Source organism: Pelecanus crispus, chromosome 14 (genome assembly GCF_030463565.1).
Source record: "Pelecanus crispus isolate bPelCri1 chromosome 14, bPelCri1.pri, whole genome shotgun sequence".
In the NCBI taxonomy this organism is placed as follows: Eukaryota; Metazoa; Chordata; class Aves; order Pelecaniformes; family Pelecanidae; genus Pelecanus; species Pelecanus crispus.
In genome coordinates this window covers 5732004-6020361 of record NC_134656.1, presented here as the reverse complement: position 1 = coordinate 6020361, position 288358 = coordinate 5732004, and the positions used below count along the sequence as shown (strand labels likewise).

General features: G+C 42.4%; 3 protein-coding genes across 13 annotated transcripts; all 3 read left to right on the top strand.

Annotated features, from left to right (window-relative positions):
* Positions 1 to 52595: 52595 nt before the first annotated feature.
* Positions 52596 to 67048, top strand: STX16 (syntaxin 16). Of its 7 annotated transcripts, none has more exons than XM_075721423.1 (9): positions 52596 to 52676; positions 55264 to 55275; positions 57679 to 57786; positions 59002 to 59142; positions 59701 to 59863; positions 60799 to 60890; positions 62062 to 62205; positions 62744 to 62824; positions 65090 to 67048. In XM_075721423.1, exons 1-9 carry the CDS (start codon positions 52596 to 52598, stop codon positions 65192 to 65194), a joined length of 927 nt encoding a protein of 308 aa, XP_075577538.1. In that variant the 3' UTR covers positions 65195 to 67048. The 7 variants fall into 7 exon arrangements, 6 of the variants coding, with proteins under 6 accessions (XP_075577538.1, XP_075577536.1, XP_075577535.1 ...); XM_075721421.1 differs by having other exon boundaries at positions 52596 to 52727; XM_075721420.1 differs by having other exon boundaries at positions 52596 to 52730.
* Positions 67049 to 70273: 3225 nt separating this feature from the next.
* On the top strand, positions 70274 to 86638 carry NPEPL1 (aminopeptidase like 1). Its single transcript, XM_075720984.1, has 12 exons — positions 70274 to 70423; positions 71573 to 71758; positions 72939 to 73109; positions 75987 to 76076; positions 76775 to 76856; positions 77056 to 77198; positions 77765 to 77842; positions 81349 to 81449; positions 82431 to 82554; positions 83750 to 83926; positions 84605 to 84715; positions 85547 to 86638. The coding sequence occupies exons 1-12, from the start codon at positions 70274 to 70276 to the stop codon at positions 85703 to 85705; spliced, it is 1572 nt and encodes a 523-aa protein (XP_075577099.1). The 3' UTR covers positions 85706 to 86638.
* Positions 86639 to 122949: 36311 nt separating this feature from the next.
* Positions 122950 to 284864, top strand: GNAS (GNAS complex locus). 5 transcript variants are annotated; one of them, XM_075721429.1, is made up of 16 exons: positions 185355 to 185534; positions 189369 to 189441; positions 206194 to 206201; positions 218777 to 218789; positions 219968 to 219981; positions 220827 to 220843; positions 227518 to 227565; positions 227650 to 227769; positions 245729 to 245826; positions 275561 to 275615; positions 278049 to 278122; positions 278887 to 278945; positions 280908 to 281028; positions 282101 to 282231; positions 282739 to 282806; positions 283678 to 284864. In XM_075721429.1, the coding sequence occupies exons 1-16, from the start codon at positions 185396 to 185398 to the stop codon at positions 283822 to 283824; spliced, it is 1185 nt and encodes a 394-aa protein (XP_075577544.1). In that variant the 5' UTR covers positions 185355 to 185395; the 3' UTR covers positions 283825 to 284864. The 5 variants fall into 5 exon arrangements, with proteins under 5 accessions (XP_075577541.1, XP_075577544.1, XP_075577545.1 ...); XM_075721430.1 differs by lacking the exon at positions 220827 to 220843 and adding an exon at positions 220808 to 220817 and having other exon boundaries at positions 227511 to 227565; XM_075721428.1 differs by lacking the exons at positions 206194 to 206201; positions 218777 to 218789; positions 219968 to 219981; positions 220827 to 220843 and adding an exon at positions 206309 to 206311 and having other exon boundaries at positions 227511 to 227565.
* The last annotated feature ends 3494 nt before the right edge of the window (positions 284865 to 288358 follow it).

The following is a 288358-nucleotide window of genomic DNA, read 5'->3' as shown; positions in this document are numbered from 1 at the left end:
GACTGGAACATCAACTTCAAAACGGAATTTCCTGGCGTTTTTCACAGTGTGCCATAACTTAAGTGTTAACTTATACTGCTCCGTGTATTTAATCTCCATGTGTTGAAGGAAAAAGATCTTTCATGGAAAAACTAGAACAGATAAACCTATATTTAGCGTTCTATAAACACCTCCTAGGGTCACGTTTCTTAAATGCAGAGGCCAAGGATTGCACAGAGAAAGTGTATGAATACAGGCACAGTTATATTTGACTCAAAAAATGAGCATTTCTGTGTATGATGGACAGAGACCATTATAAATTAGGCAATGTATTAAAAAATAAAACTTTCAATTGTCGGCCATAACAAGAAATTATCCAACTGGGGAGAAAAGGAAAACACATTTTTTGGGTTGTTAACCTGGCAGAAGGTTTCCAGAGTGAAGTTACCAAGCAGCAACATCAAGCAGACGGAGGGGTTGACTCTGCTGTACACAGCTCTTCTTCTCCACCTGCCCTTGGCAGACAGCAGTGCCAAAACCCTGCCTGCCCTGGGCTCTGCCAACGCGTTTCTGACATCAGCTTTGCTTTCCACATAATTCATTACGCTTCTGCAGCCCAGGACAGAGCTCTGGGTCCCGTCCTTCCTGCCAGTGATAGGGGCGTTGGGACCTCCTGGTAAGATGAGGACCCCAGTTCAGCATCTGCAGACACAATGAAATGGTGAGGTTTTTTTTTCTTCCAAAGTTAAGGACACGCCGGGATACTCATGGTGTCAGTGTTAGAGAAGAGAAACAGAACCGAGTGTCCCATTACACTGGCTTTCAGCTGTATTTGGGAACAACCATTACGTGAGAGGCACTGCCTACTGCCTGCTCTAAGCAATCCAGGTCTGATCGAAAGCCCCAAACCATCTGCCCTGCCAACAAAAGCATGTTAAATAACTTACCAGAAAGTACATTAAAACAGTCTCCTGTCCTTGGTGTTATTTTGGTATTTTGCTGCCTGTGCAATGTTACTGCATCGTGCTTGCTGCTCAACTGTATTTTTAGCATAACAAAACTAGAAAAACTGTCATCCTTCCACCTGAATCTCAGAAGTTTATTCATTTTTAATGTTTGAAGATGTCCTGAATTCAAATTGGAATTTGATTTTTCTGTAGTTTTTGCTCTGAAGTTGAGGGGAATTTTCAAAAAGATTTGCAATTCTTTTCTACTGTCTTTTAAGAATGGAAGGTCTTTGTGTCGTGTTACATTGCCAACTTCAGGGGGAAAAAATAAGTATTGGTAAGTGTGCTGATGAATCCAGAAGAATTTGAGAGTGATTAACTTCAAACAAAGAAGCTAGGCTGTTTTAATGATGAGATTGTTATCTGAGTTGAATGCATTTAAATGTGTATTTTACAGTCCACTGGTCAGGTCATAAAAGTACTATAAACCTTAAAAAAACCCTGAAGGTTCATAGGTCAGAAATCAGCCACAGAATTTTATGGGTCAGGAAACAGCAGGGGTTATTCTTTTCAAGGTACCCTGCAAGACAAGGTGGACAGAGGTCAGGGAGCTGCACGCTGCGCGGGGATGGCTTTTCAGCAGTCACCTTACACGGAGGGAGGAAGATCACGTCACAAAATCTGGGCTGTCATACTGAAGCAAACGATGCCAAGTGGTGTCACCAGCAAATGTGTGGTGTCATTTCCCAGCAACACAACACTTTGTTGGCGCTGGCTGGATGGCATTTTGTCCTTTGAAATCTCTGCTGAATACCGCAGCAGTAGTACCTGGGGCCGTGCAGAGAAAACGCCATGCCACTGCCTCTGCGTGTGCCTGGGCTTCGTGAAGACTTCCCCGAGCACGTTTCCCATCTGCAGCAGAGCGGCTACGTTTCCCCTTTTGTAACGCGGAATGTTGTTCTTCTGCGTTTGTTGTATTTATTTTACAAGTTGTACTAGGAATGTTGTGTGGCACTCTTGGCCGCTCTTGTCTATGATTTACAGTAGTTATAAACATTCCAAAGTATACATGTAAGTTAAATGATACATTAATATTACAAAGTTACAATTCTGGTATAAATGTGTCATCAGTTTGAAAATTCAGTTTTTCCTTTGCCCAGCTTTGTGATTAGGCTGACTGGAATCAGCTCGATGCAAAGGCACCACAGACATGAATCCAGTGTGCCTGGGTGTCCCCAAAGTAAAATGCTGTGAAGATACGAAGAGAAGGATATTCTGCCAAGCTGAAACGGTTCAGAATATTTAACTGTTTGCATGCAATTTGATCATATTCTTCAATAAATAAAGCGAAGGAGGAAAAGTAATTGAACCTCATGCCCATGACAGGAAGACAAATTAGACTCTCGGCAATACTCTCCAAGGTCCAGCTCTTCCCGTGGGTTCATGCCATTGAAGTCATTTCTGCAGTGCCAGAAACCACAGAGCTGGACTCGCTGCTTGCAAGGGTGTGTCTGCACCGACGGCCCTTCCAGACCCGGCCACACGCTGCCGCGGCTCCAAGTTGGTCGGATCCAAGCCAAGTCCGCAAGCCAATGCCTGGTTGCCTCTGGCCTGAGTGCAAAATGCCCCTGAGACACTTGTACAGACATACTCCCCTGCTTCTCCTTTGTCGGTCCCGGCATTTCAGCCCCGCTGCTTGCAGCAGCAATGGCAGCATTGGACTTTCCTTCTCCACTTACCCCACTTTTCACTTTATGAAAAGAAGCATTTACATCTGCTAGGAGCAATGACCTGGACTAGGATTTTCACAGGAGTCTGAAGAAGTTCAGAGGCATCAAAGTCTACTGTATTTGCAGAATTTGCAGAATATCTGCCACAGCAGCAGTGAAACACAGCGAAATCAGATGATTAGCTCAAGATCACTTAGGAAATCAATGTTGCTGGGAGGAATGAAACCTAACGCTTAAGAACATCTATACCCAGATTTAAACACTAACATACAGAAACGCAGCTGACAGTATTCTGTAAAATATAATCTGGCTATGCAAATAAGAATAAGAATAATCACTTATATAATGAATGCAATAGACTAAATGAGGATGAAAGAATCTATCAAGTGAAAAGGAAATTTGTGGCATTAAGAATTTACAGGATCAGTCTCAAAATCTGGTGGAGATAGGTTATTTGGAAGGAGATGAAGAGACTGTACTTCTTATATCCATCCAGCTATGTACCATTAGTCTGAAGAACCCCTAGGAATGCTCATTTACAGAATAAAATATATTCATTAACTATTCAATAAAAGGAGGTGACCCAACTCTTTTCAGTCACGTCACAACTCTGTTTCAGCCTGATTAAGGTGACTAGTTCAGACGCTTCATGAGCAGAGTGTAATGTCCTTAAATCCCTGAAAATGTCACGTGCATTGTCTTAATAGTCAATTCTTCATCAGTCGTGCCATAGGAAAGCTTTTTCTTTGTAAGAAATTTAGGAGAAAACAGTTTAGCATTCAGAAGTACAGCTCTTGAGCAACATTTCTCCCTCCTGCTAGACCCAGTGAAGGGAGCCGGGTGAGCTATCAGATCAAACAAGCCTACCACAGAGCAGCTTCAGTTTTCATTGTTGCAATATGAAAGTATTTTATGATGCCTCATAACTCATGCATGAGGCTCTGATAATGGTCACATCAGCCCCCACATTTCACACTGCGTTTAAAAATACGGCTTGTTTATCTACCGCATGGGCTGCAGTCTGCGATCAGATTTACATTTGAAAACACTCACCACCCGCACGCCGTCTCAGAGAGAGCACCCTAACATGATACAAAATTGTCATCCTTCACGTTGTAATTAATGTTTTAGAATGTAATATTTTTTTGTCTCTGCGTTTGGAGGCAAACTGAGCCAAATCCATGCTCAGTGTCATTTCAGGAAATGCATTTAAGATACTTGACACATCCCTTTCACCCTGTATCCTCTGCAAACTGGGGGTGAAGGAGGGTGGGTGGGTGGCGAGATGGGGCAGAGCCACCGTGTGTCTGCATTAAGGGTTCCCATGTCCTCTTCATTTTATTGTGTTTTGGTGCATTTAGCGTTTTACCTACAGTCCAAATCTTACAGACAATTGTGAGAGAATCTCTTCTCTCAGCAATAAAAAATAGCCTTGTAGCCCGTACGACTACACTGAAAATCTTCACTAGGCAACTGTGATGAAACTTTGGGTCTTAAGGCAAATGCAATGAACCTCAAACATGCATTTAAACATACAAACAGATAAAAATAAAACAACGTAATGACTTCTAAGCCAATTTCACAATTATGCTGCCTGAGTCACAAAACTAAATGGCTTGGAGTTGGCAGTAACATATGAACTTTTATTTGGGTCTGTGCTCTCTATATTACATTACTCTATTAGCTCCTTAAATAGCAAAATAAAGTATGACTTAGCATTCAGTAGTAAATCCTTTCCTTTTTCTGTGTCCTGTGCTGCAGTAGCATAGTTTAAGTGAAAACAATTTTTGACAATGACAGTAAGTGCAAGATATTGCCTGACTATAAAAATGAGGTGGTGTTTCAGTTAACTATTTCTTTCTTAATGCAGAGTATTAAATGTCAAGCAGAGGCATTAGCCAGTGGTTTAAAGGAGCCTGTTGATGATTTTAAATATTCAAGCAGTGTTTTCCTGCCTTGTTTGTATAGCCGTTGGGCAGCTGACAAGCAGTTTTGCAGAGCATAACGGTTGCACTGTATCATACCAGAGCCTAGAGCGAGCCAGACGTTGCAATATAAGGGACGGGGGCTTCGAGCAGGCCAGCACATCTTGCTCAAAGTGTGGAGGTCGGTGCGTTTATCATTAATTCATGTGTATTCAGGATGTGTAACCTCCTCCCATGTTGCCAGCTGGCCCATTCCCCCATTACCCCGGTCCACACCGTGCCCATACCACCTCCAATGCTGCCTTTATCTCCTCGCTTGCTGAGGCTCACTGCCCACCGCACAGCGTCTCTTTAATCTTTGTAAACTGAATTCCCGGCCAGAACAAACTCTGCGTGCCAGAACGCATTTTGGAGGGATGGCGGGGACGAGAGGTGAGAGGCTGCATGGCAGAGCAGCCAGCGTAGGGGCCTCACGGGTTAATTTCTGGTCGGGCACCTCCTTTCACGAGGCAGAGCAGGCAACAGAGAACTATTAAAACCCCTTAGAGGTTTTTCCATTGATTAAGGCACTGGTCTAACCTGTATTCTCATGCTTAAAATCACACAAAACTGCCTTGATGTGACCTGAATTTCAGCCCTGAAATGTCTTCTCGTGCGGAGTTCCTGGCCGAGGGTGACTTTTTGGGTGTGATTTCAGGCAGGAGGGCAGGTTGCTCTCCAAAAGCTCAGCCTGGATGCAGGGAACAACAGGCTTTCATGAAAAGCTTATTCTGGAGAAAAACACTGTATATTGTATTGGGAAGCACATGGGGGGTTATCCACACAAGCCAAGCGTTATGTTTTCCAATTGTCCAATAAAATAGATTTACACAGGAGCAAGGAAGAAATAAGGCATTTTATAAGACTATTCCTAACCTCCATGAACTAAGACATCTTGATTTAAAACCGCTCAGTGCCCAGCAAGAGGAAATAGTTTAGACTATATGTGAAAAGAGAATAATGGCTCCATCAGGTAGTCTGTCAGCTTGTGTAAATAGGACCAGGCTGGTGTGTAGGAAACCAGGGTGAATGATCTACTCTCCCAGGAAAGGGCTTCAGTGAGGCATTTAGTGAAACTAGAACAGGCTTACTGTTCTATGGGACTCGTACAGCAATTCCCCTGGGTCCCTTTGAAAATCACAGTCTGAATAGGCACAACAAGAAAAATAAAGACTGTATTTACAGGGGAAAAGTTGAGTCCCAAAGCATTTACAAGCTCAGTCTAAGGCCTTTCAGAAGTACAAGTTGAATCCATGTTTCTTAAAACCTAGTACCTTATCTGTAGGAACATCTCCCCGTTCAGTAGAAGCAGCACAAAATGTACCATTTGATGGTAATGCTGCACCCTGTGCAAAATCTTACTGAATTTATTTTTCAGGATATCTCTCTCCTACTTTATTTCAGGCAAAACTCCACATTGCCAAAAGACTTCAATGCAGAACAAAGTTTTACGAACCTAAAGACCAAGGTCGATTGAAAATCAGGAATCATTCACGGAAAATTAGCAAATATGACACACACAGAGTGAAATCTGCATTAAGAATTGCCTCCAACTGGCAAGGGCCTAACCTACAGGACAGCTTTATTGTATCTCCCAGGATTACAGCATAATTTTCTCTGACAACTAGTTCACGATCTAAACTAAGCAGAAACCCTTTTTGGGGGTCTGCTCTGAGGCTGCCTACTGTGCTGGGATCTGTGAAAAATATCAAGACAAAAACAAGCAGGAGGGATGTTTTTGCTTTGGTGTGCGTGAGGAAGAAATAGGCCTTGAAACAGGGAGAGCTTCATTGTGCTGAGGCGTTGTTTCAGACTCTATAATTCTTCTGTCCAGATGCACATGAGACTCCTATTAATGTCAGCTGGAGCTTCACATGCCACAGTGGAGGAGCAGACCCCGCAGCAGACGTTAACGCGTGACCAGGCACATGTGTTTCCAGACACGGTCATGCCTCAGGTACATCCGAGGCACCACGCCAGGGCTGAGGTCTTCCCAAACCTCCGCCATCTCTGCAGCGCTCCTCAGTTCGTTTGACTTTTTAACAAAAATCCTGGCTAAAATGGATTGGAGCTTTTCTAGGGCTGGTGAAAAAGCCTGGGTGAGCCCATTCACACTATGGAAAAAATCTCTGGGCTGTGGTGCATCTCCTCTAGCCCTCTGCAATCCTCTTTCCACAAAAGGGAAGCCCAGTTGCTGAGGGCAGGAGGAAGCTCCTTGCACAGATACCAGGCAAGCGGGGAGGACCAGGATCGGGGTAGCTGGTGGAGGGCACTGGCCCCAGAGTTTAACAAAGTCTCTGCTGATTTTGGTGGTGGTTGGAGCCATCTCCAAGTGAATGAAGGTCCCCAGGGTGCACCATACCCACTGCGGGTGCCAGTGGGGCCGCACACATGCTGGGTTATTAGGCAGCAGGCAGTAGCGGTCACCACATAAATGAGAGGTATTTTTTTGAAAGGAAAGCAGAGAGCCTCATGGCAGCACTGTGGCAGAAGGAGCATTGAAAGGTGGATTTGGGGGCGGCTTCATGGTGTGCAGGGCAGAGCCCGGTGCAGGTGCGGGGAAGGGGATGCTGTTGCTCGTGCAACATGGGACGGTGATGGGATGTGACCTGGAAAATGGGCAGCGATGCATGGAAGGTGTGGCATGGGAAAGTGCTGCAGTCTGCACGCTCTGCTGGGATCAGCATATGGATTCGATGTCAATAGATGAAAGGCCATACGTCTAGGGAGGACCAATAAAAATGCAAAATATATTTTGGATGGAAATGTTCATGAGGAAACTAAAGAGGAAACAGACCTGCTGGCAACAGTAGCTGCAAAGCAGTCAAATAGAGCTGGAGAATATAGCGGTGGGGGACTGGGTTACAAAGCAAAGGAGATAACTGCTCCCCTCATCTGGCCACATCAGGAATTCTGTAATCGGTGTTATGCAATTTACTTTATAAATTACACTGGGGAAGAAATTCAGAAGGAATAAAAAGCCTTGTGATAGAGAGATGCTGCTTTTAGGAGGACCTACTCAGCTAAGCAGTTTTGAGCAAGGCAAAAGGCAATCTCCTCCTAATACAGGATAAAACACCTGAAAGGCTTAGCCAAGGGTGCAGGGGAAGAGGTGCTCTGCCTTCAAAATGGGTACCACCACTTCCCTCAGGCACGACTGCCTCTGGCTGCTGTTTATATCAAGGAAATGGCAAGAAAATATATTGCCGAAGTGTTGCAAACAGACAAGACACAAACTTTCCCAGAATAAGCCATGTGGCTCCTATCGAGCGCTCGTTACCAGAGGCACAGGGCTGGCTGTGAATGCAGCTGTGTGCTGGCAGGGATGCTCGTACCTCTCCAGGCAGCAGCCATGTACTCAGGATGATGAAATTCAGCAGTAAGCAACGGGGACTGCAGGAGGTGGCCCTGACAATGCTTCAAGGCTAAATGTTCTTGCAGGTGTCTTCAGACACAGTGAGGTCATTGGGGTGAGATTTAGACAGGCTAACAGCTCCCCATTCTTTTCTGCGCTCACGTCTGGTAATTGCAGGGGCTGGAGTCTCAGCAAGAACCATCTTCTGCCTTTTTTCCTCACATAAGCAGCAAATGGGGTCATGGATGGGAAGTGCCAAAACTAATCTTTCAATCTCTTGTTTTCTTAATATGAAAAATGTGTTATATTTTTCTAAAAGAAAAAAAAGAGACAAAGAAAAATGACTTTGTCTGGAACCAAAAATTAAAAACCCCAAAGCCTTCCTTGTGAAGTGAGCTAGGAGTGACTTGGATAAACACATCTATTGACTTTAAAATATAATACTTTGCTTCAGAAGGAATGAATGACAAAAAGGGTGTGTGTATCTCAGAAAGCAATTTACATTGCCTTAACCTGGATTCACCTTTTTTTCTCTACAGTATTTATTTTCTTTGCATAATGTTCTTCTTCACATTAGCCCTTCTGCCATAATTTCATAAAAAGATTTGCAGGAATGCAGGTTTTATTGTCTGCAGTTTTGCTTTAATCTTTATGCAACTTTGGTTTCTAGCGAACTCTTTCTAACTTTCTGCATTCTTTCTTGTTCCTTCTCATTTCATCTTCTCTTCTTAACGATTCCTCTGCTCATCTTGAATCTTTTTTCCTGTTAGTTTTCAATAGATAAAACCTCTAGGACCTCTCAGCAAATTAATGTTGGCCTTTGCTCAGTATGAGCCAAAAACCGTACTCCGGAACGTGTCTTTCCTGTTTGTAAAACTTTGGTAATACAGCTTCTCACCATATTGAACAAAGATCCACTTTAAAGAACCACATGGTGTCAATGTTCATACATTTGATTTATTCATAAACCCATTGGAGGAGGCTTTGCTCTTATCAGGAGGCTGCCAATATGCAGTAGTAACTGCAGGGCTGTTCCTCCCTCTCCAGCCGCAGCATACGGGGGATTATTCCTCCTTCACAGTGTTTTATTTCACTTCCGTGGTGTCAGGAGATGCGTGGGATGTGGCCAATGGCCTCATCACTCTGCAGAATTACTTGCTAAAATACATGATAGAGGGAAGCTCAGAGTGTATGAGCTTCATTTGTAACCCCAACGATGGCTACAAAGAGACTTCAGCATAGCTCTGCAATCAGGGAGGAAGACTTGGGGATGCTGCAAAAGTACTGTAATGGCTGAGATACAGGCAGGGAGGATAATGCCTCAGAACCATTGCTTTTAAGCCAACATGACCCACAGAGCTGAGGAGCTCTGTGCTTGATGTCTCATACTAAGAAAACAAAGTCATCGTGCATCTAGCCACAGTAAAAGGCAGCGTGGTCAAAACTGATCCAAGGATGTTTTTTTTCCACATGAAACCTGATTAAAAGTCAGAATTTAGTACCAGAGGAAGCCTTTGTGGTCAAGAATTAAGCTACGATCAGTAACCATATAGGATAAATAAACTTGTCCAGAGTTACAACGGTTACTATTAAATCCTAGAAGTATTTTTAAACCTAATGCTTCTGAGCTGAAACCAACCTTCAACCATTCCAGATTAAGAAGTGTCTAGAGCAGGCAAACCTCCCACAACAGCATCCCAGGCATTTCATACAGCACAGGCTGGCGACTGCACAGGGACCAGGATAGATTTTATCAGTAATGAGCATCTTGAAATGAAGATGCCTACATGAATGCTAAACTCCTTTAAAGAGCTCAGCCCAACCCAGAAAGAAAAAGAAAGGCTTCTCCAAGGTACGGTTATTTCTTCAGGCTGTGTTGGGTAGCTGCCAGCTTTATTCACAAAACTGCTGTTTTCCTCCTTCCATAATTGCAGTGGGCAGAAAGCCACCTCACAGAAAAGAATTGGCACATCCTTGAGCTCCGTCCACCCGCCTCGGCAGAGTTCATTAGGATGAGCTGGCTGGCAGGTGCAGTCACTGTCTTCCCACAAAAAATGCAGTGTGACCTCTCTTTGCTCCTTCAAGCTCAGTGCCCTCTCTGAGAGTCAAATTTTCCAGTGCTATGAATGTCGGCCTCTAGTTGTTCAGGTGCCTTTTCACATCAAAAGCCTGAAATTTTGCTCCTCCAGCATGCAAAAATTGATTATTTATCCTTCCACTGCCGAGTTTGATCCTGCCTTATGTCATGAGCACCATCAAACCGGTGGCAGTTATATCCAAGTCACTAGCAAGTTTTCAGTGAATTGGGGTTTTGTGTTGCTGGAAAATAGCAGTTAATTAGAACTGAAGCTTTTTGTGCAAATGTATTGGTTTTGCTAAATTTAACTCCAGACAAGGTGTGAAACTGCTGAGCAAGGAGGCAGAGCAGGAGCGTACCCCTTTCTGTCTCTCCTGCCCTGATCATCCAGGAGAGTGTCTGGTGTCCGGGCCCCTCACCTTCACTATGGAAAGTTATTTCCAAGTCCTTTTTCTGAAACGATGCAAAATCTTTCACCTGGTACCCTAACCAATGGATGAGGGAGCAAAGAAATGACTGGTTTCTACACCATGAGAGATGGATGCTATAACCTGGTGCCTCTGGCATTCATTCAGAATAAGAAAACAATTCCCTTATTTTTTCTGAAAAAAAAAAACCAAACCCAAAACCCCCCAGAAGTTTTCAATTTCATTCCTTTGTAGAACAAAGCAAATGCTGACACCTGTACATTTCACAACAGGTAAGTGTTGGTGTTTCGGTTATCCCTGGCATTGGAGTGGCGGGGTGAACCTTTGGTGACCTGCGTTCATACCCACCAGCTTCTCCCACAACCTGGCACCAGCGCTCCCTCTCCATCAGTCCCGGCACACCTGAAACTCCCAAGGTCATTTGCAAGGACCAAAAGTTTGCATTTAATAAACCGTTTCTCGTAGTTAATTAATAATAGTTCAGGTAATTGGGAGACCTTGGTGAGAAGTAAGGTTCAGCCCTATGTGTGTTATCCTGACTGCCCTCAGCTCTTACTCCTTCAAGTCCAAGTGTGCACTGCTGGTAACTAGAGGGAAAAGCAGAACAGTGAGTTGCAAAATCACATTCTTTCCCCTAATACATGAAGGGACATGTTTGCTCCAGCACATTGGGTTTCATAGTGATGGAGTATAAGCAGGTTAGGGAAATAAGCCTGTCTGCCTATGGTTATCGGCGTGTCTTCATCTCCGTATTGCTGTAACTGGTAACGCGAGTGCAGAACCGCATCGCCAGAGAGCTGCTACCTGCCTGCGAGCAGCCAGCAAAAAGCCCTCAAGAGAACAAAGTCTTTCCTCTCCATTTGCCCAGGCAGTGTGGCTCGTTTGTATGTGTTGAAGAAAGTTTGACACCTTTTGGTTTCTTGAAGAGTGGATGTCGGAGCAATGGGAGAGGAAAGGTGAGGCAGGAAATCTGGCTCCCTTTAAAGACGCTTTGATAATCTCCTGCACAAAAAGCGAAAACCCTCAGGTTTCTCACATTGTAACATGGAGCATGCACTGCTTGAGACCTACATTTATAGCTCAGTTACTAGGAGTGAAATGCTTTACATGGCTCTGGGGACATGTGAAAGGAGAGCTGCCCCCAGTGTACTACTAGAAGCCATGCCAGCAGTTCAAATAAATTTTTTCCAAGATTTTATGATCTGATGCTTGGATTACATTTGTTTAGCTGTAGAGGTGTGAGGTCTGAACAATTTGTCAAAGGAAAGAATAGCTCCAGCTCCAGACGTGTGCATTTAGAGTTCAGCTTCAACCATGACACTGTGGAAATCCTTGAGGAGGGATGAAGTCATAGGACGTCTTGCCTGAGACCGAACATGTAGAGAAGAGGGACATGAATGGTGGCACAGAGTGGGGAGAAGTGGATGTGAGACGCCTTCCCCTTCTGCAGAGCAGGCTGGGTGCCGCGCTCGGGGACAGCGTCTGTGTGGCAGTGGGGAGAAAGCCCCGGGAGGCATCGCCTGGTGTTGGTGAGCACTGTACACCCACAACTGGGGTGAATCCAGCAGCAGGGTGAAGTCACCTAAAGCTCACCTGGACATCTCCCACCACACGGTAGTCTGCAATGCACATCTTACACCCCAGCCAGACATCCCGAGGAGCAGAAGGAGGCGGACCTGAAACAACACACTCTCAGTCATCTGCAGTGCTATGACAAGAAAAACCTTCACCTCCAAATATAATTTTATTAAACTATTTTATTCCAACAACTTTTTCCTCAAATTTCAGGCTTCAAACCTTTATTTCTGTTGTTCCAAGGGGGCAGCTTAGTAACACAACATGATTTTCTCCCTGAGTCTTTACAGACACGAGGTCAACCTCACAGCTCCCCAGACTGGAAGGTGACTATGGCACTCATGCCATCTCGCAGGTAGGGTGCTGAAGCAGGCAAGCTGGTCACATTTCCAAGGCCACAGAGCAGAGACACCCTCTCCCCCAGCCCAGCGAGGCAGTGCAGCAGACAGGGCAGAGAAGTAGAAGTGGCAGCCTGGGAACGTCTATGGGAATTCCCTCTCAGAGCCCCAATTAAGGATTAAATACCAAGGCAGTAACCCCAGGACCCCCACCCTATATCCCTCTTCACTTCCCAGAGCCTCCTATCCCAGAGCAATCTGCTTTTCTCACCTATCCCACCCCAATGGATTTTTTTCTTTCCCTATTTCCTCATCCCCAAATCCCTCCTTCTCCCCCTTATCAGCCTTCCCAGCACAGGTCCTTTTGCCAGCCCACGACACTTCTCGTCCTGCCCTGACCCTCCATCACCTCCCCACGTCCATCAGCCACTTGCATCCACTGACATCCTGCATCTGCCCACCGTGGCAACCAAATCCACTGCTATGCACACACACGTGTGTGCTTCAGGGTTTGGGGAAACTGGGACGTGGGCTGCACCTATCACGTGGGGACAGAAAAAGAAGACAAATGTAAGAAAAAAAGATGGACATATGGTAGCCCTAATAAAGAGTGATAAAGTTCTCTGATGTTGCTGGAAAGACTCCCACTTAATTAACTGAGCTTTGGACCAGACTCCAAAGCAGCTCACTTTCCAAAGCTGAGATAAGTTCCTGGCTCCTATTTCCATCTCGTGTGTTCAGACTGCTCGACAAGGCCCATCCTCCTGCTTTTATTTATATTAGGGAGTCACTCATTCGTAATTCATCTGGGACTGAAGCTCACTTCCCGTGTCAGGATACAGATCGTTTATAAGGCGATAAGGGACTATATTAACATTATAACCCAGTGTTTGTAGATGCTCACATTCTCTCTCAAGATGTTTATCGCCAAAAAACACAGCAGAAAATCTGACATCATTGACCGTTGCTTCACAGATGAGCCTCTCTCACACTGGACATAAACCCCAGCATTTATTTAAGGTAGTGCTGAGTTGGGTCCAGTCAAGTTCAGTACATAACACTGAAGACAACAGGAGCTGTAGGTGCTCAGCACCTTTGAAAATACTGCTCTTATAAACCTGTTCAGGGTTTTTAATTCGCACATGTGCCAACAGTATATTTTTACTTGATCATCAGGAATTCCCCTACACACTGTCCACCTCAAAATACAAATTAATTTGCTTTCATTTGAAGAACAACAAAACGTATAATTACCAAGCACATGACAAGACTTCATGATGGATTAACAGCCTTTCACAGTTGAAAAGTAGGCCTGCAGATAAAAAGCAAATGTTAACAGATATTCACTTAATGAACTCAAAATTTCCACCCCATCTGTAATTGGACTGTCATAGTTAGTGCGTGACGCATTTATTGAAAGGAGTAGCAAATGTTCCTCTTTTATCTTTGAAACATAATTAAATTACTTATCCTCTTCATGGCCTGTAAAAAAAAAAGTATTAATGAACTAACTGGTACAGGTACCAGCAACAAAGACTGGGCATGGATGGCTCATACCATTGGGACTACTCTTTGGTTTATATTTTAGGAGTCTTTCATTTCCAGGTAACAGGTGTGACTCTAGCATGCTCTAAAATTGTGACCCACTGACAGTGAAGAGTGGAGAGGAAATTCAAATTGCATCTGGTGCTCTTACAATGAAACAGCACTGGTGGGTCAGTGACTCAACGGGTCAACCCTTGCGCAGCAACTCTGGGGAGCTTCTCCTGAGCTGGGATAGCAGAGCTTGGTGAGGGGTCAAGGCCCAGGGTGACGATCCCACCACAGCCCTTGGGTGACCGTGGCTCATGACCTGCTACTTTGGAAATGACAGAGCAAGATATGGGGTGCCCAGCTCTGAAAACGTGAAGGAATGTGACTTCCAGTAAGTGGTCAGCACTCACCTCTAAAAATAGAGGCCCTGGAAACCACTGGTGACTTTTGACACTCTTGGCCAAAATCAACTATTTCTAGGCCATCTGTTCCCTCTGAGCTCAGTTCTCTCAGGAAGAATGTATGTTTTGGGGGAAGGGGGGGAGGCAGAGGTTCTTGTCACAGAGTGAAAGTTGAAACACTTTCATATCAAGAGCACTAGAAAATGACAGAACCACTTAATTTCTTTAAATGGGTGTGAGAATGTTGCCAAGTTTTGTGAGCAATTCAATTTATTGCAGGATAAGATGGCAGGGATGAAGGATAATTATGTGGTCTCAAAAGCTTGGTCTTTTTGTAAATGAAATGGCCTTAGGGAATTTTCCAGCAAAGTTTGGGCTCAGCCTTTTAGTTCCAACAAAGCCAATTGCCAATCGTGGCTCTGCACCGGGCATATGTGACATGATTTTTAATGAATTCGCTGTCAGATTCCCATTCAGTTGCCCACCAAACCTGACAGTAGTTTGGTTTTTCTTTTGCTGTTTCGTGCAATCAAATCTTGCCTAATGTGTTAGTGTTCCCACATACCTGCACTCTTAGCAAGCGAAGAATTCAATATACTGGACACTGAGAAATTTATCTGACAAATAAACACCATAAGCCTTTGAGGTGATAGTGTAACAAATGTGTCAGTAACAGTGATGGGAGCACTAATTACAGTTCTTGCTAATAAGCCCAGAGCTGTGAGGTGTTTGATAGTTCATAAGAGGTGCTCAGTTCCACCATTCACTGGGCTGGAAATCAAGGGAACTAATTCATTCTCGCTAAAGGAAGGCACGGGTACTGATTTGCCCTCATATAAGTTGTTGGGTACATCAGTGAGAGTATGTCCAGACATCATCCTGTAGCAGTATGAAAAAGAAATCTTTAACAGGATTAGCGGCTGGTGGCAGACGCACTATCCTTCAGACTTTGAGCACATTACTGACTCATTTTCTTTTGAAGTTATTTGTGGGTGTTATATGAAATTATTCATTTATCAGTATTCAGACAATGTTAGCTGATACATTCATGAAAACTTTTTCAGTTTTCAGAAATGTTGTAAACCCGTTACTACTCATTCTCCAAGATCAGTCATTTAAGAAACTGGGGGAGGTGATATAATATTCTGTTTGATGCTCATTACTGTCCTGGTTGAAAAGTTTCACTTAGCCAGACACATAGCGGAAACAATATAATATGATTTAGACAGTATATTCAAAGTACCACATAGTCAATCTGAACAAGTTCATGAGTATCCCAGCAATACAAATGTTAGGAGGGGATGGATTATGATAAAGGTCATGAATAATTAAAACATCATAAGAATGAAGGATTAACAAACACAAAATGGATAAATCCCTTGGATCACTCATCTGATGTTTGCTATCCACTCTCATAGCTCTCACTTTGACACGTTGCAAAACACAACCTAAGGCCAGACACTAACTAGTTGATTCTAACAGAAGGAGAGAAAATTTATAAGCAACTTGTCTAACCATGTGAAAAAGCTATTTCCATTTTTTATTTTATCTTTTTCCATTTTCATTTTTTATTTAATAAATCTATTTTGTGATATTTTGGCAACATTCTCTCCATGTAAAACATATTTTATTTGCAACTAACTACAAAAATATTTCCCAGTACATTCCAACTAGCTGCAAGGATGATAATCTTGCAGACATTTTTCTTTTTATGGCTTAATTATATTTATTTTTAGTTGAATTGCTGGGCTTATTCTTGGGAGCCTGTTGGATCCTGATGATGCTTGCATTTGCTGTTGGGAATATGGCACAAGCAGCAGCACTGAACGGGATAACATTTATAAAGGCTCTAATAGCTGCGCTGCTGGCGAAGAGCTAAGAATGTCATTTTCCCAACCCCACCTACAGATTTCAGGACCTAACAAGTTCCGGAACAAATGTTGCATTTCAATTTTGTAAATATGATTTTATCTATTGCTGGAAACCCCTCCAGCACTTTAGGAAAAAAAAAGAAAAGAGAGAGAAATGTGGTTATATCTGATACCTGCATTTCTTTCTCCACTGGTTGAACGTCTATCAGTCTGACTAGTTCAGTGATATTGCCCAACAGCATAACCACACTCCTACATTACCATGTAACTGATACGGCCATGCCACCATCAGCTAGGGCTTAATCAGTTTGTATAAGCCAGGTCAGCTAGAGCTGTGCATCCGTGCAAACCAGGCAGCTCCAGAGGGATGCTCTGGTGGTGCAGTCCAGGTGGACTATCATTCTCTCCAAGGAAATGGATCGTGCAAATGGATCATGACCCATTGCAACTGGAAGAGTTGTCTCTGACCGCTGTGCTGGATGGAGCCTTTGTGACCGGGGTTAGTGCACTGTAATGTGAGTGACAGGAAAAACAGTGCATGGGAATCTCATCTTTTCATGATTAAAGACACCATGTTCTTTTCCATAGGAAACACTTGAGCTAATTTGGGGTAATTGCAATGCCCTGTCTGGTTTTTTGCTCTAGTTTTCCCTTTTGTCGTTTTCTAATCTTCTTGAAGGAAGACGCTGAACATTGTTAAGCAACTCCTGTTTGAGATATTTACATTTCAGTAACTGATACCCAATACAGGGTTTGTTAATAGATCAGTCAGGAAGGAATACACTAAACGTGAGGTACAATGAAACATATATTAATAGTATGTGTTCACAGTTAACATTAGTTTCGTATTTTTTAAGATTTTGATGAATAGTGCCACATTTGAGAAAACAAAAACCAAATATCTGAGTAAAGATTTCCTGAGTAAATATGTTTCACAGGAGCTAAACCTGAAATCAGAGCTGTCTCCTGGGTCTGTGCTGAACATGCCGTTAGCACGTTGCACATGGGCTTGCCTGTTTGCCCATTGTTTATGATTATGGTGTTTAAAATATCTAATAACAGCAACCATTTGATGTTTTAATATGTCATAGGTCTCACATCCCTGAGTCTAACCATGCATCCAGTCTCTGTGGCTTGAAAGCTCCAGAGATAGACGTGGTTCTCATGTGTGTGCATCAGCATGCAGCAAAGTGTGTGAACCACAAGGCTTTCTACTAATTGCCTGGAGGGGTTATTGGCATAACTCACACCAGAATCCTGTTCCCTGAACCTTGAAAAGAAATACTTTGATTTCAGGAAAGAAAACGGATCCACAACAAATAGTGTAGTATTGCTTAACGGTTTCCTGACAAATCCCTGTCTCTGCTTTGGAGCTGTGAAAACAGACGCAGAGACTGCTCTCATTTCAGTCTCCGGAGGAACCTGACAGGTGCAGTGAGCAAGCTGGTCAGGATAATAAAATCCATAGGTTTGGTACGCTATTAAAAAAGGCATTATGTACAGCTCGGACACTTAGCTCAGTTAAGGGTTGTCTGTAAAACTGCCGTAAAAGGAGAGGTCCTGCACTGCTGGTATGTGCAATGCTTGCACGTGCTCAACTCTCTCAAAAATGTCAAGAACGGGGAAGGAAGGCAGGTTCTCCGTTAGCTGGCATGAGGTGCGACTCCCCAGGATCACAGCAACACAGAATGGGGGCAAGTCAGATCAGAAGACGAGGTGAACTGCTCACATAGGAAATGTGTACCTCAGGATTGGGTTTCCATGCGTTTCTTCTTTGCAATGGTTTTACAGTTTACTACAACTCTCAACGTGAGTTCAGCCACGGGTCAGTCACAGCCCAAGGTTTCTGCTCTCTTAATACCACTTTCCACAGTAATTTCTGCCCCACACTCGGCTTCTTTGCCGTTTGAAGGACAGCAATAGATAGAGTTTTCTTAGTTCATCGAAAAGTCTTACAGAACTAAACAGACTCGATCCAACAACCTTGAAAAATGATGGATCTCCTCTTGCTCCAGCAGAGTGACAGAGCTGGAAGGGAGTGTCTAAAGTAACAGCCCATCTCTTCCTCTTCAACTGTCCAGCCTAGATTAGACCGCCTAGGTCCTTCCTCACAATTTATCCAGCCTGCTTCTAGAGACAGCAGCCTACGCAGTCTGCAGCTGTGCTTCTCAACCCTCACCCCTGGGAGGCTTTTTCTGATGTCTTGCCTAAAACTCTGTAGCTGCAGTTTAAGCCCATTGCTTTTTGCCCAATCCACTTAGGTGCAGAGGAAGGCTTTATTTCTAAAATACTTCATAAATCGATAGGAAGCAAGATGGAACCTTTCTGCTTCCATCGTTACTTATTTGTTTTTTAACCAGAAATTTGGAGGATTTATTAACTTCCTCAGAGTAGTTCAAATAAACCACACAGAAGAGCAATAGCTTTCTACGGAGTGCTTTAGGGGAAAGTAGTTTCATGCACTTGTTAAACCTGGTGTACTGAAGTCATGGGAAGTTTTGCTATGGAGTATAACTGAGCCTGGATTTCAGGCAGGGACTGGCAGTTTTCATATTCGTATCTTTGTTAGGGTCCATTGGCTCATCCATCCTGAGAGCATCTCGGTGTCTTCCAGGTAAGACGTAACAACTGTGAAGCCTCCAGTAGGTCTTGCTGTGTGCTATGGCCTCTTCACCTCCCTCCATGGGAGAGAAAAGATCTCCTTAAAGCAGAGCTATATGGTGCTTGATCGATTTGCCTGATCTTGACTCTATGTAGAGAAGAAAGAGCTGAGAGTGTCATTCTCTTACAATGAGAACACAGGTTTGAAGGAAGAAAGGAAGAAATACAGATTCTGGAAGAGGTGGAGACTCATGGCAGAGCACCAACAGCCTCAGCCCCATCCATCCATCACCCCAGGCGCAGACCAAGAATCTATCAGTCACAACAGTTTATTCATGTCAAATGATTCCAGCTTGCAGCAGGAATGATGGGACCAGCACCAAGCAGAGGCAGTTTGAATCATCTGAGCTTATCACACAGAGGTTTCAGAAAGTTCACATTACAGAGCCCAAATGCATTTTACAGCTTACTTGAAGGGAAGGGACTGAAACATCCAATATATCTCCCATAGGCTGACAACCTAGTAAACACTCCAGCAGGATAACCATGATCCTTAGAACAATGGAAACATTTTAGTTAGAAACTGTAGAAGTTACAAGGTGAAGATTTATGTGCTGCGGGGTAAATAAATATTCAGTTCCCATTAATGTTAATGGGAGTTAAGTGGCTAATTCCCCACACATTATGCTGAAGATTTACTTCTCTGTGTTTTATAGAATAAATGAATTTACAGTCTTCCTGGAGGTTAGACCTGAGAAAAACAAAGAGCTCAGAGTTTACTCCATTTTTATGAGGTCATTTTTTTTAAAGGAGGTTTATTCCCCGAACAGAAGGAAAGGTTAGAAGAGCACCAAGTTAAAGCAATCCCCTCCATGGGATGCCAGGGAGATTTGTGGCAGGCATTTAATCCAAACTCACAGATGGAGAGACACGCAAAGATCCGTATAAAATGTCTTAATAACAGAAGCCGGAAATTCGTAACAATAATAAAGGCTGACATTTATACAGAGCCTTTCATCCACACATCTACAAGCTGGATTTTGCATTCAGAGGCACTCACAAAATCCTCTTGCAAACCACATGTGATTTCACACTAAGAGGGCAAAATGCATCAAGTAGGCTGACTTCAGCATTACCGAACCTCAGCCGAGGTTGGGACAGCCATTTAATGCCCCAGGAAGGTAGTTAAGCATGTTTCTGTTCTAAAGCTCAGAGTATTCTCATTAATTTAAATTGATTTTTCATGGGTCAGAAATGAGCATATGTATCTCGATGCACTAATACCTACGCCAACACTTAACAGTCATTCCCTGCGTCTCTATGCAAAATACCCATGGAATTTGCTTTTTCTATTATGCTCCAGCTTCTAGGATGACCCCATAAATTTTCATGGCTGGTTAAATAACATTTAGAGTCAGTTTTATCAACGAGTCACAAGAATCCTTTGCCCAAGATGCGAACAGTATGCTATAGTCTCTGCGTTCAAAGACGACCAAACATTCATTCCAAACAGTCACATCTTTCTCTTCCTTTGTTAAGGACTACTACGTATCTGTGCTGAAACTGAGATTAGAGATTATGTATGAGACAATTACACAATTCAGCTGATCTGAAAATAGAAAAGCTTCAGAGAGAGGGAGAGAAAAATTCAGAGCAGTGTTTTCAATAGGGCACAGTGATCTGCTACAGATAAGCAACAGTCCTTTTTCCTTATTCAAATGTTAAGCTTTCCCAGGCAAATAATATTTGCCCCTAACTGGTCATTCATTCATCTACAACTCCATGCAAACCAGAACTGTTCATTAGCGGGGTCACTCTCACAGTTTCATTTTGATCAGACATTGCTTTTGTATTGCATATATTGGGTTTTTTTTTCCTTTTTGGCAGCAAAACAGCCTCTCAAGATCTTTGGCAGTAACTCCATGTGCTCATCTTTCATTAGGACTAAGCTCTCACAGATCACTTCATATTTATCAGAGGCAGCAGCTGCAGGATCGAGCGGACTGGGCACCCACACACCAGCTTCACCCAGCACCCAGGTGCCAAGGCTGGGTCATGGCGCTTTTCTGTGTCCCCTCCCTCCCCCGGCCTCTGTTAAATCCTCTTGATGCAACTGGTTATATCCAGGCTTACCTAGAAGTTGCAAAATGAGGTAGCACGCCCAAATTAAGTTATAGTCCAGGCCTATCATGTTTGGCCTCGTGCAAACACAGAGCACAAACTCAGCCCCTGCAGAGCTTAGGGCTGCAACGCTGGAGAAGAGACAACCTGCGGACGGACAGACGGCTGATAGCGGCGTGCTGATGGGAGGCCACCGCTCAGCACCGGCCAGTCACCAAACGGGGGCATGCCCTGGAATGCCACCATTTTATCCTGTCCCCTCTGCCCATTTTCTAGGCTGTAAGTGCACAGAGGAGGGCAACAGCAGGCAGTGGACTGCAGCACGACATAAGGGGCTGGATGGCCTCCCCTGGGGACAGGGGAGCTGCTGGTCTTTTGGGGGAGCTGCTGGTCTTTTGGGGGAGCTGCTGGTCTTTTGGGGTTTTTCAGCGCTCAGTGAGAGCCTCCTGCCGAGGGTGATGGGGGACCTGAGCGAGGCTCCTGCTTTGTGCCAGGCCTCGGAGGGTCTGTCTCTTCCCATCGGCTGCCAAAACCTCACAAGGAGACAAGCCAGCCAACAGACACCTAAATTTTGTCTCATATGGAGTGGGGCAAATATTGCCCAAAGTTAGAACTGCTTGAGTTTGCACTGGACTTCCCACAAGTAGAGCAGATCTTGGAGGGAGGGAAGTCGGCAGAGACAAAGCAAGACTGGAATGTGATTTCCTTGCATATTTGAAATGTTATTTACTATCTAGTAAACCCATTTTATAGCACCCTGCATTTTATTTTCAAACACTTCTATCGACACGCACTGTATATCAGTCATTATCTGATTATGGAAGCTTTCACGATGGTTTCCGGGCAGCTTTAAAAAGCTGCCAAAGAATTCAGTGTGGCAGAGGTTTGAACTTTATTGCTGCTTTTCACAAAAAGGCTGAAGAACGAATAACAGAGATGGAAGAAATGGATTTCAATGACCTGTGTGAATGCAGTAGGCCCCAAACCAAGAAAAAAAATGACCTTTTGGGGGTTATACGGTTCAGTTAACCTGCTCACAACTTTCTACCAGTGGATCATGAGATCCATAGCCCCTCTGGCTTTTTTATTAATTCTTGAAGAAGAGCAATAAATAAACATCATGTCATTACTGAAAAAGCACCTACGAGACACAGAACAAATATTAGTTGTACTTAAAGTAGTCCAGTTAGATGGTATGTGCGCATCCTAGAGAGATGATGGACAGGGAAAGAAAAAAAATTTCTCCGTTTAAAAGAGATAGCTGACTTAACCGGTTTGTTTTTGCTGGCCACATGTGAATAGGATTGCGCCTGTACAGATTACTTTTACATTCTCTGGTTCTCCTCAGGGACAATACCTTGTCTTTTTAAGCCATTTAGTTGTGTTGATAATTTTTATTCTTTACACCAGGCTGTTAGCCAAGGCAAATGTTTGTGTTGTTTTAAAAACTTGAAGTGTATCACTGTGGGAAACTTAAAATATACAGATAACTTCAGAAAGCATTTTTGAAAAAAATTGTGATATTATCCCATGTTATTTCATTTTCCTTCTGTAGTGTTACATGTAGCAGCGTTCAGTGCCTTCACAGGCTGTTTTTCTGTCCTCCTCCCTTCCCATTCCAAATATAGGAAAATACTGATATGATGCTAATTGAATTGAACGGTCAACATTTTTGTAGCTATAAAAAGTTACAGAACAAATCAAGAAGCTAAAATCAAACATTATTTTTATCTTTGAAAGAATGTGTGAAATATATAGCTGAAATAAGAAAACCACTTTGAAGTACGTGTATATTAAGTATTAGCACTAAACAGGACTCAAAATGGTAATGGAAGGACAGGCAAAGTTTAATTGAAAATGACAAAATTAAATAACACACAGCCTCTGAGTTCACATAGAGAACATTTGTCTCAGTCAAATGCTACCAGTGCTGCATACCAACGATGTGCTGTGTGCTGCTGAGCATGCAGGGACTCAAATCAAAAAGATTACAAGTTTGGCTTGTGAAGCCTGCCTCAGACTCTAAGTAAAACAAAGTTAGACTGAAAATATTCAAGGACCGCTAGGCACTGACCGAGAAAGCTCGGAGGAAGGGGCAGAAGCGAGGAGGAAGGTGTCCGGGCTCTTCGTTGCTTTTGCAGATCCACGCACCCTCCCAGCAGCTCTCCCTTACCCCAGGGGCGAAGGCAAAGGAGGGTCCGCCACCACGGGCGTAATCCCTGTGCGCTACCCACTCTGTCCTGGAAGGGGGTCTTGCCAGGATCCACTACCACCAGCCAAGAACCTGGGCTTCCATATCTGAATCCAGCTTAACCAGAGTTCAAACACGTAGGTTTTGATACGGCGCTGGGCAAGTAAATCAAGCAAGCACCAGCTGTCAGCCCAGCCCAGCATCCCGTATTTCTGCCTCATTTTTCACGGTGAGGGCACTGCTATGTGTTTAGACAAGCCAGAGGCTGTCCTGCCTAGAGTCTGACACGTATAAACTATACATGTGTCTATTAATCAGATGACGATCGAGCCCCCATGTGTCCCAGCTAATAGTGGTCCTGGCATACTCAGTGTGGACCCAAATGTATATACCAGCTTGTCCTCGTGAGTCATCATAACCTCAGACCTACCTTCCTTTTCCAAGACACACACGCAGGCACAAGTCCCCACAGGTTTGTTGTTTTAGGAGCAGATGATTTCCAAGCGGTACGGAGTTGTGTAATGTAGCTTTAATAAGCATGTGCTTTCTATTTGTCTCTGCTTAAACTGTACTTTTATACACACAGCCCAGGAGTCTTGCTGAAATCTGCAAAACATTAACGGCAGCAAAGATGAAGGGGTTTCGAACACTCCACAGGCTGGGGAGAGCGTCTGGCTGGGGAGGCTGGGTTGGGAAGAAGTCATTTTGATGGAATTAAAGGAAATAGTAATCAGGGTTGTAGTGAGAACTCTCTTCCTCCAGTTAATGTGTTTTCTTAAACAAAGAACAGGAAGCTATAACAGAAAGGTCCTCTGTGCTCCTTAGGCACACAGCGACCAGCGTCCTTAGGCAACCAGCTTACCACAAATCCCCTTTGATTGGGAGCAAATCAGAGATCCTCCCCATTAGCAGCACACAATCCCAGGCATGCTCCATTCAATCCCTCCTTTTCCCACTCCAGGGATGCTTTTCCTCTTCCGTTTACCTCCTTAAATAGATGATCTGTTGGTGGAATAAAAAGAGAAATGTCAGTTTTTCCTCCTTTTCACTGAACTCCTTCCCTCCAGCTCTCTCGTTGGCTGTAAGGGTTCTTAGAACGTCTGTTTTTCAGCCATAACCATTCCCTAACCAAGGTCACACATACTGTCTAAGTGCCAGCAACCAGAAACTTTAAATAAGGTGTTACTGAAGTAACTGTACAAATATCTTTTTCACAGTAATCTGCTCACTGTCTTTCATGTGTTTGCTAATGAGCTTTACCTCCTGTGGAAATTCAATGGGCTCTAGCTGTACAATTTTCCAGCATTCGAAAAATGTATCAGTTTTGCTGGAAGGGGAGTTGGTGTTTGTTTTTCTGTGGTGAATTTTGTTTTTATTGCTCTAACTGCAGCTTCAGAAAATGAAATAGCTGTCAAAACAAATCAAGAGTAGGAATGCTCGTAACTTACTTTTTTGGCACCATTCTGCAACATCAAATGTTCATCGTCTCAATTTTTTTGAAACGCTGAACATGGTTAAAATGAACCTCAAGATCAAAAATCAGTAGATGTCCCATTAATTATGTTTCAATGTGTAGTAAGCTCCCAAAGTGGAACTCGAGGCCATACAGACTTTTCTGATGCCAAAGCCTGAGGGCTTCTCCAGCTCTGCTATTGCTGCTTTAGTCACTCTGAACACATTCCATCCCCACAACTCACTAATAGCGGAGGAGACCGGAGAAATCCCAGTTTTGCAAACATGTGCCACTGATCTTATTAATCATATTACTAGCGCAAAGACTAGTAGCATTTACCACTGGGAGGGATAACACTAGTTGCCATGGGGTTACTTAGGCGTATAGTATAAGCATGAGAAATATTTGCAGATCCCAACAAATGTTCTGGAAGCGATTCACTGCAGTGAACTGAAGTATCATGGCTTATGAGCTGATAATAAAAGCAGGGATGCTAAAACACAATGAGGTTTGTCTTTGGAAATGAACCTACATCAACTTCTAATTAAGCACAGGCAAGTAGGTGTGCATGATTAGTTTGGTACATGTGTTCTAGAACTCAGCCTTCCCAGCGTAGCCCCACGATTTGGGCGGAGGATGGCACGTATGAAGGCTAGAACCCGCATTGGACATGCTGTCTGTGGTAATGCCAAATATTTTCAGCGCAGGAAGTTCTCAGCTAACTAGCAAAGAAAGGCTCAAGAGGGAAAGTTATAAGCTGAATAGCATTACCATGATATTGGGATTCAGATGCTGATAATGCTGAAAATTGTTCATGTTTATAATATTGCTTATTAATAATGAAAATAGTTTCCCATTGGGGTCTGCTAAAAATAATAATAACAGCAATAAAAGATCAACAATGAGCTAATAGTTGTGCAAGAGATGTGTGCCTAGGCTTGTGTACCGCCAGACAGCACGTACAAATCTTAATGTGCAAATTCTGAGTCCAGGACTGAACAGGTGGCTTCAGAGAAATGTCGATAAATACTTTCCTAAACAAAAAGTAAACAATAGAAAGCACAGGCAGGCTACCACATTTAATATTTTCCATATGCAAGTGCAGAATCACAAAGTCCAGAGATTAATAAGGGGGAAATTATTCCATGTCAACACTAGTGAAAGTTTTAGAGGCCAAAATACTCTTGAGTCTGAGTTCAGCCATGAGAATATTCCCTCAGTGAAGAACCATGATTCTCTGGTAATAAAATAATGGGAAGAATAATGCATCGCAATTGCACAGTACTGCATGGGAAGTGCCAAATAAGGACAGTGGTTGCATCTATGTAAAAATAAACCCCAGGCTGGGCTCAGAGCCAGCTCTGTTCACCTACACGTCTTTGCTGCTTTAGAGCCTGACTCAGCTCTGGGGTGAGCCATCTGGCAGTGCAAGAAGGGGAGAATCTGACGTGCTCTCTGCACTGTACAGCACACCCACAGCATAGCTGGGGCCCGGAGCTCCATGCCTAGCTCTGCAGCTTCCCTCTGCCCTGTCTGCCCGTGTGCTGATGCCATGTCACCAACGTCGGCCCGACCAGACCACTTGCAATCTTTCCTAGAGGGCTACAACGTTAACTGCCTACCAGGGCAGATGGGATTTCTAGGCATTCCGGGCTGAAACCAACCTGCGTACAAGGACAATAATGAGTGCAAGGTTCTGGGATTTAGAAGATATCCCAGACTTCAGGATAGCCCCAGACTAGCCAGTTAAATTTTGAGGTAGCCACAGAGACCGCCTCTACCTAGATCTATAGGATGGATCATGGCGTCCACTCTGGCCAGCTTCTGTCCTTCAGCAGCACAGAGGAAGGGAGGAGTTGACGTAAGGGGCTGCGCCGTTCCCAAACCCCATGCAGGCAAAAGGCTTGGCTGGACCACGGTGAAGGAGAAGGGGTGGCCAGAGAGGCTCTGCTGGCCATGCCTCACCTCTGGCTGAGTGGCCGCTGCCCCTTAGGCTGCTCAGCCACGCTATAGCTCAAATAGCCATCCTGAAAAACCAAGAGTAGCTATTTACCTCTCCCCCTCCTCTCTGCAGTGTGCCGAGCGAATGTTTGGACTGATAGAATATGTTTAATCTAAGGAGGAGAAGTATCTTTATTAGTCTGTGGCATCATTTTTCTTTCAAGCTCCATTAACAAGGGTTTGTGTGCCTTTAGATGGGGGTTTATTATGATTTTTAAATGCTAACATAAATCCCGTTGTTCATCAGTATATCTGCACTGATCTGATTTCATTAATTCCTCTCTTTGCCCCTGTGGATTTTATTAATTTTAGTCAGTATATAATTAGATTTTTAAGAGCCATCATTAAATTTCTACTATTTGAAACAGTCATCAGAGATTCACCCTGTAAATGTGACCGACTTCAAGCCCTTTCTTCCCTTTATAAGGAGTGTCGTAAGATCTTTTGTTTTATTCATGAAATGTCACGTTGTCTAATATCACAGCACTACATCACATAACACATCCACTTCTGTACCAGTAAATCCCTTTATGTTTCTACATTGTATTCCAATTTTCAATATTAATGCTGCAAGTAACATATAGTGACAACTGAAACTTTCAAAAGAACATACAATTTCCATTCCAGACACCCACTATCATTTCCAGTAATGGGTATCCAGTCTGAATGTATGTTTCTAGCAGACTATAACAGTACGACCATTAAAGTACCAGTGGTACTTGTGAAACCACAAATATGCAGGTAATCGTCTGTGAATGGTAAAACATTTCCAAGAACTTTGACTTTTCCATTTCAAATCTTAATTTCCTGTTATTCCCCCAGAATACATAATAATAACAACAATAATCATAATGATAATAACAGTAACAGTCAATGGCAGAGTAACTGTGAAGCGTCTTCCAGTAACACACCAGCGCACAACTAAATTTCTCTACGTGGCAGAGCAATTCATCCTGCCAATCCTGTCTAGAAAGACCCAAGAATTTGATGACTAAACCACGGATGTCATCAAAAGGCAATTTTGATGTTATGTCTTGAAGATCTCAAAGGGTTTCTCCCTTCTTTCTGTGCCACCAGGCTTAGGCAAGCATTGCTACCTTCCCACTAAGTGACCCTTCCACCATACGCTTGGTGGAAGTTCATGCCTTCAGGGTTTCAAATCAGCCTTGTCAGAGCCTCCTTTTTACCTCACCAGAAATAGCTCAGGCATCTGTATATGATGTCCCTGCTCTGCCTGCAGCTGTACTAATACCTGAAAACGTAAGAAAAGAAAAATGAGGGGTAGCTTTTGAAAATGCGATCGCTGAAATTTAGAAAAAAGTTCAAATGAAGATATCCCCATCCCCTCCTCCTCGCACACCTCAACGGCAAGTTTAGATTTGTTCAAGTTCTGGCTTTTCCTGAGGCCTCCTTCTCCATTAGGAAGTTTTATCCTTTCTTTACTAACTGTTTATACCAGAGGTAAATCCTCCCAGCTGCCCATGAGGAGCGAAGAGGTTCCCACAGCACTGCTATCTCAGGGAGCACTGCAAGCCTCAGGGGAACATTTAAGAGGAACACACAGACTGCATGTCAGGACCACATTTCTTTCAGGCACCGGTGATTCGAGCTTTTAATTATCTTCTCAGATATGTTGGGACAGGTGACAACATCACAGGCAAGGCTCACAATTCTTTGCTGGCTTTGCATCAATGGTAAAGCCTGGCTGCAAAGCTCTGACGGTGCCTGAAGATAAATGAGCCCCTGCATCCCAGCCTCTCCAAGCGCAGCCGCTTTCACCCCTAGCATTTCACAGGTCACATTGGCCTCAGCAGGTCAAAAATTCTGCCCTGGGGATCCGTGTTTACCCATTTTTTTTTCATCAAAAGGATGTTCCTAGCAAGGCAAACAATCCCTGCCACGCTGGGAGGTGGCAGATTCAATTCACCAAAAGTCACAGATAAAGAACAGTCATCATCACAAAACCTGGCTCAGCTCTCAGCTGCATCAGGTTCGCGCTGTAAACTCTGCTTCTCTTTCCCTGAAGCTGAGCAAAAGTTGGGCTGAAAGTGAAAGGTGGGTTTCCAGCGCACTTCAGGATGGCCTTGGGGCTGCTGCAGCGCAGCCCAGCTGCAGCCAGCGGCTGGCCCAGCAGAGGAGCTGGCTCAATGCTGCGTGCTGGCACCCATGTGTGAAGGCAGGGACAGGGGACAGGCAGCAGAGAGCCAGCCAGGGCAGCTCTGCTCTGCCCCGGGGCTCCTGTGCAGGAGAATCCCCCGTTACTCTGCATGGGCAGCGCCTTGGCTGCTTTCTGCTGCCTCAGCAGAGAAAGAAACCTACTACCTGGACCAAAGTCCAAGGATTTAGCCCATAAATCTCAGGGCTTTGATTAATTTCTTTCCTTTTTTTTTTTTTTTTTTTTTCCTTTGCAGATGTTAACGTTTTCCAAGCAGTTATATACTACCTTGGTGAAGCGCAAAGAAAATAGAAACCATGTCTGAAATTATGCAAAGGATAAAGTAGAATAGCATGCAATGGTTTAATTCAGCAATCAAGATTAGATAAGGAGCATATGCCCAGTGCTGGATCTGAGAAATTAGCAGGAATGCAAAAGACAGTTTTAGCATGTGTTTCTGATATAAAGTCACTTTCACTCTGAGTGGAAATACATTGTGCACTAATACTGGTGTTTTCTTGCCTGGTCCATCAGGTAAAAACATATTGGAAGAGGCAGGATAATACTATTTCACTGACAGTACAATTTTCTGCTTGCTAGAAACAGATTTATTGCGCCTTCTCAGTCAAAACTGATAGCATCCAGTGTACTCCCATTTACCTCTCGCTGCTTCTGTCATCTGACATTTTTGTATAAACAGATAATGATTTAAGATTTCAGCAGAAATGAAATTATTTTGCCTGGTAGAGGATGGTAAGCTTTGAGGCTGTGCAATCTTGATTATACTGATTTAACATGAAAATACACCATACATCTAAAACTTGCTTCCTTTTTTTCCAAAACTTAACAATTCAAGAACACGGTTGCTTTCATCATCCATCATCACGATAATGGCGATGATGAAAAGATGTATTAGCCACGCTTAAGTTATTTACTCAGAAAAGTAAGTTTTAATATGGAAGTAGTATAATAAAATAAAGGTTTTCATGTTACAATCTGTTAGCTGAAATATAGGAGTATGGATGTACCTAATAGTTCAGAGAAATCTGGAGTCTTGATAAAGACCTGGCAGTCCCAGTCTCAATTGCATTCAAATAAGCAGTTTTCACTGGGCATGTTACGGGTTTGCCAGCCAAACTGACACGAGAGAAGGTTCATTTCCACTCTTGAGGGGCTATACAGAATTGATGGAGATTTTTCATCATATGCTGTAGGAGCCTCATGTCGATGCTGTGGATCCGACAGCCAGGGCCTGCTCTGTCCTTCTGACTCGCCCTCCAGAGGAGCCCCGTCTCTCTCTGCGGCAGTCTGGCAAGATGAGCCCTCCATTTTAGGGACTCAAGTTAAAGCTAAACAGGAGAGAATACTCCTACAGATACAGCAATTTCTTTTGCAAAGAGTGGCTGAACAACTGGACCATTTCTGCAATTATTTCTGCGCATTTTCCACTTACATACAGCCTCAGTTATTTTGCAAATTCAAGTGAGATGTGCATATGAACACATACATGGAGACATCTACCCCAGCAGTGGAGCAATGAACTACCGCTCTGTCAATCCCACGGCACTGCTCTTAGACCACTCCTCTCTTTAAATTCCCAGTTTTACATCTGTATTATTCTTTATGCAAGAAAGAAATTACTCCCATAGCACATGGGTTCACAATGCAGTCATTGACCTTGCATGCGTGATGCCCACTTGATGCTGTTTCCAACATATCAAAATCCCAGGACTGGAATACGTGACCTCTTCCTTCTCCCTTCCCACTCAAGGGAATCACAATACTTTTTTTATAAGGTTGTATACTCCCACATAGTGAGGGAAAACATGGTGCTGCTCTTGTGTGTATCTTATAAAAGAAATTCTTTTGTCAAAGAAGCCCCACAAATTATAGCCTAAGGCATAAAAAAGAGATCTAGATCCTAACTCAGATTTAGATGTGAACACACTGTGATCAAAGATCTTGGAACTAAAGATAATTGCACCCTACTGCAACGAGCATTGCTGATTTAAAAATAAATCAGGCTGCTTAGAATCTTTTCACAGAAAGCATTTCCAAAGCAAAAATGGGAGTTGGATCGAATACAATTTTAGGAAAATGTTGTATTTTAATTAGTTAAAAAGATATTAGACATTTCCAGGCACAATTTGGATTTTTGTATTAATTATATTTTCACTTGAAACAGAGGTAACATTGACATTTTGTTACCTTTAGAAATCTCCTACCAAAAATTTCAAGTGAAAAAATTGTAAGCAGAAAACATTCAGTTAAAAAATTTTACAAGAAAAAAAAAACCAGCCTCAAAAAAAGGAAAAAGCATAACTGGAGAAGACTAAGCTTCTAAATTCATAAGAATGGGATTAACTTTTATTTATAAAAGTGCAGGTTTTAAACAGACATGAACCTAGCCTTTGAATGTGTGAGTCCAACACAGTGTCACCAGTATGACCGTAACCACGGTCATTGCTAAAAGTGGCTGGGGACACGCTGGTGTACACTCTCAACATGTGAGTTAAGCAAATGACTGCTATCATGCACAATGCATCTGTCTTATAAATTAGGTGGATGAAAATCAAAATCCCTTATTACAGTAAGCACAAAATTACAGGGATAAATTTAGAAACTATTTTCAGATTTTCAGTATTACTACAGCATTAATCCCTCTTTCTGCTTCTCCTATTATTACCATATTAAATTAATAAGTCTGTAGCCAGAAGAACTGTCACAAACAGCATCTGCTGGTAACTAATACAAATAATTTCTTTCAGTTCTGAGATTAATCAATATATGGCCTAATTTTTCTAGCTGTATTTTCTTCTATGGGTAGAAAATGCACAGAATTTCAATGGCCATTTCAGAATCCTTTTTAAAAATTGAACACTAGAGATCATATTTTCCAAACCTGCCCAGTCTGTCTCTTTTAATTAATGATGTGGTGCACTAAAATAGATGGCTGTGTATTTTGTAAAGTGTTGCTTGAAGTTTGACTTGTATGACTGCCATTGGCTTTCACGGCTGTTGCCATGAAAACTCCAAATCATTACAAAAAAAATAGATGTCTGTACAGCAGAATAAAGGCAGAAGTTGCAAATAACATGCCGAGAAATGAGTATGCCTAAGGAAGCGTGTCATCACTGCTACACACCAAAGATTGCTCCTCCAACCTGAGCTCCATCCAAGAAGAGCAATGGCAGTGACGAGTTCCTGTGCCATTTAATCCTCAGCCTTGAGCTCAGCAGCAGAATTAGCACCAGCACCTTCTGAATCTATTTAGCAGAATGGAGAGCAATGAGTCATTTTGCCGGAGAAGTCAAAAACCGATCAGCTGAGAGCAGCTTTTGATCACAATCCCTTCCGTGGCCCTTCCCTGGCCACGATCCGCCGGCTCGCCTCGTGGCCCCTGTGAGAGGGCCAGTGGCCCACAGAAGCTGGCAGCTTCCACACCAGCAACATGCGACTGCAGATTCTCTTGCTGGTGGATCTATTCGTAAATGAGTTCTCTTTAAAACGGTCCAGCTGCAGAAACTTGGCAAGGGGTCTGCTCCGCAACACAAGCACTAACTCGGTTGTCACTCTGGATACAGGGCTTTTGCACAGTGTGACATTTCCACTGATGGATGATGTACCCAAACATGGTGTCTATGTAATAAATGCATATGAGTGAGTAAGCACATTTCATTCCCAAACAAAAATCATGCCTAGGAGAACAAGAAATCAACAAACACATTAGGGAAGTGAAAGGTCACGGGAGGGAGCTTTTCTCATTAACCCTTTAGCTACTGAGAAGCTGAAAAGCGTAGTCACTTAGTCAATGTATGGAGAGCTAAAGGTCTCCATTGCCTTCTTCCTTCCCATCCATACCAGCATCTAACAACAGCGTACGCAGGGATTTCTGATATTGCAATACATTTGATGTCTCAGCGTAGGCAAGAATCACTGAGATCGCTACCCGCAGGATCGGAAATATTCTGGCCTGTCGGTTATAGCTTTAGTTTCTGCCACTGAGCCATAGTATACAGGAGAGGTGTAGCAGTATTACACCTCCGTTAGTAGATGCATGATTTAATTCAGCTGGTGTCTTCTGTAAATGACCCACAAAGGATGAGCATATGCTCTGCTGGGTGAAACCTTGCCCATCGCATGCACTACGTGATCAGCAGCCCTGGCCTGCCCGCCAATTCCTCCAGATCCCTCGGGGTTTGTTCCACCAACACAGCAGATCTACCTGTGTGCAGTCTGCTAAGCCACGATTTGGACACCGCTGCTAGGGAATCCTGATGTCCTTTTTACCTTGGCTTACAAGGCAAAGCTTCACATACAGCCAGTGCCTCTCGCTTCAGATCCAAATGCCCTCATATGGTCAGTTATCTCTGTTTCTGAAACAAACTGCCATATTTACTTCACCACTGCATATCTTTCTGATAATTCCTGCAGATCACGAAGAGAAGCCTGGCTTTCCATAGCTCTCCTGAATTCCCAGTCACTGCAGGTCACCTATCCTTTTCTTCCCCTATTTTCTGCATGCCATTTCAATGGCTCTTTAAGGAGGGGCAAATTCTCTCCCTTCTCTCCATCAGCACACGGTCTTCCTCTTCCTCATCCCGCTAGCTGAGTCAGGAAGGGAGCAGGGGACTTTGGAGCGAGCGCAGGGCTACTTGTGGTGCAGGAGCAGCCCTTTCTGCAGTGTGCTACGCCCCAGAAAGCTCTCTCCAGCCATCGGGTGGTCCAGAATCCATAATTTGAGAAACACTGACAGGGAGAAACAGGCTTTCTCTGTTCTAGCCCAACACCATTTGGTGTTTTCTCTTACAGGCTGTTCTCTCCACCTCACTGCACAGAGAAAACACCCCAGAGTATCCTGTTCAGAGCCACTTCCTTACCCTACATCCCAGTGGATGCAGCTTCTGAAAGGAAGCAGGGTCGGCAAGGATGGAGTGCTTTTGGGAATCATTCCCAGCATATGGAGACTGCATTCTGCAGCAAGCAAGGGCAGTTCCCTCAGCAAGTGGAAAATGGGCTTCACCTCCCTGTGGTCTCACTGTGGTTTGCTTCCCTTGCGATATTATTTTTGAACAGCAGGCAGGAGCTCTGTGTTTCTTGTTCTGTTTAGTAAATCCAATAACCAAACCTGGCCCACTTCTGGGTGGTCCTCATGAAATACCAGAAAACCATGCCAAGGCCATGTGATATAATAATCATAAGAAATACAGGGATTGCTTTGACAGATACCTCAAAATCAGTTTTTCAAGAAATGGGATGTTTCAACCAACGTGTCCATTCCCTTTGGGTTCTTTTTCCCCTATTCCTTTTACTTATTCAGTGCCTTTGTTCTTCGTTCGGGTAAGCCAGAATTACCAGCCTGGAAAATGAAGATCACTGATGCATGATGCTTGACTTGGTCTTAGGCTGGGAGACGTTACATTACACAAAATGCCTTCCAGGTTAAAGAATTCAGATCTGAATTGCTAGGCAGACTGACTGCTTTCATGACCAAGAATAAGAAAGAGAGATGCAAAAAGCCAGCCATTAAAGCCCGAACGTAAGCATGGTTTCCTTTTATTTTCCTGAATACTTTGTGGGTAAAGTTAGTGCTCAAGGACTAATCTCAGTGCACAGGGCCAGCGTGAACCTTGCCAGGCGGTACGCCTGCCCACGCACCCGCAGCTCTGCCAGCAGACTTCACTCGCAGCAGCAGCCGCTGCCGTCCCACCACGGGGCCCCTGCGCTCGCAGTTTGCCAACGCGCTTCAGCCATGACTTCTAGCGCCTGCAGTCCGGCTCTGGTCCTGCTCGCTGGCATCTGCCCCAGCTCCGTGAGCATCCATGCCCTCCTGCCTCTAGAACTGCTTTTGGAATGTATCAGCCCCTGGGGCGGAGACGGGTGTTGTGAGGTGGGCTAAGGGAAAAATCTGAGTCCCTTCTGACCTGAGCAGATGTGGAACCAGGAGCAGAGGCTGCTCACAAACTTCCTCTGCTGTCTGGTCCCTTGCAGAAGCAGGGGCACAGCAGATCATCAGCCAGTCCATCTCCCTGCACATTGGGGATATCCCTAAATATGCTTAACTCAGAGGGAAAATAAACACTGTATTTCATCACTAACGCACTCCTTCCCAGCTACCAACTATTAATGATGTTATACTTAACTAACATTTTTTCATTCACAGCTTTTTACAACTGCATTGTATATATGCACAGTCATTTCTGGAGAGGACAAGAACCCAAGTCTCTTCAGATCAAGAGGACAGGCTGGCCAGAGACACCGTAGTAAATTCCTGTTCTGATAGCAATCAAATTAATAATTATTTGGAGCAGAAAGGCTCTTCCTTCTTGAGGGCCTGATCCAAATCACATTATATCAAATGAACTTCTTTCTTTTCTTCAGTTGCCTGTGCAACAGTGCCTAATAGGGCATCTATGCTCTTGTTTCTCACCGCTCTGATTTAATTAATTGCCATAAGATTAAAAATACTAGTTTAATTCATGCTCACATTAATATTAATCATTCTTGTCTCTTTTCATAAACACAGGCCCCAATTCAAGTATCATAATTTTACACGGCAAACATAGCCAAAAATGTGATAAAGGAGAATTCCATGATCAGAGGTTGGCCGATACAGAAACACAGCCCAGCAACATGACCAAAGCAGAACAGTGTGATTTATTTTTCTCTTCCTTTACTCCCAGCTGCTGTGATTCGTGTGAGATCTGTCTCGAGACGATGGGATCCCATGAAGGGAGCAATTGGTGCTGGGAAGGAGCAGTCAGCATTAAAGGGGATACACATGCTCCCGCTCCTCCTGGAGTGGATATCCATCTGGATAGACAGTCATTGCACTCCTGGATGCCCTGTCATTTCCTCATGATCTGGGAACCCAGCTGCTAAGCTGCACTTACAGAGATGCTCAGCGTTAAACAGGCACACCCTGACCCTCCCGAACCTTCATCCCACTGTCACCTGGCACTTCACAACCCTGCTAGCTTTCCTTTGCCACATTACTTTCTCACAGAGCTGCCTCTGCTCTCCCAGCATGTAAATAATGTAAAAAAAGGCTGTTCTCTTTGTATTCAATTAGTGAGGGAAAATGGTTTTGTGGTTAATGGACCGAGTGGGGACTCAGGAGATGTGACTTCAGTTCCCAGTGCTGCCACACACTTCCCATGCAACCTTAGCTTCCCACACAGCCTTGTTGCATGCACCCAAGCCAAAAGGCAAGTGACAGAGCAAGCGTGATTTCAAACAGCAAGCCCAGGGTGCCAAACCCACCAGTCATCAAAAGACCTGGCACCAGGGACACCAATATGCTGCTGCCCACACACAGCTTTGTGCAATGGGGGTCACAGCCTGAGCGGAGCACGGTGTGGCGCCGTCCGTTCTTCTCTTCAGCAGGAAAACTCCACCGCAGTATTTCTGACTGCAGTGATTTAGTGTCTACTCCCTTGCACTGCATCGGACCGAGCCAGCCAGGGCGCGGGGAAGCTGAGGACAAGCTGAGATGAAGGGGGCATCACCGCGAAGACAGGGAAAGGTTTGTATAACTGCACAGGCAAAAGTTCAAATCCTTTATTAAAAAAATCTGTAAACAATTAAAGTAGCCATGAATATGGGAGGTATGAGTGCAGCCATTAATATTTAGGGGAGTGGAGGAAGGAAGACAGAGAGATGAAAGCTGAACACCTTTTTGAACCTCAGCCAAAGCTTTATCAACCATATAACTAAGAGAACACATCCTGCTCAGCGAGACACGTATTCACCCTGTTTCATTACATTCTGTTCTGTCCTCAGTCATGATGGATCCTGCTGAGACTGGTGTTTAACAGCTCCTTCCTGGAGTGGCTTGAGCAACAACAAGAAAAAAAATATTGTGAAAGTCACACTCCATTGAAATTGCATCCTAAAGGGACCTGGCGAGTGCAGTAATTACCAGAATGACTATGAACACCAGGGCCACACTTGGCTCAGAGAGTGCTGTACACGTTAAAATTAAAAAGGACTTTAAGCAGATGCAAGAAAAGTGGAAATTAGGGACCGAAGTGTGGGCACAAGAGCGATTCATCATTCCTGATAAGGAGCCATTAGGCTGGATTTTGATGGAGCAGAACCCGGGGAAGCTGGCCTTTCTAAGCTTACAAATGCAGTGTAATCCCCAACTGTTTTCAGATAATGGAAAACTGCATTAACCTTGTAAAGCTTCCCTGGTGACTCTATCACATTCACCCTCTTACAAGCCTCTCTGCTACTTTTTTTACACCCTCTGATTTCTCCAGATTCTGATTTCCATCCTCTGGGGCCAATGCAGAATGCCTTGGTACACAAGATCAGAATCCAGCCCCCTGTTATTTCAACCAGAAAAAGATTTCTGGCTTGTTTTAGCCATCAGGATAGCCTTGACATGCTTTGACTTGCCTGCACCAAAAATGTAAACAGCAGCGCTAAGTACAACAATTAACATTGTGTCTCTGCAGATGTTTGTTTCCCTTGAAGGAGCTTGGAATTTGAGTGGGGAAAGGCAGGGCAGGCAGCGAACAGAGGCTAATGCAGTCTGGGGCAAACTTCCCAACTGCAGTTTTATAAACAGCTCAAGCTGCTCCCCTTTCTATCAGTGATGTCACCCCTAACCTTATAGCAGGCTGCGGCATTGCTATCCATCATCTGCCAGCTGCTATTCCTTCCCCACCATATAGCAGGAGGCACATGGTGTGTGAAGGCGGCTGCTGTCTTGAAGCGTTTCAGCTTCATGTGAATGGAAGCCAATAAGCTTCAGATTCCCTGGATTTTTCATACAAATTATCTCACCCAAGTCTGCAGATAATGCAGTCTAACAGTTGTAGGTTATAATTTCCAAACAGTGAGATAACCTTCATCATCAAGCAAAGACAAAAATGCCATTAGCAGATAGAGAGGTGATTTAACTCAACCTAGCCATTTGCTCACAAGTCTGAATTTATGTCATCAGCTGTGATGAAATGAGTGTTTTCTTAGATAGATATGGATGACTAACACAGCGCAGAACTCGGCAATCTTCAAAGGACTCTGATTTTTAAATTCTCTGGCTAAAGTCAAACATTTGTCTTTCTTATCACTTTCACTCAAAGGATGTGTTTTTGCAATATTACATCAGGTTCATTTGCCAACAGAAGAGGCCAAAAGGTGATGTCCAAGAAATGAATGCTGCCTTCACTTACACGACAGTAACCCATCAGCCACACTGGAATTACCCTGGGTTTCCAGTGAAAGACTTGGCAGAAGGACCATAACACCCTGCTAGAACATTTCTTATATCACCATTGCAAGAGCTCCGCAAATCCAGCACTTTCCAGCTGAGATATTTCAGATGAGAGCACAAAATTGAGGTGATCAAACAACTAGCAAAGAGGTGACTGAACAATGAATAACAGTAGGACACTCGCCTTCCTTCCCCTGTCCAAAAAATGTGTTAAGTTAGAGTAATACTAAATGCAGAGTTATTCTGTGTCTAAACCTATTTTGCCTGCAATTATACCCCTTAGCAGCATGAGAGCTGGAGGCTTTGGGAACAGGATATATTCTTTAACAGGTCACCTGCACTTTCTCGTTCTCTTCTCAAATGACAGCACCTTGGATACTCTTGGATCCTCCCTCCTTTAAACTGTTTCTGAGCCAATCCTGTAGGATTCCTTGCGGTGCTCCTCTCATCCCTCAACAGGCCATGAAAATCAAAGCAAATTTCATTTGCTTTGGAAGCAGATGCCTTGTGAACAAGCCTCTGTCTGTTTAGCAGCATGGCAGATTCATTCCTCCTGCAGTCAAAAGGTTTTAAGTTTAGTGAGGTCACACAGTCAGAAATTGGCCAATTGGATACTCACCAAAGAACCTCTGCATAAGTCTGATGTGATTCTACAGGACAGAGAAGTGCCTTCAGCACCAGGTAGAATATTAGAGCATCTCTCATTATTCAAATAGTGAAGTGGTTTCACTGCAATACATTGTTGTTATTATATACAGCAAATGTTGCTACATCAGTTTTACTTTCCTGCAGCCTCTGGTGGGGCTCACAGCAAAAGCAAATGAAGTGAGCAAAGAATGATCATGGGTAACAGACTCCTTCAGGCGTAGGAAAGGCTGAAGGTGACTGACTGTTTTATGCAATACATGACTACAAATCCCGAGCTGGTCATTTGCCACTTTGCTACCAAGATAAACTGAACATGCCCCTACTCAGTGCACGCAATTTTCCACAATGCCATGAACTCTGCAGGTGACAGCCTGGGCAAGGGAACAGAGCCAGCTCTCTGCACACACTCCAATTGGATTTCAATACACAATTGTGACAGATGTGGATATTTTTCAAAGCTATCTGTGTACTGGAGGATTTGAACTGTTTCTTACCTGAGGCTACCTGCCAATAACTACTACTATTCTTTGCAGCTGCAAACACCTTCAAAATGAAGGCAAGGTTCCAACTGAGCCTGATGTTCAAATTCCAGCTCCAGCTTTAAGGTATGTGAAGAATTCAATCAACCTACTCGTGCATCTTGTTGAACAAAGATTAGTTGTTTTTCATGCCCATAGTTTCTGGACAGTTGTGTCAAGCTTTTTGCTATACCTAGCCAGAGACTTGCCTAAACCCAGATGTATCACTAGGTTAGTGAGGTTAAGTCATGCCAGTGTCTTCACAGTGACATTAAAGAGAGCAACGCTCTTTGCATCACAAGTAGCCACCTTCATGGCTTGAGACAGATGGGTCAGCTGGGAATACCTAGGGAAGGATGACCAGAAGGTTTCTGCACAGAAGAAGCTAAAGAAAAGCACCCTAGCACGGTGCATTTAGCCATCACTAACACTTATCAAGTGCATCATTTGAAACAAAAATAAAAGTAGCGGTAATTCCAGTCTCTGCACTCCTGGTCTTCAAAGAGCTTCCAAAGGCAGCTTGAATTCCTCATCCTTTTGCTAGCATTCTCGGAGTGACATTAGAAGCCACTTCTGGCACTAGCTGTTATCACATCCCGGTAACTGCAGCCTCCAGCTAGCCACATGTTGGCAGCAGCAGAGGAACGCAGCCGTAACACTATCTGACACACACCAGGAGAGTCTGTGCAGCCCCACTCTCGACTCCACTATGCAGCGGATATCAGCCCTACACACTAACTATAGACTTGCTGAAACATTATCAAACATGAAGGACTAATTAGGTGTGCTGGGCCATTAGCCATCTCTGAACATTGACTGATGAAAAACATAATTAATGGCAGCTTTCATAAACAGACTCCAGAATGGAGAATTAAATTAAAAGGAAAACAGCTGTTGCTAATGGAAATAAGGACCATTTCTTGATTAAAATATCTGCCTGTCTTTCTGTGGGAGTTTTTCCAGAATGGTGGGATGGAAGAGTGTAACGAGATCTGGGAGCAGAGAATCTGCAAAGCTTCCTGCTGAAGAAAACACAACTTCTCTGGCTGATGAGTCACAATGTTTTCCTTTCGCAGATTGGAGTAGGGGCAAGAGCTATACAATTGCCTTGTTCATCTCGCTGCCGGTCTGAATGGCGTTATAAACCTTGGAGATCAACCCTGACATACAAGAATCCAGTTCAGCTTTAACATAAGGTAATATTTCATATTACATGAACCCACAGATATAGGAGGGTCTAGATCTCAAAAGCTACTCGCCAAGGCCCTGCGTAGTAGTACAGAGCTCTGAATCCAGAAGACACCACCTCCACAAATCTCACTGAAGCACATATATTGATTCTGACACCAAACTGCAGCAATGAACGCACGGCTGAGAACACCTGTCAGAGGGAGACTTCCACCCAGAGAGAGCCACTGAGGACTCAGTAAAAGTTTGCTGACATAAATGAAAGGGTCTGAAGGACAGAAAATGTCAGAATCAAGATTTTTTCTGGTCATGAGGCCTTTTCTTCATGCTGTGATGACTCTGATCCTCTGCAGGAGGAACCTACAGTACGGAAGAATTAACATCCAGATTTTCATAGACACTGAGTGACACAGCTTCATCTGCCTCCTACTGTCTTCTGTGTGACAGAAGTTACACGCCTGTGGGGTGAAAGTCTTCTTTCTGAGTCCCTGAAATCCTTTACTTTTACATTTACTAAATTTAGCATAAAAACTTTCAATATGCTTCCAAGTGCCATTGGGACCCGTGTATCAGTAGATGTGGCCTTCTCACAGTTGTACCTTGTGTGTTTCAGTGTGTCCTCTCCAAGGCTCACAGACACTTTAGTCTGTCTTCATATAAAGTCTTGAACCATGGGTTTGATTCTCTGGGAGGGCCCTGCACACCGCATGTTACAGATTAATACTAGTACTAAATTGTTCAGCCGCTCTTTGCAGATTTGCACCCCGTTCTGTACCTGGGGCAGGAAACCCTCTGCTCTGCTGCACCGACTACATCACTTTTGCTCTGCCTTGTTCAAAATGACAGATCTTTTCCATCACTGATGCCTGAGACCTAAGCCCTGGAAATCCTACGCCCCATGAAGCCTGCTGACAAGGAAATACATGCTCCATACCACCTGTGCCTTGAGGAATGAAGGTCTATGAAAGGCTGTGTTCAGGCTGCATTATCAGATTCAAAGTGGAAACTAAAGAGAGAGAAAGGTCTGAAAGATGAGCCAGCCAGGAATGCCTGTTGCTTTCACCTTTGATCCACGTGGTGCTTTGATGTGGTATTTCAGTCCTTCAGACAAGGTAACTTATCCTAGTCTGCAGCTCATGGCACCTCCGATGGATATAAATGAGGCAGCAAGCCATGCTCTTCGGCTCCCACTGAGGCACTGCCAGTTAGCAGCATAATTCAGTCCCAGCTCCTTTCTCATTCCCATTTTTTTTTTCTCTGCCTGCAGAGTCTAAAAGGAAATTCCCTCAAATAAATACAAAAGCACTTGATGTTCATCTAATGGCATTTCAGGGAAAGGAAGCATAAAACCACACAAGTTATTCATCTCCATAAATTGGTTTTATCAGGGGCCCAGAACACAATTCCTTAGCCTGAGGAGGTCTGATCTTCCTTCTGAGATGTAAATGCATGACATTACGTGCAGAATGGGTGCTGTTTAAGAACCCAGATAGATACAGAGCAGGCATGTGGGAATGATCAGCATAAAATATTTCCTTTTAATGATGTGCACACTTCTGCTCCTTTGAGGGAGAGCAATATGTGCACTGAATACTGCAGCACATTCTTCTAGTCATACGGAGGTCTTGATCTGCTGGTGAGGGCTCAGACTCGAGACATTATTTGTATCACTGACTCAGCCAAAGGTTTGCCTCTCCATCGCTCACGATCACTCAGCCTCCCTGTGCCAGGGTTTTCCCATCTGCAAAACGGAAACAAAGTTCATGTCCATGGGTTCACCATTTGGGCAATAAACTGAGCTGGAAAACCTGGCTCCAGACTCCCTGGGATTTGCTCCTCTCTGCAGTCAATAGCAGCATGGAGTTTATTTTTCTCCCGTGAGATTATCTCTGCTTGTTCCTTCCCTCTCACAATAGCACCAGCATGAGCCTGAACTCCTGAAGCCAGGATGACTGAATCATGTTCAAAGGAGCCCATAAGTGCAGGAATGCAGCCTCTCTTGCCGGGGGCCTGGGTATACAGCAGAGGGGTCCCGCTGGGCGGGAAAGGATCTGTCAGGCTCAGCTGCGGTGGTCCGAGGTGGTGGCACCAGAGCTGATCGCTGCCCCTCCGCTGGAAGCTGCTGTCACAGCCCGGCAGCTATCGCAGAAATCACAGCTCGCAGCCACTGCAGTTCACAGTTCATTGCCGTAAATTAAATCACCAGCGTAAGGTAATACAGCAGACTGGGAATTGCAGGGCCGAGGACCTGGCAGACATTTGTGCCTCTCTCCCCTTCCATTATGAATACAGAGGCTTGTACCTTCACCGCCCCGGGAAGATTTGGCACAGTTTGTCTGTCGGAGTCCCAAGCAGCTCGCTGGAGGTCATGCAGGAAATGTGTGTCGGCACAGATCGTCATGCGGGGTGTTGGATATGCATCTCCAGAGGCCCAGGCAGACCCCCCTCCCAGGACTAACCTTTTCCTCCAAGCAGGGGCTGGCTGTAAGCATGAGCCCCGAGCCCTTTGGTTACCACCACTGCTGCCTGCCAGGCGTGTGCCTGTCAAGCCGCTTTGCGAGCAGCTGGCACGTGCATTACGAGGAGCATTATTCTGTAGTTGCCTTTCTAAAGCCCTTTTGAAAAACCTGTCCTAAAGAATAGAAAGAGAGGTATTAGCTTAAACAAGCACTCCTTAACATGCACATGAAACAAGTCCTGGAAAGGCAGCAGAGCTGGAGCTATTCTTATGTGCTACCTCCTGTGCAGGCACGTTATTCATTAATCCTTTGCTCTTCAGAGCAAACAGATCCGTTTCAAGACACTTGTGTTACATAAACAACCAGAAACCCTTCTGGATGAGTGTGTGTGTACACATCCACCCAAGGGAGCGTCGCAGACATGTTGGAGATTCTCATTTCCCTGTGCAAGCGCTGTGCTAGAACTGATAGAAATTAGTATTCGTTGTGTGGCTTTGTTGGGTTGTTTTGGAAATTGGTTTTACAAAGTCCACAAGGGATCCCAAGGAAAATTGCCTAGCTCTTGGTTAAGTTAGGAATAGAGATGCTCTGAGGAGTGGCACTTGGAGGGAGGCAGGTATTCGCAGGACTGCTCTGAGGTACAGGAGGCATCTCACCGAGGCATGGTTCATAACCCAGTCCCCAGCAGGAGGGAGAGTCCTCCTCTCACCCACCAGCTGTTTGTGTCTGCTGCCAGCCCCGTGCGCTCGCTCTGCTGTCAGACCACGTGCGGATTAGATATGCAATTCTGGGCCTACAACTATTAGCACTCACCGCAGTGATATGGTTTCACGGTTGCTCTATAGACAGCACCATTCTGGAGCTGGGGCCCTGGAAAAAAAAAGAAACTAATAACAGAGCTGCAGGAGAGGGTGAATTTTCTTTGTTCAGGGCTTTGATCTCTGTAACGCAGCTGCCATCTTGCTTAAAAAAAAAGTTATCTGGAAGAGAAAGGTGGAGAGGCAAATGCAGGGAGCACAGAAAGGTGTTTGCAGGTCTCTGTCACCCTTGGACTGCACGTTTAGGAGAATCAAACACAAACACCGCTCTGTCATTCTTCCGTTCAATAGGAAAGCAGGGGGCTGGTCCTGCAGGGAGGAGGACGGGGTAACTGGCAATCCGTGCAGCAGGGAGACATTTTGAGCTGGATCTGGAGCCAGACTAACTATTGGCCGAAGTTGTCTCTGATACAACACTGCCAAAAGCAGCTCAGCATTCTTCACCTCCCTTGAGCTTCACCAGGGACAAACCTGGCCGGGCTGTGCTCAGCCCAGATAATCTAGCTGTGGTAGGACCCAAGCTCAGCAAACCAAACGGCCTTGCGGGCACTTGCCAACCTGACACGTCTGAGTTCATGAACTGCAGATGGTGCTGGCCCGCGTGTTTCATTTTCCCATTTCCCTCGACATCCCCGAGCAAAGTGAGTCAAGCGTGCTTTACCACAGCGCCTGGGAGACCACGGGCAGGAAGGGATCAAATTTTCCAGTTTTGCCTCAAGCGTGTCACCACATCAGCAGACAACTCCTTTGCCTAATGCCAGTGTATTGTGTGTCACCTCATATTTCACACGATACAACACAGCCCAGTGATGCAAGTCCCTTCTCTTGCCGGCCAATTGGTATTTATGGAGATAGCAATTACCAGGAAGCCAGGATTTAGGGCATGCAAGGGCTGGTGGTGCCGCAGAGCCCTTGCTACTGGTGGGTGGGATTCCTTTACCTCTCCCTGAACTCCTGCCAGGCCATTCAGCACATCTCCAGCCACAAGAAGTTTGCAGCTGTTTTGGTTTGAAGCACCAGAGGAGGGGGAGAAGCAGGGGAAGCTCTATCAGCTCTTCCCAGGGAATGCGGTTCAGTTCCTCGCACCTCATCTTTGGTCAGGAAACCGAGATGGGGATAGGCAAAGCTGCTGAGCCTACTTAGACAGAATACCTCAAGAAAACATGTGGAGCCAAATTATGTCCCATTAACTTCTCACAGCCCACCATCTTCCACAGCTATGCTGCAGGGAAAGCAGGTCAGCATTTGGACCATTACCTAGGCCCCCTGCTACTGAACACCTCCCGGTCTCTAAGGCGCTCTCGTTCGCAACGGTGGGGAAAGCCACTGCTGTTAGCCGGGACACTGAAGCACCAAGAATAACCCAGATTCAGGCACCCTAAATCCCACCGTAGTCCTTGTGCTCAGTGTTTCCTTCTGGCTGAGTGCTTCTGATGGCCTCTTCTACAGATTTTAAGGGGGACACAGTGGACAGAAGCCAGGGCAGATATTCCCATGGAAGGAAAATGCTGTGGCTCTGTCAGGGTAACCAGCCAGCCTGGACTGGCACAGGCTGGACCCATCCCTCCTTCAGGTACAACAATTTGGACATAGGTCTCTTTTTTTCCTGCAACTCAGCTCAGGGCTCCAAGGATCCCAAACCCTCTGTGGTGAATGGTGGGTGTACTCCAAACATGGGAAGATGTGACCAGCCCTGCAAAGCACAGCCAAAGGGCACTGGACTATCTTTCCCAGCAGGGATGCAACAAGGCCAGCAAAGCACAGAGATGGGGCAATACACCCCGGAGACCACAGAGCCTGCCAGATCAGCCTATACATGGCAGCATTGAGATGGGAGATCAAAATAACCCCCTGCCCACTCTGCCCACTGCTGCCATCGTTCACAGGGCTCTGGATGACTCTCTCCCAGCAACGGGGGTGAGTGAGGAGTTCAGGGCACAGATGATTGAAGGGGATATTCACTACCGCTGCAGACTAGCTGGAGCCCACAGGCACCAGCGGAAGGGTCCTGGCCTAAAGCCAGCCACTGGGACATCAGTGGGAGGTAAACTAGTTGAGTCTGGGCTGCATGAGTCACCCAAGGCTGGACATCCATATCTTCAGAGGGATCAAACAAGGATAGCTTGGAGAAAAACTGATTGTCAAATCAGCATCACACTCCCTTGCCTCAGTTTCTTCATGTATAAACTGGGGACAGTAAGACATTTTCCTGTGAGGCCTTGCTCTGTGGAGTGGAAGTTCACAGATGGTGGTAAAAGTGTTTCTAGAGACACTGTAACTCTTTTATTTGAGCAACAGGAAGAAAAGAGAAAGAAACGAGAGCAGTTCCTTTCTCGGAGCTGCTGTTCTGCTGTTCCTTGCAGCCCCACTGTTTTGATTTCAGAGGTATGGTTTGCTCTTTTGGGTTTGGTTTTTTTTTTTTTTTTTTTACTGTGATGCTATTTAAGGCAGAAGGGGGATTTCATCATCTCCCCATAGCCATTCTCAGCTGCAGCTCTGACCCCCCCCCTCCCTGCCTTGTTCCACTTGGTCTAATAAACTTCTTTTTTTTTGCTTGGTCTAGTTTCCTTCCTTGCGCTCTTACATCATATTTGTACTTATCTCAGATTCTAGCATTTCCCATTTCTAAGCACCTCTGAGAATAGCAATAAACACCATGTACAGCAGTATCTTGGCATAATACGTGAGCTGCACGCAGCAGTCCTAAGTGACAGAAAACCAGTCTGGAAACCTACGATTCCTTCTTTAGAGGATACCCACTTGCTAGCCACTTGGCACGGGTTCATTAAAAAAATCAGTATTTACGGTTCCTGATTCCACAGGAAAATCCAGGCCAAACAAGTGAAGATTTCAGCAGGAACCTGCTCTTATGTGCCCTCTGCTGCTCCCAAATGGCACTGACATTAGCAGGGTCATTCCGGCTTGTTTCAGAATGATTTATGGCTCAATGCTATTCATTATAAAGCAGAGTCAGACTACTTCTGTGCAAGGTAATAGTCATTATGCAGACTTTCTGACTAGATTTTTTTTCACTGTTTCATTGATTATTTTTACATTGTAATGTGCAGAAACCTATTAATGTCTTTATTAGCCTGACTTGTTTCCTACGTTTATGAAAAAGATCTTTCTTTGATAACAGTTGTTATTGCTGGAATGAATGTCAGACTGTGATCTACTGTAATACATCTTTCTGAATTGCCTTCTCTAATTTTATTAGTTGAAAAAACCCACCACCTAATTTAAAGAGATAAAACCTTCTGGAAGTGGAACATTGCCACTAATTAGGATAACAAGAACATGGGTGTGAGTTGCTGGGGATACCGGAGTCTAAGCTTCTTTTTCTAACACAAGCACAGGCATCTTTTTTCTGGAACAGTCTTCCTTCCCTTTCTGAAATTCTGCTGCTTTTGGGGAAACTATTGACATTAATCTCCTTATCCATGATCCCCTGGGAAAATGCAGACCAGGACTCAGCAGCTCCAGATGCAGGTCCTGGGTTTGCTATAAATACCCTGTGTGACCTTGAGCAAGCCACTAGTGTTCTGTGACTTGGTTTTTCCATCTGTAAAATGGCGGTAATGATGAATCCTGTGTTTTGTTGCCAGCTCTTACATTATGCATATCTGCAGGGGAACTGCTCACTGAATCTCTTCATGGCGTGGTTCCTCATCTCTAGAAGAGGAATAATAATACTTCCCTTGTCTACTCATTCTGATTACAATTTCTTCATGTATGCACATACTTGAAGTACTGTGGGACCCTGCCACAGTATGCCAACGACACATTTCCCTCCTCTCTTACTCCAGACGAGGTACTGTTCGACCCTCGAAGGTGGGTTTGCAGGGTGGCTTCGAGCTAACTCCCCACAGCGCTCCGGTGTGTCAGCTGTGGTGGCTTGACTTCTCAAGGAAAGCTGCTATGTTAGTAACTAAACTGATTGGCTTGCACTAAAGCACGAGAAGCACTCACAGAGCATACTGTGCTAGCTAAATTGCAGGGTAACATCATTGCTATGGTCAACAGCAAACAGCTAGGGGACAGAAACAGCTTGAATTCACACTGCTGTTTCTGTGGATGAACATCTAACCACTGCTGTACATCCAGCTCCAAAACTTTTGCTCAGCTAAACCATAGGTCCATGACAGCTAGGCATCCCATCTTGAGCTAAAATATTTGTATATATATCTTACAAGAAAGAGACCAGTGACAAATTTTTACATTTGACACATCAATTTAAATACAGAATATCTTCACATGACTACTGGAGAGGTAATTATGATTAGCAGAGATATAAATGCCTACAATGAGCAATATTTTATCTTTGCTGCAGAGGTGACCTAACACCATGGTGACACAGAAGATTTAATATAGTGCCCAGCTGAGGAAAGGAATTTTGCACAATATTAGATGACAAACTTGTTCCATTGTTTGAGTACCATAGGCATTATTAGCCTGTCACGAGACTGGGGGTACAAGCTCATAGACTGTAACTCTTACATCTGCCTTTGAACAAGGTTGTCTGTCTAATTATGTATGTGAAGTATGCCTGCCTGTAAATACCAAATTTTTGCAGCTGAATTTTGATTAAAAAATTCCTTGCACCCCTCCAAGCTGACACAGCAGTCTTCACTGCCTACCGAGCTTAAAGTAAAACTTGATTCCACCTGGACAGATTGCATTTCAGTAGCAAGGGAGGAGTACAGACATATCTGCAGGATCCATTCTGCCATTTTCCAGTGTGCAGAAGAGCAGCTGAACTCAAGGCAACATTTGAGTGTAGAGCAAAAGAGGACAGAGCCCACTTAGAGATGTGAATTTCTTTCTCTTTATAATTTAAACATCCATTACTTAGGGTGTCTGCACAACCAACTCACTAGTCTTTTTCAGATGTTCTTCTCTAATTCATTAGATTCTACAATGTCCTGTTAAAATTCTGGTAAAGCTAGATCAATATGAAAAGACAGTTTGTTCAACTGCAGTTTTCCAGGAAGAGTACCTAATGCCAACAGTTTGAACCCAGGAAAAGTAACAGTTCTCCTCTGTTTATATTGCCAGTGGGTGCATTCAGATTATAGCTCATCAAAATAAAGAAATTATGGGAAACTATGTCTAATTTTCTTTTAAGAAAGTTGGAATACCAAGAACTGGTTAAGAAACCAAGGGAATGAATTTTAAAAATAGCATAGGCGATTCTTACTCACATCTCACTGCCTTGCAGCACCACCTACAGAGAGGCTGTCAGAATCACACCCACTGCCAAAAACCCGGGAAACTCCCAGTTCACTGGCCAAACAAATCCTGGTTCAGTGATTAACACACTCTGGAAAGAGCGAGTTTGACGGCCCTGAAGCCTGAAAATCTTCTGCTACAGGATAAAGGCAAGAATGTGGTCTATTTTTCCAAGAGCCCCTCAATTCCCATGCAGAAAATGCACCGCTAGCAATGACAGAGCTAACCTGGCCACTTTGCTGATTTTTTCTTTAGAAACTTTCCTGCAGAAGAACATTTCTGGCAGCAAAGTGTCCCAGCTGCAAAAGGATAGTGGGATTTTCCAGGTCAAAATGCACTTAATGGTCCATTAATCCTACCTTTGGCACAAGCCGATAGTTCAGGCTTCAAAAGACTGCAATATTTCACCTCCTCCGTGTATCTACTCAATTACACAAGATAAAATGTCACTGAGATTGACCTTCATCTGATCACCGAAGCATAAGGTCTGCTTGCCCTTGTCTTAGCCTGGGCAGCTAAACAGTGGTGATACAGGGACTGGACTGCAAGAAAGGAGTTTGCAAGCACAGTTTAAAAGCTGGCTTTTGAAATACGGCTTTGATTATCTTCCCATTTAAAAAAAAAAAAAACACATTAGCTATTCACCTCAAAATAGAATGTTCTTCTGAAATACGGAGTATTGTTGTCTTCCTCCAGAAGCCTGATCCACATGCCACAGTGGTAACTGGAAAGTTCCCACCATTTTGGATCAGGCCCTGGCTGTGGGAGGCAGTGGGTGCAGGAATGTGCCAGCGCAGGCAGTGTTGCTATCTCATTGCTCGTTAAGAACAGCAGAAAAGAACAGGCATTAAGCAAGCAGATAAAAGGGCAAAGGAAGACGCAGGCTCCACACTTATGGCAGTGAGCTTTAGCATCAAGAAGCAACAGCCTAAAATATTAACAGTATACGCTTAGAAAGATATATTTAGGGATATGTGCTGTCTCAGGAGGGGAAAGTGATTGAGTGCTACCTTATAATGCATTTGTTTGCCCTTGCCATGCCTGTAGGAAAGATATACCAGGACCTCATTCCTCTGATGGTTAAACATTTTCTTCTGATTTCCAGTCTACATTGATTCATTGCCAGACAGAATAGATCTACTAGCTTTTTGCCATTTAGAAAACTAGTTACCTTACAAAGTCATCAGGTTAGTCTAGCACCATCCACGTTCAGTAAATGCATCTTGTATTTTAGCCCATTTTTATCCACCATCATGTCTGGTATTACTCTTTCCTGCTAAATTTATCCAAAAGTCTTGTATTTTATTTGGATCAGACTTCAATAATTTTTCCTCTCTTTAAATGCTGGAACAATTTTTCCTGCTCTCAAATTGTGTTGTGTTGCTCCTGCAGCAATGCTGTTACACAGCCAGATATAATCTTGATAGGCCAGTGCTGTTAGATGTCTGGGTCAGAAATTAGAATATTTCAGTTGAAAGGGACCTATAACGATCATCTAGTCCAAATTATCATCGCATGATGATCTTTATGATTTCTTCCACTGGGATGAGATAATTTCGATCTCCATGCATTCATTTCCTCTATGTATATTTCCACCATATATCATGCATTCATTTGTGTCCTGCCTCTCCCCCTTTCATCACCCCTACCTCTTCTCTCCTTCGTCTCTTGGTATGCACGCCTGAAGAACATTTTGCTATTTGTTTTAATTTCCTTTGTGAGGTCTAACTCGGCTTTGCTTCTGGCACATTTCCCTTTATGCCTACACTTCCTAACTTCTAAGACATAGTTTACTTTGATTAATCCTTTTTTTCCATTCCTTCTACTCCCTTTGCTTATTCCTAATATCCACTTTGAAGTGGTTATTCACCAAGTTAGGTCTGGACCCCTTCCTTACAGAGTTTTATCCCTCTGTGCACAAATCCCAAATACTTTTATACCCTCTGCTTAAATTCCAAGCCTGCCCAACATTCAAACCTTTTTAAGCTGTCAAAAATCAGGAAGTAAAAGACATTAATTGCTGGTGTATACCAACTACCAGCACATTAGGCTTCCCAATGGGTTAATTTTTGCCATCCCACCATATGAGATATTCCAACTGGTTTTCTCCGCGCACGCATCCAGAGCTAAAAGATCGTGGGGGGACTGCTGATGGCAGGAGAAATTCCTCTCGACCTACAGCCACAGCAGCAGTGCCAGGAGAAGGCTGGAAGGTCATTAGCCGAAACTGTTCTCATAGAATAAAAAATCGTTACAGTAGATTAAAAATTAGCATGAAGAAATGAAGTACGTACATATATTTTTAAAGCCTCTGTCAGGCAGCCAAAATGAAAACAGATTTCACCAGACCACGAAAAATGAAACGCGTGTGTTAGTCCTTGTATGACTGGAGCTTATTTCCTTGCTAAATTCCAAGTTTCGGGTCTCTCCCGCTGAGGCAGAAGGGCTGCTCAAGAAAACTCCCCAAATGTCTTATAATAGCAAAGGAATACTTTTTTTTCTCACTGTACAAGTTTGCCCAGGCGGTAAGATAAAACAGGGTAACATTTCCAGAAAATGTGGTTGTGATTATAGTCACTGTTCCTACCATATGTGTAAATACTAGTTGTTTTGGGGGGGAAGAGTTTAAGCTGGGGAGAGTTTAGGCTGGAGTCTGCTGACGAGCTGGCCGTGCCGGGCAGCGGCCGCGGCTGCTCTCTCCAGGGCCATGTCGGCCGTGGCGCGGGGCGCGGGCGCGGGGCGCAGGCCGGCCATGGGGCACGCAGGAGGGAGCCCGAGCCCCACCGCGTGTCACGACGGCCCCGCGCAGGGGGGACCCCGACCGGCCTGGCCGAGCGGCAGGGAAAAAATCCTTTCAGTTCGTCTTATTAAAAAGCCTCTTTTGGAAAGTCAAACTCCATATTGTCGTTTTAAACGGCTTGGTCGTTTTCAGGGAACATCCTGAGTTTTGAATGGCCGGAGCCAGCAAAAGGAGCTGTGCAAGGTTTTTTGGAAAACAGAAAATTCACTGAAAGGGAACTGGGGGGAAGGTGGAGGGATTCAGAAGAAACAAAAATGGGAAAAGAGAAGCCATCAAACCAAAAGAGTCATACTACAGTATTTGGCTTTGAACCAAACTTGTGCCTCTTGAGGGTGATTTGAGGATGCTTCGCAGCAGCGAGAAGGAGCACGTTAACCGGAAAAGCTATGGAAGCGCTAGTGCTGCTTTGTCGGAAGCCATTTCCCCACCCGGGAAAGGCAGGGCTGCGGCCCCGCCGCCGGCCAGGGAGCCCCGGCGCAGGTGCGAGGCACGGCGGCTGCCATGTCCCACGGGCCCCCACCCGGCGGTCACCGTGGGCAGCCGGCGTGCGGCGCGAACGCGGCCCGTGCCCCAGGGCCGGGAGGGGCAGAGGGCTGGGGTCCGCCAGCCCTCGGCGGGCCCCACAGCCCTTCGGCTCGGACGCGGGGCTGCGCGGCCCCGGGAGGGCCGGAACGCTGGTGCGGCGGCCGGCGGGCCCGGGCGGAGCGGGGTGGCGGGAGGCGGGCGGGGCGGAAGGCGCTGGGCGATGCACAACGCGGAAGTGAGCGGGGCCGCTGCCGGGGCGGCAGGCGGATCCGGGGGGGGGATGGATGGGGCCGGCGGCCGCGGGGGCCCGGCCCTGGGGGGCTCCGCCCGGGCCCTGTGAGCGGCCAGCGGGCGTCGCCGGGGGCGGCCGCCGTCTCTGCCCGCGGGCCCCGGGCTGAGCTAGGGCCGAGGGCCCGGCAGCGAGGCGCCGAGCGGCCCCGGGGCGAGGGGCCGCGGGGCGGTAGGCCATGGCCACCCGGCGTCTTACGGACGCGTTCTTGTTGTTGCGGAACAACGCGGTGCAGAGCCGGCAGCTGCTGGCCGAGCAAGTGAGTAGTTACGGCTCCTCCAGCCCTCTGAGTTCACGTAGCATGGCTGCTGCGGTGAGTCTCCTCCCTTCATCCTACTGTACCTTGCCGCGCCTGGGGCTGCCAGGCAGCCGTGCCGTGTGCCCCGCTCCTCCCGTCTGGCCCTCCGGCCTTCCCCGACCCCCCCCTCACCTGCCCCGGCTCTCCCTGGCTCTCTGAGCCCTCCCCTCAAAACCCCACCGTCCTCTGTACTTTCCCCCTCTGCCCCTCCCTCCCCACCTTGTTGGTCCCTTTTTCCTACTACTTCACGTAAAATGAATAGAAGAGATCTGTCTTTGTGCTGATCGCGTCTCTGTTCACTTCATGAATAATAAATACAGTTACTGTTCTAATAACTTCATGTTAGCGTTGACATGAGGTTTTTCGTCCGCTGCGCTTTTTGATGTATCCTTTCCCCAAAGGAAAAAATCCAAGTTATTTCATAGAGCAGAACTCTTCTATTCACTTCAGTGTGGGCACTGTTAAATAGACTAGTGTAGATTATTCCCATTGCTTGAATTTTTCCATAATTTGCTCTGATGTCTATTGCCCTTTTTATTTTTTTCCCCCCCAAATACAAATAATACTGAAAGTCATCTGTGAGAGGGGGGAGTCAGTAGATTCTAGTGTGAGTCCTCATTACAGATATTTCAAAAAGCCGTTTGTTCCGTGGCAGTGTATGCGGCTTTTTGAAGTTTTGAGCTATTCAGACTCTGATGGACTGCTTGGCGGCTCAGCTCTACTGAGGTTTTTACACTTTCTGTTCAAACTTATCATTTATTTGTAATAGTCACCAGGAAATATCTGCTGGCAGTCTCATCATTCTAAATTGCTTTGCATTAATGCATTTTTGTTAGGAAAAGCAGTACTTTGTGCTGCAAACTTTCTTTCAACTGATCAGTTGCTGTGAAATGGTCTTTGTTCCTTGTTAACTCTATTACACCTGTGTCTAACAAGCTATGTATTAAATTGCATTTGCAGAACGGGATATGTGAACAGGAATGTGTATTACACACGTTTAATTTGGCACTGCTTTTAGTTCTTGTTAACGTGGGGTTTTGCCAATATCAATATAATTTTTTTTTTAGATCCTTGGACTTTTTAAAAAATATCATCTAGAAAAGTTAGGGGTAGTTTAAGCTCACATACAGGCTACTGAGCAGTGGAGCTACACTTTTACTCAACAGTGAGTGCAATAATACTTAGCACTTGCATTAAATGTTTATTTACAGTGTTTGTTAGTGTTAATTGAAGCTATTTTCTAGGATGCTCATTCAAATGAAGTAAAATCTAACAGTGATTGGAAATAGTCGCTCTTGTGCATGGATGAAGTTAGTTAATGGCTCAATCTTGATCCTGGCGGACAGTTGCGAGTTCTGTAGTTGCTTGCTACAAGTATATTATTTTAGCAAGAAGTGTAAAAATGGTAGTGTGAGCTGTTCACCTTCCATGTTTCTAAGGTGCCTATCGCTGTCAGAATTGCACCTAATTACCTTTTTCTTTTGGCTGGTATCTCCAGAGCAGAACTGCTGCATGCCAGCAGGGCAGTGTTGCAAATTCTAGCTCATAGTAGTTTGGCTTCCCTTAGTTCACTCCGCAGGCTTCTCCTGAAGAAATCCTTTACTATGAGAGCTCTCTCTCCAAAATTGCCTTCTGCCCTGGAAGATGCATTCTCATGTGGACAGTCAACCACTCCTTAAACTCAGATAATCAGAGTAGCATTCCTAATGGTGTAGTCCCATTTCAAAAGCTTGGCTGTAAGATCATTAGTTGAAGCCTGCTGCTTTGTTAAACCACAAATATTTTGTCCTTGTTCTAGATCTGATATGCTTGCGTATCTTTCAGTGAAATATCCTATTGCTCACACATACCCTCTACAGTGCAAAGACTGATGAATAGAGAAGGTGCAGATACGTTGCAGACACTAGCCTTTTGTATTTTTTCAGATGCGTGTAGGATAAATATTACCTGAAACTAGAGCATAATTGAAGTGTGTACATCAGTGAGCGTATACTACATTTGCTTTCGCTTTTTGTCTTTTGCTGTCTGTTTTATCCTGTGATAACTGGGGTGCTTGTCAATAAATGTCTTACAAAAGCTTGTATGTGCATCCTCCAATCATAATCAAACTTTCTAACTCACCAGTGGATGTTGAATACTGCAGTCAAATTGCCCTTGCTGTTACACTTCAATATATGCTATTGCAGTTTTTCTACCTGAAATTTTAGTAACTAGGAACTTCACTGTGCAGTTACTTTGGAAAACAAACCAAGCTTTTAACTTGATCTCTTACATTCTTTCTGTTTACCAAGCAACTGAAATATTTTTTTAAAAGTTTGTGCATCAAGCAAAATGCTGACTTAAAAAGTACAATATCGTGATGTATTTATTGAATAGTCATGCTTTAAAAGCCAGTTTGTTTTGTTCTTGGTAAACCATCATGCTTAAAAAATAAATTAGTATTTTCTCAACTGACCATACCCTATATCTGTCCTATGTCTCTTTTTTCCCTTTTATCTTTTGCTGTCTCTAACTGGATGGGGCTGATGGGATCCACAAATCACTTCAGGAGCTGGATGAGGTATTGTTTTTCAATTTTATTCTGCCATGGTGCATCAAGTGTACATCGCTGAGCTAAAATGTTCCTTTCTTTATTCTGCTAGTTTATTAAATTTCATTATATAGGATGAGGTGTCTCTGTGTACGGTAGAAGGACAAGGCTGCATAGAGAAGACAAGCATTTTGTGATGTAATGTTACATTGTTAGTAGATACATGTATAAACTAGTCTGACTTATTGTATACATATGGGATATAGTGACTTTTCACAATGAAGCTATTAACTATTTTTTTATGCTATGCATAAATTGTACAGACTTTATTGGTCAGGAAATAAGGTCAGGGATAAAAAACAGGCTTTCAGGAAAGAATTGCCCAGGAAGGAAGAGGGATTTTTTTTAAAAAGGGGAGGGGGTGGGGAACCACAAAGCTTTCCAGGCCCGATAAAGGAAAATTAGAAATCTGGGAGAAGCTAGGAAGTGAGGTTTTTGTATGAAATCTTTCCCTGAGAACAAACAGCGAAGTAATCAGGTGTGTTTCAAGTGGTATCATTGATGGTACCACCTCTTTCCAGCAAAGGAAGATTATTTTATCTCTGAAATTACAAAGCCTGGTTCAACTGGCAACAAGATCTGTATTTGTCTTCCAATTCCATCCATTCCCCTGCCTTCCTCTCAGAGGAGGAAGGTGACTGGAAGCATCTATGGCCCCAGTGCTAAATGTTGCTGTGGCCCTGCACACTGTTAGGTGTGTATCATACTCAGCCTTAAGTTGGAGAATCATAGGCATGCTTGTTGGAAGGAACCTCTGGAGATCTTCTAGTTCAAGCTCCTGCTCAAAACAGGACTGTTGGTAATCTATATAGGGTCATCCATGACTTTGTTTAACCAAGTCTTGAAAACCTCCAAGAACAAAAATACCATGCTTTCTCTGGACAACCTCACCCAACACTGCACCACTGTAGAAACAGGTTTCTTTGTACCTGCACTAGAGCACTGAGTGTATTTAAATAAGTTTCTAAACCCTACCAAGAAAAATCTTCTGATCTGTTTAAAGGTCAGTAGCACGAATACTGTCCTTAACAAAAGACTTCTTATTGAGGTTGAACAGCACATTTTACTGGTAATGAAATCAAAGCAGGTAAATAAATCTGTACCTGTATATTCAAGATCAGACCATGGCTTTTGGTTTCTGCCAAACTGAGCTTTAAAAAAAACAACCAAACAAAACCAAAACAAATGCCCTGCACGTTATGTTCTTATTTCTTCCTAGTTGTCATATTTTAAGCTTTCTTGAGGTTGAAGTTATTCAACCTGCATCCAAAAGTATTATTTGAAAAATAAGATTCTAATAAATTTATCACAGGCATTTTGTGACTCTAAAAATACTTTTAATTAGTTATGTGGTATTCTCCTAAGACCTTTTAATATTTCAACCCTACAAATTGGATTCTATTCCCAAAAATAGTCTCCAAAAGGTGTATTGCACCCTTCTGCAACTACGACTGTGCTGCTATACGTCAGAGTGCATCAGTCTCCAATAACATAAACTCCTGATTTATTGCACCTGAGTTATTCAGATTATGACTATTAATTGTGATAAAGGGTTTCTTTTACTCCTTGCCTATCTCCAGCCTTCCTGTGGATCTGTGGAAAGCTGTATATAAGCTGTCTGGCACATTGTCTTATTTACTCTCTGACAGTCTCTGGAATTTTCTGGAGAATTACTCTACCCATTTTCCTGCAAGTTTCTTTGCCTCAGACCATATAGCAGAAGCACCAAGCTTGCATCATTGTGATATAGGGAAGTGTGGATCAGTCACTGCCTTGGCTATTTTTGTTTAGCACCTTTTAGTTTCTGTTAAATAATTCAACAATTTTAGTTGCATGTCAGTTTGCAAGAGTGTTTCTTCTTCAGCTGCCTAGTAGGTGAGTGTCTGGCTAAATACAACATTGTCTGAGAACAATCATGGGACACTGTGTTTATTTCTCGGAGATACAGTAAACTTTTTTATTTGGAGATTTTCCCAAATGAGGTTTTCAGACTTGCCTGGCCCAATATAAACCATGCTACACCATTGATTAGGGATCCCTTGGTTGTGAATCGTTGTCTAATACAAAATGTACTAACATGAGAATTACTTGAATTCTCACTGCAATACCATATTTTCTCCTTGAAAATCTGCTAAGAATTTATTCTGAGAGTAACTTTCATCTTTTAGATCCTGTAGCAAGTGGGAGGATGTAGGCCACTAACATATAGAGACAAATCAGGAGATGTGAAGCTTGATCATACCCGCATCATGTGCTAACACATTTTTGAGGTTAATTTTTATGGGAAGGCATACGTGCACTTTTTCCTAATGCTCAAGGATTTGGGTCTAATTTGAATAAAATTAATTTGCTGTCTTTTCTTATCTTCTGTAGCTTGCTGATGATCGTATGGCACTGGTATCAGGAATAAGTTTAGATCCTGAAGCAGCAATTGGAGTAACAAAACGCTTACCTCCCAAATGGGTTGATGGAGCAGACGAAGTAAGTTGTATGGCAAATCCCATGCAGAGTTTGATTTCTCGTGTAGGGATTTATTAGTGTTGTCAGTTACATTCTCAAATGCGGTAAGTTTTATGATATAAGTAGTATTAGAAGAAAGATTAAAGTGTGTTTTCTAAATTGACACCCTTGCTTAGAGGAAAATATCAGGCAAGGTGTGACTTACTATCTTGAAGGATATATTGCAAGTGAAATAAAGGGAGATTGCCTAGTGCCAGAAATTCCAGAAGACTGGTTTTGCATCATCAGTGGGAGCCCAGTATTAGCAGTACACTGGGACCATTAGGACAGACATGCTATAGCTGAATGTTTAGACTTGAGACTGCAGGAAGGTCCTAAAGCTCTTAGCAAAGCAAAGTTGTTCTCAGTGTGAAACTTAGAAAGAAGAGTGCAAAAAAAATTAGCACTTCCCATAGACTTTTTGAACGCATTGAGGGGTCCAACTGAATAGACCCTAAAATGGATGAGATCAGCAGTTTTCTATTTGAAAACAGAAAGTGTTAGTGTCTTCTAGCAGAATTTTTCCTGCCTATGCAGTACTGATGTCTTGCAAGTTATGGAAATATTTGGACAAATGCAAGGGAATGATTCTGGATACATCCAACTAAAAAGCTTTTCCAGTATTTGGAGTATGAAGCTGTTCTTGATTTTCAGAAAATCCTTTTAAAATGTATTCTCAGAACACATGTTAGCTCATCAGTTTGCGCATACAGAGCCCATTGTGCAGAAAGGTGATCAGTCTCCTTTTTACTATGATAATAATCATCCTTACAGATTTATTTTTAATGACTTGTTTGAAAGCATGTAACTTCTACTGTTAAGTTCAGGCTATTCAGTGTTTGACAAGAGTTGAAGGCATGACCTGAATTTTCATTTGTATTTGTGGAAGTTGGTTAAACCTTCTTACTAGGATATTAATTATGTAATGATAAAAATATTATTCCAACTTAATGAAGCATATTTGAAAACAGCAGTCTTGCCTAAGATTTACAAAAGCAGGTTTAAAAAGTAGCAAACTCAAAGTATATGAGAGTATTCAGTTACTTAGCTTTTTATGTGTTTCTTTTTTAATGATCTTTGGTCTGCTTTTATGTTATATAGATTTCTTTCAATTATTTTTTTCTAGTATTTGTCAGAACCTTTTCCTCTGAAACATTAGTCACTTCCCTTTCTTCATTGTTGGGTTTTCTGGTTTAGATTCAGTATGATATCGCCAGGGTTAAACAGAAGATGAAAGAATTAGCCAGTCTTCATGATAAACATCTAAACAGACCAACACTGGATGACAGCAGTGAAGAAGAACGGGCAATAGAAATAACAACCCAAGAGATCACACAGGTACAGACTGCTTTCAATTCTAAACCTACAGTTTGACATATCTGTAATGCATCATGATGAGGCAGTGGTTTCCTCTGAGTACAGCATTTCTTTGGTAATCAGTATTAGAGTGAGCCGGAAATCCTGGGCTCCAGGCTTGGTACGGCACTCGCTGTCTCAGTGAACTTCTCAATGAGTCACTTAACCTCCCTGTTCTTTTACTTACCTCTTCACTTTTCTGCTTGGAATAGGATTGGGAGACTTCATCAAATCACGTTTACAGGTATCTCAGAGAAATACAGATGTATATATTCTAAGGCTTCTGGTCCAAGCAGTTATAATGAAGCAAATGTCTTTGGTCAGAAGCAGTTGTGTTACTCTGCTACCCTGTTAGCTTTAAGTTGTTTGTTCATCTATGTTCTGTGTTTCCATACCTTTTTAAACATTGCACTGGGCAATAAAAAAATAATTTTTAAAACCTAGAAATCAAAATATTAGTCTTCCGTTTGGAACTTTTGCAATGTGGTATCTAAAGTGTGTGTTGCTGTATGTTTTTTACTAATGGAATTGTTTTCTCAGTTATTTCACAGATGTCAGAGAGCAGTCCAGGTCTTGCAGAGCAGGTCACGTAGTTGTACAGAACAAGAAGCACGTGTTCTCAGGAATGTAGTATCTTCCTTAGCACATTCCCTTCAGGACCTATCCACCAACTTTAGGCACGCACAGTCTGACTATCTCAAACGTAAGCATAAGAGATACAGTAATACATGGGCACCTTCTGTGGAAAGCACTAATTAAGTGTGCTTGTTTTCTTGGTTGGGAAAACTGAAGCACAGAAGGGATAAGTGATGCACACAGGGCTACCAGAAGTATATTAGTGGAGGTTAGAATTTGGGAGTTTATGGTTCACAGCCCGTGTTCAAACTGCTTTATTCTACCTCTCTTTTATATTGCTAAAGGAGAAATCTCATGGTTAAATATATGAACGCCACCACTGTATTTCATCTATCCACATTTTTAATGCGTCATTGCTTCTCAAATTGTGGTCTGCAAAGCTACTTCTGTTATGCTGGTGAAGCAGCCATTGGTCTTCAGACATGAAAGCTGCTGTTAGTGGTAGTCTGTGATAGATAAAACTTCAAGAAGTAGTCTGTGATACATGAAAATTCTGCATCCATGAACAGATCAGAAGTGGAATATCCTCTGTTTAAAACTCTAAAATTGTGTGCGATTCTATTTTCAGCTAAGTAAGATTATTTTAATCTTGGAATAAACCCACAACAATTTGATCTTCAAATTTAATACTTATACAATATTTCTTCCTCCCATGGTATAAATGGCACAGGTGGAACTTAAGATCACAATTCAGACAAGGGATGTTCCTAAGAGAATGTGTTAGAAAATCGCCTAGAGTGATCACACTTTAAGGCTCTTAACTTCATGGAACTTAATGACTTAAAATCACTGATTTAATCGGAGTCTTGCAAGTCTGGTTGAATTTGTTATGCTTTGATAAATAGTAAGCCTGTGTGACAGTTAAAATTTAGATACTGCTATTTGTCATTTATTAGCCAGATTTTCTTTCATGTGCTTTTCTATCTGGTGCTTCAGACCTTACTCTAACTGTGATTTTAGTGTGTGTAAATATTATGCTCAAGCATAGTTTTTGTTTCACAGGCATGAAGAATAGAGAAGAAAGATCCAAACACTTCTTTGACACCTCAGTCCCACTGATGGATGATGGGGAGGATGACACACTTTATGATAGAGTAAGTTAGGATATTATTATGCAAATTCAATATGAAGAAACTTTTTAATGTACCTTTAATTTTAGTATGAAAATATCAAAATGGTATGCCATGAGCACCAAGCTACATGGAAATTCTATTTCTGCAGATTTCTGTGATGCATTTCCCTAATTAGTATTGCTCTTGCAATATTAAGATGATTGTGCCATCAGCCTCAGTGTTGCAGTGTGAAGGAACTCAGTTTGGCTACTGAATTCTCCTTACATGACTGACGGGGACTAGAAGGTCTGTAAATACAGTGCTGTCCTTTGTCATACCACCTTTCTGGGCAGATGCAAGAGTAGTTGTTAGAAAACTGTGTGATTCTGAGTTTGGGTGGAAGGTGGCACTCTTTAAAGTTGACTTTAAAGTGTAACTGAAGATTTTCAGTATTTCAAATTGTTGCAAATAATGGAATAATGATTTGTTTCTGCACAGTTAAGTTGTTATGTTGTACAGCTGTACCAGACCCACTTCTTTGTTTTACTTTGTTGTGGAGTCTGGGGATACTGCATTTCTAAGCAATGTTGGGATCTGTTCTATTGTGTCCTAATAGTGCCACAGAATACTCTTAAATGTAATGCTTAATGTTTAACTGAAAACTTACCGAAAAAGTCAAGGCAGCTTTTCAGCTAATCTTGTGTATAAGAGGTTTTTCACTTATCTCGAAATAAGAGTCATGGGGAAAGGGTAATGTTCAGTTGCAAATGGCCTTGGTGAGACAAAACCAGTAAGGTCTCTATAGCTTATAAAATAATCAGAATTGCTGCTGTCTTTACACACTGGCATTATGGGACTTTCTGTTACGCCAATCAATGAGTAGATATTCCATAACTACTAGACACTTGCATGTATTGGTTTTGTACACCAATAAAAACATTGTTCTAGCACATATCTTATTTTAAAATAAGTTGTTTGTGTGTTTGGGCAGGACACAAGATTTCTGCTCAAACTATAAATAGCTGTCCAGGTTATTTCAGTGGCCCTGAAACTCTGACTTTAAAATACAGTATTTTTTTTTTCTTACATACTTGTCTACTAAGGAAATTCTAAAAGGACTGTTGTGTTATGAAATCTTATAATCCTTGTTGTTATTTCTAGCATTTTCATGCCGTTAATGTTAGTTCAACATCTAAACCTTTTATTTCAACAGGGTTTTACAGATGACCAGCTAGCACTGGTGGAGCAAAACACATTAATGGTGGAAGAGCGGGAACGAGAAATCCGTCAGATTGTACAGTCAATCTCCGATCTCAATGAAATATTTAGGGACCTGGGAGCAATGATAGTAGAACAGGTACATTAACATCACAGTGTTAGTAAGAAATAGGAGATTCCATGTAGTGTTGAGGCTTCCAGACTCTTCCTGTTGTAACATCCTGTTTTCATGTGCTTCTCACTTTTCCTAACTTACCTCTACAGGGTAAGGTTTCCTCTGCTTGAAATCTGCCAGAAGCTGAGTTAATGAAAATAAATAAATAATCAACTGGTTATGGGTGTTAGACTGAAAAAAAAAAAAACCCATAGAATGCCAAAGTTCTGTTGGTTATTTCTCCCAGAGATTCAGTTCAGGTTAAATGTGTCAGCCAAAAGCACCTGAACTGGAAGTTAGGTTATTATTGAGAGATGTGATGTGAGGTGGCAACAGAGCTGCCAGTTAGGTGTGGAGCAAGGAGGTCGTTCAATGAAGTCCCAACTAGTTCTCCTGTAAAAGTTCATAGTTCACTAGCTGTTTGCTGTGAGTGTTGTTAATTACTCTGCTGCTCATAGTAATAATTGCTTTATGAAGTTCATTGTAGGTTCACTTCGGTGCTCATTCTCTCCACTTTATTTAGGGAACAGTTCTAGATAGAATTGACTACAATGTCGAACAGTCATGTATGAAAACTGAAGAGGGTCTAAAACAACTACATAAGGTAAGCTGGCAGACTACTTAAGCTGCTTTGCATATCTAGTAATCTTTTATAATTTAATAGCCATTAAGTTATTCAGTCACTTTTCAGCTGGACATTGTCCCTTTTAGAAATGATTGCTGTACAGTATAAAATGTCCAACTGTACTCTGTAGTAGGAACTTTCCATATAACTACGGTTAATGTCATGCTTGATGCCTAGTGTTAACTTTTTAAGTAACTTTCTGGGCATCCAAGCAACATGCTTTGATCTTTATATTGCTGTCCTGGTGGGACATATCTGCAATTCCTTCTCTTTGGAGAGCCCAGCTTTTGTGAAATAGGACTGGTTATTGGGTACCTCGCTATAGATTTCAGTCAGCTGATATATGCTAGTTTGAAAACATTATCTCAATAGCGTGAGCAGCAAGAATAATTTTTAATGTTTTCTCTTACCATCTGACACTTGTTAGAAGTTAGGTCCAACCTTATGCTTTTAATATGAAGCCTTTACTATGAACATCTGAAAAGGTTGATTTGGCAGCAGAACACAGAGTTTTGTGGTTGTTTTGTTTTGTTGGCTTTTTTGTTTTGATTTTAAGCTAAGTTCTGACTTGTCAGCTCAGTTCAGTCCTTCCATTGCTGGAAGTAAAGTAGAATGAGAGATTTATGCAAAAGCCTCTTAAGTAAAACATTCTGTTTTGGAAACATCTTATTACTACAAACTCAACTTCTTCATATTATGGTAAACTTGAAATATATGGACAGCAAAAAAAGTGCCATTGAGGAAAAACAAAAATAAATTGGTTATAGGTTTATTCTTGTTACACAAAAAAGTAAATTGGAGATCACTAAAATAAGGCATTGACCATTGGTGAACAAGGCTTAAAGTAATTGCAAGCAATTTGCACAAACTGAACTGGAAATAAATTAATCCATTGGAATCAATGCTATCTCTAGTCTAGTGGTAGTTAATGAATTGTCAGCAAACCCCTGTTTGGATTGCTGACTAGAATATGGATTTTTGATGCAATACATACCTGTTTTCAGTACAGCGTAGGAATTTTTTCACCTATCATGGAAGACATACACACAGGTCTGAATAGTAATATCAAACACAGATACTTTGCTGTTTCTAATAGTTATGGTAGCTTTATTCTGGTTTAACATCCGTAATATCAATTTTCTTTTCTGTTTTAATTGGCATAATTATTACAAACTACTGAGACAGCACTTTCACAGAAATTACATTAATTCACTGCAGAAATCTGGTGATATGAATCACTAGTTGCCAATTCCTGCTTCACATGAAAATTGGAATCAGTTGTGATAACTTTGTCAGGCTTTGATACTTAAAGCCTAATGAAGTAAATAATCACAGTGGTTGCATGTTACATAGTTTCAGGTCAAAAACTCCTCTTTAGCAGATCTGATAATAATTACTTTCCAGGGACTATAAAGGAGAAGAATTAGTTTAGTATCTTTTTCCCTTTAAATTTTGAAGGTTTATTAATTTAAAAAGAATTAAATGAAAGTTTTGTTTTGTTTAGCTTCTATTAGCAGACTTTCATTGGGCTTTTGGAGAGTTTTCTCCACGTTGCCTCCTTTTAATTCCCCTGGGAAAAAGAGGAAAGGGATGAGGAAAATGTGGTTAGAAGAAAGAAGGAATGAAGCAGAAAACTGAGAACCAAATCAAAAAGAAAGCTTTCAGTTCTAATTGAAATTAAATGAAAATGCACAGCTGAATCAGGTACAACAAAAATGCCTATTAAAAAATGAAGTTTTGTTGTGAATTTTAATGTCCTTCAAATATAATACAGGAATCTCGCAAAATGAGCTAAGACATCTTACCAGCTTTTACTGTTCAGACTTTCACATACCCAGATGCCTGATCTTGTTTCCATGGTCGCCATAGCTAAGCGTTCTTCCAAAGGAAGTATCGTTCCTCTGTGTAGCTCCTATGTCCTGTGGAGGCATAGGGCCCTCTCAAGGACTGCTGAAAAGAAGTCGCAGTAAGGTTGCTTAACTGACATGAGGATGCATTCTTCTTCATAAAGTCTGCTGTTTTATACCGATAAATGTGACTTCAGCACACACTTACCTTCGCTGAAGTTTATGGTGCAGGCCAGAGTTATTTTGTGGGAGTTGCTTGCAATATACATTGTATGAAACGTCAAGTTACCAAAGAATATTTCTGAGATAAGTGTACTTCACTTATACTAAACAAGAGTCTGTACTTTCTAGCTTTGCAGAAATCTAGCTATTAACTTTTTCTTTTCTGTTTCTATAGGCAGAGCAATATCAAAAGAAGAATCGGAAGATGCTTGTTATTTTAATTTTGTTTGTTATAGTAATTGTCCTTATTGTTGTTCTTATTGGTGTAAAGTCACACTAGGCTTCACTTCATTTTTGGAGTTTATGTGAACTTTTTTCCCCAATGTGAATGGATGGACCTGCACTCCAGAAAGCTGCCTTTGAATGTATAAGCCCTTGTGGTGCGAAGTCTGTGCAATGTTTCTGTAGAATTCTTCAAAGTACAAGTTTGGTGATCTGTGAGGTGTTTGTAAGGATTATATGGAAAATGTCAGGAAACTTGATGCTCCCACACAAATAATTTGGCGCTTTGTGCAGAGGTATTTGGAAACACAGTACTTAAAAATAATTACAAAATTGAAGTTTACCGGTAAGTACAGTAATTAGTGTGTTACTGTGAACAAAAATGTGTTGTCTTCTGTATTCTTATGTCACAATTGTTACAGGCTTCAAATTTAAACCACATTACTGAGTCATGGGACTAGGTTGCAAAAATTGATCTAGATGTAAAATATGTTGAGGCACAAAAATGTTTGACTTCATCTCCTTTCTTCCAGACTCAAAAACTCCAAAGAACTGGATAGACAGCTAAAAAAGAAAGCTTTTAGCAACCAGAACGTAATCCAACCCCTGTGATCTTAATTTAGATACTGCACCATTACTAAGAATCAGAGTAGTACTTGATCTTGTAAATAACAAGATTTAATCACTGGCATAATTTAATACATTTAGTTAATTAAAAAATTTTCTGAGCTTGAGTAATCATGGGAATGTTTTTCCTCACCAGAATGATCATATGTATTTTTTCATGTACTTTTTTTTTTTTTTTTTAGTTTAAAGTACAGACATTACATTAAAGCAGTGGTGAAGTTAAACCTAAAAAACAGAGATTCTCCTTTTGGCTTTCTGTTCCATCTGACCTGCTGTAGGGGGTTTGATGTTTCAAACTTTAGTTGTTGTATAAGCTGTTCATTTTACACTGCATCTGTCTATATGTGTTATGTTTTTTGTTTAAGAAGTGACTTCACTACAGTATATGTTACATCCATTTTCCCTGACAGAAGAGTATTTCTTGAAGAGGATGTGTTTATGGTCTTTTATTGACCACGAGGGATGTCATGCAAGGGACATGTTACTAGGCCCTCAGTAGAGAATTTGGGTGTTTTTCACTATTTTTTTTCAGTGGAAAACTTTGCTGTAGGCCATAGAAGAGAAATTAGGGAAACACCTAAGTAACAGAATACTCATGATTTAATTCAGGCCTGAAGTGGTGTGCAATTGTAGAGGCCTTGCCTTAATATTTTTAATATAGCTTTCCTGTATGGATTTTTTTTTTTCCCCAGAGAGACTATAACTTCCTTCATTTTCTGACTGATACATAAACTTGCAGAGATGCTCTGCTCAAAGCCCCTGAAGTGCAGTTTCTATGATATTAATGTTGCATATGTTGCCTCGCCTGAGTTTATCTTTACTATGTACTAAGGAGGACTTAAGATGTGGCTTTAAACTGACTTGGTGCAGGAACGGACCTGAAAGCAAAGACTACAAAGGTGTGAAAGCCTTGGCTTTTTGTGCGGCTTATTGTGAAAGCTTTGTATCACTCTTGTTACCTCTAGACAAAGGGGATGTTGAACTTCCAAAACTGCCCATTCAAACCCTTGATTAAATTCATAAAGTAAATTGGTAAAAGACAGAATGATGCTTGTAGCTGGGTGTGCAGCTCACCTGTTCCGGTAATAGATCTTTTCAATGATTGTGAGTAAAACTACTGTCTCCCTAGTCCGCTGTCTACATCGGTTGGTGTGAAGCAGCGTATTGCTATAATTTAATATACTGTATTTGCAACTTTCTCTTTAACATGAGATCGTGTTATTTATTTCTGTCTTGACTGGTGCTTTTGACATTTTATCATGGCTAAATGACTTCAAAGAAGTAATAAAACACTTCCAACCTAATTGGGCAATTATTCATTTTTTTTTTAAAAGTATAAACCGAAACATGCTTGTGTGATGTTAATGCGTCTCTATATGTTCTTCATAATTAAATGAAAGCAGCAGTGACAGGAAATATCTTTGGAAAAAAAAAAGAATGTAACTTTCTGTACCACAATGTAACTTGCATTGTCAAGAGTTATTTCCCATGAGGTATGCCCATGGTATCGTAAATCCACTGAAGTAACTGGCTACGTATTTTCTATCCAAATTCTGTAACAGGAAAGGCATTTTTAATATGCATTGGACAAGAGGTTAAACTCAGATGTCAACTGTTCTGTGTAACTTGAGCTGGAATTTATTGAAACCGATCATATTGAGAAAGAAAAACCCACAACAGTAGGCTTCTAAATCATTGCAGGTGTCTAGCTTACTAGGAGTCAGTCTGAGTAACCATCAGCAGCTAAATCAACCCCTTATGCTGTGCTTTGTAAGAATATCTCGACATGGCATCTTACGGAAGGGGTAGTATCTGTGTCATTGGGGAATGAAAGCCCAAAAATGCCACTGCAACTGAGGAATAGCTTGGCTTTAGTAGTGGCTGCTGCATACTCGGGTGTTAGAGCAGCAAGAGCTGCGCTTCTGTCCAGCCCTGTAATCGTATCTGTATTCTGCTGCAGAGAAAGCTGGTACGCTCTGCTCTGCAGATGGGGGCCTCTTCGTGGTTGCTGGACTCTTCTTCTCGGCTTGTATTGAACCTCTGATTCCTTACAAAGGAACAGAACAGCATTGCTAGAGCATCTCCCAAGAACCCGTGGCTCCTCACCTGGTGAGAATGACCTATAAAGCTGTTGGCTTGTACAGAACTTAAAATGCATGCATTAAAATGCATGCAAGCATGCAAAAATGAGCTGCTATGCCTTGTTAACTGAAGTTAATTCTAGTGATAAGTGAAAATGAGGGTATTAAAAGCACTGTAATAGCAAATTTATTTCTACTGCAAGCCGCTTCTAGGAACTGAAAAGTAAAATGGAAGAATTAGTTTCTTGCTTGGCGATTTTTAGAATGTGCTAAAAATTTGAATGAATATAATTGGTGCAGTGTTCACTGAGGCTGCCTCGATTGTATTGATTTATGGTTTGCTTTTATGAAACAATCATAACACAGAGGAGTCTTACCTCCTTTGCTTGAATCCTTGGAAACCTTGCTTTTGGTACAGCCTTGCAAAATGTTAAGTTCTTGGATAGATGATAGTGAAACTGATTTTGTTGGGGAAAAAATGTGTATTTACTGTAATCTCAAAAAAAAAAAACCCAAAAACAAAAAACCCCAAACAAACCCCAAGCCCAACAGCCTTCCTAGATAAATTAAAATTCATTAAAACAGGGAATCCATTATGATTTTGCATATTAATTATGATGGATTATCTGTGATTAGGTTTGAGTGGCTTCATTCCATAAGTACTTGTAGAGGGTCAGTAACTGGAGTGGCCATGGAAGATTGGCCCACGCTGCAGCTTCCACTGTGGCTCATACGAGTGGAAGTGTTTGCAGCTGCTGTTAGTGGACCGTACGTAGAAAGTTTCTGTTTTGTAGCTAGAGCTGATTCTCTTAGTCTATTGCCTCGACTAGGACCCTCCTCTGCTGTCCTTAACTTTAACGAAGGAAGGATTGAGGGCGAGATGAGTATTTCCTGCGGCTCTGTTTACCCTTCAGACAATGTGGAGTTGGGGACAGCGATTGTATTGATATGTATTGATATTCTTGCAGTAGCGGGAACAGCAGGATTTGTACTCCGTGACTAGGAGCTTACTGCCTGGATGAGTCTTTTGAGTGTCTCAATCCTGAAATAATTGCTGTGTGTTACTGTCTTCCATGCCTCCCACACTGACTGTACGTTTTGGAGCAACAGCGAGCCCCTAAACAGTTCTGTGGCTCAGTAAAGAGACTCTGGAAAGTCGGACCTTGTTTATTGAGTTTTCCTGCCCAGTCTGTGAGGATGCATGACTGACCTCTGCAACAGATTTTGCTAGATCTTTTATTCAGGCTAATTTTAAATGTATCGGGCAATAAAGTTTCCTTACTGTCCCTTCAGAGACCAAATAAGACCTTACTCTTAGGAAGCTTTTTCTGCAATTCAACCTAATTTTTTTTTTTTTCTTTTTAGAGGTATTTCCATTATATGCATCAGCATTCACAGCAAGTGTAAGTGCACTCCCTTTCTGATGTTTAGATTTTCCTAGCTTTCATAGCTGCAGATTGAGTATCGATACCCTACCAACCTAACATTAATAGGCGATTGGCAAATATAAAAAGAGGAGGATGCCCCATTATATTTAAAACAAACTTTTACATTTACTATTAAAGCTGGTGTTTGGAAAACATTGTTTCCTTTTAGTGAATCCCCATCCTGTACCTTGGAGCATATTTTGGCTTTTTCCCCTCTTTCTGGAATGTTTTTAGCAGTACTTTTTATCCGATACTTAACTTCATGAGGAAAAGAGGAATTCAGCTTTTTCCTTTTTTTGGCCCTGTGTAGCTTCACACTTTCAAAGTGAAGCATTTCTATCCTAAAGTGGTATGATGAAGGGGGAACACAGACTTTCAGCTTGAGACAATGGCGTTTCAGCTGTACACGGAGGTAGCTGGCTCAGCACCGGTACCTTTCCCTCTCTGGTAACGCTCCCTACGACTCGATGCGTGCAGCAGGACACGGGATCCCGCACTTTGCACACCGGCGTTACCGTGTGGGTTGTTTTTTTTTCCCCCCGTTTTCCTCTACAACCTGTTTAACTGCAAACCCCCTGATCCACTCGCGCGTTTCCTGAGACTGGGGTCAGGCGCAAAGGCCCGGCACAAGGCTCCTTGCCAGCGCAGGCAGCGGCACGGCCGGTACCCGCGGGCCCTGTGCCGGGCGCCCCGACGCGGCCGCAGAGCCGAGGGCGCCGGGCCCGCGGCACCGGGAGCCGGTTGGGAAGGGGACGGGGACGGGGACGGGGAGGCCCCGCGGGCCGGGCCGGCTCCCTCCGCCCCATCCGGGTCCCGCGCCCCGCCCGGCCCCGGCCCCGGCCCCGGCCCCGGCCCGGCGCCTCGCCCGCCTGCCGTGCCCGGCGCGGCCGCCGGGGGCCGCCCGCGCTGCCGTGGTGCCCGCCCCGAGGAGCCGGCGCCGGGCGCCGGGGCGGAGCCGTGCGGCCGGGCCGGGCCGAGGCGAGCCGGGCCGGGGGCAGGAAGATGGCGAACGTGCAGCTGGAGTTCCAGGCCAGCGCCGGCGAGGCGGACCCGCAGAGCCGCCCGCTGCTGGTCCTGGGCCAGCTCCACAACCTCCACCGCCTGCCCTGGGCCCAGCTGCGGGGCAAGCTGCAGCCGCGGGTCACCGAGGAGGTGAGGCCGCGCCGCGGCGGGAGCGCGGTGTCGCCGGCCGCGTCCCGCCCCGCACCCCCGAGGCGGCGGCCCCGGTGCGGGAAGGGGGGGGGGGGGGGGGGCGAGCGCGGCCCCCGCCCCGGCACCGCCCCCGGGCTCCCGCGGGGCCCCCCCGGGGCCGCGTCTCCCCGCCCGGCCCCGAGCGGCCTCGTGGTGCGGGGCAGGCGGGGGCTCGCCCGGCCTGCGGCCGCCGGCGCGGCGCCGGGGCCTGCTGCGGCGAGGGGGGCGGGGACGGAGCCTGCCGGGCCCGCGGGCGGGGGACCCGGCCTGGAAGCCCGGCGCCGGCGGGTTTTACCCCGTGAAACCCCCTCGGAGCGGCCCCGAGGGGAAGCGGGCCGGGCTCGGGCCGGCGGGAGCCTGTTGCTGCGGCGGGGCAGCGGCGCAGCCCGCCCTCCCCGCGGGTGCGGCACCGCGGCTTCGCCCCCGCACCCCGCGCCCGCCTCCGCGGGTGGAAGGTGCCTTGCCCTCGGGGCTGGCGCGGGGGCGGCCGCAGCGACCGGGGCCGCGGGGCCCGGGGTCGGGGGTCGGGGGCGGCGCTGCCCCGGCCCTGCCTCAGCGCTCTGCGGGCCGGCGGTGCCTCCACGGCGTTGGCTTGCGGGGAGATGGTAAATGTTTTGCATCGCGGCTTTAGGCCGCTAGGTGTTCGGCAGGGTTTGTTTTTTGGTTTTTTTTTTTTTTTTTGCTGGACTCCGGAGTCTCTTAGGGCAATATTTAGCCTTCTTTTTTTGTTTGTTTGTTTGTTTTTAGTTAAATTGCTGTGTGAAACAATAACTTGGGACTAGTAAATCAATCCACCTGTTTATCACGAGGAAAACCCTCTCAACTTAAAATAAGCTCTTTGCACTGTATGGTGTGTTTTTAAATTGCAATTCATGTGGCTTAAAAGAGATGCTTGTAACGGAAGGCGCATTTGTATTTTCTGGTTCATGAACAGGTTCCCCGCATTTCCTCTTTCTTTTCACTCTAGAGGTTGTTGCATTTAAAGTCTGCACACAATTTCTTTGTATCCCAACACCTAAAACCCTGTAATTAAAGCGTGCCTAAATACAGCGGGACTGAGACGGAAAGAAAAGTCTGATACAGTTTTTTAAATTCTTCTTTTCTCCCCAGATATGGCAATCTGCTTTAAGCACTCTGAATCCAAACCCCACCGACAGCTGTCCTCTCTACCTGAATTACGCCACTGTGGCCGCTTTGCCTTCCAGGGTCAGCCGACACAATAGTCCGTCTGCAGCTCAGTTCATCACCCGGCTGGTTAGAAATTGCCTTCCAGGAGGTGTCAACAGATGTATTGTTGTAAGTGGGTGTTGGAAAATGCTTCTGGTGAAATGCCTAGTCAAGTATTTTCTTGACTTTTCATGATTTTAGCCGTATCCAAGGAGACTGGAGATGGGCAAGCTTTACCGATATAATTATACTGACATTTATAAGCGGTTTTGCACTGACATGTAAACAAGACCTCACTATAATAGCTTATGCACACTCAAGCAGTTGGAGGGAATTAAGGTCGGATATGCATGGAATGCCTTCAACTGGGAATATTCGTGCAAAGGGAACTGTTAGTGGCTTTTTTCGAGCTAGGATTTATGACATTAGCACATGCTTTAGAAGACTGATGTAGCCTGCGTGCAGGGTGCTCTGTCTATAATTGCATAAGCCATTTAAGTTGCCTTGTTTGTGTTATTCAATGAGTTTGAAAAGTCTTAATGCAAACTAACACTCCAATGCCAATCCTTTGCAGGACAAGCTCTTGGACTGCTTTGGTCATTTTCTGTATGAGCCTGATGAATTTGTTATTTGTTTCTATGGCTTCTGCAGATTAATTCAGATTTCTAGTCTTCTAGGAGAAGACTCACACAGTTAGTGTCAGTAACAAAAACTAATTATACTCTTCACTTGGAAAACTTATTTGCAAGAGTAATAACTCTACTTGATTTTTTTCTTATAGTTGAGTTTGAAAATGCTTAGCTAAAACTGCTTTCCATTGGTAATTTCTGTAATGAACTTCAGAAAAAATATTCTACATGTTAAAAAGCCTTTGGCGTACTGTTAGCCGCATTCTCATATCATTTCTCTCTTTGTTTCATTTGCTTTGAACACATATTGGTGGTTCCCATGCTTTTTTTTTGTCTTGATCTGTAGGCTAACCTGTGTTAATTGCAGTAGTATAATTAAAGCGGTCCAGCTCCCTTATAAGGATGTACTAATTCCCACGCATTCAAGTCCAGCGGTGTAATTCATTTCCATATGGGAAATGAGCTGAACTGGTTCAATGTAGTACTGTTTGTACTGCCACTCCATCCATGCAAAACATGATGTATGAGTATGTCTTGAGTCAGACATCAGTTATTTCCCACCCACCCCCCTTTCTGTTTTTTCCCCTCCTCTTCAATAATATCACAGGTAACAGATCCTTTTAAATGTAGGCTTCCCCATCCCTAATGTTGCCTGACTTGTCTTCTGGCTCGTGTTTCAGATGGTCTGCGAGCGGTCTGAAGTCTTCGCTTCTGCTTGTGCGTTGGCCAGGGCTTTCCCGTTGTTCACACATCGGTCCAGCGCATCAAGACGCACAGAGAAGAAAACTGTAACAGTAGAGTTTTTCTTGGTTGGACAAAACAATGGACCAATAGAAGTGGCAACACTTAAAGTAAGATTTTGGGTTTTTCTGTCGTCAGTTTTTTCCATTATTCCCTGAAGTATTTTTTTACCTTCAGTTTGTTGCATGCACAAATACATCTCTCTCAGGCTACATATGGAATAGGTGTTGTATCTAAAGTAATAAATTGTCCTAGGTCAAAGTTCCTTGAAATTGGTCAGTTCACAGCACCTGTGATTAGAAATATCGAGCATATTACGGCAGCAAAGGCTGAAAATGTTACTCAGAATTTAGATTTCAGGGGTGGAAAACAGCAAACAACAAGTAGCACAAAGAAAATGTCTCTTTTCTCATGTTTATCGTAGATGCAAATAGTGGGGTTTTTAGCCTTTAATATTACATTGCCTTTGGTGTGTGGGCTTCCCACTTTCTTTGACCTGGGCAAAATCTGTATGTGGCCATGCAGGTGAATGTTACAGTCAGGTCACTAGAAGTTGCTTATTCTGGGATCACATATGGCCTCTGATATTTCCGTCTGATGTACCTCTTTGGCTGAGTTTTTCTGGCAGAAACAAAAGCCTAAGAAATTATACAGCTTGGAGATGAGCTATACATAACAGTTAAATAGGTCTAAGTCATCTTTCCGTAGCAGATGATCAAAGACTGTTTCCCTTGCACCTGACTATCAGAGAGAGGAAACTCACATCAGGTAACTTTTAGTATGCTATGTCATTCCTCTTTGAGATCCTAACTTAAAAGCTATTCCAGGGTTTGCACTTAAGCTGTTAGGCAACTTGCCGTTCAGTGCTCCAGGTTCTGTGCTTCAGTACAGGTGGACATTCACTTAGCTGATCAGTCAGTGAGGTTATACAAATCCCTTAAAAAAAATTGGCAATGGATTTGATAAAGGATATGGTGCTGAGGCATCTGAAATTCACAGAATTGCAGCTTTAGGATTTTGTTTTTCTTACAGTATCTTTTCCTTCATACTTTGTGTCCTTACACTGTGAATTGATTTGGCCACAGCAAATGATGCCAGACCAGTTTTTAGGGAATTGACAAAGACATGCTATGAGTACAACTGTTGATCACTCAATTTTTCCATGCCCCAAATCAGAAAAAAAAAGAAAACTGGTGTCAAAATAGTTCCTTCAGATAGGTAGATTCCAAACCACTTGGGTTATTTATAACTAAAAAACAAAGCTGAAATAATTTCTACCTCCTGTTCTTCCCCTTGATGTCAATGCCAAAACTGTTACTGGCTTTCTCCAAGCTAAGTTTTCACTCCTTAAATTCAGCTGGCACCAGACAGCTAATGTAGAGCATGGAAGAGGCACATGGTAGGATTTTTTTAGCTAATCCTCTGCCTCGGCATGTTGCTGTATTTTGCACCTATTGCATTGTCTGGGATATTTTCTGGTGAGGACTAGGAGGGATTGTCATAGTTTTACAAGGCACTTACTAAAGGTTGCCATTATCCAGGTTCTCTTGAGTACCCTGGAAGCCAAACCCAGGCACAACTTATTTCTGTTGTTTCCCTCAGACTTGGCCTTTGGGTTAGAGCACCTCCATTTACCTGCATGGCCCTAGCAGGGAATCATTCCAAACCTAGTTTGGCTCCTGAGGAGGTCCTTATCCCTTTAGGGGAAGTATAGCAATCAAAAGTAATTGTAGGGAATCAGGCACCATTCCAAAGCCAGCCAAGGTTTATGAGTCTGCTGGGCTACAGAATATATAGAGTCCTTAGGCCAGTCTGGCCAAACCAAACTTCAGATACCTCAGCACGAATGACTTATCCAACACATCAGATTCCTTTGAAACCCATCTTGACTCACCCGTCTGCTGTGTGTGGTCTTTGGTGTAGTGTGGCTACTGGAAAGCTTGAACAAAGTTTCCTTCCACCCAGTCTTTTTGTTTCAAGTTGTTGATTCACAGGAGTTAAAAGCTGAAGCTTAGTGTCTGGTGCCATCATTGTCCTTTTTGCCAGGAGGATCCTTCTTTAAGAAACAGCCTCAGTGTGCTCACTGTTGACCATTTTGATTCTGTCCGCTCTTGCTTAGATAAGTTTTTACTCGATCCAGGTGAGGGTCAGTCCATTTTGCCACAGGAATGAGGAAACAGATGCATGCATGTTTTACGCAAATATGAAATATTCCACATTCCCCATGTGCCTGCCATATAGAATGTCTTATGGTAGTAATCTTTATTGCGCTCAGCCGCTCTGCCTACCATATATAAACTTTGCGGTTTCCCATGTTGTAGATTACATAATCTCTGCAGGTTTCCAACCCGAGCAGCCTACGAGCTCATTGTGACTTCCTGAATTGGCTCCAGGTTCTGTGCTTCAGTACAGGTGGACATTCACTTAGCTGATCAGTCAGTGAGGTTATACAAATCCCTTAAAAAAAATTGGCAATGGATTTGATAAAGGATATGGTGCTGAGGCATCTGAAATTCACAGAATTGCAGCTTTAGGATTTTTTTTTTCTTACAGTATCTTTTCCTTCATACTTTGTGTCCTTACACTGTGAATTGATTTGGCCACAGCAAATGATGCCAGACCAGATCTTTTTCACGTTGCCTTCTCAGTCTCAATTTGATAGTGGAGAAGTCTACTGATTTTGCAATATCAATTCACTGTGGGAAGGAATACGGTTGCTTAGAAATGAGAGCACAGGGAAAAATAACTTAAGCTCAACACATACAAAAAATAATGGCTAGTTTGTTTGACATTATTTAATACCGTATGGCTAGCTTGTTTGACATTATTTAATACCGTACAACTGCCTGTGATCGGTTGCAGTTAAGCATTAATTGCTCCCGAGGAACCACACATCTGGTGTAGGCTGCATAGGACTAAATGCAAAGCTATGCAGAAAACCAGCCAAACCAAGGCCCATTCTCAGGTGTCCTCACTTCTTTTCATAGTGTCTGGCAAGTGCTACAGAAGGAGTCAGGCTGGCTGCTCGAATTGTGGACACCCCATGCAATGAGATGAACACAGATAACTTCCTGGAGGTAGGTAATACACCTGATGAGTAAGAGTTACTAATTGTAAGTCTAGACTACAGTAATCAAGAAGTAGTGTTGCTATCTCTTAGCAAAACCTGTATGTCAGCTAGTGGGAAGCACATCAAAGAACCTGTCCAAGGATGCTGAGGCTATTTCTTTGGCCTTTAATATTTCGTAGAACTTTCATAAGTTGGAAGAAGGCAGAGCATACAGTTCGGGGTAAGGCACTGGCAGTCAGAAGACACGAGTTCTTGATTCGGTCATGGCGCTGGCTTCTTTGCCAATGCTAGTGTTGTCTTAAGCCCGATGATGATAAGGAGTTTCTGAAATTATGGGAGAGAAGTTGACATGTTTCCAAATGAGTTTTATCATATAGACCTGGAAAGCTGTTGAGAGGGAAAGTATTCCTGTTCTATTGCACCGTGATTCGCTAGAGTGAACAGCTGGCCTTTACCTCTGAAGATTTCTTTTATTGGCAGAGCTTAAAGGTCAAATCTGTATTTCATGCCATAGTAAGTCAAGGATGTCTCAGTGGAATCAGCCCATTGGAAAACCAGCACCACTCCCAACATGGTGAATGTTTGTATGTGTATGCATGCAAAAATCACACGAAACCCTTAAGTGGGTACTCATATATGTGGAAAGACACAAATGTGTCCTTCTGATGACTGACTGACAATGTCCTTTTTCTTTTAATGATTAAGGAAATCAAAAAAGTTGGCAAGGATCTTGGGATTACTCCTACCATTATTCGAGATGAGGAGCTGAAAGAGAGAGGCTTTGGAGGTACATCTTGTTGAATATTCAGCTTCTTTCCTAGCAGTTAATTGGAATGTTTTGCCACGTCCATTGTAATGTTTTATTTGCTCATTTTTGAAACAATTTTATTGTCCATAGCATTCCAAGAAGTTTTACAGAAAATAGCCACAGATTGCTCCCCACAGTCTTTCTTCCCCACAAGTGGTTTAATTCTCTTGTTTTCCAGGTATCTACGGAGTTGGCAAGGCAGCTCTGCATCCTCCAGCCCTAGCAGTTCTCAGTCACACTCCAGATGGTGCCACGCAGACCATTGCATGGGTGGGCAAAGGTATTGTGTATGACACTGGAGGACTCAGCATTAAGGGAAAGGTACATAAACACTTGTTTTTCTGCTGCCTTTGCTTACAGTGTTGTTTTCTGATGGAAATAATTCAGTTAATGTCTGTAGGAAAGCAAAGTCTGTTTATTTGAGTAAACACTTGGTCTACTGTCATCCGTATGGACACAAACTACCAGGGGAGAAGAACAAATATGATTCAAGGAACACTTTACAGAGCAGTTAAATAGCTGCCTGATATTTTACCCTTTAAGTATTGCCCACTGCTAAGAGAAAGCTAGAAACAAAGACGTTTACAATTTCTGATTTTGGAGACAGATCCAAAACCCATTTGAGTTGGCCTCAGTGTGAATCTTGTAAACAACCTTTTTCTTTTTTCTTTTCTAAGAAATTAGCAGCAGAGGTTTAGTATTTTCCAATTCTAAGGCAAGATCCACCAATAAGCAGATGCACGTGTTCTGTGTTTCTGTTACGGCTCAGCACTGTCAAGACCAGAGTTACAGCAGCATCAGAAATACTAGCTTTAGCAGGTATTACTGTGAAATTCTCTTTTAAAGGAAGAAAAAAAAAAAAAAAATCTGTGGTTCTGTTTAAACAGACTACTATGCCTGGAATGAAACGAGACTGTGGTGGAGCAGCTGCTATTTTGGGTGCCTTCAAAGCCACTGTAAAGCAAGTAAGTAAAATGTGTTAATTGATAGCATGTAGCCCAGTATTGCCAAGGAGCAGTCTGGCTTTTGGATATATTCCCAGATACGGGAGCCAGTCTAATCCTGAAGTTCTGACCTGCCACTGGTGTTAGTGATCTTGAGCCACTCTGCTCTTTCTGATATTTCAGGAGAATATTTCAAATCTTTACTGGGATCTTGAGAATTGTGAGAAATTCCTTGAGTGCTAATTTCTTCTTTTAACAGTCTTTCTTGAATTTCAGGGTTTGTTCTGCAGACTGAGTGGTTTCTAGTTCCTTGAATCGGGTTTATACCTGAGTTATCCAGTGCTGATTTTGTTTAAGCTGTGGGATTTGGGGCAGCTGTCATCCCCTTAGCGAAGAAGGGGATGAGTGACTCTGGGATATGAAGTCTGTCCATATTCCAAATCCTGTGCCAGTTCTAATATTAACCTACTGGGGAAGTGGCAGCTCTAACCTCATCAGCTGCTTGTTGGTCTGCTCCTGTGGTCAGAAAGTAGTAGGGGAGCCGAGAGGAAGCCAGGTATTGAAATATGAAGAACTAAAAAAAAAAAAATGCATATTGCACTTTAACAATACGAACTGGGGAAAAGAAGTGGCTGCTGCCAATAAAACTCTGCCCTCTCCACAAATCCAGTGACTAAGTCTTGCTGACAGAGCAGCTGCTGCCTCCAAGGAGTATCCAAAGTTCAAAGAACATTTACTGCTGCAGATTAATGCATAGATCTGATGGGAGCTTTGTCCAGGGAATGATCAGTGCCAAATTCCCATTTCTCAACAGTTTAGCTCTGTGCCTTGGCCCTAGCAGCATGTTTGATGTGGAAAGATTATAAACTTCACAGTTATCTGCAGAGACTTAAAATTGGAAACAGATTCGTGAGCTGCATCTTAGGCAGAACGGCTAGCTTGCCATAACTAAGTCCTTCAGAAAGTTAGATCACACGTTTGCAAAAGGCAAGAGCTAGAAATTAAAAAATGCTTTGGGAGAGTCTGGGAAAGGCATGGATATTGGTACCTTCTTTCGGTGATTCAGTCCTTGTTTCCAAAGTAGTTTTGTGTGTAATTATCTGCACTGAGTTGCATTCACAATCACAATCGGTGTGAACATAAGTGATCTGTCATTTTATATGCAATTATTGCAACAATGAATAAACCGGCAGTAATATGTTTGGACAAACTGAGCCTGAAGAAGTTGTCATACCCCACAAAAAATCTGTGCCTTTATATGTTAAAAACAAAAGAATGATCTCACTGCTTAATTTTACAACCTCATGTAAGAAGACCTGTTAATGAAATCCCTATAGAAAATGTATTCAGATAGGCAGTGGAAAGAATTTGCTGTTACTGTTTCAAGATTATTTTTTTTTTAAATGCTCTTAAGAATAATATAAAGCTGGAAGGGGTTTAAATTAGCTATGCTTTGTCACAGAGACTGAAGTTGGAAACGTGTGTAGGATAGAAAGCTCCGTGGGAAGAAGGGCAGAGGTTATTATCCATCTTCAGAAAATATCTGCCTACATGCTGTTCAACAATTTTACAATGTGATTTAAAAAGGCTTTGGATAGCAAAGTTAAGCAAGTGATTTTTCCTAGAAAGATGCATTTCATCAGTTGTGAGCTTTCCGACACAAGGGAGAAGAGAAAAACATTCACTTAAACTGTTGAAATCCTTCTTGATCCCATATGTTAACATGGTGAATCCTGCTTTTAAAGAGCTACAAACAGAATGAGATTCAGGAAAAGGCAACTGATGCTGGAAGTGGGTTTTTGCTTTTTGACAGTAGATTAACCATATCTCCCACTTGGAGGAGGAAAATTTGGTACAGTCTGGTGCGAGATTGTGAACAGAGTAGGGGTTTTGCTGCACAGACCATTTTGGAAGAGCAGAGGGTCATAGATGGAAGGTTATCTCCTCAACAATGCTGTTTGCCTACTGGCTGGACTAGAAACTGCAAAGTTACTCTATGGCTTCTAGATACTGCCTGTAATTTCGAAAGGCTTTGATTGATACATTTGCCCTGTAGACGTCAGAACATGAGCTGATTCAGCAAGTCCAGATTTCTTCAGCTGTGGACTTTTATCAAGAGATTAACAGTAAAACTGACCCTGGATTCCCTACGAATTTGGTGTGTTTAAGGCTAGCTATCCCAGTTGAGGAGGAACTATATTTTTATTTGTTAAATGCTTCTGTCTTCCTTTCTGTTCCTAGCGTCCCTCCACACAATACAGCCATTGTATAAATAACAAAATCATGCGTTTTAAAATATCATCCATAACCATATAAGCACTTGATTTTAAACCAAAGTAAAGCAGAATGAGATATACCAGAAGAGAGGAGGCTAAGGGAAGAAAAAAAAAGAAAAGACTTTGAAAATGCTGTGTGCTTCCCAGCAGGAATGATACATTTAAAAAAACCCAACAAACAGCCACCCCATCCCGCAAAAAAAAAAAAAAAAAGAAGAAAAACCAAAACAACCCAAAAAACCCACCAACCCAAATTAATCTCAAACATGGATATCTTTGGTTTTACATGGAAAGAGAGAGGATAGATCCTGGTAGTGTGTATCTGACATGTGGTACAGGTTGGATGCTGAAGGGCAGCGAGCTTTGTTGTTGGCAGCTGGGAGATCCACTGAGACATGGAGTACCACCACATTCCAGGATTGCCACGATCAAGCCACTGCTTTTATTTAGTCTCCAAAGCAGTGGAAAATAAAGGGTTTGGAAAATAATCCCAAGCATCCTGACGGGTTGTGTTATGTCCTCTCACAAACCTTTGTAGTTGTCGTGTTGAAAGCATCCATTGCTTGGATCTTTCCCTTGCAGCTACAAAGGTAGAGGAGTTACACAGTCCAGACATGTTGTTTGTGATCTCTGTTGTAAGTCTATGTTACAGTTGTATTAAAATTAGATGAGTGAAGCATCACATCTTTGGAGATGTATTCTGCTGATTTTCATACGGGGTACTGTAGTTCAGTGATTTAGGGTTTGGTTTTGGTGAGCCTGGCAGTTTCCTGGTGAGCTCAGTGGGCTTTTGGAGTTGTGCTCATGAAGATCTTACTGGAGCTGGCTGTAAAGAGCTGGACGTGCTCTTCCCAGGGAATCAGGTTTGACTAAATGTGACCCCCTCCAGTTACACCTGCACACAGCATATAAAAGATGTTTTAATTCGGATACCTTGCCACCGAGAGAAGATTGTACTGATCGCTGCTTAATTGACAAGGGCTTTCTAGATCCCTTCCCCGTTTGTCTGTCACATGCATATAGGCTTTTAGTCACTCTCCAGTGAGAACTCCAAAACCAGTATTAGATGCTACCTCCTCGCCTGCTTTCTATAGCTCTTGGCCTCAGCTTCAAGATACAAGACATTCCTTACAGATTTCCCATGTAATTAGTGGCATTGCTGTCAAGAAGTCGTAATCCCTCCTTGATTTCAGTCCCAGTAAATCAGCTTGATGTGAATCAAAAGCCATTTCTCTCCTATTGTTGTTACAGGGTTTTAAAGACAATCTTCATGCTGTTTTTTGTTTGGCCGAGAATGCAGTCGGACCACGTGCAACAAGACCTGATGACATTCATGTTCTTTACTCTGGAAAGTAAGATTGTATCTATCCTTTTCACAGAAACGTTGAGAGGAAACGTCATCTTTGGCTCTGTTTATCTGAGTACCATGCAGATTGTGAACCTGTCCCTCATCGTGGGTGTTGGTCTCTTCTCCCAAGTAGCTAGCGATAGGACAAGAGGAAATGGGCTTAAGCTGCACCAGGGGAGGTTTAGACTGGAAATTAGGAAAAATTTCTTTACGGAAAGGGTGGTCAGGCATTGGAACAGGCTGCCCAGAGAGGTGGTGGAGTCACCATCCCTGGAGGCGTTTAAAAAACGGGTAGATGTGGCACTTCGGGATATGGTTTAGTCTGGTCTACCCTTGATTAGTCTAGAGTGGGCTTGGTAGTGTAGGTTAATGGTTGGACTGGATGATCTTAAAGGTCTTTTCCAACCTAGATGATTCTATGATTCTATGATCAGCTTCCCCAAGTATTGATAATAGTATTTCAGGCAGCCATAGTAGTGAGTTTTAAGCGTGCTTAGATTTCCTGTTGGATATGTAAATACACATCAAAATACACACCACATATCACGAGCTAAAGTTCCCTTAAAGCACTGAGGTTTGGGCGTTTTTTCCAGTACCACCGGTTTTCTGTGTCCATCTGTAGTCTATATTGTCTCAGTCGCAGAGGCAGGCTACCACTGTATAAGAATCTCTTCTTGTTCTAAGCAGAGTATGATACTTCTTTGTATGGCAGTAATTTGTAAAATCCCAGCTCGACATGCTGGGCATTGTACAGGCCCACCAGGAAGACCCAACCGTGAGGGTTGTACTATTATAACCCTTTCCATGTGTGTGCTGCCCGGATGCTTGCAGCTGGGGAATAAGCAGCCGTACAGACTTGCAGAGTCAAGCAAGAAAGCACCTTAGCTTTGAGTCTGCTTTCTCATCCAGTATTCTCGTCCAGATGGATGAGTCTTAACTTCCGGCCTGAAGCACTGTTGCATTAAATGCTCTCTGTTCTTCCTAGAACTGTGGAAATCAATAACACTGATGCAGAAGGTAGACTGATACTGGCTGATGGAGTAGCTTACGCATGCAAAGATCTTGGAGCTGATATCATTCTCGATATGGCCACTCTTACTGGAGCTCAGGTACTGGTACAGAACGGCTCGTGGACAGGGGGTGCATCCTTTTACTGTCTGCACATCGTGCACTTCCTTGCCTCTGTCCTGCTAGCCTTTGGTGGAACGTAGATACTGTGAACTGTTGCAGCTGATGGTGGCTTCCAAAACTTGTGCAAGAGAAAGTTGCCAACAGCAACCCCAGTAAACTGTAATCCTCTGTGCACATGACATGTGCCATGAATATGTTACATTTATAACTGCATTACTCAAGCAGGTTTTTTTTTTTTCATTCTTTATGCAACTTTCATGCACTTGCATACTTAAAGAAAAAATGGAATTCTTCTGATGACACTAGCAGCTGATGTAAGCGATCCCGTATTCAATGTTAGCAATTCAGTAGCTTTATAATTAGCAAAACTGATTTGATGATAGCGATTAGAAATTTTCTTGTCCATAAAAATGGCTTACATTGTAAGTCATACACAGAATGACACAAGGGTACAAATGTAAAGCTATTGTTTTTTGAAATCTGTTCCTGTTTTATAGAAGGTTATATTGATGAGCAGCAATTCTTGTGGTTTAATTTTCTAGAAAATGAATTGGTCTTCATATCAGGAGGAGAAATGGTGGCAAATTTTAGAAGCATGAATGTTGTATATGTTGGTGTAAACATCAATCCTTTGAAAGTTTCCCATCATTGTCCTACTGGAAAACTGATGTGATGGTGCCTTCTGGGTTTTGTGTATTTGGAAGGAAGCAACCTTTCCAGTGAATGAGGATTTTACGTTCAAACTGTTTGTGTGATTGACACACATTGCTGGGGTATCCTCTGTGTGTGTGTGCGCTAGATGTTTTATTTATAATTCATTGCTGATTTAATTTTATTTCTAAGGATAAATAATTGTAAAGTGATACAGTTTGCTTGTTCAGTAACTATGAAGAAATATTTTTGTGGGACAGTGGTTTGAATAGGCCAGACAAATGCTGACTATTTCACTGCAGAATGGATTTTCAGAAATTTTAAAGGATTCAGCAGTAGCTACAATGTCTTTGTCCACATTTGTAACAGTACCTTCTTGTGGAGTAGTCTTGAGACATGTTTTTTCTTGGTGGTTTTGTTAGATGGAAAACAGGTGTTAATGCTGAGGGGGAGTAGTACAGAATTATCCTACCCAGCACAGTTAAGACGAACCCTTCCTGATTTTGTCTTATATCTCAATAGGGAGTTGCTACAGGAAAGTATCACGCTGCTGTCCTTACCAATAACGAGGAGTGGGAAAAGGCTTGTGTTAAAGCTGGCAGGAACTGTGGAGACTTGGTCCATCCTCTTGTGTATTGCCCTGAGCTCCACTTCAGTGAATTTACCTCTGCTGTAGCTGATATGAAGAACTCTGTGGCAGTAAGATTTTTTTTTTTTTTCTTCTAAACTTCATTTATTACATACAAATGTGTGTTTTCTAGATAATGTGCTGGCCTGTTGATAGCTGGCAGAAAGCTCTTCATGTGGGCTGTAATCTTTTAGAAATGGGCCATCTAGTTATGGTCTTCAGGGTCTCTTACCTGGGGGTTTTGCAGGTCACTACACTGATATTTAGCATCACTTTTAAACAGGGTAGCTTGCTGCAAAGGTATCTTTTGGTTGCTTGCCTTTTTAGCATGGCCCTAAGATGAATGCTAAACTCCTGGATGGGGACCGTTTAAGAAGTAGAGATGAGTATTCCTTAGATCATACATAATCAACAGAGACAGTAACTGGGAATGCAGAAACCAGGAAACTGAGGACAGAGGCGTCGGGGATTGCTGCAGCTGCTTTTGCTGCGTTTGAGGGTTACCATGTGCGCCAAGTTCCAAAAACGCTGCAGAAGGGAGCTTGGGCAGAAGAGGCATTGAGCAGGGCCAGACCGCTACCAGGGATCAGGTCAAAGGATTTACAGTACAGTCGTTCGCAAGACTGTGCTTTAGGGCCATTCATTAAGCTTTGAACTAGATTTGCACAACTGTCTCTTCTGTAGGCAAGAATAAAACATTGACGTTTTCTTTTCGTGCAAGACCAACTGTATTTTTGTTATTTCTACAGGACCGAGACAATACTCCAAGCTCCTGTGCTGGGCTCTTCATTGCTTCTCACATTGGCTTCGACTGGCCTGGAGTCTGGGTCCATATAGACATTGCTGCACCTGTTCATGCAGTGAGTATGTTCATATGACTTCTGACATTTTCCTGGGCGAGCAAGCTGGGTGAAGAAAACTGCTTGTGCCTGCAGATACTCTGAATTCTGTGCCATCAAATTCAAAGTGAGAGAATTAGGGGGAGAAGAGTTCTTCTCGAAAAGTATTGACTCTTCATCTGTGTTGGGACTTCCTTTGTTTTTAGTAGCTTTATCTGTTCGTAGTTTTCGTTTTAAAATATTCTAATGGTCACTTTAATCATCAATATCTTTAGCATTGTGAACTTCAACAACTTGCCTGCTTTCTGTTCATGGCAATAATCCTAGCCTTCCATTTTCACCCGTATTTTTTTAAGACAATTGGCCAGAGTTGATCATCCTGCCTGCTGACCTGCAGCAGAGAAACCATTTGTTTCCTCTTGGCGATTTCCACTCCTCCCTTTGATGGAACTTGTCTATATTCTTTTTTCCTATGAAACAAGTCAATTTACTCCCCCCGTCTCCTTTTTTTTAAACCCAACTTATCCAGCTCATACTCCAAATCCATGCTCATGCTGGATGGAACATTCCCTGCCCTGAACGATGCTAGTGTAAATCCACCCTCGAGTCAGTGTGAGCTCTGTTCTCATGTGAATCAACCGATGTGTTGGTTTAACCTAACCAGGACGGGTTCCAATAGCAGAGAGGATACAGAAGCACAAGCTGAGCAGGCCTGCCAGGGACCCCGAGTGTTCACTGTGGCCATGCGCCATCGCTGCTCTTGTTGAGTGAGTAGGTAAATTAAAACTAGACTCAAATTATACAATCTGAAGTGTGAATTGTTGTGTGTTGTGGTTTTTTTTTTTTCCCTAGGGTGAACGAGCTACTGGCTATGGCGTGGCTTTGTTGCTGTCCCTGTTTGGAGGGGCATCGGAAGACCCTTTGCTAAACCTGGTGTCCCCTCTAGGGTGCAATGGAGACTCTCCCACTGAAGATATGGAGAGGGATTCGAAAAGGCGGCGCCTGGTTTAATGCGCCCCCAGCCCTAAGTGACGGGGTGCATGGGTTACCTCACTTTGCACTGATTCATTCTCAAGCAATGAAAATGTCACACATCAGAAATTGCCATTTTTTTTTTTACTATCATGATAAGATTTATTACTTGTTTCTGATAAAAACAGCCTGATTTCTTGGGTTCTTTTTAAATTATTGGTGCACACAGTTGCTGAACAATACCAGTGGTGCAGAGTCCAGGCTCAACTAACTGTATCAGGAAGAGGGCACATCCTCCTCTGAGCTCCTCACAAGACCTGACTAAGTGCATTAATGCATGAGAAGCTCTCTCTAGCCTGAAGAAGCAACTGCAGCTATTGCTTTACAAAGCCTTCTGAATTACTTATTATATGTGAGGTTTTATCAGACATTTCTGCAGGCCCCATTACATCTCAGAACACAGGACGAGGGAAGAAACCTCTGTAGACTTGGCTTATTCGGTGACAATTTAGCTTAGCAGCAAAGGAGATGTAATGAGAAAAGGCCTATAGTTTTAATAAGGTGCTGTTTCCGCATGTATGATGTTTTTCTGACCAGTAAAGTCAGCAAGAGTGGTCCAGAACATATCTCTACGTAAATCTTTCACGTACAAATTACAGAATGTATTCATGTTAAATGAGGAAAAAATAGAGGGACTGTGATTGAGTAAAATCGGTTTACAAAGCAGAGTGGCTTCTTGCCACTTAATAAATTTATTATTATTAAAGCAGCTTACATATCCCATGTGGCGTTTCGTGGTGTTATTTACATTTCTGAGAACACTGAGTGCTCCAAAAGTTTGTGCGCGACATCATTACTCTGTTCAAATTCCTTTTCCTGGCACTCGTACATCTGAAAGCAGACTTAATAGAGTAACAGCTTATACTGAATGGTTTGGGGCAGTTCTGAAGAACTTAACGCTGATTCACTTCATTTGTTTGATTCAACAGTAATCAGGGATGCGTAGTGTTAGTTTCTGTATAAGCCAGTCACAAGGAGCTTACAAGCACTGGTTTGGCTTGGGCACCCACGGAAAATGACTTGCCCCAGTTTCCGTAATGTCAGCTGCAGAGCTGGGAACAGAATGAGCAAGTTTTAATCAGTGCTGGTCCCTGCCCGGTGGTTCAAGCGTCAGCCTTTGGAACGCTTCTTGGCTCAACCAGTGTTGATGGTGAAAAATCCCACCCAGCACATGCTTTTGGCTGCTTTGCAGATAAAGTCAAGCTGAGTTGTGATGAATGACACCTTTCCCCGTGTCAGAGGTGATCTCTGGAGAGAACTGGTGATAGGTTTTAGATGGAGTTCCAACAATGAGGTACGCGTCTGGTTTAGGCATGAATCTTTTTGATGAAAGACCTCATGGAAAGCTTAACGCAGAAGGGAGAAGAAACATTTTTCATTTTGGTTTTGTGGCTGTATTTGATTCTTAGGCAGAATGTAACTTCTTTTTAATAAAAACCCCAGAACTTCATTATTTCCTATATTTGCTTCTCCCGTGCTCTTTTGGTTCCCTGGTCCACATGGTTGTAGTTTTAGGAGATGAATGGGTTCTGCCTTTGGTCGTTCTAGGCACTCAGTATAAAGCACTGTCTGGTGCCAAAAACTGTTGTGGGGAACGCATTGATGAAGAGTTATCGTCATTACTGACTCGGTCTGACCACTGAAGCTAATGGCAAAATGTTCTAATTTCAGTGATCTGAAATCAAGTCTTCAGTCTCCATCCTGTAGAAACACGCTTCAAATTAATCAATTCTAATTTTGAAATACAGCGTTTTGCCAACACGAGGCAGATCTTTACGTAAAAATTAGCCTATGGTTTTGTGGCATGAGGCTAAATTCTAATGTTATTCACTGAATGCGGCAAGCCCAGATAAAGGAGAAATTAGAAGGACTGATTATCATATTGTTCAATTTTGCTGTGTCTCAACGCATATCATTCTGCTGGATTTAATTTGGAAGGCACTTAAAGAAGCCATCTTTAAAAAGGAATATCTAGTATTAAAGAAATCTAGTATGAAATACCTGAAAAGCAAATGGGATAAATATTTAGGAAATGAAAAACTGAAAACCAGTTTAAGTTTGCTTAAGCAGAGTAAAATAAATCAATCCAACACCTAATAGTAAAAAGGTCTGATGCTTCCTCTGTTCCACAGATACAAAATAAAAATCAAGGCTTTTTTTTTTTTTTCCATTCCATAGTAAAATCTCCTGCTATTCATGATGTACATTATTATTTCCTTCTGTTTAGATAAGAGGTCTATTCTCTAGAGCAGAAGCTTAGGACCTACACAAGACAGTGATTTGTGAGCTGTATTTACCAAATAAATGATTCTCATTCTTCTGTGTTTCACAGAGCTTGCACTGGGATCATTCCCGATAAGCTCACAGTGTTTCTTAAGCCCCTAACAAGTAGAATTGTAGTTCTTCCAAGACCAGCTTCCACCATCTGGATTTATTTACCTACTTTTGGGCAATGGGCAATTTTAGCTTCTGCTGCAGCGTCGCCCTGAAGCATCTTGGTATGAGACCTGGAGGTAATCTACAAAAGGGGAGATCCTAGAACTGCCTTAGAAGTAGCAGATACTCAGTGTCAGAAATTAATATGTGAGATAGTTATCAAAGAGAAATAAGCCTGCATCGAGCAGCAAAGCTGGAATTTAGTCTCTGCAGCTGCTACCCGCTTCTGCTAATCACTGTGCAGCCTGAAATGAGCACATTGCAAAAGCTGTCTGATGTTCCTGCTGCCTCTGTGGCCATCCTGACCAAGTGCTCCACAATTACCAGCACATTTAGCTTTACAGTCCCCTCCGTGTGACAAATCAGCAGGGTTATTCACGGGAAACAGTTCCAGACACCACAGGTTGACCTCAGTGGATTTAGGTGACTACACTGGAAGTATCCTCTGGCACCACTCAAACAACTTGAAATACTACGGTGGGCAGCGTGCACCTGCATCGTTTCATAAAACTGTGCTCGGGCCCGGGTCCTCCGCCCCGCCGGGTACCCTAGACTGACCCTTCAAAGGCAACGAAGCGGCACAGGGCTCAGTGCGCTGCTGAAGATCACCTCAGTATCTAAGCAGAACACTGAAAGCTGGGGGCTCCCAGGTTCCCAGATGTCCTCCTGCTCCCCGGCTGCCTTCTGAGCAGCCACAGGAGCCGGAGCAAGGTCACGCAGGACCTGACGCCACACTCCAGAAGCAGCACAAAGCCAGGGGGATGCCTCTCCAGGTTGTCTTCCAGGAATTAGAGCTTAAATTACTACAGCTGTGGGCCCAGCACTTCTAAGAGGAGGTTGGCAATCAGGCACAAGCTAATATATTCCCCCAGGAGATTTCCTCCTCGTTTTCTCCTTGGAGCCGTGCTGCTCTTGCCTGAGGCTGGCCCGGCAGAAGCTGACGCAGGCAGCAGGTGAGTTAGCAGCCTCCTCTGCCGTGGCCACCCGGCTCTGGGGCTGAGGGTCCAAGCAGGCCAGTGCTGCCCTTCACCTGGGTGACACCAATGTCCTCTGCGCAGTACTTTGCTCTGAACCATGTGGCAGACTTGGGAGGGGAGGACGAGGGTGATCTGGTTCACTTGTTAAACAAAGAGGAGTTGGTGTTTTATGGATTGTCCCAGACCAATGTGCTCAGTCAAGGAAAAACCTGTCTGTCATGTTTTGATTTATCTTCAACTTGTAAACCTCACCACAGGGCTGTGCTGCATTTTGTTTGGAGCAAATTAAGCTAATAGCATATTTTTGCCACAATTTGGCACTACTAAGTGCCATCTGAATTGGGGACTGGGGACAGGCACATCACTGCAGCTTTGCTGAGGGCTCAGTCCATTGAGGAAAGATGGACCTACCCAAAACACTGTTTAGGGGTTGACTCTTGCTGGGCAGTACTGACCCTGGGAGAGCGTTTACATGGTGCAGTAGAGACGATTGTGCTCCCTCTGATGCACTGGTAGAGCTCTTCACAGCATCTCGTCTGCTGCTGGATGCCACACGTTAGCCAGCCCAAGTACGGTACCAACGTACGCGCAGGAGCTCTGGTAGAGGAGCGAGCGCGGTGCCATGCACAAATACCAGAGCCGCGCTGTACGCGCGTATTTAAATCATACAGCCGTCCTGCGCTCGCCTGTTGTATGTATCGGGTTCTTGGACAGCACTTACCGGGTGAAGGGCATAGTGATTTGTCAGGTTGTTGTATGCTGCTTGAGTAAAAGGGATCAAAGTCCTCTGCTGAGAACTCGTGGCCAACGATGGCTCGGAGAAGTGCCTGGCAGGGTGCTCTAAGTGCAGCCTTTGTAGCACCAGGGCTGCATGTCGCCTGAGGAGGCGAATTAGCCTAGTCCTTTACCAGAAATAAGAGAAAAAAGCTATTCTGGAGGACGCTGTGGTCTGACTGCCAAGGAGGGTAAACCCTCCCTGGTAAACCTGTTCGATGGGTGTTTGCAAATACCTCCTCCTGCATCTGGGACAGCATTTCCTAAAGCAAACAAAATATGTAAGGTTGGAAGGCAGAAAGAAACGTAAGTGGGACTCGCTGCATCCACAGTTATTATTCTCTCTTGCTTTTTTCTGTCCTTTTCCTCCCTGGTGCTTTATACGTAGGACTGAACAGCCTGCAGTTAGCAGGAAGGTTAAAGGACTTGCTCCTGTCTTGTCTCTTGGCTGCTGAGTTTTGAGCTCGTAGTTGTGCGTCGCGCTGTGGTCAGAGGAAGCCCTTGCCTTGTAAGCGCTCCTTGTGGGGCTGGCGGAGGCCTCCGGGGCCGGCTGGTCGCCCCTGCCGCGGCTGAAGAAGTGGCGTGAGCAGGAACGGAGGCCACGCGGTACCGGTCCGTACGAGGATAGTGCAGCCCCCCGTTCTGCATTGCACAATCGTTTTCCTCTCCTGCCCCATAGGCTGAGGATATTTCTGGAAAGAAAGAAAATTTCAGTTAATTTGCCACAGCTGTTTTGGAAGCTTTTGTGAAAAGGGATTGTATCCCAGGAGTCACTCACCTTCTTGGAGTCTCTCCTGGCTTTCGCAGTGAAAACGTTCGCATATAAATCCTGCCAACACAGATCCAGCTAGAGAGGCTGAGGGTTGTGTCCGTTCAGACCCGTCGTGGTTCCCTTTGGGTGTGTCGGACTTCACTTGCAGCTTCTGGTTTGAGTTCTACTGGGTAGCTAAGCCACTTACTGCTTTCTTCGGGTACATGAGAGTGGGAGGCATGGAAATCCCATCCTGTTTGTAATTTGGACAAAATCTTGGACGAGTAGCTTTCTGAAAACTAGTCTTTGGGACATCAAGACAAGCGCCTGTATTCCAGGCCTGTTCTAGGTGAGTCAGGGCATCTGTTTATCTTCTAGTATCTGTGCACAAAGCTACTGTTAACCATGTTTGCTACAGCAGTGGCTAGGGACCTGCTAAAAAAGCATCCATACAAGAAAAGGGTCCTTTTATACTTGCACGACACTGAATCAGAAGCTGCACAAAGCCACACGAGACAAATTGATTTTTCTCCGTTTGCACGTGTAAGAGATGGAATTAATACATTTCATTCCTTGGTCCCCATTGCGGTTTGTATCCTGGAAATTCCATTGCCTTGATGTGTGATGACTTCTAGATTCCAAATGGGCAAGTAACAGGTTTTGAAAGCTGCACCGTGGGGTTTTTTTTTTCTTTTTTCCCTTTCATGTTTTCTTTCAAACACTTCTCTTACACAAAACCCGCGGAAGGAGTTCCAGGCAGTGTCCACCCATATGAAACCAGACATTTTTTTCCATAATCTTTTTATAGATTTGATAATATTTAACTCAACATGTATTAAAAATGTATGGAGTACATAAAATCCATTATAAATGTCACCAAATGGGCCAATGGCTTTTTAATATCACTGCCACAAGACTGCATTTTAACCTATTTCCTCTCTGGATCCGTTCCAGCAGCAATTCCAGGAGGGGAATATATTTAGTCTATATTTACTTAGTCTGTTTAACTTTTAGTTAGTGTCTTTGGCTCATCCCGTGGCCATGCTATTTTGGGATGATTTATACAATATTTACATTAAATTCTGCTAATATTTCCTTCCCTCTTGAAGTCGGATTACACTATTTACATCTCAAAGGCCCAAGCTGGAGGAATAAGCAGCTGTTCCAGGCACCAGAGAGAATTTAGCGTAGGGGAGGCTGCCAGAAATGAGACCATGTGTCTGAAATAGTCATGGAGGAATTATTTAGAATTGGACCAGTCCTCCACGAAGGAGGGGGGAAGGCTTACCATAGCAGTAAGAAACGTGGTTGTTATATAGGGGTCAGACAATAGCATTCAGACGTAGTTTTCATTTTCTGCAAAGAATTTCTGGTGCGCTTTCCATAAATTGCAAATGCCCTGGGCTAAACCACGGCAGGGTTGTACTGTGGGCTCCTTTGTGGGTAGGACTGGGCTTGCAGTTTTTCTACTCTGTTGTAAAAGCTGAACGTCGCTGCTGTGCTTAGCCCTGAAATAAGGGTTGATGCAACTGTATCTCCATCAGAATGTTGCCTAGGACTGGACTGGGCTATAGCCACACATGATCTGATAGTCTGACAAACCAAAATACTTGCATTTGACCAAGTACCAAAGTTGAGCCACGTGGTTTCTGTTAAACCTCCTGGAAATGAGCAGAGCATAGGATTTGCTGGAGTATTTTGAAGAATTTCATTTCAAAGAAAAAATGTGACTACTTAAAAGTAACAGATTTGACCTCTTTGTCAGGGCTGAATCAAAAAGCAAGGAGACAAACACAGCGTGGCTGTAGATCAGAGGAAACGCCCATCATGGCCATAGTGGTAGAGCAAAGCGGTCGCTAAAGGGAATGAAATGTCTCTCTTATTCAGGCCCCTTTGTGATGTAGTATGAGAAGTAGGGACAATGGTGCTTAGGTGTGTGATCTGGCCTTTTACAAAGCTGAGAGACAGATCTTAAATTCACCTTCAAATCAAAGTTTGGATGCTGAGGCCATATTCCTTAAAGCAAAAAAGTCAATTTTGGATTTATAACAAAAATTAAGATAAAGTACATTTAGTGACCCTTAATTTAACAGCAAACATGCATCAGATTTAAGGAAAAAAAAAAAAAAAATCCTCTCTGCATGTACAAATATTTACCTTCAGGACTGACCTGTGAAATAACAAAGCAAGCAGCTGGATGAGATCAAAGTGCACGTAGCCAGCAGCCTTCTCAATCCCAACAATATTTGGCAGAATGAATGGTTCTTCTGCATTGACGGCACAACACAATTCAGTGGTCCAGGGAAAAAAATCCAAACTGTGAAAATATTTGACAACTACTGTTATTGGGGTGGTGGTGGTGGGGGGAAATTAGCTAGAATTTTGGACTGTAATTCTTCTCAGAGGACTCTGCAGATCTTTTAAGTATAGGGGATGGTTCCAACAGACATTCTTGATGGTTTGAAACTCTGGAGAACAATTCTTGCTCTGAAAGCCAGTGAAACTTTAGGGTGGATAAATATTTTCTCTTTTAACTCAATTTAGTTGTCATTTTCAAGTCAATGAATTGTCTACAGTTCATGAACAAAATGTTTGAAGTCTTATATCCTCGCTAATCCACTCTAACATTGGTCCTAACGGACATTCGTTGTACTTCAACAATGCCTTGTTTACAAAGTTACTCACTTCAATGCTAAGAAAAACTTTAGCAGTAGCAAGAAAAACGTACCTGTGTAGAAATAATAGCTGTCATCCAGACAGATTTTGTTGGCCTTGGAACAGATAAAATGACCCAGAAAAAAAAAAAAAAACAAAAACGGCCAGAACCAAAGTGAGGGTTGAAGCAGAAATCCTGTGATTCAGAATTATCACGAAATACCAAAGTCTTTCTGACTTGGGCACCATAGCGTTGTACAAAGCGAAGCACAAGGCAGACAGATCAAGCTTCTCTGACCGCTCCAGTTCATTGTTACGAAATATCCCGAGCCGGGGGCGAGGTGGGAAAAAAGTTCAAGTGAATCATTTTTATTTTCCAGGAAAAAAGGTGTGAGACTGCAAAACAGCATTTTTATTCTAGATGATTAAGTAAATCAGACCAGAGGATGGCATAGTGGAACCTCTTAAGAACTGCAGGTGTGAGGTGGTAACAGCACGTTAACCAAGTCTTTCCTAAAAGCTTTTGCTGCCCCAGTCACTCATAATCACAGTCCAGGACACTAGATTTATACTAGGCTGATTTATAGGTACTAAGAGGATATGAGTTAAATCATCTCAATTGCACCTGCTCAGTAGCCCCAAGTTACAAGGGGGTGTTTAGACTTACACATCAAACGGGGCACTAAACAATTGCCAGATTACTTTGTCGAAAGTTTAATTTTCTTTAAAAGGCCATCGAGACAATGTACAATGTGAAAATGAGGATTGGCTCCCGCATACGGCACTGCCGATAGCCCTGGCAGAGGCTGCAGTCCCGAGAGGCAGGCGCACGCTCACAACTGACGCGTGCCCTGTCCGCACAGTAATGCTGGTACAGGACTACTGATTTACACCACCTTTTTTGTCCATATGCAATTCAAGTCCTTCTTGGAAGACTGGAAACTATTAAGTGCTTTTTTTTTTTTTTTTTTAAGGATGTTTTGCACTGATCACATGCTTATTGTAACAGGTGGGTTTGCTTTCAGGTTTTTCTTTTCTGTTCAGAAAGAGTTCACTGGCAGTGATCATAACAGGAACTTCATTTAATGGCCTGCCTGCTTCTCCGCTCCTCTGAACTGACGAGGAAAGGACGTGATCCACTGCAGCTCATGGACGGTTCTGCAGGCTGGGGGGCTGAGCAGAGGAAGCAGCTGAAGGATTCACCTCTGGCATCTTGCCTTTGATGCTGTCTCCAGTTTCCATCTTTTCTGCCGCTTCACCTCCGCTTCTTTAGCATCACAGCTTGAATGTGTTCCTTTGAACATCTCTGAACCTATCGGGGGAAAAAAATTAATAGAGGGTGATAATTTTAGACAGAGATAACAGAAGGCTGTTGCGAAGTGGCAAATAACTCACCTGTGCTTTCCCGTGTGCCTTGGGTCCTCCTCCTCACGCTCAGCCTCAAAGCGGTGCTAACCACCAGTTCAAATCACTACAACAATTTGAAAAACAGTGGAGTTCGATTGTGTAGATGATTTAGAAAGACAGTTCTTCTCAAAATCCAAAGGAACTGTGCCTGTAAATCATGCATGTGCTCTTGGACATCTTAGTGCATATGTTTAACTTTTCAGTACGAGTTAGCTATAGCATAATGGAACATACAGTTCATGTTTTTATTCTCTTTATTAGTATTTTAATGTCATTTTAATATAGTTTAAGGCAGTTATTGAGCTCTAAATAGGAACATCTGGGAAGAAAATAATTTTCCACATACAGTGAAGTATGTTGGGCAGTGGTAGTGTTTGGGAGGGACAGAGTGGAAAACTGTACACATCTTGCTAAAATACACACCCTCCCCTCAAATGAGGGCAGCTCTTGGTGCAGCTATTGGAGAGCAGCGGGATTTCGTTCCTGCAGGCCATGGCTGTGTGCAGAGACACGTCTCCGGCAGGGTGTGTTGTCTCTACTTCTACACATCATCTTTCCTACTAGTAATGGCTCGCTGGCTTTTAACCTCCCCGAGGCGTGGTTCAGCCAGGGTTGCCACCATTTCATTTTTCTGCAGAATCCAAGGAGAGAACAGGGACAGAGACACAACAGGATGCTGCTATTTTCCCTGCATCTTGGAGATCCTGCTCTTCCTCTGGTGGGATCACAGGGCTAGTGGTCTGCTCCAAACACTCACATTTCTTCCGTCTTATTTTGATTAGTTTCATCCTACTGGTTGAAAACAAAATTAAGGCAATAACTGCTCCAAATTAGGTGTGCACTTTATCTGAATTTGGTATCTTACAAACACTGGCCTCGTGACAACTCTGCGGCATAGAGTCTGCAACTTCAGTGTTATAGAAATGATCAGAAAACTCAGATTTGATTACTTCAGAAATGAGAAATGTTGGGTTTTTTAGTCTATATTTGTTTTTCAACTAGTCAAATACTTTTATATTGTATTTACAACATTTTTTATTTCCTGTCAAACCAGCCCTAATGAATAAATCCAGATTGCAAATCTGGAAGCATTTTTCCCAAAGAAGTAAGGTTAAGACTAAAGCCAAGGAGACACTGGCTCTAGGTCTGGTGTTTAAAATACCAGTGGTTTGTTTGTTATGGGCATTCACATTCACACACATGACTTTCTTCCCCATCAGACTGTCACACTCTTTCTCATAAGGCGGGGTATCCCACCAACATACTTCTTTCTGAATCGGACTTCACAAGCAATTTCATAACATCTAGCCACTCTTCATATCTATCTGAAATACTGATGGTGATAGCAAAATAGCATTCCCTTTGTCTTCAGCAGACTTAACGGTGAACAAACTCACAAACCTAATCCAAAGCCTATTGTATGAATATCGTAAGGGATGGGGATTGGTCTTAAATGCATATTTTGTTGGATATCACTTTGACATGTACGATATAAGGGCTGTGAGAGTAACAGAGACGTTCATATATTTGGCCAGCAGGAATTTAGCATATGTCTGTTAAAATTGCCCCCCTCCTATGAACACATGTAAGCTTGCAAGCCAGGAAATAATAAAGAGACAATCCTTCATCTGAGTATTTATACTTCTTCTGATATTATTGTTTTTATTTTTGCGGAGCACAGCTTGCTTTGGACCTGGCTAATATTTGGAAGCTTTCCATCCCAAGATCTAATATCCAAAACAGGAAGCGGATTTGACAGGCACATGCAATACCATAGGCAAACACAAACAATGTTGTGAAGGTTTGGCTTTGGACCAGCTTTGTATGTGATGTTGAAACATTTGGTATTCTGCTCAAGGTTTCTGCAAGGAAACATCTGCAAGATTCTGCAGCAGATAATGTGAAATGTTTGGTCAATCTTTGTTCACCTAGAAAGGCATTGAGAAGGCTTCACTCAGTCTTAACTGTAAAAATCAAAATGTGCCTTGTTATTCCAACACAGAAAGCCCGTGTGCTGTCCCTAATGGTGCTCCACCAAGAAATGGTGGTGTAGTGCCCAGGCAGATAAACACAGGCCAGGACAACCCTGTTCCATCCCTACTGGGCCGCAGATCAGGGTCACTATGCAGATCTAGATCTAACATTCTTCCCCTCGCTCTTCAAGGGAAGTTCTACTACTTTGTCTTCTCTCCATCTGCAGAGAGGCATCTCCAGTGGAGGACTCTAACGAGCTCTGTTTACTGTAAGGCTTTCACACTGGTATGTCTATGGAACATACTGTCTTAGTGCCAGAGTCTTTTGGAGAGCCTGTGACAGAAAATACGGGGGTCAATCCCAGTTCATGCTAATGCAGTGTGTTTATGCCAGCTGTTTGCACCAGTGCAATTACAGTATCAACTAAAGCCTTAATGTGCAGATGGCCTCGAGCTGATCCCTGAACCATTCGCCCTTGGCTGCAAAACACTGAAGAAGCCACAATCCCTTTGGACAGAAAAGACGGGTGTCTTCTAGAAGAAAAACACCACCTTGGTGAGCACAGACGGTTCCTTCGAGGTAGCAGCCACCATGCCAGGTTACCAGCTTGTGGCTCAGAATAGGTCAGGGGGTCAAATGGGACCAGGGCTGCGCCAGCTATGCTCAAAGAAGCAAACGGGCAGGGAGAAGTAGAAAGATGAAACACTCAGCAGCTGGATACACAGTATAGTCTACAATTCAGTTTTAAATGAGCAGGAGACTTGCTGTCTTCTCGCGGGCTGTAGGGATTTCTTCTCTCCTTCCACTCTGTGCAACACAATCTTTCTTCAGCTTGACTGCAAACAGCTCGGCCTCTCTGTAGGTGTGAAACGAGTCCATCTGCTCGTGAAATGCTCCTCTGGGCAGCGGGCAGCCACCGCTGGGTTGTCACAAAGGAGCAGACCGTGCTAAACCAGAGCAGTTGACTATGGTTATCAATTTGGTAGATCCAAGGACTTTTAGACTAGCTCTTAGCAGGACATTGGGATACTTCACAAGAACATCAGTCTGCTCGTTGATAGAGTCTAACAAAAGCCTGGCGTTAGGTGTTTGATTCTACCAATAGAACAGAGTAGTAGGAGGAGAGAGGGAGGAACCAGACTTGTAGTAAGTTGCACAAGTTGTGGTAAATCACGGAATTAGGAGTAAAAGGGCTCAGACAATGTTCCTCAACAGTCCTCAAAGATCACGTGGGTTTTTCTTTTTCAAATGCTGCTGTTTTCTGAATGCATATTCCTAATTGTGACAATATGCTTGACAAACCCTTCCACTTTTCAGAATTATGGAATTGTGATTCCAAGACAGCACTGCCATCAAGCAAAAGGAAGTCAAAGATTTGCATGCTGCTTTTAAAGATGACTTAAATTTCATAAATATTTTTATCTACTCATTGTAGACGTATCATATAGAGAAAAGTGCTGTTTGGAAATTTTCCATGTAGTATGAACTATACCTAAAAATGCTTGAAGTTTTTGTATATGATATTGTTTTGATGTATCGCTGGGGACTCGTTAGTAGCCCATTTTCTGATTTTATGGCTTCACATAATTAGATGGTGATTTGCCTATTTCCAAAGTATATAAGACATAGGCACTCTACTGGACTGTTAATACTAGGACTGCAGTTTGGGAGAACAGTGGGTCACCTCATTATTTAAAGGGAGAAAAGTCATTAGATGGTAGAGCAAACTGTCAAGAGAAATGGGAGTATCTCCCAGTTTCTTCAGACTAAGACTATATGTTAAAGATACAACTGTCAAATGTAAGGTAATGACTCAAGAAAATTGCAGTCAGTTCTTATTTTTCTGGAATGATGTGGTGGGATAGCCAGGATAAATGAAAAAAAAAAAAACCACCAAACTAAAACCCCAAAACAACAACAACAAAAAAAAAAAACCCAAAACCAACCCCAAACCAACCCACACAAAATCACAAAACAACATGGTTTTTTAGGCTAATTTTATGTATATGAGACATAATGGAAGAAAGAAGAGTCCATGATAGCATCTGCTGTGCAGAACAGCAATATCTGAGTTAGTCCTGGCTGAGCTGGTAGTGTCAAAAGATCCTTCCTCTCCACCTGTAATAGCTCCCTGGCTCTTACCTGCAGTGTACCATGTTTGGTGCAGGACTGTAGTGGCTGAGAGCAGCCAGATCTAAATCATGACTGATCATGTTACCTCCTGCCCGTGTTCCCACTCAGGCTTTACACTTGTCCTTGAATACTTGCCACTGGAGGGAGGCAGAAAGCAGAAGTCAGAAGTCATCTGGAAAGACGGAAGAGCCAGAGAAGTGTGTCCCGCTTTAGCTGTAGGATTGTGCCAGGTGGCTTCAGGTCTCTCTGCAAAATCAGGCAGGTAAAGCTATTCAACCAGGTTGGAATGGATGGGCCAGCGAGAGCCCCTCCATGGGCAAGCTATTAGCAGAGCGGTTATATTCGTCACATACAATGCCTCAAACCAGTTTCTGTACTTGTAGGAACCCAGACATTTCACTAAAGGAAAAAGATGTGTCTGGTGAGATGTGCAGAGCTGCCCATAAACATGCGCCTACCTTCACAGTGCTCTAATGCCGGTGACAAGTGATGGAAGATGCTATGTGAGTTGACTTCAGCCCTGGGAAAAGTCAACAGGAGCCTTTGTAATGGAAGAGGGATGTTTACAGCTGCATACTCTGTGTGTGGTTCAGTGCTTAGCAACTGGTGATTTGGGGATATAATAGAAGGAGCTCGTCGGGATCTATTCCAAGATGCTTTCTGGTCTCTTCTTGTCATTAGTTAGTACTAGCTGATCTCTGCCAGTTGCTAACTGAGCTCTGGGATATCCCTTCCCCCCTGATTCTTCCTTGTTTTAAATACTTCATTGCAGTGGCTGCCACCTTCTGCCACTCTTTGGGCTCTACGACGTGGTGATTGAGTGCTGGTGGCTGGACTGCTTGTGGACAGGGAGAGGCCTTGGGGAGTCAGCCCTTCTCTGCTGTGCTTTGCCAAGTTCTTTCTTGGGTCTTTTCTGCGTTCTCAGTTTTCCAAACCTAAAAATTGCACTGCACAAACCTTTGCAGGGAGCAGGAGAGGGGCCAAGACACAGCAAATACTGGAAGGCCATGACAGTGGCCAGGAAACCGCAATATCTTGGCCAGACTTCAGCCACTGCTTTCCTCCTCTGGCACCACGGCAGATAGATTGCCCAACGTACGTGGAGCAGCACACAGAAATCCATATGGTGCTGTATAACATTGATGGCAGCAGTGAGGCACATCTGCAAGAACATAGCGAGCCGAGTAAACAAGAAGGCATGCTCTGTAGGTTACAGTGTACTGTCATTTAGAAAATTATCCTGACTTGGCTTGTGCAGCTTGAGAACAGTTTTAAGAAACACTTAAGGTGTGTGTGGGGGAAGACTCCTGGAATAAGAGTGTCTATACTTGGAGTTTACCTGTATAAATGCAGCGGTAAAATTATACAGACAAAATTTTGCCATATTAGTGAGACCTACGCTTACAGACGTCAGAAAGCAATGTTGTTATTCACACAGTGAAACATTAAAAGCAATATTCTGTTTTTCTGTACAAGTGGGTGATAGCCTTGAGAACTGATGAGAACCCCAGATACCATAATCCTCCTCCTGCTGTGTTGTGCAACTCTCAGAGCGCAGTGTGCACCTGCAGTGCCTGATATCACTGATACCAGATGGGGAGAGACCAAGGCAAGAGAAGACATCTGTATGTTGCTGCTGCTGTGTATGCTTATGGCATCAGAAATTGGCTTCTGTTTAACTGAGTTTACTATGGGTGTTTTAATGCCTCAGCAAACCGTTGCTGGTGCCCGCTTCACGAGAAGAGTCCTCCTCTCCTTATATTTCCTTGCATCCAATCCAAATTTGTAAAAACTGTAGCTGACAAAATATTTGACATGGCCGAGAAACCCATCATCCAAGTGTTCCCGTGTAATGCTCTCAAAAACGATCCCTGTCGTGGGTGGTGGCAGCTGGTATTGACCCCAGTAGACAAACCGATGTCACCTCCATGGCCATTAGCCCCCAAAATAATTGTGTGGTTCTTCAAGATCAGTGCAAAATGCTCTCAGACGTAAAACAACCCTAAATGTGACACTAAGCAAGAAGTACTGAGAAAGGTGAGGATAGTCAAAACTCACAGCATCTACAATGCTGTTCTGTGCTAGGAAACAAAACTGTGTTTACCGCTCTCTGGGGCTGTTTTTAGGAATGGGAGCCCAGTGAGAACCGGGTGACCCGTAGCCCATTCCCAGCCTGGAATACGTGCAATATCGTCAGGTGGAAGGCCCTCCTCATAGTGCTGCAGTAACAACAGTAACTAAAGGATTCAGGCTAGTGGCAATTTCAAGGAATAATGTTTCTGGAGTTGTGTAATACAGATCCTGGGGGGAGAGGGCCTAAAGCAAAGTGATCTAAGAACTAAGCACTAAGATAGCAGAGAAAATATTATTTGTCTCATAAATCTCTTTCCTCCATTTGTTGTCACAAAGATCTAAACAGGATTTTTGTTTTAAGAATCTTTTACACCCTGTTTAGCTTACTGACTGAACTAGAAGTCATGTAAATAATTTCTGGCCAACTGGCAAATATGTTCCAGCTCTCTTTAAAAGACAAAACCAAACCAAATAGAAGAATGAAAGTTAGTGCAACTGTGTTCTCAGAAAAACCAATCAGTGCAAATCCTGTTAATACTGCAAGGACTTCCTTCTCTTGGCAAACACCACAGCCTGATATGCAGCAGAGCTTGGTACCGCTTGGACCTCCTATGACATTGTTCCAGCAATCTTTCAGTTCTTAAAATAAGGCTCCTACCTTGAGGCAGGGTAAAAGAGTCATCGCACTCCCAGAGCCCTCTGCACAAGCCTGCAGGATCAACAGCAGGGTGGCACAGCGCAGATTTGTGCGGCAGCTCGTTCGGGCTGGTGCGATGGTGTAAATTAAACTGAAGTTGAAGAAACTTCCCTCCCCCCCCAACAAAAGTCAATAGAGATGTGACAGATTGCTCCACCTGAAAATCCGCACTAAAGGACACTATTAGTTTGATTTTTCTGCTTACCTGACATTGAGCCACACAGAACCAAAAGAGCACAGCGTATTTCATACGCCGCTACGCTGCCATTGAAGCTGAGGATTAAAAACATGGCAGCACAGAAATAGCTCCAGTATTCAACTAGCATTCCCTTAAGCAGAGCGCCAAGGATTTCCAGAAGAAGGTTACGTGGTTTGTCTCCTCCTGTAATAAGAGGAAAACAAATCTGTTGGGCATGATGCTATCACCGTACTGTCTTGACACCTTTTTTATAATTATCCCTGCCTATGGCTGCAAACGCCTCTCTTAGTAGGTGACTTATCTTGCCTTAAACATTGTCACCTAGCAACGGAGGCTGAAAATGCAGAGGAGACTGGCAGTCCCATAACGCGGTCGCTGCTCCTGAATACACGGAACAAGCTCCCTTCTACTACACATGGCAGGCCTCCACTTGCCTGTCTGAAACCCTCTTACTCAAAACAGCAACTGGAGTGAGCTGAACAATTGGTAGAAACAAAGGTATGCTCTTGGCAGCAGAAACTTCTGCTTCAGGAGCTGTGTATGGTCCTTAACATTATTCTGTGTTGCTCACAGAATGGCTGGAAGGTCTCTACTGTGAGCATCAATGCATCACCCATCTCTGCCCCACATGTTGTTATGAAGCTTGCAATGTCCAAGAAGTCTGTTCTGATTCCAATGCTGAAGCAAACGCGCAGCTGAGCTGTTTGGAAAAGTGCACGTGCAACTGCACGGACAAGCCAGGGAGCTGTCTACGCAAATCAAATGCTCATGTTTGCACAACTGATATTTAGTAAAACTATCCTAGAGTATTTTAATAACAGGTTCCAGCTTTATTTTAGTAAGGCTGAATGCTTAACTGTATTGCTAAAGAGAAGGTCGGAGAACCACACTAGGATGAACTTGGGTTGTTTCCTTACAGTTCTAATTCAATATCGCTTCTTGGAGAGATTCTTCTTCATCCCTCATACGTCTCTCAATCGCATGTTGCCTTAGTAACAGCCAGACTGTGAATGCATAGAGGATCTGCAATTAAACCACATTTGCACCTTATTTTTTTTTTCCACAGAACTCATAGATGTATACAAGCAACACCTTTCCTTGTTTGATAATTCATAGTTTGTAAGGATCTAGATCTCTATCTAAAGAAGTAAAAAAAGTAGCATGCTTTAGAGGGGAGTCAGTGGCTATGTCTTATATATGTGTAAATTAGGGAGGTCAGGTTGCAAAGACTTTGGAGGCACAGGTTGCTTTGCGTCAGTGCTGCACAGAACGTTGTGAGTCTGAGCATTATCAGAAAATGCGGGGCGAAGTCTAATTGCTGTACTTCTCTTCAGTAACAAGAAATTACTGTTTTCCCTAACAGTTAATTAAGTTAGCATAGGGAGAAGAAAGTTTAACTTGGCTATAGAGCATGATCCCCTCCAAACTCCACATCCCGTGTTGAAGTGTCTTCAACAAATCAAATGGCAAGTGTTTCTAACACCACAGCGTTCTCTCATGCAGACTCCAGGACTCCAGATTCACCACTCTGGGCTCTCTTACAAAGCCAAATTCTTGTACTACAATAAACAGACAGACCTGGAACAAGCTCCCAGGCTTTAACAATGAGAATTGGACTTTGCAGGTGGCCTGCCCTCAGAGGTTGAAAACATACACGCTAAACTGTCCATGTATTTCACAAATGACTTTGCCAAGTAATTTTGGTTTGTCCCTCATATCATTCCTAAGATGGAGCTGGGTGTCGCAGGTTGAGGGTGAGTACAATACAGCACAAGAATAAAACCACAGTTTTCTTTTTCTCTCAAAGGCTGGCTCACCTACCTAGGGAATGAGAAAATGTGGAATTCCTACCTTCATGCCAAGAAGCATGCTTGGCAGTCAGTATGGTTTTAAGCCAAAGCTGATGAGAACTGATTGTGGGATTGTAGCGAAGAATTCCTCTGGGGAGATATTTAGCCCTGCAAAGAAACGTAGGACAAGCAGGATGTTCCCATAAGCAGGAAGGAATGGGGAACTACGCAAGGCGTAATGCCTCTGGTCACGAGCCATCCAAATGATGCAGGACCAAACGGGCAGAACAAAAGTCAAACAGCTGTAATGTGCGATGCTCTAAACTTGCAAGGCAACAGAAACACGCAGTGGAAGAAATGCTGCTGTTTAAATTTCAATAGGCCTCAAAATCAGATGTATCAGAAAAGCTATGTGCTATGTTATCCCTTTTGATTCCCTTGTGGAAAGCAAAATTAAGGATTCATCAGCTCCAAAGTAAAATGTTTTGTCTGCACCAAACAAATGGGCATCCAAAAGCCTGACTTGGCGTGTCTGTAAGAAAGGAGGTAGGACAGTTAGTCCTTTAGGGAAGCAGGGGCCAGCAGCCTTTCAAACATGTTTCTTGGCCCTTGTGGCCATGGTCTCCAGCCACTTACAGAGGTTGCGTCCTCAGTCCCTGTGCCTTTCCTTTTCTGTTCCAAATACCATTTTTGTCCCATTTCAGTAGGAAGCGGATATGACACTGGAAGGTACATTAAAATTACCTGCAAACATTATACAAATTATACCAAGTTAGTGTGTTGCAAAGTCAGGTTAGATGGACTTAACTGACCAGATAGATGAGTGTGGTTTATGTGTATGCTCTTCATCATCATAAAGTTCTTGCAAATGACAGTCAAGTGGAGTTTTATTTTAAGACCTTGTCTGACACTAGAATTTCCTCTTTCAACCATATATTGCCTAGCAATAGTCAAAAAGTGAATGGATATAGTGCCTGCCATGAAACCAGATGTGTTTTCCTTCCCCCCCTGCCCCCCTCCCCCCAAAAAAAACCCCCAACCTTAAGAAAGAATCATTTGTGTTTGCTTGTGTTGGTAATAGTAAGGGAAATAAGCCCCTCTTATAGCATGTGTACAGCTGACCAGTACTGATCCATGAATGGCAGGCAAGCTGCTTCATGATTCTGTGCTCCCCAAGGCTGTGAATCGACGACAAAACTACCTCCATTTTTAAGATAGGATTAGGTGGCAACTGTGTTTTGGTCCGCATCATGCTTAGTCATGTAATTATCACTCTTAGCGTATTGTAGCTGATAAAGAAGGGCTGTGTACTTTGCCGACATCGGCAGGAGCTGTGCAGGAAATGCTGTGTACACACGGTAAAAAGGGAGTGTCCTGCCAGCTTCCACTTGAAAAATGAGTTGCCTAAAAATGAAACACGAGAATATTGTAGGTGCAGCCTCATCTTCTCACAGAGGTTTCTGGTACACTGGTACAGGAAGGTGGAACTGCTTTCTAATGACTCACAGTTCCTGCGTGTTGGCATGGCTATCAAGGTGTTTTCTGAACATTGGATTTGTTTGTTAAGAAACTCAAATGGGTGAAGGGAAAAAGCAGGAAAGGAAAAACAATGGCTCTCAATTTCTCTGAACACATTTGTGTTGATAAGAGAGAATGCTAGTCCACTTTATTCTTTTCATTCTTGGTCAGCCGTAGCATGTTATCCTACTCCAGACTTCTCTGTTGGTCACATTAGGACTTCTTGCCTGCACTCCTGCATTAAATATCACACCAGGATATCATATTCCTATAACACAGCTACGCACCAATGTTACTAGCTGAGAGTAACGGTACAGTTTCACCAACACTCCTAAAAATTTTTTCTATTTTCTATTTTTTCTATTTCTATTTTTCTATTTCTAGTCCCATAAAAAGCAGGAGGCAAACATCAGTGTGAAGAGTAACGTGAAAGCCAAGCTATTGCTAAACAAGGCTTAAAATGTCTCTGATGCACTTTCTCATTAGGGCAAATGTGATCCGGTCCGGACGTGGTGACATGCAGAACAGTATGCAACTGAACAGTCTCGGGAAAGGTCAAGGTACATCGGAGTCTCTAAATGCTGCACTGAACATTCACAGCCTGGGGGAAAACCTTTTCTGGGAAAACCTTTTCTTAGGCTACACGATAAACTGGACAAAGCAAAACTTCTCTTTAGAACTGTTCCTTTAGCTCCTGTATATGCTATGAACAAACTTTATCCCAATTGCATTTTTGTTATGTGTTGGAGTGTTAATTCGGGCAGTGGAATACTGCATGTATCTCTTTGTTGTTCTCCTCTTCCTCCTCTTGTTCCTGGTCTTCAGAATGAGAAGGTATTTTGGGAACTTAGGGCTCTGTCAGGGTTTTTTTGCAAATTCTTGTAACTGTGATGCTACTAAGAAATGTTCCAAAATCAGGAATGGGTAGGCAGCAGATATCACCAGCATTGACTCTGCTGAGCCTGCCGAGCAGAAAGCAGTGCTTAAAAATGTACAGCTTCATCATTTTCCATGTATTCTTTTGAATAATTAACTTGAAACCTCTATTATTTCTACCACCCAGAAATGTAACTGCAGTAATACAGAAAAAAAGCACCGGTGTGCCTTAAAACAAAGCAAATTGCATCACAGTAATCAAATGTGCAATAAAGTTGCTCCAGTAAAACATTTATTCTCTCTTCCAAGGAAAGATTCATTCAGTCCTTTCAGAAGGGGTATTATAATTCTTTGAGAGAGAAGATCAGATATCCTAATAGATGTTGCAATTTAATACTTTTTTTTGTTTGTTTTATCTTTTATAGCCAACACTGAATATGGTTTGATGTATTTAATACGCCATTTCTTTGTACTGCATTTCAGAAGTAGAGCCATGCTTCCATATCGCACCTTACGATTCCAACATCACAAACCCAGTTTTCCCAACTGCAGTCTGGTAGATAAGAACAAAAAGATATGGTTTTGAATGGATATATGCCTATTTTCTAATCCCCAAACACACACTTAGTGTAGGCTCTCATTTTTGTCCTCATGCTTTTGTAAAGGGAGCCTGAATTACGATAAATCCTGCTCCGTGGCATGCAAGCAGTAACATGAAATGTTTCTTTCCTTCCCACACCCCAATTAATTTGCCATTGGCTTTGGTCAGGACAGTGTACAGGTCCTTTTATGTCACAATAAAAAGAGAATGACAGAAGTAGAATCTGCTTTTGGTTCAAGAAGTTTCAAGAAACTTCTGAAGAGCACACTGGTGTTATCTGCAGTCAGAATGATGCATTTGTCTCTCTACCAGCAATTCTGGGATTTCAGTGGAACTGCAGTTTGTGTTTAAATGCCCCGTGAATCAAATCATTACAGAAACAGCTTTAGTAGTGATTAGAGATGTCACTAGACTGTGACATCTGGACCTTGTCCAGGTAAAAATGCCATCAGATGAAAAAGTGGGATCAGTATCTGAAGTCCTTTAACTTGGGGGCGGTTGGAACAAGGCTATCAGTGATGGCACTTTGCTCCAGTAAATGAGTTTCTGAGGCTTTTACTATCAAGTAACCAACTGCCATGAAAAATGCCCTTACTATTAGAGAGCAGGTAGTGATAAGCAATCTGAAATGCCACTTGCATCATAAGGAAAGAGAAACTGATGAAACTAATTGCTCTGAGTAAGATGTGGGTGCCTCCTGAAACAGCAGATACTGGTTTTGTTGTGCCAGCAGACAAATGTGTATTATATAAAACAAACCATACGATGAAGCAAGTACCTTGCTCCGAGGATTTAATAGGCTACGCCATCTAGATACGCTACCCCAGGGCAACCAAGAGCATGTTCCCTTCTCAAGCATAGTTCAGATAAAGCCACACCAGAAAATCCTGGCATATCTTGTGGAGAGGAAGCTCTCCTGTCTGTCGCCACTGCAGAGGCAGCGGGTGAGCAAAATGCACAAGCTAATGAAATAATGACGACACAGCCAGAGCTGGGCTCCTGAGACGCTGTGTCAAGAAGGTCTGTAAGAACACAGGAGATAATGTATTTATATAGGTCCAGTGCCCAATGCTTAACTGAGTGGATTAGTAACTAACGTGTAATTATGCAGTATTGCTCATCAAGAATTTGACAGAGGTCTTCTGCCTTTCATTGTGTCAGGTCTTGGAAACCCTGGGAAAAGCAGCAGGAAGATGAGATAGGCAACAAAGTCCATTGCATTAGGGTGATATAGCTCTGAAATAAGATGTGACTTTAATTGAGAGGGATGATGGAATTAAAAGAAATCCTACATGCTGTTCATATTGGCAAAGAGGTATTTTATTTCAAAGCCATCTCTCCTCTCCATCTCTTTCCATAAGCCATACAATGCCTTTGTGAGACAGCCGTGAACATGAACTTGACTTCTCTACTACTTAGTTTTTATTGTAACTTTAACATTTTTATCTCTTTATGAAAATGATTCTAGATTTCATTTTTTTCCTCTCAGTTGACATAATCAGAATGCCCTAGACCCTTTCCCTGAGGTGCTTGCAGTTTGAAGACAACGCCAAAGATAAGGGAAGAGCAGAGTGGCCCAGTGGTGACAGCTCCAGCCCTTGTACCAGCTCCTTGTACCAGCTCCGTGCCGTGCCGCAGGCTCTGTGTGCTCTGCAGGGTCACCCCGGCTCTGCACATAGCTTCCAGTTACAGGTGTACGGCGTCTTACGATCACCCGGTGTGTTAGCAGTAATAAAAGCTAAGCAACCAACATAGTGAATCTGAAGCTTTAGAAGGATTGAAATGCATTTTATGATTTAGACTGCCTGATCTTTGGACCACGTTCAAACTGGAAATATGGATTGCTGGTGCATTTTGAAGGGGAAATGCTCTGATAACATGAGGCTAAATGTTTGGTGGTAGCAAGAGGCCAATAGGAATGCAAACAATTTTTTTTTTTCAATTCTATTAGCAAGAAACTTTGTGTAGACCTTGACTTTATGATAATAAGAGAAGGTTTAGTTTGCTTTTTAAAGTGAAGAGAAACAGTTTTTCCTGGGTTTTCTTCTGCCCAAAATGTAAACCACCTTTTATTGAAATCAGAGTCGGTTTGCCTGACCAATGAAAGCAGAATTGGGCTAATAACCTTTAACGAACATTTTAAATTAACTGATAGCACATGAAAAACCCCAAAATAATAACGTTGTTTCTTCAGATACAAAACTGACAAAATGCCAGTTTAAAATAAAACAAGAACTGGCACATTTTTATAACACAACAAATTTTTATTGCTAATTTTTCCTTCAAGGTGTAGGTCTATAAAGTGTTTGGATACATTATTAATGAAACAGAGAAGCATATATTTCAGCTACCTCTTCAGTGTTGTAGGTATTGCCAAGCTAGTAATGCAGTTACAGGGTGCTACTTTCAATGATTGGTAAGTTGTGCCAAAAAAAGCAACATTCATAAGTTAGGTCATAAATTCATGTTGTCCAATTGTTTAATGTACAAAGCTGTACTATTATTTGCAAAGTTTACTAAACTAGTATTTTCTTTAAGTGTAAAGAATAACCAAGGGTATATTGTACAGACTATTCTTTAAAACAAGTTTCCAAAAATAATAAGCACAGGAAAACAATTAATATCAGATAAAAATTAGAATTTAAAGTAAGTTTGTGGAATTTATTATAATAGAACAACAGAAAAAGTTATCCTTCTTTTCCAGGGGAGCTCTCCATGCTAAGTTGCCCTCACATACAAGAACTGTATGAATGCTAAAATTTCAGCAGGATAAATGAAGTTATATATGATAGACTAAAATTTTAACCATGTACATTTTATGAGTAAGGCTGTTTTAAGGAGAAAAAATCCTTTATTAAAAAAGAAATCCAACTGCTGATGAAGGTGAGGTGCAGCCAGTGTCCCTGTGCCAACAGCATGACATTTTTATAGCAACTCTGCCTTTCCAAACATCGTTGTTGTCTCCCTCCCCCCCTCTCTCTTTTTCTCTGAATTTGTTATCTACAAGAAAATTCTTCCAAAAAAATAACATCTTCCAAGGTTCTGACAAATAAATATGTCAGGGAGTTACTGAGCACTGAAGAGTTTCTGAGGCTGCCCTGCACCTAGTTCTCTCTCCTTCCAAATCTGCCCAGTTCTTTTGTTCAGACCATGCCTTATCTTTCCTCACAATGCAGTGCTGCTGAGATTTTTCTTAAGTGAATGTAGCTCCTAAAAATCATATTTCTGAATCTCAAGTTTGCTTCTTCTTTTGCTTCCCATTTCTAGAAACCTTTGGTTACCTTTTAAATACATGGTTTGATTTCAGTCCTCCTTCATCTTCATTGAACTTTGTGTGATTACTTTAGGAATAAGTTTTGCCCACTCTTCCCATCACCTTGCTGCATTATTCTAGCCATGAATAGATTGTCTTACTTGCTATCAAGGCAAATGGCAAAACTATTCTGAAAAATCAACCCAGAAGCTAAATTATTCTCCATGATTGTCATGTTGCTTCTGTGGTTGGTGTAGCAAACTGTAAGGCTGCCACAAAATCTGGGCTGGCAGCAATTGTTTGCGTTGCTTAAAAAGGGGGGGGAGCAACCTTACAGCGAACTGTTTCTCTTTTCTTCCCCTTTAGTTCTCTAAAATGGAAAGCACAAACTGTGTTAATCGATTGCTTTGCGGGTACTTTTAATGTATACATTTCTAATCATCAAACCAAATGCTGAGATTTGTTTTCTGTCCAATAATCCTCATTTTCTCTGAAATGGGAACTACTGATCCCTATGTTTCACTTTAATCCAGGCTCTTTATTGTTGAACAAGTATTCTCAAATGTGGCTGTCGGATCATTCTTTCTAAATTAGAATTTCTTTGCTGAGTTTCTTTCCAGATGCAACTAACTAGTCAGAGCAGAAGTGTTCTTCAAATTGCAAGTAAAATTCTGATTTTTCTTTTTTTTATTAATGTTCAAAAGTCTAATTCTTGAGTTTAAGATGAATGCAGACAGTCTGTGTACACCACATCCTTAAATGCTTAACGGGCCAAGTGGAGAGACTTTAAAGAAAATCCTAAGCAGCAACCCAAGCATCACAGAGGCCGCATACAGCTGCCTGGATTATCCACCAGAAAGTTTATTCCAAAGAAAAGCATTGATGCATGGCACAAGTGTTTGGGGTGAAACAGAAAACAGCTGTCTGTGGACATGATTATGTGCCAAAATTAACTCAAATGCTTTTGGTGAACAGTATTAATGTTCCAAATTTCCACCTATTCATCCCATATCACTGTGTCCACTTCAGCGCAGCAGAAGCTGTTTGTATCAGCCGTAGTTCCAAGTGTGAACTCTGAGCTCACACAGACCAGTGTTGCATGAAGACACCAACCCAGCTCTGAGCAAACTAGCCTGGAGGCAGGCAATAGGAGAGGTACCTCAGCACAGTACTTCGCCTGAGTTTATATCCTTAGTAATACTCAGAGCAGGATTAACTAGCAAGGCAGAACGCAGTTAACTTGATATAGTAATACTGGTACTGTTGCCTCACTCAGCACATCCTCTTTCTGTCATATTAATTATTTACTGAAGCCATTTACTACTTAAACTGTGAAAGCTGAAATATATCTGTGAGTTTTCCTTTTAATCTTTGGCTAATGATTTTGTAGTAGATAATGCAACAGAGAGTATATGGTGGGTCTGTGATTTTTGTTGCCAAACTTATCTGTGAATGAACTTTGCAGCTCTGAAAACACAGAGCTCTTTACAATAATTTGCCAAAAAAAGCAGTTACAAGCTGTTTTGAGGCTGGTACTTGTGTGCGGTCTCCTTTTACGTTATTGTTAGCTTTAAAGGAAATTAATCATAGGGTGAAGCAGAGCTCCCATCCCAGAGACTAGCCAGAATGCCGTAACATGTTTGTACTAGTCAGCAAATGGCTGCGTATGTTCAGTTGAAATAATGCAGGTGGCCGGGCTGTACCCGCAGTCACATCCATTCCCAGGGCTTCCTCCAGCCCTGGGCAGCTGCGTGCTACTCCCACACCGAAAGGGGAATGAGTTCAGGGACCGGTGCCTTAATTACACACTCTGGCCAAAGGGAGTTTGTCTCTGCGGAGCATCAGCCCTGCAGAGGAACGAGTCTTTCTGAAGTCCTTAGCGTGAGTGAGTCAATTAAGGAATGACACTCTGCAGGCTACACGCACTCGTCTGTTTACATTTTTCATCTCCAAGTTATTTCTGCTCTCAGTGGAATTTAATTCAGTCCCATAAACCTGTCTGTGACATCTAAAGGCTGAATGATAGCTAACATTGCATTCTGCACCTAGAATCTTGTTGGAAAGACCACAGATACCTACTCTGGTGCTGGGTGTGGAAAGAATAATTTCATAATGGGAGCGCAAGTAAATGTCATGAGCAAAAATTAATAAAGCTCATCAAAACTTCCTTTGATGTCCAATGACAAATACCACTTAGCTATGACTGACATCATCGCAAGGAGAAGCACGTTTTTACATGGAACAGAAAACAAAGCCTCTGGTATCATATAAACAAAGAAATTATTAAAGCGATAAGAAGATGTTATAATCCAAAATACAAATGTTTGCCCTTTCCTGTAGAGCAGTTTTTAGAAACTAGTAGAAATTAATGCACTGTTCTGCCTTGCTTTTCTCTGCGCTGCCTGCCCACTCATCCTCACCCTCCAGCGGGGCTGGTGGAGCCCTGGTTGACCCTGGGTACAAAGCTTGGCCGTGCCAACACAGGGCAGGGTTTGAGACTCGGTCTCTAGCCAGCACTTCATAATGTGCGCTTTTAAATGGCATCATAAATTTCATTCTATCCAAAAGCCAAAGCAAGCTAACATGTGAGGGATATTTACACTATGGAAGATAAAGGTATTTTAAAAACAACTCAGCATTAGGATGAAAGAGTCTGAGACACATCGGTGGGACCTGAGCACTATTTGGTAAGGCCAGCTCATCACCCCCCAGCTGCACAGAGAGCGGTGCTGCGCCCAGAAAATCCCTGTGTGCAGCTTTCTGCACGGCGGGCTAGTGAGCAGCTCTTGATTTTACAGCACATAGATCTTTATTCATCATCCCTTATTTGCCAAGTATAAAACCTGTGGCTGCATAAAAGCACAGTGTGCTTTTGCACGGAAAGCGTACGACAGGGACAAAGCTCTGGCACTTGCACCTTGGTATAACGCGAAGGAAAGGCGCCCGTGCCTCACCTCCAGCCAGGTGTGCTCGGCTCTCCCAGTGTAATAGCACAGAGTATTTTGTTTAATCTCTGGAAACAGATTAAAGGTTCTCGAGTCGTTTAAAGGAAAATGCTACAGGGATTTATGGGTTGATTTTTATGGCTATAAAGAAGTGGGAAATAGGGGACTATAAGGAAGGCACAACCTCTGTGAACTCGGAGGTTGCATAAGTTCTCAGCAAGGTGTCATCTTTGTGCATCCTGGATATGTTCTAGTGTCGCTGAGATGCTGCAGTAAAATTTTGAACATACTGCTTAAGAAATAGATGAAAGTCTACTCTTAAAAAAACCCTTGGGATTTTTTTTTTTTTTTCTGGCAAAAGCTAACTCTGGAGAAAGTGGCATGTTTTAAAAATTGTATTTTCATGTTTTCTAACTAGCTGTACAAAAGATGGCTGGATTCATAGATTCATAATGTAGATATAGGTTTGGCAAAAAAAATCTCCTTGGTGGAGAATACTAAAATTCTGGCTTGCAGCTCTGAAAGCAAGAATCCTTCGGCGGTACTTGCTTTCACATCCAGAAAATGATAGATTTTTGTCTTTTTCCTCTTGTAGCCTCTGTACCCATTGCTGATAGAGTAATACAGCACAGTCTTTGGTGTCTTTTTTACCAGATGAAATAGTTTCTTAATGTGAAAAGACTTCATTGTCTTCATTGTTCCATCCTCTTGTATTTTTTTCAATAGCAATAACAGCAAGGGGAATCATGAATGCTTTGCGCTTCCAGGAGGGCTTTATAAATGAGAGGCTTGAAGTTTTTTTCCTTGACACAGTTGTTCTCTCTTTCACCTGGGGCCTTTCCATTTGGTTCAGCGGATACTGCAGGTCTTCAGCTTGGCACAGAAGGACCCTCCTGAGTGAAGGGCAGCTGTCTGTCCCAACAAACACAAGTGTCCTGCTTGGACGTTCCCACCAGATGTGGTTTGGCTCTATCCAGGCAAAGAGTTAACCAATTCTTACTCTATGCAAACCATTGGGAAGTTGAAACATGCAGCAGTTAGTGAGATAACAACAAAATACCTCTTGTGAGGAGGAGGAGAAGGAACGTTGTATTTTACCAAGTTTTTTGGGTTTTTTTTTTGTTGCACCAGAAGAGGAAAGGTTGTAAATTATTGATCACTCCCCTTTTGCGCCTGCAACCTGAGCACCACAGCATTAGCTAGGACAGGAGAAGATGCAGACACCTGGATTGATTAGAAACCAGATGTGAGAAAGCAAGGAGCGTAAGCAACAGCCTAAACGGTGAAAAAGAAATGAAGTGGGTTTGTTCTTTTTTTAGCTTTTAATGAGGCTGGTTTTAATACACCGGGGCCTCATTAGCAACTAAAAAATGGCTTTAAAGCTGGCCTCCTCAAAGACAGTAGCTCTGCCTTTGTTCTTGGTGGACACTTTCAGGGATGCCTCAGCGCAGGACCAGGTGCCCGCAAGCCCGTTCCAGTGGTGACATCTAGAGGATTCGAGCTCGCTGCCTCGGCCCCAGCCTCGCGCCGCGGGAAGCGTGGCCCTTCCAACCCCGGGCTGCTGTCTGCTGCCAGCTAAACTAATTTCACAGTGATGCAGCAGAGGAAAAGATTAAAACCCACTTTGTGCGCACACGTAACTGTCCCCTGGGAAAACACTGTGCTTTCCTCATTCTGCAGCCCTCACTGTAGGTTCAGATTTCATTAACTAACAGTGTAAGCTGTACTACTGCAAGCAAAGAATAGAAGAGCAAAATCCGTTACTTCGCTGCTGTGATTGATTGATTGATCAGAAGGCCTGCGTCTGGGGAAACTCTCCAACACTGCTCCCAGAGCCGGGGTCAAGCGATGGTGTGTGGTGCAGAGCAGATGTGCTCTGGGGAGTATTTCCACTCTTCTCCTCCCGATCACCGGCGATATCTTGCCCTAAAAGCAGTGCACAAATAGTCAGAATTATGACTACAACTGCAGCTGCGGTGAATTGGCGCCTGTTTTCCTAATGAGAGGCACCAGGCAGGTGTTCAGGCAATGTGAGTATATAAAGAGAAGGTGTAAGTGGGAGCTTAGACTCCTCTGCAGGGCTGCTGCTTCCCATTTCTTTGAGGCATGCCGCTGCAGTGGCTTCCTGAGAGCCCTGGGTTCGCTCAGCCTCCGTGGTCCTGGCAGCTCCAGCTCTTTGCCTTGGCTCTTGAGTGTCTTGGCACGGAACTGTTCAGTGGCAGAGCTGCCAGGCTGCTCTGGGGCTTGCTGGCAGCGGAGATGCCAGGCTTCTCCACCTCCCCTGTCCTGTGCAGCCAGCAATGCTTTCATGTTCAGTGCTTTTTTTTAGCAAGAAAGTAGATCCCTTGTTTCTCTGCCATTTTCTCCTTTAAAGCTGCATGAAAACAACGAAGTCTAGCAGGCAGAGTCAGCCTGGCCCAGTGCTTCCATGGCAAATATTAAACTGCAATGCCCAGAGAAATGATGAAATCTTTACTGGTAGAATTTAACAACCTACTTACGCTGGAGCCAACCAGGAGAGATTTATAAAGCTTAAAATAAGGTAATTCTGGTTTAAATTATTTCAAAAACTGAACAGCACAAACTGTCTATAGAATCAAAGGGCAGATTTGACTTTTAAAAATGAGATTATACTTTGTAAGGCCAAAATTAAATGCTGTTGACCCAAGCATTTAACAAATCCTTGTGAGGAATAGCAGGGAGAAGGATTTCTGGAATTGTTTCCACTCAAAAAGGAAACTGATGACAGTCTCCATCTCTCTCAAGTCTGCCCCTCCACTCCATACTATCCCAAAAGTCCTCTTCCATGTAACCTCCTCCCATGCTCACAATACCTCCGTGCTACTTGTTTGCTCTTCCCCTCACTCACAAAGCGCTGCCGTCACACCGGTGCCCGAATCAGCTGGGCACCCTGTTTGCAGAGCGTTTCTCAGAAAACCACTTGGGCTGCACAGTCAGACTTGGGACTTGCCACACTTTTGGCATTAGTCACTTAAAAAAGAGAGGCCTGTAACTGCTTCATCACCAAGCCTGACAGAGAAGCAGGTAGCACCATAACCCACTTCAGTTAAGTCTTGTGTTAATTCTGTGAATAAGAGCATTGACATATGAGTACAGTATTTGCAGGACAAAGCTTTTAACCAAAGCACGATGCTGGCTAAACTCCAGGACATCCAGTTGTTCTTTGCTTATTACACTGAACATACAGTTACATTATCTAAATTGTACATCTGAGTAAGACTTTGCTAGTTCAAGTGAAACACTTTGCTCAGTTCTTACTTGTTTTTTCCAAAAGGTTGTGTGATCTTTTCAGATACTGATTCAGAAATGAGTGTTCATGTCCTACCGGTTTAATTAGTCACATAGACTGAACAACATGCTTGCAGTGAAGCACACAGCTTCTTCAAGCTGACTTGAACCTTGCTCCTTCAGAAAGGCAGCTCTTGTGCTGTTTCAGAATACGAGGAGAGCCACAGAATTGGAAGGATGGCCGCTGGCAATTTTATGTTTCATAGGGAACACGGTACATCGCCAACTGTATGGGAGACCCTGAGCTTTTAAACTTACTTGACCCTGTCCACTGGATAGTACCGTCTATGAATTACTTATCACTCCTGGATGCAAGCCAGTGTTATTGCAGGATTGCTCTCCCGGTTATTTGTTTCTGCCCGCGAGTGCTATCTCAGTGTATGAAACCAGCCGGGTTTGTTTTTTCCTACCTTGGCTGATAAGAGCCAACAGATGTCAGTGCAGCCTGAATAACAAGAGGCCGCGTCGCTGCTCGGGGCTCTGCTTCTGCAGAAACATCCCTCGGTGGGAGTTTCACCATCAGCCAACTGCAGCGTGCCTAGGAGAGGGGGAGAATGGTGCCGAGAACAGTATCGGTGTGTTAGGGAAGGCTGGAGAGGCTCTCACAGCTAAAAATACCCGCCCAAGTATTTTTAAAAACACATTTGAGGGTCCTTATAAACACACAGACTGTTGTTGACAGAACAAGACTGCTCATTTATGCTGTGTATTATCCTTGAAAACCTGCTCTGTTTATGCAGGGAGTCCCATGACAACCCGGGCTTGCTAAAGGTGCCACAATGATCTCAACAACAAACGTGTCACTTTATCTGCTGGAGAGGGACGGAAGGGAAGCAGGAAGTATCTGCAGGCTGTAGGAAAAGCAGTTAAGAAATGGAAATAGGCTGCTTTATCAAAATATTGCTTTGCTGTTTTCACAAATGCAATCCCAGTGGCTTTCTAGCCCAACCTGGGGCACCTCTTATGCGGCAGGTTAATGCTAGATATGTGTATAAAGCCCAGTAAAATCAGTGGAATTGGGTAGGTCATCTGGTGAAGTGATTTCTGAATGGAAGGAATTTGACAATGTGCTTTACTCTTTTTCCGCCTGAAGCCATAAATATTTTTTCAGGTGACAGCTCTAGGATCCAGAAAGCCGCTGCAGGGAACCTCACACATGGTCTTCAGTGGGTTAAAAAAAAAAGGGGGGGGATATTTTTATATTCCTGAAGGAAAACTGGGGCATGATGCTGAAAATGAACTAAGATAGTCAAGGGAAAACCACACATAAAGACAGTCAATGGGAAAGGTAGCAAGTTTTATTGTATTCAACAGAGTGAAAAGTTTGTACTTTGGAATTTGAATGATGAAACCGGCTAGTTCTGTGCCCAGTGAAGCCTACCTCGCAGACAGCAGTTAGTCTCCCAAGAGCACAGGCTATCGTTACTACTAAAAGACACCTACGTGAGTGCCTTCAGTAGCCTGGCAAGAGGAATGGAGCCAGGAGCAAACAGTCACACTTCAATTTATACCCACAATGTCAATTGGAACCCATAATGCAGTACTCTCAGATACAAATATCCAAGTCCCACTGCCACCTCTCAATGCCCTTCTTCTTGCCACAGCCAGTCTTTTATCCCTCACTGCATTGTCAGAACCAGAGAGAAGACAAATGCTGGATGAGGTGATGAAGGATCTATATGAAAATTGCTTCAGGATAGCTAACATCTGCACAAAAAGTTAGGTGCTTATCTGTTCAGCTACACACAGCAAAGTGCACAGCTTAGTTCCTGGAGTGTAGGACTTCACCCTGCAGCTTATGGGAACCAAAGATGGACTGGAAGGGTATCAATCAGAACTGACATTTAGACCAGGATGTCACCCCCTCCCACAGCCATATCTATACTTTCCAGTCTCCCCACATAAAGCCTTTCCCCTCTTTGTACACGGAAGGGACTTGAGTATCTTCCTAGATGAAATGGCTTTGCTTAGCCTATGTCCTCATGAGCCAGGCTGGGCAGCTGAAAGCCTCCTGTGCAGCAGCAGTAATACTGCATTTGTTGACCATGTCTTCAGAACACTTCCCCGTGACTAGAAGCACTAATACCTTTTGTCACTTTACATCTGAAATACAATTCAAATGTAGCTAATTCTACCCATCGTGCCTTATCTGTGTATCACGATGTTTATTTTACAGATGAACGGGCTTTTTAGTTAAGAGATGTGACAAGGCCGCTGGCAGTGGCTTTGTGGTTATAGGTATCAGGAACTCCTGGCTCTCAAACTTTCTGAAAGAAGACAAAAAGTTAATGGTTTAGATTGATACTTAAACAAGGATTTAGGAATCCAAGATTGAAATTAGATGCTTAGTCACCCTTTTAAATCTAGACTTCAGTGTAGGAAAAAGAGGAATGACAGCAAAATAAGTATTGGCTTGAAGCGAAGGACCAAAAGCAGAGACCAGATAGAACTTGCTTCAGCTAAAATTAATGGAAAACACTCACAGTCCGTAGTGGGTGTTCAATCATATAGACACTGAGCAAACTCCACAAATGTAGATTCCTCTCCTTATGCCCTAAAAGCATTGTTTTGCAACTGGGTGGCATGATTTATTTTTCAGGGGAGCTCAGCACCCTGTGTTGCTCCAGCCACACTGCGAACAGCAATCACGGGCCCATTTGACAAGCTAACTCCTTTACCTGAGATGCCTTTAACAGAGGTGCCAGGCTGCAGCCACCTGCATTGGAGAAGTTGAGTGCAAATCGGCGCCCTGGAGAGAGGACTGCCTGTAGGAGGGCAGCGCCAGAAGTTCATGAGCATTTTGCAACAAGAAGTGAACATTGCATGTGTAGATCACTATAATAGGGGTGGGAGGTTGAGTTCAATCAATTATTTTCCCTCCCAAGGCACAAATAAATGCAAATTTTATGCATTTACATTTCTCTTGCTGACATATTTCCTGGTGTTGATCCACATTTTTTTTGCTTATGTGTCCACGTCTATTCTTTTAATGCCGCAGTCTCACAGTTATTCCCTCTCTCCCTCTCTTCCTTGGTATTTTTTGCATTCCCAGATGGCCCACTCTGCTTTTTAACCTCTCCGCTTTTTTTTTTCCCCTGTTGCAGATGGTAGAAATGACAGAATAAAAATATAGAGAGATCTGCAGCCCAGTGCTCAGGGAAGGACAACTCTCCATTCCCTTCCTTCCCTGCTGGGAGTCAGGAAGAGGCAGGGTCTTAAGTCATCCCCACCCTGCTTGGCTGCCAGAGGAGCAGGAGCGGTAGAGGAGATGTTTGGAGGAATAGCAGACTCTAGAGCCATGACACTCTTGCAGACTCAGTGCCTCAGAAAGCCCTCTTATGTCCCTGATGTGAAGAACTCCCCCTGGGCTGGTACAGCCGTGCCTTGTCCCAGCAGGCAGCTGAGCTTTACAAGCTCTCACTTCAATACGCATGGACGTTTGCTTCTTGTGATACTTGTTGCTTAAGGAGTTGGAATGAAGCTGAACACATTGCCACGAGCTATGCAGTTTGTCGTGCACAGGCGGAGTGGGGTAGATGTGTAGTCTGTGTCTGTGGGCATGACCAGTGCCCTTTGGAAACACATTCTTTAACTACATTTTGTGAAACCCACTTAATCTGCACTTTTTAAGCCTGAATCTGTCCCACAGCATAAATACTCCGAGCATAATGCGGATGAACAACATTCATATATGGCTGAAGATGGTTTCCTCTCTGAGGTAATTTCCTCTGCTATCGTTGAAACTGTGAGTGATCTCAAAAAGCTGTCAATCTGCATCATGCACTCTGCTCAGATGAAATATGTGATCTTATCCTTGCCACCACTTTTTGCCACCAACTAAAATGGGTGTAAGCTGGGAAGCCAATGAATCGTGCTTCTGACATTGTTAACAGCTGGAATTTGAGTCGCTACATTTATACTGTAACTATAGGCAGGGCCGTAGCCAGGACTATACCAGGATGTGAAACTTCTGATTTCCTGAAACAAGTAATTCGTAAGTTTTATAAGTTATGCTAGGGCTTTAGAATAATGGGATGAGGGAAAGCTTGTCCTCCACTTTGAAATCCTACTACTTTTTCAGATTTCTACTTCAGATCATACCTGGGAGAGGATGGCCATTACAGTGAAGATAGGCTTTGTGTACTTTGCAAAACTTCTCACCTGTACTGGAAAGGTTTTCCAAGTAATGAAATCAAGATGGCCTGATCTTAAACTTGTCTTGCTCTGAACTGCACAAGCAGGAGAACTCTGCTTGTCTACCTACAGAGCCAGAGGAACAAATTCATAGGCTGAATGTTGCCTTCTAGTTTCACATTGTACCTTTTGGGTTTGTTTGGACTTTTTTTTTTTTAGTTCACAGTCTTGAAGAGTTTGCTGTCCTTTTGCAGGTGGTGCATCAACAGATCCCCACAACATAGCGTGCTTCACAGAACTGTCCTGTCTGTAAGTGTAACCTTGCTCTTGTTCCAGTGCCTCTCCAAAAAGTACAGGAAGAAAAAGAAAACGGCTATTAATAATCCTCTAGGCTGACCTTTACATTTCCTTGGTATATTACTTTCTCAGGGATGTGTTCATCAGAAGGATGAACTCTCAGTCCCAGGGGAAAAGGCATTGCAGCAGTGGAGACAGAGTGAGTCATGTGGGCATCTCGAGCCTGATGTGAGATGGATTAATGCCTGCAACAGGCAGCAACTGTTGCTTGGGCTCATAGCGATGTGTAAAGTGAACTTGTCTGCTGTATAATGATTTAATTTGTACACTTACTAATTGCTTTAATAGCCAGGCAGCAGGGTATTGATTAGGTGCCTTGAGTGGTGCATAGGCAACACAATACATGGGAAGAAGGAGATGTTCTCTCCCTTTGCTCAGGTGATGTCTTTCTCCAGGAAGAGACCCACTGACTTTCCACAGCATAACTTGCAGGAGTGAAGAGGTAAGCACCTGGCCATCCGTTACCATACCTGACTGAAAGTGAGTAAAAGAGAAATAAACTTCTTGAAATAACTAACATCCTTCCTACGAGGGACACACACACAGAGTCTCTCCTTACGGAATAGGGGCAGGTCTTTCCAGGCATGTTCCCACTGTGAAGCATTTGCTCATGTCTCTGCCTGAGCCCAAACTCACAGACCGTTTAAACATGTTTCCTGAACTTTGTTCTGGCATCCCCACTTGCAGTCGCTAATTGTTCCTGGAACCTCTCTGGGAACAGGATGCCAGGGAGCCAGTTTGCAGAGAAGCCCGAGCTCCCTCCTGCAGAACTGGGCTCGGGGTGAGCCTCACCGAAACGCTGCTCTGCCTGCCAGGAGCACTGCTCCTCCTCTGCTTCAGTGCAGAGTCAAACGGGGTCATTTAAGCCCGGCTCCCAAGACTCGGAGTAACGGAAGGTACCAAAAAGAGAGCTGATCAGCTCACCTGGTTAACAGTGACCGCCGTGAGCAGCTCCTACCCTGCTGAGTCAGCAACAGAAACACTCGAAGGTTTCACATAGGATTTGACCTGCTCAGCCTTTTGGATGGTGTTACTAAAGAGGGAAGAGAGGGTCACTGCAGCCCTCTTAACAGATCTATCCTTCTGCTGACATAGACTCGCAGAAGATTTTGAAAGAGCAATTGAAATTGAATTGAAAGACGACACCTAACTTGCGAGAAAGCACTGAAAGGAGAAACCAAGATTTCAGCGAGAGCCCCACAGGCTCTTTGCAGAAGATAGGCTACAGCACAGATAGCTGCTTGGAAAGACCTGACTTTGGAGTGCAGGATGTGTGGCCAGGCCCCAGAGAGCATTACTCATGTTGTAAGTGAATGTTCAGAGCTGGCCGGAGATGAGTGTAAAATAGAGTATGACAAAGTTGGCAGTACCGTGCATGGAGCGCGCTGCCAGAGAGGGGGGTATTACCACAACCAGCATCATCGCCCCAAGCCAGGTAAATTGATAGCAGCTGAGGAGGTGAATCTGAAGTTTGCTGTAAGGCAGCCTCGTTTGTTGGGTGCCTCGGGAAGAGGGGGGGAGAGCGGGAGAGCAAGCTCCATCATCAACTTTTCCACTGGATGATGGTGTCGACAGCAAGCAACAAGAAGCCACTGACAAACACCGGCGTGTGGCAGGAAGTGAAGAAAAACTGGGGCACGAAAATGGTGCAGGTCTCGGTGTCACGTCCGTGTTTCCAGCGGGCTGCGATCTCGTGGTGCAGGGGCTCAGCCGTGTGCCCACCGGCCAGGGGCCCTCCCGCGGGCCGGGGCTCTTCCCGCCCGCCGCAGCATCCCCACGGCACGCCAGAGGCCGCGACGCCGCCCCAGCCCCCGGCCCGGGCCCGCGGTGGGGCGAGGCCGGGGTGCAGCACCGGCCCGGCCCGGCCCCAGCTACGGCGCTCCGGGGCGCCGGAGGCGGGGGTGCTGCCCGACGGCCCCCCCGGCCCCGCCGTGTCCGCAGGGGTGGGCTGCCCGGGGGAGGGGGGGGGAGCCCGCGGAGCCCCCGCCGGCCGCGGGCAGGGCGGGACGCCGGCCCCTTCACCCCGCGGGGCAGGAGGGGTGCGGCGGCCGCCCCCCGCCCCGTCACCCCCTCCTCCCCCCCCGCCCCGCCGCCGGCAGCCTGCGGCGGGGGCCGCTTTCCAGAGAATACGGTAAACATGTCCGCATCACGTGTGGCCGCCGGCCGCGGCGCGGGGGACCGGCCGAGGGGAGGGGAGGGGCGCGACGGGACGGGACGGGACGGGACGGGACGGGACACCGCGCTCCGCAGCCCCGGCGGAGCGGGGCCGCTTTAAGAGGCCGCCGGGCGCCGCCGCCTCGCCCTGCCCTGCCCGGCCCGGCGGAGAGCATGCCCGCGGCGCGGTAGGGCGGCGGGGCCGGCACCATGGGGCTGTGCTACAGCCTGCGCTCCCGCCTGGCCGCCGCGCCCCCCTCCGCGCCCTACGGCGGCCAGGCGGACGGCCCCCCCCCCGCCGCGGCGGCGGAGCACGGAGACCCGCAGGCGCGGCACCGGCTGCGGCAGGACCTGGTGGCCAAGGAGCGGGCGGACAAGAAGCGGAGCAAGAGCATCGACAAGACGCTGAAGGCGGAGAAGCGGGAGTACAAGCAGACGCACCGGCTGCTGCTGCTGGGTGAGCGCGGGCGGGAGCGGGGCGGAGCGGGGCGGCGCGGCCCGGCAGGTGCGGGGCGCCCGGCAGCCGCTGTCCGGCAGCGCCGGTGCCCGCCGGCCCCGCGCTCCGGGGTGGGCGGCGGCCGCGGGGGGGCCGGGCCGGGGCGCCGCGCTCACGTGGGCGGCCGCGCCTCAGCGCCTCCGGGCGGGGGGCGCCGGCCCGGGGGGGGGGGGCGGGGGGCGCTGGGCGGGGACCCCTCCCCCCCCGCCGCGGCCGAGCCTGCGGTCGGGTCCCGCTGCTGCGGCGGTCGGGGCGAGGCCGGGGGGCCGCGGCTGCCGCCCTGGTAGGCGCCTGCAGGCGGCCCGGGGCAAGGAGCGCCCCTCCCTCAGCATCGCCCCCCTCACGGCGCGGGCTGGGCCCCCGCCAGGCTGCTGCGCCGCCTGCCCCCGCGGCGAGGAGCTGGCGCAGAGCCTCTGCCCGGCACCGCAGGGGGAGCGGCGTTCCGTGAGCCGGTGCGATTTTTCCGTAGGCAGAAAGCCCAAGTTTTTTTTTACGCGCGTTAGTTTCTCGCTGTCGCCTCCTCCGCCTCCCAAAAGGCACACGCACCGGGGAGCCCCAGCCTGCGAGGCCGCGGCGTGTCTGCTTCCCCGCCGCCGTGCGCGGGCAGCCGCTGGCCCTGCGGGGCTGCGGGCGGGCGATGCCCCGGCACGGTGCCCGCCCCGGCTCCGGGCCCCTTCCCGCGGGAGGCCCCGCGACCGGCACCTCCTCACCTGCTGGCCTTGTGCCATGCCCCAGCTTGCCTGCTGCGTGGCCCCAGCGCAGACGGCCGCAGAAAGTCGCCTGCGGGCAAGCCAGAGGGCTTCGGAGATGCTTCTCCCTCCGCCCCCCCCCCCCGTGCCCAGCACGCTGCCGGTGGAGCACCGGTTGGCCCGGATGAGTGGATTGCTAGACTGAACATCTTGGAATAACAGAGAATATTTTCAAATGTCTGCAAATAACTTAAGAGCCTCCTGCCCCCTGAGGCGTGCGTGGTACCGCATGTGATAAATGGCAAAATTTGGCCCTTAGCTTTTCGGTATGTGTTTGTAGCCTGTAATAGAGGAGCTGATTTTAAGGAGCTTTAGAAAACAATATTGGACATAGTTTTCTGAGTCTTAGTGGTAAAAGTTTTTGTTCTAGAAGTAGAGCCTCCTTTGATGTGGTTGTAGCTATTCTGACGCGTGTTCATAAAGGTGTATTTTCTTCTTGTGAGAAGGGGGTTGAGCAACGCTTGTGTGAAGACTAAAGCTTGTATGCTGTGACTGTATTGGTAAGAAATCACACCTCTAACCACTGTGGTTTTGCTTTCAAACACAGGCTGTGCTGTAAGTATTTTACGCTTTGGGTTTTTTTTTTTTTTAAATGTATTTCAAGTTTGTTCTGTAGTGAACAAGTGCTTGAAGAAGGAGCTGTGAGAATTGATTTTTTTTTTTTTTTTTTGTAGATTAAATAGTTAGGGAAAAAACCCAGTAGGGCTAATTTTGATGTTAAGCTGCAAGCCTTGAAGTCATAAAGGCTATCTGATAGGCTTCTGTATTTGCAGTAGGCAATATTTCAGTTGCCTGGGTTTTAATATTGCTTCTAACATGTTGTGCCACAGAAGCGTTTTTTGCAGAGATTACATTAGATGTTGAGCAGGTTAAACAACGTATCTTAGCCATTTAAAACTATCTATGGTGAAGCCAACGGAGAGAGCGTTCTTTGTCGAAGTACTGATTTATAAATCTGATGGATATGAGTCAGTGTTATGCTGGCAGTGGCTTATTATATTTCAGCCTGGACTTGAATAGCAGGAAGTCACTTTTTGGCCCTCTTGTAAATCTTGGGATGCCTAAGAGACCCATTTCCCTGCTCCTTGCGCAGGGACTGTCAATTTTCCAGTTAGCTTCCTTCCCTTGCTGCTTCTCCCCTGCATCCCGCTCTCACCGTTACTTTGTGAATTTTCTATTTCTAAACTGGAATAAGAAGTTTGGGGTTCATGTGGTTATACTTTGTGTACATCTGCAGGTATTGCTGCCACAGCTGAGTGTCCCTGTGCTGAGCCTTCGCCTAGATGCTTATGGATTGCACGTGCAAATAGCGCGGGACAGTAAAATTGAATGAGGGGGGCAGGAGCATCCAGCTGGGATTTAAAGCTGCAACTGAGTCGTCTTCCAAGGAATGGAGCTAGGGTAGGGGGGGAAAAAAAGACTTAAGGAAGTGCAGAGCCAGGGATGTCTTCTCGCTTGGGGTTGAAGGCTCAATGGCAAAAGCTGCGATATGTACTCATGGTTTCTTACTTGTGCTCCCAACTTTTTAGGCTGATGTGCTCCTGCAGGAGCATATCGCTGACGCGGACAGCAAAGGACACCACAGGTGGCTGCTCTTTCTTTGTGAGTAACAGAATTTAAATGAAACCTGCACTGATGCTTTAGGTCTGTCTGTCCCCAAGACCAAATTATTTTTAACATATGGCTGCTTTAACTCATATACTTTCAAAGGCTGAAAAGTTGTGCTGCAAATCTAGAGCGTTTCCTCATATCGCGTTCTCGGCCATACAGAATACAGGAGTGCACAAAGTCACAGGTGTCTGTGCCTGCATGTGTTTTGATGTTGTAGTATATACAACAGACCTTACAGCTGTCAGCTCTAGCCTGTTACTCGGAGTGTTACTCAGACCAGGGCTCACAAGCGTGGCTGATGCTTGATGTTGCCATGTTGCAGTTCCTTTTTTGGAAGGAGAAGTTCCTCACTTTGTCAGAGTGCTCAGGGGGTGTGCAGTACACGGGTGTAGTTACTCAGTGGATGTCTGTATGTCCTGTTACTTGATTTTAGGTCTTTTTCATCATTTTTTCCGTCCTTTTTTATCACCACAGTTGTATAAGGTAAATTCCAGTATTCCTGAAACCTCTCTTTGTTTCAGTAGAGCAAAGATCTTGCATCTGCTCTATTTTTGAAGCAATAATCTGACTTTGTACTTGCAGGAGAGTAGGTTTTTTGCTTTGTTTTTGTGAAAGGAAAATGCACAATCAGGTGTAATCTCACTGGATTTTGTTTAGTGTACTGTACAAGTCACAACCTCAAGATTACAATCATTGTTATGTTGGCAACGTAGTGTGAGTTCAGGGTTAGCACTGGGTATTGGAGGGTGATTTTTCAGTGCGTGGGGTTTTTTTGTTTGAGAACAATCCTGGCTCTAAAATGGAAAGTGTGTGCTTATGGGGGAAAGGATTTTAAACTTTGTCATAAAACAATTCCATTCTGCCTGTGCTTTCTCATTGGTGACAGTTATGCGCTTCTTCCCTTTTTTTTTTTTTTTTTGAGACTTTAAAGTATAATTCAACTTAAGTTGTGGTTTTTTTATCGTACAACAAATATTGTATGAAAACGAAGTATTGTAGTCCTGTATGAAGGGTTTTAATGCTTTTGATTAGTTAGTATTTTCCAACAAAAACCCACTCAGTCCAAAACTGTTGCTCAGCTCTCCTGGTGTATGTGTTGCTTTACCACAGCCTTCATCTTCTTCTGTGATCTGGTTTGCTGTACGAGAGGGAACTGGGGCTGGTCTCCTCTTGGTGCTTTGCCAGTCTTTGTGAACTTACTTTTTTTCACTCTCTCAGGCTGAACTCTTACCCATGTAAAAAGTACTTGTAGCTTATTCCCATATTGAAAAGGAAACGTGGATATCAATATACCAATATAGATATATGCACTTGTCATCTTAGGTATTTCATAGAATCATTTAGGTTGGAAAAGACCTTTAGGATCATCCAGTCCAACCAAATCTGTAAGATCATCCAGTCCAATTTATAGTAAACTACAATATATTAAATAATGGCCATTCAGAATCTTACCTACATCAGTGCTTAAGTAAAAATGCTTCTAACAGAAATATTTATATTGGTACAAATATGAATATAGGGCATGCAAATTTGAAGTTTTTATAGGGGGAATATATTATACAGGAAGAAAAACATACTTTAAAAAGCTAGGAAATATCAGTGTGAGGACTAACCACAGTCACCCGCTCTGTGTGCATGCTGCATGGTAAGCCCCTCCATACCATATAATTAAAGACTGTCTTGTATGGTTTACATTGTATTTTTTTTCCACAGGGCTTGTACTTCATTCAGGGCACAAGATGGATGTTGTGCAGTGAATGAGCGGCTATTCAATATTCTTATCCTCCTCATACAATGTGTCACCCTGTGCCCTATACAGCAGCCATACCCTGTGCTGAATAAAGAACTGTTGAACTCCTCATGGGCTTTTCTGTAGCACTGATCAGTGCAGGGACTGAATGCTTCATAAATGTCAGTGCACGGCACTGCTGTGAGACGAGGTGGTATCGTTCTCCTCCTTTCATGGATGCTGGAGAGGGAAATGTTACGAAAGACTAAAGCTAAAATTGTCTGAAGCTACCAGCGATTTTAAGTGCCTGGTCTTTGCCTAAACGCTAATTTTTCTCTGTAGTACTCAGCTTTTTTAATAACACCTCATATGTTTAGAGCATGGACCTCATGGCTGTGAACACTCGGCGCTTTCTCAAGGTCAGCTTTAGATGCTCTTAAGTGCAATCCAGGGAGCGAGAAGCACAGATGGGCGCCCGCCACGGAAGCTGCGTGCTGCTCGGTCGGCCGTGGTAGCTCTGCAACAGAACGAAGCTGGTCTGGTTCTCCAGGGCAGCGTTTAATCCCACAAGGACAGCCTTTCTCTTGTTGTGACTACGTCTCTTGATTGCTTACAGCGAGGTGGTTATCCTGACACCGCTTCTCTCGAGGATTGGGCGGGTGGGGACGGGAAGACACCCACTTATAAAGACAGGCATGTGGTCAAGCACTTGACCAAATTCCGTCTCATAGGAGCTTGTCCTTGTTGACAATAGTGTCATTCACTGACAAACAGTTTGTTTCTTGTGCCCCGTGTATGGTGAGCTAGAGGGGGCATAAGCCCCCCAAAAAGGCGTATCATCCTTGTCGGAAGGATTGCGTAAAAGATGTGCAGAACAGAATAGACTAAAAATGTAGAGGGAACCTTTATTCTGGCACTTCCTAATTCTTGAGAACAGGATTTTTGAAACTAAATGTCTTAGACCAAGTTGGTACTTAATTTCCCCTTTAAGAAAAGCAGGAATCGGAAAACCAAAAAATCCTGGGGTCAATCCTAGGGGACGCTTGTGATGTGAGTATCTTGTAACGGGCTGCTCTGCTGAACAGCCTACTCCTGCGCACTGCGATAGCCGCTCGCAGGGCAGCAGTACGCGGTTGTTCTCCAAATGGACTGTCATTAGTGGTGAAGGAATTACAATATTTTCCAATAGGGTTCCCAGTAATTACCAGATACTACAAGAACACTTGGACATGGGAATCTCTGTGGTTTCCATCTGCCCAGTACTTTCCAGTGCAGACATGACGATCCTGCTGTGGACACCGGGAGGTGGTACGCTAATTATGGGTCTTCCTTTACCATGAAGAGCCTCTGCAAGGCGAGTCCTACTCGGTTCCCACCGCTGTATACAAGATGTGCTCTATGGCATAGAGTGCTGCCTGTTCAGCTGGTAAACAGAGATCTGCTTCTGGAGCATGTTCACCCCAAACAAAAATACCTGGAAAGCTTTGCGGGCTTTAACAAGGCTTTACCCAGTATGCAAGCAGTGCTGGCTCCAAGACCTGTGATGTGATTTGACGAATGGTTGCTGAACCTCAGAGCAATGTAGCGTCTTCAGCACTGGCACCTCTGTGCTTTAGATCACTTAGTAAAGTTTCTCTCCTGCTCCTATTTTAAAATTTCATAGAAAGGAGACGGGCAAGCTACAAATCATTCCCTGCTTTTTTTCTTTGGGTTTTTTTTGGGGGGGGGTTGTTTTTGGTTTTGGGGTTTTTTTTCTTTTCCCCTTGAGAGCTCCTGACCTTGACTTTTTCCTTGTACCACCTCCGCATACACAAAAAAATCATTAGCCTCAGGCAGACACATGGCATGGAGAGCTTCAGCCAGCGTATTTGAAGTTTGGCAAAGTTTGAGCTGCTTCAAATAGGGCCTGGCAATGGAAGGTGTCAGGAAACCTGCAGCAGCACTGCTATAAAAGATGAAGGGCTGCTAATGGATGGCATACTGTATTGATGCTAGGATGGTGTTCTCTGTATAGATTCAAACTGCAAAAGATTTACTTTCACAGTTACAGCTAATGCTGAAGGGATGCTCTGTGTATGTGTAAGCATGGATTTTTGTGGGAAGGGGGTGAGGAATCTGGGGGATCACCTGATCCCTAGGACCAGCCATGGCTGTGCAGTCACACAGCAGCATAAATGTACATCATCTCTTTCCTTCCCCAGCATATATGCAATCTCTGTGTTAGTGGCAATCTGTATTTTTTCTCCTTAATTCCTTAACTCCTACTTAAATGTGTGGTGGGCTAAAGATCATGATCCATCACTCTAGAGAGGCTGCATTCATGTGTAGCCATGGAGCTAATTTCAGAGTTATTGGTGACTTTTTTTTTTAAAACTCCACCTCAATGGTGCTCTCTTTTTGAAAATTTTTATCTGTTTGTTCCATCTCTCTTATTCTGAAGGAAGGTAGCAGCTTTTCCTTTCCACCTGTATAAAGGATGGCTCTTGCACCTAACGGCATCACAAGTAGTGAGTGAAACCACGACATTTCTTGCCTGAAAGAAGTTAAGGCTCACCTAGCATGCAAGTTGATTGGAGTCAGAAGTTTGTTATTAGGGCAGCTGAGTCCTGTAAAGTTTTTCTTTGGGAATGGGAAGAGATTGGGGAAGAGGGTTTTCGGGTGTGAATGGGTGACCTGACTTGAAAGGGAAATGCAAACTTGTGGAAATATCTATGTATAGCCTCTACTTACAGTTACAAAGAGGCTACCTGCTGAGCACAATATCGATTATTAAATGGTGACACTTAGGAATCACCTGTGCTGTTATATTTTTAACTAGCGGCTGGCATGGTAGGCTCAAACTGCTGCTGGTTTAGGTGCAACAAGGCTGGCAGAAGCTTGTCATCCTGTTGCTCAGTCAGCACCATCTGTTTCCAGAGCAGACAAAATGTCTTGATTGCTTCTGTGCAACTGTCGGCTCCTTTCTGCACTGGGACATCTTAAATGGAACTGTCTCCTGTGCAAGGGTTTCTCTACACCTGGCAGTGTCATGGGTGGGCATAGCTGATGGGAACGACCAGCAGTGAAGAAAGGACAGAGAGGAGGACTGAACCTGACCTGGTGCTTCTGCGAAGAAAAAATACTTTGGAAATAAATAAAATTTAAAAAAAAAACCCAGGAAGCGAAGAGCGAGGAGACCAAGCACCTTAATGTTATTTATAGTTCAAACTTTACTGCTGTAATAAAGTACAAGCAAACTCCTTCTGTCTGATTCATGAGGCACTTGTGAAGTTTTTGGAGCTGCCTACAAAAATGTAGTTCAAACTCTCAAGTTTCTCAGCATACATGTTGGAGCTGTGTTTGTGTTATTGTATGCTGCCTTAAAGAGGTGTCTCGGGCAGGACTGGCAGGTGCCTGAATGTAGAATACATGGACTATAGCGAAATTTCATTTTCCTTCCTTGGGTTGGGTGAAAACCCTGCAGTCAGGGTTAGGGAAGTAGCCTCCCGGTATGACCACTCTGCTTTTCATACCTGGCGTCTACCCTTTTTTCTTTTATTAGAAGACTCTAATAATTCTCTGTTAACCCTTGTTCTTCGTATAGCTTCCTTGGGAAGGAGGGATGAGAGAGATTCAAGAGAGACATGTAGAATGCTATCCCACCTTGACTCCAAATATACACTACATCTTCATGGTCGTGCATGTCATTATTCCTGCAAAAATTTCCATGCAAAACTAGAAGGGCTTGTGTGTGCGTTACCTGTTAGTCTGCCAGCAACACTGCTGAAACTACGTGGCTGATGTTTTAACACTTTCAAGTGTTGTTGCTAAAAGCATTTGTACTAGCTGGTGGTTTGTTCATGTTCTCCTTTGGCATCTCCTGTAACCTTAAGAGATTTTTCCAGAAATCACTGAATATTTTTGCCCTTTGCAGGGGAAGGGCTTAGGCCCCTTGAGTGTTCCTCATAACTAACTAATCACTTAACACACTGTTCAGCAGGGTTGGACCTTACAGTAGAGGAGAGAGAGATATTGCCCCATCCATCCTGACTACGGCATTTCAATCTAGAAGGCTGGGCTTCATGGTATTTTCATGAGCTAATCCCCATTGCTGTATGCCTAGGTGAGCTTCTTACATGGAAATGTGGGCCATCTTTGCACAAAATTTTGGTGCCTTTCCAGTGCTGCCTGCCCTTGAACAGCCTCATGCAGACAATACTTCAGCTTCTGGAGCTCCACTTGTGCACAGGCGTCCAGCAAGATGCTGAAAAGTGTGTTAGCCAGCAATCCTTGCTTGATCAAAACCTGTAATGTCAGAAAAAAGGGGTTAATAGTCATCCCAATGGAAATGTGGATAGTTTCTTTATGACCCTTTTGTGTGCTATGGATACCCACACATCTCCATAAGGTGTGTGCACGTTCGTTGAGGAAAAACCTTGAAGAGCGCAGTTAGTTCTAATTACATGCAGTTCTTCCCTGGCTCCCTTAAATTTGGGTGTGTGCTTATTCACAAATATGCATGATTTCATTGAATTTCCTTCTAATTGCTATAATTTAGAAAAGGCAAGAAAAAAAAGCTTGGCAGTTCCCTGGAGTGAGGATAACTCAGATACTTGTCATAAGAAAGCCCAGTTACCAGGCATATAAATCCATAATACTTTAGATTTGGACCTGAAGGATGTGTCTCAAGAAGGGAATTTGAACTCCATGACTTATTCTCATTGTTCCTCAAATGCTTCATTTGAGGAACAAGCCACCATATGCTTTATAAATAGCTCAGCTGAAGTTTTCTTCGCTTCCTCTAACGTGTTCCCTCTGTAAAGAAAATCCACGGTATCTGTCTCCGAGCAGTGTTTTGTAAGATTTGCACATCGCTAAAGGACAAAAAAAAAAAAAAAAAAGATGACTATTCTCTGCATTGAGGAATGTGGGGTGCGTGGGGAGGCAGAGGGTGTTAAACAGATGTCAGAAAGTCACTAGTATTTATTTTGCCCACTGAAGGAAGTGGACGCTGAGGAGGATGGGTCGGTTCCTAAGAAGGCCTAAGATGCAGTTTTACAATCTACAGTCTTGCTCTGTTTAGCCACTTTAGTCTCTGCTGCAGTGTGTTGGAAGAGGGGGGGAGTGCTGAAATTCCTGGGAAAATCCAGATAAATTCTGATTCAAATTGGAGGAAGAGTTACGGGGGGGGGTCTTCCAACCAAAGGACTATTCCTTCGCCTTTTCCCCATCCTAAGCACATTTAAATCTTCTTGCAAGGAGGGATTTGCATACTAAAATCATAGACAACACACCAAACAAACCAACCTAGTGCCTCCCATCCCCTGGTATGTCTCCATCCCAGAAGGCTGAGCTTGGCACTGGGCTGTCAGTTTATTCAGCACTATTTTCAGAAACCAAATCCACACGCTTCTACCTCAGCGCAGCTTCACACAGGTTTGTTTGTGCATAGCAATGCTACCGCAACTTCATGACTTTGACCTCAAGGAAGTCTATCGGGTTCAGTGGAAAAACAAATGAAGGGAGGGCCCAACCCCTCACCCATCCCGTGCGCGCCCTGCGCGGGGATGGCATTTATCACAGCGCCAGTGGAAAAGAACTGTGGGAGCCGCTTGTGGAAATGTCCCCTGCAGCTTCCCCCGTCAACCGAAGGCGATTTATATGTAAGGTGGAATTCTGCCAGTGTGACTGGAGAAGTGTTTTTATATGGATTTTCGTGGAAAAGTGTTTTTATATGGATTTTCGTGGAAAAGTGTTTTTATATGGATTTTTGTGGAAGAGGCTTTCATTTTAAAGCACAATTCTGTTAATGATCAGCAAGCTTTCTGGGCTCTTGCTGGATCCTTCTGCCCTGGGCTGTCCTGTGCAGTGCTGCAATCCCACCCCAGCGTCCCTAGCAGTTCTCCCATCTGTGCCTACCACAGGCTTCCTCCGCATTAAATTATAGGAACGCTAACCCAGAATAAGTTGCTTTTAAAAATCGAAGGCTTGCATTTTGGGAACATTCATTGGATTTTGCAATTCGGTGGTATCTTGACCAAGTGCTGTTACTGACTGCTGAAGAGCAGGTGGCATTGCAGAGGAGCTCGCAAGGCGCAGTGCACGTGCGCTGCTCCCTTGGGCCACTCGGCACTGGTTATGGGGTGGTCAGGGCAGCCAGAAACGTCAGCCTGAACTATAAATTGAGCCTGTCACGTCGCAGAGATTTTAGATTTCCCTGACATACTGAAACAATTCTGATCACGGTCTTGCTACCAATAAATGTGTGTCAGCATGTGCAGGAAGCAAAGGCTGGCGGAAGGGATTCTCCAGGCTCCAGCTCTACTGTTTGTAAGAAAGTTTTAAAGCTTTTCATCACAGACTAGTTGGCACAAGTTTGTGGAGAGCCAAGTTCTGTTTTCACATCATTGCAAATCAAAATAACCTCAGAACTACGTTTTTACTGTTACTCTAAGTGTCATTTCTCTTTTTGTCATGGCAAAAATAGCAGAGTACCCCAGGGATCAGGCTGTCGTCTTCAGCCCTGTTGAGACTGAAGGGGCTCCATCTTCACCTCCGCCTTCCTTTGCATGACGAGAGGAGCCATGAGGCAGTGCAACAATGAGGCACCCACCCATTAGCTGAGTAGGTGAGGAGTAGCTATAGGTTTAATTTCAGTGTACGGGTGAGTGCCCTAACTGATGCCTGTGCTACATGTGCTCGCTTGGGAACCATTCAGGGAGCACAGTTGCCATCTCCGAGGAAGATCTGCTTAGTGTTACTTTGAGCTTCTAATATTGCTTTGCACTGTAGGAGACAAGTTTCAGGCATCGAGGCAAGGTGACAGCTTTATGTTACTCCTTTCTGACTAATTTTGCTTATGGCAGTTTGACTGGGACACGGACAGCTGTGCAATCCTGTCGCTTACTTTCTCAGAGTTCGTGAGCTCTGCTGGCTTCTTGCTGGAGATACCAGACAGGTTTGAGTCCACGGAGCCTGGAGCACAGCGAGCCTGTAGTAGAAACGGGCAGCTGTCTTGCTTGTCTGTGCCGGAGCTATTGGAGAGCGTGCCTGCCCTGTGCCAGTGCCTGGGGAGCAGCCCCGGTCCCGGCGTGCACAGGGCGCGGAGCTCGAACTGTGCCTGATCAGTAGCTCTAATGGGGAGATGCTGCTGCGGAAACGAGAGAAGAAAGAAAAAAAAAAAAGCACTTTATATGGTTTGTCCTTCCCTTTCTCAGTGACACCCTCATCACGCGTTACACCACAACCTCTTCCTCTTCCCCTCCCCACCCCCTACCGAACAAAATTTTTAGTATGTAGGCTGTATTTGTTTGGTTTTGCATTTTTCCTGGTTGTTTTCTATGCTGAAATCTCAGGATCACTGGCTAGCTGGGAGGTTTTCTGCAGCGCTGGGGGATTTGTGGGACTGGGACTTTACAAGGGGAGGAAACGGAGACACCGAGGAGAAGGGCATGCTATTGTGAGCTGAAAGTCTGCATTCAGATTTTGTTTTTTTATAAATACCAGTTAAAACTGTCCACTTGGAAGAAAAATACTGCATAAAATACTCTTGATGCTTTCCCTGCCTTATCTCCACACAGGAAATTCACAATTTGATAGACCCGATTTTTCTCTGGTGATTAAAAACTTATAATACCTTTTAGACTGCAGAAGCTGAAAGGTGTTCTCTCCTCTAAGCCTGATGCCTTGACACAGCCTGTGCTCTCATTTCTCTCAGCTTCTGTGAAGTTTAATCTCTTGTTTGTAGCATTTTGTGGTTTTAGGTGGTGAGTGATGCAGGACTTGATTTGCAGTTATTTCAGAACAATGTGTGTTTGTTTTTGAAACCACTTCAAATGTTCACAAGGAAAATACTCCTCCTTGTCTGTTTTTCCCCCAAACAAAAATTGAGGTAAAATTTTAGTGGATAGTCCTCAAACATGCATATCTAAAAGTGCCATGTGCACTGCTTTTGGAAAGCCAGAAGTTTTGCACAGGCCTGTTTGATTAGCAAATAGATGAAATGGGTGAAATTTCATTCCTGGTCTTTGGATCAAACCAGGAGTTTCAGTCATGCAGACTCATCGCAGTCCCGGCGATCTCAATGGGATTACTCGCACGAGCGAGGGCAGTGTCAGCCGTCCCGTCTGGGAGCAGCGGGCACAGCAGTCACCTGCGTGCTGCCGTCCCGCCAGCGAGGGGACAGCCCTCCGTCCCGCGGGCCAGGCGCGGTGACACACCATGAAATCGTGCTTAATTCACTTCAGTGCAGCACCAGCCAGTTTAGCCCAAGTATCACTATCAGGCCCAAGTTGTAGTTTTACTGTATAAAAGAGTTTAAGAAAATATTATTTGAAACTTTTTCTGCCACCGAGTAATTTTCTATTAGGTTTGAGAATCTGTCACTCCTAGTAGAGGTCTAAGCAAAAACTAAATACTGCAGAGATATTTACCATTCAGGCTTATTTTGGGAGGGGGGTGAGGAAAGGCCTGATAAGTTATGCACTTGACCGCATGTAGTTAAAAATATTATTTGGAATATAAACTTCCTTGTCTGAAGACCAGCTTTATGCACGAAGTCAAAAAGCACAAAAAGCAGTTCTCCTCCTGGCCTCCATAAGTATACCTTAATGCTGCTGAATCCTGGAAATTATGCAGGGCATGCTTTTTAAATGTTGATTTTGACTTCTTGCCTGGGACCAAGTGTAAAGTCTTTCCAAGGAAATACTTAGAAGACTTGCAATGAAACCCAAAAGCTGCTGCCAAACCTTAGTTTTTAGAAAGGGAGTAGGGGGCAATCCAGACTGTTAAAAACTTCCAGTTGTTTGTAATTAAATCCACTTCTTCTGTGCACAATAAACATATACTTAGAAAAAGATCATTTTACATAATACTTATGTGGTTTACTGCTGCTCTTCAGCTGCTAAAAATCAAGCAGTAGGTCTGCTATTTTAGGCTGGAAAGGTTACTGGAAGCTGGGAAGCAGGACTGATGCAGCTGTGCCACCGCAGTGGCACGTATCCACATATCCAGCAGTGCCACGCAAATCGAGCCAGGGAATCCTTTTCTCATCGTGAACCGCCTTTCCCACCTCTAACTAGTTGCAGTTTGTTTTGGATTGACAGGGATGGGAATGAAGAGGAGGTAAAAACATCCCATCTGCACCTCCCTCACCAGCAGAAGCACCACTCATGGCTTTGGTGGAAGCTATGGGATCGCAGGAACTTCTCATCGCGCTGCTTGCTTTTTTGAGGGCTGGCAGGAGACAGGGCCGCTAAATCCTCACCAATCTCCCCACCCTGACGTTGGTCTGCCATAGTTCATTCAAGACCATTTCAAGTCCACTGCTGTCGTTCATCTGGAGGATGGGATGTGTGGGGTGGAAAGACCAGCAGCTCTTGCTGACAACTGCTCCTCTTCCCAGCCGGCATTCAGGAGATGCCCTGGGGGCTGATGCAACTGGTAGGTCTGCCAGAAAGCCCGGCACAGCTAACACCTTGCTAGGGAACAAAAAGGCCAAAGCTTGAGTGAGATTTTGTACCCCCTTGTGCAGAGAAGGGATGCCACCCGCTTGAAGCAGTGTGACAGATTCATGATCATTAGCAGCTAATTGGGCAGACGTGGCACTTCGGGACATGGTTTAGTCTACTCTCCCCTTAATTGGTTCAGTGTGGACTTGGTAATGTTAGGTTAACGGTTGGATGGGATGATCTTAAAGGTCTTTTCCAACCTAAACGATTCTATGATTCTATGATGCCTCTGCTTATGCCTTGGAGCAGGGAGTCAGTTCAGGCTCCAGAGCAGTCTCTCTTGTTTTTTGTCAGCACTGCAGTCACCCCCAGTTTTGTTGTTATTGTTGCTTAATGCCAAAGGTCAAATTCTGTTTGCGTATATACACGTTTGTTACGGCCACAGAAATGCTATCACGCTTTCAGGAAGGCACCTTGATTTTGCCAAGAAAAGGGGCGAAGAAATCTCCAATTTTCAGTTAATGAAGTTGCTTATAAAACCGCATCTTCTCCTTTTGTTCTTTATGTGCTGTTTGCTCCATGCACCGACACGTAGCCCTAACCGGGAGCTCGAACGAGGGCAGAAGGCTGCTCCCACCAGTGATGGAGAAAAGCTTTCAGAGCCCTGCCCAGCGCACCCGACTGTCCTGCCGTAGGCCTCTTCAGGTGGCAGCGCTAGCTGGGGAGGGGACAGGACGTGGCTTCTTATGTGCCCGAGAGCCCTTTGTTTTGAAAAAAGAGGCAACATAGCATTTTAACTGCTACAACTCTGCTAGTACCACTGGGATTCCCAGTTTCGTGGCAAAGGGGCAAGAATCCTGCTTTGTTGCAGAATGCACTCCAGCCTGAGTGCAAGTTTATCCAGGAGGTAAATTTTGCATTTACCCTGGGCAAGGGAGGGAATTTTTTCTAGGATGGCATGAAGAAATTGTCACTTGTTACTAGGCAGGTTGCAAGAGCCTTTGGGTGCTGTGAAAGAACAGACGCAAGGCATGGAAAGAGCAGAGAGCAGCAACTGAGAGGCATTATCTAATAAGTGACATAAGAAAAAACCATGAAGCCTCGCAGACCAGATTTGTTAGCATTTGAGATGAAAACCCCTATTGCTTGCTGAGATTATCCCCCAGCATATGGCAGGGAATGTAACGGAGATGTAGAATTAGCTGCTAATGATCTGGACACCTGTTGGAAACAGATGTTTGTAGTTGTGTACAACTGTGCACCATTTAATTCGGCTGAAATCTGGATTACTCAACAACAGGCTTGGTGTGGTATTTGAATGTTTAGTGTATTCATTTCCCACTGATCTCACCCAGTACAGATAACCTCTTTCTTAGGAATACTGCTGGAGTAATTTAATCTGAAATTGGAACTGAGAATTCGGGAAATGACAGTCAACACAGTGACAGCAGACAGCGTTAGCCAAGAGCCAGAGAGGTGACGTGGGGAGCTGCCATCATCTCTTCGGGTCACCCAGTACATCTCTGTTGCACGGTGGCACTACCCTGCTACTGTTGCTTGAGGATGGGCAGTATTCGCTTGTAGTTTCTTTAGAGGATGACTTACTGATAGATGTCTATGGCTAATGCTGCTGCAGTTGAGGAGAAATTTGCTCATGGGTTTAGGTGTGAATGGCCTGGCTTTTGGAGGCAGAGGTGCAGTGTATCGTTAGTGATACGTGGTTTTTTCTTAGCTGATGCCTGGCGGATCCACGTGCATATGTGACAGCGTATTGTCACGTGTTGCTTTGGCTGTGGAGGAATGCAGGAGATACGAACAACCCATCTACGAATGGAGGCATATCCTTATGCCAACTTTAATACCAAACTGTAATTTGGATTTTTACATGTGCAACATTAGAAAATTCAACACCGTTCCCACAGGAACAGTTTCTGTTAGGTTTTACCAAGTCTTTCTTAAAGGCTGTTTAGTTGGTCCTTAATAAAACTTTAAGCATCGTCAGCTTGAGCATCCACCCATAAGCCACGTATGCTGAGCTCCATGTCCCCATTCCCAGGTTACAGGCTGGATGAATGAAGTGAGCAGAGTATTGTACTGCAGAGAAGAGAGGGAAGCTGTGTCTCCTCTTGTCACCCCTGACAGTTTCTGCTTCCCCCAGGTTCTCCTCCGTGGGGCTGTTAGCTGGAGTGGTCACCACCTTGCTCCTCCACGTGTGCTCAGCCATTAGAAACACGGGGCTTGAGTATCTGTGGTCCTGCAGCTTGTAGTCGTGTGAGAAGGGTGATCTCCCCTGAACCACTGCTGATCTCAGTGGGTGTTGGTCTCTGTCTTGTCTGCTCCATCTTGTTGTCCCTGTTGGTTTGCCTGCTGCTCCGTTCCCTACCACACTTTACACAGCTGCAGTATGTCAGATCTGCTTTCAGAAAAATACGTTAGCATTTCTGAACCCTTACCACTGACAGGATGCTTTCTAAAAACTCATCTCACTTTTATTTTAACAAATGCCCTGCCAGAACCTCTTTTTCTACAGCTGCTTCTCTCTGGACCCTCAGTTCATTTTACAGCTGCCTCGTTCAGAGCCTGCTCCCTTCCCTCCTGCTGTCATCAGTACGGAACTGGCACCTAGTCAACTTTTTGTCACTGCTGGGTTTTCTGTTGTCCTTTCGGTCGTTGTCTTATCTCAGAACTAACTCAGCTAAAGGGGGTAAGTGCCTAATTTCCTTTCTGATGCCTTAAACTACACTTCAGGTCCTCTGCATCTCACTCAGCTGTTTCATAATCATGGAGATTGCAAAATTCATTGGTACCTCTCTCGCTTCCATGAAGTTTCCTTGGAACCTGTGGCTTCTACCACACGTGCCCAGGGCTGACCAAGGCTCGGCACTGCTGCACGGACAAATGCCTAATGCAAAACCCGCTTTGTTACACGTTTCCCATCACAGGTAGTTTTGGTATGCCCTTACTCACCCTGTCTTCGAGCTGTTGTTCGTAAATACCTGACTCACCCTCTCCGTTGTTTCAGGCACTGAAGTTTCTGACTTAGGGATGTAGTTTCCCCTAGGGTCTCTTTGGGGTCTCTGCATTTAATTAAGCCTTACTTAAGCAATCTGCTCTGATAATGCTCTCGCTATGCTTATATTTCTTTATGTTCAAAATAATGCTTCCTAAGGTCTCTTAATTTACTTACCTCAATTTGCATTATTGGAAGACATCCTCCTGGAGTTGGAAGCCTTTATTGTTCACAGAGGAAAAAAGTTTGTTAGCTGTCAGTTCAGTTCATCTTTTTTCCACCCCTTCCTTCATGTTAAACTTCCTTTTTGACTTAATCCTTTACACTAAAAGCAAGACCTTAACCTCAACCTTTCTTTGTAAGTTAGATTCTTTTGACCTGGCGTCATCTTTGTTACAAAGCTTCACACACTGCAGTACAATAATATTTTTCTTGTGGTGCAATGAACAGCACTGCAGACTCGGTTCCAGATGGGGTCATTTTTTTCCCTAAATTAGCGACTCTCTTAATAGATATTTTCTGTGGCTTCCAAACTATGTGGTATTGCTTGAACAAAAATGTAATTCCACTGAGAGATTTCAAACCCAACTCTTGCTGGGCTTCCAGAAACAATTTTTTTAAAAATTTATTTGCACAGTCAAAACAAGTTTGCTAGAATACTGCATTTGCATTTTGAAGGTGCATCTTTAGAATCAGATTGAAACTATGACTATTCTCTGGTATATTTTTCTCACAGAACAGAATTTTCACGCAGGCTTATGTATTAATGTAAGGGTTAAACTGTGGCAAATGTGCCTTGAAACAACTGAAATATTTCTTTGCATCAAGAGTGGAAAGCCCAGTTCTCTGCTTCCAGAGATACTACACTCATGAGGCTTCACCTCAGACTGGTTAATTTTCTGTCATTTTAAAATAATCATTTGAGAATGCAGTTTTAATTTGGACAACTTGCTTCCAAGTCCAACACAGTCATTTATTCACTTGAAACTTCCTTGGAGGAGGGAGAGGATTCTTTTATACAAACCAGCCATGCTGCAGACTAGCGAGCAACTCCTTTGTGGTGGCTGCTTTAGCAAGATGTGAGTGCACACTCAGGAGCATTTGCTTGAGTTCTCCTTTGTCACAGACAAATGTGGAAAATGCAGTAAATCATGAAAAACCCACCAGGATATACTACAGGCCTTAGGATCACAGGCACATTCTTACAAATTTAAAGCCCTATGGACAAAAAATATATCAAGAAGCCTCAAAAACTCAGCGTTTCTGAGAACAGCTGGGGAAGTGATCAAGGGACCGGACTTCAACCCCTGCAATAGCAGGGAAGTTGGTAGATGAAATATGAGAGAGGGCCAAATGGAAAAGCTGAGAACAAGAAACTCAGTTTTGTTTTCTTTTCTTTTGTTTTTTTTTTTTTTTTTTAAAAAAACCCAACACCTAAACACCTTTGACAAAGACAAGTTGTCTAGTTCCATATAATCCTAAACCCTGAATTTTTTAACAGTTGCAACAGATCTAACTTGGTAATTGTCTTTCACTGGGGAATTAGGAGTTCATCCATATGACCCTGGAAAATGTTGGAGGACGCCCATCGAGGTTTGTTCAGAATAGAAAGCAGTCAGTAACCTGACAGGCATATGACGTGGTTTTTTTCACCATGCTTAGCACCAAGGAAAGCTGCCCCTTCAAGAACTGGGAGGGTATGGGAACCCTGCACAGGGTAAGCATAGCGTTCTCAGTACAGATGGCTTTGCCTGAGTGAGTGGCAAGAATAATAATATCAGACTGGCATACTGAAAAACCACGAATGTTGGTGATCGCAAGAAAAGTGAGAATTGGTCTTGTGCCACTGGTAGTCAGTACAGTGCCTAGATGTAGCTACTTTGTGGTTTGTTTTTTTTTTTTTAATCCCCAGGCTTTATTATTTAAAGCAATTTTATACAAATGAGTGATTTTTGTTATATTGAATTGCTATTTGGTAATCCACATGATGGTGAAACTTTGACTGCTAGAAAGCTCTTACTTAGTTTTCAGAGTATCAGTTTCTAAGTAGTTGGATTTAGTTTATTCCAGAGAAATTCTAAGATCTTTGAATGGTTGTTCACCTAATATCATTGGCATGGTCAATAGCTAACTGTTAAACTTAAACCTGTGCTGTTTGCAAGTCTTTTAAGATTGCAGGATCTGTCTACTGCTTTTGAGATGGAGAGTTTGCAGTTCGGTCCCATATTCTTCTTGTAGCTCTGTGTCCATCCTGGCACACCCGTCCCAAGCCATCAGTACGCTCGGATATTCCCAATGCTAGGCATGATTTTTTTTATGCCAAAACCAGAAGGGCTGTTCCAATTTTTTACAATTTCATCAAGTGAAAGGCCCTGAACCAGCTTGAAGCCTTGCCCTGCAGCATCACGATGTCTGTGCTTTTGAGGATGGGCAGCTATCGCCCACTTCGTGACTCACACGCTACGTTTCGGTGAATAGCCTGGTACAGGGTAGCGTGCTCCAGCTCGAGAGTGGTGACAGCAAAAGGCACTGAGCAAGACCTGATTCTGAGCAAGAATAGCTCTTTGTGTTTGTGCACTCGGAGTCGAGCACGCTTTGTGTTGGAGTACAGAAATGGCTCATCCTTTCACGCTGGAGGCCTGTGAGATGCTGTTGGAGCTATTGTGTTTCAGGAGAGAAAGTGGGATTTCTGTGTAGCTGAAGTGCTAAAGCTGTGCCTGGGGAGGGATCCCTGCCAACTCCCCATGGGAACAGAGCTGGGAGTGCATGAATTTCTTACATCTGTGGGGGCGGTTTGGTTCAGTTGAGCTCTCCTGTGAAGATGTCACAAGAAGAGTGCATGTCTTGGTCATTAGGAATTTGTCCATGTTGCATTATTAGATGAGATTTCTATTTAGTTTTCAGCTTTACCATCCACCTGCATCCCACTGTGCATAAAGAAAATCCTGCTTCTGTCACTGGGGAAACAGCAGTTTTCCAGCGCTTCCCAAAATTCCCTCCATAAAGAGATTATGTCACATCTGACACGGATGTTTATGGAAAGCAAAGTGTCTCAGCACTGTGAGTTCTGGGAGAGACCCTCACACGCAGGAGCCGATCATGGCGGTGAGGATAGTGTTGGGGGAAGAGGGCTTTTCCTTGGGTTAACAGCCAAACACTTAGGTTTTAATTAGTAAGGGAGAGCCAAATGCTGGCTGGCCCTATTTCCAAGCTGGAACTTTCCATTTCTCAAGTGGGAGTGGTGTTCTTGGACCTCTAAAACATCCAGTATATTTTCTCTTTCTGTCCTTTGATTAAGGATTTGTTTGTTGACACTTCAGTGGGTTGTGGCTCTAATGATAGCAGCCCTTGTATCAACCAAGACAGAGCTTCTCGCTGTTGATAGTTCCTGGCTTTGTCCCTGCTTCCTAGATATGGTCTGACAGAGGTTCTAATGATCGTGTAAGTCATAAGTAGGAATAATTCTCAGTACAAAAGTTAATTAAGTGGATTTTTGTATTTCTCCAACTGTGCATATCTGTGGACCGGACAGATGGACGACGACAATGCTATGCAGATTGCTTTGTCAGGTATTTCTTTTAAGAGCTTGTCTGCAAAAAACAGATGCGTAGGATGAAACAGAAAGCCCCTCTTGCTCAATAAATGTTTAAAAAGTTAGTTCTGGACATATTTTAAGATAACTTTTCAGTGCAAAATAACTGACTGAACCTACCATGGTAGTGTTTCCAGTGAACTAAATGTGGTATAAAGTTCACATTTACATTTCTTTTTATAGCTCAGAGGGTCTCATCTTAAAGGGGTTTTAATAGATGCCAAATGTTCTCAGTATCTGTCAAGGTCAATTATAGATGATTTTTTTTTTTTTCATGGAGCAGGAAACATGAAGCATCTTACTGGAATTGTTCCTAGAAGGTTTGAACTTAGCAGATGCATGAGGTTTTTGTATGTCTTGGTAAAATGTTAAGTCTGAAGCTCAGCAAATTACTATGCTGGCTGTTAACAGAAGATTCCAGCTATGCTGGTTTGGCAGGAAAAGATAGGAGATCGAAAGATTTCCACCCCCACCAAATGGAGATCTCTTGGTAGGTAACTGATCCCAGGGAGCAGCTCGGCTGTCGGTCTGCCCACCGTCTCAAGTCGTATCGAGCCTTCTTGAGGGCTTCAGCAAGCCAAAACTCAAGGGTAAAATGTGCTCCTTTGGTTTCCAGCTATAAACACGGGAATCAGTATCACGCCACAACTAGAAGAACTGTTAAAATTGGACATGCACTGTTTGTTATTACTTATTTTTAAAGCTTAACTCTTAACTAATCACAGAACACTATAGAAGAAGGTATTCATTCATTTGCAGATAAAGTACTGAGTTACTTCGTGCTCTGTTCTTTGTTTTCTTATCTTTTCTTGACAAATGTGGATTTTAGGGCATCTTTCTTTGATTTCTTTCCCGTTATTAACTTTGTCCCTGCCTTTTTACACTTGCAGATTATTTTTGACATATAAGCAGTAGTCCTTACATTACTGTATTTTTATAGGACTGATGCTGTAGTTGTCTCTAACCTTTGGCAAAACAGTCTGTATACTTCAGGATGTGTCGTCAAGCTCACCTGCTTTATGATATTTCTGCTTTCTCAAAATTAAGGTCAGGCATTTTCTGAAACACTGACAATGACGTTTTTTAATATTATATTCTTAAGGACACAGACAGCTGTTGAATAAAATGATGGGGAAATATAGTGCTGCAGGAATATTAAAAATGTTGTGAAAGTTCTTCCCAGTCTTCACTGTTTCCCTTCTCTTTCTCTGTTTAGCAGTCAGTATTAACTGGAAGTTCAAATGTAAAATTGTCAGTTTTCTCTCCCCAATATATTTTTTTGAGACAACCATGTAATTAATTAAACTACTACAATGAAAAATATTGGGCATACTGCTCAAAACTGAGAAAGAGAACAGAAGAAAGGAAGAAGAAAGAAAATACAGAAGTCCTGTGATAAAAAAAGGATGTTATCAAATGTAGCACTGCATCGGCAGAACTTCTGAACAGAGAGTTTTCTTAGGCTGGCAAGTTGTATCTTCAGTGAAAAGACTGTTTTTCCTCCAGCCCGTTTCACATCAGAGCAGGAAAAAAATGGGGGGTTAGTTACATCAGTTTAGAAAAAGATGAAATATTACCATAACCCATGGAGAACGTAGGTATCCATGACCCAGCACTGGAGGTAGATGTGTGCTTGGGGTAGAATCTGAAGAAAGCGATCACGGGTATGGGTGGATCTTGGATCTGGCACTGAGCATCCCAGACTGCACATCCGCATCCTGCAGGACCTGGCTCCTGCAAGAAGGAAGGTGGGAAGGATGCAGAGGAGGGTGTAGCAGGTGGAAGGTGCAGGAGGGATGTGGGTTTAGCTGTGAGGGCCAAGAAGCCTTTGCAGGGAGGATGCTATTAAAGGCCAGGGAAAGCAGAGCAAAGCAGTGTAATTGGTCTGCCCACAAAGGACTACAGCAACTCATGTATCTCCCTAAAGAGAAATTGGTATCTTCACCCCCAATTTTTTTTTTTTTTTAGTTCCATGAGCAGATATGATTTCTGACACCACCTCATTTCACCCAGAGCAAATAAATTATACTAAAAAAAAAAATCTGAATTAAACTTGTTTTCTTGTCCTCCTTCCACTTTTATCACTTTGTGCAAATATTTGAAAGGATAACTAGGTGCTAACCTTGAACGTTAAATGTTAGTCCTAACTTCTGCTCACTGTTTACCAAAATAGTAGGGCCACTGTATAACAGCAATAGTATAAGTATGTGTCAACACAGTTTGCTGGTATTTTAACGGAAGACTTTAATTCATAATAAAACTAAGTAGAGGTTTTTAGGGTGAGTTAAATTTATTGCAGCAGCGCCCTCAAGTGCTGTGACACTTTAAAGGTCTGATGGTGTCTCTCCCACAAGGCACTGGGGGTTCCTGTGCTGGGGCTTGATTCTTGAGCGTGTTCAGCCCAGTAAGAGACGAAAATTATTCCGGTGTCATTTGGAGCACTCACACAAATCTGTGAGACTGTTTAAATTAATAATAGCATGAAAGGAAGTGTGCTGGTTTTGGAGTTTCTTTTTTAATTAATCTGTGGTAAGGAAGGTGTTGTGAGGACCAGTTTGGTTGGAAGCGATGGTAGAAGGAGTCCTGGGCAGAGGAGCTTTCAGGGCAGTGATGGGCCAGGTCCTGCAGGATGCCAGTTTGTAGTTTGGGATGCTCAGGGCCACAGAGCCCAGTGCATGGCTTTATAAACTATTCTTCAGCTCCCATGGCCCTTTCTTAACTTTAGGCTGTGGAGATAATGGAGCAGAATCTTCCCTGCTGTGACTCACTACCTTAACGAAGAATTTGTCTGGATTTAGACGTATTCTTTTGGTACTGGGATAACCATGCCTAGTAGGCTGTGGCCCAGCATACTGTTTGTAAAGGTATAAACTGTATGGACAAAACTATGGTGGTATAAAGCAACTGTGGTCTGCTAGAGGTGTTACACCATCCTAAACGTACCGGCATCATTACAGTTGTGCAAGGAGCCTGTAGCCTCTGGGCTTGCTGGACTGGGGTTTTGCCCGCAGAATTCCAGCTCTCCTGGAGGCAGCTGCTGGAGGGAGGTTGCAAGCCCGCTCTTCAACTTCTGAGCAATAAAGCCGCAGTCACTTCCAAAATGGCAGAATCTATTTTTTTAGCTGACAAAGCTGGCTCTGTGATTTCCTCCGTTCTCTAGAATTCCTTTCTGTTAAGCTCTCCACCTCTTGTCTCCCAGCGCGTATGATCAAAGCAGGTCAAGTCAGCTTTGGTCAAAAGCAGAATCTCCAAGTGATACTGGTGTGTCTGGAGAAGCGGATTTAGCCAGAGAGAATGATTTCATGGGGGTAATGCAATCATAGCGCCTAATAATTACCTGGATCTGCAAAATGAACTTTTGAGGCATTGCTGAGAGCAGAAGGCATCAATTATAACACTCCCCTTGTAAAAATAATGCCCTTTCTTCCTAATTCTTAAGGATTATTTTTGAAAAGATACTTCAAAGTCTCTGTTTTATGTTCCTTGCATACACTATTCAAATGTGTATTTTATAGTGTCCTTTTGTGTGGGTTTCTCCAGATCCAGAGGGAATAGGAATTGCAATAGTGATAGCAATCTGTGGAATGAAGAATTGCAACATTTGGGCCATACCCACTCTTAATATTTGAGTCTTGAATGAGTATTCTAGAATAAAACAGGAAGAAAATAAGAGGTCGAAGGAAGAAAATTCAGAAATTATTCAATTGTTTGACTTATAAGAAAAATAAAATAGTGACACATCTTTAAAATAAACAAATATAAAGGTCAGTGGCCATCTGGAGACCCAGTAGCCCAGGATCACTTGGGCTTTTTTTGGCCACTGGAACAAGGAAGTTTTAAAGCCTTTGGCCCAAGTGCTGCTCTCCACTACACAAGTGGACTTTCACACAACTCCTTTGTTAGGTGACCTCAGGCTGGTTTTGATTTGCATGAAGCAAAAATGAGTGCTTTTCTTTTGCTGGAAGTTTTCCCACTCTGGAGCAGTGCTGTGAAGAGTTGAGTTACTTGAGTCAGTCCCTGTTACAGCTGCCGTGGTGCTCCCTGGTGCAGGCTGGGGGAAGATGCTCCTAATTGTCACGGGTGGACTTTCCCCCTCCTCAGGTGAGACACCCAGCAGACTCCTTAGGTTTTCTGGACCAAAGCACAAGGGCAATGTGTGAAATAGTGCATGTTATGTGTCTGTAGGCAGGCATAAAAGATGGTGAGCTTTGTATTTGTGGGAAAGCTGTTGTCTCTTAATTGTCTCTTTTTCCCCAGCGTAATTTATTTTTTCAGTGTAGAGGGCTTATCTACAGATACGACTTTATTTCTGTTTTATTACATTCTAATCCATTTAAGGAGCAAGATGACTCCATTCCAGAAGGAATTATCCCAGAATAAATATGGCCTCATATAAAGCCGGGGTTTTGCTGCTATCACACCCAGTTTGGTTCATGGGGACCAGCCTGCCTGTTTGTCTCCGTACCCTGCGCAGCTCTGGGACTGTTCTCCCTGGATGTCCCCCTGCCACGTGAATTTTGGCATGCAGTTAAATGCACCGCTGCGGTCACAGTTTCATATGCCTTGAATCCCTAATCCTGCCTTGTAATCCTACATGACCACAGCTAGAGATGCTGGATTTCTGGTCTTTTTCTGAAGGTGAAATGCCCAGTCATGTCTTAGCAGGGGATGCTGGACTGTCACATCTGGAAGCAGCAATAGCAAATCTAAAGGGGCACTGCCCGGTCAGGAACTTTGTCAGAAACGTGGAAGTGCTCCACGGCAGAAATGGTCTCCAAGAACATCTTCCAGGGTGGATGCATGTTACTAAGATCTGGAGTGTATTTTCACAAGAGATACACATGCTCCCTTTTTCCTCCCCTTTGCTTCTGCCAGGCTGGAGTTGGATATTTGCAAGACATTGAGTGATGAGATCTCTGCAACAGTGCTCTTTAATATAGCGAACCCCAAGCCAGGCACTCTTGACACCAGAAATGGCCATGAGACCTGTGTTGGAGCCCACGCAGTTCTGCTGCAGAGGACACCAACAGACATCACGCCCTGTATTGCAGCATTGCAGGGCAACCTGCGTTTCTCTTTGTTCTCTTTGTACCTGCTCTACCATCGCCCTCCAAAAAGGAGGGGGGAAAAAAAGAAAAAAAAAAAAGGGGGGGGGGGGGGGGAAGTGGTATTTCCACTTAATGAACACTTGGCAAACCTCCAAGGGGAACGTGACCAGGGAGTTTGGTTTTGCTAACAGAAGAGGGGGCCAAAGCTGCAAGCACTGAGGGTGGGTTTCAGGGTTTCAGGCTAAGAAAGGAAGAGGGTGAAAGTGGGAAGGAGCCAGGGAAGTGAAGGAGCAGAGAAAAGGACTGAGGGGGTTTGCAAGCTTGTGTGGCTGGGAAGCAGTTGAAAATGGGGACTTAACTCAGGGCTCAGCCCGAGGAGCGGGCCGGGAGGGAGAGGAGCTACTGGCTGGAGAGGACGAGGCAGGCAGCGGGCTTTGCAAAGCGCGTAGTAGGGCAGGAGTACCGGGGAGGCTGCGATCCAGGAGCCTGCACCAGGCGGGGTAAGGACGTAGGGGCTCAGGGTGCTCCTCAGCAAGATGACCCTTTAGAGACGCATTCAGAAGACAGACAGTACTGGAAAAGCTTGTTGCATTTTGTAGCTGCCCAACCCAGCTGGGTCCTTTTGGTTAAAAACCTGGGTCTCTGGGCGCGCAGGGCAAGCCTCTCCCAGCCAGCCTCCTGTGGGTGAGACCAGGGGGGCCAGCCAGCCTGCCCAGGGGGGCTGGGGCCGTGCCCACCCAGGGTATGGCTGGGGTATGGCTGCCACTGTCCTCTGGCTATGGTTTTTACATCTGCAATGGGTTATTATTTGCAATTCCGTTGGGGGGAAAAAAAAAAAAAGTTCCTCGAGCTATACTTTGCCTTAATAATAATATCAATTTCTGTAACATTACTGCACAAGCATTTACTCATAGCTTGGGTGAAGTTGTACTTTTCTGTCTGTCTTGCTTCTGCTTTTGAAACCTGGGGGCATAGTGCTGCCATGGCAAACTCAGCCCTTTTGCAGAGATTTCCGCTCTCTGCCTAGTTAGAAAGTACTCCCAACCCTTGGGCTGAACTCTCTCTCTTGCTCAGAAAAATATTTTGCACAGCAACCGCAACAGGACAGCTTTCTCATGGCAGGTTTGTCCAGGGATGCTTACATCTTCCTGTGTCTTCTGAGTGCATGCTTGACTGTCACCCTGCAGCACCTCAGTGAAGACTGAAAGAGGGGATAATCTGGATTTCTTGCAAACACAGAGACAGTTAAAACACTGATAGCAATGTGGCAGCGGCGTTTCCATTTCCCTGCTTAAAGCATCTCCTCCCAGAAAGGCATTTGCAGAACCACTGCTGCATTCTCATATTAACGGCCTTCAGGATCATGGTTTTCAGTGATTTTGCTTCTAGCCTTTCTGAAGCAGCCTGAAAATGGCACTTGATTGCTAAAGTTAGGTCATGGGAGGTGATTAGTGTGAACCCCTACCTGTCTGTAGCAGGCGTCTAAAAGCTAGTGGAAATTGGCAGAAATCTTATATTGCAATAAAAATTTTATAATGCATACAATGAACACAGCTCCAAGAAAAGCCTGACCGGCTTGCTGCACGTCTGTTTTGGTGATACGTGAAATTTTGGAAAGGCACCAGTACACATAGGCGCTTTTTGTTCCTGTATAAACAAAGCGATGTGAGTGTATACGTGGTAGAGCTATGGAGGGAAAATACAGCCGAAAAACTCGTGTGCAGACAAGACATGAGGTGATGTGATTTCCCACTGAGAAGCCAAAATCAAGAATATCAGAAAAGCAACTGAAACGGGGCTATTAGGAGGAATAAATGTAGGTAGTGATGTTGCCAACTGTTAGAATAATTTTTTCTCTGGGTCCCACCACGGTTATTACTTTTTTCCTCAGAGCTACAATCTGTGGAGCACTGGCACGGAACGTCTGCCGTCAGTCCGAACAAACCACATTTTCTCGCTCTTAAGAGTACTGAGAAACATTTCAAGTGTACCCAAAAGACTCATAACGGGAAGGTATATTTTCCTTTAAAGTCTCACAACTTCGGGAAGGTTTGACCCCTTATTTCTAAGTGGCTGGGATTTGCACGTTTGTGATAAATCGCACTGAAATCCTGGTGTTTGCTGGCGGTGGTGGGTTTTGTTGCCGCCGCTCGGTGACGCGCAAGTTGTCATCCTGCCTCTGAACCAGGATTCTTTGTTTCGGTAACAAGAGTAAAGCGAGGAAACCTGTGCTTCCAAGAGAGGAAGTTTTAAAACACCGAAGCGTGTCGGTGTTCGATGGGAGGTGGCATTAGCGTGGCACCTGGTTTCCCTAGCGGGAAGGTGCGGCTTCCGCGGAACCGGGCGCTGCGCCTCACCCTTGCGACTTCGCTTTAGTCCCGCAGCTTTTTCTGCTGCTCACGCACTTTGCCGTTCCTGTGCGGGTGCTAATGGAAATTTTTAACGTCGGATTCAGAAAGGCATTAGTGACGGTGAAGGAATAAATCCCACATTGTTAAAATCTCCTGCATGAATAATTATTGCAGATAACACTGGGTATTTCTGTCTTTGCCAGTTGTGGTGCCACTTCTAGACCGACTCCTAGAGCTGAGTCTAGCATCCAGCTGGCTCCAGCCCCTCTCCTCCCCCAAAGCCCAGAACCACGTCTAGAGTTGTCTGGAGTCAAACCAGGAGCTGTTTCCAGCATCGTTTCTGGAGCCACCTCTAACGCCGCGTCTGGAGCCGTTTCCAGCGTCCACCCCTGCGTGTGGCTCTAAGGTCATTCCCAGAGCGACCCTCAGCCGTGCCCCTGGCTCCAGGTCTGCAGTCGCTGCCGCCGCTCTCCTGGAGCGCGTTAACGTGTTGGTCACACACGGGCCAAGCTGGAGCTGCCTCTGGAGCCCCCTTTGCTGCACGCCTGGCCAGGTCCTGCGCTGCGCTGGGGCTGCCTGCCAGTCCCGACCACCGCTGCCTCCCTAATTGCACATTTTGCAAGCATGCCAAGAGGGCACGGGGCAGCCTGCCTGGGTTACTGCCTTTTCTTCTTTTTCTTTTTCTTTTCCCGTCCCTTACCCTGATCTCCCCTGGAAGCAGCAGTCATTTCAATGTGTGCTTTGTGGAAGCAGAGCTGCCTGAGCCCTTTAAGCGGGAGATGAGCTCAGGTAGAAGGAACGCAAAGAGCTCCTTTCAGCAGCCAGGGCCCGCCAGCGGCTGCGGGGCATGTCCGGCCAGTTATAAATGGATCATGTGTTGCTATTTTTAGCCAAGAGAGGATTGTAAATATAAAAGGGTATAAAGTGCAAAACTTAGCAACAGTGGCGTTTGTTTGCTTTTTCTTTTTTCTGTTTTTTTTTTTTTTTTTTCTTCTTTTCCTCCCCCCTCCCCGTTGGGAGGAATGTGGAGAGGAATGAAGTTAAGGCAGATTTGCTGGGTGATCGCCTTTGGACTTTGCACTCCATGCAACTTTTTTTTATATATATGTGTATATATATATAAAAAAAATTTAAAAATATATATTAGAAAAAAAAATATATATATATCTGTATCTCTCCATACAGAGGAGGGGCAGGAAGAGGGGAGTACAGGCTCTTCTGATGCTGCGTAAAGAGATCCCCAAGTGCAGCCCGAACTGAAGCGCAGGCGCTGGCGGGGGGAGTGGGGGGAGCAGGGGCTGTGCGTGGCGGGGGCCGGGGCCATGGTGGGGGCCAGGGGCTGGGGGCTGTGCGTGGCGGGGGCCGGGGCGCGTGGGCCCCGGGGTGGGATGGGGAGCGGTGGGTGATGGGGGGGAGCGGAGCCCTGCCTGCATGGGGACAGAGTTCAGCAAATGGAAAACACTGACATGGGTAAAAATAGTAACAGCGGGGTTAAAAATAGCATCTGGTGAAATAAATGTGCAGTAACTTCTGAAACCCTCTTGGGAACTTTTCCCTTCTGAATCCGCTTCTGCCCAGCTCCCTGTTCCTTCTCCAGCAAGAAATCCCAAAGCAAACCCCTCTGCAGATCGAAAACATTAAAGCAGCACCCTGCACACTGCAGAGGATGAGCTTTGGTTACTTTTTGACGTTTTTATGGAATTTTGGTTTGTTTGTTTGTTTGCTGAAACTTTGTGCCAGAGAAGGGGAACAAATTCCTCTTTCGCTGAACCTCTCGCACAGTCCTGGGACAGACGAGTTAGAAGGTCCTTGGGGTTGTTTCTGACTTTTTTTCCTTCCTTTTCACCTTTTTGGAATGGTTTTTTTGGAGTTGTTTTTTTTTTTTTTAATGGTGGTGTTCTTGCTTTGGTTTTTAAGACCCTCTTGTTGCTTCTAGGAGCGCAGCTTCAGTCGTGCCGTCCTGCTGCGGCCCCCTGGCCCTGGCAGCCGTGAAGCCCCCGGGCAGGCGATGGCAAGGCTGCGACGGGCGCATGGGGCTGCGGCTCGGCAGGCGATGGCAAGGCTGCGGCGGGCACGCGGGGCTGCAGCTTGGGCAGGCGATGGCAAGGCTGCGGCGGGCACGCGGGGCTGCGGCTCGGGCTGGCAATGGCAAGGCTGCGGCGGGCACGCGGGGCTGCGGCCCGGGCAGGCGATGGCAAGGCTGCGGCGGGCGCGCGGGGCTGCAGCTTGGGCAGGCGATGGCAAGGCTGCCGTGGGCATGCGGGGCTGCGGCTCAGTGCAGCGGCCAGCCCGGGGGTCGGGGGCACCGGGGCTCCCTGCGGATGCGAAGGTGCAGGCTTCTCTCCTGGGGACTGCGGGGTGGCACAGGGAGGGGACAGCAAACCGTGCCGTAGGAAGGGATGGGGAGAGCTTGAGTAGTTTGCTCTGTGGAGCAGAGGGTTGGCCGGTCCCTTCTTTTAGTGGGGCTGAAGGTGTGAGGCTCCGGGCGAGGCGGGGAGGGGTCAGGGAGGAGAAGAAGCTGCTGGGGGTGGGCTGGGCAGGGGTGCAGGGAGATGCTGAGGAGAGCTTGCAGAAATCTCCTTAGAGATCTTTTTGCAGCTCTGGCTGTAGACTTGGCTTGTTTTGACTGGACTAGATAGCTGAGGCAGAAACGATTGCGGCGGACAGGCAGGCCTGGTTCCTGAAGCTGCCCCACGCAGGATAGGGGCAGGCAGGAGGGTTCTGTAGTTTACAGGCAATTAGAATTTTAATCAGGTTTTTTTTTTTTTAACTGAGCCGCTGAAACTTTCCACCTGGCTCTTTATCGCCCAGGTCAAAGGCAGCGGGCGTCTCAGGGGTGCGTTTGTAAGGTCTCCTCTCGGGTTAGTTACCTTTCCGGGCGTCGGATGGAGGCGCTGGCAGGGCTGGTAGCCGTTCTCGGCCCAGCCGCGGCCTGTGCCCGGCCTCCTCCGCGTGCCCGGGCCTGCCCACGCAGCCCTGCCTTCGTGGCTCCTCGGCCTGCCCACGGAGCCCTGCCCTCGTGGCTCCTCGGCCTGCCCACGAAGCCCTGCCCTCGTGGCTCCTCGGCCTGCCCACGGAGCCCTGCCCTCGTGGCTCCTCGGCCTGCCCACGCAGCCCTGCCCTCGTGGCTCCTCGGCCTGCCCACGGAGCCCTGCCTTCGTGGCTCCTCGGCCTGCCCACGGAGCCCTGCCCTCGTGGCTCCTCGGCCTGCCCACGAAGCCCTGCCCTCGTGGCTCCTCGGCCTGCCCACAGAGCCCTGCCCTCGTGGCTCCTCCGCTAACAGACACGAAACCAAATGCGCTACAGGAGACTGCGCGAGTTTCCGTATGGAGCCGTCACTGATGTGCCTGGTGCTCGTTGGCTTTAGAAGGCAGGTTGATGCCTCCTTCATCCAGCCGTCACTGATAGACCTGGTGCTCGTTGGCTTTAGAAGGCAGGTTGATGCCTCCCTTATCCAGCCGTCACTGATAGACCTGGTGCTCGTTGGCTTTAGAAGGCAGGTTGATGCCTCCCTTATCCAGCCGTCACTGATAGACCTGGTGCTCGTTGGCTTTAGAAGGCAGGTTGATGCCTCCCTTATCCAGCCGTCACTGATGGACCTGGTGCTCGTTGGCTTTAGAAGGCAGGTTGATGCCTCCTTCATCCAGCCATCACTGATGGACCTGGTGCTCGTTGGCTTTAGAAGGCAGGTTGATGCCTCCCTTATCCAGCCGTCACTGATAGACCTGGTGCTCGTTGGCTTTAGAAGGCAGGTTGATGCCTCCTTTATCCAGGCCCGGTGCCAAGGTGGCTGCCAGTGCTTCTGCCATGGCGGGAGCGGAGCGGGAGGGCGTTTGAGCTGGCAAGGCGAGGAAGGAGGCGAATGTCCTTAATTGTATTTAGCAAGCTAAGTCCTGAGCATTTAATTACTTTTTTTTTTTTTTTTTTAAGGCTTGGACATTCCACAGCTTGTTTCTCTAGATCATTTTAAATTAGTTTTGATGTTTAAATATACTTCATATGAAGCCTGTCTAAATCCTTTAGCCAGTATATTTTTGAAAGCACAAATATGCTTTCATTTGATAGAGTAGCTAAAAAAAACCCCTTTTTGTATTTGAGCAAAGCTGTTTTGTTTTTAAATTAGGTTGTTCATATCCTTCTAATTTGATCTTTTCATATTTGATTCAGCCCCATAAAAACGATGAAGAAACTCCTGTTATGAATCTAAACTGAACACTCATTTTCTTATCAAAATATTATTATAGAAAAATATTAGTCATTCTTCTTGGCATAGTAAGCAAAGAAACATGTGGATGTGTTAATTTATTCCAAACCCAGCAAAGAGGGATAGTTTATATAAGTAAAATAAATAATTCTTGCCTATTTAATAATTGGATCACTTTAACAATAGTTGACTAATAGTCAGATGTCTGAAACACATCTTGCCTGTTTCTATTCTTTAGGGAATTTAACATTTAAAGAGTGTTTTTTCCAGGAATTGTAATTTTTAAATTGTTACCTTTTTACATACTTAATATTTGTTGCCCTCCACGATTTATTAAGTCAGGACTAGGAGAAAACAGCTCAAATGTAGTTGAAATTAATCCCTTGGGAGTCTGCAAGGAAATTAAACTAAGATGATCAATCTGGTGAAGGAGTTTAAGAGTTATTTAAAAAGTGTATTATTTTACTGTCTAGCATAGGTAAAAAAGATTTTGCTTCTCAGAAATAGTGATGCATTGGTTAGTCATTTATTGGTTTTGATTCTGTTAATGGATTTTTGAATTATCTATGTCTAATTCCAAATTGCTTTGGTGGTCCAGGAGTGAAAGTAAAAAAAGTGAAAAAATTTTCTCACTACTGTAGTATAAATGTGTCTACCCCTAGCATGTGAAATTCCTGTATTTCTACATATGGCTCTGCTAACTCGTTAGTTGTTGAATTGTTAGCATTGCCTTTCAAGTTATTTTGCTCCTGTTCATAACTGCTTTAACATTTTGTTATGTTTTCCCAACTTTGAGAACACAGGTGGCATGTCTCTTCGTCTTAGTAATTGATAACAGCTAGCTAAGATTAACTCCTAGGATTATGTTGTTTTAGACAACAAAATTCCACAACTGTATTTTTTCATTTGCCTGAGTTTTAAAGAAATCAGTCCTGTGATTGCTACTTGTAAGTAATACAATTTAACCCCCTTCCTGCCAATGGTATGATGGTGAGGATATTGTACATAGAGTGCAAACATACACAGTAAGTACTTAAATACTTGTGGGTATTCTTAGTACCCTCTAAAATAATAAAAAATATATAGGCATGAGAATCTAGAGTGCAGTGATAACTTACCATTTTATTTGAAAGGGATAACTTACATTATTAAAATGTCAGGTAAACTTTTATATAGCAAATATATTAGAGAGTTTTGAGAACATGTGAAATATTAGTAAGTTTTTGATAATATAAAGATAGAATATCTCAGTCACAGCTGAGGTCTTGCATTCCTTGTTTGTTCAGAATGATTTTTACAGAAGTAGAATTTTTGGATGCGTGGTGGGGAATTCAATACTGTTCTCTAGAAACTTAACAGAAGAATTACATTTTGTTAGAAAAAATTAAGAAAGTAATTGCAAAGCAAAAAAAAAAAAAATTCTCTAAAAAGAAGATAATTAGCATTTTTCCTGGTAAAATTTTCCTATTGCATGTTATCACAGTAAGGACATAAAGGGGGGGGAGGTTTTGAATCAACCTTTTTGATACTTGCATTTTTCCTTGGAACCTGCCCCCTCTCTTAATGCATTCTATTCAAGATGGGATAAATAAAATTTGTTAATTTAAATTATTGCCTATTTCTTCCTCGTATTATAGTTACAAATTTGTGCATAGATGAGTAAGATGGATATAGTTAATGTTTTTCATAATTTTGATGTCTTTTTTTTAAATGAATTTAGAGTTGGTCCAATTTTTCATGTAAATAGTATTACATGATTATCAGATTAGTATACTTAATCTTGTCAGCGTTACTATAAACTCAGTACTAAAAGGCATGGAGTTGCATGAAACTGCTTTACATGTATTTGAAGATTATTCTGTACATTTATACTGGCTCAGTGCTAAGGAGTCAGCTTTGTCCTAAATGTGGACTGTAACCGTAGCGTTAAACATGCAATTGCAACATCTATATTTAAAGGAAAAGTAGGGAATTTGATAGCAGCAACCATGGTTAGAAGTTTAGACATCTTAAATGATGGTAGGAAGTAATACTGAATAATTTGGGGTTTAACTCTAAAAATAAAATTTTTAGAGTTAAAATCCTAAATCTTGGTGAAAACAGAATTTTTAAAAAAAATTTTTTTTAGCATTTTTCTAGATACTAAAAAATGAGCACAGGGAAAACTAATATTCTGAGAAGCCATAGCATGGCATTTCTAAATAAAAGGAGGAATGCAATTAGTGAGATACTAATTATGACATTTGTTATTGATCCTTATTATTTTTTTTCCTCGGGGAAAGTTAGTTAATTAAAACAAGGAAGATGCTGAGGGTCTTTGGTGAGAGAACAGGAACCCAACTTATTCTTCACAGAATTCGAACAGTAAACCCCACCAAACGTGTCTCAAAGCAGAAGACTGCTCGCTGCAACGGCCGCTGTCAGGAGCTCCTGGAGATCTGCTCGCGCCTTCCCACCTTCTGCCCTTCTCTTTCCTGCGCGCAGCAGCAGGAGCAGACGTTTAAATCGCTTCTTATTGCAAGGGAGCACGTTAGCAGCAGGATGCCACAGTGGATGAGTGAATGTATGACTAGTTTAGTGATGATTTTGATTATCTGTAACTATTTGGCAATACTAGACCTGCTAAACTCTAGTCCCATTCTATTTATTTGAATGTATTTTTAATAATTTTCTTGAGTGAGAGATGTAGGGAAAAGGAAGCTTGGTGAAAAACCTCAGAGTATTGACTTGCTGTTTGCATATTTGGGAAGGGTTCCCTTTGAAATATTCCTAAGGCTTTAGAAAACTGGAAAGGAAAAAGAAACTTATTACAGTAAAACCACTGATGTAATTAACGTTTCCTAAAGCGACGCAAGGCTTTCAGTTACCTAGTTTGTTTCCATATTAATAAAAAAACAGAGCGATTACCAACCTACAAATTTAATTTCTTCTGTCAGATTGTGCCGGTTCTGTTACCATACTGAGATACCAGTTTTCACTGTTGAGTCTTTGCTCTGGCTCAGCAGCCCTGCAGCCCTGCGCCCGGCCACGCAGCTCGGTTGCTCGACGGCGAGCTGCCGGTGGGGCTCCTTGCCACGGGCAGCCCCCAGCCCGGCTCCCCCGGCGCAGGTCTGAAACCTCAGAACAGAAAATGTGCGTCGGGAAGCTCGAGAGTCACGTGTGATTGATTCACTTGATTTTAACAACTGTGGAAAAAAAAATGAATATGTAGTCATGATTATGTAGTGATTAATAGTGCTTACTCAGAATTTTTTTTTCCCCCCTCTGCAAATCCCCCGCAGTCAGAAGTACGTAGCCAGGTATCCAGCGCATACCACTGGTATCTTAAAAAAATCAGCTCTCAGAGATCTCTCCCTTAGGCAGCACAGAGCTGCCAAAACAGACTCCTGCTGAGTATCAAAGGGCATCCCCTGCAAAGAAACCAGGTTTCTCCCAGCAGTTTTGACAGAGCAGCTGTCTGGCATAACCAGAGCTGCAGCTGGATAGTCCCAGCCCTGCTCATCCTGCTTTTTCTGTAAGGAGTTTATAAATACACGCCGCTGCTCATGCAGTTACGCGGACTTACAATTTTGTGAGCAGATAGACTGTTTGATTGAGTCAAAAGTACTAAATGCAACGTGCGTTACCAAACCCGCAGAAGAAGCTGTTCCCAGTGAAAACTCCAGCTGCCGGCGGTGGCCCTGGCTGCTCCGCCGCGGTCTCTGGCACTGGTTTCTCTGCGCTTTCTATACATTCAAAACAATGGAATATTCCCAAAAAACACTGACAGCTGCTGCCAGCGGTTCAGAGGGAGCCCCTGCGCGCGGTCCTTTGCCCTCCGTCAGGGGCTCCGCGGCCACGAGGTCTGCAGCGACGTGCTTGCTCCAAGGCTCTCCCGCAGCCCGAGGGAGAAGCCTGTTAGCGCTCGTCCTCCACACAGCCGCTCTCGGGGTTGCGTGCATCACCCATGAGCGTTAAAACCTGGCCCAGCAGGATCCCTCCACCCGACGCAGGGGTCTCGAGTGGAGCTCCGGAGCCTGACGGGCCCCAGGGAGTAAAGCCCGCGCCCGGAGGGGAACGCAGACGCTTAGACCTTGGTGTCAGCCCTGCTGTAGGCGCAGGAGCAATGCATGTACAAATGCAACTTTAGAAGGACTGGAAAAATGTACTGGCTTTATTGTTACGGGTTCAGTCAAGCTGGCAAGTGAACCCGGTGCAGAAATAATGTGGCTACAGACTTCTTGCAAAGCAGCATCACCCCAGGCCGCTCCAGGGAGCACCCAGACTTGCTATTGAGCGCAGACCAAGCTGCAGGCAGGGTTTGGGAGGCTCCGGCTCCTCTTCTGCGCGCTGCCCGGGGAACGGGCCCGTGCTGGTACGACAGCGGTAGGTCAGCTTTCCCATATATGGGAAAACCCTGCTCCAATTTTTAAAGCTATGTGTTGTGGCAGTGCTGAATATGGGAATTTTATAAGCAAAGCTGAACGCTCGTTACATGCATTTGTGTGCCAGTATCTGAAACACTGTCGCCGCGGTCGCCGCTGTCGCCGCTGCAAGGTATGCTTGCAGCCCTTAGGTGGGCAGGTTCCCAGTGTTTTCCCACCTATTTAGAATTTTCTAATAGAATTGTGACCCAGGGATACGGCACGGGGGAAGGCATGATGCTGAGATGCTCTAGAAAAGCAAATGACCAGAGGACCCCATACATGGGACGTTTTGTGGTGGTGGTTTGGTGAGATAGCCAGTAGAGGATAAGGATGAGCGCTGCAGCAGTAAATGTGCTGGTTCAGAGGCATTATTTATTAATACGTATTATTTGGATTTACACTGAGCTTATCCCTCCACTAATCTGAATGCTTTACTCTTATCCAAGCCGTTGCAGGCTGCCCATACATTTCTGTAATTCTCGTAATCTAATTACTGCCTGCCAGAGCAGCGAGTTAACTTCTGCTAACAATCCTTGATGCAGATGTCTGATCTGCAGTAAGGATCAGCCAAAAATTTACCGAGGGCTCCTGGGTGTTACCAGGAGGCTGAGGTGCCTCTGGGACTGTGACCACGATTGATTTTTCTCTTGGTTGCTGATCACCTGCCTGCATGTGTGACCCTTACCTACAGCAATTAAAAGGCTGAGGAGGATGGGAAGGAAACAACCGTGTCTGCCTCTAGGACAAGGTAGCTGCTTTGTCCTGTGGGCAAATAGTGGTAGGAAGAAGGCTCCCGCCCTGGCAGCCCGGGACGGGCAGACCTCCCCTCCAGGCACTGCTTAGCATTTTCGGTGCTCTAAATCCACTCATTTGGGGTTTTTTGTTTGTTTGCTTTTAAGGAAAAAATAGAACATTAATTCTTATTTGTAAAGGGCTAGATTCTCACTACAGCGCAGCCCAAGTGAAGTTAAATCATACAGTAGTTACTTTGCTTAAAATATTAAGCACAGTTTGCTGCCGTTGCCCTGCTGACCGCTATTTGCGAGCCAGCAGATGTTCCGAAGTGCCTGGTGGTGCTGTTTGTGGCTCCCCTGATGCTTATCCGTTGATTTGGGGTGGCAATGAAAACTTTCCTTCGATGCAAGCCTGACTAGTCCAGCAACAGAAGTGCCAGCATGAGCAGGATGTGAATCTAGAAATTTTTTTTATGAACTTGTTTAAAACCAGCCATTTTGCAGCCCTTCCAGAAAGAAACCAGAAATGAAACCCACCCTGGCAATTCCTTACGTGGTCCAGGTCACTGCTGGTTATTGCCACCACGTGCCCTGTTTTAGGGGCAGCACCTGTGAGAATGTGCCATTTTCTCAGGAGCTGGAGAGGAAAACATTGCAGGTACTTGCTGGCTGGAAAAGAAAGATGCAGCAAGCAGCAGCTAGTTGCAAAATAGCCGCTTTAAAGCAGAAGCTGCCTGGCTCTGCCAAAGCTGAAGGGCCAGCCCCAGAATGGAATGCTTATAAAAATAAGATGGTAACCATGCAGCAGAGAAGGAGTAGAGACCAGGAAGTTTCAGTGTTACATACAACGTGATACTCTGCTTGGAAAAATATTGTCACAATTATAGAGATATGGGCACGGATCCATAGTGGAAAGGCATAACCCAGTACCTATCATTAGGGTGATTTTATCTCTCATTTCCAATTTTGTCTGTGGAAGAAACTCTTTTTGGCTTGAAAATTCTCATGTGAAATGTTGAGCCAAAGGAGATGTGTCTCGTCTGGGGAAAAGTTTGCAGTAATTGGTTGAGGCTGGTTTTGAATTATAGAGGGGGAGAAATTTGTCTTATACCATTTCAAAACATAACAGTATATTGATTTATTTAAAAATTTACAGGATGATGGATTTATTTTAGTTTAACCATGTTGTTATTTATTTGATGGTTTGGATTTTCAACAAAATGAAAGAAAGTGCTCCTTTCATGCGACCTGATGGGGAAATAAAAACAAGACAGCGACCTTTGAAAACATGAATGCTGCAGCTCCTCAGTCATCCTGAGTAACAGTGGGGTATCTTGATTTTCAATGCTTGAGAAATCTTGCGGTCTGTACAAAGAAAGTTGTTCTTTTTATTTTTTTTTTAAATAGCGGAACCTGATTTCTGTCATCTTGGTTTAAAAGACAGGCTATTCTTTGCGTTCTAATTACATCCAGAGAGACAAGTTTTTGCTGGGACAGGGGCTGTAGATATGCAAGAACTAGTGTAAACTCTCTGACTTCATTCTCCTTCAGGAGTCGCGGAGATGCTTCAATAAGCCAATGTGTGGGGCACCGGAGAAGGGACAAATCTGATCAGAGGAAGTGCTGGGCTGACACGTCTCCTATTTGTTCCGTCAGCTGGGAGGATGCTAAGTTCTAGCACTCCTTCGGGTTTAAAAATTATTTAAGAACATATAGTCAAAGTGCTAGAGAGGAGGTGTACTAAAATTCCTGCTAGCCCAAAATCTTACAAATTTGGAAGAAAATGCTAAGGCACTATCTGAGTACTCTCTGTCTTGCTCTCTCTTCTTTTCCTTCCCCCCTCCCCCCCGGCCCCCGAGCAGCAGAATGACACCACAGACACTGGATTTTCTTTACCCATCTTTACCCATTAAAGGCGACTTCAACAAAAAATCACTCTCTGGCTTTATTACAGAGATGTCACTGCTGACAAGTGAGTTGGTGTGCCTTCTTCTGAGCTGTCAGCTTACAGGCAAGCTGTACCTTCCTGTAGCGTCCTGGCAAGAAATTAATAAATTACAGACACTTAACCCCTCTTCTTCTCGTTACAAATGCATAACGGCCTTTGCAGTCAGAGAATTGTGTTCGCACCATAACTTAGCCTATAGAATATTATTCCAATTATTAATTTACTTTCCTTGCTTTGTTGCTCTTACCTTACCACAGCAGGGGCAGTAGTTCATCTCTTGGGTATTTAGTTGCAGGGCAGACAGTCTGTGTGTTGGTGGGGGGTATTCCACATGCATTTTCCTGCATTTTATGCATTGTCTTGAACTTTCAACCCTCTCAGCCTGGTCTTCAGTGGAGCACATGCGCCTGAAGTGAAATCACCCTACGGGCTCCATCAGCGTCTGTAACAAATGCTCTTCCAGCTCTGCCTGGGGGCACTGTGCCTGTTAGGCTGGAGGTTTTGCAGATGCTACCAGGGCTAGGAAACACTGAGAGGAGACCCAGCCCTTGAGCGCACTATTGGGGTCCAGCCCTCCGCTTTTGCAGCCCTGACGTTTGATACACTTACTGGCTTATATCACAGCCCCAGACCCCGCTCTGGTTCTCTTGCAAAAATTTTCCAGTCCTGCTGCTCTCTATCTTTAATAGATAATGATTTGAAAGCGTTGTATTTATTAGAAAGACCTTGGCTGACATGATTCACCTCAGCAAGCAGCAAACATATATATATATGTGTGTGTGACCTTTACAAGGTCTACCAAGACACTCTGTGGGCACTCAAAGGTGGTGCTTCTGTCAAAGACGTTGGTGTTTACTTTACAAGCAAGGCAAAACTCTTTAGAACCAGCAAAAACTAGGTCTAACAAAAATAGTTTAAGTAAACAAATATGTTTCTCTTTTGAGAGGAGGTAGATGTGCCTGTGTAAGGACATGATCCCTACGGAGTCTGCCCCACCACAGAGTGTAAATAAAAATAATAAAAAAAAAAACCTGGTGGAAAATAAAAAAATCAGCTTTGTTGCTCTTCCTTTTCAAGCGTCTCGTCATGAGGACATGGCTGGTTGGCGTGTGCTGGCTGCTGCCTGATGGTGTTACCCCAATAGCATTTTCCTTACTCGATGTCTCGAAGAACCAGAGCAGATCCCTCCTCTACATGTGTGGGCAAAGAATTTCAGTTTTCCACCAAAATTAAATGGGGCACTTATAACTTCATTGCATGAGTGGGAGCGGGTGGTGTATAGCAGCGTTGCAGTGTCCCCCTCCCCACCACCTTAGCCTTGGTAAATCTCCTGCCTGGATTGAACCCATGGGCTATCTTGACCTTTTTTCATAGATGTGGTTGAAGGCAGGTGACCTTTGTTATTTAGCAGCTTTATCGTCCTCTGCCCCACGTCGGTATCACCTGTATTTCCAGGAAAAATATGAAAACATTTTGAAGCATGCAGGATGGAGGTCATCTTTAAGAGTCGACCCACAAAGTTTCTTTCCTTGGGAAAGGGTTTGGTTTTTGTTAGGAAGCTTATAGCTCTATTTAAACTTTTTTTGTAGTCTATAAAAACAGGAGGAAGATGCTGTAGCCTAACTGCATAGCCTGTTTTGTATTGCTCGAAAACAAATTGTTTCCCTTGACCTTGGTGGGAGTTTGGATGAAGTCCCAGCAAAGCAATACAGCTTAAAATATAGGGTAGGGTATGATGTCTGCCCCCTTTTAAATCTACGATAACCAATAAGTTTAAGTAACTTCATAAGAAGTATTTCTGAAAGAGCCTGAACAGTGGAGAGGACTGGTATTTTAATTTTAATAGATTATGATAGTTTGTCTAGGCAGAAAATTCAATTCATTTCTGCATCAAGCTGTATTTTTGGCTTCTAAGAGTTAACGCTGTTAAATAACACCAGTCTTGATTTAAAGACTGTAAGATGTAATATAAATACTTTGAAATGTAGACAGCGACATTATGTTATTTTTAAAAAGTAAAGAAAAATGTAATATCTGTGATACTATCAGCATGCCAGATATCATACCACCTGAAACTTCTTGGGAGGTTTTCTTACAGCCCTGTTAGCTCAGACCCCGTGTGGATCAACTTTTGCACATTTTTCAAGTCAGCAAGACTGCAAACAAGGATTTAGAGACTGTAAAGTAGTAAAATTGCAAACGAGAGACACTGGAGTTGGAGAAAAGGGACTCTGATATTTAGTTTCTTTTTCTTGGCATTATTTAGACTCCCAGATGACAACGTTTCTAGTTTTCTAGCACAAAGGAGGCCTCATGCTGTTCAGGATCTGCTGTAAAGTTCTAGTACAGATCATTCTGTATCCCAAACAATTTATCTAGTTCAATGATATTTTTATTTCACAGCTACAGTTTATAGACCCTAGTCTAATAGATGGTATTTTTGGAAACCTCCCATTTATCTAACAATAAAAGCCAGGATGGAATATTAGCTTCCATTTAGATTTTCCTGAATTCTCTCCCATTAAATGAATAACATTATTTTTAAAAATTAAACTTTCTTTTGCTTTTAAGGAGAGAGACTAAAAAGGAAAAAATGAAATACTATTTACAACAAATGCTGAGGCATAAAAAAGATATACAGGATTAATTTCAAATAAGTTAATAATCTGGGTGGGTTTTGTTACAACATTTACATCATAATAAAATGTAATTTTAATCACAGGAATGTAACTGATTTACAACATATACTGTGAATGCCAGAAGTAAACGTGAGCAGGCCGGTTTAACTTTTAGTTTGTGCACATCAGTCTCACGTCTTAAATCCAAGCTGTTGGGAGAGAGACCGGGAGACTGGAGAGAGAATCAGATCAAAAAACTTTTTGACAAATTGACTTCCAGAAAATAATAATATGCTACCTCTGTTTTTGACTAGACCCAGCTACCTGAAAGGAGCTTTATGCACATAATTAGTCGCAGTAGCACTTTCGTTTCTGTCACAGAGGTCTAAATAAATGAATTGGCCATCTGCAATTAATTCACATTGTACAAATAGTTTAAAGACTGAGTCGTCTGTCTTCCGAACAGAACAATCTATTTTTAGCTTTTCAAGCAAGCCTGTTTTCTGTTCTTTGTAGAGTCAGCGACATTCTTTCAATTTTTCAGCTTAATTAACACAAAAGAAATTGTAATCTGAGAAGGCAGCAGAAACAAGAACCCCCTGAAAACCATGAATTTGCAAGAAAGCAGAAGATGGCAGCTTTGCAAAAGATAGCTGGCAAAAAGAAAGAAAAAAAAGTTCAGAGCAGTTTGTGGGATTTTGGCTGGATACTATATAGGCTAAATTTATACATACAGTTTGTTGATTTACAGTGAATGCTCATAGGTCTTTCAACTAATTTTGGATTCTTTATTCTGAAAATGATGAGGGCCACAGAAAGAACATTTTCACAGGAGATAATAACTACAACAGAATACTTGTGAATAAAGCAGATTTCTGTAGAATTACGTACTCACGTCTGGCCTGGGTGTGAACGCTGCTGTGTGCTCCCTGGATGGTTGAGGGAACACCGAATCCCCTCCGGATGGACTCTGTGTGCTTGCAACTGTGGGTAAATCCTTATTTCAAGCTCAGATGTAATCATACAATTTTTATTAGAATCATGCCCTGAGAAATGCAAAAATATCCATGCATGACAAGATGTATTCTGCACTACATCAGAAGATTTGTAGTGATTGTTTGAGGAAAGGAAGGCACAGCTTGCTGTTCGGAGGGGTTCAAGTTAAAATGTTAGTCCTAGGTACAAAAAAAGGATGTGAAAAGCTGAATAACCAACAGAACACCAACTGCAATCAGTGAACGTTCAGAAGTAGTACTTTGAAATGACGACGAGATTTCTGTCCCTGCTGGCAGGTGCTTTTCTGTTCAGATATATTAAATATACAGCATTAGCATTTGCTGCGCATTAATATTATGCATGCACAGCATGTAAGCTTCCCAATTAAATATCTTCCCAAGTATCCATTTGTGGGTGCTTTTTTGAAATACGCAAACAGAAGGAGGAGCAGTCATAAACACTCAGCCTCCCCTCTTTGAATCCAGGCAAAGAGCTTGACAGCCTGCAGTACAACTCCAAAAAGCACGCCGGGGACGTCGGCAGCCCCGCTCAGCTGGTGGCCCCTGCAGCACGGGGAGTGGGAACACGTATTCCTGCAGCAACTGGTGCCTTGCATTTCTGAGTCGCTTGCACCAGCTTTTAAAAATAAAATGTAGATTCGAAGTCATATAACGTGAAGTATTTAGAGGCATTTAGTTGCCTAAAAATACAGCAAGTTCCTAATGGGATTCTTTTTCAAATACTGTGGTAGGTATGGCAAACAGATCCAGCTGGAAGCCCTTTCGGAGGTCTACCTGCATCTTTAGATACAAAGGTACCTTTTGAAAACTGGTCTCCAGGTGCTTTTGAAAACTATTCCTCAACAGATTTCACCAACGCAGCCATCCTGAGTATCAACTTAATCTGGTTCCTTCCCAATACTTGTGTATGAAGAAGTCGTATCACACATTACAGAAGAAATGTGCAGGAAAAGGGTTTGTTTAACGAGCTGAATTTAGTTCCCAGAACTGTACGTACCTTCAAGTGTATCGAATTAAAGTAGAAGCTGTGACTGAGTTCTGATTAAAATACAATTCTTCAGTTTGTTGCAGAAATGGGCTCCTGCAGGATGCCACTGACTTCTCCAGCTCTAACCAGTTTTGCAGTAACAGAGCCTCACCTCTTAAAATAAGTGCTGGGGGAGATCCCTTTCACTGCCAAGGGCTTTTAAGACTGTATCCTCTTTTTCCTCCACTGTAGAAACAGGCTCTATTTTCCATCTGTAAATGAAAAGTGCAGCTGAGCAGTTGAGGCGGGGGGGGGGGGGGAGGAACATCAATGTTCTTACTAGGAAACAATAAGAATGCTATAACGCTGATGCAAAGCCCCTGTGAAGGATTAAGAAGGTGTGTAAGTGGTTTGTGCAATCAATTGGCAACAGCGCTGAAAATAAAAAGGAATCGCGAGCAGTGGTGGGACAGTTGGTTTGCTTACCTAGAAACTCAGGAAACCTGAGTATGATAACCCGTAACAGTTTCTTTAAAAGCTATCTCACTCGTTTTAACTTAAGGTCTTCACATTGCCAGATTTCATATGCAATTCTAACTACAGGTAGTATGAAAGCTGCTGATCCACACTGAAAGTTGGTGATGAATGTTAAATACTACAAAAAAAATCAGTTTGCATGCTTTTGCATGAATTTGCACTGTGAATTTGCCCCACACAGTGCTAGAGGAGGTAGAGGAAAATGAATGTTAGTATCATCTTTTTCAGTATCTAAAAGCAGGCAGAAGAAAGTAACAGGCACAACTAATCAATGAACTGGGATTTAATTATTATTTGAATTTTACTTGCAGAAGTTTTCCATTCTGGTCAATATACAGGCATGCATTTTGTGTCTAAGGGCTAAATATACTCATACTACTAATATATTAATAAGTGTTCACTGCTTTGATTTTTATAAAGATTTGTGGGTATTCATTAAACAATTTCAGTGCGTTAAAAACAAGATAGATTTCTGTGATCTCCATACTCTTAAAGTTAAATTTTGGGATCTTTGTTTTGTAAAGTAGATTTAATTCTTATAGTTAAATACAGTAACAAAACAGGAAATATGTCCTAAAGTATGTTTGTTTTAAGCCCTGTAAGAAGGTCTATTTAAGGATTCTTCTGTAAGGATGTAAATTCTGAAATACCTATTTAGTGTAACAGTTGTGAAATATGTGAGGTAGTCAATCATACCTTTGGCTTTTATACTGAGCCAGGTTACTTGCCAACATAAACGAAGACTTAAAGGCTTATTTTTTAGACATTTGAGACAGAATCCAGTGTAAACTTTTCACTTAATCCATAATATCCTAAATATTAATTAAGTATTTCTGAAAGTAATCGACCAAAATTGTCATTTCTAAAGACAGCATGAACGTATCTTCCACTTCATCCATTTTATTCTCCCATGCTCGTCTCTTAAATAAAATATTTCCTTTCTTTTTAAATGCAAGGCATAATCTGTTGATCATTTCTTTAAAAGGTCTGCACCGAATATGCTCTCCGTTGAGTCATAAGTCAAGTCTGTAGACCACTGCATTGTTAAGTAACAGTAAATATTCTTTGCTGCTGAGTCACCCATGGGGAAGGATAGATAGAGCCCCCAGACTGGGGGCACTGAGCGCTCCAGCAAGTAGAGGGACAAAGTACTCCACGCCCTTAAGGAGTCAAGAGAATTGTTTAGGTAATTGGCTGTCCACAGCCCTTCTCCATACTCTTAGCCCTGAAAATATCCTCCTCGGCAGAAGTGAAGAGATGTATCCTTAAACCTCTGTCATCAGCTGGAAACTAACGTTCTTGCACAAGGAGCTCTGCAACAGGCTTCTTCCCAGCGACAGCAGGTTCAGTAGCAGTGTCAAGGACCATGTAACAGGCAAATGGCAACTAATCTCTAGAAACTAGCTGGCCCACTTTCCATGGGGAATGGCCAGAAATCGAAGCTGGATAGTGTTGTTCAGGTGTCCCATCCATTAGCATTCTTTGCTCCCTACCGGTAGCCTTCCCTACACCTCTTCAGGGACTCTGGCATGAGTCCCTTACCTCTTTGCTTTCCATGCAAGCCACACAAGAGGTCCTTCAACAATATTGAGAAGAAGTTTCACTGCTTGGTGTCTTTGGGGATTGTTTCATTTTCTTCACAGACATTACCTATGGCATCGCATGTAAATATGAAGGCAGTCTTCATGTACCATATGCATGATGAATCAGATACCTTCAGGACGTGTTCAACATAATGCATCCATTTGGCATAGATAGGCTTCTCATCTAGGAGGCTGGACAAGCAGACCAATGGTATTTGAGCATATAGTTTATTCTGCACGTCCACAGTGGCCCTTCGGTCAGATCGCATCTGAAAAAAACCACAAATGTACGGTATTGTTTATTCAGTTGATGCTCCTCACTGTACTGAGAGGATACTACTTGCTGGTCTCCATCAGCGTGAGCCACATCAAAACACAGATGAAGTACTCCAGCAGTTTAGCTCTCCAGCAGTAAGTAGCTGTGGTGCTTCACTGTTTGATCTGTAGACAGCGCTGACTCCAAGGCTCATTCTCTGTTCCACGCTTCATAGTCCTCGATAGGAGCTTCTAGTTGTAATTTAAAGTTGACTTCACTGCTTTCATCTGTCTTGCAGAAAGCAGAGGGAAGCATCCATGTTCATGAAAAGGAATCACGGAAGGGTCACCAGGTCTTTTCCTGTTCCTCCTCCTCTCCCTACTTTATGGATGCTTACTGCCAACGTAAAACACAAAGATGCTTTTTCCATGACAAATAAGGAGTGAGGGGCCATGTCAAGCAAAAGCCGTGGGTCTCACTAAGCATAGCGCAAATCCCTGGGTCAGAACTTGGAACTCAGCGTCCTGTTCTCTTATCAAGGAGTTGTCTGGTCTAATAATCAAAACTGAAAGGGCCTGGCCTTTTAAGGGAGGGAGGAACCTAAGTATTTGTGGCTTACATTGATTTTGATGGGAGTTGTGGCTGCTTGGCTGTTCTAAAGTTTTATATACTAGCTGCCATAGTTGCTTCATGAGGCTCCCTTGTTTCACACTGGGCAGTCCCAGGAGAGCAAGACAAAATGTCCATAATTTATGCAGTTCTGGATAAGTGATATGCTAGTTGAAGATTTATATGTTTAGGACCTTAATATTCTAAGTATGCATTTTCATAAGTGTAACAGAGTGACTTTTCACGTTATAGTAAGTAACAGACCTTTCTGCCAAGAAGAAATTGCAGTTTCCTCACGATATATTGCTGTGTTGCTGCAAAGCCCATCAGACAGTAGAGGGAGCACAAGTTAACAGTCACTTTTCCCAGTGCCATGGGATAGCAGAACTAATTGCGTGTAAAACAGCTAACAGAAATGGAAGAAAGAAATAGAAGGGTGAAAGCTGTGTTGGTTTGTAGTATACTGGAAGTGGATGAAAGGGCTGGAGGGAACAGGTTAAATGCCTGAGTATTAGGGAATGAGGAGCTAAATATGGCATCTTAATACGGCACGTGGCAGGAGGCCAGATCTGTTAGTTCATAGATCTTAACCTGCTTCCAATATTTGGGTTTGAGCAGGATTAAAAACCAGGAGGGGAGTTTTTTGGGGGTTCTGGTTTCAACAGCAATGGAATCTCTGAAGAGCAATTTCAGTGCTGTGGCATCCAAACCCAAATTCTTGTCTTGTGGGATCTTAGGATCCGAGCCGCAACCCAGTGTCATTTCTTCAGTCCGTCTGTAAAAAACATTTAATAACTACACTCTACAAAATAATTTGTATGCAGCTACAAAATGTAGTTAGGTGATCATGACTCTCTGGAAATAAAACTTAACACTCTGACAACTGATATTCATATCAAGAATAGTGATCAATTTAGCTTCTACCCCTGGTTTTAAAAATGTAGCATCTCCAAGGTATAATTTTCTTATGCTCTGCATTAGACATGTTTACATTATGCAGTACCAGAGCTAGGACAAGTTGCTAAAATGTAAGGTTTCTTAGGAATCAGCTGCATTAATGACTTTGTTACAACTCAGGATATAAATGAGTTACATTTATATAACAGACTTTCCAGTATAAAAGCCAAAGTCTGTTGGCTATAAACACTCAGAAAGCTTTACCATGAAAAATTATAACAATCGGGGGTTAGATGTTACATTTAGAGAAAATGTAGAGTGAGATGCATGAATCTACAGCTTTTTTCATCACCTTTTTCCAAGTGGAATGACTTGAGCTGAAGTTAACTTTTTGCTACTTAATAAGATTATATGGTTCATAGAAAAATAATTCAAACTGCTTAATTTTTAAAGCTTTTTTAATAAGAAAACTTCAAAGAAGTTCATTTTAGAGTAGGATTCAAGTAACGTAGGTAAGGTAGTTAAATATTCCCTCACTGAAATGTAGTTTGAAAAATAGACTTTCATGGCACCTATACAAGTATTTCTATAGATCCTTATCTGTAAGAAGAGCAACATATTTCTTTTTTTAATTAAAGATCATTATAATTGCTAACGTATGATTGTTTGGGGGCATATGTGAGTCAAACTGTGGTTTTGAGAACACAATTTTTGAGAACACCTTAACCTTCACCGAATCCTTTGCCCTGTGCTGTAATGTCTGTGCTGAATTAAAGTATAGGCCTGTGTTGGAGATGCCCTATGTCCTCACCAAGGAGAGGAGCACCTCCAAGAGGACAAATGAGAAAGCTGGGAATCACTCAGAATCACTGAGGAACAGAATTCCGTAAGACGGTGACCATTTCACAGAGAAGCTGATTGGCAGTTTGGGAAAGGAACAAAACAAAGAACCTTTAAAATGAATGCACAGGGGCAGAAGAGGGCTTCAAATTATTTAGGGAAGAGATGCTCTCTCACAAAGAAGCAAACTTTCTAGAGAGAGCAGAGGCAGATGCATTGCTGCTAGAAATGGCATAATCAGGCCAAGAGGTGAATTCAAGCCTGTTTGGTTTTTTCCCATGTATTTATTCCCTGCTTATATGTTTTTGTTAGCTTTTTCTTTTTTTTTGGGGGGGGGGGGGGGTGGTTAAGACTTCAGTCTCTATGATTAAGATGTTCCTTTGCTAAGCCTGTATTGCTTTCTTTCATAGTCCTTTAAGGATGCTACTGGAAAACCAGAGTTTCTCACAGCCAGTATACCTGAGGGTAATGTACCAAAAGAACTGTCTCCAGAAAATTGTTCCATAAGTGTTGATGTGTCTAGATAGTGGCTTACACCATGGAGTGCTCTTCAGCTCGGGTCTTCAAAGCTAGTCAGTAGTGATTCATTCATGATGTATATCTGTCTAGACATGAGAACTTGATGCAATAAAAAGGTTTCTTACCCAGGTATTAAGAGACTGTAACAATTACATAATTGTTACTAGGGCAGGAGGTCTCAAGTCGTGGTAGATTATTACTGTCACGTCTTGCCCCATCTTCTTCTCTGCACGCAGACCAGCTTGGAGCGTTTGGACGCAGCCAGTGAATGTATGTGTTTCTACTGCTTCTCACTGGAGTCATTTGCTCCTGCTTACAGGTTTCACATTGATGCTTCTATAAAGAGACCTCCTGCAGGACACTCTTTGGGGCATTGAGATCCTGCAGTTCATTTTCTTAGCCAGTGAAAGCACTGCTTCAGTGCTTCACATTCTTAATTTCATAATATAATCTCAGTTTCAACTCTCTGGTAATGGGAATTCCTTTATTCATCCTTAGGCAAGGAATTTCTTAGCCTTTTTAACTTTACTCTTAAACAGTACTAAGCATATACAGATCGCTGGAAAAATAGCATTCTTGCAAGCCGTTACTGCGCAGTTTGATCTTGTAGCTTGTGTGTCTTAGATTGGGTCATTATCCCTATGCCCATCAGCTCTTCATGCCTTCCCTCTGATCAGTTTGACCAGCGTGGGCTGAGGCAGTGCCTTTCATAGAGATTCTGAAGTCTATTCTTTCTAGCCCCCTCTCTTCCCTCCAAACCAGCTTTTAGAATCATAGAATCATAGAATGCTTTGGGTTGGAAGGGACCTTTAGAGGTCACCTAGCCCAAGGTTGGAGAAGAATGAATTCTTCTTATTTCTAGGCTGAAAGTTGGGAGACAGACTGTGCTGGTAGATCGTGGTGGCTCTGTTTCTGCTTTGTGGCCATCGTCATTCAGCTGGGCACAGAGTCTCTCCAGCAATGTGAATGCTTTGATCCACCATGGAGGGTATAATACCAAATAAATGTAAATAAACCTTATAGCCAAGATGGTGTTCACAAAATAAAACAGAGTTATCATTTTGATGGAGAACTATTTTTCGTGTGTCACAATTGCCTTGGTCCCTTTTGCCTGCCAGAACTGTGAATTTATAAACTCCTTCAGTAGTTTCCTCACTGAAGGAAAGCAAACCCAGGAAGCTTAAACTCCATTTTTCTTTCAAATGAATATTAATGGCAAATGTTATGAGGTACTTGCTCAGCTCTATAATAATACACATGTCCATTCATGAGATGGTCCAGACAGAACAGGGGATTGGGAATACAGAATTTAAGACTGAATTTGAAAAGGCAGCACAGGAACTTCAGGCCCCAAAATATCCTCTGAAAGTTTGGCTTTATTTCACGCTGTCGGCCAGGATTCTTCGTACAGCACCACAATATTCATAATAAAGAAATAAATTAAATCCACCCCTTCCTGTATGCCTCACAACACACAGTACTGTGCATGCTCAGCACATGTGTAGTTTTGATAAAGAGACATTATCGAGCCTGAAATCATTTTAAACAAAACAAATAATGTGGCTGCCCAGCACTTCCTCTGGAAGTAGTTCCTTGGACAAATCTTCCTTAACTCTCACATGTATGGAGTTAGTATATATATCCCTCAGTAACATCAATTCATAGAAAGAATTTTTCAGAATAAATGTACGGCTGTGTATTTTATATATAGGGTGTGAAGTGCAGCCATGCAGGAGGGCCCCGCCTTCAGCCTGGGATTGCCGGTGCCAGGGGGGACTTGGCGGCTTCCAAGTGCCCCCCAGCACAGGGCGGGGGGGACCAGGCGTCCCCGTGCCGCCACCCCGGGGCTGCTGGCGGAGCGCAGGGCGCGTTGCCCATCGCTCTTCTTGGGCTGGCAGAGGAGCTGCAGCTCGAGGGAGGCAGGGGTGGTGGCAGCGGGGTAAAAGCTGCTGGATCCTCTGCCCCGTGCAGCATCCCTGGATCCTTGGCCGGGTATCCGTCCTGAGGGCGAGGTGGCTCTCCATCAGAGCCCTCCGCTGACATGGCGGGGATCCCCCTGAGCAAAGGGGAGGGGGGCTCTCCACGTGCAGCGTCCCGCCGGGCTCGCGGGGAGCTCCGTCGCTCGGGGCTGACGCCCGGAAAGCGGGCAGCAGCCTCCGAGGCTGGTTCGGGTCCCGGGGTGGAGCGTGCTCCTCGCCTCTGAGGACCCGGGGCTCAGCCGCGCCGCTTGCTCTCTGTTTACATAGCGTAGACTAAGCTGTAAAAAGCCGATTGCTTCAGAAGCGAATAGGTCACTCTTAGACAAGAGAGCATGCACAGAGCAATGGAAAAACAAATTCGTTATTGTAACACCAGGGAGCATAAAGCAAACCTGGAGGTGACCTGCAAAAGAACACAGCACCGGGTTTCTGCCTTGTTTGGTGCTTTGTGGTGTACAAAGAAAGATTGAGAAGTGTGCAGGCATTTTTTTTTTTTTTTTCCCTATTTTCAAAATAAAAAGTATCTTTGTCTGGTACTTTGAATGTAGCAAGCATGCTGATTGTAGCTTTCCCTGGTTTTGCTGGAGGGCCTGAGACTCAACAGAATACCAGCAGCTTTCTCAGTGTTTTCATTGAAGAAAAACAGTGTTAAGATTTTGAACAGAGCCTATTTTTTTATCTAATGTTGCTGAGAATGTCTGAGTTAAAGAGGTGTTAAGAAAAGGAAGACAGACTACTAAAAAAAAAATCGCTTCCTTTTTGAATAATTATTTTATGATGAAACGTGTAGCAGAAGAGCTTAAAGGTCACCAGCGAGATCGGGGCCCCTTGGTTCTCGATACTGTGTGGACATGTTGGAGGTAAACAGCTTACAACCTATATGAGAGAGGCGGATGAAAGATCGTTGGAAAAAGAGGCACAGAAGGGGGAAGTGGCTCATCCAAGGTCACGCACGGATCGGTGGCTGTGCTGGATTGAACCATCTGCGGTCGATCTGGGCTCCTGGATCCTGTTCCCCTGTTTGATCCCCGCGCTCATCTCTCCTCCACTGACATTTTGAGAGCGTTCAAACAGGCCCGTGCGTCCCGCTGGGCTGGGTCCCTAGGAGGGGATAATCCTTCACCTCTTCTGGTTTTAATGTGGCAGAGGCAAAATCCCCGTGTTGGAGCACAGGTTCTGAGGCAACGTGGGGCTGGGGCTGGGTCCGGACCCGGTCCCTAGGAGGGGATAATCCTTCACCTCTTCTGGTTTTAATGTGGCAGAGGCAAAATCCCCGTGTTGGAGCACAGGTTCTGAGGCAACGTGGGGCTGGGGCTGGGTCCGGACCCCAACTCCTGCCTGGTTCCCACGGCCCTGGCAATGGCTTTGGCTGAGATACAGCAACAAGGGAAACCTTAAACTGCACACCGGAACACTTGGAGAGAATTGTTTTATGTACATTTCTAAAATCTAAGGTACAAAAAAAACCCCACCCCAAACCCACCAGAAAGACTAATTTGGAACACTGGGAAAGGGTCTAAATTCTGTAACTGCCCTGGGGTTTGTGGGGTGCTCTCATTCAACGTCAAGGCACTTAAGCAGTAATGATGCTGTTAGTTTGCCAGACAGCAGGATTCTTCCAGGAAAACCAGGGTACAAAAGACCCCTATTCTGTAATTGTGTGTGTATGTAATTTTAGGGACGGGAGAAGATACCCTTTCTGAAAGGGAGCGCTTTCAGGCCTTTAGCAGTGCAGAGACAGAGGAGCAAAATCACAATTCTGTTTTCCTTGCAGTTCGTCTCTAATGATGGCTCCTGGTATTGAGAGTATTGTGGTTTGCTAGCACTAAAAGGTAAAGTTATTTTGACCATGAAAGCCGGAACGTCGTTCTATTTAAAAAAAACGTAAAAAAAGGAGAGGAATGTTTACAGCACATTAAAACCTGTGTGACAACTTAGCAAGAACTATTTTAACAATCCTCTTATTCCCCTTCCCGTTATGCACCATAAAATGAGAATGCAGTGTCAGTAATAAATAATAGCAGCACGGAGGGGTGGCTCACCGTGCTGCTGGAGAGCAGGCTGGGTCAGGCTGAGCCTGAGCTAGGCTCAGCCCCAGCTCCCACCCTGCTCCGGTGGGAGCCGCGGCCGGTGCCGGGTGGCTTGGCTGCCTGGTGTGCCGGGGAGATGAAGCCAGGAGCCTCTCCTCCTCTGCTGACCCCCTCGGCGGCAGAAAGGCTTGGGAGTTCCATGCTGCTTTGCATGCGCTAAGTATAACCTGGTATTTAGAAAACACAGCTTCTACTACTACTGCCTCCCTGGGTTTTGTGACCCAAACGTAACAAGGATTAAAGCAGAATAATGCTTTATAAAAAAGTTTGCAGTTGCGGGTAGGTCTGGAGTGAATGTTGACAAATATTGAAACTAAATCTGAGAAAAGATTTGTTCCAGTTTTTTGTTTTTTTTTTTTTTTTATAATCGGCATTCCATATGTGTTATGCAGAGAGCTAGGATGTGCTGCTACTTCTGTTACATAAGAGGGTGGTGGTTTTTTTTTTTAATAAAGTGCAGTGCAGAATGCGTGAGTAGTGAGAAGGAGTATCAGGAAAAAAACCTGCAAGAAAATAAGAAAAGCTACTAGGTGAAAAGATCTCACTCGGTGTTTTATTTCCATAATCCCATGAGTTCCTTAAAGTCTCTTTTAATGTTTCTGAGGAAAAGCCTCGAAGTGAAAGGAGGGAGGCAAGGGTTGGTTTTTTTTTTTTCCTCTTTGGTTTAAAGGAAGGTCTTGGTTAATTCTATTAGTAGACTTTGGGCTTGTTTTTATTTAAAAACAAAACAAAAATCCCTCTCAGGTTTAGAATTTCTGTATGGAAAAAATCTTCTCCTTTGCCAGAGAGGGAAGTATCTCCTTTTCATTCTATTTTTTTGGAGTATCTGTACTTAAGTGTTTTGTGTTTGTTCTTTATTGAATACATTAGTGGTGCATTAATTTCTTCCTGACAATGCTCGTTTCATTGCATTCAGAAGGCTCACTCTTTCCCATATGATGGGCAAACTGGTTGTTTTGCTTGATGACCCTGCTTTGCCCTCCCTGGGTTTGCTTGATAATGGCTTAATTTCCTACCTTGTTTACCTTTTAATGCTTTTTCAAGTGATTTTTGGTCTGGCTGCCACAAAGGAAACAGCTGAAAAAAACCCCACATTGGATTCTTGCTCCAATTCCAATCTGTTTGCTTTGTTTTTCCTTTTTAGATTATTGTTTGGCTTTAATTTGTTTGTTTCTCCTTTAAACGGGTTTGAGATTACTCAAGGGTTCCTTGTTCAGCAGGTCAAAGGGTAACTTGGAGACTTTGAAACCGTCTCCCTTTTTATCACCAAGTTTCGTTCTTCCAAGAGTCCAAAGGATTTTGCAGGACGATAGCTCGTGGAGGATGCCTCCATCTAAGGAAAGCATGAGCAGCAGACCTGAGTTATTGCAAGAGGCCACGGGAGCCTTTTTAGTGTGCAAAGCAGATGAAAAAACCACTAATCTAAGTCTAAATCAGAACCTTAATTAATCCTTATATATAAGTAACTAAAAGACTAAGTTTACTGCGGATTAAATGCATTGAGATTGATAGGTTTGACACTCAACTACCAGTCACTTCTATGGCCCAGCATGAAGGCCCACAGTCCTGTATTTCTAAATCTAAAAATTTTAAGACTTCAAACCAGAGAGGTATCAATACACAAAAATACACAGTGTGTGCTATTAAAAAATGTCCTTTAACTGAAAGAGTCAATCTGTCCCAGAGGTAATCCCTGCTTTTAAAAGAAGAAGGTCTGTTCGAACTGCTCAGCCACGGCGCTGTGGATTTGTAGGACAGCAAAACGAAGCGTTGGGTAGTGTAGAACAAGAATTCACAGCTGGTACTTACTTCTGCGTAAGATTTTAATCCTCAGAGGTGCTATGCACAGGGGGAACTTCTTCTGCACCTTTCTAATATAACTTACTCACTGTTTATTTTTTCCCAGTATTTTAAATCCCTTAAAAACCTTAGCAGGAAAAAGAAAGCACCTCTGAAATCTTCATTTCTTACAAAGATAATAAATTTCAAGTGAATCACAGAGTGGAGAAGAATGTATAGATTTTTTTTTTTAAAGAAAGCAGGGTATAGGCATTATCCTGCAATAGCATATATTCAGCTGTGGGGGAATTACAGGGTTGCAGATTCTCAGTGAAAAAAGATTAAACTGTCTTCCCCTTGGGAGTTCACCTTGGCATGATTAGCAGCTTTGACCCAAGCTCTTAGGAGTGGAACAGTGTCATGGGTGTGAGGAGAGAGGAGATAACCAAGCTGCATGGCTGTAAGTGCATTTTCAGGTTTGTAGTGAAGTGACCATAGTCTGTTGTTCACGGATCCACTCCTTGACAGCTTTAAATCAGAGAGTATTTTTCTGGGTTTTTTTTTTCCACACATGCAAGCCTAGCTCTCTTTCGGTTCATCCTGATATGATAGAGAGGAATGTTAGAAAGTTTACAGTCTAGGTTTTCAAGTGGAAAGAGTCTAAAGGAAATCAGAGATAAAGGTGTTGCTGTAAGAACCATTTGTTTCACATGTTCCCCAGATTAATTGAGCTCTGTAGCCTTCCATGAAAAAGACTTGCTGAAAATAGGCTCTTTCCTATAAACAGAAACAAAGGAAATGGTACAGTTAGATCACCACTATTGCTTTCACGTTTTGAGCTACAAATCTTGTCTTCTCTGCTGTGTCTCCTCAGCCGTGGTAGGAACTGAAATAGAGGCGATTCCAGTGGCAAGGAAGGCTGACAGCCTCCTCAAAAGCTGCAGTGCCATTTCAGTCCGGTTGCTAAGGGATGCTCAAGCGTGATGTCGTCTCTATCTTCCCTTCCAAATGGGCACATTGGTTTGGTCACAACTCCACCCCCGCAGTTCACAGCCAAAAGTTTATGAGGGCATGTTCACTGTGGACGGTGTGAGCCCGTAAGGAACTGTACGACCGTCCCATCTGAAAACTAATTAACTGTGTCTTTTTTTCTGGAGGCTGGGGCATCCAAAGTGCTCAGTACCTTCGACTTACTAACAAAGGTGAACTGTTTGCAATAGGAAATAAGGGTGTTTGTCACCTGGAGGGTCTGGAAGGCATCTGTGGTGTAAGATGGACATCATGATCTGGGTCTCATAATCACTTGTAAAAACGCAGAGTAACGCCAGTGAACTCAGAGCCTGATTCTGATCGATTGAGAGTAAAACTGATGCAACATCAGAATAGTAAGCAGAAAGTTTTATCCATTTAGTTAGAAAGAGAAAAGAATGGAATGACATGAAGTGCATCTATCAGAAGCATTTTTTCAACAGGCTCAAAATCTACTCTGTCGAGAAAATAGGAACTCCAAAACCAACTCTTGCATCTACATTGTCCAGCCAATGTTTGTGAATTTTACAACAGTATCTCCTTGTCTCTTACCTATACAAGTGAGAGTATCCTCATAAGAGAGACTACCACAAAGAAAAAGCATTAAAATATATGCAGTGGTCTGTCAAATAGAAAGTAAATATATTAAAATAGGAAAAAGATAGTATTTTTCTTGAGGTCCTTTGGAGTGATTATACCAATAGGTATTATACGCCAATCTTAAAAGGACAGAAGTTTTTGTGTATAGGGTGGGGGAAGCTTAAGGGACATGTATTTTCAACAAATTCTCTCTCACTTGTACTGTTATTGATAGTCTACTTCTACTTTATATCTAAATCTTTTTAACTATTTGTAAATCAAGCTAATATAGTTGTCCTAGCTGGGAAGAGTAAAGTCTGCATAAATTATGCAGTAGGACTACTCAACTGAGTAGAGTACATGTCTATTTACAGGATTGGGCTATTGTTACAAATCTTCCCTCAGTCTCAGAGACCAAACAGTAGTTTTTGGGGAAAAAGCTGTGGAGGGAAAATGGAGAGAAGAATTGCAATGAAATTCTTCTTTCCAAAAAATTAAGAAAATTAAGAGATCTGATGATTTTCATTAGAATGTAATAGAAGTTAGGCCAATGGGACTAAAAAGCCATTAAGTAAAGTCATGAAGTGGACTGGAATGGATTATAGATACATGAAACTTTTCTATACACGTGCCCCACAAATATTCCATTAAAATACTGTTCACTTTGAATTATCCCGCTGCCTTTCCTTGAGAGATCTTTTCTGGTTTGAGAAGTGAAACAGCAGAATATTGTTTCACACTGCCAACCCCCCTGTTATTTTTGTCAAATCCTTAAGCTAAGATGCATGTTGGTGTCTCAAGAGTCTTTGCATTTACTTTAGACAAAAAAAAAAAGCAACAGAATCTGAGGCTGTCGGCTGTTATGTTCAGACACAGAAGGAACATCAATGCATTTGAATTTCATCTGTAAGTGTGCAATGCTCACAATCTTCTGTGTGTAAACTCTTATCTCCTGTTAACTTAAATAGTGCACGATTGAGTCAATTGACATAAGTCTTCTAATGTCTCTTGCAGCCACTTCCACATTCATGTTACCTTGCATTTTTGGGAAATATTTCTTCTTAACATGCAGCAATGTCCTTCAACACCCTCCTTTGAGCATTTTCAAGCCTCAAATAGTTTGACTTATATCACAGAGGAACTATGCCCGTACATACAGTTATTTCATCTTTGCATTTATTTGTTCCTAAGACTGGAGGTTCTTCAGAAGTGAGCTTTAATTTTACGGTGAGTTAGGGGTCAGATTTTGCCTGCACTTACCACTCTGATGGCAGGGGTCTCCCGAAACTGAAGTTCATGGATTTTTACAAGATGGAAGCTAATGCAACTAGTTCCCGTAAGAAACACAATTTACTCTAAAGACACATCAGCAGCATTATGTTATTTAAACAAATACAAAAGAATGAGCGCAGCTCATGTGTTGGTATGCTTGCTCTTCAAATGATGCTCAGGACAGCACTAGAAAAAAAATGTGGCAATTCGGTGGGCTTGTGAAGTACGGTTGGTGCCTTACGTCTTGTGTCCTGCCGTATTTCAGAAAGACCAAAAAAGTCTGTAATTGCTGATAGGTTTAACAATTCGGGAGTTTTCTTTTTGTTTTCTGTAGCTTTTGACACTTTCACACTTCAATAACACTTGTAATACAAAGAGCTAATTCTTAATTCTGTCGTAAGTAACTGGGAGTTTTGTGACTTAGGTGAGCGTGTTTTCCTTCTTCAACTACCTCACGCTTTGTTCAGCCTAACGAGACGGCGGCACGGGGTGGATACACCAGGAGGGCAGCAATTCCCATGCCCCGGCGCGGTGGCTGACGGCTGTTAGGGTTTAACCTCGCAGAGCCCGTCCCGGTTTGTGTTTGGGACCAGGGATGGGTGTGCGCTGCTGGACAACGGCATTTACGCAGCAATGACTCCCTTGTCGGCAGATGCTTTGGCGTATTTACTGCTCCCCTGTCCCTACGCTAACGCTGCTCACCGTTCACTAAGATTTTAGTATATCTCAAGCAATAATTTTTATCTTGCTTGTGTATTCCTTCGTGTTTGGAGCCTGAGATAGGCTCTCTTCTCCCTGAGCTGGGGACCTGGAGGGAAGCAAAGCCTGGAGGCTGGGGCAGATTTTCCCTGCTGCATGAGGTGGCAGATACTGGCATTTCTGCATTCTCTTCATACCTGCGACCATAAAAAAGCTACGAGGTTTCATAATTTTCAGTCTGAATTCTGCTTTATTGAGTCCTTTATGCCTTGTAAAAGCCACAGTTAAAATATATTTGGATAATGTATATTACATGGAAACAATACAAATAAATAAAAGACCTATAAAAGATACAGGCAATTACTATAATCTTTGCTTCAGATGAATCTAGGCATTGCTAAGCCAAGTCTTTCTAAGGCATTTTAAAACTGCCTTGGCCTAAAACACCTGGAGAAGTTAGTAAGTCTCGCCACTGACTCCAAAGCCATTGGGCTCTGCGTACCCCAAAGTTGTGGCATTTAAAAGTAGACTGAAAGTGCCAGTAACTCCTCAAAGACCAAGATTTGGTGGTGGTGTTCCCTGTTTCTCCTGCAGTCCTCCTCTTTGAGCAAGGGCAACTAAACAGATGTATCTGATGACACTAACTGTGACCTTCTAGTTGTTTGCTCTATTCGCATAATTATTTTACTGTAGGTGGTTCTAAATATAGTAACTGGATGATGTAAGAAGGTGTGTTCATGGAAATAGCGTTGTAGATAATTGAATTTTGCAAATGAGGATAAATAATTTATGTACAGTAAAGGGCATTTCACTGATCTCGGGGGGGTAGAGAAAAAACATCTGTGTATTTTCGGGAACCAGGTGTTACAAAGAGTGAAGCACCAATCTTTGTTTTCCAGCCGTAGCTGATAAGCTTGTGCGTGAAAACTACTGTGTCATTTATATAATGAGGTTTCCAAAAAATATTTTAGAAAATAAAATGGAGCTAGATAGCTGGTAAAACCATACGTAGAAGCAATAAAATGCATCAAGTTGTGCCCCCCCCCGTCCACCCAGCATAATTCGGTAGCTCGTCTCCCACTGTCCCACCCGGGTCCCTGGTCATGGCTCGCCCGAACCCAGTGCCCCGTGGACTGCGTTGGGTGCGAGGGAGCTGCCCAAGGCTTGGGAAGCACGTTTGCCCAGAAATACCCGCCTTGCTAAAAATCAATTCACGCACATCGGCGTCTGCAGGATCGTTCTGTAGGTCACTAGGCGGATATTCAAAGTTCATCAATTGAGAAGATGTATAAATATATACATACGGAAGTATTTAGTACAGTTACTTCTGCAAGGATTATTTTTCAAGTGTAGTGTAAAGCGCCCCGGAGCACGACTCCGTTACACCTTATTCAGAATTCCCAGCCTTTAAAGCCCAGCTCCTGCAAATGTTTTCTTGGCGGCTCCCGCCCCAAGAACCGCTCGCCATCGCAGGGACCGCTCGCTATCACTGGGACCGCTCGCCATTGCGGCGACCGCTCGCCATCGCAGGGACCGCTCGCTATCACTGGGACCACTCGCCATTGCGGGGACCACTCGCCATCCCAGCGGCCGCTTGCCATCGCGGGGACCGCTCGCCATGACTGGGACCGCTCGCCATCGTGGGGACTGCTTGCCATCGTGGGGACTGCTTGCCATCGCGGGGACCGCTTGCCATCGCGGGGACCGCTTGCTATCACTGGGACCGCTCACCATCGCGGGGACCGCTCGCCATCCCAGTGGCCGCTCGCCATCGCGGGGACCGCTCACCATCACTGGGACTGCTCCCCATCACGGGGACAGCTCGCCATCACAGCGGCTGCTCGCCATTGCGGGGACCGCTCGCTATCACTGGGACCGCTCGCCATCGCGGGGACCGCTCGCCATTGCAGCGGCCGCTCGCCATCACAGGGACCGCTCGCTATCACTGGGACCGCTCGCCATCGCAGCGGCCGCTCGCCATTGCGGGGACCGCTCGCCATCGCGGGGACCGCTCGCTATCACTGGGACCGCTCGCCATCGCGGGGACCGCTCGCCATCCCAGCGGCTGATCGCCATTGCGGGGACCGCTCGCTATCACTGGGACCGCTCGCCATTGCAGTGGCCACTCGCCATCGCGGGGACCGCTCGCCATTGCAGGGACCGCTCGCTATCACTGGGACCGCTCGCCATCGCAGGGGCCGCTTGCCATCGCGGGGACCGCTCGCTATCACTGGGACCGCTCGCCATCGCAGTGGCCACTCGCCATCACTGGGACCGCTCGCCATCGCAGGGGCCGCTTGCCATCGCGGGGACCGCTCGCTATCACTGGGACCGCTCGCCATCGCAGTGGCCACTCGCCATCACTGGGACCGCTCGCCATCGCAGGGGCCGCTTGCCATCGCGGGGACCGCTCGCTATCACTGGGACCGCTCGCCATCACAGTGGCCACTCGCCATCACTGGGACCGCTCGCCATCGCAGGGGCCGCTTGCCATCGCGGGGACCGCTCGCTATCACTGGGACCGCTCGCCATCGCAGGGACCGCTTGCTATCACTGGGACCGCTCGCCATCGCGGGGACCACTCGCTATCACTGGGACCGCTCGCCATCGCAGGGGCCGCTCGCCATCCCAGCGGCTGCTCGCCATCGCAGGGACCGCTCGGGACCGCTCGCCATCGCGGGGACCGCTCGCCATCCCAGCGGCCGCTCGCCATCGCAGCGGCGGGCCCCGCGCCTGACCGCGGCCGGGCGCCGTTAGTGCCGGCCCCGCGCGGGGCTCCCAGGCTGCCCCGGGGCGCGCTGCGCGGCGGGACCCGCCGGAGCGGAGCGGGAGCGGAGCGGGAGCGGAGCGGGGCCGGGCCGGGCCGGGCCGGGCCGCCTGCGGGGCGGGGGCGGGGGCGGGGGCGGGGCGGGAGCGGCGGCGGGAGCGGCGGGGCCGGTTCGAAGAGGGCGCCGGCGGCGGCGCGGGCTGACGCGCGCTGTCATGTGAGCGGCCCCGCTCCCAGCGTTCAGTGTGGGCCTGCTCGCCCCACCCCGCCGCTCCGCCGCCTCGGTGCAGCTCAATAGGGGGAAGGAAAAAAAAAAAAAAAGGAAAAAAAAAAAAGGGAAGGGGGGGAGAAAATGCGGGAGAGAGCAGGAAAAATAAGACGGGGAAAAATCCTCCCGTGAGGGACAGGGTTTGCTCGGGGGAGAGACCAAACGGGCGCTTTTTTTTTTTTTTCCCCTCCCCCCCCCCCCCCCCCGCTCCCCCGTTCGCTGGAGAAGCCGAGAGGATTCAGCCGCCTGGAAACCTAATGTGAAAAAGCAGCAGCAAAGAGGAGAGGAAAAAAAGCAAAAAAAAAAAAGGGAAAAAAAAAAAAGGGTGGGGGGGCTTGGATTGGACCCCCCCGCCCCGGTGAGGGAGGAAGGACCCGCGGCGGCCGGCGAGGGAAGGGGAGCCGAGCTCCGCCGAGAGCCCCGCGGCGCTGCGGGCCGGCAGCGCGGGCGGAGGGGCGAGGAAGAGACGTTTCCCGATCCTCCCGCCGAGGATTTGGGGAGGTTTCCGCGCCTGGAGCCCGCGCCTTTGGATCTAAAGAGGATTATTTATTTTTTTCGGGGGTGGCACTGAAGCTGGATTTGTTCCCGTGCGTGCGGCGCGGGGGGGCTCGCTGCTGCTCCCTGTAGAGGAGCCGGCGGCCCGGCCGGGGGCGCGGAGATCCCCGCGAATCGGCTCCGCATCGGGCCCTGCCGCCACCCCCTCCGGGGAAAGGTGCGCTGAGGGGATCGGCGCGGGGCTGCGCGGGGGGGCGGGGGAGGAGAAGCAGCTGCAGCTGCCGGGGAGGAGGCCCGGCGGAGCAGCAGCAAAGTCATCGCCGTCGGCCCCCCCTTGGCTGGCTCCGGGCTCGGCTCTCCATGTCTCTGGCTCTGGGCAGCGGCCGCCACAGCAGCGAGTAGGGGGGGAGGAGGAGGAGGAGGAGGAGGAGGAAGAAGAAGAAGAAGAAGAAGAAGAAGGGAGCCCGGGAGAGTGCCTCCCTCCCTCCCCCCGGCAGCCCCGGCCGCCTGCCGTCCCCTCGCCCCGCGTCCCCTGCCTCCCCCTCCCCAAGATGGGCTGTTTAGGGAACAGCAAGACGGAGGATCAGCGCAACGAGGAGAAGGCGCAGCGGGAGGCCAACAAGAAGATCGAGAAGCAGCTGCAGAAGGACAAGCAGGTCTATAGGGCCACGCACCGGCTCCTCCTGCTGGGTAAGGGGGCCGCGGGCAGCGCGGCGCCGGGGCGGCGGGCCGGGGGCCGGCGGCCGTCCCCTCCCTGCCGGCGGGAGGGCGGCGGGGCTGCGCACCGGCCCCCTGCCCGGGCACGGGGAGGCCCGAGGGAGAGGTGGGGCCCGGGGGGGAGCGGAGCTGCAGGGGCCCACCCGTTCCGCGGGGCCGGGGGGCGGCCGGCGAGCCCGCTGCCGCCGGGGCCGCGGGGATCCGCCAGCGCCCGCGGAGGGGGGCCCGGGGGCGCCGAGGAGAGCGGTGCGCTCCGGAGGAGCCCGCTGCCGGGCTGCTCGGCCTGGCGCCGGCGGGGAGCTCTGGGGCAGCGCCCGGGGCGCCGCGGGGGGGGGGCCGGGGGCAGGCCCCGCAGGTACGGGGCTGCGGGGAGCGGGCCTCGGGGCCGAGCGGGAGGAGGTGGCCGGGGATGCCGGGCCGGCCGCCGGCGAGGGGCGCGGGAGCGCCGGGCCCGAGGGGGAGCCTGGGAGATAAACAGGGCAGGGCGCTGGCGGGGCCGCGGGCCTGCCCCGGGCGTGCGGAGCGGCGAGCAGCGGCCGAGGCCGGTCCCCGCGGCCTGGCCGGAGCCGGGGGAGGCGGCCGGGGCTCGGCCGGCCCGGGGCGCTCCCCTGGGCGGGGGTGCCCGGGAACGTGCGGCCGGGCCGGGGAGAGGAGGAAGAGGAAGGGAGGAAGTCGAGGGATCGTTTGGGGGAAACGGAGGGAGGATGTCGGTGCCGGAGGGAAGCGCGGCGGCCGGCGGTGGGGATGAGGGAGCTCCGCGCCCGCGGCGGGGGGAGCGGCGCCGGGGCCGGGCTGGGAGCGGGCGGCCCGGCGGGTCCCGGGCACGGCCTGGCCCCGGGCTCGCTGCTCGCTGCTCCCGCAGCTGCCGGGGCGCCGCGGGGAGCCGTCGCCGCCGGTGCCGGGCGTTATTTCGGCGGTTGGTTCGGGTGCCTGCACGTGTCTTGGCGTTCAGGAGATACGTTTGGAAACGCAGGTTACGGCTTCAGGGAAGGGGAAGGTCCCCAAATCGTTATCGGAGAGAACAAGAACATGTTCGTCAGGCTCCTTGTTTCAAAGTGTTTTAAAATAAGATACGGTTACGAGGTCTCGGTTGTTTTGGTCGCGCCGAGGGACCGCTTGTGCGTGTCGTGAGGGGTTTCAGCGTGGAGCAGAGGGTAGGCCTCAGCGAGCCGACTCGGTTCTGGTGTGAAACAGCCGTAATTGGAATTTAAAAAAAAAAAAAAATTTTTTTTGGACGTTGTGAATTTGGAAGTGTGCTCTTTAACGGTAAAATCTTTCAAATGCTAATTTGAAGACAGAGGCTTAACATAAATGGAGAGTGACTGGGACCACAGCAGCACCTGCAGCACCGAGTAGTCTGCCAGGGCTCCAGCAGAAGCCTTCTAACAGGATAATTTGGACTTCAGCTCTTGTGGAATGTCTTGGGCTTCCAGATTTCAGGCTGAACATCACATAGATACCGAGAAACCATTTGTCATCAGATGGGTTACTTTCGTCAGAGGCAGAATTTCTGAAAACAGAAACGTGATGGGCTCGCCTGGATTTTCTTTCTGTTTTCTTTAGTTTTGGTGGCTGAAAAATAGTTTAGATACTTGTAAATAAAAATTTGTGGGTGTTTAGCGATGGCTGTTGGGTCATCTGTGTGCATGTTTTAAAGTGATAGCTCGGCTGTTGCAGTTTCTAACAGTAGCTGTCATGAATTGTGGACAGTATAACACAAACTGGTGAAAAAAGCTCACGTCCCTATTATTATGTTACGTTTACTTTATAAGACATGTGAAATAAAAAACCCAAGTACTTTGGAAGTATTCTTAACATTTTCACATCATATGCAGACAACAACAAAGAAGAGCTGCTAAATACGCCGCCAGGTTTATACTACTCTTTGTAGGCCCCACCACTGTACACGTGCTTGCCCCTTCTGCCATGAGCAGCTCACTGAAATTAATGGAACTCTCCTTGGTGGTGCAGTTGAATGCATGCATACTTGTTGGTAAGAATAGGGCCTTAATGAGTAGCCAAATATAGAAATAGACTTACTCGGAAATTTAGATGTACTGCTTAATTTTGGTTCGCTGGTGTTGTATCTGATCCAGAGAACCCAGATATGTCGATACCAAACTGCATGTGTTTGTAGCAAAAGCAACAACTATCTCCCACCATTCTTGGCCTAAGTGAATCAAAGATTTTGGCTCCTAATGCTTATAAATATGTGATTTAGAGTTACAGCTGAGATTTTGCTACTAATTATTCTGAATGAGAATATACCATTTGAATGGAATGAATATGCCATATGAATAACATATACCGCTATTCCTGAATAATTCTTAGTTGTGCAGAGGACCCAGTCTTTATCTTAACCCGAGTTACTCATTCTTGATTAGTTTTGCCGCCTGTCTTTGTTGCGTGATGCAGTATGTCTGAAGAGACAGAGCGTGTATGTTATAAAATAGTAGTTTAGGGGAGAAATGGCACTTGCATAAAGAGTTGTAGATAAAAAACTGCTCTCTAAATGCTTACAAAACATTAGTGAGCAAGGAGAGGAAAAAGGAGTAAGGCTCTGGTGGCAAAACATGCAAGCAGGTTTTATGGAGAGGAGAGTAGGACTATTAGGCATTCATGAGGGAGAAGGAAAGGAAGGGAGAAGGCAGAGGGGAACTTTGAAATATTACAGTTTTGAACATGAGGCTCAAAATGGAGGCTTGTGCTGTCAGTGTGTGCTAGCAGAGACCTGGCATCCTATAAATACAAACTGTACCTCTGTGCCCATTCTGCCACAGACACAACGTTTTCTGTTGTTGAGACACAGGCTAACGAGAGGAGTAAACGAGTAGCCAGGAGATACAAAGGAGAATCTTTCTAAATTTTGCCAGGTTATGATACTAGACTTGCGAAAATATGTTTGCTTTATATAGAAAGCTACCGATCTGGCAGCGTGGAACAGCTCAATTAAATGCTGCTGTTGGAGTCTTTTTAGCATGCATGGAAAAACGGGTATTATAGGCAGATGGGTTGCCCTGTGCACTGGCATCCGTGCAGCACAGCAGAAATAGCATTCATCTACTTATGGAAACTGGAGTAAAGTGGAGTGGTTTTTTTGTACTGCAGGTATATAAGGGAATCGGAGGAGAGCCGCGGGGGGGGCTGTGTGGAGCGTGCAGCCACAAAAGGTGGTCTTTGCGTCTCGTTGTGTATGTGATTGATTTGGAACATGTAGAGAGGGTGGGAGGTTGCTTACAAGACACAAATTAGAGAATGAGGTTTCTGTAGCTTTGTGGGTGGAGGCTTAAAGGGGATGCCTTCCTTTTTCAGATATGAGTATCCACGTAGTTTGTTTCTTGCGATTTAAGTTACAGTCTTTTGACTGGGTGATGATAACCGCAGCCGAACTGAAATTATTTTAAGGATCTAACAAAAATGCTTCAGTTTAGTATGGACTTCAGTCAGTCTTTCTCTTCATCGGGTAGTAGTGACAAGGCAAGCAGATTTTGACATTCCCTATATTGTTCTCTATAAAATGTTGAAGTTGTCCTTTTTCCTTCCAAACCCCGCAGTCTGCTTTTAACGTTGACACTGGAAAAATGGATAGTGAAATGATCCAAGATTCAGATCTGACACATGACTTGAGCTGGGCATTTATTTTTAGCTACAACTGAAGTTTCCAGTGGCAATTACTTCTTTTTCTTTCACTTTTCGCTCTTGCACTGAGAAAACCAACTTTCTCGATTTTACCCTGAAGAAAAAATTCTAGTGTGTGCCTTCATCACTCATGCATCCTTCTGAAATTGATTTACTTTCATTTTCTAGGTGCTGGTGAATCCGGTAAAAGCACAATAGTCAAACAGATGAGGATCTTGCATGTGAATGGATTTAATGCTGAGTAAGTGCATTTGTTTTTTCACTTTACAACCTACCTTATGTCTGTGCACCGCACAGTAGTCATTGCTGTTGTTTTATATCTTGGTATATTTTCTTCTTGCTACTGTTTCACGGTCTCTAGAATTTGGATGTGTATTTTTAGATGAGATTAATAGACATTAACTTGAAGAAGTCATGCACCAATAATAAGTAAGAGCTAACGGTATAAAATGATTTATATCAAGGTTCAGTATAGCTGATTTGCTTAAGGCTTAAGTTTTGTGGTGGTTTTTTTTTTTTTTTTAACTGCAGTTTCTTTCACAACATGGCTGACACTGATTTACCTCTGCTATAGCACATTGATTCATTCTGCTGTAAACATGCCTCCTGTTAGTGTACAGAATGAATGCAATTTTCTTTATTTAGAGCAAGTAAGGCTTTTGTTTCTGTCTCATCACAAAATGAGATTGTACTATGAATTTTGAGGGTAATAGGTTAGATTTTCTTCTCTCTTCTGTTGTGTTTGCTTGTCCAGAGCTTTGTGTTAAATTATGTTTCTAAAAGCTTTTCTTGTTTACGTTTAAAGTCTGTTCAATTATTTGATAGTTGTGAGGAGGGGAAGGGCATTAGGATAAGGAAAATGGAAATCTGTTATTTTGTCTGAGAAAGATTTGCATTTGCTAACTTTTCATCTGACCTTGCTGGGGAGTAGGAAGAGATTCTTCTGCATGTTACTTTACACTTGCAAGCGTCTCTATGTGTGTATACCAAAACCTGCTAAATTAATTCTAATTGAATTAAGGTGTTGGAATTTCAGAGCTTATTCTCTGTGTTTAATTTCTTTAGATTATATTACTGGTTTTGTCTGTCTTGTTTTCAAAGATAATATTTTTGTATTGGCATCCTCTAGCTTCTAGTAGTATCATCTATTTTGTGAATCCTGCCTTTTTGGGAAGATTAAGCTTTCACTAGTCTTTCAGTAGTTAATTCTTTAGTAAGAATGTCTGAGCTAAAAGTTTAGCCAAGGAGCCTGGACAATACTTCTTCCTAATCCCCAAATGCTAGTTCAGGATAAGGTACACAGTCTTTTGGAAGAAAGTTCAGACTGATTAATAATAAATTATATTCTGTGCCACATGTTTTTAGCTCCTGTTTATAGGCAGTATTTCCTCTATCCAGGACGACTCTTCTCATAAGTGCCCAGTCCTGCATCCTGTTACTGCTGAGTTGTCTCCGTTATTTTGGCTGCTCTTGTTACCAAAGACCTCTTAAAAAAGACTTGCATGACTTAAAAGATTTGCATAAGTTGACTTTGATGTAGCAGCTCTCGATATTAGGTGCTAAGTAAAAAGTTGATCAATGAAAGTGGAAGTCAAGGATCCCTGGCAATTTTAAAAGGATCAATCCATTTAACCAGCACAGTTTTTCTAAGTTTTCTAAGCATACAGATGCTCTTAAAGAGATGCTGCTGCTGTGTAACGAACGGTATATTACACGGGTAGATAACCTTCTCAACCCTGCAAGCTGCATACCCAAATTTGTGTGAAACTGGGAGCCCAGAGACCTGTTACACGGAGCTTGGAGAGCTGGGGAGGGACTGGGACACGCTCTGGGATTTGCAACAGTGGTGCATTCCTTGAGTATCTCACTTCGGTGTTGTAGGTTGGGGATGAGCTGAGCGTGCAGCTGGATTCCAGGGCAACATGGCAAATTTGGCCTCAGGAGCCTCTGCTGGCTTCTGCCTTCTCATAGCAAGGGATTTGGATTACCTAGCAGCCCTATGCCAGCACAGCCCTGCTGCCAATCACATAGCATACCCCAGTGTGGGAGCCACACTCAAATTGCTGGGGAGCTGCGTGCAGCTCAGGAGCCATAGGTTGCCCACCCCATGGCATGTTGACTTGCAGCCAGTCCTTTGTGCTTGTCCTTTCGTGGGTGGTATGTATTCGAACATTCAGGTGCGTAAAAATCAAATTAAAAAGTGGTATATATAAAATGTACAAAAAATAAGTTACAATGCATCTAGTTTTAGGTTTTTGTTGTCCAAAATAATCAGTAGATCATAACGTATACTTTAAATGGGGGAGAAGGCTGTTTTTGAGTGTTTTGAAGTTCTTGCAAGTTACACGTTAGTGCTTAAGTAACTTTTATTTTCTTCAAAGTAACTCACCGCTCCCTACATTGTCCTGCTTTCCCTGCTATCCTTTTTGCCCAATTCATTCCCTTTCTGCCCTACTTAACCTTGTGGAAAAATTATGTGGGATTCAGCTAATGAGAGAAATAGCATGGATTTTTTTTGGAAGAGTAGGAAAAGTAAAGCATTACTTCTTTTAATGGTCTTATCAGTCATTCTAGAACATAAACTGGTTTGCACGGAACACCACAGTTGATGTGATGAATAACAGCAGAGAGGTTGTGAAAACTGTAGTATGCTGGAGATGAAGAGACATTTTTTAATGTTAGTGTCCATGTACATAACTGTAGTTTTGAATTCTGAACAGAATTAATTCTGTTGATGCAGCTTATTCATGTGGCTTGAAAGAAATCCAGTTTAAAGTCTTGTCTAAAACTTGTTTGCCTTTGATTTGGTTGCCCTGTGATAATTGATGTTTGAAGCAGAAAGAGGATACCTGTTACGAAAGGTGTCTAATGGGCTACGAACAAGGGAATCAAAAGTTTTTTAGCGTTACTCAAATATTCTTCTTAATTTCTGGCAACTAAACAGGATATCCAGTGCTAAATGCTGAAGTTTCCTTCAGTGAGTGTGGCAATTTTTTAATTTGTTTTGTTTTTAGGGTTCTGCCCCTAAACAGATGAAGTGACAGTTGTCATCTGCATTTAGGTGAATTGGCCTCTTGTAGAGTTGTAGCATTTAACAAGGTGAAATCTGTGTAGTTCTACAAAACTAGACGCATTTCCTCTGGGACTCTAATCCTTGATTGCTTTAGCTAATTAATTATTTGAGGAACTCTATGGAATTGAGTGTTGCAGGTAATTAATATGCTTAATAGTTAACAATGCTAAGGTGAATTTGAAGGTGGTTAAAGCTCTAGCCAAGTTAACTACAGTAAAGACTGTTTAAAAATTTTTCAATGTTCTTTTTATAACCTAGTTGAGTTAGAGACAGGAATACATATTTTTTTGTTGTTCCTGTTGTGAAGGTGGCGTGTGGGAAGTAACAGTGCTGTGGCATTGGTAAGCGGAGTAGAATATTGGAGAAGCAAGGCATGGTCTACAGCACAGGTTCTTCTGGATGGAGTTTTTGGAAGGGCTTCTTAGCCTGCGTCCAGCTCTTGCAGGATGGCTTCAGTTGGCCGTGCTATCAACTGACGTCTTCCTACAGCAATTTCATAGGTGGTGGGAGTGTGGTTTCCCCACAGTATTCTTCCAGTGTGCCTCATCTTTAACATGGAAGAGCTGCATTTTAAGCGTAATGAAGACTACATATCAACCAAATTTTCTACTCTTTGCATTACTGCCAACAACAGAGCCCCTTGTGATGTAGAAAGGGTTTAAATTTGGCTTGTAATAGCAGGAAGCCTGTGACTTCCCTTCCTTTCCTTCCCTCCCTCCTCAACACTTCAGCTGTCTTTCCATGAGGCTATTCCAGAGGAGCAGTTCTCTGCTGTTGCATACTGCATTTTGTGAGCATCCACTGATAAAGGGGAGCTAAAAACCTTCTGGTTTTGACTGTGCAGAAGTTCAGACGCCAATCTGTATGAACCAGAAAGGATTGAAAATAGGAAAGGGAGGACAGGAGGAGTAAGGAATGTAGTTGGAAGAATTAATGTAAATGTACAGTTCGGGTTGAAGAGGGAAAAAAAAAAAAACCCAAACTCTCTTCTGTGCTGTCTCAGGGCTGGGGTTCTTTGCTTCTGAGATGATGGCCTTTCACTGACCTTTTTTTTTTTTTTTTTTTTTAAAAAAAAAAAAGTCATCTTTCCCCTCTGTGATCCCTGTGGGTTTGGCTGACAGATTCTAAGGAGGGGGTCATTGTCATGCACAATTTTAGAAAGTGGGAAATTGGCAAGGGTGATAGACAACTTTGAAGTGTCATGGGAAAGACTGAGACCAACAGAAATATTTAGATAGAAATAAATTGTTGAAATGTGACTTATGAAATCCACTACAGAGATTGACAAATAAGGGAAATGTGCCTTTGTGATTAGTAAGTTTGGATAGTATTTATGATTCAGGAAGTCTTGAGGCTGTAGGGAATTTCAAATAACGCTTCTCAGCCTCAGTTTCCCAAATGATGTTGCATAATGATGACTTTATGTCTTAAACTGGTATGTTGATGTTGAATAGGAGTTTGTGTATTTATCAAACCTGTCAATGATGATGGCAGAAGCAGAACTGAATAGCTTTATTTTCAAGACTTAGATGACAAATATATTTGCATTTCTCTTGTACTTTTAAAAATTATTTTCTCTTAGTGGGGAAGTTAAGAAAGCCAAGTCTCCCTTCTAAAAGTTTGGAACCCTTTTCTCACCTAGATTTAGTAGTTTGCGAGGAAGGAAAAGTAGTCATTGATGCTTTCTAATCTTTTCTTTATACATCTCATCCACCAAAAGTTGAACTGCAGTACCACCATTATTTCACATAAACCAGTAAATGATGTTATTTAGTCACATTGGTCTGTGTCAATCTCTTTTGTGACTGAAATGACTTCTGTCTCAGTAACTTTACTCTTCTGCTATCTGATACTGTGCTTTGTTTTCTAAATTTGGTCTTCTTATGTGTGTGATTTTGTGGAAAGGAAATTAATGTTATGAGCGAGGAAAAACTATCATATTTATAACTAAGTCTTTTAAAATAATGAATTCCCTCCTAATGTCTAATATCAGTTTGTATACACAAACATTGTTGCTCTGTTTTTACAGTTCCTTTAGAGTTGTGTACCCATACCATGTTTTTAGAATGGTCACATCAGTTCCTTGCCAAGAAACAACCTGGCTTTATTGTATTTTACTCTACTGGCAACGAAAGTAATTTTTTCCTGGTGTTTGAGTACCATTGAAAATTGGAGCGGGGGGTTGGCTCGGTGTATGTGATTTCCCTCCCCCTCTCTTCCTTCTTTCTTTCTTCCTTTCTTTGCATCACAGTGTCTGTTGGCTTCTGCAGATGTGAGGCAGAGCACGGCTTTTTTTTTTTTTTTTCAGGTCCTGTTCCAGGACACAGACGAGGTGTTACTGTGCTGGAAAATTTGTGTGTACATGTCTGTTCAAGACTATGAAAAGTTCCATTTCAGCTGAACAGCTAGTTACGGGTTTTGATCAAAATTTGGTGCCGTAGAACATAAAGTGAAGGTGTGGGCGGAGAGGGGAGCAGGATATGTATTTCAGTCTATTTTAGGTCTTGCCCTAAGAACTGACACAGTTGTGTAATTGAGTTTTGTCAAAAGACAAGAATATACCACCAGCGAATAAATACTATGATTAAGAACTGAATACTGCATATAGCTTCTAAAAGTTTATGCAAAATGTTTATGCAAGTTATATTTAACTTCCATCAACTTGAAAGAAAGGGGAGGTAATATCTGGTGACATTAAACAACCTAAGCAAACAAGAAATTCCTTAATTGTTAGGATGTTTAATGTTGTGTTTATGTGCTTGAAATTATCTTTTCTTTGGAAATACTTTTATTTCTACAAAGGGGAAAATTCCATTCTGTGAAAAAGGAAACCTGAACTCAATGAAGCAGCATTAACATTTCGTTATGTTATAAAGAAAAAAGGAAAAAAGTTTCCAGTTTTTAAAGTTTCTTGTGGTATCTTGCCCTAAGATATGAGACATTCTCCATTAGGAACATGTGCAAATGTTTTGCATTTACTCAGATGTGCTTTTAAATACTGTAAGATGAGTTTTCAGAAAATTCTGATAGTTTATAATACCTACACTGGGCCTTGTTTGGCAAAGAGTGTTAGCGTACTGTGGTGCTGAATATTCTAATAGTCAACGGAGTAACTCCTTTACCTTGCTCAGAGCCATTCTGAAATCAAGCCATTAAAATATTTCGATGTGCAAGTGAAGCGAAATTTTCTTTTCAGGGCGCAAAATGATGTTACTTAGGTTCCTGAAAGTATTACAGAAAAGCGATGCATGAAGGAATCAAAAAGTTGAAAAAGCTGGTCAGTTCTGTCTGGTTTTAGATGCTCATGGTAGGCGCAGGCTAACTGTAAGTGGAGAGATGGCAACACAGTATTGAAAGAAAGCATAGACTTTCATTTTTACGTTATGGTTTATTTTCAACTGCCTGTTTTGTGTGTTTGCTTTTTCAGGAAATGCTTACTTAGGTAAAAGAAGGAAAGTGAGAATTAAACATAAAAATGTCTTTATTTTTATAATTGCATGGGAAACAAGGTGTTGCTCATAGCAGAGCATGCATCCTACCTGCATTTACTGGTTGGTGGGAAATGTTGAATTCTCCTAGCAAAGCAGTATTTAAACTACCAGTTCTGTGTTGTTGCATGGTGAGAGCTCTCTGTCCTATGAATTACTGTTCCTGGCCTTGCAACTTGACGTTTGTGCCTTCAGTTAAATATTTCAGTTTTCTGATTTTAAAAACACAACAACAAAAAAAAACAGTAGTAAAGTTGTCCCTTAAGCTAAATTTGCATATGTTGCAGACATGATTTGGCATGTAAAGGGACTGGCCAAAAGTATGGCAGTAGTTTTATTTGTTTTGAGGTTTAAATTTCACAAAAGCTTTTAAAGTATGCATAGGTAGCTATCAACCTAGTAGAAAGCTTTATCATTACGTTGTAGAGAGCTTGGACGGCGATAGCTATGAATAGTGGAATAAGCATGAGTGATGTAATCTGAGAAGCAAAAGAGAGAGACAGAAGAGAGCTTAAGGCTTAACTATGTGGAAAACATTGTGAATGGGTCTGGGAGGATTTTGACTTTTGATGGTAGATGTGGGATTTTACCCATTAGTTTTGGTAAAAACAAGCAAGTGGAAGTAAATAAAAGCTGTTTTACAAAATTTGCCGGTTTCCTTTTACCTTCTCAAAACAGAAAATACACTGTTCTGTGGGTAGTTGAGCAAATGAAGTTTGATTTCTGTATCTTGTTCTGTTGTCTCCTTAATCTTTTCTGCAATAATCCCTCCCAGTCCCCTGCAGCATCTGCAGTTCCTCCCCACGGGACCGGTAGCTTTCCAGGTATCTCCTGTTCCCTCAGCCAGTGCAGTCCTCGTTCTAGCCCATGGCCCTGATGTTCCCTGCAACACTGACCCCTAAATACTCCTGGATCATCCTGTCCTTTATCTTCTTTTTTTCTGCTTTTCCTGCTACCTGGACAAAGTCAGCATGTGCTGCAGCTGGTGTAGATCTACGTGAACACTTCCTTCTTTTCCTCATTGGAGCACTAATTTTGGTCTCTCTCCTACTCAGCCTCTGATTTTCATTTCTGGAAATGAATCTCTGCAACAGCAACCCTTCTTCAAGTTTGGTTGAAGTTGGACAACAGTATCTGAGAGCGAGTGAGACTGAGAGAAAACAGCTAAAAGAAATCCTACTCTTCCTCAATTCACTCCAAATATTCTTTGGAAATATTTTCACTGGGCACATTTATGAGTTAAAGTGGAAGTGGTGTGTTTTTCTCCATTTTCTTATCTTAAGCAAACATCTACTAGTATAAACCAATGTATCATATGTTATTTAATAAATCACAAACTATATTAAATATCCCCAAAAAACTTTAGATAACTTCAAAAATGTAACTATGTATGGAGAATATTAAATATATATCTATATTCCACACTTCAGTGTCCTTTCTGAAAAAAAATTCAGTGCATCAGGTTTTCCCCAACTCTTCTCAAGAATTAGACCAGTGTTACTACCTTTTCTCTAGCCAGTGTTACAGAATCAGTACTATGTGAGGAATTTTCTTCTGTAGTATCTCACTGGATTTCCTCTTGTTCCATATATTTTGGATGGGCAGACTGGGCAGTACTCTGATTTTTTCCAGTAAAAACCGGGTTTACTAATTTATCCAGATGGATGCTTGAATTACTTTATATATGAACAGGATACTTTTTATCATCTTAAGCTCATGGAAGGTTACCTTTTTGGTATTAAAACTACACCTTCACATTATTGCAATCCCTGAAGATTCCCCTTACATTGCATAGCTACATTTTATCTGTTGCCAGTCATTCCACAGCTCGGGAAATTTTTCAGTTTCAATATGTTAAAACCTAGTGTGTTGTCCCATAAGATAAAATTTATTATTAATAAATGCTGTGCCTTTCTCAGCTCCTTCTAGCAATCTAGATAGGACTGTTATTTCTTGTTCCTGCTTCTTAGGTTGCTGGGCTTCCTGCGTTGTGATGGTCTCTGTGGGATAGGGTCAGGAAGAGTGAAGATGTGTCCTGTCGTTTCTCTTCTCTTGGGCTGGGGGAGCAGGTTTGTGGGCTTCTGAGGGATTTTTTTTTTTTTTTTTTTTAATGAAAAAATTATATTCTTGTTCCAGTTTTGTAAGCATCCTTCCCGAGTGTCTCCTAGATCAAGGCAGGCATAGCTAATGCTTTGAAGTATAATCTAGCAGGCAAATTTATCTCTATCTTTATTTTTAGATATATCATGCGTTTGTATATTAGGGTTGCCCAAGTCCTATCTCTGATGAAGAACTGAGATACAGAAATTGTTCAGCTTAATCTTGGTCATTCAAAGCTGTCAAGCTGAAATGAAGGAATTTCCAGTGATGAGGGTGGTTTTTTAAATGTAACTTGAATCCTGATGTCGAAAATAATATGCCCTCCATTTTACTTTAACAATTGAATCTTGAGTTCCTAGTAAATGCAAGAGTATTTAGGATACAGTGCAAGTGTAGCTGCACCAGCTTTTAATAGTTATTTCTACAGCTGTACTCTAATGTAAACATGCAGTTAATTAGAATTTTTTACAGATGGGCTTGCTTATTTAGAAACAGCAATACATTGAGGTATGTTTTTGACAGCTAAGGGGCAAACTTACCTGCTTTTTGAGGAATGTAGTAGTGGAACAGCTTGATGAGATGTTCTGTTTTGAGGTGTTTGCTATTACAAAAGTGCAAGAAAGCTTGTGACCTTCTCTATTAGCTACCTGTTGCTGACAGTATTCTCCAAAGGGCTATTTAATAAGTCATTGTGTTCACTTGTCTTTTTAGTTAAGGCACCAGAAAATAATCATCTCTCCCAGATGCACCCTTGTAGCCTCCCAAGAGTGGTGGGTGAACTAATGGAGCAGGCAGAGGTATGCAGCGTTTCCTTCTGAGGTTTAGTGTACTCCCAGTAGACGTTACATTTAGCCTTGAATGGCAACTTCACAGCTAGCTGGGGGATTTACTACTGCCTTTTTAATCATTGTGATTTAAATACTCTCTTCTTGTGTGTAGGTCTATGTGCATAGATACACTTTTGTTTCCTTCAAGTTAAGCCATTTTTATTCTGTTTTGCCAATACAATTATCTATGTAATATAAATGTTCATATTAATTAGAAAATTTGCAAGGAAATGGGTATCAGTGAAGTAGGTTTCTTCCTTAAGTTTGTAATGAGACAGGATGTCTTGCTCGTATCTTGCTTGATTTTTTTTTTTTTTTAAATAATAGATAAAAATGTGTAATGGGACACTTAGCACAGTAAGTTCAGAAAACTATGTGTAATACCTGGTTTAACCCTGATAATTTAAATAACTTAAATATGCTAGCTAAATTTGATTTAACATGCCATTACTGTGGAAAAATTAAACTAATTGGTTTCATGAATTTTAATTTAATTGCATAACAGTGATTGGCATAGCTTCCCATATTTTGTGTTGCTTTTAACAGTTTAAGACCATTTAAGATAAAAACTTAGAGTTGCAGTGACATTTTTAAATAAGCAAAGGATAATAATCATAAGGACGTAGCCATTTAAATAAGGTATTTAATGAAATCTTTTCAGCAATTTTTTTTGGTTTTCTGAAATGAGAATATAATCACGGCACTGCATTATTCATGAAAAAAAAACATAAGCACAAAGCAAAGCTGAGGAAATTTTTTTTTCTTTAAAAGAGTGAGAAAACTGAAAGGAGAAATGCTCAGTTAAGTACTCAGGGTTCTCAGGAAAGCTAATAATACTCTGACCCAATCTGCTATATAAGCCCCAAGTCCATGTGCAGGTCACGAAGAGCAGCTCTAATTCTCCTGTCCTGGCCTATGTTTTCTACACATCCAAATATTTGACAAAACAGTTACAGAGGTCAGTGTGATACTTTGTCTCAGTGTATTTTGCACCAAGCATTTAATACAACTTTCTGGAAGATCTGCTTTGTGGGGTTTTTTGGGGTTTTTTGTTGTTAAATTTCTATAGTGTATGAAGTTTCTGAATTTTCAGTACTAGGTTTCGAAGCATGCTAAAATAGATGCCTGTAAATTAGATGCAACCTTTTACTTTTGGTATGTAAAAATGATTAATGTTGTTTCAAAATAGTTACTCATAGGAACACATTCTGCTTACGCTGAATGTTGTAGATAAAAAGACGTTCCATAACGTACACATAAGACACTTAAAAATAGCAAATGTAACTATTTTGCCTTTTAGTTTTTTTAATTGAAAATGTGAGGGAACTGTGTCACTGGACTCTAATTTCAACAAACCATTAGGAACTCAAGATGCTCCCTCCTGCCTCTGTATTTAGCCTTCACTTAATTGGACAGTCTTTATTTTATGTAATTGCATCTTATGCAATCATATATTTACTTTCCTTAGGTTTATCACTGAAGAACTTCATAGCGTTCTGTTACCTCTATCTTTTTGACACCACTGGAAAATAAGGGGCTAGAAAAAAGTAAAAAAGACTGAGTTTAGTAAAGCAGTTCTGCTTATTTTGCACAATCGTAGGGAGTCAGAAAAAACACGTTGATAGGCAACATACTGTCTGGCTTTTTTCCTTACAATTTTATTCATACTTTGGAAACATAAAAAGAGTTGTCTGAAAGGGGGAGGGAGGGAGAAGGGAAAGTAGACAGAAGTGATAGCCTTACATGATGTCCATAAGTAATACTTAATTGCACACATTATTTAAAAAAAAAAAAAGGCTTACTAGATGTATTGCCCTTAGACAGAAGCGGAAAGAATGGAAAGTTAACCCAATTCAGTGCCAGAATAAATTTTAAAAATTTACTTCTCTGGGATTAGCGGGAGTCAGCCGAGACCTCTATTTTGTTAATTAAAATGAATAGATTCCATTCTGATAGTTTTGGACAATATGAAAACGGTAATTTTTTTCACTTAATTTTATTTTTAGTAGTATTGTTTGGGCATAGTCTTATTACTGAATGCAGAAGGTAAAGTGTTACATAGTTATGTAGAGAAAGCAAAAAATATTCTATCCATATTTTATTCCTTACCAAAAAAGCATGTATCCATCCTGTACAATGCTGCAAATAGAAAAGGAAGTTTTGCATCTGTGAGAAGGGCAAGTATCAGGATCACCTGTTAGAATACGGCTGTTCAATAAATAATGGACAAGAATCCCAAAGGAACTGTGTCAGAAACTATGAGAAACACTAATGTTAATTTCTTTATCGTCCCTAGAAAAAGGGGAACAATTCCATTGCTAAAAGTAAGAGATTGCCCATATGCTTGGCATTTAATATGGGCTTTTTAATTTTTTATTATTACTTACTATGGTTTCTTGCAACAAGGGTGTGTAGGAAGAACGTCATTAATGGTCAGCTTAGCTTCACATGTAGTGAGATCTTGTGGAATAAACCTGTGCCTTTTTGGAAAGATACAGATCTGAGTGATAAAATCAACTGGTTTGGTATTTGATGTAATACCATGTTATATTTTGCTTTTAAAAATTGCACTGTGTGAAATTAACAGGGCATGTATTACAGGAATGTAGAAGTTGGCTTACTGATAGATCTCTCAGTGCAGTGGTTAATAGAGGCAATGAGTGGGACCACTTCTTGGAAAGCCTCCAGGGAACTGGTGGTTACGTATATAAAATCATGCCTTAGATTGCTGGCCCGCTTCCATCTGAAGCCCCTCTCTGCAAACTGGCCATGTAGTTAATACTGGGAAGGTCAGGTTACTCTTTTTAGTGTGATCTGAATGACATGTTTAAAAGTTGTACTTCTGAAATTTGTTTTAATACAGCTGAATGTGAGACAGTCTCACGGGAGTCAGAACGCAGATTGTATCTGTAAAATTGGAAAAGGACTTGAAAGTCAATTAGTTAATTACCTTAGTATGCCTTTTTGTGGCAAAAAGACAAATGTAGGCTTGGTTGCCTAAAAAAAGGGAAAGTGAAACATAAGTAATAAAAAGTGGACTTCCAACACTGATAAGAGTGTTATTAAAATAGTATATCCCATGCTGGTGTCTTCACTTCATGAAGGATGTGGAATTACGGGGAAGAATTTAAAAGAAAGGACAGAGGAGTTGTACAAGGTTCAGAAGCAGGGTATCCAAACACGGTTTCGTTGCCATGTGGGGGTAGTGCTGTGTGAGAAGGATATCTAAAAATGAAGGCAGGCGTGAGATTCACTTCCTTAGCATTAGAAATGCTTTAATTGAGATAATTTGTTGGGGATGAGGAAGCCTCGTTTGAGCTCTCTTGGGGAAGGACAGGTTTATTTTTAAACCATATTTCAATCCAGCTTCTGGAGATGTAGCTTTCCTGATGCAAGTGTGCATGCTTGTGGTGGCCACTCTGGCCTTGGGAAGCACGAAGCCTCCTTCATGTGCTGCAAATTACCCACTTCCTTTGCAGCTATGGCCTTTTATTTTTGCTTTTATTACCCGGAACATCATTATGATATATGCAATTCTGTGTTGGTATTTGAAGCCTTGAAACCCTGGAGTCCTGTGTTTGCCCACAGGCGTCAGAGAGGTGGGGAAGTGTGGGGGTTGACTTTTGGTTTGGTTTTTTTCCCTTTAGATAGTTTGCTAGTTGTGTTTTGTCACCGTTTTCACTTCGTTCTGAAGCATCAAAGATTGGGCAGGGTCTGAGGTGAAGTTAGAAGACTCTCTTTTGTGCCAGACTGGTTGATTCTTACGTGATCAAGGTAAAGTTAGTTGAAGAGCTTGAGATAGGAAAGAAACTCTTTCACTGGGAACTGTTAGGTGTGTTTCTGTCTTCTGCTGCATAAGGCTTTTTTTGACTTTCTCGAGTTATTAGAGCAGCCTTTTTTGTAATCAGTTGTCTGCTGTTGCAGGAGTCTTGGATGCTCAATCTCATCTTGTTTCAAATTGTGACCTTCAGGAAAAATTGTTTCATTTTTGAAATTTCAACTTGATACGAAAGTATACGGGGAAGCACAGTGGTTTATGGTACAGTGAAAGGCAGACTGAAGTGTTCAGCTAGCCTCTCGGGCTTAAAATTCTTCAAAATATTTACTGCATGTCTGTGTTAACCTGATCGCTGCTTGCTGTACCAAACTGCTAACCCAGGTAAAAGCCCTGATTCTCAAGTCCCTTCTGTACAGGCAGACATGTATGTGCCTGAGGAGGTGGCTTAATGGCTTTAGTGGGACATCTGTATTTTTGAAAGAAATAACAAAATTTCACCTTAGTGTGGATAGTTCAAATTGGTATAGTTTGAGTGCATTAGTATCTCTTAATGAAACCAAATATAGTTCTCTTCAATTCCATTCATTCTGGACCTTATCTCTCTTTCTGATATGTCTCACTAGTTGCCAAGCAACCTCAACAGGTTCTGCACATCCAGCAGCATTTAAAAAAAAAAAAAGGTAGTCAGTAGTTGTTGCTGAAAATACGATGCCTTCTGATGACATGAATGAAAAGAGTTACGAGAGAAGGAAATGGGGAGTGGCAAGCTTGGAGCTGATGCTCCAAAAAAACTAATAATATTTGGCACTTAAGTAGTGCTTTTTATTTTCCAAGCACTAATCAAGCATGTGTAAGGTTATTAAATAATGACTGGGGTTTTTTTCCTTTTCGTGAGTGAAGCACAATTATGTTTACGCTTCATAAAGCAGAGGGCAGGATTTAGTCCCAAGAGGGCAGGAGTTAGTTTAGTGTATGTATTTCTTTCTCTGACCTGTATTGACTTCCTGTGTTTCTAGTTGGACTGCAGATTAACTGGAAGGTTTTGGAAGATTTTTGTTCGTGTGTTTGCTGATACATAACCATCACTATCTATTCATTTCGCGCTGATGTGCCTGCAGTGTGTTGACTTTCACTAAAATATTTATCACCTGGAAGGCCTTCCAAACTAGAAGTATGATAGATTGTGTGTAGGTCCTTTATTACTTGATAATGCTGTAATGCGTATAAAGCAATAAATAGAGCTTATTTTTATATTCTGTCTCCTGTGCAAAATGTGATCTGAGCAGCAAACAACGTACCAGAGCAAAGGATATCATATATCATAATGAAAATGAAGTCTGATTTGAGAAGCTGATTCTGGTTTTAGATTGTTCAGTTTTTATGATAGCTTCAGTTCAAAAAGAAAACTATATAGTACATGTAGACTGACTAAAGCAAAATTATAAAGGATACAGGTAAGTTAGTATGTGAATTAAGATTGCCTTAATTTGAGTTCATTTTCATTTAGAACACCATTGCCAATGACTGCCTATATGAAAAGGTAATTTTAAATTCTGTAATTAACTCCTAAAAAGCAGTAAGTAATTCTGATGCTTTTTTTTTTTTTTTTTTTTAAAGCAGGTTCTGATACTGTGAACACTCACTTTCCCTCAGTCACAGTCTGTCTGGAATTACCAAGTTGTGTGCTATTAAGCTATCGGTGAATTAAGCTATCCCACAAGTTTTGGTTTGGAGGACTGTTGGTCCCAGTCACAATTTAATGTTTTCCTTCCCACTCATTTTTTCTGAAGGTGGTGGTCTTAGAAATGTGCTTATTCCACTTCTGGGTGAGAGTAGTAAAAAAGGGATGTGCTGCAAATGTGTCAGAAATGGGGATATGTCAAGTCCCTGGTTCAATTTATACATGAACTAGGATGTGTTCTGAATTCCACGTTTGGTGTCCGTGGAAGGCACATACACGTGTCAGACATGCTTCAGACATAGCGAGACCTTTATACGCGCGGTGTTTTGTGCTAAGTCTTTGTTTACACACTGCATGTCCACATAGGTGTTTTTGTCAAGAGGCTTCCATTTTGCCATTGTCCAGGATAAAATGCACAAGAAGAAACAGTATAATATAGGAGACGTTTTCTGTGTGACACACAGAAAAATAAACACAAAAAATGAACACTCAGTGTGCAAATTCACAGCTTATCGTTGCAAGGCGACTTCCTGCTGTCCTGCTTCCGCAGGAGTGTGAGATGTTTTAAAGGTAGTATGATACTTTAAGCTGTTAGTAAGAGAACATATACATTTTGAATTACAGTCTGTATGTGCATTGTCTGCATCGCAGACCCAAAGGAGTGCATGCCTGAGAAGAGCTGGTTTTTGCCGTGTGTGTGAGAGGGGTGGTACATAGTTCACCAACTGCAGTTGCAGTGAGTTTGAGTCAGCTGGTGGTAGGTTACTTGTTGCTTTTAATGGGAGGACTAAAACCAATACTGGATAATTCTAGGTTTAAGAATAAATTGAATTAATGAAGGCATACAAAAAACTACACTTGGAAATGGTTAAAACATAATGAAAAAACATCCTGGTGTTATGTAATATTTTTACTACATTCAGCATCTAAGGTTTATTTGTGTTGGACGACAATTTCTTTTGGCATACTGCAGCTAATAGAGGTAATTTAGAGATAGAAGAGTATTCTGTGCGTGTATCTGTGTGTGTGATGTATATACAAAAACTGTTTGTAGTGGGGGTATTTTTATCCTCATCTTCTAAGAGAAAAAGACCAGTCCTAGTTCACGCTTTTTTGTAATGCATAAAATGCGTGGATTTTGGCAGTTGTCTTTTGCCTCTAGGCTTGTAAGTAGGTTTGTCCATGCAAGATGTGAGTAATTACTATATATGTGTGATGTGTTAGCTGTTGCACCAGTATTGCCATGTAAACTTAATTGCCCTTTTTTATATACATGTATTGTCCGTATACCTAGTTTTAAAAGGGTAAATATTATAAACTGGTTGCTCAAGAGCAGTATGCTATGAAAAAAGTAATAAGCACATCAGTAAAAGTGTTGGAGGTAGTAATAAAAATGCACTATAATCCTTCTACCAATTTATTGAACTCTAACGATTGTTATCTGTGACAATTAACTGCTACATATTGTATGTTAACCCTTCGTATAGTAGTTGTATATAGAATGGTACTCAATATGACTGCAGTGCCTTAGACTTCAGGTTTTCAAGCAAATGTGTCATCTAATTTGATAGGATTCACAGTTTGCCTGTTGCTTTTCTCTTTTTGTCTATCTTTTGTTTCAACAAAAAAGGACACCCAGTTACTTTGTGGAAAACATATTTTTCACAAAAACAAATGTCCTTTTTGCGAGATTAAAGTATGACTTATTTCAGAATTTTCTTTAAGAGGCTTCATTTGAAGGTATTATAAAAGTGATTACAGTGGAATTGTGTCTGCATGTCACTGGACTTCTGAATTCTCTGTTAATTCCAATGAATTAAGATTTGGTGGAAGGCAGCTGGCAGGACCCCTTGCAGTCGGTGCGTGTCAAAGGGCTTGGCAGATGCGATGCATCATCTGCCATCATGGACTTGCCGTCGCTGCTGGAAGAACGGGTTAAATCCCCACTCAGAAACTGCCTGTTTTGAGACCTCGCCACAGCCTGTTTAAGGACTCAACAGCCAGATTGATGTGTTGTAGAGGTTAGTTGGGTGTGAGTACAGTCAGAGGTGGGGGTCTGGGCCCACCTCTCGTCTGCAGCAGCGGTGCCTGAGCTGATGCAGGAGCAGCCATGAAGGGCCGCGGGTACCCGCCAGCAGCCTGCCGTTCGGCCCTGCCTTAGCTCGTGGGGTGAAGGATTCGATGTGCCTGTGGATGCCTGCTGAAGCAGTCATCACCGAATTGTGACACGGGACTCCTGTGCGATGCTGGGTGTTGAGGGGTGGTTTTGATTCCTAGAGCAATTTGCATGTGCTTAGTGTTCACTAAAAGCTGGGTTGTGTAAGCTCAGGAGCGCGGCTGTCAGTATTTTGGAAAGTTGTATCACAGATGTATGATACTAAGTGAGGTGAAATGATAAAGGATTGCTTCTCATTAAATACAAGGAGTCCCTCTTAGCCTAAGGCTTACATTTTCTAAATTCAGTCTTCCAGAAGGTGATTATTTATATTTAAAAATGTCCTAATGCGTCCTCAGACACTCAAGGAGTTGGAAGTTGAGACTACAGCTTTTTGAATTCAGTTTTTTGTTGCCTTGGCACAGAGGTGGAGTAGCCAGTGTCCCTTAATTCCGAGAAGATCTTTAAAATGGCAGGCAATTACGTTTGAAGTTTGGATCTCATGATGTCAATACAGATATGTAGTAAAATATTCCAGGGTGTGGTGATACTTAATCATTAATGACTGAGACTTGGGGCATTTCCTGAATATTAATGCTGGATATGAATGTTGATTGCACAAGGTGAAATGATTACCCAGTTACTTATTTTCTCCCCCCCTCCTTTTTTATTGATGGCTAATGCAGAAATGATAAGTGCGTAGTTAGGTCAGACAGATACTTGAAGTATTCTCTGAGGCACGGTGCTTGAGACGGAACGCTTTCACTACCTTCGTACCTTGCAGATTGCATAATTACCATGTAATGTGAAAATGGTTACTTTAATTTTTTTCCCTGTAGTGATTTAATATGTAGTTACACAACTTGGACTGTAAGTTGTCCACTGGGATTTTTTCCCTCAGAATCACTTGGTAAAATTCAGCATTGTCATAGGCTTCGGGTTTCAAATGATTAGGCTGATAGAGAATTTGTTCTAATTGTGTAAGTGTAACTGCCACTAAAGGTGAACTGATACGATGCCACACCTTGGATGTACTTTAATACTTAATCTACCCCTTAGGAAACATTAAGGATTGACTCGCTAATGTCAGTACAGTGCTTTATAAAAAACCTACTCATAAAAATGTTTATGACTAGGTTTACATGATTTACATTTTTAGAGAAATGTAGCTTTTCTCTGCCAACACCAACTATTAATAACCTACTAAAATACATGACTTAAGCATTTCATAAATGTATTTGGAACACGCAGCCTATGCAGTTGGTTGTGTTGTGTTCTATAGGAGGTCTAAACTCCTGAAAAGTCTTGCTTAATTCCTGCACGAAAGTACGTGAGGAGATGCCAGTGAATATCATTATGCTGTAGGTAGATCTGTGATATTATCTGATTTCCAGGTAGTACATTCATAGGGCATTTCTGCATATTGTTTGCACGTGTTGAAATTACGCTCTTGTAGCTTGTGGGAATAAACTTGGTTTCTCTTTCTGTTAAACTTTTCGTGGAGAAAGAGATTTTGTAATTCTGTATGTTAAACGTTTCGGAGGAAAACCTTGTCTTTTCTTGCTGTATGTTAATGATTAGTAAAGCAAGGTACATCCTTCCCTTTCTCCTCCCGGTAGCTGGGAACGTATCTGGAAGGAGCACAGTCTGCCAGGGCCAGGAGCGCAGCAGGAGCCACAGCGCTGGTCCTCGCGCCTCTCGGTGGGAGCCACGGCCCGCTGAGCGCGTGTTGGCAGGGTGGCTCCTGCTGACCCAGCCTTCCCCCCGGCACACGGCTTTCCCAGGGCACCCCGCCTCTCCTAAGCTGTCTCCCCCCACTGCATTTCAGCAACTTTCTAACAGTTTACTTCCCCCAGGTACAATTTGTCCCGTTCTTAAAACAGAACTAGGGAGGAACAAAAAAGTTTGAGAACTGCTGTTTCAGAAAGTTGACAAACAGAGTGAGAACTGTGGCTGCAGATGACAGGGTGAAAGAGCCGAGCTGGGTGAAAGAGCCGAGCTGGGTGAAAGAGCCGAGCTGGGTGAAAGAGCCGAGCTGGTGAGCCGTGCTGGTGAGCCGTGCCGCGCTGGTGCGGCAGCTGAGTTAACAGCAGTGCCCTTGACAAGGCTGGTGACATTCAGTAAAGTGCTGTTGGACCGCTCTGAATGGTCAGGTATAAGTACAAGCCAGAGACAAATGTTTTAGCTTTTTACTGAGGCAGGCTGTTCTAATGTTTTAAAAATTATTATTATTACTGTTATTTTTAAGGGGGGAGGGAGAGAGGAGACATGCTTTATTTTGTCTCTTGTTCTTTCTCTCTCTTCCTCTCCCTTTCCACCCCACCTTGTGGTTTACCCCTTGGCTGAGAAGCAGCTTCTCTTATTTAAACGAAGCAATGTTTCGTGTAGTCTGTTTTGCATATCCGATACATAATATATTTTAGAATTTTACGGATACTGATGAGTCGCCAAGTTATTTTGAATTTTTTTAATGAAATTTGTGGTACTAAGCACACATTTTCTGTAACATAGTGGCATCTTGGTCTGCTGAAATTTCTAGGAAGAGAATTTCTAAGAATCCATGCCATGCTGGGTTAGGCCAATGGTTTGTGTAGTCCAGTATCATGTATCAGAAATGGCATTTGTGGAGGATTAGGGAAAAAGTGTAAGAGAAAGATTCACAGTGATTCCTCTTCAGGTCTCTTGCCAGGTTCTGCCACTGGCACTTTAGGAACTCCAAGAAGTGAGATTCATAACAAGTTTCGAAGTTGTCATATTCAGTATGTTTTTCTGTTTCTTCAAAAAGACTAATACTTGAATAATCTAAAAAGTCCTCTTTTTCCTTTGAAGTTTCTCATTTTCCTTTTTTCATTTTTATTGTCCACGAATAGAATGCAAATCTTGCAAATTAGTTGTGCTGCCTGGTGAATAACCTCCGCATTAGCTGGGCTGCCTCTCAGGTCAGTGAGATTCAGATAGAGCCAAGGTATCTCCAGCTTCTCGGTGCTTTTGATATGGCTTTGTTGCGGCCACGGTACCAGCTGGTTGGATCACTAATTGTGCCCAAGCAATACTGTTTAAGTAATCTGCAGTCTTGTAACTTACAGCAATATACACACTCTCTTGAGATTATTTTCTTCAGCTGTGTATAAGTTTCTCATTTAAACAATACTCTTAATATTTAAAGGACCATATGTTGTGAAAGTAATTGGACAATTATAGCAGTGTGCTGTATATTCTGATGTGCTAAGTATCAGCAAATTGTTTCTCACGTAACTTTTGGCCTAACATTCTCAATTATTATATGTTGATATGAACTGTACGGTTTACTTTTCTGTTACCATTTAGAAATGTCAGGTCAGGGCCAGGACATGATAATTGTGCCATTGTCATAGTTTGTCTTCAATTACAGCAGTATAACTTCCCTTTTATCAGGGGAAATGATAATAAATGTGCTTATTCAGGTATAATTAATTTCCAATTTTAAGTTCAGTAAAAGGTCATTCTTCTTACTCGTTGAGTCCAAATATATGTAGATGTTGAGTACAGTAAAGTGAAAGTTTCTTCACTGCATCCATTGTGACTTCCAGACTTCTCAATAAGAGCTGTTTGGAATTTTTCCATTTAATTTGTGTTGTAATGCAGAAGGCGCTAATTCGGATCCAGAATGTTTGTCCAAACATCAATGAACCTTGTGGTTCTAAATGGCACCTTCCTCCTTAAATGAACCCTCCTGGTACTAAAGGTGGGGTTCCCTGAAAGTCCAGGATCATGGTAGATTGTGGCCTGTGGGGAATGTTCTTCACTTCCAGAAAGCGTTTCCTAAGCAGATTTAAAAACAAACAAACAAACAAAAAAAACCCCCAAAGCCCAAAAAACCAACCACATACTTTTTTGTGGTTTACCTGAAATGTTTGGGGGTTTAATATTGATATTTTAAATGGGAAAGACTTTCATTTTGGTGATGTTTGTTTTCAACAACCTATTTGTTAACCTGAGCAGTTGTTCAAGTCTTCTCTCTTATACCTCGTATGTTCAGGCTTAGGTTTGCACCAGTGGGAACTAAATAGGCAGTGAATCAGGTTATAGATGCTCTGTGTCTGCTTGTGCTCAGCCCCAATATGAGGAACTCCACAAGCAGTGAAGACTCAGCCTCTTGGTGTTTGTTGGGAAGTAATCTGCTTAAGAGGAAACCCGTGTAAATACTACTCTGCCAATTTAAAAAAAAAAAAAAAAGTTGGGAAGTACTGTCTTGTAGGATTGAACTGCCTGGCACAGAAGCAGATTATGTCAGGCACGTGAGAAGAGAAGCTGAGAAGAGGGGGGTTTGCATCTGCCCATCTGTTCGGGGCTGACTTAGGAGGAGTTCCGGAGTCGGTCCTAACTGTATGCCTAAACCCCATAGCTGCGTACTTAAGCTTTTGTAACTAAAAATAGCTTGCTGTGACACGGTTAAGGAACTGTGAAGTTGAGTTGTGAAAGTATTCTTCTCTTACTTTGCAGTTTAAGTGAATGGGCATAGTGGGAAGCAGAATACTTAGGTAAGGGAACTATGTATTGTGTCTTCAGGTGCATTTCTACAGCTCCTCTGTGCTGAAGGAGGATGGTTTTTTTTCCTATTTTGTTAAATGTATGGGATTTGTTTACTAAAACATTTCATCAGTTAACTTGTAGTAGAGTTTTATGTAGATTGACTTAATCCAGAGCAAAATTATTTCAGAAGTAGCAGCACAGAAACTTGTGCTTCTTTCAATAAATTGACTCCAGCTTTTCTGTAAGTAGAGCCCCAGATGGCTAGAAATAAAATACGTATTTTTGATGTCTTTTAGCTGACACTGTCTTCTAAAGTCAGGCCAGCAAGAAGAACGGGTAGGTGGAACCTGTTGCCTGAAACAGTACTTCCTGACGCTGGCTGAAGAATTTCGCTAGTGGGTTTAATGTGATGATGACTATATCTGCTTGGAAGGAAGTGAGGGTATTTTTGTTGTTGTTGCCTGGTAATATTTGATGTTTATTTCCAAATATTTTTCTTATATCATCTTCACTTCTGCTAGTGCAAAACTTTTAATAATTGGAAAAGCAATGAAAATATTTCATATCGTATTAAATATAATTATAGAAATCAGTGTGATACTTTAAAGGCAGCTATTGTCTGATACATGTTGAACTGAGCCATCCCTCTTGCTAATCTGCTTTCAGAAGAACCTTTGTGTTACTGTCAGGAACTAGTTACGTATTTGATTTTTATTCAGTTTTCAACATTGCCTTCCAGTCTAGGTAGAATATAGAATACAATCTTATAAACTCCAGGTAGAAGACCAGTTTTCGTTTGGCTTTTTTAATTGATTAGATGTTGGGGAGGGGTTCTCATGGGGCGAGTTGTTTCCTATCAGCACAGCAGTTCTGGTGCGGAGCCCCCCAGCTGCCCTGTGAGGGTCTGTCTCCCTGTGCCGGCAGCACCTGGTGCTCCTCTCCTGTCTCCTCCCGGGTGGGAGAGGAGGACTGCGGAGTAACAGTTAAAACTGGTTGAAATGTCGCTTTAACCCGTTCAAGTACGCTGTTTATACAGGTGGTTGCAAACAGAGGGGTGGTTACAGTGTTAACATGGAGTAGTATGCTCTGCCATATTTTTCTAGAGGTCTTCTGCTGAATTGACAGGGGCAAAGTGGCAGTTCTGCTTGGGTTTGCTGTCCTCTTCTGTTTTGATTGCAATTACATACACAAATAAGTATTGCAAAAATATTTTTTTTCTTTTCTTAAAGCATGGACATGGGAAATGGTTTATAAAGGCATTACATAAACTCTGCAGAAATAAAAAGTCCAGACCATAGGAGGTAAATAGTACTAAAAGATTGGAGTTCGGACTTGCTACCAGTGTGTTGTAGCATTCGAGCCCGGTTCAGTTTTGGTGTCAAGTTGATTTTGGAGAATTTCTTTACGCACAAATTTGATTCTTGGCGCTTTTGCCTTATGCTCTTTCCAGTGCTGGCTTTGAAATTCAGCATGGTAGATGATTTTGCATGGAAAGTTGATGATAATTAAACAATTTCTGTGTTAGTTCTTGGGCTGTTAAGAGAGTAAGTTTGCTTGGATAAGTGTGTCAAGGTATCCGTGTGTAAATACATTGGAACTTTACTGAGCATATGAGGAAAGTATGCTAACAGCTACAATTTTAATTTCGTTTTGATGAGTTTAAAGTTTAATTTGGCTGTACTTAGAGACCGCCTTTCTTAAGATCATAATTTCTTTAAGTGATTTTTCACTCCTGTTACTCTGTGAGGGACTAAAGCAGAGAAAACTTTCAGAACATGAAACTGATTGTCCAAAACCACTGGCAATTGCACAAGTAAGGTGAAATGGAAACTTTTCCTCCTGTAATTTTACAGTTTCAGGAGACATAGGTGTCATTTGTAACAATAGGAGATTTTAAGATATCAGAAATCAGATTTTAAAACTTAAATCTTTTTGTATCAGGAGAGTTTGTGCTTCCTTGACTTCTTTGTTTAATAATCACAAAAGTTTCCCATGAGCTGCGTAGGAGACGTGACTACCTCGTTTGTTCACGTAACAGATATAAACTATACCTTTTTCTTTTATGTTGAGGGCAGCCTTAACTTGACCCTTTGCTGTAATTGAGCCAACGTTGGCGTACCTCAGCCCTTCAGGATTGGAACGTGCTTTCCTGTGGGGGAACAGAACACTTTACCCTCTAGGTCAGCATCAGTCAGGTGAGGTTACGGGAGGTGTTAGAGCAGCTTTGGTGTTGCAGGTGCTGTCTGCAGAGGGCTGACTGTCACCCAGTGAAGCGGGAGGGACCTTTCATAAGAAAAAGCAGGTGTTGGTTCAGACCAAGCTTTTTGCTGCTGAGATTTTTTTTTTTTTTTTTTTTTGGAATGATGCTAAGACTTGTGCAAGATTTTCCCCACTGGCTTCCTGTTGCAAGTCTTGTTCGGTTCCCAGTCCCCAGAGCGGTACTGCGTTGTCGTAGGTGGTCTGAGCACTTCCCAGCTATAGTAAGCAATGCAGACCGTGTCTCGTGCGACCTCGAGTTTTGGCACAGACTCGTCTCGGTAAAAATGCAGTAGTAACATTAGTGATATGGGAGATGCAATATAAATAGCAATGCAGTCAGGTTACTTGGAACTCTGTATGCGGGAGTTTTGATTTTGTGATACAAATGCTCTTTTAGTGGAAATAACTCTTACTGAATTTTGCTTGTTTTAATTCTCATTGTCTCATGTCATGATATAGTTGCTTCTTACTACATAGAAATGAACAAGAAGTTGTGTGACTGTGGCATTAACAAACCTGTCCTTAATAAACATGGGGTTGGGTGTTAATCTGTGAAGCTTCATGTGAGCTGTAAGAATAAACCTCAGTGTTTAGGGGTAACGGAGCTAGGTGTTTTGTTTCTAGTGGATGTTGGTAGAATTGCTCTGTTGAGGATTACCTCCTCACTGACACCTGTGCTAGATGTAAGGGAAGATCATTTAACAATGATTGGGACTTTGGAAAAAATATTTAATACCATCCTGAATAAAGAAGAAACTGCTTTGAATTCCAGTTTGGAACAGAATCAAGCTGTGTCTGTGTTTGAATCTAGAATAGCAGAGCCCTGATTAACTAATATGTTGCTGGAAGCTGTGAGGACACAATGAAGTTCACAAGATGAATTACACTTCTTATTTTAGAGATGGGAAAATGTGGTAAAAGCATTAGATGTATTAACCTGAAATAAAGACAACCTCACTTGAGAGTTGTGTGTGAAGCTGAGGAATTTGCTTAGAGAAGAGGTTTTTTGGTGGTGTGGTGGGTTTTTGTTTTGGTTTGCTTTTTGGTTTCTGGTATATAGGAGCCTAATATGATGCTTTGACCTCCTGAATGTTTTTTGGAGAAAAGCTTACTTCTGTCAGTGGTTATTCTGAATTGCCTCTTGGAGACATAGTCGCTTTGCCGCCATTCCCTTATCTACAAGGATAATAAGCTTGTGCTCTCACACAGTGCTGCTGTGATGGATGTACACAAGTGCAGTAGAAGTACTAGAAGACAAAGATAAACTCATTTGTTATACAAAAATAGTAATAAAAAAGCTATTGTGATAACTTAGCTTTTTAAGTTAGAAATTGTCAGAATTATTATTAAAACTGTTAACAGTAGTAGCACTACAGAATGTGTTGATGTACCACACTAGACACACTGTTTTAATAAGCTGAGAATTCTGGCAAAAATTAGAGCCTCTGCAGTGACATAGATTCAAAGCATTCACTTTTTGAATCGTATTTAAGGGAATTTTAAAGTCCCCTAGTAGTGTACTTCATTTTCTAGAAATTCCATCTAATAAGTAGTAGTATATAATTCTCTTGCTGAAGATATCTCAGAAAACAATCCACACAGAAGCTATTTATTTTTGTGTTCTCTTTGCTGTGTGTTCACCAGCAAATAAAAAAAAAAGTTAAGAAAAACAAGAAGAAAGGGGAAAAAAGAAAAAGGCAAACCCCAAACGTAAACACACATTTGTTCTCAGTCATACTTGTTGACAAATCAAGGAGCGAATTTCAGGTTCTATTAGGAACAGTCAGAGCAAAATCTACACTGTCCCAAATTTGGAGCGGTAGCAATCAGGGAGGGAAGTTCAAACGCCTGAGACAGCATTAGAATCAAGACAGACCTACAGGTGGTGGTCTGGCGTGGCCTGTGTTTTCCCTGTGCTTGGAGAGACGTTTGAGTCCCCGTAAGTTCCACTGCCGGCAAAGTAGAGCAGGTCGCCGAGCTGCTTTGGTTTTACACCGTACGGAATGCTTACGTGATGCGATGGGGAAGGAAAGACAAACAATAATCAGCTTCAATTTGATTCCACTCTAAAGTGAGGAAAAAGTTTGGAATTCTTGAAAGTTTGGCGGAAGAGGTTTGTTTCCCAGTTAGCCATTCGTTTCCCTTCGGCATTTGTTACTGGCTGGGGGTTTGGTAATAAGCAGACAAGCTGTAACGGTACCTGTGGTGTAGGGGAGAGTTGGTCCCTGGGTACAGGGATCATTAATTGACTTTGACTTCTTCTCCATTGTTTGTTTCAGAGCAGTTATTACTTGATATATATTAGAAGCTGTTGAAATTCACTGTACGTTTGGGACAGTATGGCTATATAACCGAAATTTTTCTGGAGCTTTTCCGACTTGTTATGAGTGCAGGGATAAAACTACATGACTCTTGTGTGTTACTGTTTAGTGAGACTGATTTGATCTCCTCTCCTGGAAAACATCTGTAAAGGATTTTTCAAATTGTTCCATTCTCTTCCTTTTTTAGAAAACTGTTTTCTAAATCTTGGTAACAATTTTTGGAGCCATATTCAGATAAAACAAGATCCAGAATTTTCTAGTGAGTGGTTTAGAGATCAAGTAAGTCACCTCTGATTTACAGAGGCTGTCCTAGCTAGAAATTTGCAAAGCAGGTGTGTGGGGCTTTTTTTTTTTTTTTTTTAAAACAACCTTAACGTTGCCTAAAATATTTTAAAAAAATCATATTTTCACTTTAAGATATCTGAATTTGCCACACATTATATGTGTATGCAAGAGGCATGCGTACAGCTTTGAATATCCAAAATAATTGATGTTACAGAGGAATTACTGAACTATTAGGCCTGTTACAGTTGAAACTGTATTACACTGATGTCTGTACAGGCAAGCTTACATTTGAAAGGCTGCAGTACTAATGTTTTAAAACTTCATCTAGTAGCATCTTACTTAAGAAGTGTAACTAGTAGCTAAGTTTGGTCTTTTCTGCACAAGACTGCTTAACTGTGATCCCCCCTGTTTTGAAGCAAAGTGATGGGCATAGGGGACGTACGGCCGTAACACAGAGCTGTCAGACATAAAGAAGGGCAAACTAAAGATATGTGGACATTTTGCACATGAGAACTTGTATTTTATCTTCAAAGACTGCAGAATAACTTGCATCTCTGTGTTTACATAAGCAGAGCAGTGTTCAATTTATAGTAAATTTTGCTTCCAAAGCTTTTAGAACTTAATTGTTCAGTGGAAGAATGCTGCTTTTTTCTTTGTATAACATAGGCCATGCAGCATTCTTAAAGGTTCTGCGCATTCTGGCCCCCATCCATCACAGTACTTAAACCATGAGTAGCCCTATTCAAGTTGATAGAATTACTCATGTGCTTAAAATTAAACATGTGCTTAAGTGCTTTGATGGATTAGAGCCAAAGTTGTCAGCACCTTGCTTTGTTATGTGCTGCGTTACACCTGCCCCTGTGCGCTAGCCTGGGTCTTTAAGGGACAGAGACTCACATTTGCTCATTGCAATATTTAGTTACTCTATGTTCTAAAAATGCAGTTTACATGCACAGTCATAGTAAATTCATACACTGTCTGGAAGTATAAATATACAACCACAACTCGTGAAATCTAACAGTACTTGACAAATTCCACAAGATTTTCTTCTGGGGATTTCAGTGGGAATGTTGTGCTAATTGTTTACATGGAAACATGACATCTATAACATTGCTCACAAAGCTAGCTTTCTATTCAAATCTGGACTTTATAATATTATAAAGTGTAAAATGGAAATCACCATTTAGATATGACAGCACGCTGTTAAGAATGACTGTGAACTTGGAACTTCCCAAAAGCTGAGATCAGTAGGGACTGTTCTAGTTTCTGCTGATAAAGCTGAGTTTGTAAGCATTTGGGCAGTTCTTTAAGGCGTATAAGCAAAGTTGCACGTGCCTGACAGCTCTTCATCCTTGGAGATAACTGTGGAAATCTTCCTTGATCCAGGCTTTGGCAATGGTAAAAATTCCAGATTTACATCTGTAAGGCAAATAGTTGATTGAGTGAAAGCAGTCTAACATGGCTGTAAGAAACGTGTGGTGAACAAAACATTTAACAGTAACAATCTCACTGAAATCTAAGGTCAGCTTTCAGTGACAGAAATAAACAGTTCCTGTGTTCTTTCCAAATTGTCCCCCCTGTTTTTTTGGGTGCTGAAAGTCTACATTCGCTGCCTTAACTGCTTTCCTCTTCAGACTGTCATTCTGAACTTCCGGGCTATCAATACTAAATCCTGCAGCATTTAGAAAATTTTGGGTTTGAGTCATTGAGAATCTAATTGAATTTTTAAAAAGTAACGGGAAAAATGGTGAAATATGTTAGATAATTATTTTTTATTTAAGTGAAGCAAAAGCAAAGTTATCAGGAAAATGCAGTCATGTTGCAGGTCATTTCACAGTGAAGGGGAAGCCTTCTTTGCTTCATTCTTTGATTAATATTTGGAACTGAGTTTTAAATTGAAATTAATAGTTGAGTGAATTTTTCATGGTGGACTGTGTATTCTGAATTTTCTGTACTACCTCACAAACATTTTTTTAACTAACAATTGGTAGCAATTAGCTCTTTGCAGGTAACTTGTTAACTGTTACTGAGCTCTTACTGACTCAATGACACTTTGTATTTGCCCTGATCAGATGTATCTGTAAGAATTTCTGTGACCAAACTGCACTTAAATTTGAGTCTTTATGAGCACACATGCATTTGAATATTGTAATAATTTTCCCAGATGTTGCATTAGCAAACCTTGATTGCGCAAAAATTTTTTTGAACAACTAAAGTGTATGTCCCCAGTAAGCAAAAAAGTAGTTATTTTGGTTGTTCTCTTAGTGAAATTGGAAAGCTCTGTTATCACATTTGAAGCTCTTTGCCTATTTTAGTGGCCTTCAGTCATATTAAATGAAGAGACTGGAAGAGTAGGGTGAGAATGAAGAGGGTAATTCAGACAGAAGTTACAGTGAATGCTTGTAGAAACATGTTTTGTGGAACTTACCTTGTTTCTGGTAGGACATCACATTGCACAAATTTGAGCCTTCCCCTTTTTCTGTTTCTGTTGTGCTGTTGTCCTTCTGATGTCTGTGTCTTACCTGCTAACGTGCAGAGGTTTGGATTAAAAACCTCGGGGCTCGTCACTGTTAGAGGCAAGCACCTTCCAGATTGCCTGTCTACAATATCACGTCAGAAGTGTTTCAGATGATAGTGGAGGTCACGATCACTAAAAAAATCAAGAGATTTTCAGGACTGACCATCTTCCACCTGTCCCATTACTGTCTTCCCTACTGCATTGCATCCTGCTTGGTCTGGTCTGTATGTATACTTACTTGGCATACAGGGTTTCCAGCCATTTTTATTTTAGGGCTTCTTTCCATTTAATATTGGCTCTCAGCCAGCTGTGTACTTTTTTTAGTTTTAAGTAGCAGTGAAGTCATTGGCCATTATAGGAGCTATTCCTCTCATTCTTGTACACGAACCCCTGAAGAGCTCTGGGATGAGATTGCCCTCATTGGAAAGCTTCATATCGAATCCTGGTTGAAGAAATTGCTAGAGTACAGACATTTTACAAAGCAGTGTCAGAGCAAATGAAACTCATAGGGCGCTCATCAAATTGATGTTTCAAAGTTTAGACAAAAGTGCTTTCGAAGTGCCTGAAAACTAAGGCGAGAACAAGACCCCCAGTAATGTTGCCATTACCTGCCTGTATTTTAAAGCAAAGTCTCTGCAGTACCAAGGATGAAGTGGTGAACACCACAGCAAATCGCCCAGTTTTAACAGAAGGTGCTGTTGACCCGTGTATACTGGAGTGTCTGATCAGTTTGTACTCGCATGACAGTATTTTTTTTGGACATGAAGAGATTGATAGGCCCAGTCAGGTAACTCGGGAGACACTAGTAGATTGGATCCGCTGTGAAGGATGCCTGTACAAGCAGGCAAGTCGAAACAGCAGAGAGTATGTCCTCAGAGGTGTCGTGTGCTCTATTTCAGTGCTGTTGCACAGCTGGACGTAAATGTGTCAAAAAGGTAACGGCCAATGTGCATGTTTCCTTTTTTTTTCTGTGTTAGTTGTGACCACATTCACAGTGCTAATATTAAAAAAAAAAAAATAAACCAAAAGTGTCTTTGTGCTTCCTGACAGCAGTTTGAAGTGGTTATCTCAAAATAGTGAATTGTACAAGGCAAGATGATTCAGCACGTTTGACTTGAATCCTCCTGTTCCTGCTGGTTCTGAGAGGTGTCCTTCTGTACCAGGAAAGAATCACAAAGCGTGCTCTGAAGACTCTAGCCTTGTTAATTGTTGTGTTGAGTATCTAGAGAGAGTAGTAAATTTTTGAGGACACTTTTTATTGTAATATGCTTAATTACCTGTACTTAGAGCAAGAAAATGAAACTGGTGTGTTATCCTCTGTATGTGTGCCTGAAGAGCTAGAGACCACGTTTGCAATTTGCAAAGGTGTTTAATTGCACGGTATGAATTCAAGGGCCTTTGTCAACATCATACATCAAAGAGCTCTTTGTGAACACGTCTAATTTCATTCCTTACCTAAACTATTGCTAGTTAATTAGCTGAGGTAAATGGAGCAGCATAAGCAGAATTATGCTTCTTAATATTGGATCTGTGATGGTCTCTTTGTGCCACTTACAGGTGTAAAGGGACTGTAAACCAGTTAAACTGGTTTTACGCAGGAATTTGCAAAGCCGAAGGGGAGCCCCAAGGTGGCTTAGAGCCAGAGTAGCATCTCTGTGCCACATCCACCCGGGCAGATGGGGTGAGCAGGGTGCCATGTGCAGCCCTTGGGGCCGAGCCCTCGGGCGCGTCCGCCGCCTTCCAGGCTCCTTCGGCTTCCTCGGGAGCTAGAGCTGCCCGCAGCGGTCTTCGCATCGGAGCGCCGTGGGGCAGAATAAAGCTAGCCTTTGGCCTTTACACCTGGGATAGCACGGTGAGCACAGGTAAAACAAACCTAAATGTGGAGTTAATTAGGTTTATATTTAGTGATGCCTTTTTTAGAGTTTTATCATTATGGTAAGATAAGAAACAAGTCATATGCCTAGCCCCTAACACTCCAGTGTAAATAATGATCAACAATAACATCATCTCTGCTTTCACAGAGCTGTGGGGTGTTTTTTATCAGTGCTTCAGTAATTTATATTTCTTGCCTTTTAACTTAGAGAATGATTCTGTCATTCCATAAATAGAAGGTATCTCTTTGCGCTTATATTTCTTATCATACATTCATCTACTTATGGCCACGTAGTAAGATGTGCATGTAACCCATGGAGGTAAATATTGTAATGTACGGTAAAGCAGTTTATAGCGCTTTTCCTAATATTTAAAAGGGAACTTGTGGAAGCCCTGTATGTATTGTCTGTTCTATATATTGCATTGTGTGTGTACGTGAAAGTGATTATGCTTCAGGGGCTAATGGAACTACATTCTTCCAAATCATTTAGGTCACAATTAGATCTGTGCAACATAATTAATTTTTAACCGTGTCTTTAAATCAAAGTGTATCATGACAAATTATTCAACCTGTTGGGTTTTTCTTTTTCCAAAAGGTGTTATTTACAGAGAAAGCAAATATCTATCCTCATAGCTATTGTTTTTCTATTATTATTATTTCTTCTCACAGTAAATGATCTTTGGTAGCTGGATGGTACAATTTGTTGTTACCCAGAATCTCGGAGAAATAAACTCAAGAATCTTCAAAGTGAGGTAGATGTTGGGGGTGAAAAGGTGGTGTAAGAGGCAGAGCGTAGTATTGGGGAGGGGAAACTACATTTTTGCATCCAGCAGCAGCAAGGGTCTGTTGCTTTTGGCACGACGCTTGTGGTCAGTGTTACTGGCATGGCACTAGCTCTGTAGAGTGCTTTAGATTACACTTTGTCAGCTAGCTGTGCCTTTGGGTAACTTTATTTCATCTTAAAAGGTGACAGAGTTAGCAAGAACCAAGTATTAACGTAGTTAGAAAATCTCAATTCTGCTGCAAGTGAGGACCCAACTAAATCATTTCCTGCGGAAAGCTGTGCAGCGTTACTGCTGTGCAGCGTTACTGCTGTGCAGCGTTACTGCTGTGCAGCGTTACTGCTGTGCAGCTGATGCGTGCTAGCTCCTGCCCCGTGGTACTGCGGGTGCTCGTCCCTGCTGTTCTTGAACAGTACAAAACAGAAAAATCTCTCTGAGGTTGGCAGTATTACTGACGTGTCTCTGTGGTGTGATAGAAATGAAGAGTTTGACTTGTAAAAGGTATTCAGTGGCTTTTGCTATTGCATTTTAGCAGTTTTGTCTGTAAAATTGGTACTTTGTCATAGGTCTAAGATGAATTATTTCAGCTTCACTCTGAATACTCTAGGCACCTATTTTCCCCCGTTTTCAAGTGCCTCTAACTTGGCCTCTGCCCTGGTTGCCATTCTAGCTGTTATATTTTGAGATAATTGCCATGTTGTTCTGTTAGAAATAACCCAGGCTGCTAAACCAAATTTATGTTATTGTTGAATCGTAAAGTACCTCAGAATTTTTGTAATGTGGATTGGTAGCAAAATCTTAATTGAATTTCCTTGCTTGTGGTCTTGTGTCTGAAGATCTTGACTGCACTGCTCTGTTTTTGTGAGGTGGATTGGCAGGTAGTGCTGTTTGCATTTTTGTTGACTTCCATAAGGTGCCATAAACAAATTTTAATGCAGATTTTATGGAATGTTTATGAAATCCATGAGCATGTTTCACTGCATCAAAGGCACCATATTTAGATGAATAGCTATGTTTAAAGCCCACGTGCCTGTGAAGTGCATGACTGCCTGTCAAAGAACTGAATTGTGTTTTAAAATGAAATTGATATATTAACTTTTCATTTGCTTTCAATGGGTAATTGCGATGGGCTTTTGAAGGTGAGCAGGAAGGGGACAGCCCATGGCTACTTCCCTGTGCGTTCATGTTTGTTGGTAATACCTGAAAGCAAACTGCGATGCACCTGTGTTGAAACACAACAATGTCGTTTTCTCCTATAAAAAGCCAGAGGCAAATTAATTGTTTTGTAATATCTTTATTCTGGCTTTTATACTTGCAAATTGATTCACTTAACTGGCACTGCTTTGTACGGGCAAGGGAAGCTTTTCTCTAGATAGAGTTGTTAGGTCAGCAAGTTCAAGAGTGAGCGAAGTTTGACAGCGCTTCAGAAATGAAGGTAATTTATGCATTATACCGATCACTGAAGGTGATAGAAGCCAGGCTGTTTACAGCCTTGTAAAGAAGACAAAGGCTAATGCTCTGTATTAACGTTACGTGATTACATTTTAATATGCCCTGTTAAAATGGTCTATATATACTCTCCAGGCATGTACATTCTGCAATACAAGTTTGAAGAGAAGCTTTCTGCTTTTTTATTATTTGCAACAGAATCCCGAGAACTATAAAAAATTGGGAACATAATAAATAAAGAACATTTTAACATGGTTTTGGGGGATTATTATATAATATAAAGCCAGTCATTTTAAGTAGTTGTCCTTGTGTCACATGGTGGACTCTGCCCCTGCTGTTACGTCCCCTTCAGGATTCTAGGCAGGCTCACTTGCGGTGAAATAACGTGTACACGCTATTGAATTGCAGACCATTATGTGGCATTATTTATTATGCTAAGGCTGCACATAGGAAATCATGTGTTAAAAGACAAATTGAGAAAGCAAATTACATTTTTCAAAAAGGAACGCTACCATTTATGTCTGCAATATGCAAAGAATGTTCCAGTATTTTGTATTCACATTGTAAGTATTCCGGTTACAGGGTATGTTCCTTTTTTAGGCCGTGTTCATAACGGGATTAATTGGCAATCATAATTTACCCTCATTAAAAGCCCTTTTCTGTTGCATATGATGTGATCAAAGTCTTTTTATTTCACTCAAATGATGCATCCCACAGCATTAAATTCACCTCTTCACAGTGTTCTTCATGACATGTCTAATGTTTGGTTTCTAAAATATTCCTACATTTAAAGTGTGGAGTTTTCTGTATAATCAGGGGATTTGGGGGAAGGTGGAGAGGGCTTCCCCAGTAACTTAGATAATTGGATCATGGCTATCTTTCCTTCTGAAGGGAAAAAAATACACTTTACTGTTGTTGCTTTGCACTTAGCGTGTTTTGGATTTTTTTTCTATCTTACCGTGGGTTTGTAGGGTTTGAAGAAACATATCACTTCATTTCTGTTCATAAAATCTACTATTTTTTCTGAAAAAAGAAGCAATATACTACATTCTGATTTAAAACTAGGTAGTTCTTTGTATTTTTCTCTTCAGTCTTGTCCAAACTCTGCCTGTTGGTCAGAACTTTCCAACAAGGCATATGGCTTCTTTACCTGTCATTGGTGACCAAGAAATTCAAACTTCTTTGCTTTCAGGAATTCGGATTGATGGCATAAAGGAGTCACAGGATTTATTAGTTCTTTTTTTTTCTTTTAATTGTTTCATATGTTTTGTTTTGACCGTTCATTTTGGCACTGGATTTTTCTAACTTTTCTACCTGTGAGATGTTCATACTGGGTGAGCCAAATCCTTGGTCCACTGGAATGTTCTTTTTAAACTTTAAATATTTTTTCCAAGTTGCAAGTAATGGTTATTCATATTGTCTGGAAGGTAAACCAGAAAGGAATATTAAAATTAAATTAGTTTGCTCTCTGATAATCTGTTTGGTAATGTGTTCATTGCATAAGATTTTATAAAGTCTGAGTAAAAATGTTGCCATTTTAATAGTAAAGCTCAGCCACAGGTGAAGTTCTTTACTAAATACTGATTAGGTTTGTTTTCAAGGAATATTTGATTTTCCTGACCTTCTATGTCATTCTAATTTCATGTTATTTGAATTAAAATGTCATCTTTTTTTATAGTACCTAAAATAGACTTTATTAGTTTTCCTGAAAGCTATGGGCAGCTTTGCTTTGGCCCATTTAAATATTGAAAACAGCAGGATTTGAGATTTTTCTTATAATCCTCAACTAATAGAGTTTAATACTTTGTTTGGCCTACACTACAGAGCCTAAGCAAAAGTTTTAAACAAGATTAAAAATACGACCTTATTAACCCATGGCATCTAAAGATACAGAACAGGCCTGCAGAGACATCAGTCGTTCGTTAGGCAGGATAGCATGGTGCCATTTCCAATCTACTTGGGCTGTTCCAGAGGAAAATGTTTTGGGACCCCAGGTTTTTTCTTTTGTCGTTTTGGCCATCGTGCCAGCACCTGAGAAGAAGAGAGAAAAAAGCAAGAATCTGTTTCGAAGTTGAATATTCAGTCATTGTGGTTTGGGAAAATAAAGTGCAATTACTTTTGGAAATTTGAGGTGCAACCTGGCAGGGATTTCTCCAAACCAATTCTGGCAGAGTGAAGGGACAGCAGAGGTGGGGCTTGGCTTTTGTGTACTGCCCTCATTAGTCCCTGAATAAACTGAGTTTCACCTTTCTTTTTTCAAAGAGAAGTTACATTTGTATGTAAGCTGTTGGGTAGGTGATTGATGAACGCGTGTTGAGTTCCAGAAGAATAAAGTATCTCATTGTCATGGAAAACTTATGCTTAGTAAACACTACAAAACACAAAATGACATGATACGTTCATTGCTGTGTAATAAGATTCCTTGTTTACCGGGCATGCTATAGGGCCATGGCAACAAAACCAGAAATAGGAACTATGAGTATTCTTGTTGTAAAGATGATGATGGTTATCAAGCAGTTCGTTAATCGCTGGAGTTTTACATCACTCCATATTCATTATCACTTTGCAGTGCTGCTAGTAGCGTGAGGATCAGTGAAGAGGTGTAAATGTGAAAGTTTGACTGAAACCTGTAATAAAAATAATGTGGTTTATTGTATGGTACGGAAGAGTCAGGTAAATGTGCACTTAGCTGATGCTTTGAGACAATTATCTGCAAGTGGTCCAGGGGAGAGAATAGAACTACAGTTTGTGTAATAAATAAATAAATAATTTTAAAAAAACCCCAGAACAAACCAAACCAAACAAACCACCAGGAGACTTTCTAAACTTCTGTCTTTTTAATGATGTTCCAAAACAAAGCAAAATGACTGAATGTTATTTCTTTACTTAATCCTTCAAAAATACTGGTATCTTGCTTAACTTTGAGCGTATCAGTTGCCCTTTTGATCTCAGTGGGGCGGAATCTGGACACATGTTCATTAAGTTCAAGACCCAGCTGAAAATTGGAGGCAGAATCAAGCCAGACAAATTGGTTACACTGTCATTGATAAACATTTCCTGCTTTCATACCATTATTTACATTTTTTTTAATAAAGGAACATCACTTTTAAAAAACAGAAAGTGGCTGATGTTTTTGCAACCGTATGTGCACTAACTGAAAAATACAGTATTTGTACACCTACCAAAAGTCTTGGTTTGTGGAATGGAGAGTGTCTTAAGACCTGGGGCAATAGAAGGCATTGAAGATGGGAAGGAAGAGGGTGAAAAGGCCTCAGGTTTTCCTCTCTTTTCCTGTCTTATTTATTTTCCTTAATTCAGTGCTTTTGGCCTTTCCTGGCTCACTGCCCTGTTCCTGTCAGCGGTGCCAAATCCCTAAAGCAAAAAAAATGGTAGTCTGAGGAATAAGGTAGTCTGTAGGTAGATCAAGAAGTCTAGAGAAACCAAGAATTTACATCTGATGATTGATCATTTCATTTCTGCATCAGGCTTCATTGAGCTTCCTTGCTCTACCCCGTAGTTTTGAGAATATATGCAGTGGTCGGCGATGAGGAGCTGGTGTTTAGGGATAATCATGGTTGTGTGGTAGAGTCCTGCTGATTCAGACATGTTCTCTACGCAGCGAAGTCATCCCAGACTAGATGATGGGATGCTCCTGTTTGCCTTCCATCTGTAAGAGCAGCACTTGGATTGCAATCGTGCTTTCACAACTGTAGAATATATAGTAAGATCCTCCACGTCTGCATCTAAAAGGCAGCGTAACATGCGGCTGGCATGGTGGTGTTTTCCTTGACCCTATCTTCTACAAAAATTGCGTTAATCTTTAATTTGATAACCAAAATTCCCACCACTCTTGGACATCTGTGCCTGCCTTTTTATTTAAGCAGTACTACTTTTTTTTTCCTGATGTTCTGCATTCTTGATTGGTGAATATACTTTCAGTTTCATTTTGGTTGTTGGTTGTAAATGATTATAGAAAGGAAAAAGTGATAAAAAGCATTTGCAATATGAGTACTTAATTAACTCAGTAAAATGAGGTTTTCAAGCTGTGGTCTGTAAACTGAAAGTGTGAGCACTACCTTTTAAAGGGTAGAAAAACGATACTGTTGGTAGTTTCAAGACTCTGGGATACTGTGCTGGAGAATGTTAGTTTTCAAAGTGAAAAGAATTAAAAATAGTTGGCATAAGTATTCGGACCATGAAAGTGTTCTGTAAAAACAGTTCAATGAAGATTAAAAGGTCACTTGGACAATTTGGGTGGGGTTTTTTTAGTAATTGCATGCCTGACTTGGTTTACCTCAAAGTAGTAATTTTATGCTGTGTATAGCAAGAAATTAATAATGTAAAAATTTTGTCTTAGTGCATTACAGTTAAGTTACAGTTTACAGACTCAATACTAGTGAAACCTTTAGGGTGCTAAGTGGTTATACCAAATGTTTGATCATGCATTTCATTTGATTGTGCTGTTTAGCATTGAAAATAACTATTGACAGATTCAGCATAAAATACAATGGGAATATTGTAGAGGCAATGGTTTACACTCTAGCTTGCTTGAGCCTGATGCTTTTTAAGCATTCCAAGTGTGTTTTTTAGCCTACTCTTCTGCTTGTAATTAAAAGGTAATTTTACATATTTTCATTAGCCCTTTATTATTTATTTTAGATTTTATGTCCAAACTGTTAGTTTGAATGTCTCTGTCAGGCTGAGTTTTCTGCTCTAGTTTTTTCTGCTATGACATCATTTTTGTGCTGTGATTTTTTTTTTTTTTTTTTTTTTTTTTTTTTGTACTTTGAGATTCTTTGGTGTCCTTTTATTTGTTTCTACTTTTAATAACCTACCCATTTTTTTTCTCTATTTGTTTCCAGTTTATGCTTTTCTAAACAACTTCCATATATGCCTAGCAGTTTACATTCAAATGAATCAAAATCTGTTTGATTTTGTAGAATGTCTTAGTTCAAGTCTAAGACTGCAGCAAGTTTTTATTTAAGCATAACTAGATACTGACTTTTGGATACAAATGGATGCTTACTGCTTAAGTAGAAAACTTATGAGATAGTCAAGTCTATCTACAAAAGTATTCATTGACTGAGAGCACTTTAGTCAATAGTGACAATACAGTTTTGATAGAATAATTTTCAAGTTCATGTTCTGTTTCAAAAAGATATTCTGCTTTTACGGCTTATAAGTTTAATAATGTATTTTTTTATTACAGGGAGAAGAAAATGAAAATTCAGGATATTAAAAACAATATTAAAGAAGCTATAGAGGTAAACTTAGAAGCTATTGTATTTTACTATTCAAAGCTAGCTATTTAGACAGTCTCTGCAATTTTTTTCTTTTTTTCTTTGCAGACAATAGTGACAGCAATGGGCAATTTGGCACCTCCAGTTGAACTAGCCAATCCAGAGAACCAGTTTCGAATCGACTACATCTTAAATTTAGCCAACCAGATAGACTTTGATTTCCCACCGGTAAGTAAACAAGGCTGCAGTCATGCTTTTTTGCAAACGATTATATTTCACTGCACTGTAGTAAATATTTACAAAAACCAGTGATCTGTTCTTTTGGGAATTACTACAGTAGGTGTCTTTGGTCAGTGCTAATCAAATAAAGTATATAGCAATGCAGCTAGAATATTCAGGCTGATCCTTTGTGAATGTAGAGACCCTTGTCTCCTTTCTTTTGCTCTACTGAAATAATCGGCTCCAGTTAAGACGGGCAGTGTTGACAGTAATGTTTGGATATTGTTGGGAATTGCCCTGCCCAAAAGGAGTGAAGATATGTACCGCAGTCTGTCGATGATTAGCTGGCATTTAGTGATACTGTATTTTTCTCTTTTGGAAGAATAATAGTGTTTTCTTGCTGATTCAGACATGTTCTCTGACAGCTGTGTCAGCCAGCCTTTCTGCAGAGGCTCCACATACCATCGTATGGGCCTTGCCCCAACCCTCCCAGTCCTAGTTAATCATTCAAGATGCCAGCAGCCCTAGAGTAAATGCAGAAAGCATAATTATTTGTTTGATGGTATAACTTTGTGCCCACTCACTGAGATTAATTTCTGCTGTATCTCAACCAGGCTAGTAGCAGAAGCCCATGAAAATACAGTTTGCAAATACTGAACTCTTAAAACATGGAGAAGATACTAATTACTGTGAAGTGCCTTATACTTGCAGCAATACACGAGTGTTTCGAAGCTTGTGTTCTCTCTCTGTACAGTGTTTCAGAGGGCTGAGGGTAGGAATTATGATGATGTATCAAAATCATGATCCATTTACACCAGAATTTTGTTTCCAGCAGTAGTCAGTCCCAGGTGCTTGAAAGGAAAGTGCAAGCAGTAGTAAGATACGGGATAGTTTGCACCACAGCAAGGTTTTCGTAACTCTGATTTATAAACATTATTGAACAAGGTAGTCTGTGAAACCAGTGACAGTTACCTTTTGCAACTGTTGCCACTTCAGCAAATTTCTCTGCTTTGGTCAGCCTTTATTAAAAGAAAAAAACAACCAACCAAAAACACATACTTTGTGTGCAAGGCAGAAGTCATGTGCTTATTAGCAATTCGAAATATTGGCACTGTAATCTTCAAATCCAGTGATTTTCAAAGTTCAGCAGGCACAGACAGGTTGATGGAAAGGGGGACGTATGATTCTTCTGTAGCACACAGAATGTAATACTAGTCATTTTAGCTTAAAGAATCTTAAATAAATTAGAGATTTTGAGATTTTTCACTTCCCACCTCTTTAACGTTGACACTTTGTCAGTGTTGTTCATAGGAGTATTGGGTCCCTTCATGGATGATCTCTCCTTCTAGGGGGACAAAAAAATTCATGTTTTGAAGATAGTTTTAGGAGAATATTCGAGAGAAAAGACAGTGGCTCCTTACTCCACCCTGTGTGTTCTTGAACTGGCTGCATGCCCGCAGCTCTCCTACTGCCCATTGTTTTGTGATAGTTCAGGTTGTGATCTGTAACAATGCTGTAACAAGTTCCTGTGACCTACCTCATACTGAAATACTTGATTTTCCTTGTCTTGTCTATCTCAGAAGGTTTTTTTTTTCCCCCTTCCATTCAACTGGAATGCAGCGATTTTTAATTTTTTTTTTTCTTTCCCCTGAAAGCAAGAGGTAATTGTGTAGTGGTAAGTGAGTAAGCCAAGTGTGTATGTGTTACGTTAATTTTTATATAAAAACCAGTTAATATTCAGTATGTATTATCTCTGGTAGGATACATGGTAGTAAGCCCTTGATGTCTAAAGTCATGGAAATATACTTACTAGGTCCATAAATAATTTCAAGTTCAGTGAAGAGTCTTTGATGTGTTGAATGACACACAACTTCAGAAATAACAGTGCTCCAATAAAACTAGTTTTTCTTCTCTGAGCAAAGGCATTGTGTTAAATTTTTAAGCCCTGTGTCTACAGAGGTTTAGGTGTGTGCATAACTTTGACTAGTGGCTAGTTTCATTGGCATGATTAACTATTTTGTATGTAAAATGTTTTTAGGGTTGAGGTTTTAAACTGGATATACATTAGCCACAGATTTTGAAGGGGTATTGTTGGCCCTTGGTGGTTATGTAAGCTAATATGTGTCTGATTTCTGAGTTTGTCTGAATGTAAGTTATAGTCCTTTGGTACCTGAAAAGCTGAACCTGCATTTTAGTTATGTATTTTAAATCAATTTAGAATGTCCCTAGATATCAGCTCTCAGTGCATAGTATCAAAAATACACGATCCTTGGGTACCTCTATAAAAATAACTTTGACTTTGTTATTGATTAATTAAAAGTACTTTGAAGAAAAAATAATTTTCTGTAAGTGGGAAGGATAGCCTTATGCTAATTATGCTTTGTATCTAAGGAAATGCCTTGATTATCTTCTTCTCTGCCAGTACTCTGGCGGGAGAATTTCATAAACTGGCAGCTAAACCTTTTCCTATATAGCGTATTAATGCAGAAGAAGGGAGGGGAATTTTTAGGAATGTTAGCAGTATGTAATGCTGGCTATTTTGAGTTTTAGAGCTTGCTTTCTGTCTCTTCCATTATCTTCATGGGGAATCACACTTCAGCTGTTATGAAGACATACTTTCCTCAGTACAGTGTTTGACGCTGCTCTTCTCTGCCGTAGGAATAACATGAAAGTAGGGAGAAGGAACACTCACGTACCAAGGAGATACTATGTGAGGGCTGTGAGTACTTAGTGCCATACTCTTTTACCAGACCATTTTGCTTCCCTATAAATGCCCATTCGTCTTTTCCTAAATTAAGCAAGCTCTCCAGAAGGCAATGCACAGACATACAGAGTTTAGCACTAGGATCGTGTAATTTCTTCTCCAGCTACAGGAGATCTTCTTTAGAACATAAGGGCCTCGTTCTTCTTCTATTTTAAATTAAGTTTAAAGTACACACCAAAATCTGTGTTTATAATTACCTGTTGTACAGGTGGACTAGAATTCAAGTTTCCTAACAGCAAGGTTCAGTGTAATGTGAAAGGCAGAAGAAAGTAAAGGAAGAATGTAGGAGCTTTACAGTGTGATGATAGGGGTGATATAGGGGTCTGGCTCTACGTGTCTAGGATTCAAAGAGCAACTTCTGTATTCAGATATTCTAATCCTTTTCTTAGTCTGTGTCTCCATCTGTTTGCTTTGCAGTTTTTGACTTACAGGAAATATGTGTCATTTGTGTAGAGCGTATTGAATTAAAAAAAGAAGAAACAAACAACTCGAGTTAAAAATAATGCTGGTACAGTGCAATGCTAGGTTAAACATTCCCTTTAAAACTGAAAAAATGGTGTATTGGAGATTTATAAATTCAGCACACTTGGTATTAAGCAATTAGATTTCTTGAATACAAATAGTAGCATATGGGGAAAGGAAAAGGGTAGTACTTACTGAAAGGAATTCTGTCCGCATAACCATGCTGATGATTTAAAGTATTGCAATATTTAGTAGATCAAATATGTAGCTCCTTTTGTGGTCCTTCTGTGTCATTTCACCATGCTGTATGTACCATTGGCAAGAACCTAGAAGAGTTTCACTCTTAGAGCCAGTAGTCAAATTTGTCTTGTCTTCTGTGTCAATAGTTTCTAAAATGCAAATTACAAAAAGAAACCCAGTACTGTGTGACTGAAGTGAATTGATAAAGGCTGGGAACATAACCATGTTGAAAACCTGTGGAGAATGCTTCTTAGTAGTATTCTAGGCAAAACAACCGAGTACTAAGTTCATGGTTTAATGTGAAGTATTCTCTGCCTTAGCTCATTGTGGACTTCTAAATAGCTTGAGGACATAGTATCTCCATGGGTAATGGAGTGCTGTTCTGATTTAGTTTTGTAAAATACTTTGCTGCTTTGGGGGGTAAAATCTATCATTATTATTAGGCTTGTGGCACAGCCTTTTCTTAGAGCAGAGCAGAATGGAAATAACAGAAGTCTAATCAGGTCCATGTAATCTGTTGTTAATATGAATACCACTGATAAATATTGTGTGTAGTATTCTATTCACATCATTGGGAAACATATTCTTGCTAAGACGTTAGGATGTTAAATGGCTAAGTCTTGCAAAAAAAGTCCAGCCCTGCTAGTTTCAATAAACACTGAGAATTAACAGAGAGATGCTTTCCGTAGAGAGGTACTGAAAGCAGAACCCTATTTTTTCTAAAACACTACAGTACCAATTTTTTATGAAAGATTATCATTTAAGGAGGACTATTATCATTCCCTTTATTCAAGTTGGGGTTTTATCATGCGATTAAATTGTCCTGGCCGGCCTTGAGGACTTTAAGCAAAGGAGAAGGAAGTCGAAGTAAGAAAACCTCCAAGTTAATCAAAGTGAACTCAGTTGAGATAGCTGAAGCATTTAATTTTAATAATCCAGCTGATCGTGAATGCGCATTAGTTAAAGCCTTAGAAATGAGGTAGTAATCTTTCTGTGTTGATACAGATCTGAAGGTACAGGTGTAATTACTGCTGCTGGGCTTGCATTTTAAGATGATATCATGATAAATAATATTTTTAAAAAAGAAATTTGTAAGTGATTTAGAAATTGTAAAATGAACTGTGCTCATCATTGAGGCTCTCTAATGAAACAAGTAGAAAAGTTGGTTTGCTTGAGCAATAAATTTGAGAGCTTGCCCAAGTTTGTGCTAGAACTGCTTTTTTAGTTATCTCACACTAGCTAAACTTTTTAGGAGTAAATTTTACTCTTTAATTTTATGTGTAACCAGATTAATACATGCTTTACAGGGACAACGTGGTGTGTAAGAACAAAGACCTCAAAATTTCAGGGTGTATTTACAACTATTTCGGTTAAAATGGAAAATAAAAACAAATGGTGCTCGCAGTTGAGGCTTCCAAATGGCATTTCTGTCAGTATTGTCCTTTGATGCATTCAGCTCAGCAAAACTGAATGTGTGTGTTTTCAATGTCAAAAATCAACCTCATAAGTATTTTCAATAATTCTGACTATCTGTATATCTGTTTCAAATATAGGGTGATGTTGGGTTAGCTGGGTTATAGAGGTGATATTTTTATTCCTGTTCTGCATACCAGACAGTGGTTAGGATATTTTCTCCATCCCTAGTACCAACTAGAATAGTGGCCTTTTTCTTATCCCTTTCTTTTTGCTCTTACTTTTAGAATAGGAAAGGAAATGCTCTCGTTCTATGAACATGATCTTTCCCTGATCAACCAATTTGAACCAAGCTGCCAAATAAAACGTATTTGTTTTGGGTCACGGTCCCTTTATTCTCCGGTGTTAATGAAATATTCAAAATAGCAGAACAGTATTTACAATTGCCTATTTTTAATTGATCTGGACTCAGCTGAGGAAGATGTCCCTTGAAAATACCATAACAGCTTCAGAAAGATTGTATCCAAAAAGTAGTGGAATCAGAATATTAGCGACTGAAATGCAAAATAATTGGGGAATCACTCCAGCGTGTGGCTCTCTAGGTCTAGGAAAATACATGCTTAGAAGAGATGGCACTGGTTTTAGGGTGTTGGTGAAATTGTCTGCAGGTTTTTTGGTCCCAGTTTTATTTTTTATTACACTGCTCCATTGTAGTTATTTTGAATCTCCCACTACCGGTGCTGCTGAATAGTTTTCTGACGGTTTCTCAGTGGTGCCTTTGAGGCTGAGCTTTACCACATGCTGGCTTCAGCCTCCACGCCAGCGTCGCGTCGCGTCGCATCGCATCGCATCGCATCGCCCCTGCCCGCGGCCATCCCTGCCCTCTCCTCCACGCCACGGTGTGCCACCCTCGCTCGCACCAAAGAGCCCTCCACCGGGTCCCCGGCGTAAATCAGACCATTGAACTGATCCAGGTTAAAAATAACCCTGGTAACCCTCGCTCCTTCTCTCTTCTATTTTGGGGAGGTTATTTTTAACAGGGATCAGTTCTGAGGGCCGGTTTACAACATGGCCCATAGGCAGCATGGTACAAATTGTGTAATATGTTCATGCGCAGCAGGGTCAGAGGTGGGGGTAGGAGTCCTTAAAATGGCTTTGATACCAAAATCTTCAAGAAAATAACAAGAGAATATAGTCTCAGTAAGAGAATATGTGAACTGGGATCTCTTTGCTGCCAAAAGTGTTCCTTAATTATGTAGGCAACAGAACAAAATTATCTGTCCCTGTAGATAATCACCCTGATGTGTATAATGATAGATATATTATTATTCCTGTCTAAATACATCATGGAAGAAGAAGAGAGCTGTTCTGGTTTGACAGCATCACTAGCTTTATAATGTAATGACAAACATATTTGCTCTAATGGGGGACATTTCCCATGAGGCTATCTTAAATGTCACAGATTTTGGGGTGGGGAAGTAGGCAAAACATTTTCTCTGGTGGGTGTAGCCGTGGGAAGCTGGGAAAGCTGGGAGACAGAGCTTGGTTTATTGGGTGTCTGGATAATATTGTGTGGAAGTTAGGCAGCTATCACAGCAAGAAAATTCAGGGCTCTTACTCTTTCTTGTCTTCATTATTGACATATCTTGACTTGCTTTATTATTTTGAGCAAGTCACTGTCCTCACTGTCACTTTCTTTTTTTTAATGTTCTATGTATCTTGTAATCTCTAAAATAGTGATGATAATATGTATCTTGGAGATGTATTTAAGCATTTTGAGGTGCAAAACTGGATGTGGCTATGTGAAGTACTTTTCACTCAAGAATGCTAATGTTGTTTACAGAAAGGAATGGGGAGTATTACAGACAGTATCAGCAGAGTAATGTGGTAGTAGATCTTCTGAAATAATCTCTACTTACTCTTTCTTGGATCTCCATTATCTTATCTACACAGAGCAGCTCCTTCTAAATGGACTTCTGGATAATCCAATTGAGTTTACCTGATCAGAGTTTAACAGGACTTAAATGAAGCTGGTTTTCCTATCCTTTAATAGCAGAAACAAATTCTTGAATACAGATTAATTAAAGAGTTCTTTTGAAGCCGCCTTTTAGTATAGGGACTCTGAGGTAGACAGTCACTTGACTTCATTTCTGTTTCTCATAATTAAAACATGTATAACTAGTAATTATTTGCAGATTAATCTCCTGAAATCTCCGATTTTTGTCCGCATGGGTAGATGTCTGATATGAATGTTTTATTCTTCCAAATGAATAGCAATATCTAGCAAGTTCTGACATTGCTAACCTACTTATTGGAAGTTATTTTAGTTTTAGCTTCAGTCTGCAGTACCCTAAGTTTTAGTTAGGCTGTGAACTAGCCCATTGCATCATACTAAGAAATACTATGTTGACACAAAGCTTTTTTCATGAATAATTGAAATGAAACTATATTGAGTATAAGCATAAAGCAGTGTCTGACTTACTTGGTGCCTAGACATTATTTTAATAAGTAAAAGCAAATACTTCTACAAAACTCAGTTTTTAGGTTCCCAAGCAAATTCCTGGTGGCCATCTTTTTTGACAGCAGTTGTCCTAGTAGTTGTTACCTGGCATGGCGAGCTTTCGGATGTGCAGGAATTCCCTGGAGGTCCCACGTGGCCGCCGTAGCTGTGCTGGGAGCAGCTGCCTACGGAGGAGAGGCTCTCACACTCCGGGATGTGTGCGGAGTGACTTGGGGCTCTCTGTCTGTTAGCAGCTGGTAGGTGAATTCAGTGCAAACCTCTTTCCATACCATGCATTTTACTGGTCCTGTTTCTTTTGGTCCACAAAACAATAAAGTCTTTGGGATTTCTGTAGGAGCATGCATAATTTATGCAAAGCTTTTTTTATTTACAGAGGAGAAGTTGTTTTTGTTTTTTTTTTTTAAAAAGTCATTCTTTAGTAAAATGTATAATTAGAAAAAGTGTGTTTAAAGCTACTTAATTTAAATAGCTTTACATTAAGCAAAAAATATTTGTGCTGTATATGTTTTGACTGCTAAAGTTTTCCAGAAATCAAAGCACTGACTAGGTAGGAACCTGGGCTTTTTTTGAAGTTAAGAAACCATTTGTAGCATCCTGTAGAAAAACTAATTGCTCTAGTTCATTTAGTTTACTATACCATTCAGTAATTTGACATTAGACATTCAAAATAGGTTAGTTTCATATTAAAACTGAAAAATGGAAAAATACCCTTGAAAAGTACAAACTCATAGCTTCCACAAAGCAAAATGCTGTGGTGACTGGAAACAATTACTTAATTCACCAGCTGCATTAAAAAAAGCTTCTTTTTAAAAAATGTATTTTGGTAAGCCTTTAGTTTTGCTATACTTCATGCATCTAGCTAGAATTACTTATTTAATAAAGTTAATATGCTGGTTTTCTTCATTTACATGGAACTTTGGTCTCCATCTAAAACAAAGCTCACGGACAAAAAGAAAACATAGCAAATAAGAAAGTGGTACTGCCTGGCTGGTGATGAAATAAAGAAAGTAAAAATAATTTTAAAACATACTAAGTTGTAAAATTGCTTACATCATTTATACCATATTGATCTGTTTAGCAAAAGTAGCACACATAGACTGTATGTATCAGGAAATCAACATATTTAATGGATGCCAACTAATGAGCATGAAGCTTTGAGAAATACCAATTTAATTATTATGCATAGTAGGTTTGATTTTGATAATTTCATATTTTTACTTTAATAGAGAATTTGGTTTATCTTGCTGTCTAGTAATGAAGTTGCGTAGTTTTGTTGGTTTGTCTGTTTGTCCCTCTGTTCCTCAAATATAGGTTAAGGCCCCTAATTTTCACCTTCTTTTAGAGTTTCTTTTCTTCCTGAGTTGTAATTTGTAGGCAAAAGCTTGAGATTCTGTTTTTCTGAAGAAAGTAGAAAGCTATCAACTAATGGCATCTCTGTAGGAGGAATTTCATAAATTGTTAAGCCTGTATTCGGTAAAATTACATACGTATTTAGGCCAGTCTTTCAGAAGAACAGTAATATTACAGTACCTTGACTTTAAATACAGCCTAAATAATGAATACATGTGTATTTAAAAAAAGAAAAAAGAGAAGTGCCAGTCTCTCTTCTGACTTCTGCAAACAGAAATGAAATGAAATGTAAGAGCTAAGCAGCTTTACTAATTAGCATTGCTTTTCTGTATAGTGATTAGTCTCTTGATTTGTTTGCTGCCGTACTTCTTGCTACACCTGATTCGATTATTAAATGCAGCAGCATCTGCAGGAACAACTCTTGTCCCTCCTTCTGGTAATCCAGATTTTATTGCCAGTAGCAGCAGTTTCTAACTGCAGTGAAAATGGGGGTGCTATTACTTCTTCTGCTTCAGTTTGTTACATGCAATAAAATAAAACATATTCTGTGCATGAAGTGAAAATATTTTTGGCTAGCAAATTAAAGGAATATGCCGTTTGAATTCTGCAGTGCTTTCACTGAGGTGTTCATATAGTTCTGTTGAAATCCCATAAAGTATTTCCTTAAATTGGAGAATCAACGATCTTAATTCCTCTTGATACATCTTCTTTGTTTCCTTAGAGCGGTCTTAAAGAACAAGAACAGATTAATTCAATTTCTGTTGAAATAGAAGAGCTGTCAGCTGAATTAAACAGGAAATAGGCATAAATTTAATATAGAAATTCTTAACCATTTTCTGTTTTTAATCACAGTAAGAGACTATCACAAAATGGTGTACACATAGATGAAATAAAATTTTACCGGTGAGCCTGCCTGGTATTGCAGTGGCTTGAGAAGAGTTTCTGTGAGAGTCTATATTAAGACCAAGAATCGTGTAAAAGTGCAAACTGCCCTGTGGACATGCCTTTTAGGTGTACAACAAAATGTGCCTTTGGGCATGAAAATTCTGTAATGTAAAAAGACTTGGAAATGTAATGGTAAACATGCTTCTAAAAGATCATGGTACTGGAATTTTAATTTAATTTACATCGTGTCAGATGAGTAAAGGATGAGCTTGGATGAGCATGGAAGTAGCTAAAAAGAAGAAGGCTTGATTTTGTGGAATACTCTTGGCTCTTTCGACACATGCCCCTCAGTGCTAAATTGAAAGTTGTTTTTCATTATTCCAGTACCAAATACGATATATTGTAGTACGGCAAAGCTACCTTTTTACCTGCAGTCATTTGTGACTTCCCAACAGGGAGGCTTTTACACGGAACAGAGCAACAGGGAGTGTGCCGTTAGTTTATGAAGTTATGACAGAATTTAAACAACGTGTCAGGTCCCAAATCTGGAGAGAGATCCACAAGCACGGGCCTTTTCCCTGCTCAAACTCTAATGGCAGCTGGTGGCGAGAGCTCGGGTGGGAACGAAGGTGCGCAGGTGAGCAGGTATTTAGGTACTTGTGTATTTGCTGTACGTGTGACTGAGTTTTGATCCTGCCACAGACCGGTTGTGCCCGTAGCTGACCGGGGCTGGTAAGGGTATCATGTTTTCTGAACGCAAGCATCTCTTCTGGTAAAGTGCTGCTGTTCAGAGAGCCGGCAGGTTGTCAGGGTTTTCAACTTGCCTTTGGAGAGTACATGGCATTTCTAGAGTGTGCCAGTAAAACTTAAGTTTTCTTAAGCTCCCAGGAAACTGGGCAGCTTTTTACTCTTTAAAAAAAAATCCCAGCAAATAAACATAACTTTTAATTAACTTTTTCAAGTGTACATGAGCTCGATTTCTTCATGTAGACTGTATTATGAGTCTATGAATACTTTTATGAATACAGATTCTGCTTCTTCAGAGAGATTGTAAGATGATTAGTGATCTGTCCTTGGGACTTCTCTGGATTTAGAATAAGGAGGAACTATTTTATCTTTCACCCTTTTCTGTTGGTAGAAGTTTCTGGCAAAAATAGGCATTTTGTTTCCAACCTGAAAGGGGGCAGCAAAGTTGCGGTATGGTCCCGGGTTCAACCCATTATTTGAAATGGTGTTTGTTCTTAGTACTGCATAAGGTAATCGGGTCATTTGATTTGACTATTTGTTTCACGTTTATTATATATTCATTACACAAAAAGCAACTAAATGACATAGTATGAAAGACATTTTCCACACCCTAATTTAAGACTCAAAGGAAATTTCTCAGAGTTTTATTAAACCTTCCTTCTTAGCCAGAGATCTACAAAAATAGCTGATGGCTGAAATGCCTCTATTACCGCTCTCTACTGCCCCAAGAGAGAGCTGGAATGGTGTAGAAGACTTCTTTGTGAGCCTTTTATGCTATTAGTCTGTTTAATCCATTAATGAATTGTCGTCTTTCCGCGTATGAGTATACTCCGAAGCAGCAGAGGAACATTGATTACTCAGTTTAAAATTGCAGAAGAACCTTGACGAAATGTGGAGTAGGGTCCACATCTGCCAACTCTCATCTTAGCGCTCTCACCAAAAGTGAGTTCTTCTTCCCTAATGAGCATGACGTACTTTAAATAGGAGTTGTGTGAGCAGTGTTCTACTATCACCAGATTAAGCTTCTGTGGCGATTAAACTTCTTGTGAAAGTAGAAACAAAAGAGAAATAGTGGGATGCTATGCTAGTGAGGCCTTTTAACCAAAGGCACTTTGTAGATTATGGGTATGGAATTGTGTGTTGGCACATTTCTCAAATACTGTGGTGTTTTGAAACTCTTGACAAAGGGGAAAAACGACAGTTCAAACTGTTGTTTGAACTGTTTAAGAAACAGGAGTTTCTTAAATAAAATTCCCTTCCCATTGTCCATTCCTTGCAGCCCCATCCAGTCTAATTTGTGCTACTAGAAATGTGAGGATACTGTAAGCAGAAACCCAAAATATTTCAGCATCATTCTTTTTTCTAAGTACGAAAAACTATTGATAACGAGTCTGAATCCTTGCTGAAAGTGTTTCTGACTCAGTTATGGGAAGTGCTGAGTACTCTGGCCTCTCCCAAAGAGTTTTGTATTCAGCTCTGGACACGTGCCAGTAACTGGAGAATATCTTCAACTATTTGTAGGTATGCGTTTCCTTTGTGATATCATCGGCATATTTTCCCTAAAATAGCAAGCAATAATTAACACTTGTTCATGCCATTAGGAATGCAGATGTTTCCCTATTCAAGTAAGTGGCTTATTAAACTGTCTGATTTGACAAATTTAACACATTCTAGTATCCCTGCCCAAACACAGGGAGAATGACAAGATGCCACCAGTTTCCTTCTCTGAGTGGCCTTACAGTCAATCGTAATCACTTGATTTCAGATATGAGCAGTGAAAAATAAATCAATTTGTTGTGCATTTAGCAATCCTGGAAGGAGAAAATCAACTTGTGCAGTTTGTCTTGGAATGCACCGTGCTGCCCTGCTGTCCTGTGACCTTGTCTTGTTTCTAACGCAGTTCGCTAGTGGAATGCAGCAGAACTGCCCGACTGTCGTGAAAGTAAAGTTCATATGCCCCCACCTTGCAGAATAGGTTTGTAAAGGGGCTTGAAAGCAATGGTCAGTGTGACTTTTAAAAGCTCAACATGTCGGGAAGCAAATGTCCTCAAAGATACAATTTTACAGTTAGAAGCTGGTTTGGTTTGACCTTTAATCATTAGGTTTGTAAGTGGATGACCTATTTAAAACTCTTATTATGAAATGTGCAACTCCATGGGACAGTGAACTTTGCCCAGGAATTGAATCCCGGTTTTAACCACAACATTGTGTAATGGTTGTACACACCTTTTAGTAGGTAAGGGTTTTTTTTTCAATGGCATTGCCTTTTGCTGGAATTAGTAAATACACTGTTCTAATGACAGATCCACCCTATATTATATTTTACAAAGAAAAGGTAACGTTGCATGTCCATGCTAAGATTCCTGTGAACATGGTGTCATAGTGGCAAGAACTGTGCCAGTGTTTTTCCCTGCCAACATCCTAATGCCGATAAAACATTGCTTCATAAACATTTTTTAAAAGTCTCTTGAGTATTTATATATCTGGAGGGAACAAAACCTTGTAGACAGTATGTCCAGTTTTTCTGTTTCATTTTCTGCTAATACTTTATCCTTTCAGAATGCCTCTCAAAAGCTGATCTTGGTTCCTTTATTTTTTCCCAGGCCTGGAGTTTGTCTCTTGAGGATTATTTTTTTTAACAACCAAAACGCTCAACCTCCAAGTTCTTTAACACTTTCTCTGGTTTGACTTTTAATAAAACCACTGTTTACCTGATGCCATTTATTCAATTTGCTGAAATTTTCTAATACAAGTAGGTTTTAAACTTGATTAGATTCTGCATTGCCCCTTTTCTAGTCCAGAATTGTGTCAGTAAGATCTTTCTGGAACAAAGTACTGTTTTCCAAGCATCCCTTTTACATGATGATTAGAGCTGATGGGTTTTTTCTCTAGAGGTCTGCACAGATTCCTGTAAGTGAATACAAGCAATTTACAGATGTTGGCTATTGACTCATTGTATTGGGAAACTTTCAACAGGTGGAGACAGTGTCATAAAACATTAATACTGAAATACGTTTCACATAAATATGACTCTTTAAGTATCACAGTGTTATGGTGTGATGAGAGATGAAGCTTCCTTGCCATGAGCAAGTCATGGTCCTTGATACTTCAGTTATCTAAGTAAGACCAGAGAAGGTTTACCCCGACAGTGGATTTTCTCAATCTTTTATATTTTCACAGAAGCGTAGGCTGTTGGTTAGGGATTGTGCCCGGAATTCAAACTATGCCCCTGCTCAGCCTGAACACATTCAAAGTCAAACCCTGTTTGTTGTGTTCAGATTTGTGTTACGTTGGCATCGTTTTCCATAAGTGTTCTACACAAGGATCTCTCCCTCTTTAGGGTTATGTTAGCGCTTTGAAAAGTGTAAAGTTTGGTCTAGTGGTAAGTAAATGCTACAATCTTGCCATAATTCTTTGGAAGAATTCACTTCTCGCCTTCCCTGGTGATGCCATGCTGTCATCACTTATGTTGACTTTTGTTGCTTTACACAGCTTCAGCTATAGTTTAAACAGGATCTTGGGTGTGTATTGTGTAACTGCAACATTTTTTTTTAATGGAAAATGACATAACTTGAATATTTTTTTCAGTTTTAAGTATGCATAGGGCAAGAATGGATAATATGACCATACTTTGCAAATACCATGGATCATTTGGAACCTAACATTTAAATCCTGTTTATTGTGGAATGTAATCTCAAACCAAATTGTTATTTAGTATTATTTGTTTATTCTAGCTGTTTTGTTAGGAGTTGCATTTTATAGTGCAAGAGAAACCTGTGTTGATGCTGCTATAGAGTCTGTTACATTAGAATGTGCCAGCAAATGAATCAGTGTTATGGAAACAAGAACCAGACATGTAAGGACTAGTTTTCTGGGTATTTCTTTTCAGGAAATTTGCCTGCTACTTTTGGTTAATTTGTTTCCTAACTCATTATTTTTAGAGATCTCATACAAATTAGACCTATTTAACTCAAAAAAACCCCCTGTTGCTAACATGATTTTTCTGGTGGCCTCTGAAGCCCCTGTTTTACCTAAATACATTAACAAATCTTGTGGTTTTACTTGCCTTGCCTGTGAGTAGCCCCAGGCTACATTCCATGACTCAAATGGGATGCTGAGGATTTCTTACGTTATTCTTTTTCTTAAATATTATTTCAGAATTGTGGTTAGTGTAGGTGTATCGGGGAGGAGGGAGAATCTGTTTTTTTTGCAACTAGCTACTATTTCTTAATTCAAGAATCAGTCACTAGTATAAGTAGGCTTCTAATAAAGCAAGAGTGGAACTCTGTAAGCCTGGTTCCAACTTTTCTTTGGTGAACACCTTCCTAGTTTACAGTTGTGTAAGCTGGGTCAGCGTTAGTCCCAAAATGTGTGAAGATACATTTGATGTGGCCTAAAGACAAAACGTTGTTTATTAATAAAAGGCCTTCATTTTTGGCTATCACAAGTCATGTAGTTCAGTTTTAAAAACAAAATGAAAACAAACAACAAAAAAAGACCAAAAGAAACACGAAAACCCCACTCCAAAAAAACCCCACTGTGTCTTAATATAATACTATATTACTCATTACTTGTTGTAGATACTGATTTTGAAATGCCAATAAAAAGTTCAAAGAATGTGGACCTAAATTCCTTTTGCGTCTCACAGGGACAGTTAACAACCATATTGAAAAGGTTGCGTAAGTATTGCTGGTTATAGTTTCGATTAACAGGACAGATGCAAAGGCAGTGCTAATTATTTTATTCCTAATTTGGCATAACAAAGCACAAAGATTGATCATTATCCCATTATTGTAATCCACATATTTTCTTAGAAGTTAAGAACTGCCCTTACAACACAGGGAGGACTCTTCTGAACAATATGTAACTGTTCTGTTAAACTAAATCTTAGGCTTTTCATTATCAATGTGTTTATGCTAGGGCCAGGAACTGGCTTTACTTTTCATCCCATTTCAAGAGTCTGATTGCAGAAACTACTCCAAATGTTTCTTCACAGGGTATGATGGCATTCATAAGTTGTTGAAAACAACTGCTTTACATCAGTTCTCTACCAGAATATCATAGTTGTAGTGAGACACAGTAGTGAGGAAGGACTTTTGTGTCTCATTTTTGTGGCAGTTTTACTATGCTGTGACTTTTTTTCATTAAGGGACTGCCTCTTTTCACTTTAAATGTACATTTGTAGGTAATGAAGACTCTTTTTAGGTTTTATTGCATTTTCTGTAAACTTATCTTTGCCTAGTTACTTGTTTACTTACTGTAATGCAGGATGAAGCAAGTATTTTGGGGTATGTTTGGAGATAATTGGCTTGGCAGATGCTGACCCCAGTTTGAAGTAGATGTCTATTTTAGAACCATATCTCAGCCAAATAGTTCAATTAACTATCTGAAGTCTGGTGTAAGTTGTCTTGATTAGATGGGAAATTTAAATGGTGTGTGTCCGTTTGAATCAGCTGCTGTTTCAGCAAAAAACCTCATACAATTGATGATTCAATTTCCCAGCTTTGTAGTAATGAGTTGAATGAGTCATAAGATGTTCTGTATTAGACTACTGTTACTTCTAAAAAGAAATACATAAAGCCACCCCAAAATGGGTTTGGTTCAAATACAGTGAGATTCCAGATCTCACTCAGAGATTCCTTTCTCCTTTACTTCCTCTTCCTACTCCTTTTTGCTTTGGAAAGAGATTTTCCTCACTATGTTGATACAGTTGAAGATTGAAGATAATTGACAGTCTCCCAACTGCCAAAAAATCTGCAGTGGAAGAAAGAAAACTGAGGACTGGAATTAAGATTTTGATTCATCTTTTGCTTCCTTTAACAGCAAATGGTCGTACAATCTACAAATACTAAAAATGAAGTAAAATCTTCTTATCTACTTGCAAAAGAAATTTAACTGGTCGTCCTGTTCACGAACAGTTCATAAAAGCAGGGAACAAACTTAAAAGATACATCTAATACTATGTCTAAACTTTATAATATCTTTAAAAGAAATTAGAACAAAATTTTACCGTAGAGAGATTTTAGATGTGTAGTGTGCCTTTACTATCGTTTGTGTATATGTGCAGCTAGTGAATATTCAATAGCAATAAAAGCAAGATCAAATTTACATTTGATAGGCTGTTTCCATCATTGGTATTCACAACTGTGAATATCACACAATCACATATGCATCTTATACCTGCCAAAAAGAGGATGGTTTGAAAATCTGCATCACTAAATTTACTTTAAGATGCCATTATACATCTTTAAGATGCCATTTAAAGCATCTACTGTGCTGGTACAGTTCAGGTGTTAGTTAACATTCTGGTAGGAAAGTGAATTTTTTAAAAAGATGTTTTCAAGTGAAACCTTGGAAGTCACATTTGGATGTGACCCCTTTCTTTGTACTACACTGATAGTAAAAGAATGCGAGAGACTGATATCCCAAGAGAGGGAGCGATTCCAAAGTTAGTGGAGGAACCTTGAAGTAGTAAAATGGCTATTTAAAATAATACATTCTTTTTCTTTAAAATACTTCTACTGTAAAGAAAAGGGGTTGGGGGGAGAAATAGTATATATACAGCAACTATTTTAAAGGTCATGTGCTGTCCTGGGTGCAAAAAAGCTGATTTGGTATAAGTTGCCTGAGCCACTTAAAATCAGAATAAAAGTATTTAGTCCAAACCACTTTAAAAGCTCTGAGAGATAGCCAAGAAAAGTCCATGGTCATTGATAAAAGTAATGCCCACAGTGGTGTGTGTATTTAAGTCACTAGGCTGCTGCTGTTCTAAGTCTATTCAAAGTTCTTAGACTGATAGCCAGAAATACAATTCCACATTGCGCATGCCCCTGTTGGAGCCAAAGTGCATCTTTTATATGCAAAAAAAGAATGGGCTTCTGGTTGTGCTTTATGCTGGTGTTACAGGTTCGGCAAAACTGAAGCATTGCTTTTTTGGCTGTCTGCTTTTGTATCTTGGCTTATAATTTTTAAGGTTGACACAATCAAAACACGATCTAACTTCATATCGCTGTATTTCTTCTGTAGTTCAATATGCTTTTACACTGTAAAAGAATAAATTCTGCAAATATTTTGAGTTAAGTGATACAGAGTTAAGATACAGATGTCTATGTAGTCCCTGAAGATCCTCACTAACTTGGAAAGTCAAGTAAAACCTAATCATCATTTGCTACCTTTATGTAAGAATTACTGAGAAGTAGTGTTGCATTGAAGAAAAAAGAATCTTGACAGCCAAATAAATATAACATGCAGTGGAATTGTGAGTTAAAGAATAAATGTTACCAAATAGTATTGATTATTAAAAATGCTAACAGAATTGTCATTAATGAAAAGTTGACCCTTCTTTCAGTATATAGTTGGACTCAATCAAAATGATTGAGAAGCAGCTCTTTAAGTGTTACAAAATGTTGAAGTCAAAACAACTAAGAAATCCAACTGAACTTGTAGTCAGGTTCTAAAAAACATTTAAAAGTTTTTTGTTAAATATGCTACCATTGACCGTTCATTACAGTGGTAATGATAAGTTACCATTTCTCAATTCTCTTCATATATAATCCATTTTGCTAATACTGGTTTTACTCTTTCAGGAGTTTTATGAACATACAAAAACACTTTGGCAAGATGAAGGTGTGAAAGCCTGCTATGAGAGATCTAATGAATATCAACTGATTGATTGTGCACAGTAGTAAGTATTGTTTCTATTCTGTTGGATATTGACTACAATACACAAACTGTTTTATTGAATGTTAATGACAGTGATTTGGATGGTCCTGATGCTTACTTTTCCTACCTTGGAAGTGGAGTGTATGCTACATAGTAAATTCTTGGTAATCAGCTATTCAGAGAGGTAGGAAAAACTGGCATTCAGTTAGCAATAATGTCTATATTGAAAACCTTGCAGATGCTTTCAAATGGTCTTAATACAGGCTGACACCTTAATGCAGTGGACAATTGTATTGTCTCAAAGACCAAATTTCCTGCTTCTTCCACTTAGACCAGTTCCTTTCCAAATGACAGCTTCAGATACTGCAGCAAGCTTGAATAAGTTGGAAAGTACGTTGGTATGAAACATGCCCGTGTTTGTAGCTTTTGTTTTTCGCACAGTTTATTTATCTGAAAACAAAGCGATGGCAGCAACAATCATGGGCAGCAGCGTGTGATCAGTCACCAAGACTTGTGCTTGTGTGCCTTCATGCACATATCTGAGAATGATTCATTCTCTTCTGCTGTTTATACCACTGTGATAATTAGTATTGACATGAGAAACTGCTGCATGTTTGCTGTTGTTTATCATATATAGCATTATAGTATGGCTCAGAATTTTTTATGACAAGATGTTTGTGATCATTGTGACCATTCCTGGTATTTTTATTGTGAATACTCAAGAATTGCAGGACTTAAATTTGGAATATTAGTGGTTGAAACTGTTCTTTCTTAGTTTATACTCTCTCTATTTCTTTTGGAGAAGGGTCAAGGAAATGCAGGTTTCTCATTTCACATGATGATGGACAACTGCGGTTTATCTACTACTGCATCTCTTAAAGAATATTTGATGAAATAAAATTTGTAAGGTTCTTTTTTGTTTGTTTAGGTAGAATTAAAGGTAAATCAGCAATTAGCTCTGTTTGAAAAGAGACCAGGGAGATTATTTTACTATGACTTGCACAGCTCCAGGTCTTCAGGAGCCTCTTTGAAGTTTTGCCATTGTTTCTAGTGTGAATTTGTTTGATGTGTAGCGATGTCTTTTGCATTAGGTGACTAATGTTTGATCATTTGGCATGCATCTTTTTGCAAGTTCAGTTGCTCAGTTGCTACAAAATGAAAAATACTACAATATTTTCATTTTCTGACAACTATCCAGTAAATTTTGTCTTTCTAGTGTAAAGCCAATAGAAATGGTGAAAACCTAGTTTTGTTTCTGATAGTGTTTGGTTATCTGTTTGTTTCTGGTTAGTGTTTGTTCATAGTCAGCTTCTATGATGGGAAGAAGTAAATATTGTTGAGGACTAAGGGGTTTTGTGTTGCCCTTTGTTGGAAGACGAACAAATTGTGTTCTGCCCTGAATGCAAAGAAGAAAGCTTTTTCTTATCATCCCTGATTGCTGGAGATTGACTTTTTCATGGGTCAGCAAGGGGGATGGCCTTCATGGTGGTTTTACCGTCCTGCTCCATCTAGTGGAACACTTAAGTCTACGTCATGGGCTGTTGAGCCCAAAATAAACCTTGTACATTGCTGACAAATTACAGATTTTTTTTTTTTCTTCCCCTAAGCTACTATTGCTGTCTCCTTCTAAAAATATTCCATAATTCTAATACTTATTCAATTTAATAGTAAAATATGTGACATTATTTTCTTGCAGAAGGAGCTTTCTAATAGTTAGTTTTGGTAGTTCTTGTCCTTTCTGTCATTTTTGTTTGTTCAGTGGTGTTGTTTTTAATAATAGAATATGCAAAGTAAGAGTTTTTTAGTAGCAAAATGTTTGCTTGGAGGTTAACATCACTTTGACATTCTGAACTTGTTTTTTATCATACTAAATTTTCAAGGGACCTGACAAAAATTACTTCCTGTAAAATCTGACGTGATTGATACTTTGAAATTAACCTGGTGAGCACACTCTAAAAAAACCCAAAAAAGTAGCAAGGGCAAAATATAAAATGTAGCTGAGATTTATTAAGGGAAGACTTTTTTAATTTGAATGTGCAAGTTACTGTCGTTAGGACTAATAGAAATTAAAAGAGAAAGATGAGCAAACCATGTTGAGTTTTCAGGTTTTTCAGAGAAGAGTCTTGGGTTCTAAACACTTTCCCCTTTTGAAGTCCCTGTTTGAAACAAGAAAGGCATACTTAAAATGGAAGGCAGAAAAGTGGCTTTTCTCTTTCAAGATCAGTCCAAAAATCCCTTCTTGCTCTTGAAAGTTGAATAAATTCTTAAATATTAATGGATTCTTTGTTCGGTGAATTACTTTAAAATTCGGAACAATGTTTCTTGTTCACAAAAATTAACTTTTTATAGTTGTAAAATTTTAAATTTTTTTTAAACTGTCATTTTTTGAAGTGTGAATTGCTTAGTGTAAAGTTTGTCTTGGTATGGGCTCATTTAACGTTCTGCTTTGTTTTAAAAAGGAAGGGTTTTTTTCACCCTTGGAAGTGACACAGTTATATATAGGAAGCTTTGCAAGGAGATTGTGCCAAGTGTTTAAAAATCAATTTTGTCTGTCTTTTAGCAGGGAACAGTGAGGAATGTGTATGTTACAGGGCTTTGTTTGGCTTTCAGAAATGTTGCTATCCAAATGAAATGTGTGCAGAGCTTCTTCAGGGATCTGGCAGAGGTCAGGGGCTGCTGTGTCGCCTGTCCTCGGGGAGCGGGCACGTTGCAGGGCTTGTGGTCTGCTGTGTGGCAGCTGTTGCAGGCAGCGGGCTGCGGCAGCACCCGCCACCCTGCCTGCTGGCTTCTGGGAACTGGCACAAGTCCTTTCCCTCCTCTTATGTCCATCTTTTGGTAACGGTGCGATGGTGGCAGTGAGGCACTGCCTAGGGCTTACCTAGTTCCCCTCTGCTCGACAGTGCCACTTGGACACTTCTGCTTGCCAGGGATGCAGACCGGTTCTCCGTGTAGGCAGCTTAGCTGCAGGCCAGCAGAAGGTCTTTGCAGAGGTGAGGACTGCATGGCATAGCTGCTGGATGCTGGAGCATCTGGAAAAGAAAGATGGTGGGGAGATGGAGGCTTGAACTCTCGCAGAGTTTGCACTGAGGAAAGAAGGGAACTAGTCAGGAGCTCTCCTAGATGAACAAAGGGCAGGGGAAAGCCACTTTCTGCTGCTTGTGCTTTCCCAGGAAAGTGGGAACAAATACAATTCTCAACCTAACGTGTTGCATCTACCTAACTCAAATGTGGATGTTCAGAGTCTGGAAATGGTATTTTTCACCTGCTCCTGAGCAGTAACTTCAAATACTACAGTACTCCCTGCTGACTCGCTACAATTTTTTCAGTGTCTCCCCATAAGAAGTTAACATTAATATGCACTATTATCGTTGGTCCACCAAGTTCCTGGTTGCATTGCCTCAGGCAAGATGACTTTACCAAAAGCCACAGGTACCCTCCGTCTAACTGCAGGTGTGATCTTTGGAGGTGTGAAGCTGGGAGGCCTGGGCAGTAACCTCATCTGCTGGGGACACCCCCTCGTATCCTGCCCTTTATCCTCAAGCTCGCCGGCGAAATGATAATGTCACTTTGGAGGAACCCTGTTCATTTTGAAAGAGTAGCTGCCTCTGCTCATCGTGAGCCTTACTGTACTTCCTGCCTAGGCGTATTTTCCAGCCTTGAGGGGCAGAGAAGGGAAAGGAGGCTGTTTCCCTTTTCTTAACTGGACTTGCTAAGTAACTAGTTTCAGTTCTGCTTTTAGAACAGCATGGTCTGTGAGGTTGTCACCGGTTTCTCTCTGAGAGGAATGTATTTTAGCTGGGAGGAGGGAGCATTATCTATGAGGAGACCAGATTTCATTGCTCTTGCGTCTTGTGGGGATGTATACAGAAGAGAAGGAATGTTTGTATTGAAGCTGCCATGTGATACCGCTCTTGGCTAATAATAAACAGAAGAACGCAGAAGTGTCTAGAATATAGAAAACCCCAAATGGTCATAAACAAATGATTTACCATCCTTCATATTTCTTCCCTGAAGGCACAGGATTGCATTTTATATAGAATATATTACTTAATATTAAGACTATAGGAGCCATTTCCACTGCAATGTGCCAAGACCTGTCTGTCAAATATATGCCTTCTGTCAAATAGAAACAAACATGATCTCTGTGAAGTGCTGTTGTTGCTAGTACTTCTGCCTCTGTTTTCATTTGAGGGGCTCTGTTCTTAAAGCCTCACAAATACACAACAGAGTAGTCAGAGTAAGTAGGATCTCTCCCATAGGAACGTGCCGTTTGTGGCACGAAGGATGCCAGTGCCGTCCTGTAAGGTCTGACCCAGAGTCTGTGGATGTCCTGAAGAAAATTGCTTTGATGTCAGTAGTCTTTGGCTTAGCTGTACAGCAAATCAAAAGCAAAGCCTGGGTACGTGAGCCTCGTAGTGCTTTTTCTAGGCTTGCTAATGTTAGGCTGTGCCCACAGATCCTTGAATTTTTGCTTTAGTTAGCCAATTTGATTTTGTGCTTCATTTTATGTTATGCTTTCTCTGCGTATCTCCTAGCTGGCGCTTCCTGGTTTTGGCTGGGGTGGAAAAGGAAATAATGTGAGAGACAGTCTTTGCAACCCATTTCACACCCTCCAATATCAGGAAGGGCTGGAAGTAGCATGAGGGAGCCCATTCTCACGCTATTTCCTGCCGCCGGCCGCGCCGGCTTTTCTCCTGCCGCCTGCCATTTCGGGGAAGGAGAAAGCACGGCGAGGTGGCTGCTCTAGGTGCAGAGTCGCGTTTCTCGAACTTCAGCACCAGCAGAGCCGCTTTGATAGCTTGAAACCGTGCCAGGCTGCTCCAGAAGAGTTTTATGAGAAGTATTTTTTAAAATGTTTGTTTTTAAAATACTTATCAAAGAAAGGGGGGGAGTGCAACCATTAGCTGACTGCTGTGCAGGGCTGCTAAAGGATCACCAGATGTGGACGCGTTGTTTTTTTAATTTCTAATTTGTTATGGGTGGTAAATTCTTTATATTTTTATTAAGATTTATGGTGTGTTTTATTTCTGGATTTGCTGACTTGTAGAGAGCAATTAAGAGCCCCAATCTGAGCACTTAATGATTTTCTTCCATGTTGATTTCACTTCATGACAAAGTTCCCTTCATGGATCATGTAATAAAGTGCGTTTGCTGAAAGTCTCACCTTTTTAAATAGTGGCTGATTTATCAGTGGTGCTACTGTTAGTCTGGTTTCTTGTTCATATTATTTATTACTTTTTTTTTCTTTTTTCTTTTTACTTTCTTTCCACTCGATGTGATTTTGGCAGAGTAGTTGCTCTTGTCTCCTCCAGCTCTGCAAGCTCTGTCTGCGTATTCACATTCAACAGGACAGGAATTTCCCTGGCCTATATTCCTGGCATGCATGAGCTTCTTACGGACATTAACAATTATATTGTTAAACATTCCCATAAGGAAGAATAATATTCATGTCCCCTTTCACTGATGTAAAACTGATGAGCTTGCCTTACTTCTATGTGAATTCTTTGGGAAGCCAAGGAATAGACCCAGGTCATTTAATTTCTAATCCTTAGTTTTGGTTATAAAACCCACCTTACTTTATTCCAGAGCACTTAGGCAAAACTGAATTAGGGTCTTCTCCCTACTCTTCTTCAGCCTGAGGGAATAAAGGACCATATTTTAAACAAGGTTAAATTTCAATTAAAAAAAAATACAGCCCAGGTTATATTTTCTCTGCAATCCAATGGGGTATTAGGTGTAGAAACAGGTTGCTGTAGATGATGGGAAGCACAGTAACTCTTGTCTTTGCATGACTTTAGTGAAGTCACTACCAACAAAAGGAGTCCAAATACATAAGTAGCTGAATTATACCTAACTACTCCATGTGTCTGCCCTTTCTTGTTGACTGTCGATAGCAGGGATGTGCCTGCTGGCAAGTGCTGTGAAAACCAGATTACCTAAATTTAGCCAATAAATGGATTATGAATCCAACACATGTGCCCGCTGTTGTCACAGCTAATCATAAATTCATAATTTCAAGCTACATTCAACCCCAGATAAACTTCTCTGTCTTCAAAATAAATTACATACTAGTATGAAGCAAGATAAAACAAAAGGTGTCCTGGAATAGCTTGCTTGAGTATTACGAATTAGGAGCAGTGATAAGTGAAAATACTAAAAGTGATGAGCCATAATGGCAGAAAGACCTAATAATTTAAGAAGTTATAGCACAGGCTTTTGAGGTCTGTGTGGTGCCCACCACGTCGTTCTGAATTATTGTGTAAGGGTTTAACTGTTTGCTCCAGGAATCCAGTTTCTGCCTCTACTTTCACTTGCTCTGCCACTTGTAACCCCCCCGCACCCATCACCTTCATTCATTTACCACTTTTATTTCTCCTTTGTTCCACACATCTGTTAATGTGTCAGTTCCTGTCTGGCCTTTGGCTGCAGATGGAACTTCCTTTCCATGTCTGGTTGCAAATATTAGAGATTTGCCTTCAGCTGGAGGCAGGGCTGACCTGATCTGAAGAGCATGAAAAAGCTGGGTTGGGACTTCTTCCCCATTTTCTTGACCAAGTCATGCATCCAAATAGTCACACTTTCATAGAATCATAGAATCTTTTAGGTTGGAAAAGACCTTTAAGATCATTGAGCCCAACCGTTAACCTGGCACTGCAAAATCCACCACTAAACCACGTCCCTAAGCACCACATCTACAGTTCTTTGCCTTTTAGTGTATCATTTGCTAATGCCTGCAGGAGCTAAGGATGTTCATTTCTCAAATGTGTTACATTTGCTTTCACATGCAAATGGAGCACTTGCTCACACAACAGCTATTTCTTTCAGTAACAAGTTCACACGCACAAAATTTGCTCAGGTTAGGCACATGCTTGCTCAAGAGTATTTTTGAAACTTTGGCATGTTATGGAATGTTAACATTTTATTTAAATAAAATTTGTCCATAAAATAGTAAATTTCCTCTGTGATCGTAAGTAAACATCCACGTGATTTGTTCCATAGATTGCTGTTTTCCTCTGACAGCTAAGTTTCATTTTGAATGGCAAAAGCACATCATGTCATGAAGGCAGGACTAAATAACAAGCACATTCATGTTTTAGTTAGCCGGTGAAGAATACTGTGTTGAGTCCAGTTGGTAGTTCACTCAGGATGTATCTCTTAGCTAATATTTTCTTTTAATAGTCTGCTTTAAAACCAAAGTTGATGTTATCAAAGAAATAATGTAAATGTATGAGTAACTACTACTGTATAAACCTGGGAATGATGCAGCTTTGTAAGATAATTCTGTACTAAAAGTACTTGGCTACAGTTCAGAATTCTGCAACGTTGTTCTGTAGCCCAATTTTTTGATGGTTGCCCTATACCCATAGAGTTAATTAACAGAGTTAAAAATAATTCACTGAAGAGAATAACAGATTCCTTGTTACTAGTGGTAAAAATGGCAAGCTGTGGTGTTTGATAAAGAATCTTATGCTGCATCACCAAATTATTTTAAACATTTAAACAAATAATACAGATAAATGACAAAATGTGCATAAGCCCTAGGATTTCTATTTCAAAATGAGAAAATAAGATTATCTTGAGCTTTTTTAAAGCAAACATCAGATGCATATTTTTGTAATTGCTTTCAAGTCTGTTTGGTACAATAGTATCTGGACTTCTTAGTCAACGTATTTCTGATACATATCCATGTGTCTGCTTTTGGTTTTGTGGCGCTGTTCTCTGCAAATGTACAAATTCAAACAATGGAATTTTTTTGTGGGGGAAGAGTTGAAATGCAGTACAGCAGGAGATGGAATATAAGCCAAAACCTTCTGTTAATTAAACTTTTACTAATTTCTGCTTTTTAATGGCAACAGGTTCCACATTTCTTCCCACTCTTTCCTTTTCCCATCCTCAAAGTTTTTGTTGTGGCATTAATTAATAATGTGAGAGAATATGCTAGATATATATTAAAAACCATCTTTTGTCCGCTGAGGGTTTTGGAAGAGGTGCTGTGAATATTGTATTGGTCTCTCGCTCTGTCAGTAGGTACAAGTTTGTAATAGAATGAGACTTAGTGAACTACACTGGCAGGGTGCTTGCTCTGCAGATAACTGCGTGATTTGTATACATGTGTAAACCTAACACTAAACTGACCTGAGGTTAGTTATGCAAAACAGTTAAAGAGTTGCCACCTTGCAAAGTAGTGTTTCCAGCTTTTTAATCAAGAGGGATTTTGAAATCCTTTCCATATGGTCATTAAATCAAATACATGTTTTGAGGAAGGGGTCAGATCAGTTGCTTCAAGGAGATGTGTAGGATTGATCTTTGTTGATTTAATTTTTGAGATTTCATAAGTAATTCTCCATGTAATTAAAATGACCGGTATTTTTCAAACAACTAATATGTTAGTAAACAGGATTTCATGTATGCATTCAAAGTCCTGACTCAATGCACAATCCATTTTGAGCAATTAATCAGTGGTGTTACAGACTAGGCACAAAAATTCAAGAAATTAGTATGTTGCGTTGTTACGCAAGAGCATTCAATGCAGCTACTAACATAGCATTACTACACATTTTTGGTTTTCTTTCATGATTGTAAAGATAAAGAAAAATTCAATAGCCTGGATTCATAGGAACTCAAAGTAGATGGAGTTTCTCCTACTGTGAGTTAATTCATTCACTACAGGTTTCACAAATGGCACTGATTGTGTGGATTCCTTGGTGTTCTGCTGAGCAGCCTTTCACCCTTTAAGCGGTGCCACGCAGTCCTGGAGTGAGGGGGTCTCGCTACTGTAGGAAACACGGGATTGGGCTACTAGCGCAAAGCCGACAAACACACGCTCTTGGTGCGTTTACTGCAAGACAGGCCCAGCGTTTGACGAGGCTTGATGCGTTCGGAGCTGTGTGACTGCTGAAAGCTCAAGATTGCTTGGCTTCCTTCACTGCACATGGATCTTGCAGGTGGTATTGCCCTTTTTTCTGGGTTGGTTTGGTTTGGTTTTTTTTTTTTTTTTTTTTTTTAGTTTTTGCTAGGCACAGAATATACTTTTTTATGGTAGGGAAAGTGCAACAAATTCACCCTAAAAATAACCCTATTTGTAGGTAAAACTTCTCCTGTAATCTCAGTTCTCAAAAAAAATACACATACTTTGAGTAAATTGAAACAGTAAAATAGTAGATCACTGTGTACATGGTAATTCTTAAATGCTCTGTTTTTTGTGAAGACAAGCAGTGGTCAGTCTGTGTGTTAGAATGAATTCCTTAGGATGAGAAGTTAAAATTTTTAAGAGGAGGAGTTGTGTTTATGTAAACTCTGTAAAGTTGTCATGCACTTAGGGTGTACTAGACTTTTGTATTTATTGAAGTTTTACCCATTAATTTAAAAAATGTGCTCAGTTTTACTGTACAATTCCCATAACTTTATTAAAAAACAGAGCAAAACAACGTCTTGAGTTGTTAGTATCGGACTTCATGGTATAGTGGTCTTGGATTACTGTAGTGGTGTAAAAACCGTAGCTGTCGAGTGTTGAGAATCAATCAAAGTGACTGTTAAAACTCGTATTAGTTCCTGAGAATTAATTTTCACTCGCCCTTTCCTCCCATGCTTTTGCAACCTCCCTTTGTGCAAACAGAAAAAGCCCTGAATGAGGTTTGTTTTGAGCGGTAATTTGAACAAACATTTCAATATGATACAGAAACAAGCAGAATAAACGACTTCATACAGGCTGGAGCAGCCTTCACTAGGAATCCCTCCCGCAGGAGGATGATCTGCAGGCGCAAAATACAGGGCGAGCTATAAATAAATGCTTGAGGAAACGAGAAAGAGCGCAGTGTCGATGGCATCATTTTTGCGTTACCTGTGTAACAGCCAGAATGGAGTTCCCTGGGTGGATTTGGTGGTGGGAGAGCCGATGCGGGGTGCAGTGCTGGCCTGGCTGCGGGGCGCGTGCCGGGGGGGACCCCTCGGGTCTGGCGGCTGCTGTGGAAGCCACAGCAAAGGCTGCTCCAGCGGGAGGTGGCTTGCTGAAATGGTGGGCTTCTCTGGGCGCTCCCAGAGCAGTGAGCGTGGAACAGGTGTGACCGCTGTTCTTAGGATTTTGCAGTTTACTCCCCTTGGTGGGTGAGTAGCTGCTGGAACTTTTTGCCTGACCTTGGGCTCTGCTGTTTCTGATGTTTGCCGTCAGCAAGCGTGACAGTTTTGGGAACATGAGTTGTTGGTTTTTTGGGTGTTTTTGGTTTGTTTTCTTTTTTGTATTGTTTTGTTTTGTTTTGTTTTTTATGAGAGCTCTTAATTGCTCGTGATGTATCACTGCAAAAAAGGAACATTTCAAGATTAGAAGATGACAATTAGGAGAATACTTTTATCAAACTAAGACCTAAAAAGATATTGTAAAACCTCATTAAAGACTTGCTTTTAAAAAGGAATTAGAAGCAACGGTGTTCTGGAAGAAAGGAGGCAACACAAAATTGCTGATACAAGGATGAAATGAGGCCAGTACATTTGCTGGTACACTGAAAGCACCAGGTTCGATTCCCAATTATTCCCTGGCTGAAACACTGCAAATGCATCACTGCCAGTCCCAGGGAGAGGGAACGCTCAATGCTGTTGACTTGCACGTTCTCTCCTTCCTTTCCCTCTTGTGAACTCCGCTGTTTGACGATACACCGAAGCCTTTCCTTCACTGGGGGCTTCAATTTAAATTTCTTTTGTCTGGGTGCTTGCCTGCATTCACAGGTATTGCTGAAGTTGTTATTTTTGAGAGACCCCAACAAAGACGTCTGCGGTACATTTGGTATAAATTTACCAGCAGGCTCAAAAGTTTATTGAGACCATGTGCTTGCATGCAGAGAACGCAGTCATAAAATCCTTACTTCAGGAGGGGCAGGCTGAAAATTCAAAAATAAAGCTCATACTAGGTGAACAAGTTTATCAAATTGAAGCTGAACTTAAGTATTTTTTATAGTATGTAACTAAGTCCTAAATGAACTGAAAGAAATTGCTAGCTAATTTTACATGTGATTAAGAATAATTTTGTAGGCAGGAAGTCGTCGATAGGTTTTGTGATTTGAAATACTGTTTTTGAACTGGTAACTCTGTAGTATATTATGCATCAATTTTTGTAGCTGAGACACGTTAAAATCAGTTGTTACAGTTAAATATAATTTTGCGCTAACTGTATTTGTATTGTGGTACACTAATTAAGCCTCCGAGAAGGATGTCCACCAGTAAAGCTAAATTGTAGTGTATTCATTAAGCAAGTGAGGGGTTTGAGTGCCTGCGTGGTAATTTACACTTGAAACGTTGGCTGCCCAGGAGATTTTCTGTGAAGGCTGTGAAGCGCCTTGGGTGCTCCGCAAGGTTCCCCTTCCCCCCGAAGGGCTTACGTAAACTGCAGCCGGAGTAGAAGCTGGCGGAGGCTCTCTTTAGCAAGGCCGGTGCAGCTGGGGGAGGGAAGGAGCCTTGGGTCCTGGAGGAGGGTCTGCCGAAGGAGCCTGGCGCCGGTGGGAGCCGCGGCCGGCCCGGTTCAGGTGGCCGGGTGGTGCTGTGTGATCTTTGCCGAGATTCGTGGGTTTACAACAAAAAACTGCCTATCGGTGTGTGTACCGTGAAGAACAGATTTGCAGTTAAGGTGTTCGGTCCCAGTTCTTTTCTTGGTTCAGCCTGAATGGCTTCTCTTCACCGTTTCTGCGGGACAACTTCACTGTTCACCTCTGTTCCACAGAGCTGAACTGCTTTAGGATCTACACATTTTGTTATCAAAGGCCAGACTGGGGTGAAACTTAGCTTCCCCATTTGTAAATTGGTGGTGCGCTATGTCTTCTCTTCAAAAAGAATAAAAAAGCTCACATCTGCAAAAACTCCTGGATGATTTTTGGATAGTGTTGAGGTTTTAAATGAAATCAGATGAATGAAGGGTGTTATTGTTCAATCTTTCATGGTACGAATGCCAAGAAGTATTGCAATGTCATCAAGAACCTTGACACGATGAAGTGGTTTTGTAGAAGGGGTGAGAGGATGGATTTAGAGATCTCTTGTCTTACCACTGTAGATGATATATTCCCCAAATGGGCATTCCAGCCTCTAGGATCCTGCTGTCTCACATTAAAATGTAGATATTAATATGTTATCTGTGTATTTTCAATGCTAACCCTGATTCTCTGTCCCTATCGTTAAAAGTCTGTTTCAAAAATAAGGTGCGCAGTGTGTGTGAGGGGTGGAATAGTCATATGTGAGGTTACAAGTATAACATATACTTGTTATTATCACAGTGTGTTATCAAGGGAACCAGTAATTAAAATGTCTACTTTTAAAGAGCTACTTGATGAAGAACGTGTCAGATTATAACTCACTTTATTGTGATTTATGTGGCTCGTTCAGTAGATTTGCAAATATCAATGTGTTCCATGTTGTGAATTCCTCTGTGCTCTCTCAGAGCTAGGTGAGATCCTTGGCCCTTCACCATGCACTTCAACATTTAAGCAGTTTGTTATCGTTTATCATTTTCACCAGCTCTCTTCAGACATTACAAGCTCTGTTTCTGTCTTCCTCTTCACCTTATCCTTGCGCGGGCAGGTTGCGAATTGTGCAGCTGCGTGGAGGCATTCCCTGCTCGTAAGGAGGGTGACTGGGGAACGGGCAGGGAAAAACAGGGCAAGGCAGGACTGGACAGGTCAAAGCAGAACTGCTTTCATTAAACTAAAAAAAAAAAAAAAACCACAAACCCAAACCCCGAGCCTGGCCCTCAACCAATTTTTAGGATCAGAAAGGTGTTGAGCCATTTCCCAGTTTCAATCTGATTGGAGCCAAGCCTTACCAGATGCTTGGGAAGCCGTAGCTCCACTGCTGCTTAATTGCTTCTTGTTTTGAAAGATAATTAGGAACTTTATTTAAAAATAGTAACTTTAGTGTTCAGTCCATTAGATTTGTCATCGAGATATTTTCATTAGACTCCCAACTGTTTTCTTATTGGAATTGTGAACTAAAAATAGGTAGGATTTCTGCTGTTCTGTGCAGAGTCTGGTACCTCCGTTTCAGCTCTGACTTTCTCTAATGATGGGAAATGTGCTTGTTTCCCTCGGAGCTTTCTTCTGGGCTGTATTTGAGAAGGTCCCGCTAATTACGCCAAAATTGTGCACTGTGGTTTTCTGATAAAGTCACGTGGCTGTAAAGAATATGAAACTGATTTCCCTCAAGACAAATCTTACAAATGAAAGATTAGTGCCGCACCCAGTACATTTTTTCTTTTTTTACCAGTCTGAAAGGTGTTTGTAATAATTCGACAAATACCTTTTAAAAACAAACACACACTAATGAACACAGGTCTGTTACAGTTATTATGAGGGGTGCAGTTTATCCTCTCGCCTCAGTTCTCATGAGCTGTCCCTTTGTTGTGCATAATTGAAATCTCAGTGTAGATTGTGAGATAGAGTGATAATTACAATGTTTATATTGTATGAAACATGGTGGTTTTTTGAAAGAAAACTCCGTAATTACCAGAATCTGTACAAGTGTATGACGCTTTTATACGTATCTGGATTACAGGGCAAATCAGGTTGTAATATCCACATTTAAATAGTGTATCTTTTAAATTCTGAACTGGTTCGCATTTATTCCCAACATCCATACCACAAAGCATCATAGTGGATTAACACTGGACATGCAGAAGACTGAAACAGATTTTTACAGAGTTAGACACACATATGTCTATGTAAATACGTGGCAGTTTCCCTGCATACTTACTTAGAAATCAGTAATACATTAGAAAAGTTGCATTTTTCAGTTGTGATGTTAGCTGAAGAGGTTTTTTTTTTTTTCCTTGGGATACCTTTTGACTGTAACTCCACTAAATATCTGCAGCTTACACTGACAAAAATTACTGTAGGTAACAGGAGGAAGTTCTGCTGCAGAGCAGTGTGGGGCTTGGGTGGCTGGTTTTTTCCTTTTAAAGGCTTGGTGTTTGGAGCCACAATCAAGAAAGTCAGTGACCCAAATGTAAATTATGTTGGGCTTTTTTTTTTTTTTTTCCTTTTTCCTTCTCTCTCTTCCCCATTCTATTGTCTTTAAGCAAAGAAACAGAAAATCTTAAGATGTGTTAAAAAAACATAGGTCTCAAATGGAAGTGGGTTCAGTGAAAGGAGGGACTTTTTCTTTTTTAATTAAAATGAAAGATACGCTTTTCTGCAGAAGTACTTACTCCAAATGATGTTCCCTTAAAACCTGTATTTAGACGCAGCGTATTAATTCTGGCATGGTTTATTAGTGTCTCAGATCTTTTTTGATTTTCTCATCTGCTTGTTGGCAGCCTGTTCCTTGGACTTCCTGTGCATGTGCATTTATACAAAGAACATAACTGTAGTTTTACAAGCTGAAGCTATAGGATCTAAACGTGGGTGGGATGGGGTGAGGGAAAAGTACCATATTGAGAGCTCTGCACCTGTCACTAGTTTTGAGCATCACAATCAGTACAGGGCAGCGAGTGTGTTCAAGATGCTGCAAAAATGTCTTAGGCTGGAAAATGTAGAAGGAAACGGAGAATGGCTATATTTAGTAGTCGCATATTATTCTATGTAATATATTAGTTGCTGTGCTTAGGCACCCTTTTTTGTGGTGAGCCTAATAATTTGCTGCTGAGTAGAGGAAGTGGAGTGAAAATACTGTAGTGTGATAAAAGCTGTGTTTCACATACGGTTATAATGTTTATAGACTGTGTGTGTATAAGCACCTGATACGGTGTAAGTAATGTAAGAACACACCTCCTTTTCACCAGAACCATTGAGCTTTCTCTCCAGACTTTCTCCCTACCTGACCCATCTGATCCGAGCCTATTCCACCTTGCAGTCTTTGCTGCTGTTCTTAGTGTAAACCATGATCCGGAAGCACTAATTATAGTAACGCAGAACAAATGGAAATCCTGGAATTGTCTTCAGCGCTCTTGAATCGCATAGTTTCTAGTTACAGGTTTCAGAGCAATAGGTGAGCCAGTCCAGGCTACAGCTGGGTCACGATCGTTGCACTGGAGCTGCTGCATGCCTCTGCTTCCTAGCACAGCTTTGAGTTGCACGTTTATTAGCCAGCTCTGTGGGCTGTGAATGTCAGATGCCCTCTAAGATTTAGGCACATATTTGAACCAAGACTGCAACCCTGAAGGGTGCTGGTACATCCTTTAGTGCTTCTTTGCAGTAAGACATTATATAAGAGGGTTGCTGGGTTTACATCTTTGTGCGAAATAATAGACCTGGATATTGAGCACAGCTTTGTAAGGGCGGCCAAAGCCCCAGCTGGGTTCATAACCCCTTAACGTACGTTGATGTGGGAATATGCACTATGTTTGGGGAAGAGAAATACCTTCTTAGACCCCTTCTCATCTTTCCCAATTCTACACATGATTTTTAGTGTCTCTTTTAGTTCAGTTCTCCTGAGACTGTTTAAATGTTCCTTTCATGTGGAAGAAGAAATTTTTAATCTGTTAATAATTAATTTACGTTTAGGGTTTCAGCCATTTAAAATGCAAACATGAGACACTGCCCTCTGCAGACAAAGAGATGGTCAAGATGTGTGTGTCCTCTACTGGAATCTTACGGCTTTTAGTCATCCAGTGGAATTTGGAAATTTTCTGGAACTTGAATGCACACCTTGGGCTCTTCAGTTTGGGTTTTCTTTCCCTCTGATTTCCCTGCTGCCTGGTTGTGATTGAGTGTGTGTGTGCGGGAGTCCACCCACTTGTGGTGCAAAAAGGAGTTGTTATTCATAGATTTGTGATAGTTTCTTCTCAGTGCAATAAAATAAAAAAGCATAAACCAGCATTACTGGAGTTTCAGAATTAATGCCCACTGAGATGAAATCCTTTACACCTCTCAGCATGTTTGTTTCACGCTACCTGCATAGGTAGAGCTCACCGCACCGTTTTTGTACTTGCTTCACAACCATAATGGCTAGAATCTTTCTTTCTCCTTTCCCCCCGTTCCCTGAGGAAGCAGGGGCTGAAGTTAAGGTTTCCAGCGAACGTGGCAGGAATTTAAATTCAGCAGAGTTTTGTACAGTTTTCTTCACTGTGAGGGCGGTGAGGCACTGGCACAGGTTGCCCAGAGAAGCTGTGCATGCCCCATCCCTGGAAGTGTTCGAGGCCAGGTTGGACGGGGCTCTGAGCAACCTGGTCTAGTGGAAGGTGTCCCTGCCCATGGCAGGGCGGTTGGAACTAGATGACATTTAAGGTCTCTTCCAACCCAAACCATTTTATGAGTATACCTCAGCGCAGAGGTGTTCTCTTCGGCCTCGGCAGAAGGCTGGTTTGTGGTCACGGTTCTGGCATTGCCTGGGAGCACAGAGACCCGTGTCAGAAGAGAAGAAGTGGGGCTGTGGGAGAAGGCTCTGCCCAGGCTCCAGTCCTTGGCCTCTGTGTAAAGCCTGGCCAGCCAGGAGGCCAGCGAGGGTGCTGAGAGTGTGTGTGTCACCTTTAGTACCTCCTGAATCTTAGTGCTCTCCTGAGTATAAGGTTCCATTTCAAGATAGAGCTATCCGTTCTCCTGTTGAGGGGCTTTAAAGTTCCAATGCTGAAATAATTATGTTCTATGAATAATATATTTAGTAATTGTTTAGGTAATTACAACACTTTCATATAACTGTAATAAATTGAGTAATAAAGCTAGTTTAAAAGAACTAATTCCACCTGAAGCAGCTGCACTGTCATTTCTTCAATGTAACATGGTCTTAAGCTAGTTAAAGAATACGAGATTTTAAAAATTCTTCCAAAATTTCCCGTCACCTCCTTTGTCCTGTGCACTCACCCAACAACTCTTTCTCACACATGCACATCCATCAACGCACACGCATCTCCGCACGCTTACTCCGGTCCTATCTCGGTTCTGTGTTTCGCAGCACCTGACCGCTCGTCGGTGAGTCAGGGAACTGCGATGGAAAAGCTCTGCTGAAAGCAGCAGACGTGACTCTTGGCTGAGAGAGGAAACAGGCTAAGTTTGTGCCTTGTCAGGGATTTTACTTTTCCTGTGCACACTTCATTCTAAATACTCTGTTACTTTAATCTTAAAAGCACACAGCTTAGAAAAGTCCACGTTAAAAAATACATTTTTGCAAATGTTAAAATATGTTTTGCAAATATAAAGTATATCCTACTGTCTGTTTTACAGACATTTGAACAATTAGAGCTTTTAATGCTATTTTTAAGGTCTTTTATAGCCAGTCTTCTGTTTTGAGAGATGGGATTTAAAGGAGCTCATATTTTTATAACGATTAAAATTCTGCTTCAGGATAAATTAAGTTAGCAGGTCAGTGGGGAAGAGAGGGGGAAGAGCCAAAATATTTTATTTAAAAGATTCTAAAATGGTGTATCGTGTCACTTGCGAAATTAGTGCTGTTTGCGAACCTTTGTAAAGCCGCAGTATTCTGTGAGGTATCCATTTTAATTGTAAGCTTAAAAGCACTAAATATTCAAATGCAGTTTGGGGAGATATTCCATAGTCGATGCCTATGTATTGATGTTATCACAACCAACGTGTGAGTAAGTGAAGGTGGAGGGTCTGTAGTAGATTTTCCTTTTAAGAGTAGCGGAAGTCTAAGCAAAGAGCAAAATCATGAAACTGGGTGACTGACAGTTCTTTTTGTTTGATGTGTTAAATTTCTATGAGAATAAAAGAGGGCTGCACTTTTTCAGAAACATGGTCAGTCCCTGTGAATGGCTTTCCCGCAGAAGTAGTGTGTTCACCTTTATTGTTTGCCTTTGAATTTGGCTTCAAGCTTGATTTCTTGCTCCTTTTATCAGCCTGCATGTAATGCGTACCAGGGAGACACAAGCACTTAAATTTGACTTCTTTGTTTTATTGTATGGCAAAAGAACACAGAAACAGATTATTTGCAGGCGATGCTTTTCACAGTAGCCAAAGATTAGTGTCACTGTACTGCTCAAAATTAACAGTATAAAATTGCTACTAGGGCTCCGTATCACTTGCTTGTTTTAAAATGGATTTTTTTAAAGTATATCTGGTATTAAATTTCATGATCAAGCAAATGTTTTAAAGAAAAAAGAAGATACTATAACTCATTTCAGAACGAGAGATGTGCTCTTTGCAGATGCTTTTGATACTAGATGCCAGGTTGTGGAAGGGGCGGGGGGAAGTGGGGAGAAGCGTGCCTCTGAGAAAAGCAAAAACCGAAGTGTGAGCTACCGTGAGTTGTTTAAGCTGTCAGCTCCCAAGAGGTATTGACAGGTGGTCCTACAAAGACGCTGACTGCCGTTCCGGTCCTGAGTGCCCGCAGCAAGCATCACGTGTGGCGCTGGTGTGAAAGAAAGGATACATTTGAGCGTCCTGCGAGCAGGATAACAGTCAAAATTACTGCCTTTTTGCAAAAGAACCCAATTCCCTAAAATACTGAACGGAGATGTCTGTTGGAATGGCACCTAGGTAGGCAAAATTCCAGCACTGGATTTATATCCTTCCGTGTTAAATACATGTGAGCTAGTTCTCTGAAGACCTTTGTACACGTGTATTTAAATAAGGCAGTGAAGTCCTCCCACCCTGCTCAGAACCCAGCAGCGGTTTGGCCTCCCATTGTCTGGGGCTCATCTGGGGCCCGATTCCTTCCCCGAGCTCTCGCCGCTTCCCTAGTTCCTGCGGAAACTCGGTCCTGGGATCAAAATTCCTTTTCTGTCACGTGAGATCATGTCAGCTCCACCTACCTCCGTCTCTAAAATTTCTGTTAAAAATTATGTTGCCCGTTTTTCAGGTAGCAGTTGGGGAAGCGCCTGGTTCTGTATTCTGTTTGTGGTTTAGGTTATAGGAGCCGCACGCAGGCTGAAAATGTGGGAACTGTCTCAACCTTTGATTTGTCAGTTTTTGCAGATAGCTCTGTTTCTTCAAATTGTGGAAACCAGTATGAAGTATTAGTTTATTAATTCTTTTATCATCGGAAAGGCATGGTGCAAATACCAATAAGTAATGCTTATAAAGGATTTTGTGGCTGTCAGTATAGTTTTATTACTACTTCAGATCTAGCTCTTTGGTTGGTTTTTTTGGTTTGGGGTTTTGGTTGGTTTTTTGGGTTTTTTTTACTTTCTGGCTGTGTTTTTTGGTCCCAGTAGTTGAGGGAATATGCTTTTAGTAACATTTTAAATTATTACCAGACTTCTTATTTATTAGTGATGCCACTAATTCTGTCAGAATAATGCAATTCTAAAATTATATGTACATGATAGTCTTTATCAACTGAAAGTAATTCTACTGATTTGATGGCACTGGAGGGAGCTAAGGACCATGAGGACAAGATTCATATAAATACTTTGTTGAAGCACAATGAAAGGCTATCCCATTAGGTTCGCCTGTTTTAATTGCTCAGAGAAGCCTACAGTAGGGGACATATATTGAAAAAATGCATAGGTTGCCATATTAAAAATGACATCTGAAATTGAAGCAAGCATTCATTTGCTGATTTGAACTCAAAGATGTTGGGGGGGTTCAAACCAATTTATATTCTGAGAGGCACTCTTTAATTCCATTAAAAATTATTCATATTGATTTTTGCTTGAATGACTTTGCTTAAACAGTCTCGTTAGTCTACGTTAGCAGCAAATATTCTTCAACCTAAGAAGATTCTTACTGCACCTGATTGATTTAAATACATTTTGAAAAATTGTTAAATTTTTTTTGAAGTTTCCCTCCAAGTTCAGCCCCCAAAGAGCACAGGAGTGATGCTGGTTGGTTTCTTCTGCTGTATGCAAGGTCTGTGACTTTAGCTTACAATTAAAACCAGCTTACAACAGAAAAATCCTGACCCTGTTCGTAGATACAGACCTTTTTCTGCCTTCCAGAAAGCAGGCACGACAAACACCAGATTAAGAGTATGGATATCTAAGGGGGGCAGGGTGGGAGGGCAGTTCACGATCAGCCGTACTTTAGTTCTCACTAGTGCGGCTGGATGGCTTTATACATAGTAAAGACCATGGAAACAATTTGTTATTTTCTTACAATTAAGTACTAGCCTTCAGTTTTTCATTCCTTGTGTAAAATTAAAAATTGTAGTCTTCGGCGTGCAGAGCTCTTGCTGAAATAACTCAAAAAGACACCACACTTGATGGAGTCCCTAGGAGTTTGAGTCTTCAAGATGACAGTCTTTGAGGGTCGCAGGAGGCTAAAACCCTTTCAAGCGTCAGGAAAGACAGAAGTTGCAGCAGGTGAGGCAGAGAACAGCTCAGGAGCGCAGGCATCACCATTCCCCAGGCCCGATTCCCACCCTCGTCTCCGGGGTTTGATTTCCCTGGGAACGCTCCAGGCCCAACGTAGCGCTTGCTTCTCATTCCACTTCCAGTAACGCATGAGCTGTTTGGAGATGGCTGATATTTTGATTTCTGATTAATTCGCGGCTTGTTTTATTTTAAACACTGATTCGTTAGTAGGGATAAGTAAAAATGAAGGCAGGCAAACAAAATTGTTCTCAAGTGTAGAGCAGAGATAACATCCCATATCTAAAGCAATAGATTTGGTAGTGTTTTGCAAGAGGCAGGGTCATCAGTTAGATCTGAGTCTCTGGTGTGTTTGGCCCACCCAAAATTCAGGAAGAAAAGTTGGAAAGAGGGGCGGAAAGCAAAGCGAAGTGAGAAGTTTTGTTACATGAACATTTAATTGCTTCACCTTTTCCCATGCTTTTGGAGCCTACTTAAAAGGAAAAAAAAAAAAAAAAAGAAAGAAAAAGTTAATAGGGATTGCGCCGTGTTCCTCCCCACGCACTCACACCACGTTCCCGCCCTGGGCTTGCCCTGGAATCAGATCGCGACGTAGTGATCTCATCCATACCGTTACCTTTCATTTCTGTACCCAACCTTGGCCTTGGATCAGCTTACGTTTCTTCCTGGCATGGTGAAGTAATTTTCTGGGGCGGGGTGAAGGGCTGTTCTGAAGTTATTTGACATATACAGGCTTGTATTGCGGAGTGAGCCTCGGAGGCACGCAGTAGTGAGTTGTTTTCAATCGGTCTGTTTTGGTAGTTGTGAGAGTGTGAAAATACCTTCGTACAAGTTCGCAAAGTAGGAATGAAAGCAGCTGGAGCGGCCTCAAGCGCTTGGGGTTTGTGTCGGCTGTCGGTGGGGGAAAGCTGTGCGGGACGGGTTTCATTTGGGAGCTGGTAGTGGAGCACGGACACAGGCCGGTGGCTGCAATGTTTGGGGTAGAACGTGCCCCCCGTCAGTGGGAAGCGTTTGGGGGACGCAAAGCCAGTGCTGGAGGAGGGGGGATCCGTAAGGAGCATCAGGTCAAGGTGAAGAGTTAATGGCAGAGGGGATCTGGCAGGCACCGCGCCGTGCCGTGGCGGCCCTTCCAGCGAAGCACTGGCGTGTTGGCCAGGTTTGCGTTACCTTGTAGAGTTTTCTGCTTGACAGCCCTCTCCCTCTCATGATTCTCCCAGAGAAAACCAGAAGGTTTGTTCATTATATGAGCCAGAAAGGGCTATCTCGTAATAATTTATGAATTGTTTTTTAAGGGGGGGAAAAATATGTATCTATAGTTCTTTTTTATATAATTTAAATCAAAACTTGCAGTTGATTATAGGCTCCTAAACCAACTTGGAGTATCTTTGTAAAACCCAATAAATCCTGAATTGCACTGCATTGTATGTTATAAAGTACATTTTCCAAAACACTTCTGTGAAAACGGCTGTTTTCTGAAACGTACGTTGTTGGAATGGCAAATGAGCGAACTGGATGTGGTGAACGGAAGGGGGAAGGGGAGGGAAGTTTACATACGGCTTGAAGCCTGGATGGAAGTTACTCTACAATTTTTAGAAATGAAAATATCCATGTAGGGACCTAAAGGAATCCTGTGGGCTGATGGTGCAGTTTGTGTGGAGCGCGTGCACAGTGCCTTTATGGCATACGGAAGAGATTTTACTGTGGCTTAAATGCTTATTATAGTTGCAGTTTTTTGATTGCCATCTGTAGTCTCTATTGGTTTTTGATAGAGCAACGAAGCTTTTGTATTTTGGGAGTGGCGTTCGCTGCGTTATATCACGCTGACTCCTATTTCCAGCGTCTGTGAAATAGTAAAGTCTTACAACTTCAGTCTGATTCCTGAACTGTTGCTTTCATATGCTGTAGAAAATATTGAATCTCCTGATTATACAAACGTCTTCTGTTGGGTAATATTGACAAATATACTGAATAACATTTTTGACATAACATTCTGTTCCCACACAGATAATTTGGATGTAATTGAATGGGTTGATCAAGAGCCTGCGCTAAAAATATGACATTTTCTCACCCACTAAGTGAAAGAAAATGCTTGCTCAAAAGGCAGTTTTGTCGAGCAGAGCCGCTGGAAAGTGGGCAGGGTTATGCAGCGGCTACAGATTCTGCCTTCCCCCTCCGAAGGCACGGCTCGGGTCTGGCCGGAGGCGCGGAGGCGGCTGGTTTGCAGCCTCGGCGTGGTCCGCGGCCGTAGTTTCGTCCCTGGCGAGGGTGAGGAGGAGGAGGAGGAGGAGGAGAGCAGCCATCGCTGCAGCCTGGCAGAGGGGCCTGGGGAGCTTCGTCTCGTAGCGGGCTGGCGGAGGCGCTGAGCAGCCGGGGATTCCAGCCGGAGCGAAGCGCTCCAGCCCGTGCCGGATCCCAGCCAGGATGGGTCAGGAGCGCTTAATACGCTGGAGCGAAAACGTACAGAAATAGTTAGAGGGGGAAGTTTTGAAGATCTCTCTTCTTTCCTTCTGTTTTCCCTTACTTTAATGGTCTCCTGGGGACGGCATTGTTTCAAAAAGCGGTACGGTTTTGCTGCAGACTAGGGGAAAAGAAAGAAAAATAGACCTTAGAGAAAGACTGACTGTTTAGTATGCACTAAAGTAACTTTTATACTTTTCCCAATCTCCTATCAAATAAATCTCATGCTAGCGAGCGATCAAAAGCGTTCCTCTGCCCGCCGCTCCGCGCAAGCCGAGCCGCATTGTACCTTTCCAGCCTTTGAAACTGCCTGTGCCTATTTTTATTTGTCAGGCCGGGGCTGGGCTGGCCCCATTCCAGATGTGTCTCACAAGATTTGGTGCTGATGAGCTATTTATAGCACTGTGGTTCCATTGTCATGGCAACCGTGCTAGAGGCCAAGGCGGCTGGGAGCTATTTCTGGACTTGTGCTGTAATGTAAAACTGATTGGGAAAGTTAGTGCATCCTCTAAGCCAGACTAACTTTAGACAGGCAGAGGGGAAAAAAAAAAAAAAAGACAACTACAACCTCTTTAAATAGATTCTCCCCCCCCACCACTTCTTTTTCTCCTACCTTTTCCCCATTTCTCTTCTCAATCGCTAGCAGTTTTTGAAGGGATGGGTTTGCCTTCTGCTGGATTTGTCTAAAATTTATTCGTGCCTCATGGCCTCCCGGCAGATTATGCTTTTTTAATTATGCAGTTTAGGAAGCAGGGTGCGTAACCAGCCTTGTTTTTAGGGCCAGGTTTGTATTTCATGGCAACACAAAAATAAGGGGGCTTTGCTGGCTGGCTGCTGGGGTATGTTCAGGGGTTTTTGCCATAGTTGCAGTTCTTTATACCCCGTAGTTTTAATATTCTATTTTTTGTGTGTGCTTCATGTTCTCCACACCATATAAGGAACTGTAACCTTGATTACCACAAGATGATTCCAAATATATGGAGTCATACTTTTCAGCTTTCTCATTATTTGCTTCAAAATTAGACCCATGGTGCCCCTCCGCCTCCAAGTGGCTGGAATGCTGCGAGGTTCTTCTGTAATTACAGCTGGGGCCGCTCTCAAAATCACTTTTCTGGGATGTACGCATTAATACTGTCTATAATTAAATTCTGGGCTTTAGACTGTTGTTAAATCTTTTTGTGCAACTTGCTACTTCAATAAGGAAATCATAATAACTGGTTGACTTGAAATTGGAAATAAATAGTTGCAGCTTCTTGGGAAAGTTTGCTAAAGAATTGTCTTTTGCTTTACTTCTGTTCAAGTCTTATACTACATTTTGAAGTTCATCTCCAATATAAATCTGGTTTTGAATGGGGTCCTTATGTCTGAGAACCAACATGCAGAATTTCGTTACAGGAACATCATACGTGAGATGTTTTTACATGCAATAGAGTGCGCTCATAATTATACTAATACTTGTTACAGTACTGTCTCTAAAGCCTTTTTTTCCTTAATTTTCTTTGTGAGATAGTTAAAGTAATTGCAAAGGTTGTGATGGAAATTTTTTTTCACTCCCCTTATGTAGTTTTGCTTGGGGGGGAAAAAGAGCTATGCCTTTCTGACTATTTTTAAATCACTCAGTAACATGTTTGTGGCATGTCTGCTATGACCACCTTAACAGTAAAAAGTCCACCTTTGCAAATCGTAGAAAATATCAGTATATCTTTAAAAACAAACAAACAAAAGTTGTCTAATGCCCCAATTTTAATTTTTAACTTTGTTTTGAGGAAAAATATGACAAGTTTGGTCTCATACACTGTCCGTGTTTGCAGGATACCGTAAAACAAGCAAACATTCAATCTGCTAGTATTTGTTTGCATCGTTCCTGTAACTTTGCCTGCTTTTCTGCTTCTCTTGCAAAATAAACTAGCTGAAATGTAAAAGAAATCTTTATCACCAGTGTAAGGAATAGGATTCCCCCCCAACCTCCTGCTTGCTCCCCAGAACAGCAGAAACGGGCGGACTGGCGGCAGGGTCGGGGTGCACGTGCGTGCTCGCAGCTGAAAATAACCCCCGTGCCCTGGCGTTACTGCCAGCGTGCGGGCCGGCGTGGGAAGCCATGGCTTTGGCACTGCAACAGACCTGGCTTTGCAGGGTTTGCAAAACTCCTCTGTATTAACGTCTTTTTCAACTGCGTTAAAGTTACTGTACATGCACCGTGTATTTCTCTGCTCGAACACCCTTTTAAAGAGAACATGCTATCTCTGTACTAATCCTGTGACTCTGGCTTCAGCATAGACAAAATAGCTAAAGAAAGAATTTATCAAACAGTTAACTGTTCAGCTTCTAGAAGGTTGTTGCTGAATAACATAAAGGATTATGGCAAGGACTAAAAAGGGAGTAAAGTAGCAGTAAAGCATGATCTGTTCTGAGAAATGAAAAATAAACTGTTATTTATAAACACTATTAATGTTGAGTTAATTTCAGCTTAAAACTACTTTAGGGATGTTTGAGTTAGCTTTGTAGTCCTGATAGGGACTAGGATAAATAAATAAAAAATCTGCTGGGCATTTGCACAGTTTGGTCTTTTGGAAGATCAGTAAGCAAATACTAATTTCTTTTTGGACATAGAAACCTGAATTGTAAAGACTGTTTTAGAGGTGATCAGGGTACATACAACTTTAATTCTTAGTAAAGTCTTGATAACTCTTGCTAATATTCTGGTTAATTCTTAGTAATATCTTGATAAAAACACATGACTCAGAGGAAATGAAAATTCCATTTCCACTCACTTAAGGGTCTCTGGGCAATTAACTTACTCCCTGTGCGCCTACCTTTAAAATAGGGCTAATGGAAGGTGTGCATTTCAGGATGCGATGGCGGAGGCAGGAAGCGTAGCATGAATGAAGGCAGGCAGGAGTTGTGAGTATGATTTACTGTCTGTAAAATGCCTCGGGGCGTTCTGAGGCAAGAAACTTCACAAATACAGAGTTCCAGTACTTCTGTTGAGGGTTAGAAGTTACAGACAAATGTATTTAGTTGGGACTGAAATTTTGAATTCTTGATTTGCAGTGTCTTACTGACACTAAAGATGAGATCTTAGTCTGTCTTTTAAAAAAGACATTTTGTATACAAATTCAGGTTATGGCTCGACCAGAAAAAAAAAAAATCTGATGGAAATAAAGCTCTTCAAATACAGGTGTGTTGTCAGTTTGAAGACACCTTTCCAGTGTTGTTCTAGACTGAAAATAAAAGCTCTTCTTCACAAAAAAAAAAAAAAAAAAAAAAAAATCTTGTCTGCCAACCATTTTGTCAGATCACAGAGAGTAAAATTTCAAGTTACTGTTTATTGAAAAGACTGTCAGGAAATGCTCAAGGAAAGGCAGTCTGATTTTTCCCCTCCCCGTTCTTCCCAAAATGGTGAAGTTGTGTTGTTTCTTGAGGTGAAAGATTGAATATGTTCTATACCTTTGCAGTGGGGAAAAATGAGTACAGGCTGCAGTTCTTAGTCTGGCGGCAGCATTGTTGATTCAGGAAGTTCCCCCCACATAGGGATAAAACAACTCACTCTCTATGAAAGAACTCCAGAATAAATCAGTAGCTGGCATATATCTTCATCTGAAAGTTGGGACATGGTCTTGGCATAATAGGCTTATTAAAAATTTGGAAGGAATTGGGGATACATGTGTGACAATAACTTTGACCTGCAGGAGCTAAGGAAAGCTTCTGTGTCTCTATGAAGTCTGCCTCCTAAGTGCACCCCTTAAAATTAAAGACACTTAATTCTTCACAAAGATCTGTTTAAAACATTTCCTGTGTGTTTTTCCTTCCCCAAGCTGAGAAAGGGACCCAAAACTAAAGTGCATTTTTTTATTTCTGATTGGTTTAAATTTTTATTAGTACCTTTCATTTTAGTATCTCAGTGACACATCTGCTGCTGTCCTGGAGATGCTGCTTCTCCAGTGTTGCTGACTACAAATGACCTAAAGTCTTTTTTTTATTATTTTTTTTTTTAATTTTTTTTTATTTTTCCCCCCAACATGTGTCATAGCAGTATCAATGTTTTATAACACAGCCAGAAGTGCCTTAAACTAAGTGACAATATTTTGCAGAGCAATAACTGATCCTGTTATTTAGTCGTGTCCAGAATCTGGCCCTAAGTGAGAATTGGCAGCAATGCTGAATGAATGATTTGCTTTCTGGAAAATAGCTTTCCCATATAATCTCTGGGAAAATTTTACAGAAGAAAAAAACTGACTCTGTAACTTGGTGCAAGACTTGCTCGCAGTATAAAATTTGATTTCGTGGTTTGACAGTTTTATTTGAATTATTTCACCAAGGTCACTTTTCTTTTTCCCTGTGAAATTCATTGCTGACATAGTAGATGGGCATATCTCCAGCAGCCTTATAACAATCTATAACAGCAGTGAATTCAGCACACAAAGTAGTACTGAAGTGGCCTCACTTGTGTTTTGGGTAGAGCGTAACAAGAATTAAAAATAGAAATTAATGATGGTGAATTTGTTTTTATTTTGAATTAGGCTTTGTTCTCATCTGACTTGATTATTAGTTTAATTTACTGGATACATTATTTAGTCTTGAGTAACATTGACTTAGAAGTCCCTGAACATAGCATATTGATCTTTTCTGAACTCTCATGCTCCCACTGTTGCTCCTTATTTTAGCTGTATCAGACTAGATCGAATTTCTGCTACTCTCCTCCTTACAGACACATTTATTTTTTCAGTTGACCAACAGAAAGAATAATCCCCTTTCTTTATGTTTGAGCAAAAAATCAAACTTTTTAAATGTCTTTAGCCCTTTCTAAAGTTGCTAGAGCAGACTTAAATGAAAAGGCACATGCACAGGAGGGAATCTTCATTTAACGTATTGCTTTGCTCCGTTTTCCCTAAAATGCCACTGGAAGCAGGGTAGGTTTCCTGGTGACTGTCACACAGCGAAAGACTTCCTTCTTGAACGAGTATTGTTACGAGTATCAGATGTTACTGAATGCTGGAACTTGTTTTGAGGGGAAGAAGAAATGTTTATTCCATTCGAACTTGTTTTACCTGGCATGAACATCGCTATTGGAATTCATCTCAAGTACAGTACTGCTGCTCCTATGTGGCTGATGTTTTTCAAGGAAATCATAGGCCTAAAAATAGTCTGCATAAACAACAGTAAGAGGTTTGTACTTTCAGTTCCAGGTTTTAGCAATATCTTGTTGTTATTTTCTAATTGTCAGATTCCAAAATCCATTAAGCTGATTAGCGGAGTGTTTAAAAAGAAAACAAACAAACAAAAAGAAAAACCCCAAAACCAAAAATCCACCTCCTGTGGAACCTTGCATAAAATGTTCCGCTTAGATAAATTCCGTATAGAAAGGCTGGGTCGTTGTAGTAATCACCTTTATATCGTTATGAACACGTTATGTTCTGAACATTTTTCAAGCATCCTCCAACTTGTGAAATTGCCACATGATTCTGAAACTGTGGTCTTAGGGGAGAATACAATGTGGAAACACTCGTACTAGTTGGAATTCATGACTGTTGTACGTATTTAACATCCTCTGTGTACTGAACGAAGAGCTTTACTTCTTTCCCTTTGGATTAAAAAAAGAAAAATAGAATTACTTAACAGCCTGGAAGACATAAGGAAAAAAATCCAGCTTGCAAACTGCAGAACACAATTTGTCATCAGTGTTATCCTTGTATCTGTCTCCACATCACCTTTCATGATGCAAATTCATGTTTACGCTTTGTCTCATGTTTTTAGTAGCATGTTTACTGAGATACATTTTAATGTGTTTAAAATTCTGTAATTCAGACTAAACAAAAATTACTTTCCATTTGTCTCTGAAACAAGATGGCCATCTAGTTGCTGGTGAGAAGGGCATTACACTGAAGCTGCTGTTAAAGCCTGCAATTATTTTTCCTCCTTCCCCTGCTCTTCATCAGGTGTTTTAGAAAGTCAGGTGGGAAGCAGGGGCTGCAAGTGAGGGCTGAGAGCCTTGCTGATTTTAACGGGGCTTCGCTTTCTGGCTTGTGCGTCTGGCACATGGCTACCTTCTCCCCCCTTTTAAATTGTTGCCTGCAACTGTAGTTAATGCACTTTTAGCGTACCTACCTACGTGTAGGGATCAGGAGGGAAAACTTGCCTTTTCTCTGCGATTTCGGCTTCATAAGGAAACGAATTCATGCAAAGGAATTTAGAAGGAAACTTAAAGTCTATTGGTTTTAAGACTGCGCTTAATCATTAATGCTGCAGGTCAAGTTAGCTGTAGAAGCGCTGCTCGATCCCTGGCAGCGCGGCAGCGGCGGGTGTCCGAGCGCGGCGCAGCCCTGCTGCAGCCGCGGCGTGCGCCGGGTGACCGGGGCTGCAGCTGCCTTGCTGCGTCTTCGAGCCTCGTAGGACCGCCGCAGGAAAACAGAACTCACAAATTGGTTCCTTGAGATTCTTGAGTTGAAGTGAAGGGTAATTAGGAGGTCGCAGTTAATTGGTAAAAACATTTTAAAGACTCCAGGATATCCTCTCTAGGTAATGCCTAATGAACTTGAATAGAACACATCTTTTGATACCCATTTGGCCTACGACTGGTACTTCTCCAGAAAGCCAACTAAAAACCTGGTACCAACAATTGGCAGGAAAATCAGTATTCCCTCTCACTTAACTGAACTTGTAATGAAATCGGTTTAGGGATTTCATTTAGTAGAAGAATTACAGTGGTGATAAATTTTTTTAAAAATATTCATCTTACTTTCAGGAAAATGACATGTAGGCAATTTATTTGAGACCTTGCTTTCCTGTTAGAAGTAGCAGATTATATTGTACAATTTATATGAATAAATTACCTAACTTCAACTACTCTATGTTTGTTAGCGGAGGGAGCGGAGTGGGAGGGGGTCGGATCCCCAGGCCCGATTAATAAAACTCGGGATTTGGCCCTCTGCTGGGTGGCGCTGGGAAGTGCCTGCCTTAGGCACCAGCGCACGCAGCCGAGCCGTGGAAGTGCATTCAGCATTTTGTGCATCTCAGTGCATTAAAAGGTAACGCACCTTACCTGGGAACCTGGCAGTTCCTAACGTCTTAGATAGTTTGTCTCATTTGAGAATGAAAACTTAATCTTTTTCTTTCCTCTCCCCAGTTTTCTAGACAAGATTGACATAGTCAAACAAAATGAGTATACGCCGTCTGACCAGGTAAGGAAAGTTTCGTTACGAAATCACACAATTTATCTGCCCCTTCTGTCTTTGAGGATAACTGTCTCATTAATTTTCTAATTGCCATTTGTGGCGCTAATACAAGTATTATCATGTATTGTACGTATTTAGTATTCCAGTAAAAATTACTGTCATTTGGATTGAAATTATGTTTATACATGTAAATGTACTGTGAAATGAAAATTCAAGACTTGCATCATGCTTCTGTGACACTAAAACTCAAATATCCATTTGAATGAGTAATTTATAAAGTTTTGCCCTCCTTGCTGAATAACTGTCATGCACTTTATTTGATGCAAGGTTAGCTGGTATCTTCTCAGCCCCACCGGCTCCCACTGTAAACCAGATTTTGTAAAAATAACCTTCTTAGAAGATACTATTTTTTTTTTTATCAGAATAGGAATTACAGTTTTCATTTTGGTACAGGTAATCTGAGGATCTTTTTAGGACCAAATCCCCAATCCAGAATCTTGTACCCATAAATAATGCACTTAAGCACCTAGCGTATTTTATAGGATAAATAACCACAAAAAAAAAAAAAAAAGTCCCCAAACTTTTGCAGACAGTATTGATGAGGAGAGAGCAGTTTGTATCCTTTACAGTTGTTCAAGAATAAATTAATTATTCATCCTTTTAAAAATCTGAGGTTTTTTTATAGATGAGGCTTTGTTATCACTGAAATAATTGTATTTTCAAGAAACAAAATATTAAAAATATAGGTTATTATATTTGAAATGTGGAGAAACTAATGTTCAGATATGAAACTTTAAAACAAGTATCAGTTTTATATTGGAGGGTAAGGGTGTCAGGAGTTTAACTTGTATTTACTTATACTTAGCATATAGTACTAAGTATAGTACTTAGAATTTACTTATAGTAATTACTTAAGTAAGGTGAATATTTAAGTGGTTACTTAAGTAAAATAATTACATACTTCTGTAAGTAACAGTAAGCGCAAGTACTTACGGTGCTTGTTAGGGCCCGTTGACTGCGTTGAAGCTCCCCACAAGTATACTGTACCACAGGCCCGTTTGGATCATCCTCTGGGATGTTACATGTTTCTCCTAAAAGAATTCCTGAGTATAATAATCAAATCACTTCCTTCCCCCCCCGCCCCCCCCCCCCCCGCCAGGTGGGTGAGTGCCTTTTTTTTTTTTTTTTTTTTAAGCATCATACTTGTATTGATTTCTAGAGATTCAGAGCTCCAAAGAGGCCAGTTTTCCAAATTTGCTTCTGTTTATTGGGGCATTCGAATTTTCAAACTGTTTCAAACACAAGTTAGAACAATGTTTAAATATATACATATTTCAATATGAGTATTGAACTGGCCAGACAACAATAATTTACTATCAGAAAACTGATGTTAAAATGTAGCCATTTTGTTTAATGATTTAACAGTGTTGTCTAACCTTTGGATTTTGTGTGGTTTTGATTTTGACTAACCAGTTTGGTACCTGTGTAGTAAGAACAGAGCTTTTATTGTGCATATAATTTTTTTTTACAGTCTGTTCCGCTTACATGATCTCGTCTGCTGCAGATGTTACAATTTATCTGCTATTTAGACCCATTGTGAAGAACACCAAAACTTTAAGTCCTAAAATATAAAACCTTCAATTGAATTCAAAGTGCTATTTTGTAGTTAGTTATATTTGGACCGCGTACTCAGTCTGCAGCCTGTGCAAATTAGGTTCTTTTAGATCAGTTACCCACTACGCACTGTATATGGCTGTCACTGCTTTGCAATATGCAGTAAATAAAAGCCAATGCAGTTTGTTTTTAATAGGATTTTGTAGTGCTTATAACAATTTCAGTTGTTTGTAGCTTACAACTTCTGATTACCATTTTTGTCTCTACAGGAAATTTCAAATTTTATCTCTGAAAAGCCCAATTCTTATAAGATTTAAGTGGTTGAGCTTCCAGTTCTTTGAAGGAAAAAAATGGAAGATTCTGAGACCTAGACACTTCTTTTAATAGCCAAGCACTGAACAGTTGGGGGAGAGATCCATCTTCTGGGGTTGGGAATTATTTGGTGGTAGTTTAAAGATCCTGTTGTGTGCCACAATCCCACTGAAATCTGTGAATGCCTCATCTAATCTCTGGGGATGGGTCTGCGCTGTTCTGAACACTTGTGTTTGCTTTAAGTGGCCTGTAAATGTTTCCTCCTATTCCAAGCTTGCCACTTACAACCTGCTTGCAAAAATGTATGTACTTCAAAAGTTGAGCGCACCCATATGTGTGCACACGTGTTCAAGATCGAAACCTTAAATGCAGCTTCATAATGCTCTGTTCCCTGTTTTTGCAGTACAGCATACACTGTCAGCGCTAGGTAAAAGGTTTTTATTTCTGTTGCTGGATATATGAAGAATTATGAAGTATCTGTGTTGAATCAATGACTTTTCCTTTATGCTCTAGGATCTTCTCAGATGCAGAGTTTTGACATCAGGAATTTTTGAAACCAAGTTTCAAGTGGATAAAGTAAATTTTCAGTAAGTATCCTTATTTTTTTTTTTTTTTTTTTAAATACAATGCAGACAGATACCAGGGTAAATTGGAGGACAGTCTACCATATAGACCTTGAGACTACTGTATTTCTTAAGTTGATGTTTAATAGAAGGCAAATATTTTACGATTTTTTTAATTTAGGAGTCTGGCTTTAAAAAGAAATGCAAATTGGTGTGCAATTTTCTGGTTTTATTTTAAATTGCAAAGAACAAAATGTTTTAAATCTATTTTTATTAATGCCTTTTCTGAGTATTTGATTCATTGCTAGTTTATATAGTGAAGTATTTGACCAAAAACTTTGTACGTATCTAGGTAACACAGAATCCATGTTCTCTTCACTGTCCCAGGTTAGAAAGGTTGCTTGAGCTGCACAAAAACTGCTGAGTTTTAGTCTGGTCTTGTTGACTTTAGAGCTGTGATACTTGTTTCAGCAAATGACTTGCTGTAGGACCTTTTTTAGTGTTTTAGCTTGTAAGGGTGAAAATGAATCTGCAACGTAAGTACACCAGAATTTCTTACCGTCAAGTGTAGGTGTTGATGAAAGTAAACATAATTACATTTTGTGATGAAAGGTCTGTGTGCATGTGTTGGTGGACTGTTACCTGCTCAGGTTCTCATAATCCTCGGTTCCTTTTAGCTTCTATGACATGGAAGTCCCAGAATTTCTTACATTTTCTGTTCACATTTGGGGGGGAAAAAAAACCCAAACACAAAATGTATTCTGACTCGATTTATGTTTTTGTCTTAGTATGTTTGATGTTGGAGGGCAACGAGATGAACGCCGAAAATGGATCCAGTGTTTTAATGGTATGATTAGAATTTATGTTTTGTTTTATAAAATAGTTCTCTGCAAAATTTGAATGCCCAATCTTAATTTTATCACTTTGTGAAAGCCATCTTCTTTCCATGTAGTTTGATAAGGAATTATCTGAACAGTCACACGGGATAGAATTTTTCTTCACATGCAAACTTCTGTAACTGCATAGAACATCTTTAGGGAGAACATAGGTGGAAAGTGATTCAAGTTTAACATAGCTTGTCCATTTTCTTCAGCTTCCCTGTCTTCATTTAATTAGGGGTTTGGGGGTTTCGTTTTCTTCTTTGGTTGTGAGTTTGTGCATTATTTGCCAGCTGTGTGAGTGTTAAATTCCAAGCTATATTCTGTCTTCCAAGTGAAGGTTTACGTATGTTTGTGCCTATACAAAATACACAATTACAGGATAATTACTATATGCATAAAATCAGAATATCGTATTTTTGCACATAATTGCAGCCACATTGCTATGTCACGGATGCTTCTTTCCGAATCAGCACTGACCCATTAATGCAATATGAGATTGTAGGGAACATCTGTCTTGTTGGACATGGTGTCGCATACGGTATGTAATGTACTACAGCATTGTATAGGGTAGCCCCAAAATTCCCCTGTCAAAAAAGTTTATGATGGAATTTATAAATCTGCACTTTTCTATGGAGCCATGCATATTAATGTAACTTCTTGGAAAACAGCCCTGAGGGGAAGGCCCTTACTGAAAACATACAAACAAATACCCTCATTTAAGTAACCTGCACATAAGCTAGATTCCTTAGAATGCTGACATATGCAGAATGCACCAGTCTAGACAGGGGTAAGACCTGAAACGTCTGCAGGCATTTTGTAAGATCTGGAGTCTTAACCCTGATGTCCCCCTCCGTTTAGTTCAGGTGATACTATTCTTAACTCCCATACAATTTAAGCTGGGTAGTTTTGTGTGTATCCTGAAGTGTTGCATGTACCTTCACTACAGCCATTTATTTTACTCTGTATCTCTGTTCAGATGTGAAAACTTTTCTTCACACAATTTTTCTTAAAGCTAGAGTTGGTGAAAATACTTCTGTCTTTTTCTTTGTTGTTTGGGCAAAATATTTTTGAAGCTATGCAAAAATCTATCTCTTTGCAGAAAAGTTATAATGAGATCCTACAGAATAGATAAAGTAGAATGCAACTTTAGAATTCATTGTATTTTGCTATGGTTACTGTCATAGAGTATCACCTGAACACTTTACATATGTGTGGAACTACTGTGCGATATTTTCTTCCGTGCTATTAATAACAGCTTTGTTTGGGTTTTACCTCTGCTCCTTCCTCTTCCTGTTACCTCGTGATCTGACTCATCTCTTCTGCTGTTGATGTCTGAGGTAGATGAGCCTGGAAGTCAGCGTAAGGGGTCTGGAGCAGCACAGCCACACGGAAACACAAGAGATCTGGACTCTGTGGTCCTGGGAATATCTCCCAGGAGAGAGACGGGGGCCTCTAAGCAGTATAGTACACTATAGGAGGCCTAGAGCAATTAACCATGAATTCACAGCAACCTACTATTTTTATTACGACTGTTCACACAGGTCAAAAGTCCCATTTGTCCTGATATCTTCCACCAAGGGCCTCCCTGTCATTAATAGCTTAGAGCTGCTTTCTAAATTTCTTTACACCTTTTAAATCTTCTTTAAATTCTCCTCATAGCTTTCTTCAGTTTCTCTCTCTCGCTTCTGTTCCTTTTTCTACGTTTTCTGTCATTCTGTCAACTTCTGTTCTGTGGCCTGCCTTTCCTATCTTTAACAGTTTCTTCTCTTTCTTTTTTTTACTTCTGGAACTTAGAAAGCTGTCAGCAATAGCGTTCTAGCCTGTTCTCTTCGTGAAGCGGAAAGTCTGGCAGCTTTTTATTGAACTTTGGGATTCCTGGATATTTCTTCTGAAGTTTAGTATTAACTAATGTGTATTTCTTGATTTAGATGTGACTGCTATCATATTTGTGGTGGCGAGCAGTAGCTACAACATGGTTATACGAGAGGACAATCAGACCAATCGGCTTCAAGAAGCACTAAACCTCTTCAAGAGTATCTGGAACAACAGGTCTGTGCATTGAAGTTTCATTGCTCATATCACATAAATTAGTAACCCTATGTTATATAGTATAGTCAAGACTTGGGTACTGGGTCTGGCTAGGATACAGTTAATTTTCTTCATAGCAGCTCATATGGTGCCGTCTTCTAGATTTTGACCAAAACAATACTGATAACACGCTAACGTTGTAGCTGTTGCTGAACAGTGTTTGCAGAGCATCAAGGCCGCCTCTGTTTCTCACTCTGCCCCCTCCCAGTGAATAGATAGGGGGTGCACAATAGGCTGGGAGGGGACACAAGCGGGCAGATGACCCAAACTAACCAAAGAGGTATTCTGTGCCATATAACGTTATGCTCAGCAATAAAAGGGAAAAGGGGGGCGGGGGGGTTTAGGAGCGTTGGCCATCTTGCTGGGTATTGATCTACCCATGGGAGGTGGCGAGTGATTGCTTTTGCATCACTTGTTTTGTTTTCGTCTCTCTTCCACTTATCCTTCGCTTATTAACCAATTATTATTTATATTTTTTTATCTTGACGCCCAAGTTTTCTTGCCTTTATCCTTCCTTTCTTCTTCCTCTGTCCCACTGAGGGGGAAAGTGAGAGAGCGGCTGCGCAGTGCTTTGCTGCCCACCGGGGTTAACCCTAGCCTGTGTTATTTGCTTCTCACAGCACAGTCCAGGCTGGTCTTTGATCACAACTGCCTACCTGTTACATCAATGTCTAATACACTTGTCTAATTGAAGAAAACTCTGGAGAGTTACAAATTGGTAGCTGCCATATTGAGGGTGAAGTAATTAAGGCAGTGATAGAGTAGCGTACTAAAAAGTGCATATGTTCACCTATTTGATGTATTTGGATTAGCAGTAGAAAGTGGCAACTTTTCATTGCCCACACTAGAAGCACACAAACCGATCTCAGGGTGTGTACACCCAGAATTACACCATTGGATTCAGGTATAAAAGGAGCCTTTCAAAATTATTGTAGTGTGTCATATGACTATTGTCTCCAGAACTGGATTCAGTCTCTTTTTGCTGTGATCCTAGCTGTGCTTTCTCAGAGTGTTTGGTTTCAATTTTCTACAGGTGGCTACGGACCATTTCAGTAATTCTTTTCCTGAATAAACAAGATTTGCTAGCAGAGAAAGTTTTGGCAGGGAAATCTAAAATTGAAGACTACTTTCCAGAATTTGCTCGCTACACTACACCAGATGATGGTAAGATTTTTAAGTTTTATTAGCAATTTATCATTTCCTTGTTAATCACGTTTGTAATGTTTTTGGTAATTTCAGCCAAGACTTGAAAACTCTTAAGTAGATGTAATCTTTGTTGTCTTTCAGCCAAACTGTAACATTAAATTTTAGGTATTAATAATGAGAGAATCTTGTCTTTTATACATTTAACGTATTAAGAATTTCATCATGCCAAAATCCTGTTACTTTGCTGGGGTAGGCCACAGTACAGCTTGTCCTCTGGACTCCCCCTAGTCATATCTGTGGTCATAACCTGCCAAATGCCCGGTACTATGGCCACTGCAATATTCTTTTGTTCTCCTGAAATTTTGCTGTTTTAAATAATATGTTATGGTTTGTCTTATCTCATAGTACGTTTTGCAAAGTATGTTTCTATCATATGTGAGCAGAAAACAGAACAGGTCATGATTGCTAGGTGCTATCACCAAAACCCATCTGTTTTAATGAGATACTTATTTTATTATTAATCAGCAACACCAGAGCCTGGTGAGGATCCCAGAGTTACAAGGGCCAAGTATTTTATTAGAGACGAGTTTCTTGTAAGTATTTCCTTTCTTTCAGTATTTCTTATGTGATTCTTTTCAAATATAAGCTCTTACGCACCTTCTACTATCACAAAATGCTGTCACTTCTTGTGTTGTTTATATTTAACATCCACACTGCATAAAACAGCTTTACTGCCGTTTGGTGGCTGCTCTTTGGATATTTGTTTGTTGACACAGTACATAATTAAATAGCAAAAGAATTGGTGAGAGTTAAGAAACCTCAAATAGAATGATGAGTGAAGTCCTGCTGTTATTAATGGGGCCAGGTTTTTATTCCATGCATCATTTCTAAAGATAAAAAAACTAATCAAAAGGTGCATCATCTGTAAAATATTAATGTTCTTTTCATATTATCTTTCCCATTACTGGTCAGCTAATAGACATAGGTTTTTTTAAACATTATGACAATTACTTGTAGTGGTGAGCACAGCAACCAAATTGGGACTCATTTTAAAATGGAGCAAAATAAAATTTTGAGAGAGGCTTCCCGTAAGCGTAAAGCAGGGATAAAAGTCTTGTGTACAAGGAGGCAAAATCCCACTCTCTTCATGGACAAATTGACTAGGAGTTGTGTGGCTAAATTCACCAAAGCTGTGTATAAATAATAGCATTTTCTTGAGTTCTCGTTCAACTCTGAAATTCCCCGGTATGCAATGACCTTCTCACCATATAATTCTAATCATTTTAAATTCCGTGGTTTAGATGAGAGAGTAAAAAATTGTGGGCATTTTGCCACTTGGTTACACCCTTTGAAAACACGGGTCACACAAATGTTTCTTAACCTTCATTCATCTGAGTTTTGAGAACATGGGGGTTTTCCCCCAGTCAGTTTTATTTTAACCCAGTATCTCTCTTACTTTAACAGAGAATCAGCACAGCAAGTGGAGATGGAAGGCACTATTGCTATCCTCACTTCACGTGTGCAGTGGATACAGAGAACATCCGGAGGGTTTTCAATGACTGTCGGGACATTATTCAGCGCATGCACCTTCGCCAATACGAGTTGTTGTGATGGAGAGCACTTTTTTCTGTGTTTTGGACTCCTTATTCCTTATTAAAAAAAGAAAAAAAAACACCCTTGCCCACATAGGGTGGAAGAGAACTGTTTGAATCTCCCATTGATTTGCACCCCTCAACTTTTTCTCCTTGCTGGACAATAGCAGCACTTCTAAGCTTGCTTCTGTACCCCTCGGACAGTTTGAGATGGCCCCTAACACTTAAAAGGCCATTTCCATGAGGATTCCCTAACACTGTTATTAACAAAAAAGAGAAAAAAAAAAAAAAAAGAAATAAAAACTAATTAATTAAAAGCCCTGAATGTGGAGCACCTGAAAGAATTGGGGATAAAAAATTTAAAAGATAAAACAAAAATTGGGGAGAGAAAACTTTAGGTAATTTAGCACTGTTGTGGGCATAATCGTATAACCCATGATCTCCACTTTGTATCATTCACTGCATCAGACTAAAGAAGGTGCCAAGTCACAGACCAAGTTTGAAGACAGACACTTGAGTTTGGTTCTCTGACTGTAATGTGGCTTTGAACGGAAATACTGACAATTCTACAACAGACCTAGACAGTGCAAAAACCAACAGCTACCTTTCAGAAGGGTATTTTTAAAACCAGTCTTGGTGGTCTAAAGACAACCATGGACATTTATGAATTGAACTGCGTATGGCCTGTGATTGCAGAAAGAGTTAACCACACACTGTTTTCAGTTTGTCCACTGATGATCCCGTCTGCTATAAAAATCATTATCTGGACTGTAGTCCTCACAGTCTTTCCCTTCTTTTTCTTCTTCCCTCCCCTCATTTTTTATTTTACTGCTGGATTATTATTCTTGTACAGACTGTAAAATGTATTATTTTGTACAACTTTATTGAAAAAAAAATAACTTGTAGAAGATCTTTGTGCCTTGATTATGGCTGTACCTGTACAATGAGCTAAGATGTAAGTATGTTTGATTGCGCTGTACAGCTTTGTCAACCCTATCTGCAGCATTAGCTCAAGGTAGGGAAAATTTATCTGTAGTTTAGTTTTTCTGGTTTATAAAAGAAGGAAAAATACTGTTTAGTAAAAAAAAAAAAAAAGAAAAAAAAAGAAAAAAAAAAAGAAAAAAGTACAAATTGTGCAAACTTAACCACTTTAAAAGTGAGGTCTTCAACAAGTGACCAGATGTTGCAGCATCATGCTTTTTAATTTTTAGCTTTAATTCATTTAAATCTCTATCCAAATGCAAAACATGGCTTGTTTCTACATAAACCAAATTTTGCTACAAATTATAAATGTTAGTCTTTGGTCATTCATAGTCCTCTTTGCTAAAGACAAAACCAGAACAATAACAGACACATAGGGCATCATGCAGGTCTGGTGACCATCTCTAGACTGGGCCGAATACCCCACCAACCTCCACTCACGCTGCGTGGGCATACTACCACCAGAATGACAAGGTGTGCACTGCCCTTGGATTTGGCCACTGAATTCCAGTTTCGAGTGACATTTTTATTTCTCTTTTAATAAAGAGATACTTTAGAACCTTTTTGTTTTATATTAACTATATAAGTAGCTTAAAGTGAAGATGTGTGGATTTTTCTTAAACTTGAATAATTTATGCAAATTATATGCTTAGAACAACATGTGGTACAGTAAAAAGAAAAAGAGCAAAAATCACTGTAGCAATAAGAGAGCATGTAATTTTAGTAACTACTACACTGCTTTATATTTTATACCTAGGTGTTTTATGTCTCTGTGAGTGTGTTACTTTTTTCATGTGTCTAAACCTACGTGTACAATTTGTACAGAGTCAGAAATTACAGCTGTAATAACACATCTAGAACAGTGTTAGCCTATATTACTCAAACACCCCTGTTCCCCCTTCATTTACACCCCTAAACTGATCTGGATCTCACTGCAGTGACTTTGAAAGGAAAACAAAAGAAACAAAACAAAAAACACCAAAATACTTGCCTCTCTGCCTTTCACACTAGCTTCCCTCTACCCAAGAGACTGTGTTAACTTTCTTTTTTTTGGGAAGAGGTCCAGTTTAAATTAAAATTAGGGTGTGGTCAGTGATGTCTGTGCAGCTAGATTTGCTTCAGGTATCAGATGCCTTTTTAAAACTAAGAACTGCAACTGTCAGAATTGTGAGTTTTCATTGCTTTTGTGGCTAAACTTTTAAATGACAATTAATCACCTAGCCCATTTTCACGTAAAGAGTAGGGACTTGATGGAGTGACTGTCCCATCTCTCTTAATTCAAAATTACTAGCGATGTTCCAGAAGACACTAAATTGTCTAGAAATTGTAGCTGCAGTTTCTTACTCATCTTTTAAAAATGATCTTTCCTGTTCGCAGGTTTAGAAAGTTGCCACCTGAGCTTTGCAGAACTGTAGGAGAACATGACCGAAAATGGCCCCCTGCAATTTAAGAATGTATCCAGTGCCTGTAGGCTAAGGGCTGGTGTTTCCACTAGGTAAAAATGGCACACACATAGTGGAAAGGAAATTCATTGTGAGCCTTAATTTTAGTTACAGGAGCCAAAATCTTTCATTTAGGGCCAACCCTTATCTTTTTAAGCCTAGGAGGAGTTGGTGTAAACACCAAGTGTATAAATGGGGAACACCTGTAGTGGTGTGAGGAATGTAATCTCTCATCCGAGAGAAACAAAGCACCTCCGTTAAAAAAAATTTTCAAAAATAAGCTTTTTCCTTGGATAATGAGAAGGATACATAATAACAATTAACTATGTAAGACAGCAACAGTTTAAGAAACCTAAAGCTTTATATGAACAGAAATGTTTAGGGGTTGCTTTTTTTTTCCTTAAGTGAGGAAAAAGGCAATTGTTTTGAATATGGTTGAGTTGCACAAGTATGGAGTGTGTGTGTGTCTTAATGTCTCAGTATTGCCTTTGTTAGTCTCTTTATTAGTCCATGCAGTTTGGTGGCCTGGTAAATGCAAGTCTTATTTTTAACAGCTTTTTTTTTTTTTTTAAATACAAAACCATAAAGCTTTAATGCTTGCTATTTAATAAGTAACTGTGTTTTCTTCTGTCTCTAATTTAGTGGCCATAATTTGCAGTTAATTGAACCATTCCAACCTAATGCTTACCCATATTTCCTAGTTTTGTTTTATTTATTTATTTGAACTTCTTGTTTTCATGATTGAGGACTTTCACTTCTGTCTCATTCATCTGTTTGGAAACTTCTGACCTTACAGCCAAAACTTAACTCATTCTACTCAGTATTCATCATGATGCTGAAGTGTAAGATATCTGCAAATGTAAACACTACCACTTTTATTAATAAAAGCAAATACAGTGTTTTAGGGCACATTTGCATCACTATAGTTGAGGTTGTGTCAGTATTTCCATTATAAACCCATAGAGGGTCTATATCTTGGCACTAAATTGCCCTAAGCTAAATCTTTGCCGTACAAGGCTTCTGCTCAAGCATGATCTGGTGGGTTGGTTTTTAAACAGTTTCCAACACAAACCCTTGTTTCTGTTTTAAGTTATACAACTGTTTTGTTGGATGGGGGTTGGTTTAAAAAAAACAACAAAAACAACAAACAAACCTGGTTCAAGATTGTTTTTGGCACTTCTGTAACTCAGAAATGGTTTTGATTTTAAAACATAACCTTTGGCAAGCCAGTAACCTACAATATGGTCTGATCACTTTGGGTATTTTGTAAAAAATAATAATAAATTGTAGAGATGTTGTGGTTTCAAAATCAGCTACTGTGCATTTGCAGTAACTTATTTCAACCCAAGAACTTTTAGGAATTTGTACATCAGTACACATACTCAGCAGCCAGTGTGATGCAGCAGAATAGTGATAACTCCCTGAAGGGTTTGTTGTGGGTTTTTTTTTTCTTTCCCCCAATAATGTGGAGAGGTAAATCCACTACAGACGAAAAAAATACTCAGCTGCTTCTGAAAGCATCAAAAACTGCTCTCTTAGAGGCTGAAACTGGAGTTCTGTGAGTTGTCAGGAGCAGACTTTGATGCAAAAGCATATGAAAGCACACTGGATCTGTTGTCACAGACAGGAGCCCTGCCTGAGGGCTTATCTTCATTTCTCTAAAAACTACTTTGAATCATGGCATCGAGGATAGGATTTAACTTAGAGCATGTCATTAACTCCAGAGGAACTGAAGCTAATTCTGTTCCAGCGTCTTGTACATAATTGATACCTGCAGGATAATTTTCTTCTACCAGTAAATCTATGCACAGAAATATTAATGTTCATCACCTGAGAATCTGAGCACCTTGTAATTAGTCGTGGCACAATATTTCTGTAAATTATGTCAGATGTTTTGTATTATCTCCTGTTTTCCAATGTGGAAAACCACATACCAGGAAAAACCAGAAGATACAACCATGATTACACAGGAAATTGACCACGGGCCTGGAGATAGACCCCATGACAGCGGAGTACCAGTCCAGTGCCTTAGTGATAATACTCTGGGTGATTGGTGCTGTACAAATGTCTAAGACTGATAAAGTTGTTATAAGTTATGAAATTGTGTAACTTATTCTGGAAGACAGTAAG

Coding starts and splice junctions, on each gene's coding strand:
- STX16 (XM_075721420.1), top strand. CDS start 52,596: ATGGCCACCCGGCGTCTTACGGACGCGTTCTTGTTGTTGCGGAACAAC. Junction 60,891..62,061: donor ATGACACACTTTATGATAGA/GTAAGTTAGGAT, acceptor TTATTTCAACAG/GGTTTTACAGATGACCAGCT. Junction 62,206..62,743: donor GAGCAATGATAGTAGAACAG/GTACATTAACAT, acceptor CACTTTATTTAG/GGAACAGTTCTAGATAGAAT.
- NPEPL1 (XM_075720984.1), top strand. CDS start 70,274: ATGGCGAACGTGCAGCTGGAGTTCCAGGCCAGCGCCGGCGAGGCGGAC. Junction 70,424..71,572: donor AGCCGCGGGTCACCGAGGAG/GTGAGGCCGCGC, acceptor TTTTCTCCCCAG/ATATGGCAATCTGCTTTAAG. Junction 81,450..82,430: donor CATGTTCTTTACTCTGGAAA/GTAAGATTGTAT, acceptor TGTTCTTCCTAG/AACTGTGGAAATCAATAACA.
- GNAS (XM_075721426.1), top strand. CDS start 122,950: ATGGGGCTGTGCTACAGCCTGCGCTCCCGCCTGGCCGCCGCGCCCCCC. Junction 189,442..227,510: donor GTGAATGGATTTAATGCTGA/GTAAGTGCATTT, acceptor TTTTTATTACAG/GGAGAAGAAAATGAAAATTC. Junction 227,566..227,649: donor ATATTAAAGAAGCTATAGAG/GTAAACTTAGAA, acceptor TTTTCTTTGCAG/ACAATAGTGACAGCAATGGG.